This window comes from Ranitomeya variabilis, chromosome 5 (genome assembly GCF_051348905.1).
Source record: "Ranitomeya variabilis isolate aRanVar5 chromosome 5, aRanVar5.hap1, whole genome shotgun sequence".
Classification (NCBI taxonomy): Eukaryota; Metazoa; Chordata; class Amphibia; order Anura; family Dendrobatidae; genus Ranitomeya; species Ranitomeya variabilis.
The window spans coordinates 381,524,549-381,812,906 of NC_135236.1; the positions used below are offsets into that span (position 1 = coordinate 381,524,549).

At 45.0% G+C, this 288,358-nt stretch overlaps 2 protein-coding genes across 9 annotated transcripts; one reads left to right on the top strand and one right to left on the bottom strand.

The window, feature by feature from the left end:
- The first annotated feature begins 51,162 nt into the window (after positions 1-51,162).
- On the top strand, positions 51,163-206,146 carry ANKRD26 (ankyrin repeat domain containing 26). Of its 8 annotated transcripts, none has more exons than XM_077264990.1 (40): positions 51,254-51,674; positions 64,453-64,567; positions 64,648-64,821; positions 66,602-66,708; positions 69,269-69,406; positions 77,508-77,662; positions 85,124-85,160; positions 90,091-90,157; positions 91,407-91,455; positions 91,548-91,774; positions 92,948-93,050; positions 108,181-108,242; positions 109,257-109,353; positions 117,908-117,988; positions 118,498-118,544; positions 118,711-118,786; positions 118,866-118,910; positions 120,243-120,509; positions 121,197-121,246; positions 134,672-135,541; positions 135,962-136,086; positions 136,649-136,777; positions 144,949-144,979; positions 146,764-146,887; positions 154,482-154,695; positions 155,641-155,824; positions 156,891-157,031; positions 160,059-161,024; positions 161,513-161,665; positions 161,756-161,931; positions 162,196-162,289; positions 169,492-169,569; positions 170,530-170,664; positions 177,706-177,818; positions 181,663-181,792; positions 182,079-182,360; positions 188,926-189,161; positions 189,235-189,478; positions 203,643-203,688; positions 204,446-206,146. In XM_077264990.1, the coding sequence occupies exons 1-40, from the start codon at positions 51,466-51,468 to the stop codon at positions 204,592-204,594; spliced, it is 6,726 nt and encodes a 2,241-aa protein (XP_077121105.1). In that variant the 5' UTR covers positions 51,254-51,465; the 3' UTR covers positions 204,595-206,146. The 8 variants fall into 8 exon arrangements, with proteins under 8 accessions (XP_077121108.1, XP_077121110.1, XP_077121112.1 ...); XM_077264992.1 differs by having other exon boundaries at positions 134,672-135,478; XM_077264993.1 differs by lacking the exon at positions 117,908-117,988 and having other exon boundaries at positions 51,163-51,674.
- A 24,386-nt stretch (positions 206,147-230,532) lies between these two features.
- Positions 230,533-235,822, bottom strand: LSM8 (LSM8 homolog, U6 small nuclear RNA associated). The gene is made up of 4 exons (XM_077264999.1): positions 235,618-235,822; positions 234,635-234,675; positions 232,727-232,854; positions 230,533-230,751 (listed from the first exon to the last, which is right to left on the bottom strand). The coding sequence occupies exons 1-4, from the start codon at positions 235,646-235,648 to the stop codon at positions 230,661-230,663; spliced, it is 291 nt and encodes a 96-aa protein (XP_077121114.1). The 5' UTR covers positions 235,649-235,822; the 3' UTR covers positions 230,533-230,660.
- Between the last annotated feature and the right edge of the window lie 52,536 nt (positions 235,823-288,358).

A 288,358-nucleotide genomic window follows, 5' to 3' on the forward strand; every position in this document is an offset into this window, starting at 1 on the left:
GCTGTTTCACTTTCAACAGCCAATCAGAGCGATCGTAGCCACGGGGGGGTGAAGCCACCCCCCCTGGGCTGAAGTACCACTCCCCCTGTCCCTGCAGATCGGGTGAAATTGGAGTTAACCCTTTCACCCGATCGGCAGGGACGCGATCTTTCCATGACGCCACATAGGCGTCATGGGTCGGATTGGCACCGACTTTCATGATGCCTACATGGCGTCATGGGTCGGGAAGGGGTTAATGATTATACACAGCATTATTGGCGGGCATTACCTTGGCGGCGGGCAAATGCGAGAGTCTCTCCGCTCTCAGGATGACGCGCCGGCCTCGGTGACGTCATTAAGTCGCGCGAGCGTTCAAAGCTCGCGCATGTGTTATTCTGTGACTGCGCATCGCTGCGCATTGCCGGGGAACAAAACAAAGGGGGCACCATAGTTTGGGGAACTTTCCCCGCGGCACACCCGACCATGTGTCGCGGCACACTAGTGTGCCGCAGAACACTGGTTGAAAATCACTGATATAGACCCCTCAAGTCACTTTAAATGATGTGGCCCCTAGAAAAAATGGTTTTGTAAATTTTTGTTGGCAAAATGAGAAATCGCTGGTCAATTTTTAACCCTTATAACTTCCTAATAAATTAAAATGATGTTTCTAAGAAAATGCTGATATAAAGTAGACATGTGATAAATGTTATTGATTAACTATTTGTGTGGCGCCCCAGGGTCACAGTAGCATTGCTTTCCTCACATGGAGAGTGATGTTACGCTTGAAGGCAAGAAGGGATAACTGTAACCAGGTAACACAAGCATGCAACACATTCACACTCCAGGCCACCAGGGGGAGCTTTTGATCATATTTACTAGGTGACTCCCCATACATATGGTAGTCTGTAGGGAAAGTCAGTCAGTTCTTGCCAGGAAACAGACTGGACCAGTCTGAGGCAGAAGAGGGTTTACTGAGCTGTGTAGCCGCAGTGCAGCAGTTCCAGGAAAGAGACATTCAGAAAGCCGAATACATTGCAGTGAATATGCAGGAGAGCAAAGCACAGGAGAGGATACCAGGGGGAGACCAGCCCCAAGCAGGCTGCCTCCTTCTAAGGCACAGAGACCGGTAGCTGGAACACTGAGGATCGTAAGGCCCTCCACGACTTACATCAGAGACCGGCAGGACAGCTGAACTCCACGTTACCTGTCCGCCTTAGTACTCAGGAGGCACGGTGACACCCTTAGAGGCTGGGGTGTGCTAGAGTCCCTTTAAACTGCCTCAAGTCACCAGTCATATGGGTCGTGTCTTATCCTATATGGGGGACAGAGAGAGAGAACATCTGTGAGGACCTTATGTGAAGCCATGGGCAGTAAGAGACTACAACACCACGGTGCTAGAGGAAGACTTCGATTTCCACCTGGATAAGGGGACTCCTAACTTGCCTCCAAGCCGGCCGGACCCTGCCTGCCCTGTGATCTGGTGCCCTGGACTGTGGCTGCTGAAGTCTTCAGTAAACAAGGTAAAGAGACTTCAAACCTGTGTCCTCATTCTTTACTGTGCCATGCACCATCTTCAATCTACACACCGGGAGAACTGGGGATATACTTCACCTGTGGGAAGTTATACCATCTAGCTGCCATAACATCACCCCAGAGGACCCCTTAAAGCAGCGTCGGTCCCCACTGACCGAATACCACAGGTGGCGTCACGATCATAAACTTTATTCCCTTTAAAGACCTTTCTCTTTTACATGGGCGCCCAGGGCCACAGACCGGGTTGCCACCGTGACATTCCCCTGTGAACCGCAGGACCCGGTACCGAGTACCCCACAGCCCTGGCAGGGCGACTCATTTGCGTGATACACCTAGCTGATTTAAGGGCATATAAATTAAAAGTTTAAAAATTGTAACATTTTCAACATTTTTGTCACCATTCCGATATTTTCACAGATAGATGCAAAAAGTATCGACTTAAATTTATCACTACAATGAAATACAGTATGTCAGAAATAAACATTCTCAGAATAACTATGATATAGTGAAGCTTTACTTCATAAAGTGACACTTGTCAGAATTGAAAAAATTGGCCTGGTCAGGAACCTGAAAACAGGGTTGAGGTGAAGGGATTAAATAGGTTTTCTGGTCGTACATTGATGATCTATATTTATCACAGCCCGTCAACGTGTGATGTGAAGGAAAGAGAGCCATAATAAAACAAAAGATAGTATATGTACAAATACAACATTATAACAATTATATACCTGAGTACAGCAGCTCATTGTTTCAGTAAGATTCACAAGCTTTTGCTATTTAGTTTCAGAAATCAAATTAAATTGTGCTAAAGGGTGATCCCAATAATGGTGGTAAATGCAGTCCATTACTAGATATGGGTTACTAGTGTAAAAAAGTTACAAAGTGGGGCACAAACCATATTTACACATAATTTGCAACTTATTTTTTACTTTTGCTATGTGTCTCATGACACTTTATTTTTTTTAAGTGAGAGGAGCTTAAATTTTTATTTTAGAAAAAGACTGTTTACATGAAAATAAGAAAGATCTTATTACCGTAATCTGATTTTTTCTCTTCCTGGACTGATGTTTCATTTTCAAAATTCTCAATTCCCAGGTAAAATTTGGATTCAGTGAAGGCAGGTTGTTACATTACTGGGATAGGAGATGGCAGTTGGTGCTCATAAAGTTCTACTAGAGGGGAGGGATAGGAGGAGGGAGGAGCGAGAGGTAGATCTTCTCTTTCCCCTTCCTGTTTACACAAAATCTTACCAGCAGCAGCAGCAACTGTCATCTCTGATCTCAGTAATGTAACAATCAATTGGTATTCACTGAATACAGATTTTACCTGGGAATTAAAAACAGACTAGCCGATTCCTTCTAAGTACTATGTAGAAAGAGGAAGTCTATTTTCCTTGCATGAGTCACTGCAAAAGTCCCTGGCAGAGGGGAGGAGGAAGCAGCTGGGTCAGGAGTTGAAGAGAGGAATATTCATGCAGTGAAAAGAGACTTCCTGTTTCTACATAGAGCAGAGAAAAGAGATGAATTAGCTGGGTAGAAAGGCAAAATGGGCAATTGTAAGTACACAGTGCTGTATAATATGATGATGGCAATATACTGATAAAAACTTTGATAGGAGGGCTTATTTAAAATGCTTGAAAGACTCTTCCTATTTATTTCTCTTGGAAAAACCACTGTGTGTTTGTAATGTCAGTGCTGAAGTCCCTGCAGAAACCCCCTTCCTCCTTCCACCAGGGACGCTGATGTGCTCACCTACTCAGCCATTCTGCTCCGGTCCCTGCCGTATCTGCTTCCTGCCAAGACCTGCACATGGTGTGTAGGTCTTCTGGGAGTGTGCTTAAGGCACATATGTGCTCAACACTTCTTAAAGGGGCAGTGTGAGTCCTTCTGAAATTGTTCCCAGCTGAAGTACTTGCAAGAACCCCTCTTCCTCCTTCCGGCAGGGACACCGATGTGCTCACCTACTCAGCCATTTTGCTCCACTCCCCACCGTAGCTGCTTCCTCCCAGCGCGCCTTCTGGGAGTGTGCTTAAGGCACATGTGCACTCCCCTCTTCTTAAAGGGGCAGCGCATGTCTTTCTGAAATTGTCCCTTGTTAGAAAATGACAGGGTTTTATGGCATCTTTCCCCATTAGTGATGTGCCTGAACTACATCAGTCACTAGTGTACACATGCTACTTCATTGTAAGGTCTGTTGTGAATTTGGATTCTGGGCTCCCCCGGTGGCCGCTTGTGGAATTGGACTTGTCATCCTCTTTCCTGTTTCACCTGATTCCATCAGTAGTGGGTGTCGCTATTTAAGCTCATTTCTCTGGTGGTTTCTTGCCGGTCAACAATGTTATCTGATGCCTCTCAGTGCTTGTTCCTGCTTCTAGACAACTACTGATAAGTTGGACTTTTGTCCATGTTTTGTTTTGCCTATTTGTTCCAGTTCGCAGCTGAAGTTTTGTTACTGTGTCTGGAAAGCTCTCGTCGATCAGGGATTGCTACTCTGGCGTTATGAGTTAATGCCAGAGTTTAAGGTAATCTCTGGATGGTGTTTTGTTAGTATTTTTCTGCTGACCATGAAAGTATACTATCTGTCTTCTGCTATCTAGTAAGCGGACCTCAAATTTGCTAAGACTATTTTCCTGCTGCGTTTGTTGTTTCATCTGAACTCACCGTCATTATATGTGGGGGGCTACTGTCTTCTTGGGAATATTTCTCTAGAGGTGAGCCAGGTCTTATATTTCCCTCTGCTAGCTATTTAGGTCTTAGGCCAGAGCTGGGCATCTAGCGATTAATAGGAAATGCTACCTGGCTATTTCTAGTTGCGCGGCAGGCTTAGTTCATGGTCAGTATAGTTCCATCTTCCGAGAGCTTGTCCCTCTATAGGCTTGCTATGATCTCTGCCTGCAGAGATCATGACAGTTTGACCGGCCATAAAGTGTTAAAGACCCAGGTTGAGAAAGGAGAGTTATAAGAAGTCTGCTGGAATTTTTTTTTTTTTTTTTTTTTCCTCCAGTCTGCCTTGCTGCAGTCTTTTTTCTCTCTCTCCTCCTAATCTCTGTATGCTCTGTGTGCACCTGACAATAATGGATCTCCAGAGTGTAACTGCGGGTTTGAATAATCTCATCACGAAAGTACAAAATTTACAAGATTTTGTAGTACATGCTCCGGTATCTGAGCCGAGAATTCCTTTGCCGGAGTTCTTCACAGGGAATAGAGCTAGCTTCCAGAATTTCCGAAATAATTGTAAGCTTTATTTGTCCCTGAAGTCTCGTTCAGCTGGAGACCCTGCTCAGCAGGTTAGGATTGTGATTTCCTTGCTCAGGGGTGACCCTCAAGATTGGGCCTTCTCATTGCCAGCAGGGGATCCTGCGTTACGCGATGTGGATGCGTTTTTTCTGGCCTTGGGCTTGCTTTATGAGGAACCTCATTTGGAACTTCAGGCAGAAAAAACTTTGATGGCACTATCTCAGGGGCAAGACGAAGCTGAAGTTTTCTGCCAAAAATTCCGTAAATGGTCTGTGCTTACTCAGTGGAATGAGTGCGCCTTGGCGGCAATTTTCAGAGAAGGTCTCTCTGATGCCGTTAAGGATGTTATGGTGGGGTTCCCTTTGCCTGCAGGTCTGAATGAGTCCATGACAATGGCTATTCAGATTGATAGGCGTCTGCGGGAGCGCAAACCGATGCACCATCTGGCGGTGTCTATGGAAAAGACGCCAGAAAGTATGCAGTGTGATAGAATTCTGTCCAGGAGCGAGCGACAGAATTTTAGACGGAAGAATGGATTGTGTTTCTATTGTGGGGATTCTACTCATGTTATATCGGCATGCTCTAGGCGTACAAAGAAGCTTGATAAGTCTGTTTCCATTGGCACCATTCAGTCTAAGTTTATTTTGTCTGTAACCCTGATTTGCTCTTTGTCATCCATTGCCACGGACGCCTATGTTGACTCTGGCGCCGCTCTGAGTCTTATGGATTGGTCCTTTGCCAATCGTTGTGGTTTTGATTTAGAGCCTTTGGAGACTCTTATTCCTCTGAAGGGGATTGACTCCACCCCATTGGCTAATAATAAACCACAATACTGGACACAAGTAACCATGCGTATCAATCCGGATCACCAGGAGATTATTTGTTTCCTGGTGCTGTATAATTTACATGACGATTTGGTACTGGGATTGCCATGGTTGCAGTCTCACAACCCAGTCTTGGACTGGAGAGCTATGTCTGTGTTGAGCTGGGGATGTAAGGGTATTCATGGGGACGTACCTTTGGTTTCTATTTCGTCGTCCATTCCCTCTGAAGTCCCTGAGTTCCTCTCTGATTATCAAGACGTCTTTGACGAACCCAAGCTTGGGTCGTTACCTCCGCACCGTGAGTGCGATTGTGCCATAGATTTGATACCGGGTTGTAAATATCCAAAGGGTCGTTTGTTTAATTTGTCTGTGCCGGAACATGCTGCTATGCGGGAATATATAAAGGAGTCTTTGGAAAAGGGACATATTCGTCCATCTTCTTCTCCCTTGGGAGCTGGGTTTTTCTTTGTCTCAAAAAAAGACGGCTCTTTGAGACCATGTATTGATTATCGGCTTCTGAATAAGATCACTGTTAAGTATCAATACCCATTGCCATTGCTTACTGATTTGTTTGCTCGTATAGAGGGTGCTAAGTGGTTCTCTAAAATTGATCTTCGTGGGGCGTATAATTTGGTGCGGATCAGGCAGGGGGATGAGTGGAAGACCGCATTTAATATGCCCGAGGGCCACTTTGAGTATTTGGTCATGCCTTTTGGTCTTTCTAATGCCCCTTCAGTTTTCCAGTCTTTTATGCATGATATTTTCCGCGATTTTCTGGATAGATTTATGATAATATATCTGGATGATATTCTGATTTTTTCTGATGACTGGGACTCTCATGTCCAGCAGGTCAGGAGAGTTTTTCAGGTTCTGCGGTCTAATTCTTTATGTGTGAAGGGGTCTAAGTGCGTTTTTGGGGTCCAGAAAATTTCCTTTTTGGGGTATATTTTTTCTCCCTCTTCCATTGAGATGGATCCCGTCAAGGTGCAAGCTATTTGTGACTGGACTCAGCCCTCCTCTCTTAAGGGTCTTCAGAGATTTTTGGGCTTTGCCAACTTTTACCGCCGATTTATTGCTGGTTTTTCGGATGTCGTTAAACCACTGACTGATTTGACCAGACAAGGCGCTGATGTTGCTAATTGGTCCCCTCATGCTGTAGAGGCCTTTCAGGAGCTTAAGCGCCGTTTTGCCTCTGCCCCTGTGTTGCGTCAGCCTGATGTGAATCTGCCTTTTCAGGTTGAGGTTGACGCTTCGGAGATCGGAGCTGGGGCAGTGTTGTCGCAGAAAGGTTCCGACTGCTCCGTCATTAGGCCTTGTGCCTTCTTTTCTCGCAAATTTTCGCCCGCAGAGCGGAATTATGATGTTGGGAATCGGGAGCTTTTGGCCATGAAGTGGGCGTTTGAGGAGTGGCGCCATTGGCTCGAGGGGGCTAGGCATCAGGTGGTGGTATTGACTGACCACAAAAATTTGATTTATCTTGAGACTGCCAGACGCCTGAATCCTAGACAGGCGCGCTGGTCTTTATTTTTTTCTCGCTTTAATTTTGTGGTGTCATACCTACCGGGTTCTAAGAATGTTAAGGCAGATGCCCTTTCTAGGAGTTTTGACCCGGACTCTCCTGGTAATTCTGAACCCACAGGTATCCTTAGGGAGGGAGTAATTTTGTCGGCCGTTTCTCCTGATCTGCGGCGGTCCTTGCAAGAGTTTCAGGCGGATAGACCGGATCGTTGTCCGCCTGATAGACTGTTTGTTCCGGATGATTGGACCAGCAGAGTCATCTCTGAGGTACATTCTTCTGCATTGGCAGGTCATCCCGGAATTTTTGGTACCAGGGATTTGGTGGCAAGATCCTTCTGGTGGCCTTCTCTGTCACGAGATGTGCGAGTCTTTGTGCAGTCATGTGACGTTTGTGCTCGGGCCAAGTCTTGTAGTTCTCGGGCTAGCGGACTGCTGTTGCCCTTGCCTATTCCTAAGAGGCCTTGGACACACATCTCGATGGATTTTATTTCAGATCTGCCTGTTTCCCAGAAGATGTCTGTCATCTGGGTGGTCTGTGACCGTTTCTCTAAAATGGTCCATTTGGTTCCTCTGCCCAAGTTGCCTTCTTCTTCTGAGTTGGTTCCTCTGTTTTTTCAGAATGTTGTCCGATTGCACGGTATTCCTGAGAATATTGTTTCTGACAGAGGTACCCAATTTGTGTCTAGATTTTGGCGGGCATTCTGTGCTAGGATGGGCATAGATTTGTCTTTTTCATCTGCTTTTCACCCTCAGACTAATGGCCAGACCGAGCGGACTAATCAGACCCTTGAGACATATCTGAGGTGTTTTGTCTCTGCTGACCAGGATGATTGGGTTGCTTTTTTGCCATTGGCAGAGTTCGCCCTCAATAATCGGGCCAGTTCTTCCACCTTGGTGTCCCCGTTTTTCTGTAATTCGGGGTTTCACCCTCGATTTTCCTCCGGTCAGGTGGAATCCTCGGATTGTCCTGGAGTGGATGCGGTGGTGGAGAGATTGCATCACATCTGGGGGCAGGTTATGGACAATTTGAAGTTGTCACAGGAGAAGACTCAGCGTTTTGCCAACCGTCATCGTCGTGTTGGTTTTCGGCTTTGTGTTGGAGATTTAGTGTGGCTGTCTTCTCGTTTTGTCCCTATGAGGGTCTCTTCTCCTAAGTTTAAACCTCGGTTCATCGGCCCTTATAGAATATTGGAGATTCTTAATCCTGTTTCTTTCCGTTTGGACCTCCCTGCGTCCTTTTCCATTCATAACGTTTTTCATCGGTCGTTATTGCGCAGGTATGAGGTACCTGTTGTACCTTCTGTTGAGCCTCCTGCTCCGGTGTTGGTTGAGGGTGAGTTGGAGTACGTTGTGGAGAAAATTTTGGACTCTCGTGTTTCCAGACGGAAACTCCAGTATCTGGTCAACTGGAAGGGTTACGGCCAGGAGGATAATTCTTGGGTCAATGCATCTGATGTTCATGCTTCTGATCTTGTTCGTGCCTTCCATAGGGCTCATCCTGGTCGCCCTGGTGGATCTGGTGAGGGTTCGGTGCCCCCTCCTTGAGGGGGGGGTACTGTTGTGAATTTGGATTCTGGGCTCCCCCGGTGGCCGCTTGTGGAATTGGACTTGTCATCCTCTTTCCTGTTTCACCTGATTCCATCAGTAGTGGGTGTCGCTATTTAAGCTCATTTCTCTGGTGGTTTCTTGCCGGTCAACAATGTTATCTGATGCCTCTCAGTGCTTGTTCCTGCTTCTAGACAACTACTGATAAGTTGGACTTTTGTCCATGTTTTGTTTTGCCTATTTGTTCCAGTTCGCAGCTGAAGTTTTGTTACTGTGTCTGGAAAGCTCTCGTCGATCAGGGATTGCTACTCTGGCGTTATGAGTTAATGCCAGAGTTTAAGGTAATCTCTGGATGGTGTTTTGTTAGTATTTTTCTGCTGACCATGAAAGTATACTATCTGTCTTCTGCTATCTAGTAAGCGGACCTCAAATTTGCTAAGACTATTTTCCTGCTGCGTTTGTTGTTTCATCTGAACTCACCGTCATTATATGTGGGGGGCTACTGTCTTCTTGGGAATATTTCTCTAGAGGTGAGCCAGGTCTTATATTTCCCTCTGCTAGCTATTTAGGTCTTAGGCCAGAGCTGGGCATCTAGCGATTAATAGGAAATGCTACCTGGCTATTTCTAGTTGCGCGGCAGGCTTAGTTCATGGTCAGTATAGTTCCATCTTCCGAGAGCTTGTCCCTCTATAGGCTTGCTATGATCTCTGCCTGCAGAGATCATGACAAAGGTCCCTGTATCTGTGCTTCATGAATCTGATCCTGTCCGTCCTGTCTGAACCTGATCCTGACTGTCCCACTGAACCTGTTCCTGAACCCGCCCTGCCTATAGTCCTGATTCTGATCCACCTAGTCCGCTCCTGTACTGCTACCCTCTCCTGTTCAGTCTGAACCAGCACCTGTGATCCTGCACCAGAGTCTGTCCTGTGTTCCTGAACCTATTCTGTCTTTGCCTGTGTCTCTGTCTGTGCGTGGCTCTAGGCGGCTGTGCGTGGCTGTGGGCGGCTGTGGGTGGCTGTGCTGGGTGCGGCGGCTGTGGACGGCTGTGCTGGGTGCGGTGGCTGTGCTGGGTGCGGCGGCTGTGCGTGGCTGTGCTGGGTGCAGCGGCTGTGCTGGGTGCGGCGGCTGTGCGTGGCTGTAGGCGGCTGTGCGTGGCTGTGGGCGGCTGTGCTGGGTGCGGTGGCTGTGCTGAGTGCGGGCGGCTGTATGTGGCGCGGCTGTGCGTGGCTGTGCTGGGTGCGGCAGCTGTGGACGGCTGTGCTGGGTGTGGTGGCTGTGCTGGGTGCGGCGGCTGTGTGTGGCTGTGGGCGGCTGTGCGTAGCTGTGGGCGGCTGTGCATGGCTGTGCTGGGTGCGGCGGCTGTGCTCGGTGCGGCGGCTGTGCTAGGTGCGGCGGCTGTGCGTGGCTGTGCTGGGTGCGGTGGCTGTGGTGGGTGCGGCGGCTGTGGCGGCTGTACTGGGTGCGGCGGCTGTGGGTGGCTGTGTGTGGCTGTGGGCGGCTGTGCGTGGCTGTGGGCGGCTGTGCGTGGCTGTGCTGGGTGCGGCGGCTGTGGACGGCTGTGCTGAGTGCGGCGGCTGTGCTGGGTGTGGCGGCTGTGCGTGGCTGTGCTGGGTGCGGCGGCTGTGCTGGGTGCGGCGGCTGTGTGTGGCTGTGGGCGGCTGTGCTGGGTGTGGCGGCTGTGCTGGGTGCGGCGGCTGTGCTGGGTGCGGTGGCTGTGCGTGTCTGTAGGTGCCTGTGCGTGGCTGTGGGCGGCTGTGCTGGGTGCAGCGGCTGTGCGTGGCTGTAGGCGGCTGTGCTGGGTGCGGCGGCTGTGCGTGGCTGTGCTGGGTGCGGTGGCTGTGGTGGGTGCGGCGGCTGTGGGTGGCTGTGCTGGGTGCGGCGGCTGTACTGGGTGCGGCGGCTGTGCGTGGCTGTGGGCGGCTGTGCGTGGCTGTGGTGGGTGCGGTGGCTGTGGACGTAAGTGGCGTAAGTAACAAATAGCTGTGGCATGAAGTGCCACAGCCTCATGGCACAGCAATTTGTTACTTGCGGAGGGTGAGTATACTTACCTGTCCCGTTCCACCGACGCCATTCCGGGCCATGAATATCCCCCTGCTCCCGGAATCGGCGCCTACGCAGTCCGCGCTTTCCGGCGCCATTTTCTTGAAGACACATTGCAGTGTCTTCAAGAAAATGGCGCCGGAAAGCACGGACTGCGCAGGCGCCTTTTCCGGCACCAGGAGGACAGATTTTCTGTGTCCGCCTGGTGCCGGAAAAGGCGCCTGCGCAGTCCGCGCTTTCCGGCGCCATTTTCTTGAAGACACACTGCAATGTGTCTTCAAGAAAATGGCGCCGGAAAGCGCGGACTGCGCAGGCGCCGATTCCGGGAGCAGGGGGATATTCATGGCCCGGAATGGCGTCGGTGGAACGGGACAGGTAAGTATACTCACCCTCCGCCTCCTGGCTCGTCCCTGTTTCTCTGTTGGAGATCGCGGTGTGCGTTCAGCGCTTACGCATACCGCGATCTCCTGGGAGCGTCGCTCTGTGGGGTCCAGACTGCGCCGGCGCTTGCGCTTGCGCAGTCTATAAAGGCTTCGGACAGAGTGACGCTCCCAGCGTTATATTATAGATATGCCTGTATATGGTATATGCCCTGTGAGCACTTTAATCTTTAATCTTATAAAATGAATTCTACTACATGTAACTATAAACTGCGTCTGTATGACCATTTTATGTATAATTTATAAAAGTTAGTAACAGTCATATCTATGCATGTATTACTAAATTCAATGCACCGTTATTTAGGAATGGAAGAATACTTATAAAAAGCCGGCATACAAATATGTTTAGCAGTTGTAAAGGAATCTTGATCTTCTACCAATTTAAAGTACTTACAGCATTTGGGTGGCATTGTGAACCTGCCTACATGCACAATGTTTGTCTCAAAGACAAGAAAATGTAATGTCTGTACATTGTGCACAGGGGATTTAAGGTGACTTCAGATCATGCTAGGTTCCAGTAACACACAGACTGAAAAGTGCAAATAGATGGTGCAAGAGTGACACCAATAGGCTGGCACATGCATTACATGTTAATTTTAAATCGGGGAAAAAAAATATTTTTGAGTATTACACAGTAGTAGTTCTACAGAAGGATTAGTAAACATTTCCTTAGAGGTAATCTGCCAGTAGGATCAGCCCACCTAAGCCACCTATATGGGCATGTAGGTCATATGAAGTTGAATAAAATGATACCGTGATATCTGCAATCTGATGTCTTATTCCAAAGAAATCCACATTTTCCAAATTACCAAAATGAGCCAGACAGCCCATCATTAAGCAAAATCAAGATAGCAGCTATTACATGTCTCACACTGGTAATTCAACATTTCATTTAAAACAAGCTCTTTCGTCAGATTCACATGCAGATCAGTGTCCGGCCCATAGCCTGGAGCAGCTCAGTTTCATACAGTTGTGCTCAAACGTTTACATACCCCAGCAGAATTTTTGCTTTCTTGGCTTTTTTTCTGAGAATATGAATAACACCAAAACTTTTTCTCTACTCATGGATAGTGGTTGGGTGAAGCCATTTATTGTCAATCTACTGTGTTTTCTCTTTTTAAATTATAATGACAACCCAAAGCATCCAAATTACCCTGATCAAAAGTTCACATACCCCATTTCTTAATACCGTGTATTGCCCCCTCTACCGTCAATGACAGCTTGAAGTCTTTTGTGGTAGTTGTGGATGAGGTTCTTTCTTTTCTCAGATAGTAAAGCTGCCCACGCCTCTTGGCATAAAGCAGTTCCTGTAAATTCCTGGGCTGTCTAGCATGAACTGCACACTTGAGATCTCCCCGATCTCCCCATAGTGGCTCAAAGATATTGAGGTCAGGAGACAGAGATGGCCACTCCAGAACCTTCACTTTGTTCTGCTGTAGCCAATGACAGGTTAACTTGGCCTTGTTTTTGGATCGTTGTCATGTTGGAACGTCCAAGTATGTCCCAGGCGCAGTTCTGGGCTGATGAGTGCAGAGTTGCCTCCAGTATTTGCTGATAACGTGCTGCATTTATCTTTCCTCCAACTTTGACCACGTTTCCTGTGCCTTTGTAGCTCACACATCCCCAAAACCTCAGTGATCCACCTCCATGCTTTACAGTAGGAATCATGTTCCTTTCATCATAGGCTTTGTTGACCTCTCTCCAAATGTAACGTTTATGGTTGTGGCCAAAAAGTTCAATTTTGGTCTCATCACTCCAAATTACCTTGTTCCATAAGTTTTGAGGCTTGTCTATGTGCTGTTTTGCATATTGTAGTTGAGATACTTTGTGGCATTTGCGCAGTAATGGCTTTCTTCTGATGACTCGACCATGCAGCCCATTTTTCTTCAAGTGCCTCTTTATTGTGCATCTTGAAACAGCCACACCGCTAGTTTTCAGAAAGTCTAGTATATTATTATTTGTGGGTTTTTCTTTGCATCCTGAACAATTTTCCTTGCAGTTGTGGATAACATTTTTATTGGTCTACCTGACCGAGGTTTTATTTTTTGAGCCCCTGATTTTCCATTTGCTAATCACAGTTTGAACACTGCTGACTGGCATTATAAATTCCTTGGATGTCTTTTTGTATGAGATTCTGATTTGGCTTTTATCCTAAGTCATATTGCACGACTCGTTAAAGGGTTGATTGTGACTTGTAGGATCGCTACTTCCAACAGGTGGCGCTATAGAGTTAAGTCCTCTTTTTCTCAGAAGAGGCAATTTGCATATTATATTTCCCAAGGAGCATTGCATGGCGAATAAGCCTCCTTACCTTGACAAGCCAGAGATGGTATGTCACTCTCCATAAGGAGAAACGATACCCCTTAGACCCCAGTCCAGAGCCTCTCACCTAGCCAAATCAGTTCTCATGCTTCGCACTGACGAGGGCCAACAGCCCGAAACACCGTGTCTGCGAATTGAGATTCTGATTTGGCTTTTATCCTAAGTCATATTGCACGACTCGTTAAAGGGTTGATTGTGACTTGTAGGATCGCTACTTCCAACAGGTGGCGCTATAGAGTTAAGTCCTCTTTTTCTCAGAAGAGGCAATTTGCATATTATATTTCCCAAGGAGCATTGCATGGCGAATAAGCCTCCTTACCTTGACAAGCCAGAGATGGTATGTCACTCTCCATAAGGAGAAACGATACCCCTTAGACCCCAGTCCAGAGCCTCTTACCTAGCCAAATCAGTTCTCATGCTTCGCACTGACGAGGGCCAACAGCCCGAAACACCGTGTCTGCGAATTGAGATTCTGATTTGGCTTTTATCCTAAGTCATATTGCACGACTCGTTAAAGGGTTGATTGTGACTTGTAGGATCGCTACTTCCAACAGGTGGCGCTATAGAGTTAAGTCCTCTTTTTCTCAGAAGAGGCAATTTGCATATTGTATCCCTTTCCTCATTTATATAGTTCAACTATCTTTTACCGTAGATCCGTTGACAACGGTTTTGCTTTCCCCATGACTCACAATCCAGAAATGTCAGTGGCTGGATGAAAGATGCAAGAGTCTGTCTGGATCCCAGAAACTCATTCAGCTTTTATGCACACACACTGATTACAAGCAAACAGGTAACAGGTGAAGATGTTACCTTTAGTAGCCATTCAAACCCATTTCTGTCAACTTCCGTGCATGTTTTCAGGCTAAAATCACCAGGGTATGTGAACTTTTGATCAGGGTTATTTGGATGTTTTGGGTTGCCATTATGATTTAAAAAGAGAAAACACAATGACAATAAATGGCTTCACCCAACCACTAACAATCAGTGGAGAAAAAGTTTTGGCGTTATTCATATTCTCTGAAAAAAGGCCAAGGAAGCAAAAATTCTGTCGGGGGTAGGTAAACATTTGAGCACAATGGTATAGGACAAACATGGATTTCTCTGGAGAAAGAAGTCGGATCGCAAATATCAAGGTATTATTTTATTCAGCTTTCTATGACCTGTGTGTCCATATAGAGGGGTTAGGAGTTTTGATCCTACAGACAGATTCCCTTTAAGACAGTGTTTCTCAACTCCAGTCCTCAAGAGCTACCAACAGGTCATGTTTTCAGGATTTCCTTAGTTTTGCATAGGTGATGGCATTATTGCTTGAGCAGGTGATGAAATTAACACCTGTGCAATACTAAGGAAATTCTGAAAACATGACCTGTGGGGGGGGCCTTGAGGACTGGAGTTGAGAAACACTGCTTTAAGACTTATTCCTAATTGAATAATACCTGTGGAATGGAGGTGTACATTTACTTCTAAGACAGGATGAAAGGCCATCAATATGCTTTTATCCATTATTTTAAGTATTAAAACTACTTATGGCAATAAATATAGAGCTCTTATACAGTTAGGTCCATATATATTTGGACAGAGACAACATTTTTCTCATTTTGGTTATAGACATTACCACAATGAATTTTAAACAAAACAATTCAGATGCAGTTGAAGTTCAGACTTTCAGCTTTCATTTGAGGGTATCCACATTAAAATTGGATGAAGGGTTTAGGAGTTTCAGCTCCTTAACATGTGCCACCCTGTTTTTAAAGGGACCAAAAGTAATTGGACAGATTCAATAATTTTAAATAAAATGTTCATTTCTAGTACTTGGTTGAAAACCCTTTGTTGGCAATGACTGCCTGAAGTCTTGAACTCATGGACATCACCAGACGCTGTGTTTCCTCCTTTTTGATGCTCTGCCAGGCCTTCACTGCGGTGGTTTTCAGTTGCTGTTTGTTTGTGGGCCTTTCTGTCTGAAGTTTAGTCTTTAACAAGTGAAATGCATGCTCAATTGGGTTGAGATCAGGTGACTGACTTGGCCATTCAAGAATATTCCACTTCTTTGCTTTAATAGACTACTGGGTTGCTTTGGCTTCATGTTTTGGGTCATTGTCCATCTGTAGTATGAAACGACGACCAATCAGTTTTGCTGCATTTGGCTGGATCTGAGCACACAGTGTGGCTCTGAATACCTCAGAATTCATTTGGCTGCTTCTGTCCCGTGTCACATCATCAATAAACACTAGTGACCCAGTGCCACTGGCAGCCATGCATGCCCAAGCCATCACACTGCCTCCGCCGTGTTTTACAGATGATGTGGTATGCTTTGGATCATGAGCTGTACCAAGCCTTCGCCATACTTTTCTCTTTCCATCATTCTGGTAGAGGTTGATCTTGGTTTCATCTGTCCAAAGAATGTTCTTCCTGAACTGTGCTGGCTTTTTTAGATGTTTTTTAGCAAAGTCCAGTCTAGTCTTTTTATTCTTGACACTTATGAGTGGCATGCACCGTGCAGTGAACACTCTGTATTTACTTTCATGCAGTCTTCTCTTTATGGTAGATTTGGATATTGATACGTCTACCTCCTGGAGAGTGTTGTTCACTTGGTTGGCTGTTGTGAAGGGGTTTCTCTTCACCATGGAGATTATTCTGCGTTCACCCACCACTGTTGTCTTCCGTGGGCGCCCAGGTCTTTTTGCATTGATGAGTTCACCAGCGCTTTCTTTCCTTCTCAGGATGTACCAAACTGTACATTTTGCCACTCCTAATATTGTAGCAATTTCTCGGATGGGTTTTTTCTCTGTTTTCACAGCTTAAGAATGGCTTGTTTCACCTTCATGGAGAGCACTTTTGACCGCATGTTTACTTCATAGGAAAACCTTCCAAATGCAAGCACCACACCTCAAATCAACTCCAGGCCTTTTATCTGCTTAGTTGAGAATGACATAATGAAGGGATTGCCCACACCTGTCCATGAAATAGCCTTGGAGTCAATTGTCCAATTACTTTTGGTCCCTTTAAAAAACAGGGTGGCACAGGTTAAGGAGCTGAAACTCCTAAACTCTTCATCCAATTTTAATATGGATACCCTCAAATGAAAGCTAAAAGTCTGAACTTCAACTGCATCTGAATTGTTTTGTTTAAAATTAAATTGTGGTAATGTCTATAACCAAAATGAGAAAAATGTTGTCTCTGTCCAAATATATATGGACCTAACTGTATGCAGTCATAATATAGAAAAGTATAAAGCCTTAAAATGACTTTTGGAACTGTCACAGTGGGTATGTAAAGTATTCAGACCCTTTTTAAATTTTTCACTCTATTTCATTGCAGCCATTTGGTATATTCAAAAATTTCTTTTTTTTCTCATTAATATACACTCTGCACCCCATCTTGACTGAAAAAAAACAGAAATGTAGAAATTTTTGCAAATATAATAAAAAAGAAAAACTGAAATATCACATGGTCATAAGTATTCAGACCCTTTCCTCAGACACTTATATTTAAGTCACATGCTGTCCATTTCCATGTGATCCTCCTTCAGATGGTTCTACTCCATCATTGAAATCCAGCTATATAAGACCAAATAAGAATCATGATGTCAAAGGAACTGGCCAAGGAACTCAGAGACAGAATTGTGGCAAGGCACAGATTTGGCCAAGGTTACAACAGAATTTCTGTATGACTCAAGGTTCCTAAGAGCACAGTAGCCTCCATAATCCTTAAATGGAAGAAGTTTGGGACCATCAGAAGTCTTCCTAGACCTGGCCACCCAGACAAACTGAGCAATTGTGGGAGAGGAGCCTTGGTGAGAGAGGTAAAGAAGAACTCCAAGATCACTGTGGCTGAGCTCCAGAGATGCAGTAGAGAAATGGGAGAAAGTTCCACAAAGTCAACTATCACTGCAGCCGTCCACCAGTCAGGCCTTTATGGCAGAGTGGCCCGACAGAAGCCTATCCTCAGTGCAATACATATGAAAACCAGCATGGAGTTTGCAAAAAAAACACACGAAGGACTCCCAGACTATGAGAAATAAGATTCTTTGGTCTGATGAGATGAAGATAAACCTTTTTGGTGATAATTCTAAGCGGTATGTGTGGAGAAAACTAGGCACTGCTCATCACCTGCCCAATACAATCCCAACAGTGAAACATCGTGGTGGCAACATCATATTTTGAAGGGCTGTGGAGTCCGAGTCAGAGTCCATTTTGGTGGAGTCAGAGTCAGTATAAAATGGACCGACTCCGACTCCTAAAATGTATAATAAATTGGGCACAGTAGTTCAATGCAGTTTGTGGGGGAATATTTTTTTCATAAGTATTTGGGAAAGTTATGAAATGTCCTATAAATGTGTGTCCTATTCCTGATCTAAGGTCTAGACTTTTAGCTGAGATGAATCTGTGCTGCAGTTTATGTTCATGATAAGCAGTGAAGCTCCTCCTCTACAGATAAGGGAAAAAATAAACACACAGGGAAGGAATGCCTGTATTTATTTCAGAACTTGTGGAGTGAACAGGAAAGCAGGATTAAGGGAAGTACTTCTTAAAGCATATCTAAACTTTCAATAAACTGTGCATAAATAAATAGTCCAGTATATGTTGTCTCTGTCTGCTTGATGTTTTAGTTTGTTTTTCCTCTTAGGTCATGTTTTGAGAAATCAGCTGCTCTGATGACTTAGGCTACGGTCACATTTGCGTTGTTGGGCGCAGCGTCGGCGACGCAACCAACAACGCATGTACACAACGCAGCGTTTTGCGACCCATGCGTTTTCATAAGATCCTACAGATCGGGACATTCGAAGCAGGGAAAACGCTACAAGTAGTGTCCCCTGCGCCCTGTCTTGTGCGTCTATATGACGCATGCGTCGTAAAACGCAGTACAACGCATACCGGCGCATGTCCATGCGCCCCCCATGTTAAAGATAGGGGCGCATGACGCATGCGTCGGTATGCGTCAACAACGCTGCGTCCAACAACGCAAATGTGAACGTAGCCTTATATACACCATACATAGAAAACAGTTTTTCCCCTTATATTCTAACATCTCAAATTCAGAAATACAGTAACAGGATCGATGAGGACATATATTTTTGTGTGTTCTGGAATATGATTCTGCACAAACATGCTGCCTTCCTCCTCCTCTCTTGACAGACTGTGAAGAAATATGATGTGAAGCATTTAGTGAGCTGTACCCTGAGACAAGCCTGACATTGAAAGTTCAGAGTAAAGCTATCTGACAACATATTTTACAAACTTTATACTTATCTGTCCTATTGATTTATGCAATGATTGTTTTATTTCTATCCTAAATTATACAGTGCATGATTCCATATTCTTGCAAGAATTACAATATACCTTATTTCTTTTAAAGGACAAAATTATTTTGAGAGCAAATTTACATAATTACAAATGTCTAAGAAGCCTCTTATGAAGTCAGCTGTATTTGAGCATTTCACCGAGACTCAAGAAAAACATTTTGTGTGTCAGTGTATAAGTGATGAAAACAAATGCTGTGATGCCAAAATCAGTGCAATCTCAGGCAGTGATAAAAATGCTCCTTCAAGAGTTTCCAATCTGAAAAGACCTTTACAACGCTGCCACCCAGAAGTTTACAAAGCTAAGATTGAAAAAGATCATAGCAGCACCAAGAAACCAGAGACAGCACTTCCCTCCTGGCAATGGAGGAGGAAAGAGTGTCTCAAACATCAGTTACAAGATATTTTGCAAGTGACAGTTACTGTAACAATGACAGCAGATGTGTTTAAGACAGCTGATCGAGCTTGTTAAACATTATTCGCATGACCAGATTTTACAGCTTTTAATGGAGAAATGGCTGCAAACTTGGTGTTTCTCTGAAAAGAGAAAGTATTAGAAAATTAGTGATTGAAGAAGCCCTTAACCAAAAGGAAGAAGATCTTAAAAAGACTCTCAAGATCTGACAGAGGTGACACTGAAAGAAAGACATAGACTCCTTTAATATTCAGAATTAAACCTTACTTACGACCTCACCTAATTCCACCAAAGCCCTCGATCTCCTGGAATAAAAGTAAAATAAAAAAGCAACAATATGCCATACCTGTAGGACGTTCTGACCCACGCTGTAATCCATGTCTGGGCGATAATTAGTTTTCAACCTGGACGATGCCAAGATACAACTGTCCAGGCTGAAAACCACTGGAGAATGAGATGCTGTGATGTCACTAAGGCTGTACTCCCAGCCGTGCTGAACTGCGGTGACCTTTAGATCTTTAATGCCAGTAATGAGGTCACCCCAGTTCAAGCTCAGTGTCTTCACAGCAGAACACTGTGAGAATTTTTCTATATGCTGTGAAGACACTGAGCTTGAACTGCGGTGACCTCATTACTGACTTTTTCCTACAATCCAGAGGTCACCGCAGCTTAGCACGGCTGGGAGTGCAGCCTCAGTGATGTCACAGCATCTCATTCACCTGTGGTTTTCAGCTGGGACTGTCTCATGTTGGCACCGTCCAGGTTGAAAACTATCCCTCAGATATGGATTACGGCATGAGTCAGAACGACCGACAGGTATGGTACGTTGTTGCTTTTTTATTTTACTTTTACTACAGGAGACCGAGGGATTCGGTGGAATTAGGTGAGGTCATAAGTATGGTTTAATTATTAATTTAATTGAATATTAACCCCTCTCTGACCTTAGATGTACTATCCCGTCGAGGTGACCTGGGCCTATCTGACCCTCGATGGGATAGTACATCATATGCGATCAGCCGCACTCATGGGGGGAGCGCGGCCAATTGCCGCCGGGTGTCAGCTGATTATCACATCAGACATCCAGCACTATGTGCTGGAGTGGTCCCGGACATTAACCCCCGGAACACTGCGATCAAAATTGATCGCAGCATTCTGGCAGCATAGGGAAGCATTGCGCAGGGAGGGGGCTCCCTGCGTGCTTCCCTGAGACCCTCGGTACAACGAGATGTGATCGCATTGCTCAAAGGTCTCCTACCTCCTCCTCCCTGCAGGCCCCAGATCCAAAATGGCCGCGGGGCTCCTTCTGGGTCTTACAGGGAGGTGGCTTACAAGCGCCTGCTCAGAGCAGGCGTCAGCAAGTCTGGAGCACTACCTGTCAGATCGCTGATCTGACACAGTGCTTTGCAAAGTGTCAGATCAGCGTTCTGACAATATACAGTGATGTCCCCCCTTGGGACAAAGTAAAAAAGGAAAAAAAAAATGTACTTGTGTAAAAGAAAAAAAATCCTAAATAATGAAAAAAAATATATATTGTTCCAATAAATACATTTCTGTATCTAAATAAAAAAAATAACAATAAAAGTACACATATTTAATATTGTCGTGTCCGTAACGACCCAACCTATAAAACTATCCCACTAGTTAACCCCTTCAATGGACACCATAAAAAAATAAATTAAAAACGAGGCAAAAAACAATGCTTTATCATCATACAGCCGAACAAAAAGTGGAATAACACGCGATCAAAAAGACGGATATAAATAACCATGGTACCGCTGAAAACGTCATCTTGTCCCGCAAAAAACGAGCCACGAAACAGCATCATCAGCGAAAAAATAAAAAAGTTATAGTCCTCAGGATAAAGTGATGCAAAAATAATTATCTTTTATATAAAAGTTTTTATCGTATAAAAACACCAAAACATAAAAAAAGATATAAATGAGGTATCGCTGTAATCATACTGACCCGAAGAATAAAACTGCTTTATCAATTTTACCAGACGCGGAATGGTATAAACGCCCCCCCCCCCAAAAGAAATTCAAGAGTAGCTGGTTTTTGGTCATTCTGCCTCACAAAAATTGGAATAAAAAGCGATCAAAAAATGTCACATGCTCGAAAATGGTACCAATAAAAACGTCAACTCGTCCTGCAAAAAACAAGACCTCACATGACTCTGTGGACCCAAATATGGAAAAATTATAGCTCTCAAAATGTGGAAACACAAAAACAATTTTTTGCAATAAAAAGCGTCTTTTAGTGTGTGACAGCTGCCAATCATAAAAATCCGCTAAAAACCCACTATAAAAGTAAATCAAACCCTCCTTCATCACCCCCTTAGTTAGGGAAAAATATTAAAATTTTAAAAATGCATTTATTTCCATTTTCCCATTAGGGTTAGGGTTGGGGCTAAAGTTAGGGTAAGGGTTGGGGCTAAAGTTAGGGTTAGGACTACAGTTAGAGTTGGGGCTACAGTTAGGGTTGGGGCTACAGTTAGGGTTAGGGTTGGGGCTAAAGTTAGGGTTAGGGCTACAGTTAGGGTTGGGGCTAAAGTTAGGATTGGGGATAAAGTTAGGGTTAGGGATAAAGTTAGGTTTAGAGTTGGGGCTAAGGTTAGGGTTGGGGCTAAAGTTAGGGTTGAGGCTAAAGTTAAGGTTAGGGTTTGGATTACATTTACGGTTGGGATTAGGGTTAGGGGTGTGGTTAGGGTTAGGGTTGGGATTAGGGTTAGGGGTGTGTTGGGGTTATGGGTGTGGTTGGGATTAGGGTTAGGGGTGTGTTAGGGTTATGGGTGTGGTTGGGATTAGGGTTAGAGGCGTGTTCGGGTTAGGGGTGTGGTTAGGGTTATGGTTGGGTTAGGGTTTCAGTTAGAATTGGGGGGTTTCCACTGTTTAGGCACATCGGGGGCTCTTCAAACGTGACATGGCATCCGATCTCAATTCCAGCCAATTCTGCGTTGAAAAAGTAAAACAGTGCTCCTTCCCTTCCGAGCTCTCCCGTGCGCCAAAACAGGGGTTTACCCCAACATATGGGGTATCGGCGTACTCAGGACAAATTGGACAACAACTTTTGGGATCCAATTTCTCTGGTTACTCTTGCGAAAATAAAAATTTGGGGGCGCTAAAAAATCATTTTTATGTGGGAAAATGATTTTTATTTTCATGGCTCTGCGTTATAAACTGTAGTGAAACACTTGTGGGTTCAAAGTTCTCACAACACATCAAGATAAGTTCCTTGGGGGGTCTAGTTTCCAATATGGGGTCACTTGTGGGGGGATTCTACTGTTTAGGTATATCAGGGGCTCTGCAAACGCAATGTGACGCTTGCAGACCATTGCATCTAAGTCTGCATTCCAAACGGCGCTCCTTCCATTCCGAGCTCTGTCATGCCCACATATGGGGTATCAGCGTACTCAGGACAAATCAGACAACAACTTTTGGGGTCCAATTTCTCCTGTTACCCTTGGGAAAATACAAAACTGGGGGTTAAAATATAATTTTTGTGGAAATTGTTTTTTATTTTCAAGGCTCTGCGTTATAAACTGTAGTGAAACACTTGGGGGTTCAAAGTTTTCACAACACATCTAAATAAGTTCCTTGGGGGGTCTACTTTCTGAAATGGTGTCACTTGAGGAGGGTTTCAATGTTTAGGCACATCAGGGGCTCTCCAAACGCGACATGGTGTCCGATCTCAATTCCAGTCAATTTTGCATTGAAAAATCAAACGACGCTCCTTCCCTTCCGAGCTCTGCCATGCACCCAAATGGTGGTTCCCCCCACATATGGGGTATCAGCGTACTCAGGACAAATTGCAAAACTTTTGAGGTCCAATTTCTTCTGTTACCCTTGGGAAAATAAACAATTGGGGCGAAAAGATCATTTTTGTGAAAAAATATTTTTTATTTTTACGGCTCTACATTATAAACTTCTGTGAAGCACTTGGTGGGTCAAAGTGCTCACCACACATCTAGATAAGTTCCTTAGGGGGTCTACTTTCCAAAATGGTGTCATTTGTTGGGGGTTTCAATGTTTAGGCACATCAGGGGCTCTCCAAATGCGACATGGCATCCTATCTCAATTCCAGTCAATTCTGCAATGAAAAGTCAAATTGCGCTCCTTCCTTTCCGAGCTCTGCCATGCGCCCAAACAGTGGTTTACCCCCACATATGGGGTATCTGCATACTCAAAACAGATTGTACAACAACTTTTGGGGTTCAATTTCTGCTGTTACCCTTGGTAAAATAAAACAAATTTGAGCTGAAGTAAATTTTTTGTGAAAAAAAGTGAAATGTTCATTTTTTTTAATCATTCCAAAAATTCCCGTGAAATACCTGAAGGGTTAATAAACTTCTTGAGGCCAGTCTCACACGTCCAGATAATTCCGGTACCGGAAAAAAGGTGTTGGATTTATCCTACCTTGCCTCTTCTACCCATACTGCCACATACACCTCTTCCTCCGCTTGGACCTACTCCTCATGGTTCTAGATAACTAGTTTTAGTTTTGTAAATTCTAGATTGCTTTAAAGGGAAGGTGCCATCAAAAAATGTTTTTTTTTCAGCGATTGAAAAAATGTAAAGAATTAATGTTTAAATTTTCTTTAAAAATATTATAATTTGTTTAGAATTTAGTAAAATATGAAAAATAATTTTAAAAGGTTTGGCATTTCCATTTTTAAACACTACTGTGAGCAGCTAATGAAATTTGACAAAAACCTAGTGTACAACTAGCTCATATTACTGCACTACATTATGGGCGGAGTCTGCTGACATGGCTGTGAACTGTTGGTGACTGTTGGTGACTGCAAAGTTATACTGACAAATAGACAGTCACAAAGGATGGCAGGCAGCAAGGATTCTGGGAGATATATGGTGGAGGGAGCAGGGTGATAGCAGCACAGAGTATTTCAGGAGAGCAGTGTGCTGGTCTATGGGGGCACCCTGTTTGGTGCGCGGAGCAGCCAGGGATTGTACATAGAGCGCTGTCTTTTATACACATGGATGGACAGTCTGATTGTCTCCTCCTCAGAAATCCAGGAAACATTTCTGTGGATTGATGGCCTGTTCTGATCCAGACTTTGCATGCAAATACCCCATTCCCCTCCTCAGTCTTCCTGCAACTGAAGGAGGAGACGGTGGAGGAAGCAGAGAAGGAGGTTGTAACCTGGACTGATAAATGTCCAGAAATATTTGGTGGTGTATGGAAGCATGCTCTCAGTACAAGGAACCCAATTGTAGAAACACAGCAATTGGAAAAAATGGGAACAGCATCCAGTCCAGGTGGAGAAAATAAAGATGCTTTATTCCGCCATGGATACAATGTTTCAACCTACTATAGATCTTTATCAAGTATACAAGGCATTACAAATGGCAGACTTATATAGTGTGGAGGTACAAACACCATCAATCACCATGAAGGTACTGCCCACAGATCTAAATCACATATAATACAAAAAAATCACATACATATCACATATTAACAAGCAATATTTGATTATACATCTTAACCCCTTTACCCCCAAGGGTTGTTTGCATGTTAATGACCGGGCCAATTTTTACAATTCTGACCACTGTCCCTTTATGAGGTTATAACTCTGGAACGCTTCAACGGATCCCGGTGATTCTGACATTGTTTTCTCGAGACATATTGCACTTCATTACAGTGGTAACATTTCTTTGATATTACCTGCGTTTATTTGTGAAAAAAACGGAAATTTGGCAAAAATTTAGAAAATTTCGCAATTTTCCAACTTTGAATTTTTATACAATTAAATCACAGAGATATGTCACACAAAATACTTAATAAGTAACATTTTCCACATATCGACTTTACATCAGCACAATTTTGGAACCAAAATTTTTTTTGATTAGGGAGTTATAAGGGTTAAAAGTTGACCAGCAATTTCTCATTTTTACAACACCATTTTTTTTTTAGGGACCACATCTCATTTGAAGTCATTTTGAGGGGTCTATATGATGGAAAATACCCAAGTGTGACACCATTCTAAAAACTGCACCCCTCAAGGTGCTCAAAACCACATTCAAGAAGTTTATTAACCCTTCTTATGTTTCACAATAAATTTTTGGAATGTTTAAATAAAAATGAGCATTTAACTTTTTTACACAAAAAATTTACTTCAGCTCCAATTTGTTTTATTCTACCAAGGTTAACAGGAGAAAATGGACCCCAAAAGTTGTTGTACAATTTGTCCTGAGTACGCCGATACCCCATATGTGGGGGTAAACCACTGTTTGGGCGCATGGCAGAGCTCGGAAGTGAAGGAGCACCATTTGACTTTTCAATGCAGAATTGACTGGAATTCAGATGGGACGCCATGTTGCGTTTGGAGAGCCCCTGATGTGACTAAACATTGAAACCCCCCACAAGTGACACCATTTTGGAAAGTAGACCCCCTAAGGAACTTATCTAGATGTGTGGTGAGCACTTTGACCCATTAAGTGATTCACAGAAGTTTATAATGCAGAGCTGTAAAAATAAAAAATCATATTTTTTCACAAAAATGATCTTTTCGCCCCCAATTTTTTATTTTCCCAAGGGTAAGAGAAGAATTTGGACTCCAAAAGTTGTTGTACAATTTGTCCTGAGTACGCTGATACCCCATATGTGGGGGTAAACCACTGTTTGGGCGGCGCAAGGGAGAGCTCGGAAGGGAAGGAGCGCCGTTTGACTTTTCAATGCAAAATTGACTGGAATTGAGATGGGATGCCATGTTGTGTTTGGAGAGCCCCTGATATGCCTAAACATTGAAACCCCCCACAAGTGACACCATTTTGGAAAGTAGACCCCCTAAGACACTTATCTAGATGTGTGGTGAGCACTTTGACCCACCAAGTGCTCCACAGAAGTTTATAATGCAGAGCTGTAAAAATAAAAAATCTTTTTTTTTTTCACAAAAATGATTTTTTCGCCCCCAATGTTTTATATTCCCAAGGGTAAGGGAAGAAATTGGACCCCAAATGTTGTTGTCCAATTTGTCCTGAGTATGCTGATACCTTATATGTGGGGGGAACCACTGTTTGGGCGCATGGCAGAGCTCAGAAGGGAAGGAGCGCCATTTGACTTTTCAATGCAAAATTGACTGGAATTGAGATGGGACGCCATGTTGCGTTTGGAGAGCCACTGATGTGCCTTAACATTGAAACCCCCCACAAGTGACACCATTTTGGAAAGTATACCCCCTATGGAACTCATCTAGATGTGTTGTGAGAGCTTTGAACCCCCAAGTGCTTCACTACAGTTTATAACGCAGAGCCGTGAAAATAAAAAATCCTTTTTTATTTCCACAAAAATTATTTTTTAGCCCCCAGTTTTGTATTTTTCCAAGGGAAACAGTGTAAATTGAACCCCAAAGGTGTTGTCCAATTTGTCCCGAGTACGCTGATACCCAATATGTGGGGGGGGGAACCACCGTTTGGGCTCATGGCAGAGCTCGGAAGGGAAGGAGCGCCATTTGGAATGCAGACTTAGATGGATTGGTCTGCAGGCGTCACGTTGCATTTGCAGAGCCCCTGATGTAACTAAACAGTAGAAACCCCCCATAAGTGACCCCATATTGGAAACTAGACCCCCCAAGGAACTTATCTAGATGTGTTGTGAGAACTTTGAACCCCCAAGTGTTTCACTACAGTTTATAACGCAGAGCCGTGAAAATAAAAAATATTTTTTTTACACAAAAATTATTTTTTAGCCCCCAGTTTTGTATTTTCCCAAGAGTAACAGGAGAAATTGGACACCAAAAGTTGTCCAATGTGTCCTGAGTACGCTGATACCCCATATGTTGGGGTAAACCCCTGTTTGTGCACACGGGAGAGCTCGGAAGGGAAGGAGCACTGTTTTACTTTTTCAACGCAGAATTGGCTGGAATTGAGATCAGACGCTGTAGAATCTGCTAAGTTTTGGGGTGCCAGTTAATACTAATTAACAAGAATTACTGGATCTTTAAAAGGGGGTTTATTACAAACAAGGTATTTACAATGACATACATAAGGGAAGTCTAACTAAGGGACAAGGGTAAATTAAAGGGAAGGGGTAGTAGGAGAGGGCAGAGGAAACTGGGACGTGGGGAAGAGAAGATACATAACTGATCCTTACATATATATTAAACCAATACACATCCACACCCACATACAAGCCATGACTCCACCCTTGCTTCCGGTATCTTCTGTGGCAAATGTCCAATCGTCTTCTGGCAATGTGAACGCTGTCATTGGCTGCAGTAATCATCACCTTCCTGCAGATGGCATCTTCGTACTTGGGAAGAAAGTTCTTGTGTAGGACAGGTTCAAGTCAATTTGGGCTGGCTCCAACATGTCCATTCAAAGAACAATGGTTTATCACCCAAACACCACAGGCATTGTGTATCAATATACATATCCATAGGCCGAAGACAGGATATCTATCTCAGGACCACTGGCTTATAATGGAAACCCACATGAGTTTTGTACATATGTAGATAATGATAGGTCACAAACAGGATAGAGGCTATTCATTCAAGATTTCCACAGTGTACACCTATATCCTCCATTAGGTTGGAGGGCCAATATTCATTTAGCATGTAGATGCACCTCTGCCTTATCACTGAAACAAAGGACATCACACAAAAGAACACAGGCCTGACCGCCTAATAGTTTTACACAGTCTTGTATCTGGTTTATCTCATCAACAGAGTCCAGGAAATATTCAGCACTCATAAATTCAATATTTCTCAGTGATTTATATGATACGTGCATTGTCCATGTTGTCTCCAACAGACGCAATGTCGCATTTGGAGAGCCCCTGATGTGCCTAAACAGTGGAAACCCCCCAATTATAACTGAAACCCTAATCCAAACACACCCCTAACCCTAATCTCAACTGTAACCCTAACCACACTCCTAACCCTGACACACCCCTAACCCTAATCCCAACCCTATTCCCAACTGTAAATGTAATCCAAACCCTAACTCTAACTTTAGCCCCAACCCTAACTTTAGCCCCAAACCTAACTTTAGCCCCAACCCTAACCCTAACTGTAGCCCTAACCGTAGCCCCAACCCTAACCCTAGCCCTAACCCTAGCCCTCACCCTAACTCTAGCCCTAACCCTAACCCTAACCCTAGCACTAACCCTAATGGGAAAATGGAAATAAATACATTTTTTTAATTTTTCGTAACTAAGGGGGTGATGAAGGGGGGGGGGTTAATTTACTATTTATAGCGGGTTTTCTAGCGGATTTTTTATGATTGGCAGCCGTCACACACTAAAAGACGCTTTTTATTGCAAAAAATGTTTTTTGCGTTACCACATTTTGAGTGCTATAATTTTTCCATATTTTGGTCCACAGAGTCATGTGAGGTCTTGTTTTTTGCGGGACGAGTTGACGTTTTTATTGTTAACATTTTCGGGCACGTGACATTTTTTGACCGCTTTTTATTCTGATTTTTGTGAGGCAGAATGACCAAAAACCAGCTATTCATGAATTTCTTTTGGGGGGGGCGCTTATACCGTTCCGCGTTTGCTAAAATGGATAAAGCAGTTTCATTCTTTGGGTCAGTACGATTACAGCGATACCTCATTTATATCATTTTTTTATGTTTTGGCGCTTTTATACGATAAAAACTATTTTATAGAAAAAATAATTATTTTTGCATCGCTTTATTCTGAGGACTATAACTTTTTTATTTTTTCGCTGATGATGCCGTATTGCAGCTCGTTTTTTGCGGGACAAGATGACGTTTTCAGCAGTACCATGGTCATTTATTTCCGTCTTTTTGATCGCATGTTATTCCACTTTTTGTTCGGCGGTATGATAATAAAGCGTTGTTTTTTGCCTCTTTTTTTTTTTTACGGTGTTCACTGAAGGGGTTAACTAGTGGGACAGTTTTATAGGTCGGGTCGTTACGGACACGGCGATACTAAATATGTGTACTTTTATTGTTTTTTATTTTTATTTAGCTAAAGGAATGTATTTATTGGAACAATATTTTTTTATTATTATTATTTATTTAGGATTTTTTTTTTTTTTTTTTACACATATAACTTTTTTTTTTTTTTACATTTTTACTTTGCCCCAGGGGGGGCATCACAGTAAATAGACAGATCGCTGATCTGACACTTTGCTGTGCACTGTGTCAGATCGGCGATCACACAGCAGAGCAGGGAGGCTTCCCGATGCCTGCTCTGAGCAGGCGCTGTGAAGCCACCTCCCTGCAGGACCCGGATGCAGCCCCGCAGCCATTTTGGATCCAGGGACTGCAGGGAGGAGACGCTCGGTACAAGGTGAGCACATCGCCTTGTACCGATCGTCTCAGGGAAGCACGCAGGGAGCCCCCTCCCTGCACGATGCTTCCCTGTACCGCCGGAACACTGCGATCATGTTTGATCACAGTGTGCCGGGGGTTAATGTGCCGGGGGCGGTCCGTGACCGCTCCTGGCACATAGTGCCGGATGTCAGCTGCGATAGTCAGCCGACACCCGGCCAATCGCGCTGGACGTACTATTCCATCCTTGGGAAGTAGGGCCCACCCCACATGGATGGAATAGTACGTCCGATGACAGAAAGGGGTTAATATATACTTACCTTGTAATGTCTTCACATCCTGTTCCATCCAGATGTGTCCGGATCCCAGAATTCCAAGTGGCAGAAGTTCACCGACCTCCATATGTGATGGGTGTCTCAATATGGAAACTGCTGGTGGTACCAGCCTCTTGCGCGGTACCACCAGCGGAACACTGTCGCACCACACACACACTGTATACGCCATACGCACCACACACACACACACACTGTATACGCCGTATGCAACACACACACACACACTGTATACGCTGTACATAGCCTATTGTGCAGTACCATCTGCGGAACACCGTCGCAAACATGCCACCGCCGGGATCATGCGAAGTTTTAATGTGACCGCCGCTATCTGTCTGCACAAAGATGGCAGCGGTCTGATTTACTGAGCCTGCACAAATTCAGAGATCACAGGAGGATTCATTTTGTCAGGTAAAATATTCAACTGACTGTTTTTAACCCCTTTCTGACCTCGGACGGGATAGTACTTGAGCACTTGAGGGCACGTGCCTAGGGCGGGGACGACGCAGGGAGCGGCACCTGAGCAAAGTTTGTTGTTTTTGTTTTTTTTTCCTGGGTCACCTCCCGACCGACCAACCCCCCCGCTCCCCCGCGCGCCCTCCCCCCCGGCCGCCTCCCACCCACCCTCCTTGAAGACAATACTCACCCTGCTCCAGCGATGCCTGGTCTCGGCGTACACAGCTCGTCCTGAATGAGCGGTCACGTGGTACCGCTCATTAAGGTCATGAATATGCGCATATTCATGACCTTAATGAGCGGTATCACATGACCGCTCACGCAGGAAGAAGGTGCTGCACCGGGAGTTGGGACAGAGCGAGAGGGATGTTGGCGCGGCCGCGCGGTGAGGAACAGGTAAGTATGAGGGGCAGGGGATGGACGGGGGATGGGGGGATGAAGGAGGACATAAGTCGGCGCACGATGCAAGATGGGAGCAGGGGGGGAGAGGGATAAGCCATGCATTCAGGGGGGGGAATATGAGCCATGCATTCAGGGGGGGGAATATGAGCCATGCATTCGGGGGGGGAATATGAGCCATGCATACAGGGGGGGATATGAGCCATGCATTCAGTGGGGGAATATGAGCCATGCATTCAGGGGGGAATATGAGCCATGCATACAGGAGGGGGGGAATATGAGCCATGCATACAGGAGGGGAAATATGAGCCATGCATACAGGAGGGGGAATATGAGCCATGCATACAGGGGGGGAATATGAGCCATGCATTCAGGGGGGGAATATGAGCCATGCATACAGGGGGGGGGGATATGAGCCATGCATACAGGAGGGGGAATATGAGCCATGCATACAGGAGGGGGGGATATGAGCCATGTATATGGGATGGGAGGGAGATGAGCCATGCATACAGGAGGGGGGGTCATTATACAGTATTGAGCATCATGTGTGGCCGTTACACAGTATGGAGCATCATGTGTGGCCAATAGCCATTATACAGTATGGAGCATCATGTGTGGTCATTATACAGTATGGAGCATCATGTGTGGCCTTTATACAGTATTGAGCATCATGTGGGATCATTGTACAGTATGGAGAACTGTGTGGCCGTTATACAGTATGGAGCACTATGTGTGGCCATTATACAGTATGGAGCACTGTGTGGCCATTATACAGTATGGAGCACTGTGTGGCCATTATATATTATGGAGCACTGTGTGGCCATTATACATTATGGAGCATCATGTGTGGCCATTATACACTATGGAGCATCATGTGTGGCCATTATACAGTATGGAGCATCATGTGTGGCCATTATACAGTATGGAGTGTTATGATCTGGTGGCCTAAGAGCAGCATGAGACGTACTCTGGAGAAGGTGGTACCTGTACTGACCGCAGAACCTTAACTTAACACCGCAACTAGAAGTAGCCGTGGAATGTACCTATCACTCCCTAGACATCTCGACACAGCCGGAGGACTAATTACCCCTAGAGATAGAAAAGGGAAAACTATCTTGCCTCAGAGAAAATTCCCAAAGGATAGCCAGCCCCCCACAAATATTGACTGTGAGAGGAGAGGGAAAAAACATACACAGACTGAAATCAGAATTTAGCAAAGGAGGCCACTTCTAGCTAAATAGAAAGGATAGGACAGAGTACTATGCGGTCAGTATTAAAACACTAGAAAATATCCACCACAGAAAATACAAAAATCTCCACAGCTAAATAAAGATATGGAGGGTATATCTGCATCTCCAGAGATACCAGCTTGGCTAAACAAATCCTTATTCAGACCAAGCTGGACAAGACAAAAACATGGAAAAGAACTGAACAATAAGGCCACAGCATGTGGACAGCAAAAATCAAGGCCAGAACTTATATTTCCAAGAATCAAATACGAAAAGAAAGTGGCACTCACCCAGATGTTGCTGAAAAAATAAATCGTCCTTTATTGAACTTTACATGGAGAGGCGGCTGGTGAGGAACGAGGGTGCGGGGAGTGAAGAGAGGACTACGGCCGTTTCACGCTTATGCGCTTCTACGGGTCCATGTGCACAGCTAAAAACGTCATTTCCTTTATAAGGAGGCAGACGTGGAGACGTGAAGAACAGGTGAGATTGTCAAACAAAAATATACAAAAGTATGTATAAAATACATAAAAACTGTGCATTTCAAACATCACTCAGTACTATATGAAAAGATAATTACAACTTTAACAAATAACGTTGAAATATATCATCGAACCCAATTTCAGAAAAAAACCGCCATATCTAACTTGTCATTAAGACCTAGCGGCCCTTGCGCGTTCGTTTTAACAATCCACCTTGCTTCTCGTTGAAGTAGTAATTTATTGTGGTCACCACCCTGCTGGGGATATTTGACCACCTCCAAACCCGCAAAACGTAACGTATCTGGGTTTGAATTATGGATGTCCCGCATATGCTTAATTAAGCGGGGACAGCCTTTACCTGTGGATATAGAGTTATAATGTTCTCTGAATCTATGGACAAGGGGGCGGATAGTTTTTCCGATATAGAAGAAAAGGCACGGACAAAAAATAATGTAGACCACAAATTTTGTTTTACAAGTAATGAATTGGCGAACTTTATGATTAATCCCCCCAATGCGCATCGGGTTATTTAGGTATCTCAGATGACAGAAGCTGCAGCTCCCACACTTGTGATTACCTGCTGGTATATGTTTCTGCATCCAATTGCTTTTAGCAGGCATTTGGGATGGCTCGAAAGACACCTTTGATGCGTTTGTAACACATCTCAATAATGTGAATGACGAAAACATGCAGTTTACCGCTTGTTTCGGGGGTAATTCGTTAGATTTCCTGGACGTGAAAGTCGATGTCGTGGACGGTAAGCTTAATACACGGGTACACAAGAAATTGACTGCGACAAATAGTCTACTCCATTTTAATAGCGCACATCCGGCTCACACAAAAAGAAGTATACCTTATAGCCAGATGGTGCGATATAGGAAATTAAATAACGATGATGGAGTTTTTAAAGAGCAAATATCTATGTTAAAAACAAATTTTCTAGAAAGAAATTACCCGTCTAGTATTTTAGCGACAGCGGAAAAGAGAGTGGGGAAACTAAAACAAATTGATCTTTTGAGAAACCGTAATAAAGGGAATCAACCGGGTCGGCAAATAAATAACCACCATAAATTCGTGTTCACCTTTACTCATAGCTCAGTGGACAAGGTAATTCATTCAGCCATTAACAAAAATTGGCATGTACTTCAAAGTGACAAAGATTTGACAGAAATTACAGCAAATCACCCACGTTTCGCATATAAGCGTACCAAGAATCTGAGTGATCTATTGGTAAAAAATCGCTTATTGCCTGCTAAAAGCAATTGGATGCAGAAACATATACCAGCAGGTAATCACAAGTGTGGGAGCTGCAGCTTCTGTCATCTGAGATACCTAAATAACCCGATGCGCATTGGGGGGATTAATCATAAAGTTCGCCAATTCATTACTTGTAAAACAAAATTTGTGGTCTACATTATTTTTTGTCCGTGCCTTTTCTTCTATATCGGAAAAACTATCCGCCCCCTTGTCCATAGATTCAGAGAACATTATAACTCTATATCCACAGGTAAAGGCTGTCCCCGCTTAATTAAGCATATGCGGGACGTCCATAATTCAAACCCAGATACGTTACGTTTTGCGGGTTTGGAGGTGGTCAAATATCCCCAGCAGGGTGGTGACCACAATAAATTACTACTTCAACGAGAAGCAAGGTGGATTATTAAAACGAACGCGCAAGGGCCGCTAGGTCTTAATGACAAGTTAGATATGGCGGTTTTTCTCTGAAATTGGGTTCGATGATATATTTCAACGTTATTTGTTAAAGTTGCAATTATCTTTTCATATAGTACTGATTGATGTTAGAAATGCACAGTTTTTATGTATTTTATACATACTTTTGTATATTTTTGTTTGACAATCTCACCTGTTCTTCACGTCTCCACGTCTGCCTCCTTATAAAGGAAATGACGTTTTTAGCTGTGCACATGGACCCGTAGAAGCGCATAAGCGTGAAACGGCCGTAGTCCTCTCTTCACTCCCCGCACCCTCGTTCCTCACCAGCCGCCTCTCCATGTAAAGTTCAATAAAGGACGATTTATTTTTTCAGCAACATCTGGGTGAGTGCCACTTTCTTTTCGTATTTGATTCTTGGAAATACCTGGCAGCATTTTCTGGTTGAGCACCATCCACAGCTGATTTCCTATGCGCTCCAGCGAGCCCGCTTTCATTCCTCGCCAGCTGAAGTCAATATGGAGTAGTGGATATTTATCAAGTGCCGGTTTTCTATTTTCCTCTATTTGAAGGTTCGCACATTTGGGTTTGTCTTGCAACAAACCGAGCACAGATACATTCCACTTTCATTGTGTTATATCAATTCGCTGTTATGGACACCGTTCAGGAGGATGTGATGGATGCGGCGTCTGGCGCGTTAATGGAGTCTGGTTTACTGGCTGGTAGAGAGGGTGCGGAGGAGTTCTTTATGGACTGCAACCATAAAGATGAGTTAACTTTAATCAGTACAAAGACTTTAGAAATGAAAATCCAAACCCTAGCAGAGAAGGAAATAAGGCTTTATTGGACTATTAAATCCCTTAAATCTTATGTGGACTGTGAACGTGTACCGAGAGGGTTGCGGGTATATAAGGATATCTCCCAATTTATGGAAGACCCCTCTTTCAAAGAAGCATGGGAAGCTATACACCTGCAATGCTCACGTAATCTATTGGCGTTGGTAATAGCACAAAACGAAAAGGAATATATATCTTTATGTGAACAATTGAACAAAGCTAAAATAGAACTAGCCACACGAGTTACTGAAGAATATAATAAACAGTTCCACAAGAAATTAGAAAAGAAATTGATAGTAATTCAGATGGATACGAAACAAAAGAAAAAAGAAAAATTCTTGAGAGATAAAAATGATTTTGCAACCGGACAAATATTCTCTTGGAACAAAAACAAAAGAAAGAACTTCCAAAGGAATAGTTTCTCTAAGAGACCAAATAAATATAGATCCTCACGAGATGGTTGGGTTACGGACTCTGACTCAAGTGGAATTGACGATGTGGAGATTAATGCACCTTCTGCTTCTGCTTCCATCATAACTAGCGTCCCTTTAGAAAAAAGATCCGACGGGGAGGTCCAAACACAAACGCGCGAAGGAAACGCAAGCAGGTGTCGTGGAGGAGCTAGACATGAATGGCCGAATGCGAATTGTTAACTTGTCCAATAAAAATTTATCCAAAGAGCAGACTAAAGTACTTTCCATGGGTCTAAATTTTTGCATCCCTACCGAATTTAGCCTAACTGACTTTAAAATAGACTTATTTAAAGCCACTAGAAAATTGCACCTAAAAAAGTTCTTTTCCAGCATTAAAAAAGACGGCAAGGAAAAAATCCCAAGTGTGACATCTACTGAGTCCCCAGCGATGATAGGTCCTTTGGGCTTTATAGCCTCTGTAGTACCAGATTTAAACGCCATTGAGGACGCACGACTTCTAGCTAATCTGTGTGAGGAAGGATCCGACACGGAGGACATATTACCTGATGAAACAAAGACAGCGGTCCCTGAATCCTTCAGGGGTGGTATTAAGTCCACTTTCATGCCCCCCATTACTCCGGGCAACCATATCGACTTGTTTTATGATTTAGTGGTCAAAGATGTTGAAGCAATTCTATATCAAAGACCCCCTAAGAATCTCTCCAGCGGAGAAGAACAAGCGATATATGAAATGCAGCAGTGGGATGATGTGGTCATAAGAAAGGCGGACAAAGGGGGTAATATAGTTTTATTGGAAAAAAATTATTATATTCAAGAAGCACTCTCGCAGCTCAATGATCGTACCACATATGTACCCCTGGACCATAATCCTACAAATAAATTTAAAGAAAAATTGAGATCGCTGCTTAATAAATATGTGGCAAAGGGTACATTAACTAAAAACAAAGCCGAAAAACTATTTCCAATTTCCCCCAATATACCACATTGGTATAGCTTGCCTAAGATTCACAAAAACGCCACTTCACCGCCGGGACGCCCGATTATATCGGGTATTGGATCACTTACGGAACCCTTGTCCAAATTTCTTGATTGGCTACTTAAACCCCTGCTGCATAAAATTCCTTCCTTTGTTAAAGACTCGGGGGAGTTTGTGTCTGTTTTGCAATCAGTTGACTGGCAACCGTCTTTTTCGCTAACATCTATTGATATTGTCAGCTTGTATACGAGAATACCGCAGGCTAAGGGTATAGAAGCAATATATACCATCTTGACCAACACCGATAAGGATCGGGATTTTATTGCCTTTATTATGGAAGGGCTTGAGTTTGTGCTTGCGCATAATGCATTTAAGTTTATGGATAAGTGGTTTTTGCAATGCACAGGCACTGCAATGGGCACGCCCGTTGCATGTGTCTTTGCTAACTTGTTCTTAGCGGCCTTCGAGGAGAAATTTATAATGTCAGTTCATAATCCCTTTCTGAAACATGTACGTAATTATTTAAGATTTGCAGATGACATCTTCATTATTTGGGATGGCTCGAAAGACACCTTTGATGCGTTTGTAACACATCTCAATAATGTGAATGACGAAAACATGCAGTTTACCGCTTGTTTCGGGGGTAATTCGTTAGATTTCCTGGACGTGAAAGTCGATGTCGTGGACGGTAAGCTTAATACACGGGTACACAAGAAATTGACTGCGACAAATAGTCTACTCCATTTTAATAGCGCACATCCGGCTCACACAAAAAGAAGTATACCTTATAGCCAGATGGTGCGATATAGGAAATTAAATAACGATGATGGAGTTTTTAAAGAGCAAATATCTATGTTAAAAACAAGTTTTCTAGAAAGAAATTACCCGTCTAGTATTTTAGCGACAGCGGAAAAGAGAGTGGGGAAACTAAAACAAATTGATCTTTTGAGAAACCGTAATAAAGGGAATCAACCGGGTCGGCAAATAAATAACCACCATAAATTCGTGTTCACCTTTACTCATAGCTCAGTGGACAAGGTAATTCATTCAGCCATTAACAAAAATTGGCATGTACTTCAAAGTGACAAAGATTTGACAGAAATTACAGCAAATCACCCACGTTTCGCATATAAGCGTACCAAGAATCTGAGTGATCTATTGGTAAAAAATCGCTTATTGCCTGCTAAAAGCAATTGGATGCAGAAACATATACCAGCAGGTAATCACAAGTGTGGGAGCTGCAGCTTCTGTCATCTGAGATACCTAAATAACCCGATGCGCATTGGGGGGATTAATCATAAAGTTCGCCAATTCATTACTTGTAAAACAAAATTTGTGGTCTACATTATTTTTTGTCCGTGCCTTTTCTTCTATATCGGAAAAACTATCCGCCCCCTTGTCCATAGATTCAGAGAACATTATAACTCTATATCCACAGGTAAAGGCTGTCCCCGCTTAATTAAGCATATGCGGGACGTCCATAATTCAAACCCAGATACGTTACGTTTTGCGGGTTTGGAGGTGGTCAAATATCCCCAGCAGGGTGGTGACCACAATAAATTACTACTTCAACGAGAAGCAAGGTGGATTATTAAAACGAACGCGCAAGGGCCGCTAGGTCTTAATGACAAGTTAGATATGGCGGTTTTTCTCTGAAATTGGGTTCGATGATATATTTCAACGTTATTTGTTAAAGTTGCAATTATCTTTTCATATAGTACTGATTGATGTTAGAAATGCACAGTTTTTATGTATTTTATACATACTTTTGTATATTTTTGTTTGACAATCTCACCTGTTCTTCACGTCTCCACGTCTGCCTCCTTATAAAGGAAATGACGTTTTTAGCTGTGCACATGGACCCGTAGAAGCGCATAAGCGTGAAACGGCCGTAGTCCTCTCTTCACTCCCCGCACCCTCGTTCCTCACCAGCCGCCTCTCCATGTAAAGTTCAATAAAGGACGATTTATTTTTTCAGCAACATCTGGGTGAGTGCCACTTTCTTTTCGTATTTGATTCTTGGAAATACCTGGCAGCATTTTCTGGTTGAGCACCATCCACAGCTGATTTCCTATGCGCTCCAGCGAGCCCGCTTTCATTCCTCGCCAGCTGAAGTCAATATGGAGTAGTGGATATTTATCAAGTGCCGGTTTTCTATTTTCCTCTATTTGAAGGTCAGAACTTATATTTGTTGAAAGGAACAGCAAAGCAGGAGAGAGCAGGCAAGGATGTGAATCCTCCAGGAACAATGGACAACTGGCACTGACTAAAGGTCAAGCAAGGCTAAATAGCCCAGTCAGGATTGCAAAAACTTGACACACCTGATGAATGCTGCGATCCAGAGACAGCAGAACTACCACTTATAACCACCGGAGGGAGCCCAAGAGCAGAATTCACAACAATGGAGCATCATGTGTGGCCATTATACAGTATGGAGCATCATGTTTGGTGGCCATTATACAGTATTGAGCATCATGTGTGGCCATTACACAGTATGGAGCACTGTGTGGCCATATTTTTGTTTGCTTATAAATATTGTATATGAAACAGTGTGATCGGCAGTGCTAAATAGCTGTGGTTGGGACGTGGATATGGGTGTGACTAGTTGTGAAATGGGTGTGGTCAGAGGCGTGGCCTAAAATTTGCCGCGGCTCACGTTTATACCTCCTTCCCTTTTTCAAAAGTTGGGAGGTATGGTACCGCATTTGCCAGATCATGGCAAGTGCCGCAAATCCCATAGGGAATGAATGAGGCTGAACGCAGTGTTGCCGTAAGTGATCCGTTACGCGGCAGATGCAGAAAAACTGCCGGATCTGCTGCAAAAGGCGACTTTCACATCAGCGATTCTTGCCAAAGTCACTGCCGATAGTGTCATACTCACCAAAGGGGGAGGCAGCACTAAAAGTGCCTAGGGCAGCAGAAACTCTAAATACGGCCCTGCCCGCTTTGATGCGGGCTCCGGCGGTGAGCCCGCATCAAAGCTGGAACATGTCAGCTGTTTTGAACAGCTGACATGTGCCCGTAATAGGTGCGGGCAGAATCACGATCCGCCCGCGCCTATTAACTAGTTAAATGCCGCTGTCAAACGCAGACAGCGGCATTTAACTGGCGCTTCCGGCCGGGCGTCCGGAAATAAGTGCATCGCCGACCCCCGTCACATGATCGGAGGTCGGCGATGCTTCTACATTGTAACCATAGAGGTCCTTGAGACCTCTATGGTTACTGATCCACGGTAGCTATGAGCCAACCCTGTGGTCGGCGCTCACAGCACACCTGCATTTCTGCTACATAGCAGCGAACATCAGATCGCTGCTCTGTAGCAGTGCCGATCGCGTTGTGCCAGCTTCTAGCCTCCCATGGAGGCTATAGAAGCATGGCAAAAGTTAAAAAAAAAAAAAGAAAAGAAAAATGTGAAAAAAATAAAAAAAATATAAAAGTTTAAATCACCCCCCTTTCGTCCCAATCAAAATAAATCAATTAAAAAAAAAATCAAACCTACACATATTTGGAATCGCCGCGTTCAGAATCGCCCGATCTATCAATAAAAAAAAAGCATTAACCTGATCGCTAAACGGTGTAGAGAGAAAAAAATTTGAAACGCCAGAATTATGTTTTTTTGGTCGCCGCGACATTGCATTAAAATGCAATAACGGGCGATCAAAAGAACGTATCTGTCTGCACAAAGATGGCACCGAAATGGTATCATTAAAAACGCCAGCTCGGCACACAAAAAATAAGCCTTCAACCGACCCCAGATCATGAAAAATAGAGACTCTACGAGTATCGGAAAATGGCGCAATTTTTTTTTTTTTTTTTAGCAAAGTTTGGAATTTTTTTTCACCACTTAGATAAAAAATAACTTAGTCATGTTAGGTGTCTATGAACTCGTAGTGACCTGGAGAGTCATAATGGCAGGTCAGTTTTAGCATTTAGTGAACCTAGCAAAAAAGCCAAACAAAAAACAAGTGTGGGACTGCACTTTTTTTTGCAATTTCACCGCACTTGGAATTTTTTTCCCGATTTCTAGTACACGACATGGTAAAACCAATGATGTCGTTCAAAAGTGCAACTCGTCCCGCAAAAAATAAGCCCTCACATGGCCAAATTGACGGAAAAATAAAAAAGTTATGGCTCTGGGAAGGAGGGGAGTGAAAAACGAACACGGAAAAAAGGAAAATCCCAAGGTCATGAAGGGGTTAAACAATATTTTACCTCACAAAATGTATCCTCTGTGACCTCCTGACATGGGAGGAGAAGACAGCAGATGGGGGAGAGAGCACACGGGGGAGAGAGAAAGCACACAGGGGTGAGAGAGACAGAGCACAGAGGGAGACAGCTCAAACGGGTAGCAGACAAGGGGGATAGCACATGGGGTAGACAGGTCAAAGAAGAGAGCACAGACGGGAGAAGTCAGCACATTGGGAAAGACAGAGTGGATAGGTGGGTGAGCACATGGGGGAGAGATTCTCAATGCTGCAAAGCCTGCCCCCATCATGACATTACCGCCCTCCCAATGCCATAGCATTGGGCCTCCATCTAGTATATCATAAATATGAAAGAAAATTTGAAAGAATAATTACTTGATCAATCCATAAGAATGTTATTTAATGCAATCCCATATCAGATAGTCCTCCAATCAACAATATGCATCCATGTCACTATGTATGCCAGTTGCCAATCCTTAAGCAAGGCCCATAATGATGTGTTAAGTTACTATGCAGGTCCAATCAGGATCATCATTGCTAAATGCACCGAAATGAAGTCAGATATTTGCCAATCACAGGTGTTCAGACAGTCAGAGCATGTCTGAACTTAGCGCCAAACACCTGTTGACTCCCAGCTCACCAACACCGAACAGCGCATGTGTCACCGCCCTGCGTCACTAAAGCACAGTCACCTGACTGTCGTCATGTGACCAAAAACCTTGCGACATCTGAACACAGTGGGCATGCGCGCTTGGTGTGTCAGTCGGGGGCGTAAACCCAGCCAGATCCATTGCAACGGGACCATACCATGTCAACAAGAACAGACAGCGCCTCTGGTCACATGATCGTGACCTGGATCAAACCAATGGTTTGTATCCCCATCAATAGATAAGAGGTACATCTGACAGACATTAATAGATTAAGGTAAAAAAAATGTAAAAATAGGTAGATAACAAAAAGAAAAGAAAAAAGGGGGAAAAGGGGAAGAGAGGAAAAGAGCAGAGGATAGGGAGAGAGAAAGATTCAATACCGATGTGATTCAAAGGAGAAAGGAGGAATACTCCAAGTTAAATATGTATATAAACTATATTCAACATTGAGGCCCCTGGGTTGTAGTGTACCCAGTGTAGAGATCCATCGCCATTCTTTCTTCCTCAGTATTTTTAATCTATCCCCCCTCTCCTTTGTACCGCAACACTACCTATAACCTTAAACCTAAGTTGATTGACCGAATGTCTATGTTCAGAAAAATGTTTAGGAATTGATAATTCTAACAATCCAGTCCTAAAAGTACTTTTGTGCTTACTAATATCTTCATTGTGGTCTCTCCCACATAAACCAACCGACATGGGCACACAATCATATATACAAGAAAAATTGACATACATGTGTATCTGTCTTTTATTGAATTTTTTTTACCCGTACGGGGGTGATGCAATGAATCGCCTTTCAATATGTTGCCACACCATGCACAACCCAGGCAGGGAAAATTTTCCCTGTCTGTGAGCGCATATCGTTTTTTGTAGTGAGACCCTGCAAGTGCCAAAGTCCGATTTGACTAATTTATCTCTCAAATTGCGGCCACTTCTATATGATTGCCTATAGACCGATTCTAACTCTGGAACAGATGATAGGCCCTGATGTAGCAATTATTTACTTGCAACACTTCAAGAAAACACACAGCGGTCCTGAAAAATTATTTCTTAGACCTAGAAATGGCAACTAAATAGCTGATGCCAACTATTTATTTCCCAAACTAGTAATAAACAGACAACGGTCCAGAAAATATATTTCTTTGGCCAATAAATGGCATCGAGATGGATGATACCAATTATTTATTTGCAACACCCCTAGAAAGCACACAGCTCATATATAGAATAAAAACATGGATATCTCTACAATAAAACATTGGATCACATATTTCAAGATATCATTATACTGTATTCAGCTTCCTATGACGTGTATGCCCATATGGATGGCTTAGGAGGGCTGGTCCTACTGACAGATTCTCTTTAACATTGCATACATTATTCTGGTCAATAAAACAGACCAAAGTAGTTCATGCTATGATTTTTTCCATCCAGACCATTGGTTCATGTGGAAAATTATCCATGTACACTGGCAAACTAGCTATAATGGGTCTATGTGTTCTCTGCAGGGTCGGACTGCTCCACAGGATAAGTGGAGAATTCTCCGGTGGGCCCCGCCCAGGCACCACACTGCTTATTGGCCGAAGCGCAGCTCCTCCACATCCACTGCAAGTGCTTGTTTTTGCATCTCTATTTAGAGAGCAGTGAACACTTTAAGGGCTCTTTTCCATTTGCGAGAAACACGTCCGTGTCTCGCATGTGAAAACCAAGCTCTGCTGCCGGCACTCCAGAGCGGAGCGTGCGGCCGCATAGCAACACATGGAGCTGCACGCTCTGCTCCCAAGTGCCGGCGCCAGAGCTTGGTTTTCACATGCGAGACACGGACGTCTTTCTCGCAAATGGAAAAGAGCCCTAATTCTACTACTAGCTGCACTGGTCATTGGCACAAGTGATGCTCCATCACATGGCCTCAAAGCTTCTGTACTGACTGTCATCACATGCACCACTCCTCACATTACAGTCCGCACTTACTTCCATAGCTGACTGTGCTGTTGTTCCTTCCGATCAGCTGTTGTGGTTACTCACTATCTGGATTCACTGTTGCTCTTCCCTGGGTTTAACAAGGCTGGACAGCAGTGATGCTGCCTTTAACATACCATAACACTGGTGTGGTTGCAATGCAGCGCATCAGGGTTAGTTTTGTTTGCGTGACTGGAATTGGGATTGGTCAAGCGCCTGCACCAGCACAGTACTCTGGCATGCTGATGGAGGAGCAGAGGGACAGAAGGCTCCATGCCGTTGCTTTCACTGGAGTGTGGGTGAGTAAAATTTGTGTTTAAACCACTGGTTCTTCTGCCCCAGCACTGTCATTAAGTGCTCTCAGGCAGTTAGGGGAGGGGGCCCTCAGGCAAATAGGTGTAACACAGTGGGGGAGTGGTCTCTAAGATAATTAGACGTGACAGTGGGGGAGTGGGCCCATGGACAATTAGGGGTGACAGTGGGGGAGGCAGCCTTCAGGCAATTAGGGATGACATTGGGGAAGTGGGCCCTAAGACAATTAGGGGTGATGTGGCAGAGGGGTCCCTCAGGCAATTAGGGATGACAGTGAGGGGGGGGTCCCTCAGGCAAGGTGTAACACAGTGGGCGAGAGGGTCATCAGACAAGTTGGAGTGACAGTGAGGGAATGGGCCCTCATTTAGAGGTGACAGTGGGGGAGGTGGCCCTCAGGCAACTAGGAGTGACAGTTGGGGAGGGGGCCTCAATTAGGAGTGACAGTGGGGGGCCCTTAGACAATTAGGTGTGACTGTGTAAGGGGGTCCTCATTCAAATATAGGTGACTCAGAGGGGGGCAGCCCTCAGACAATTAGGTGTGATAATAGGGAAGGGGCATTCAGGGAATAAAGGCCGAGTCACACATAACGATATCGTTAATGATATTGTTGCAACGTCACGCTTTTGGTGACGTAAGCAACGATCCCGCTAACGATCTCGTTATGTGTGACAACGACCAACGATCAGGCCCCTGCTGGGAGATCGTTGGTCGATGGGAATGATCAGGACCTTTTTTTGGTCGCTGATCACCCGCTGTCATCGCTGGATCGGCGTGTGTGACACCGATCCAGCGATGTGTTCACTTGTAACCAGGGTAAATATCGGGTTACTAAGTGCAGGGCCTCGCTTAGTAACCCGATATTTACCCTGGTTACCATTGTAAAAGTTAAAAAAAAACCCCACTACATAGTCACATTCTGATGTCTGTCACGTCCCCCGGCGTCCACAGGGTTGACTGTGTCAGCGCCGGCTGTAAAGCAGAGCACAGCGGTGACATCGCCGCTGTGCTCTGCTTTACGGCCGGCGCTGAAACATTCAGTGCAGGGAAGCTCTCGGCAGCAGCGCGTGCATTACCAGCGCTCCTGCCGAAAGCAGCTTTAACCCTGTGGACACCGGGGGACGTGACAGACATCAGAATGTGAGTATGCAGTGTTTTTTTTTTAACTTTTACAATGGTAACCAGGGTAAATATCGGGTTCCTAAGCGCGGCCCTGCACTTAGTAACCCGATGTTTACCCTGGTTACCCGGGTGCTGCAGGGGGACTTCGGCATCGTTGAAGACAGTTTCAACGATGCCGAAGTCGTTCCCCTGATCGTTGGTCGCTAGAGAGAGCTGTGTGACAGCTCCCCAGCGACCACACAACGACTTACCAACGATCACGGCCAGGTCGTATCGCTGGTCGTGATCGTTGGTAAGTCGTTTAGTGTAACGGTACCTTTAGGGTTGACATGTAAAGGTTTACAAGAAGGGAATGAGCAGAATCTACTTTCTTCGGAAGCTCAGGTCGTTCAATGTGTGCAGTAAAATGCTCGAAATGTTCTACCAGTCCGATGTGGCAAGCACCATTTTTTTTTGCTATCATATGCTGGGGCAGTAGTGAACGAGAATCTGATGCTAATAAGCTCAACTTATCAAGAAGGCAAGCGCGGCTGTTGGCCTCCGTCTGGACTCCTTTGAGGAGGTATTGGAGGATAGAATGCAGAAGAAGTGTAGGGCTATAATGATCAATAATACACACCCACTATACGAGCTGTTCTTGAAGCAGAAGAGCACATTCAGCAGCCGTCTAATCCTACTAATGCGTAAGAAGGAGAAATTCAGGAAATCGTTTGTACCTACTGCTATGGGGATGTATAATAATTTCCTAAGGGTGGTAGGCAACAATGACTGATTGCTGGTGTACTAATGTCCATTAACAGTGATTTATATACCTGAACCACCCACATTTATTTGTTATGTAATGGTGGTATACTTGTGCAAGATTTGTGTCCTAATATTTTATATACTGATGTTGGTATTGCTGCTGTAATACCGTAATTTCCCCCGGGATCAATAAAGTGTATCGGATCGTATAGATCATGGATAACTGATGGAGTACACTCCAACCCTAGCACTGTCTGTAAGTGTCCCCCAATGCTTGCACTGTATGTAAGAGTCCTCCCAACCCTAGCACTGTCTGTAAGTGTCCCCCAATGCTTGCACTGTATGTAAGAGTCCTCCCAACCCTAGCACTGTCTGTAAGTGGCCCAATCAGTTAGGGAGGCGTTTGGTAGTGCCGTAATTGCACTGACATGTGCAATCATGCTTCCAGGTCATTTTTCTCACACGATAAATACCATAAAAACAGAGCCCAAGAATACTACAGCGGAATTGCATTTTTTATTCACTATTTTATCCCGTTTTCACATTAATTAGTACATTGAATAGTAAAATAAATGGTGTCATTTAAATCTACATCTTGTTGGGCAAAAAAAAGCCCTCATATGTCTGTGTTAGCAAATAAAAATTAAAAAGATGTTAATAAAAAAGGCTCGATAGGAGCGGAAAAACTTCCATGTTTGGAAGGGTTTCATTTCCCATGCACTATTATTTTACGAAGAAAATAAATAAGTGACGGTTACTTTTTAATACTCAGGTTGAACCCGTAGAATTGTGCTGTTATTTGATAGGGTGGGGTTTTGCTTTCATGCGACAGCCGCTTTATGAGAAACTAGTCTACGCCTTTAACCGAAACAGTGAGGGCTTATGCAGACATCGGTGCAAATTAGTCCGATCTGAGACCACAACGAATGGACTGGTTGCATCTCTCCCAACCTGAGCGTCACAGCCTCATGGAAATATATGAAGCTGCCATCCTCCGATCAGGAGAACCACAACCAGACCGTGCACTGCGGTCCCAGATTGGACTGATTTGCACGAACGTCTGCAATCTCTCAATCATTAACACCTCTTTGAAGGGCCTAATATAAGGTCTGTTTTTGTTTTTCTTATTACTGTATTAACCCCTTAACAACTATTAACGGACAGAGCACGTCATGAGCGGGTGTCAGGTCCCACATCATGACATGCTATGTCTGTCATGACTTTAACCCCTTAGTGACAGAGCCAGTTTTGTACTTAATGACCAGGCCAATTTTTACAATTCTGCAAGAAGGAAAAATACTGATGAATGCGGATTGAAAAGCTTTGTGAGGAGACAATGAGCAAGTAAAGAAGTTCCCTATCTAAAACCAGTGTCTGTCTTGGTCTGAGCGCCTTGATCAGCCGTATTTTTCCTTCCTTACATTTTACACCCCTTTGAGCGAGTGGCTTGGTGCAACACGGACTTAGCAGATTACCAACCATCCCACATGACCTGAAGGACGGAGGACCTGCGGTGACATCAGCATCACGTGACGATCCATGTGACCGGCCAATCTCCGAACCTGGTACAGCAAATGATGCACTGTAAGCACCGCAGGCTCTGCAAACATGGTATGCTGGCAGCGTAACCACGGCAGGTTAGTGCACTTTGTTCTCAACCTCCTCCAACTGACCACCGGGTATCATACCAGGAGCGCCCCCTCCTGTCTTCTATTTTGTTTAATTTTTACAATTCTGACCACTGTCACTTTATGAGGTTATAACTCTGGAACGCTTTCACAGATCCCACTGATTCTGAGATAATTTTTCGTGACGTATTGTACTTCATGTTAGTGGTAAAATTTCTTCGATATGACTTGTGTTTATGAAAAAAAAACGGAAATCTGGCCAAAAAAATTTAAATTTCGCAATTTTCAAACTTTTAATTCTTATGCCCTTAAATCAGAGAAATATGTCACGCAAAATAGTTAATAAATAATATTTCCTACATGTCTGCTTTGCATCAGCACAATTTTGGAAACAATTTTTTCTTGTTAGGGAGCTATAAGGGTTAAAAGTCGAACAGCAATTTCTCATTTTTACAACAAAATTTACAAAACCATTTTTTTTTATTTTAGGGACCACATCACATTTGAAGTCACTTTGAGAGATGTACATAACAGAAAATACCCAAGTATGACACCATTCTAAAAACTGCCCCCCTCAAGGTGCCCAAAACCACATTCAAGAAGTTAATTAACCCTTTACGTGCTTCACAGGAACAGAAGCAATGTGGCAGGAAAAAATGAACATTTAACTTTTTTCACAAACATTTTACTTCAGAACCAGTTTTTTTTTTCTTTTCACAAATGTAAAAAGAGAAAATGAACCACAAAAATCTGTTGTGCAATTTGTCCTGAGTACGCTGATACCCCATATGTGTGGGTAAACCACTGTTTGGGCGCATGGCAGAGCTCGGAAGGAATGAGCGCCATTTGACTTTTCCAATGCAGAATTGTCTGGAAAAGAGATCTGACGCGGGCAGGGAGTCTGCGCAGCCTCAGTGACTACCGCTGACTTCACTTAGGCTGTGCAGATTCCCCGCGGGGAGGCTGCCCAGGCAGCTTTTCATTTATTCCTCCGTGGTTTACAGCCCCGACGGTAGCATTAGCTCCACTCCGGGTTGTAAACTATTTAACCCCTCTCTTCAGATGGATTGCAGCGTGGGACTTGACTGTACAGCGGATAGGTATGGGATATTGTTGCTTTTTTATTTAGAATTTTTTTTACAGGAGAACGAGGGCTTCGCTTGAATTGAGAGTGTAATAAAGATATTAACCTGTGTTAAACATCAATGTTAATGATCCAAAACACCAATGAACCATTTTTTCTCATGCATGTAGAAAAGGAACCTGTCATATAAAATGAATCTATTAACCTGCAGACATGAGGTTAATAGCGTTCTGACACAATGCGGCGCCCACACTGAGCTGCCAGAAGGAAATTTGTTTATTTTATATACTTCCCAGCAGCCAGCTGCTTCAGTCACCCCTCGGTGCATAGATAGAGGGTGCATAGATAGAGGCGGCAGTAACTCCCCCCCCCGCACTGATTGACGGCTCTATTGCTGAAATTACTAACAAATAATGAAGAATAGAATTGACATTTCTAATGTATATGTGTATATATATATATATATATATATATATATATATATACATATACTCCAGACTCCAGTCGTCACAACTCACCTAACTACAATCTTTAATCTCTCCCTCTCCTCTGGCATTTTCCCCTCCTCCTTCAAACACTCTATCATTACTCCATTACTAAAAAAACCCACCCTTGACCCATCATGCGCAAACAACTACAGACCGGTCTCCAATCTCCCCTTCATCTCAAAACTCCTTGAGCGCCTAGTCTGCTCCCGCCTTACCCGTTACCTCTCCACTCATTCCTCCTAGACCCTTCACAGTCCGGGTTCCGCCCCCTACATTCGACAGAAACTGCACTCATCAAGGTGACCAATGACCTTCTGACAACAAAATGTAATGGTGACCACTCTCTGCTCATTCTCCTCAATCTTTCTGCAGCTTTCGACACTGTTGACCACCCTCTCCTACTCTCTAGGCTCCAGTCACTAGGCATTAAGGACACTGCTCTCTCCTGGTTCTCTTCCTATCTTTCTGAACGCTCCTTCAGTGTTCTGTTCTCCGGCTCCACTTCAGCTCCTCTTCCTCTCACTGTTGGGGTACCTCAGGGCTCAGTCCTTGGCCCCCTTCTCTTCTCCCTCTACACGGCCCCAATTGGACAGACCATCAGCAGATTTGGCTTTCAGTACCATCTTTATGCTGATGACACACAACTATACACGTGATCCCCTGACCTTACCCCCGCTGTACTACAGAACACCAGTGACTGTCTGTCTGCAGTCTCCAACATCATGTCCGCTATCTGAAACTCAACCTCTCTAAAACTGAACTTCTACTGCTCCCGCCTTCTACTAGCCTCCCTAAATCTGACATTTCCCTCTCCGTGGGTGGCACCATAATAACACCTAGGCAGCAGGCACACTGTCTGGGTGTTATGTTTGACTCCGATCTCTCCTTCACCTCCCACATACAATCTCTTGCCCGCTCGTGCCGCTTACACCTAAAGAACATCTCTAGAATACGCCCTTTTCTCACCATGGAGACCACAAAAACTCTTACTGTCGCCCTAATCCACTCCCGCCTGGACTACTGCAACTCTCTATTAATTGGCCTCCCCCTCACGTGACTTTCCCCTCTCCAGTCTATCCTTAATGCAGCAGCCAGGGTCGTCCATCTGGCTAATCGTTACTCGGACGTGTCCGCTCTTCGCCAGTCATTACACTGGCTGCCCATTCATTACAGGATACAATTCAAAGTACTTGTTCTCACTCACAAAGCTCTCCACAGTGCGGCACCCCCTTACATCTCCTCAGTCATTTCTGTCTATCGGCCTAGCTGATCGCTGCGCTCTGCAAACGACTTTCGACTAACCTCCCCCTTACATCTCCTCAGTCATTTCTGTCTATCGGCCTAGCCGACCGCTGCGCTCTGCAAACGACTTTCGACTAACCTCTGCACTAATCCGTACCTCCCACTCCCGACTCCAAGACTTCTCCCGTGCTGTGCCAATCCTCTGGAATGCTCTACCCCAAGATATTAGGACCATCCACAACTTGCATAGTTTTAGGCGCTCGCTCAAAACTCATTTGTTCAGAGCGGCCTATCACGTTCCCTAATCAGTCGTTTTATGTTTGTGTGTGTGTAGCCCCTTCACTATCTCCATCTACCCCCCTACCCCCTGAAGATGGCTGGACCATCATTGTAAATACACATCTGTACTTTGTATCTCCCTCACCTCATTGTAGATTGTAAGCTCTCACCAGCAGGGTCGTCTTATTTTGCTTTATTACTGTATTGTTAACATGGTTACCTATGACTGTTGTGTTTGAAACTGTTAAACTGTAAAGCGCTGCGGAATATGTTGGCGCTATATAAATAAAGATTATTATTATTATTAAATATATATATATACATATCTATCATGCTCTCGGGTAGGCATTAGGTGGCGTTCACCCTGGCAATGTGGTTTGATTCTGGACTGAAAAATGCATTGGGGTTTATTTAAACGCATTTTTTCTGCGGTTTTGTGCAAAAATTCTGCTGTGTTTACCTGCCCAAGCAATTAAACTCATGAAAAGAGCGCCCCCGTGTGTCTGAAGACCCTGCCGAACTGAGGGGTTTGGTGCTTATTTTACTCCATAGCCTGAAAAACATGCAGGTAAAAAAGCTTGTCTGTTCTATAAAAAAAAAGCATGAAAAACGCTGCTTCAAATCTGCACCAAAAATGCATCGAATACGGGGGAAATAGTGAACTAAAAGCAATAAGCAGAGAAAGTTACCACTGTGTAGATGAGTGCGGACACCCGCAGAACACAAAGATGCAGCGTTTACGCTACGTGTGAACACGACCTTACAGACACAGAAAAGCAAAACCTACAACCTTCTAGTGTGAAGATTATAGAAAAATTCGGAAACTTCTGGCCGTTACAGCTATGAATGGACAAACAAATAACCTCTTATGATTACGCTTCTATATTGCCACCATGCTCCGCAGCGCTATACGGACATTATCCCAGCTTCCGTATTGGCGTGTCTGTGGGTAATTTGTCGCAGTTTGTGTCCGGCTTTCTGGTCTGTAAAAGTTGGGCATTAGGGGAATACTATCAGGCCGCCCATTATGATGTGAATCTACTATTGCTCCTCTATATCTATGCTGCAGGACATCTCTTCACTGCGGAGACAGCTTCCCACCTGCTGTCACCATTGCTTGGATGAGTTCCTATAGAGTCCTCCTCAAGCCGCCGCGCATGCGCTCAGCACTCGGAAGAAGGCGGCTGCCTTCTAAGCTACCACGTGATCAATCTATTCTCGCATGAACCCTCGGTTGTGGGCGGAGCTCCGGCTGTGCGTGGCGTTGCTTTTTACCCGAGCCGCTTCTGATTGGTTCTTGCCTATAGTAACCGAGCGACGCTTGGGGGAGGGCGGAGCGTAGCAACCGGTGGCTGGGTTGTGTGCCCTAACTGCCCTGGGGTGGGCACGGTGCGGGCTGTCTCGGTGAGGTAATGCCCTCAGCATGGAGCGCTCCCGTGTACTCCGCTACGTGTGAGGGTGCGCTGTAGCCAGGCTGCTCTTGCCCTGCCGCCAGCACGTCTCCCCTCAGGCTGCAGCAACTCTTCTAGGGGGCCATGAAGAAGATATTCGGGTTCGGGAGGAAGAAGAAGAGCGGTCCCCCCTCCAGCACCTCGGAGACCGGCAGCGCGCAGTCCGCCGGCGGCTATGAGCTGAGGGAGAAGGAGCTGAGCAAGGTGCACCGGGCGGCCTCCTCCGGGGATGTGGCCAGGCTCCGGCAGCTGCTGCCCAAGCAGGACGTCAACCAGGTGGACAAGGAGAGCAGGTGAGCAGGAACCACAGGGCGCAGCATGGCCTCCCACAGTGGGGCTGCACCGCCTACAGTATCTTGCTGGACGCTCCTGCACTGCTGCATAGGCCAGTCTCACACGTCCACATAATTCCGGTACCGGAAAAATCGGTAGAGGAGTTGTCCGTGTGCTCATGCAGCACATCAGTGTGGCACACTTGCGGCTGCCCGTGTGCCGACTAAGGACCACACGGACCGTGCAGGAGACAGCGCTAGAGTTAAGCGCTGTCCCCCCTGCGTGTGGTGGTGAAGCCAGCATTCATTCCTTCTCCCCAGCAGTGTTCGCTGGAGAGAAGGAATGAAAAATCAATGTTTTTTTAATTATTTTTGTGTTTAAAATAAAGTTCCTCCCACCTCCCACCCCCGCGCGCCTGCCCGCTGGCATTAAAATACTCACCCAGCTCCCACGATGCCTCCTCTCAGTGTCGGCAGCTTGTCCTGTGTGAGCGGTCACGTGGTACCGCTCATTACAGGGATGAATATGCGGCTCCACCCCTATGGGATTTTGTGCTTTGCACGATGGAGCCGCTCACTTGTTTCAGTGTGTTTCGCCCATTGAAATGACTGGGTGGTGAAAAAACGCCGCTATCAGGTTTTGGTACAAAAAATGCATCAAAACCTTATTCTGTAGAATAGGATTTTTTTTTCAGCACTAAACTTTATCAGGATGCACCAGAGACAAATCTAGCATGCCAAAACCGCAGGAAAAACCGAGGGAAACAGGCTTTATTCTTCAGCTTCTTTCTTGCCAAGAGATCAGGTTTTGTGGCAGAAAAAAAAAACCGCTAATGAAACGCCCTGTGTGAGCTTAGTCCTAAGGAGTCTGGCCTTGTTGTGCGATGCATCCGGTACAGCGATGGGACATTCTTTTATACATAGTGATAATAAGGCTGTGTGCACACGATGCGGACTTACTGCGGATCCGCAGCATTTTTTTCCGCGCCGAAACGCTGCAGTTCTGCACAGTGATTTACAGTACAATGTAAATCTATTGGAAAAAAAAAAAGTTGTGCTAATGGTGTGGAAAAATCCGCATGAAAACCGCTGCGGAACAAAAGAAGTAGCATGCTGCTACTTTTGTGCGGAACTGCAGCGTTTCTGACCCCTTACATAATAGAAATCCGCAGGGGTAAAAACTGCAGAAAATCCACGTCAAATCCGCCCCTGCGTTTTCTGCCAGGAGATGCGGATTTTGTGTGGAAAATTCCGCACCCCAATCCACAACGTGTGCACATAGCCTATAAGACCCATCCTCCCATGTCCCTCCGGGGGTTATTTCTCTAGTGATCCGGCCTCCTGAACCCAACCTCCATCAGTTGCTATCTGTAATGTGTGGATTAACCACGTGTCTCCTGACCTGAACGTCTTCATAGGCATATGAGTCTGTCGACTTCCGATCAGGAAGCTCGCGGCCGGCCTGTGCATTACAGATGGCGACTCACAGATGTATAAACCTGGCGTTAGGGAGATGGCAACTAACACTGTATTTTCTCAATAATAATAATGCGCTCTTAGTGTTTAATTAGGTTTTCTCCTCTTCAAGATCCTATAATAATAATTATATTAGCAAATACCTCTAATGAGAAATGTAGTATAGTTCTTCTGACTCACTATGTCATTTTCCCCATGTGCAGGGCATTCCAGTAGCTTAGATATCCCTGGCTAAGGCTTCTTTTACACATACCATTGTTTTGTGGCCCATTTTTGCGGCCCCAATAGATATCTATGGGACCGCAATAATTCCATGATGGGCCGTATTTACGGCCATGAAAAAATATCGAGCCTGCTCGATATATTTCACAGCTTAAAAACACAGCCCCCATTGTAAATCGATGGGGCCGCAAAAACAACTGAAGCTTGTTTTTGCGGTGTACCGTCACTTCCGGTTTTGCGGAACGCCGGGTTTTATTTTCAATACTATTTCCATAGTATTGGAAACCCGAAAAACGACGATCCGCAAGTTTTCTGCGGTCCGTTATTGCAGCAGACTGTGAAAATTGGGGCAATACGGCCCACAATAACGGACCACAAATAACCCGGTATGTGTAAAAGAAGCCTAATCAATGATCTTTATGACAGATAGTTGCTGTAAACAGGGATATCTAAGCAACTGCAATGCACTACACATAGGGTAAGGGACACAGCGAATCAGAAGAACTGTACTACATTTCTAACTGGAGAGATTTGCTAATATTATTATTACACCTACTACATATTGGGATAGGAGATTGGAACACCCTTTTTTAAGCGTCTTTTTGAATGGATTGTCCCATGTTCTGTTTGCAGGAGTGCAGCCCTCCCCAGAGTCCCAGCTTTCTGCGTGCTGAGGGTACTGTGCGCTCCTGACTGTTCGCTAAGGCCAGAGGTATTGTCCTGTGTGCTGGCTGGAACTTTGGTCTCTTTAAGGCTGTGTGCACACGTTGCAGATTTTTCGTGTTTTTTTCGCTATAAAAACGTGAAAAAAACGCACACATTATGCATCCCATCATTTAGAATGCATTCCGCAATTTTTGTGCACATGATGCTTTTTTTTCTGCGAAAAAAACGCATCGTGGTAAAAAAACGCAGCATGTTCATTAATTTTGCGGATTTCCCACTATATTATTGCATTGGGAACATCCGGAAAAATCCGCAAGAAAAACCACACCAAAAACGCGATAAGAACACATGCGGATTTCTTGCAGAAAATGTCCTGTTTTGCTCAGGAAATTTCTGCTAGAAATCCTGAACGTGTGCACATAGCCTAATGCTGCAAGCCAAGGCACTGGATCCAGTGAGCTTGTAATCGTGTGCTCCTTCATAGACTGCAGTGATCGGTAACCCATGCAATAAGCAGCAAGCACGTAGGAACATTTTACTTGCATTATAAACCATTAATGGCTGTTTTGTGGGGTAAAAAGTCCTGCCACATTGATATATAATTGTGTAACCATAATGTGCCGCTGTATGCGACCTCCATACTTCAGTATTTTGGAGGCTAGATAGGAATAGATCTGTAATGCAGAATCAAACAGGAGATATTCAACCTGTGCCATCTCTGGCAGTCCTGTAGGCAATGAAATGGGGCACATTCTCTATCACCGCTTCATTCCTATGAATAATAAATAATAAAGAATATTATTATGATGCTCTGCAGAGCCCAGATCTTTTTCTCATATCCAATTGGTACAAGACTGGTGGATTTAAACAAGAATATTCCCATTTACTGACTGCAAGCACAGATCTGAATATTGGGAGGTATAAAAAAAGACCAATGTTCTATAAAGATGAGGGCCTAGAATAATTGCACTACACGTCCCATAACTCGGAAACCCTGTATTAGCCCAGTGTGTTGTATTGGTCAGCCTGTGAGTGCCCCGCTGCATGGCCCCGTAATGGGATACATGGCCTATATGGTCCTATAGGAAGCAGGTAAGACATGCAGCGTCCTTTTCTAGGATCCTATACCGTAGTGTGCTGCTCTGACAAAGCATGAAAAAACAATCTCTCGGCCTCCATTGGGTGACGGCAGTGTAAATCCACAGTGTGATGTGACGAGGGCCTGGCTGCAGTATGGTCGTCTCTGCGTGAAGTGGTAGAATTAGGTTAGGCTTTAAATCTCACTAAATCGTAATCAGATTACTTTGGTATCCGGTTACTATGTGGCTATAAGGAGTCACTAGTAACATCCTCATGGTAAAAGTCCCCCGTATCTTCCCTGTATATGTTGGCATGGTAACCACAATCCAAACTCTTCTCCATTGTCCAAGGTGCTGGTTTATCTGCACTTGTATGTCTGGTCCAACAATTGATCTTCTTGTTTGGCGTCCTCACATTCCAGTGATCTGCATTCTCCATTAGTGTCAATCTGACCCTATTTGTTTTATATCATGGTTATATAGGCTTTGCTGCCAAATTTTGTATATTTTAGTTTTATAATTTTATCCTCTTTGTAATGCAAATCTACATTAAAAATGTCACAATTTTGCTATGATTAACAATATTGGAAAAAAAAAACCCAAACAAATTACACTCTAACCACACCCTAGATCTAGAAAATCTTGTTTAGTGTCACCTTCAAGAAGAGACGCTGTTGAGGAAGTGGTTGATCTCTCTAAATAAAAATCAAATCAAATCCAATTTGCCGAAAGTGCATCTTTTCCTCCTGGGAGCCGAAATTTTCGACCTATTTGTGTGCGTGTTGTGAATTTGATACGGATTTTCCTCTTGAGTTTCCACGGCATTTGTGCTGCATTTCTGCATCAAAATCCACATGTATGACAATTTCATCATACGCATTGTAAGGCGATGTTCACACGTAGCTTTTTTTGCTGCTTATTTTTATGCAAATTTTAAGCTACATTGTTTTTTTTTTCCTGACTGAATTAGAAAACTGCATTTTTTTAAAAAACTGCACTGTCACTTTCAACGTTTTTGCAGCGTTTTTTCATCCATAGAAAGTAACAAGTAAGTGCAAAAATGCAGCAAAAAACACAAGTATCAGGTTCTGATGTAAAAATCTAAGGGAGCTGCATCATGGGTTTTTTTTTTGTTTGTTTGTTTTTTTTGGGGGGGCGCTGAACTTTATCGGCATGCACCATAGACAATAACAATGCAGTAAAATCTGATTTTTGTAGCAGCTTTTTTACTGCCAAGTGAGCAGGTTTGGCCTGCAGCGAAAAATGCAACGTGTGAACATAGGCTTTTTTCACACTTCAGTTGTTTGGCGTCAGTCTGCTCCGACATAGTGGCGGATCGACGAATCCGTCACAATTGTTGAGAAAACGGTTCTAACGGATCCGTTTTTTGACGGATCCGTTACTTGGGGGTTGTCTGGGAAAAGTATCTACTTTTTGGAGCATGTGCAATTGAAAAAGCAGATTGGCGGCCATTCTATGGAATGGCGGACGCGACGGATCCGTCGCGAACCACCATTTCGGCGCAGACAAAAAACGTTATAATGTCCGTCTATGTCTAGATGACGTCGGCCAAATTTCGACGGATCCGTCACATGGCGGATGGAACGGACGACCATCCGTCACAATCCGTTGCTAATGCAAGTCTATGGGAAAATAGCGGATCCGCCAAAAAAAAATGGCGGATCCGCTATTTGATGAAAACGGCGGATTCAAACTGACGCCAAACAACTGAAGTGTGAAAGAAGCCTAAGAGTAAAATCTGCACAAAGAATTGACTTGCTGGAGATTTTAAAGGGAACCTATCACCCCGTTTTTTAACCCCTTCATGACCTTGCCGTTTTTTGCAATTCTGACCAGTGTCCCTTTATGAGGTAATAACTCAGGAACGCTTCAACGGATCCTAGCGATTCTGAGATTGTTTTTTCGTGACATATTGGGCTTCATGTTAGTGGTAAATTTAGGTCGATAATTTCTGAGTTTATTTGTAAAAAAAACGGAAATTTGGCAAAAATTTTGAAAATTTCGCAATTTTCACATTTTGAATTTTTATTCTGTTAAACCAGAGAGTTATGTGACACAAAATAGTTAATAAATAACATTTCCCACATGTCTACTTTACATCAGCACAATTTTGGAAACAAATTTTTTTTTTGCTAGGAAGTTATAAGGGTTAAAATTTGACCAGTGATTTCTCATTTTTACAACAAAATTTACAAAACCATTTTTTTTACGGACCACCTCACATTTGAAGTCAGTTTGAGGGTTCTATATGGCTGAAAATACCCAAAAGTGACACCATTCTAAAAACTGCACCCCTCAAGGTGCTCAAAACCACATTCAAGAAGTTTATTAACCCTTCAGGTGTTTCACAGCAGCAGAAGCAACATGGAAGTAAAAAATGAACATTTAACTTTTTAGTCACAAAAATGATCTTTTAGCAACAATTTTTTATTTTCCCAAGGGTAAAAGGAGAAACTGGACCACAGACGTTGTTGTCCAATTTGTCCTGAGTACGCTGATACCTCATATGTGGGGGTAAACCACTGTTTGGGCGCACGGCAGGGCTCGGAAGGGAAGGAGCGCCATTTGACTTTTTGAATGGAAAATTAGCTCCAATCGTTAGCGGACACCATGTCGCGTTTGGAGAGCCCCTGTGTGCCTAAACATTGGAGCTCCCCTACAAGTGACCCCATTTTGGAAACTAGACCCCCCAAGGAACTTATCTAGATGCATAGTGAGCACTTATAACCCCCAGGTGCTTCACAGAAGTTTATAACGCAGAGCCGTGAAAATAAAAAAATAATTTTTCTTTCCTCAAAAATGATTTTTAGCCCAGAATTTTTTATTTTCCCAAGGGTAATAGGAGAAATTGGACCCCAAATGTTGTTGTCCAGTTTGTCCTGAGTACGATGATACCCCATATGTGGGGGTAAACCACTGTTTGGGCGCACGGCAGGGCTCGGAAGGGAAGGCACGCCATTTGGCTTTTTGAATGGAAAATTAGCTCCAATCATTAGCGGACACCATGTCGCGTTTGGAGAGCCCCTGTGTGCCTAAACATTGGAGCTCCCGCACAAGTGACCTCATTTTGGAAACTAGACCTCCCAAGGAACTACCGTAATCTAGATGTGTGGTGAGCACTTTTAACCCCCAAGTGCTTCACAGAAGTTTATAACGCAGAGCCATGAAAATAAAAAATAATTTTTCTTTTCTCAAAAATGATTTTTAGCCCACAATTTTTTATTTTCCCAAGGGTAACAGGAGAAATTGGACCCCAAAAGTTGTTGTCCAGTTTCTCCTGAGTACGCTGATACCCCATATGTGGGGGTAAACCACTGTTTGGGCACACGTCGGGGTTCGGAAGGGAAGTAGTGACGTTTTGAAATGCAGACTTTGATGGAATGCTCTGCGGGCGTCAGGTTGCGTTTGCAGAGCCCCTGATGTGCCTAAACAGTAGGAACTCCACACAATTGACTCCATTTTGGAAACTAGACCCCCAAGGGAACTTATCTTGATGTGTAGTGAGCACTTTGAACCCCCAAGTGCTTCACAGAAGTTTATAACGCAGAGCCGTGAAAATAAAAAATGTGTTTCCTTTCCTCAAAAATATTTTTTTAGCCCAGAATTTTTTTATTTTTGCAAGAGTAACAGGAGAAATTGGACCCCAAAAGTTGTTGTCCAGTTTCTCCTCAGTATGCTGATACCCCATATGTGGGGGTAAACCACTGTTTGGGCACACGTCAGGGCTCGGAAGGGAAGTAGTGACATTTGAAATGCAGACTTTGATGGAATGGTCTGCGGGCGTCACATTGCATTTGCAGAGCCCCTGATGTGCCTAAACAGTAGAAACACCCCACAAGTGACCCCATTTTGGAAACTAGACCCCCGAAGGAACTTATCTAGATGTGTGGTGAGCACTTTCAACCCCCAAGTGCTTCACAGAAGTTTATAACGCAGAGCCGTGAAAATAAAAAATAATTGTTCTTTCCTCAAAAATTATGTTTTAGCAAGTAATTTTTTATTTTTGCAAGGGTAACAGGAGAAATTGGACCCCAACAGTTGTTGCCCAGTTTGTCCTGAGTACGCTGGTTCCCCAAATGTGGGGGTAAACCACTGTTTTGGCGCACGTCGGGGCTTGGAAGGGCGGGAGCACCATTTGACTTTTTGAACGCAAGATTGGCTGGAATCAATGGTGGCGCCATGTTGCGTTTGGAGACCCCTGATGTGCCTAAACAGTGGAAACCCCTCAATTCTAACTTCAACACTAACCCCAACACACCCCTAATCCTAATCCCAACTGTAGCCATAACCCTAATCACAACCCTAACCCCAACACACCCCTAACCACAACCCTAACCGCAACACACCCGTAACCCTAATTCCAACCCTAATCCTAACCCTAATCCCAACCGTAACCCTAATCCCAACCCTAACCACAACTGTAACCCCAACACACCCCTAACCCTATCCGTAACCCTAACCACAAGCCTAATCTTAACCCTATTTCAAACCCTAGCCCTAATTCCAACCCTAACTCTAATTCCAACCCTAACCCTAAGGCTATGTGCCCACGTTGCGGATTCGTGTGAGATTTTTCCGCACGATTTTTGAAAAATCTGCAGGTAAAAGGCACTGCGTTTTACCTGCGGATTTACAGCAGAGTTCCAGTGTTTTTTTGTGCGGATTTCACCTGCGGATTCCTATTGAGGAACAGGTGTAAAACGCTGCGGAATCCGCACAAAGAATTGACATGCTGCGGAAAATACAATGCAGCATTTCTGCACGGAATTTTCCGCACCATGGGCACAGCGGATTTGGTTTTCCTTAGGTGTACATGGTACTGTAAACCTGATGGAAAACTGCTTCGAATTCGCAGCGGCCAATCCGCTGCGGATCCGCGGCCAATCCGCTGCCAATCCGCTGCGGATCCGCGGCCGATCCGCTGCCGATCCGCGGCCCATCCGCTGCCGATCCGCTGCGGATCCGCGGCCCATCCGCTGCCGATCCGCGGCGGATCCGCGGCCGATGCGCTGCGGATCCGCGGCCGATCCGCTGCGGATCCACGGCCGATCCGCTGCGGATCCGCGGCCGATCCGCTGCCGATCCGCTGCGGATCCGCGGCCGATCCGCTGCGGATCCGCGGCCGATCCGCTCTGTGTGCACATGCCATAACCCTACCCCTAACCCTACCCGTAACCCTAACCCTACCCCTAGTTCTAACCCTAGTTCTAACCCTAAACCTAGTGGAAAAAGAAAAAAAAATATTTTCTTTATTTTATTATTGTCCCTACCTATGGGGGTGATAAAGGGGGGGGGGGTTTATTTATTATTTTTTTATTTTGATCGCTGTGATAGAACCTACCACAGCGATCAAAATGTACTTGTAATGAATCTGCCGGCCGGCAGATTCGGCGGGCGCACTGAGCATGCGCCCGCCATTTTGGAAGATGGCGGCGCCCAGCGAGGAGACGGACCGACACCGGGAGCCTCGGTAAGTATAAGGGGGGGGAGATCGGGGCACGGGGCGGGCGTCGGAGCACCGTGGGGGTGACATAGAGGAGGGGGGGAGCGGGCAGGAGGACGGGGGAGCGGAGCACAGGACGGAGGGGACCGGACCCCATAACGGAGCACTGGGGGGGCGATCGGTGGGGTGGGGGGGGGTCACTTCAGGTTTTCCAGCCATGGCCGATGGTATTGCAGCATCGGCCATGGCTGGATTGTAATATTTCACCAGTTTTTTAGGTGAAATATTACAAATCGCTCTGATTGGCAGTTTCACTTTCAACAGCCAATCAGAGCGATCGTAGCCACGGGGGGGTGAAGCCACCCCCCCTGGGCTGAAGTACCACTCCCCCTCTCCCTGCAGATCGGGTAAAATAGGAGTTAACCCCTTCACCCGATCTGCAGGGACGCGATCATTCCATGACGCCGCATAGGCGTCATGGGTCGGGAAGGGGTTAAAGATTAGATAAAAATAGTGTGGAATCCCGCGGCCATTTTCCTGAAGCCCGGGCAGCAGAGCGCTCCATCTGCGCATGCGCGGCCACAGGAAAGATGGCCGCGCCCACCGGTAAACGGCGAATAGCGAAGCCCGCGCTGTTTTGAATCTCCTGGGCAGTGGATCTTCGCTTTGGACATGCGCACACCACTACGCCACCAACGTAATGATGAGCAGGTTTCTGGGGGAGAAACAGCGCTGTAACCACGCCCATCCGACCTGACCAACTTGAGTGACAGGACAAAACGGCCACTTCACACAGGTATTTCGGCAGCCTAACGGGGGAATAAAGGCAACAAAAAGGCACTAATGTAAAGCCCAGCTCTGCCCCTATTTCACACTATTTTTATCTAATCTTTAAAAAACGGGGTGATAGGTTCCCTTTAAAATCCGCACAGCTGGTCAAATTATGAGCGGAAAATTTCCAAAACGCGTTGGTGAGATTTTTTTAGTCTCCTTAGCTGGCACTGTATTGTGCTGCAGTTCTTCTGCACACAAATCTACCCGGAAAATACACACCGTGGGCATTTACCTGAAATTTGACCGTGTGAACTTAGACTATATTTATTTACACAAGGTCACAAAACTGTGGCCTTCTTTTTAAGTATATGAAATTCCATTAATGCTGCCAAAGACTAATCTAAGAGAATGGGAATAAGACAGGAATTTAAATGGGCATTCGCCAGCATATCATGTCTTTGTGGATTTTCCCATTAAATATGTTGCCGTTTTCCCTTTTTGTAAAGATTTCAGCCATCCATAGTTTCCCCTGAAATGTTGTATTGCTAGCCCATGTAATTCAGGCGTGAGAGGCCTCTACATTAGTCACATTGAGGAGCCACTATAAAGAGCTGCTCTTCCCTAAAGGACCCCCTGATACATCGACTTGTGTAATAGTGGCTATGTCTGGTGCAGATCAGCCCTATTCAGGTGAATGGAACCGCGCTGAAAAGCCCGACACCACCAACTCCCTGCGTACAGACCTATGGAGGGGCTATTAAAGGTGGTCTCAAGAGTCAGACCCCAGCCAATCTGTTATTCATGGCCAATGCTGTGGAGCCAATCAATATTGTAGTCAGAAAACATTGCATGACAGGTCTACTTTTCGTTCTTGTGCCTTAATTTTTCCTCCCATTTTTCTAAGAGCCTTAACTTTTTTAAATTTTTGATGGACAAGTTGTAGTTTTGAATGACACCATTACTTTTTATCATATAATTTACTGAATAACAAGAAAAATGCAATTAGTGTGAAAAAAGATGTCAAGTAAACCATAGTTTTTTGGGTTTTCATTTTACCATGTTCGTTTTGTAGGATAATTGGCCTAGCAATGTCATTCTCCAGGTCAGTTCAGTTACAGCAAAACCAAACTTTATGGCAGATTTTTAATTAAGCAAAATAAATGGAATACTCAGGAAACCAGCAGGAATAAATTACCGTATTTTTCGGACTATAGGACGCACCGGACTATAAGGCGCACCCAGGTTTTAGAGGTGGAAAATAGGGAAAAAAATATTTGAAGCAAAAAAAATGTGGTAAAATATTTAATGACATAAATAACATACTATTATATGTGGTGTTATTATATATAATAGTACGTTATTATGTTGGAAGCTGCGGGACCAGTGTGGTGTCTGTATACTATATGAAGATGCTGGAGGGTGAGTATAAGAATGGGGGCACAGGGCTTATATTGAAAGCACCACTCCAGCACTGCAAAATAACACTGGAGTGCTGCTTTAAAATCCCATGGGAGAACTATAACTCCCAGCATGTCCTGCAGATCCTATGACATGCTGGGAGTTATAGTTCACCAAACGAGTGGCAGAGTGCTTTATTGTGTTTTGTAAAGACTGACCTCTTAATTGTGGCAGCCAGCCAGCCTGTGGTGAGGTAAAAGCTGGAGCATCCCATGGCTGCACACACAGAGCCCTCCCTGTTGTTGTTGCCTTTCCACAGCGCAGGACATAAGAGGAAGCTGCAGATTCTAGGTGGGAGTCTGAAGGACCTATGATGATGTCAGAAGAGGGAGGGCTCTGAGCTGCCATGTGATGCTCCAGCCCGCCCACTTCTGACATCACACAGGTCCTCCTTGTGCACCACAGACAGCTCAGTGTCCAGCACAGGCAGGTATGCAGCGATCTCCTGGCCCCTGCTGCTGCTGCCTCCTCCCCCGGACACACAGATTCTCCCCAGAATCCGTGCTGGGGAAACTGTGTGTCGCTGCTTAAGTGCAGTATTCATTTGCTGCTCACCGCTTAGCTGATCGGTGGGCGGGGAGCCGCTAATAAATATTCACTGCACTTAATCAGCGGGGCCATGTGGTTTCCCCAGCAGCTGATTCCGGCAGCGGGGACATCCTGAAGTGGGATATCATTGCGATCCCACTCGCTGCTGCCCCCCTCCCCACATGCTATATCCGTACTATAAGACGCACCCACACTTTCCTCCCAAATTTGGAGGAAAAAAAGTGCGTCTTATAGTCGGAAAAATACGGTAATAACAGAAAGCGGCAACTTGTGACCTAGTGACGTGTCTTGTTCTTTAAAGTGTTTGTCCACTAATTAGCAGCTCCTTACTAATGTGCCCAGGGAGATGAAAATGGGAAAAAAAGAGGCTCAACTTCTAAACGGTACCACCCCACAACACTAATACGGCAGGGGTGTCATATGAGAGTGATCGCCAGCAGCATTCACGTAGTGTCCGCGTGGAAGAAACACCATATCTCCCGATTTAGATTGACTCTTGAAAGGGTTGTCCACTACTCGAACATCATCACATACATCCGCAGGAAGTCAGAGCGGCTGCTCTCTCACTTTCTCTGGATGTATGCGATATGTCTGAAGGTGAAGAGAGTGAAGGCAGCGCTGATTGGCTGCAGGGGTCACGCATGACATAAAAATGTTACGCGATCCTTGAGAGAGCCAGTGTCGACACCGCTGGAATGTCACCTGAGGGGAGTATAAGTGTTATTATTATAGTGGGGGCAAACGTAGGGATCAAGTAGTGGACTACCCCTTTAGGGTCTACATTAATTAAGTTGGAATACTTAGAGGGGTTTTCCAACAATCAGTGTATTTGCAGGACAACTGCTTTTAGCAGTATGTGTTCATTCCTTTCTGATCTATGTACGTTAGTTTAGGACATATGTTCCCTTCCCATGGCTGAGACCCTGAAGCCCCCATAAACAATAGACAACTGACGACCAGTCGCCATCTCGCAAATACAGTACTTCTGCATATCAATGGCAGTTATAATATGGACATGATATATGCTATACATTACATTGACATCTGACATTTACCTTATTTTCTAGCTTTTGTACAACCCTCATTCCATTCTAAACGTTCTTTCTTTTAGGACACCTTTGCATCTTGCTTGTGCAAATGGGCATCTGGATGTGGTGAAACTGTTAGTAGAAAACAAGGCGAAATTAAATGCTTGTGACAATGATGGTCGGTCTCCAGTGATGAAGGTATGTGTAAATCTGATGAGGGATGGAGCACTCGTGTACTGGGAGAGCTGGGAGTGTGTAATGCTCTTTTCTGTTACTAGGCTATTCAGTGTCAGCATGAACCCTGCGCAACCGTATTGCTCGAACATCGAGCCGATCCTAATGTTGTAGACATCAATGAGAACGCTGCTCTTCATCTCGCTGCTCTTATTCCATCCATGTCCATAGCCGTTCAGCTCCTCGAACACGGTGCCAACATCAATGCAATGAATAAGGTCAGCTTTGTTCCTTTTTTATTAGAGTACATGAAAGATAAAAAAAAACCTCTAGTATGTCCACTTTAGTTTACATGATCTTTAGCCAAAGTGAGAAAAAAAGCAGATTCTTGAATAGTTAGGCAAGTAATCCTGCCATTGATGCGCTACTCTGGAAAATAGGGCGGCGACCTGCTTGAATTTTACTCAAAAAATGCCCATAATAACTAAATGTAGGTAAAAGACGACTTCCTAACCTGTTACGTTATAGACCCAGAAAACTTCCAGCTTGCACCTACATCGTAGCGGACCTTCTACACAATCGCTGTAATGTTGTATGGTCTTGCTGCCCTCATTCCCCACAAGTTAAATCTGCTTGTGCTGCAGCTACAAGTCTAATGACAAGCAACTGGCCATTTCATATATTTGATTTTTTTTTTTTTTTTGAGTGTTATAATTTTATTATCTCTGCTCAGTGTGCCCCCCTGCAATCTCTGCTCAGTGTGCCCCCCCTGCAATCTCTGCTCAGTGTGCCCCCCTGCAATCTCTGCTCAGTGTGCCCCCCTGCAATCTCTGCTCAGTGTGCCCCCCCTGCAATCTCTGCTCAGTGTGCCCCCCCTGCAATCTCTGCTCAGTGTGCCCCCCCCTGCAATCTCTGCTCAGTGTGCCCCCCTGCAATCTCTGCTCAGTGTGCCCCCCCTGCAATCTCTGCTCAGTGTGCCCCCCCCTGCAATCTCTGCTCAGTGTGCCCCCCCTGCAATCTCTGCTCAGTGTGCCCCCCCTGCAATCTCTGCTCAGTGTGCCCCCCCTGCAATCTCTGCTCAGTGTGCCCCCCCTGCAATCTCTGCTCAGTGTGCCCCCCCTGCAATCTCTGCTCAGTGTGCCCCCCCTGCAATCTCTGCTCAGTGTGCCCCCCCTGCAATCTCTGCTCAGTGTGCCCCCCCTGCAATCTCTGCTCAGTGTGCCCCCCCTGCAATCTCTGCTCAGTGTGCCCCCCCTGCAATCTCTGCTCAGTGTGCCCCCCCTGCAATCTCTGCTCAGTGTGCCCCCCCTGCAATCTCTGCTCAGTGTGCCCCCCCTGCAATCTCTGCTCAGTGTGCCCCCCCCTGCAATCTCTGCTCAGTGTTCCCCCCCCCTACAATCTCTGCTCAGTGTGCCCTCCCTGCAATCTCTGCTCAGTGTGCCTCCCCCTGCAATCTCTGCTGAGTGTGCCCCCCCTGCAATCTCTGCTGAGTGTGCCCCCCTGCACAATCTCTGCTGAGTGTGCCCCCCCTGCACAATCTCTGCTGAGTGTGCCCCCCCTGCACAATCTCTGCTGAGTGTGCCCCCCCCTGCACAATCTCTGCTGAGTGTGCCCCCCTGCACAATCTCTGCTGAGTGTGCCCCCCCTGCACAATCTCTGCTGAGTGTGCCCCCCCTGCACAATCTCTGCTGAGTGTGCCCCCCCTGCACAATCTCTGCTGAGTGTGCCCCCCCTGCACAATCTCTGCTGAGTGTGCCCCCTGCACAATCTCTGCTGAGTGTGCCCCCCTGCACAATCTCTGCTGAGTGTGCCCCCCTGCACAATCTCTGCTGAGTGTGCCCCCCTGCACAATCTCTGCTGAGTGTGCCCCCCTGCACAATCTCTGCTGAGTGTGCCCCCCTGCACAATCTCTGCTGAGTGTGCCCCCCTGCACAATCTCTGCTGAGTGTGCCCTCCTGCACAATCTCTGCTGAGTGTGCCCTCAACCCCCCCCCCGCAGTCTCAGTATACCCTCATAGTTCGACTAACATCTTTTTTCTTTTTTTTTTTCCCTGTAAGGATGGCTGTACACCACTTATTCTTGCTGTTACTGAAAATCATCAAGAAATGATGGAGCTTTTAGTCAAAGAAGGAGCAGATTTAAATTTAAGGGACAGCAATGGAAGGTAAAAATCTCTGGCAAGATGGAGACAAGAATGTTCCTAGAATACTTAGGTTTTCTTTAGCAAATATGTGAACTCTCTTCTGAAGTAACTGAGCAGAGATTTTGATGAAGCGTTTACATTGTTATCAATAGAGACCAGTCAGACTGCAGGTTTATAATGGTTGTCCAGCACTTAGATATTGATGGTCGTTATCTGATGAGTGGGAGTGCTGGGTCCCTCAGGTCTTGCGTCCAGAAGTGTCTACAATATCTGCAGCTGAGTCATCTCTGTACACTGTGTAGTGGCCTTTATCGGGTACAGAACCTCATCTCCCATATTCTTTTAATTGGATAATTGTTTCCGCTGTTTGACGTTTTCTAAAGATTTCCAACCAGCTTTAGTGTTTTCTTTGTTTTTCCGGCATATCTTTTTAGACTATAGTCTTGACAAATTCTGACCTATATATACATTAATACATTAATACTTTTAAAGATTTCACTTCTATTGTTAGTTTTGCCAAGTGCTCTGCTTTCTCACATCTACTTGTATGTACAGTGGGGAAAAAAGTATTGTCAGCCACCAATTGTGGACATTATAGGTAGACCACAGCTATGAGTCAAAATGAGAAAACAAATCCAAAAAATCACCTTGTCTGATGTGGCAAGATTTATTTTGCAAATTATGGTGGAAAATAAGTATTTGGTCACCTAAAAACATGCAAGATTTCTGGCTCTCAATATTGCCTTCAAGATTTCTGGCTCTCAATATTGCCTTGCGCTGGCGTGTACTACGGAGGACACAGCATGAACTTCAATCCAATATTGCAGCCAGCATGCAGCCAGCGGGTAAGGAAAGGGTGAATCAAACACCCAAAAACCCCGCCCATATGACCCAAAACCGGTTCCGCCAAATTCAGGTGACAGGTTCCCTTTAAGAGGCTCCTCTGTCCTCCACTCATTACCTGTAGTAATGGCACCTGTTTGAACTTATCAGTATAAAAGACACCTATCTACAACCACAAACAATCCCACTCCACACTCCATACTCCACTATGGTGAAGACCAAAGAGCTATCGAAGGACTCCAGAAACAAAATTGTAGCCCTGCACCAGGCTGGGAAGACTGGCTGGAATCTGCAATAGGCAAGTGGCTTGGTATAATGAAATCAACTGTGGGAGCAATAATAAGAAAATAGAAGACATACAAGTCCACTGATAATCTCCCTTGATCTGGGGCTCCACACATGATCTCACCCTGTGGTGTCAAAATGATCACAACAACAGTAAGCAAAAATCCCAGAACCACATGGGGGGGCCCTAGTGAATGACCTGCATAGAGCTGGGACCACCGTAACAAAGGCTACCATCAGTAACACACTACGCCGCCAGGGACTCAGATCCTGCAGTGTCAGATGTGTCCTCCTGCTTAAGCCAGTACATGTCCGGGCCCGTCTGAAGTTTGCTAGAGAGCATTTGGATTATCCAGAAGAATATTGGGAGAATGTCATATGGTCTGATAAAACCAAAGTGGAACTGTTTGATAGAAACAAAACATCGATGTGTTTGGAGGAGACAGAATGCTGAGTTGTTATCCATAGAACACCATACCTACTGTGAGGCATGGGGGTGGCAACATCATGCTTTGGGGCTGTTTCTCTGCAAAGGGACCAGGATGACTGATCCGTGTACATGAAAGAAAAGGAATGGGGCCATGTATCGTGAGATTTTGAGTGCAAACCTCCTTCCATCAGCAAGGGCATTGACGATGAAACGTGGATGGGTCTTTCAGCATGATAATGATCCCAAACACACCACCAGGGCAACGAAGGAGTGGCTTTGTAAGAAGCATAAGAAGGTCCTGGAGTGGCCTAGTCAGTCTCCAGATTTTAACCCCCATAGAAAACCTTTGGAGGGAGTTGAAAGTCTGTGTTGCCCAGCGACAGGCCCAAAACATCACTGCTCTAGAGGAGATCTGCATGGAGGAATGGGCCAACATACCACCAACAGTGTGCGATACCATAACATATGTGGCCACAAGTGACCTCAGCGAACACTTTGTCGGAAAGCACCACTGCAGAGACAAGTGCATAATATTTTCTAGAATTCCCAGATGAGAAAATACTAGTTATCATACTTGTCCTATGCAAAATTACTTTTTCACCCAAAATGACTCTTTCATCCCTGTGCTGCAGCTGTTCCCACCACTAGAGTTGATGCAAATCAATTTCAGCACCCAGACCAGCGGTCAGGTGAGGAATGTTTGGATGGGAACCCTAAGAACCACCTCTTGTCTGATGGCATCACCATTTCTGGACAGCATTGGAACGCTATTAACATTTAAACTGGCATGTTAATAGTGTTTTGGGACATGACCGGTTCCCTTTAAGTCCTCAAGGGCAAGAGTTACTTAGCAGAAGCTCTTTATTTTGCCCAATATAGGGGTAGTAGTCATGGGGCCCCTTTATGTTCTCTCATTAGGTCATCTAGAAAGGGTTTTCCAAATTGTTCAAATGCTGTAATCCTGTTGTGTTCTCACTGTATCAACTTCCAATTATGCTCTACAAAATTTCATTTTTATTACAGGACCCCTTTAATGATTGCAGCAAGTAACGGCCACATCAGTTTAGTGAAATATCTGCTCCAAAATAATGCTGATAGTTCCATAAAAGATTTGACTGGTTGGACTGCTGATGATTATGCTGTCAATGATGGTCATCATGCGTAAGTGTTTTGTTTGTTTTTTCTATATTACTTCTGTATTTGGAGGCATAGTATAACCCAGGTGGGTTATATAATGGAATTTTGACAATGGGTATATTAGTGACTAAACAACACTGACTATGTTGGACTTTACTACTTAATAGCACAGTCTTCATTTTTCTTCATTAAACTCTTCAATGTTTATTATAAATATTTTATTAAAGAGTATCTAAACTTAATTTTTTTTCCATATATTCTAAGGGTAATTTGAATACATATCGTAATAGGGTTAATTACCCCATTTTGCCTTCATTTTGAAAGTAGGTGCATAGATCCTTCATGTGACATATATATTATACCTATTGTTTCATCCTCTGCACTTTAACTGTACAGTAATATTTGTTGTTATTGACTATTTTTGTCTGTATATACAATCACATTTTTTCATATTTGATTGTGGTATTTTGATCATGTTGATATATATATATATTTTTTTTTTGCATGCTATACCCTCTGTATATTAAAAATCCCTTTTACTCTTATTGGATATATCTCGTGGGACTACTACTATATTAAACACCACTTATATACCTGATTGGTGGGGCATCTCCTTTGTATATGCCTGTATACACAATAATATACTTTTGGGACTATTATGTCTTCCCACTGCTTACTGTCATCTTGTCTTTTTGTTTTCTAATTGTTTTTAAGTCCATCAGCACTTTTGTTTCAATGAGGCATTTCTATTGCCCTTCATGTTTGGGTGTGCACCATTATTCTGCTTGTCTGCTTCTCTTACTATATGGCTATTTACCCTTGTGCAGTCAGTTGTAGCACTTTATTGTTTCATATACATCTTTTGTGTTGCCCATTATTTTCATTGTAGGTAATGACACATAGCACAGCTGTCTTCCTCTTGCATTTGTGCTGTCAGTAATTGCCAATGTGTAATCTGGTTAGACACATCAGTCTTACCATAGCACACAGAGAAAACTGGTGTTGACCTTCTCTGTGCATGTTTTTTTTTTCTATTTTTCTTTTCTTCCCCTGCATAACACCTCCTGCTTATGATTGGGCAACTTCAAACACTGGAAAAAGTAAGCGCCAAGGAGAGAGAATCTCTGCTAACACCACCACAATGAAGATTCGGAAAAAATTGTTTCATTCAGATCTTCAACTTTATCATGCTGTTTTGCATATACAAAGTGATGAAAGGTCCTCAGTCACAGCTTAGCATCAAGTTTCTCCATAAATTCAGCAAAATTGGGAAATTACCGTAACCCCTTTAAGAAATTTATCCAAATTGAATTTCTAACGTAAAAATAAATAGTCAAGTTTATATGTGATATACTGTACAACTGTGGAATGTAAAAGTTTGGACACTTTTGGTCAAAATTACCTTTTTCTCTAGTCACCTTCCACGACGGCATATGGAGGTTGTCTCTTTGCCCTAATGGGGAACAGGAAACACAGAGGTTAAAAGGACCTCCCACCTCCCACTTGCCAGTGTCTTTCCTGTTCCCCATGGGACAGGGAGAGGTTTTCCATGTGCTGTAGTGGCCGGCGGCTACGGTACCTTCTCAGGCTCTGCCTGTATAGCCGGGCAGCAGACGGTCGCTCTCAGCCTCCCTCTTTTTGCGGCTCCCGTCGTCCTGCTTGCAGGTGCCTCGGGACCCCCTCCCGGCCTTCCCGCGCCCCCACGAGGGCAAAGCAGGCTTGGGTTCCCTGACCGGGCTCCTCCTGGAGCTGCCCGGCGTCCTCCTCCTCCATGCTGTCGGCTCGGCGTTCCGGAAGTGACGTCGGCGGCTCTCGCGCGTCACTTCCGGTTTCTCCATACACTAAGAAGCCGGTACTTCCGGGTTTCGCCGGCCGGCGTGTCGGACCTCACAGCTCCCTCACCTGGATCCTGGAGGGGGATTAATCGCTGGAGCAGGTGCTAGGACGGCGTCCATAAAAGCCTGCTGAACCACCACTGAGGTAAGGCTATCTCCCCCAGTATGGATGGTTCTTCATGCCCCGTATCTACGGAGCCCAGCGCCACCCCTGCCTCTGTGAGTGTTTGCAGGGATGGGATCCGGGAGGAGTGTAGCAGGGGTTAGAAGTCCTCACCTCTCTCTCCCTTTATATATTTCAGGGAGAAAAACCTGCCCCTAAAGGTGCCTATAGGAAGAAGTGCCCTATCTGTTCCACTAAATGTCCTCCTAACTGGGACAAGAAACTCTGTCAGTCATGTACTGACAGAATAATAAGAGCTGAGCAGCCATCACTGTTGGATGAGATTCGCTCACTAGTAAAACAGGAGGTACAATCTTCCCTGGCAGCTTTTACACCTCCACCTCCGCAGCCACAACCTCATTTACCGGCTAAAAAGAGGAAGATTCAGGTTGTGGAATCCGACTCTGATTCGGACCTCTCTCATGCCTCATCTGTTGGCTGGGAGGATCCAGTATCGCCTAAAGCTGAGGTCAGGAAGTACCTTTTCTCCTCAGACTATATTGAGGATCTAGTCTCTGCTGTCCGTAATACCATGGGACTAGAAGAGGAACCTGTACCGCAGTCCATACAGGATCAGATGTTCGGTGGTCTTTCATCGGAGAGGAGAGTGGGCTTCCCAGTTCATGCTAATATTATCAGTATGATTAATCAAGAATGGGAACTACCTGAGAAGCGTCTCAGTACCCCTTCAGAAATGAAGCACAGATTTCTGCTTGAGGATGATCTTAAATTAGATATTCCCAAGGTCGATGTGCAGGTGGCTAGAGTCGCCAAAAGAACTGCACTCCCCTTTGAGGATTCTTCTCAATTGAAGGATCCCATGGATAGAAAGATCAAAAGTCTCCTCAGAAAATCATGGGAAACTTCTACATCTGTCCTTAAGGCTAATGTCACCTCCACCTGTGTGGCTAGAGCCCTCTCCTGCTGGCTTGAGAAATTAGAAAATCACATATCTCAAGGTACCTCAAGAGGCGAGATATTGGATTCCCTTCCCATTCTGCATAAAGCTACAGGGTTTTTGGCGGACGCTTCTCTGGAATCTGTAAGAGTCGCCGCCAGATCCCTGGTACTTTCCAACTCTTCCAGAAGAGCTCTCTGGCTTAAGCTATGGAGTGGGGATATCACCTCTAAGTCTAAGCTCTGCGCCATACCCTTTAAAGGAGACTACGTCTTTGGTCCAGCCCTAGACGATATTCTCGATAAAGCCACCGACAAAAAGAAAGCGCTCCCTGAGCAAAAACAGCCTAGGAAAAGTTTTTTTCGTGGCCCACAACCTCAGCCCTCTCAAGCAAGAGGCAAAGGAAAAACCAGCAGGTGGAGCTATGCAAAGGGTAGGGGAAAAAATATTTTTGTCCTGCAGCAGCAGCAGCAGTCCCAACAGGACAAACAATGACTCCGACCCGGTGGGGGGAAGACTCTCGAAATACGTGGGTCAGTGGGAAGATATCACCAGCTCCCACTGGGTTCTCAATGTCATCAAGGAGGGCCTGTTAATAGAGTTAATTTCTCCCCCCCCTCAGGGTCTAAAAGTCACTTCCCTTCCATCATCAAGGGACCGCAGCCTATTGTCCTTAGGTCTCAAAGATCTTATCAGATCAAATGTAATTTCCCCAGTCCCACAATCAGAGTGGGGAAAGGGACACTACTCCCGACTCTTCCTGGTCCCCAAACCTTCGGGAGACGTCCGGATTATTATAAACTTAAAGGGCCTGAATCAGCACGTGAAATATCGCAAGTTCAAGATGGAGTCTGTAAGGTCTGCGATTCCTCTGATAGAACATCACTCCTTTATGGCTACCATCGACCTCAAGGATGCGTATTTCCACATCCCTATTCACCCGAGACACAAAAAATATCTCAGGTTTGCGATACAGGGGAGTCATCGGGTGGAGCACTATCAGTTTGGAGTCCTTCCCTTCGGCATTTCATCAGCACCGAGGGTGTTCTCCAAGGTGATGGCAGAAGTAGTGTCATTCATCCGGAAACAGGGTGTTTGTATAGTGCCCTACCTGGACGATCTTCTGTAGCTTCCACCGAGGTAACCCTGATATCCCATGTCTCTACCACCCTAGAGATTCTGAGATCCCTAGGTTGGATTCCGAACCTACAAAAATCTCAACTTCAACCTGCAAAAACCAGGAGATTTCTGGGAGTAATGCTGGACTCAGCAAGACAAATGTCCTTCCTCCCAGACGATCACAGACTTTCCTTAATAACAAAAATCAGGAAGTTCAAGGAGATGAGATCCCCTACTCTGCGAGAGGGAATGTCGCTGTTGGGCTCCATGACAGCCTGCATACAGTCGGTGGCTTGGGCTCAAGCTCACTCAAGGACTCTCCAAGCCCACATTCTGGACAATTGGGATGGTCGACCTGGCACTCTTACCAAGAGGATCCACACTCCGGGCAGGGTGAAAGCCTCTTTAACATGGTGGATGAATCCCAGGAACCTTCTGAAAGGAGTATGCTGGATTCAGTCCCCTCTAACCACCATCAAAACAGATGCCAGCAAGAGGGGCTGGGGAGCCATAGTAGACCATGTCCCTTATCAAGGCCAGTGGAGCCAGTCGATCACCGAGAAATCGTCAAACTTCAGGGAGCTCAAAGCCGTGGAAGAGACCCTATTAGCGGCAAGTCATCAGATTTCGGGTCAACATGTACAGATATACTCGGACAACATGACCACGGTGGCCCATATCAGGCACCAGGGCAGTACAAGAACCCTCAGTCTAAAAAAGATCTCCGCTCGAATCTTTTCTTGGGCCGAAAAACACCTACTATCCCTGACGGCAATCCACCTGAAGGGTACTACAAATATTCAGGCGGACTACCTAAGCCGCCAGGAAATCCATCCTGGCGAGTGGAGCCTGGATCCTCAAACATTCAACATGTTGGTACACAGATGGGGTCATCCAGAAGTCGACCGCTTTGCCTCTCACCAGAACGCAAAAGTCGAAACCTTTTTTTCCTTGAACCCAAGAGGCAATCCCAGGGGGTTGGATGCTTTAACCCAAGATTGGCAATTTCATCTAGCTTATGCTTTTCCGCCAATCCCAATCCTTGCCAAGGTTCTACGGAAGATACGCCTAGAAAGGACTCCAACTATCCTGATAGCTCCATTGTGGCCCAAAAGGAGTTGGTTCAACTTAATTATCCAACTACAAGTGGATGGACCAGTAATGTTGCCGATAAAGCACGATCTTCTTTCTCAGGGTCCCATTCTCCACCCAGACCCTCAGAAGTGGAGCTTGGCGGCCTGGTTGCTGAAACCCAGGTTTTAAGAGCTAAAGGACTATCAATCCCTGTCATAGCTACTCTACAAAAATCGAGAAAACCGGTAACCAACGCCATCTACAATAAGATCTGGAAAAAGTTTTCTTCATTCTGTCTGCCTAACCTTCCAGACCCTCTCAAGCCTAATATACCCATCATATTGTGACTTTTTACAAAAAGGCTTGGAAATAGGTCTCAGGCCCAGTACCCTGAAGGTCCAGGTCTCTGCACTTAGCTCGGTCTTTGATCAAGATTTAGCGAGTCATCGCTGGATTAAAAGGTTTATGACATCAGCTACTAGAATGAATCCTAGAAAACAGATCATAGTTCCCCCATGGGATCTCAATGTAGTTCTCCAAGGTCTGACAGGTCCACCCTTTGAACCACTATCTTCTTGTTCTCCACAAAACCTAGCCTATAAAGCTGTGTTTTTGGTAGCCATTACTTCAGCCAGAAGGATTGGTGAATTACAGGCCTTGTCTACACGAGAACCTTATCTTCTGGTAAGAGATGATTCAATTGTGCTTCGTCTTGATCCGTCCTTTCTTCCGAAGGTTATCTCTGACTTTCATCGTTCTCAAGAGATTTTCCTACCAACCTTTTGCCACAATCCAGCAAACTTGGAAGAAAGAAGATTCAACACCTTGGATGTCCGGCGTATTCTTTTACAGTACTTGGACCACACCAGTACGTTCAGAATTGATCATAACCTATTTGTCCATCTCTCAGGACAAAACAAAGGGAAAAAAGTAGCCAAAAGTACCATCGCTACATGGATCAAGAAAGCTATAACGGAAGCCTACCTCGCTCAAAACAAATTGCCTCCAGTAGGGATCAAAGCCCATTCAACAAGATCTACATCGGTTTCCTGGGCAGAAAGAGCAGGCGCATCTCCGGAGCAGATTTGCAGGGCAGCAACGTGGTCTTCACTCCATACCTTCTCTAAGCATTACAGATTGGATGTATTGTCCAATAAGGACTTAGCCTTCGGCCGTAAAGTACTCCAGGCCGTTGTCCCTCCCTAGTGCCAAATTAGTTGGTATTCCTCCATATGCCGTCGTGGAAGGTGACTAGAGAAAATAGAATTATTCTTACCGTTAATTCGGTTTCTAGGAACCTTCCACAACGGCACTAATTTCCCACCCAATATATATTCCTGGATTAATTCTGGGATTCTAAAGGTAAACCAGTGCTATGGTCTCAGTTGTAAGTCACTGGCAAGTGGGAGGTGGGAGGTCCTTTTAACCTGTGTTTCCTGTTCCCCATTAGGGCAAAGAGACAACCTCCATATGCCGTTGTGGAAGGTTCCTAGAAACCGAATTAACGGTAAGAATAATTCTATTTTTGTGAACCGTAAAGCAAGTTGAAGATTAAATGATCTCTAAAAGGCCTAAAGGTAAAGATTACACATTTCCTTTGTATTTTAAGCAAAAAAATGTATTTTAATCTTTTACATTTTAAAAATTACTAAAAGAAAAATGGTTCAATTCAAAAGTTAGTACCTAGTAGCGCCCCCTTTTGAAAGTATCAAGGCTTGTAAATGCTTTATGTAGCCAGCCAAGAGTCTTTCAATTCTTGTTTGAGAGATTTTCATCCATTCTTCCTTGGAAAATTCTTCCAGTTCTGTTTGATTCCTGGGTCGTCTTTCATGCACTGTTTGAAGTCTAGCCACAGATTTTCAATGATGTTCAGATCAGGGGACTGGGAGGGCCATTATAAAACCGTCAGTTTGCGCCTTTTGAGGTAGTCTGTTGTGGATTTTGACGTGTGCTTAGGATCATTATCCATTTGTAGAAGCCATCTTTTTAACTTGTTTCCATCAAGAATTTGTTGAAATTTCATTGAATCCATTCTTCCCACTGCCCATGAAATGTTCCCCTTGCCATTGTCTGCAACACAACCTCAAAGCATGATTGATCCTCCCCCATGCTTAATGGTTGGCGAGATGTTCTTTTGCTGAAATTCTGTGCCCTTTTTTCTCCACACATACCTTTGATCAAATAGATTGATTTTAACCTAATCAGTCCACAGGACTTGTTTGCAAAATGCCTGAAGCTTGTTTAGATGTTCTTTTGAATACTTCTGATCCTGAACTTTATGGTAAGGATGCCAGAGAGAGGTTTTCTTCTGATGACTGTTCCATATTTGTGCAGGTGTCTCTGGACAGTACAATGATGTCCACAAATCCAGAGTCTGCTAATTTTTTCTGAAGGTCTTTTGCAGTCAAGCTTGAGTTTTGATTTGCCTCTCTAGCAATCCTGCAAGCAGATCTCACTGAAATTTTGCTTGGTCTTCCAGACCTTGACCTCCATTGTTCCTTTAACTGCCATTTTTAATTACATTTCAAACTGAGGAATGGGCAACTTGAAAATGCTTTGCTTTCTTATTATAGCCTTCTGCTTTGTAAGCCTCCACAATTTTTCTTTTCAGAGTGCTAGGCAGCTATTTAGAAGAACCCATGGCTGCTGTTTTTTGGCACAATGTTAGTGTAGGCTGGGTTTTTATAAAGCCAGGAAATTTGCATCTCCTGGCCTTTAATGCTGATGGTGAACAAGCCATAACCCTAACAAATTATGGTTGAAGTTATCTGAGCACACAAATCTCCAAGGGTGCCCAAACATTTGCATCCACTTATTTATTTTTGCTTAAAATGCAAAGGAAATATTTCATCTTTAACTTTAGGTCTTTTAGAGATCATGTCACCTTCAATTTGCTTAACTGTTCACAATAACAGTAATTTTAACCAGAGGTGCCCAAACTTTTACATGCCACTGTGTATAGAGTATATAGTATCTACCGTATACTGTACTGAGGTTTCACTTTTTCTTTCTTTGTCCTCTTTTTCTCTCTTGCAGATGTTCACAGATAATTTTTGAATATGGCTCAAGGACTAAACATAACTCTTCTTACTATGGAGCCAGTAAAAAGAAGGGTACAGCAATGTTTGGCAGTCCTGAGAGAGCAGCAGGTGGTGCATTTACACTGGGCAGTCCGGTTACTGACAAAGAAGGTAATGGCACTTCGTTTAATGGACTCTTTCACTAAAACATATGCACAGCCAGGTGTTTCCAGTCTGTTTAGCAATCCTTGGTGGATGTGGACTGCAGTGTTTTGGTTTATTTATTTAGTTGGTTTGTAAATGCTTTCAAATGATTGCTAATTGGCTGAAGGAGCTGAGAAGACTTCCTATTTCCACCAATAGAGTTGGTGCAAGTCAATTCGCAGGACCTAGTCCAACGACCAGCTCAGTGTTCTCTGGACGGGAGCCCTGGGAAATGCTTATATACCGTATATACTCGAGTATAAGCTGAGATTTTCAGCCCATTTTTTTTAGGCTGAAAGTGCCCCTCTCGGCATATACTCGAGTCATTGTCCCAGGGGGGTCAGCGTGGGAGGGGGAGCGTCGGCTATCACATATTCACCTACTCCTGGCGTGGTCCCTGCATCTCCGATGGTCTCTGGGTTCTGACAGCTTCTTCCAGCATTGAGAGGTCACATGGTACCGCTCATTACAGTAATGATTATGGACGCGACTCCAATCCCATAGGGGTGGAGCTGCATATTCATTACTGTAATAAGCGGTATCGGTGACCGCTCAACGCTGGAAGAAGCGGTCAGCGCCTGGAGAAGACCACCAGGGAAGCTGCCAGTGACCGCGCCGGGAGCAGGTGAGTATAATGGGGAGGGTGAGCAGCATTGCGCGATATTCACCTGTCCTCTTTCCACCGCCGGGCGCCGCTCCGTCTTCCACGTCCTCTGCTGTGACGCTCAGGTCAGAGGGCGCGATGACGTGGTTAGCGCATGCCCTCTGCCTGAACGTCAGTGCAGAAGATGCGGAAGACACAGCGGCGCCCGGCGGTGGAACGAGGACAGGTGAATATTTCAAGTGCTGGGGGCCTGAGCAACGAGAGGTGAGTATGTCATTTTTTTTTTTTTCTAATCGCAGCAACAGCATATGGGGCACATATCTCTATGGAGCATCTTATGGGGCCATAATCAGCATTTGTGCAGCATTATATGGGGCAAATGTCTCTATGGAGCATCTTATGGGGCCCTTATTAACCTTTATGCAGCACTGTATGGGGCAAATGTGTCTATGGAGCATCTTATGGGGCCATTATTAACCTTTGTGCAGCATTATAAGGGGCATAATTTTGTATGAAGCGTCTTATGGGGCCCATCATAAACTGTATGGAGCATTATATGGGGCTCCTGATTCAATATGGATATTCAAAAACACTTAGCCCACTGATGTCTCAATTAATTTTACTTCTATTGGTATCTATTTTTATTTTTTAAATTTACCGGTAGCTGCTGCATTTTCCACCCTAGGCTTATACGCAAGTCATTAAGTTTTCCCAGTTTTTTGTGGCAAAGTTAGGGGTCTCGGCTTATACTCGGGTCGGCTTATGCTCGAGTATATACGGTAATTGGTATTTAAAGTGCATGCATAAAAGTGATATCTTCAAATTTCACATATTGCCTCTAACAAGCTGGCAGGGGAGCTGACCCTAAGGGACCATATAGCCTGAATCGAGCATTCCCTCTCGTGTATTACAATTGTCAATGTGTTCAGATATATGAGCTCTATTAACCCCTTAATGACAGCCAAAACGTCTTTTAACTGACCTGAGATGTAAGAGAATAGTATCCCCATACAGGTGACAATCCAGGAGCTGCCGGCTGTACACTATAGCTGACAACTTGCTGTGTCAGCCACGATCAGTGTTTGCACCATCCAAATCTGTTTAACCCCTTAGATGCTGCTGTCAGTAGTGACTACATCATTATAAATGGTTAACAGAGTGTGGGGGCTTCCTCTTTATCCCAGTTGGTACTCTCAGATCATGATTGTGTGGTCCTGATGTTTGCCATGGCAATACATGACCAAATAGCGGCCTTAGAGTCTGACGGCTGTTGTAACCTGTTCAGAAGTTAGAGGCATTTACCGTATATACTCGAGTATAAGCCGAGATTTTCAGCCCAAATTTTTGGGCTGAAAGTGCCCCTCTCGGCTTATACTCGAGTCACGGTCGGCGGGTGAGGGGGAGAGAGCGCTGAGGCATACTTACCTGCTTCCGGGGCTCCTGGCGCTCCCCCTGCCCGTCCCACGGTCTCCGGGTGCCGCAGCTCTGAGCTCTTCCTCTGTCAGCGGTCACGTGGGACCGCTCATTAGAGAAATGAATAGGCGGCTCCGCCCCTATGGGAGTGGATCCCATAGGGGCGGAGCAGCCTATTCATTTCTCTAATCAGCGGTGCCGGTGACCGCTGACAGAGGAAGAGGCTGCGGCACCGAAGACCAGCTGTCCGGGGGAAGGAGCGGGACGCCGGGAGCAGGTAAGTATTACATATTCACCTGTCCGCGTTCCACATGCCGGGCGCCACTCCATCTTCCCGGCGTCTCTCTGCACTGACTGTACAGGTCAGAGGGCGCGATGACGCATATAGTGTGCGCGCCGCTCTCTGCCTGATCAGTCAGTGCGGAGAGAGAGACGCCGGGACGGGACGCTGAGGAGCTGCAAGCAAGAGAGGTGAGTATGTGTTTTATTATTTTTATTGCAGCAGCAGCAGCAGCAGCAATGGCACAGCTTTATATGGTACATCTATGGGGCAATAATGAACGGTGCAGAGCACTATATGGCACTGCTTTCTATGGTACAGCTATGGGGCAATAATGAACGGTGCAGAGCACTATAAGGCACAGCTATGGGGCAATAATGAACGGTGCAGAGCACTATATGGCACAGCTATGGGGCAATAATGAACGGTGCAGAGCACTATATGGCACAGCTATGGGGCAATAATGAACGGTGAAGAGCACTATATGGCACAGCTTTCTATGGTACATCTATGGGGCAATAATGAACGGTGCAGAGCACTATATGGCACAGCTATGGGGCAATAATGAACGGTGCAGAGCACTATATGGCACAGCTTTCTATGGTACAGCTATGGGGTAATAATGAACGGTGCAGAGCACTATATGGCACAGCTATGGGGCAATAATGAACGGTGCAGAGCACTATATGGCACAGCTATGGGGCAATAATGAACGGTGCAGAGCACTATATGGCACAGCTATGGGGCAATAAGGAACGGTGCAGAGCGCTATATGGCACAGCTATGGGGCAATAATGAACGGTGCACAGCGCTATATGGCACAGCTATGGGGCAATTATGAACGGTGCACAGCGCTATATGGCACAGCTATGGGGCAATAATGAACGGTGCAGAGCACTATATGGCACATCTATGGGACAGTAAGGAACGGTGCAGAGCACTATATGGCACAGCTATGGGGCAATAAGGAACGGTGCAGAGCACTATATGGCACAGCTATGGGGCAATAAGGAACGGTGCAGAGCACTATATGGCACAGCTATGGGGCAGTAAGGAACGGTGCAGAGCACTATATGGCACAGCTATGGGGCAATAAGGAACGGTGCAGAGCACTATATGGCACAGCTATGGGGCAATTATGAACGGTGCAGAGCACTATATGGCACAGCTATGGGGCAGTAAGGAACGGTGCAGAGCACTATATGGCACAGCTATGGGGCAATAAGGAACGGTGCAGAGCACTATATGGCACAGCTATGGGGCAATTATGAACGGTGCAGAGCACTATATGGCACAGCTATGGGGCAATAAGGAACGGTGCAGAGCACTATATGGCACAGCTGTGGGGCAATTATGAACAGTGCAGAGCACTATATGGCACAGCTATGGGGCAATTATGAACGGTGCAGAGCGCTATATAGCACAGCTATGCGGCAATTATGAACGGTGCAGAGCACTATATGGCACAGCTATGGGGCAATTATGAACGGTGCAGAGCACTATATGGCACATCTATGGGACAGTAAGGAACGGTGCAGAGCACTATATGGCACAGCTATGGGGCAATAAGGAACGGTGCAGAGCACTATATGGCACAGCTATGGGGCAATTATGAACAGTGCAGAGCACTATATGGTACAGCTATGGGGCAATAATGAACGGTGCAGAGCACTATAAGGCACAGCTATGGGGCAATAATGAACGGTGCAGAGCACTATATGGCACAGCTTTCTATGGTACAGCTATGGGGCAATAATGAACGGTGCAGAGCACTATATGGCACAGCTATGGGGCAATAATGAATGGTGCAGAGCACTATATGGCACAGCTTTCTATGGCACAGCTATGGGGCAATAATGAACGGTGCAGAGCACTATGGCACAGCTTTGGGGCAATAATGAACGGTGCAGAGCACTATATGGCACAGCTATGGGGCAATAATGAACGGTGCAGAGCACTATATGGCACAGCTATGGGGCAATTATGAACGGTGCAGAGCACTATATGGCACAGCTATGGGGCAATTATGAACGGTGCAGAGCACTATATGGCACAGCTATGGGGCAATAATGAACGGTGCAGAGCACTATATGGTACAGCTATGGGGCAATAATGAACGGTGCAGAGCACTATAAGGCACAGCTATGGGGCAATAATGAACGGTGCAGAGCACTATATGGCACAGCTTTCTATGGTACAGCTATGGGGCAATAATGAACGGTGCAGAGCACTATATGGCACAGCTTTCTATGGTACAGCTATGGAGCAATAATGAACGGTGCAGAGCACTATAAGGCACAGCTATGGGGCAATAATGAACGGTGCAGAGCACTATATGGCACAGCTTTCTATGGTACAGCTATGGGGCAATAATGAACGGTGCAGAGCACTATAAGGCACAGCTATGGGGCAATAATGAACGGTGCAGAGCACTATATGGCACAGCTTTCTATGGTACAGCTGTTGAGCAATAATGAACGGTGCAGAGCACTATATGGCACAGCTATGGGGCCATAATGAACGGTATGGAGCATCTATTTTTATTTTTGAAATTCACCGGTAGCTGCTGCATTTTCCACCCTAGGGTTATACTCGAGTCAATAAGTTTTCCCAGTTTTTTGTGGCAAAATTAGGGGGGGTCGGCTTATACTCGGGTCGGCTTATACTCGAGTATATACGGTAGATGTTAAAAATACACACTTTCATTTCTGTCATGCCACTTTGCATTAATTCCTGTAAAGCACCTGAAGGCTTAATAAACTACCTGACAGCAATTTTCAATATGTCAGGGGGTGCTGTTTTTAAAATGGTGTATCTTTTGGGGGTTTCCCAATATATGAGACCCCCTAAAGTCACTTCAAAGATGGATAAGTCCCTAAAAAATAAATTTGGTACATTTCCTTGCAAAAATGAAAAATTGCTGCTACATTTTTAAACGTCCTAAAATGCTATCAAAATAAAATAGCATTTTACAAATGGTGCCGATGTAAAGCAGACATGAGGGAAATGTTATTTATTAATGTTTTGCTGTGGTATAACCATCTGGATTAAAGGGATAATCATTCAAATTTTTAAACATTTTTCTCAAATTTTTGATATTTTTGATAAATAAACACAAAACATATTAACCTAAATTTACCATTATCATAACGTATAATGTGTCACGAAAAAACAATCACAAAATCACTGGGATTTGTTGAAGCGTTGCAGAGTTACCACATAAAATGACACTGGTCAAATTTCAAAAATTTGGCTCTGTCACTAAGGGGTTAATAAAGCGAGTGCTGTTGTTTATGTATTCAATTTCATTCTGCTCTCAAACTCAATCACTAGCACCTTTGCCCATATCACTTACTCCCTAGATCATAGCACATGCTTATAATGCCCCAATATCTTGAGCAGTTCTGACTTTCATGTAACCTATGATCCTTGGAGTCTATTCTAATCCTTCTAACATAGACATAACATTATGTGCATTGATAAGGGAACCTGTCACCCCCAAAATCGAAGATGAGCGAAGCCCACCAGCATCAGGGGCTTATCTACAGCATTCTGTAATGCTGTACATAAGCCCCCGATGTATCCTGAAAGATGAGAAATAGAGGTTAGATTATACTCACCCAGGGGCAGTCCCGCTGCGGTCCGGTCCGGGGTCTCCCATCTTCTTACGATGACGTCCTCTTCTTGTAGTCACGCTGTGGCTCCGGCGCAGGCATACTTTGCCTGCCCTGTTGAGGGTAGAGCAAAGTACTGCAGTGTGCAGGCGCCGGAAAAGGTCAGAGGCCCGGCGCCTGCGCACTGCAGTACTTTGCTCTGCCCTCAACAAAGTACGCCGGAGCCGCAGCGTGACTACAAGAAGAGGACGTCATCGTAAGAAGATGGGAGACCCCATACCGGACCGTGACACCCATCGGATCGGACCGCCCCCCCCCCCCCCCAGGTGAGTATAATCTAACCTCTCTTTCTCATCTTTCAGGATACATCGGGGGCTTATCTACAGCATTCCAGAATGCTGTAGATAAGCCCCTGATGCTGGTGGGCTTAGCTCACCTTCGATTTTGGGGGTGACAGGATCCCTTGAAGTATACATTGATGGAAGCAGGACGCTGAAGGTGCTGCAAAGTGACTTTGTCTTGCAAATGTGCTGAGATTTGGATTTGGGAGATTATAGTGAGCGCATTAGCTATTACTCGACTCCTGATTGAAAGTAAGCTGTTGCCGGCAGTTATTTTCCCCCTCTGGTTGCCTACTCCTTATGGACATAAAATGCAGTAAATGTGTCTATAATCTTAGTTTGCTTTTTATTATGTTTTGATCATGTGGAATAGTGTAATCTATTTCTTAGCATTATAATGGCTAATAGAAAGGCTAATATTTCCTAATATACTAATACTACTGTATACAAAGCTATTACTGGCACAAAATACAGTAATCGTAAGTGACTGGTGGTCAAGTAGTAGAGAGGGTGTGCATGTTATATCACATAGTGCCATTAGAAAAAAAAGCAGGTTCCTGCAGTGTGAACAGCCGATTACTGATCGTTGGAGATGTAGGAGTCGCGTGGCATCTAACTTACCACTAGGAAGATTTAAAAGGAACGAACCTGTCGCCAGAAAAAATGCTACTAACCTGCATATATGGTGTTAATAGCGTTATTAACCTACCCTTATTGGAATGCTGAGGGGAGAAATTTAACTTTAGTCACACCAGCAGCGGCAGCTGTAATTGCACCCCCATCACTGACAGACGCTGGCTCTGCATTGTAGTTGGCTGTCAGTCAGGGCCGGAGACGCGAATACAGAGTGGCGGCTGTAAACTCAGAATGGTGACTGAACCGGCTCCGTTCCCAGGACTTAATCCAGAAAGGGGCGAATTAAGTTAAATTTCTCCCAGCAGCGCTCTGCTAAATGCTGGCGCCGGGCAGGTTAATAACACTATTAACCTGCGTATTAACCCCATATCTGCAGGTTAATAATGTTTTTTCTGGTGATGGGTTCCCTTTAACTTGAAAAAGATGTTCAAGCATATAGTGGTTTCTTTTTATTCAGTACTTAAGTAATTTGAGAATACTTTTTTCATTTTATCCAAAGCAGTATTTATCTTGATTACCTGAATTTCCCTTTTTTATCAGGAGCTGATGATGCTTCTCAAGGTGAATCTGAATCCAGGTAAGCATCTTTTTTACCCTTTTTTTGTTTGTTTGTTTGTTTTCTTTTAAAGTTACCAGTAGGGAGCCATTCTAACAAAAGTAGTAAGTGAAAAAAAAAAAAAAAAAAAGAATCTACAGTTCTGACAAAAATTTAAGAGACCACTTGAAAGTGTTCAGTTTGTCTAATTTTTCTTTTTATAGGTATATTTTTGAGTAAAATGTTCTTTTATTCTATAAACTACTGACAACATGTCTCCTGAATTTCCAAGCAATAAATTTTGGGGTTTTTTTTCTGAAAAGGAGAAATGGTCAAAATTAAAAAAAAAAATAGAAATAAATAAATAGTGCTTTCAGACCTCAAATAATGCAAAGAAAACAAGTTAATAATCATTTAGAAGTAACAATACTAATGTTTTAACTCAGGAAGAGTTCAGAAATCAATATTTTGTGGAATAACCATGATTTTTAATCACAACTTTCATGCGTCTTGGCATGCTTTCCACCAGTCTTTCACACTGCTCCTGGCACAAAAATGTAAGCGGTTCTTCTTTGTTTGATGGCTTGTGACTATCCATCATCCTCTTGATTACATTCCAGAGGGTTTCAATGGGGCTCAGGTCTGGAGATTGGGCTGCCCATGACAGGGTTTTGATGTGGTGGTCTCTTAATTTTTGCCAGAGCTGTATATTCACCAGTTTAATTCGTCCATGGCTTCACCTTTGCTGGCTCAATAAATTTTTCACCGGACCAGAAATTATCGTCATGATCACCAATGACCTGATTAGTGAGGCCACTGATTACCTGGAGGGTCAGGTGACTGGCGTTCAGGATGTTATTGCTTCAAGCTTAACTGTTGGTTTAATTTTTATTCGATAATAATGTAGAGCAAGACATTTTAGTATTCTTTCAAATATACCTTATAATTGAAATCCGAAAGAAAATATTTCAAAAACCTTCTAGATGTCCCCGTATGATGTTTCTGAAGCAAATCCATATTCAGCTCCACAGCTACTGAATACGGCTGTCTAAGGATGGGGAGGTGCTTACACAGCATGTGCGCTCCTGGCTGGATACCATGCATTGTATGCCAGTGCATGCAGGTTACCTCAGTCACACAGTGCACGAGCTCTGTTAGCTGTTGTTGTCAGCACACAGCTCCTCTGCCTGTCAGCTGATTGACCTGTGTACTCAGTGACATCGGCACTTCTCAGTGTATAGCACAGACACATCTGGCAATCAGCCGACAGAGCAGAAGGAGCTCAGTAACATCAGTACTTACCCTTCAGTGTTTAACACACTGCGCCTTCTGCCTTATTAGCTGGTTCCTGTGTCCTCAGTGACATCAGCACTTCTCAGTGTATAGTACAGACATATGGCAATCACCCGACGGCAGAATAATAATAATAATCTCTCTATTTATATAGCACCAACATATTCCACAGCACTTTACAGACATTATCATCACTGTCCCCGATGGGGCTCACAATCTAAATTCCCTATAAGTATGTGGGAGGAAACCGGAGAACCCGGAGGAAACCCTCGCAAACATGGGGCACTTCCCACAGTAACATCAGCACTTCCCCTCAGTGTTTACCACACTGCTCCTTCTGCCCTGTTAGCTGGTTCCTCTGTGCTCAGTGACATCGGCACTTCTTAGTGTTATTGATTGTTCACAGGCAACACCGGAGCGAACAAGCTGACAGAATAACACTGAAAAGTGGTGATATCATTGAGCACACAAGAATCAGCTGACAGGCAGAAGAGTAGTGTGCCAACAACCAAAATTTGACAGAGCGCGTTTACTTTGCCAATGCATTATCATGGGTAGCATTGGATCCATCTAGGAACGCACACGCTGTGTGCCCTCATCCTTAGAAAGCCATATTCAGTATCTATGGAGCTGAATATGGATTTGCTTCATAAACATAGGGGTACATCTAGAAGGTTTTCTTTCAGGTTTCATTTATAATGTATAGGTGGCAACTATGGTTTGTTTTATTCTTTCATCAAACCATGTTTAACCAAGTATGCATTTATCTGTAACTGTTGGCAGAGCACTTGTTTGGTCAACATGTGTATCTCTTGAAACTCCATTGTAAACATGAATGCTTTGCTAAGCATCGCGTTCATGTATTTCTAATAAAAGTAGGGAGGTAAAGCTGCTTTCAGACACCTTTAGCAGAAGATCATGCACTTGGGTGCAAACCAGCATAGCTCTGAATTCACCTGCCCCTCGGGATGACAGTCAAGGAGGAATGGGCATGCAGTCAGGACACCATTACTGTTCATCACACCAGCGCTGCCCAAATGACTCCTTACAGATAGTGGTTCCAATTGTAACTGCTTTGTATCCATTTGAAGCCCAGGTTGTACTTATACTTCCTACGTTTGTCCTCACAAATTGACATTACTTACTTCCACTGTACTTATACTTTACAGACAGGTGTTGTTACTGAAGATTACTGACTTCTATTGTGCTGTACAGTAACATATCCGCTATGTAGCCAAGTGTAGTTACAGAAGTTTACTGACTTCTATTGTAATTTACAGTAACATAACCATTATATAGACAAGTGTATTTACACAAGATTAGTGACTTTTACAGTAGCATATCTGCTATACAGACAGGTGTAGTTACAGAAGATTACTGACTTCTCCTGTACTTTACAGTAACATACCAGCTATACAGGCAGGTGTAGTTACAGAAGATTACTGACTTCTGCTGTACTTTACAGTAACATACCAGCTATACAGGCAGGTGTAGTTACAGAAGATTACTGACTTCTGCTGTACTTTACAGTAACATACCAGCTATACAGGCAGGTGTAATTACAGAAGATTACTGAATTCTGCTGTACTTTACAATAACATTCCAGCTATACAGACAGGTGTAGTTACAGAAGATTACTGACTTCTGCTGTACTTTACAATAACATTCCAGCTATACAGGCAGGTGTAGTTACAGAAGATTACTGACTTCTGCTGTACTTTACAGTAACATACCAGCTATACAGGCAGGTGTAATTACAGAAGATTACTGAATTCTGATGTACTTTACAATAACATTCCAGCTATACAGACAGGTGTAGTTACAGAAGATTACTGACTTCTGCTGTACTTTACAATAACATTCCAGCTATACAGACAGGTGTAATTACAGAAGATTACTGACTTCTGCTGTACTTTATAGTAACATTCCAGCTATACAGACAGGTGTAGTTACAGAAGATTACTGACTTCTCCTGTACTTTACAGTAACATTCCAGCTATACAGGCAGGTGTAGTTACAGAAGTTCACTGACTTCTGCTGTACTTTATAATAACATTCCAGCTATACAGACAGGTGTAGTTACAGAAGATTACTGACTTCTGCTGTACTTTACAGTAACATACCAGCTATACAGGCAGGTGTCGTTACAGAAGATTACTGACTTCTCCTGTACTTTACAGTAACATTCCAGCTATACAGACAGGTGTAGTTACAGAAGATTAGTGACTTCTGCTGTACTTTACAGTAACATACCAGCTACAGTATATAGGCAGGTGTAATTACAGAAGATCACTGACTTCTGCTGTACTTGACAATAACATTCCAGATATACAGACATGTGTAATTACAGAAGATTACTGACTTCTCCTGTACTTTACAGTAACATTTCAGTTATACAGGCAGGTGTAGTTACATAAGATTACTGACTTCTGCTGTACTTTATAATAACATTCCAGCTATACAGACAGGTGTAGTTACAGAAGATTACTGACTTCTGCTGTACTTTATAATAACATTCCAGTTATACAGACAGGTGTAGTTACAGAAGATTACTGACTTCTGCTGTACTTTATAATAACATTCCAGTTATACAGACAGGTGTAGTTACAGAAGATCACTGACTTCTGCTGTACTTTATAATAACATTCCAGTTATACAGACAGGTGTAGCTACAGAAGATTACTGACTTCTCCTGTACTTTACCGTAACATTCCAGTTATACAGGCAGGTGTAGTTACAGAAGATTACTGACTTCTGCTGTACTTTATAATAACATTCCAGCTATACAGACAGGTGTAGTTACAGAAGATTACTGACTTCTGCTGTACTTTATAATAACATTCCAGCTATACAGGCAGGTGTAGTTACAGAAGATTACTGACTTCTGCTGTACTTTATAATAACATTCCAGCTATACAGACATGTGTAATTACAAAAGATTACTGACTTCTGCTGTACTTTATAATAACATTCCAGCTATACAGGCAGGTGTAGTTACAGAAGATTACTGAATTGTGCTGTACCTTACAGTAACATTCCAGCTATACAGACAGGTGTAGTTACAGAAGATTACTGACTTCTGCTGTACTTTATAATAACATTCCAGCTATACAGACAGGTGTAGTTACAGAAGATTACTGACTTCTGCTGTACTTTACAATAACATTCCAGCTATACAGACAGGTGTAGTTACAGAAGATTACTGACTTCTGCTGTACTTTATAATAACATTCCAGCTATACAGACAGGTGTAGTTACAGAAGATTACTGACTTCTGCTGTACTTTATAATAACATTCCAGCTATACAGACAGGTGTAGTTACAGAAGATTACTGACTTCTGCTGTACTTTCTAATAACATTCCAGCTATACAGACAGGTGTAGTTACAGAAGATTACTGAATTGTGCTGTACCTTACAGTAACATTCCAGCTATACAGACAGGTGTAGTTATAGAGGTTTGCTGACATAGACAGGTGTAATCGCAGAATTGTGCATATCTACAATATGAAAAATTATTTTCTTTCATATAGAGAAAGGTCAGAGTACCGGGAATTCTGCATTAAAATATAATGGATGTAGTTTATTCTTTTAAGTAAAAAAAAAAAAAGTCTGAACTGTCAATTTCCATTGTAAATATACTTCATATGTTTATAGCCTGATGTTTTTCTTTTTGTTAGCCGTGCCTCTGAAGATGCTGATTCCTGGCCATCATCTGATGAAGATGACTTAGATTTTAGCCCAAAGGTATTACTTGCTTTATTGAGGCTTTAACAACAGAACTACCATATTTTTCGGACTATAAGATGCACAAAAGTTTTAGACAAGGAAAATAGGAAAACAATTTTGAGGTAAAAACTTGATAAAATGTTTGATAACATGTCTGCTGACATGGTTATGGGGGAGATCTGCTAATGCACTGTTATTGGGGTGGTCTGCTGACACTGTTATGGCAGACATCTGCTGCTGGAGGGTACAGATTGTGCAACACTCTTGTATGGGGACAGCAGTTTTTCACAATCTGTGTGGCTCTGCAGCTGTTGACACTGCGACTCCCAGCCTGTTCAAGCATGGTGGGAGTTGTAGTTTTGCAACGACTGCTGGGCCATGTTGACAGGTGGCCCTGTAGTGTAATTTACGTAGGTTAAAGAGAACCTGTCCTCCCGATTTAACCTGTTAAATGTATGGCCGTAATGACCCTGTTACACTGTATTTAGTGGTTACATAGAGTGAAAAAATCCATATCCCAGTTCTTGTTTAATTCACTTTAGCAACTTTGGTGCAATAGCCTCTTCGTGCATCGGGGCACGACTGTGGGTATGGTCTTCGGCAATGCCGTGGCCCCTTCAAAGTTGTATGAGCCTTCTTTTTTAAATATCATGCTAAAGCCACTCTAGCGCACATTCATGTCCTGGCGTTCTCCAACAAAATGGAGCTGGGTGTGGCTCACCCTCTGGTCGTCTCCAGTAAAATGGCACGGTGGCTGTGCATGCTCCACCATCGGGGCCATTTTCCTTGAGAACATCTGAGGAGGAGCCCTGCTTCTACCTCCTGTGATACCGCCTCACCAGCCTACCCACAGCGAGCTAGGTAAGCTACATTCGGTTTAAAAGACGCACCCGCATTTTCTTCTCAACTTTTCATAGTCCGAAAAATACGATCAGTACTACTCACATGTCATGGCTCCTAGTTTCTTTTTTATCTGCTTCCTGTAGTCTGTTTACATTGTGCTAATAATTTTGCTATTTATTGAATAGATTGAATAGACATGTAGTCCATTTTCGAAAATGATGATCTCTAGATTTGGTGGAGTTTGGGTTGCAGGTGGCTAATTTAATGGGTGAGCTGTAGACAAAGAGTATGATAAGGCAATACCTAGACATATTGATCATGGGTTAGGCTAGAATCTGTTTTATTTCAAGAAGTCTTGCTCACACATTTTCACACATTTAATATATTTAATCAATTTCTTCTTCTGGTTTATTGTCGTATGCAGAAGACTTCCAAGCCAAGTTTGACGCAACTCCTGCATACTAAAAAGAACAGTAAGTTTATTAGCAGAACATTCGGCTCATGAAGTGATTGGACTTCTGATGTGTAGTTCACAACTGACTTGTGTTTGTTTCTTTTGATGTAGTTATTGAAAAGGGTAGTTTTACTTCAGTACAGCCTACAGGCTTTACTCTGGAGAGTAAATCATATAGTGAAGAAGACTCTGTTCATAATAGTGAAGATGAAGGTGCAAACATTCAGTCCCCTCCTAAGCCTTTCCCCCAGACCCGCTTCCTTCCTGTATGCATTAATCCTGGCTCTCATGCAAAACCTTCCCAGCTGACTTCTGACTCTCTCCTCGGAGTACATAAGGTAAAATGTTTATTAACTACTTACTGCTTTTTATTAATTTAATTTTGTTTTTTTTCTCTCTGCCTGCTTGTGGACTTTTGAAAATCATAAGGGAAAGGCAAATTAGAGAATCAAGGCAGGAAAAAGTCCAACTCCAAGGGCAGTAATGACTGTGCAGAAGAACAAAATGAAAATGAACAGAACCAGAAAGTGGATGAAGAGTGTGAGGATGAAGAGATTCAGAACGATGAAGATGATGATGATGATGATGAAGATGAATCTAAAGACTGTGAGGAGGTAGAAGACTGTGAAGATGATGAGGAGGAGGAAGCGCATGAAGATAGGGAAGATGGTGACGTGTCTGATAGTCATGAAGACAGTTTAGAAAAAGAAGATGATAAAAGTACTGGTGAAAATAGTGAAATCTGTATAAAAGACTGTGGTAGTAAAGTCAATCATGTTCCAGAAGGTGTGGGAGGTACATCTGAATGTGGCAATAATATTGAGTCTGATCATGCAGAAGTGATAGAAAATAAGCTACAAAGCGATTCCAAAAATGCTCTTCCCAATGACTACGCAAAAAATTCTGATCAGGATACTAAAGATCCTCATGTTTGTTCAGAGGTTCCAGTGTCACTCATATTTGGGTTACCTGAACATGATGAAATTGGAACTCCCCCAATGGAAAGTGAAGTGACCCAGTTAAAAAACAGCTTTAAATCACATGTACAAACCGATAAACAGGTTACTTCTACCAGTAGGAGAGAAGAATGTAACAAGAAAACAAGCAAATGTACCCAGCCATTCATTGCTGTAGATCATATGATGGACAGGGAAGATGGCCACACACAAAATAGCGTGTCTCAATATCCCTGTGAAGACACTGAACAGTTAGATTCCAGTATGAAAGATATCAATACAGCAGGTGTCGATGGCAAACTTACTAGGGTATTGCGAAAGCATGTGAGTACACCTCTGTGGCCTACTAGAGAATTAGTGTGTGCTTTCCTTTCAGTAGGTTGTAGATGTTATTTTTCCCTAGTACACGTGCTATTTGTGCTACTCTTCTTTCCAAAATTGTTTGTCGTTTATTAAAAATATGAGATTTAGTTATTAAATTTTTCATCTGAATATTCTGGCATGCACGTGTTCAGCTTGTAAGACTTTCATTATAAACCGCTCGCTCTTTTTTAGGATGATTCTTTTTCTGGTGATGAAAGTGCTAAACAATCGATTAGGACAGATGGTACACAGCCAGAAAAGGTCCAAGGTAGTGGAGAAGGTGTTGGCAGAAAAGGTTTGTATATGTGTACTGTGATCAGAATATATAAAACTCATTCTGCAGACAAGCTACCATAGAGGCAACTTTGTGTGACTTTGTGTAGCCTATACTGACTATTAGCTTAATCATGCTTAGGTTCGTGTCCCACTTGCAACTGCAGTACGAGAAACTCGCGCCTCAATACCCGGCACTGCCGCCGGCGGTTCAGACCGGAGCGTTCAGCTGCATAGAAATACATGCAGCCACACACTCCGATCCCAAGTGCCGGCGGCAGTGCCAGGTATTGTGGCGAGAGACTCACTCAAGTTTCTTGCATTGCAGTTGCAAATGAGACACCGGCCTTAGGAGGAGAGTGGAGTTCTGACACTATCTTTTATATTAAAGTGTCTAATGATCCTGTGCAAAGGTCATTGCGAAGGGATGGGGCAGCAAAATCAGGTGTGACCTTGTCATTTGTGAGTAGTGGATCCTGTATTATCAGATGTCAATAGAGGTGTTACCAGTCCTTGTAATACTGCCTCTGATGTTAAGGAGCCTGTTGTAAACTCTTTGTTTCGGAAGTTTGGGTCTAAAATAGTCTCAATGGCTAATATGAAAATTGCAAGATTATGAATTTGTGAAAAAAGAGTAGCGCTAACAGGTTTTGTTTTTTTTTAGAAATACATGTAACACAAAAACTGCATTTAAACAATTAGGTAATTAATTTATCGCTTCATTGGGGGACACAGGTAACCATGGGTGTATGCTGCTGTTGCTAGGAGACTGACACTAGACAAAAATGGAAAATAGCTCACCCTCAGCAGTATAAACACACCGACAGGCACAAAGCACCCCAGTTTTAGCTTAGTGTCAGTAGGAGGCGGACCTGGATCTGATCCCAGATCCACATTTTCTCTTTCGGGTTACCTGTTGTGTTTTATTAATGTTTACTCTGTCGCCTCATTGGGGGACACAGGACCATGTGTGTTATGCTGCTGTCCACTAGGAGGCGACACTATGCATAATCTGAAAAAGATTAACTGTGGCTCCTCCTGTACAGTATACACCCCTGGACGGCATCAGCCTTCTCCAGTTTTTGCTTAGTGTCGCAAAGGAGGCACACCTAAAGATTTTTACTCCGTTTTCCGACGGGATTACAGATGAAGGAAAGAGGGTCTCCTGTGAGACTCCCGGCATGGCTCCTTCCTCGGCCCCCTATTATGGGGTGCCCAGTTGAAGTTGAGATGGCTATCCCCCATGCTGCTCCTTCCCCAGCCCCTCGGGTGCTGGTTCGAAGTCGAGACCCCCCCTCCTTCCCCAATTCCTTTTGGTTTCTGGGTTGAGGTCGAGGCGAGGATAAAGGCCCCTGAAGGTGACAAGCACCCTCCCTATCCCCCTCTGGGGGTATTAGGTTGAGACACCTCAGGTAGGGCCTGTACAGGCAGCATCCTACAGCTCCCAGCAATGGGCCAGCACACTGCGCCTGCATCCAGGGACCCCAGCCCAGCTGCGGGCTCCTGTTGGGGCCGGGGGGAGTGCAGGCAGGCATGGCACATACAGACACAGGGCTCCCTGCGTCCCTGTCTCTGCGGCAGCACCAGCTCTATACTGCCTCAGGGGGACCCCTCACAGGGCTCCCCTCTTGCTTACAGCCCCACCGCTATCCTGCCTTTAAATCCGGAGGGGTCCGGTTCAGATCCGACCCCCTCCCGGACTTTCGCGCCGGCCTGGAGCCCTTCTGGGCCTCAGGCATCTACTTTAGGCCCCGGCTTCGGCCTAGCTGAAGCCACAGCCTCCTCTCCACCCCCCGGCCCGCCCCCCGGATGACAAATATGACACTCTACCGTGTCATACAGGGGGCGGATCGAGACAGAAAGGGCGCGTTTTTACACAGCCTTGCCGCCTTTTTTACAGCTCTCCGCCCCCTTCTCCTCCTCTCCTCTCTGTCTCTGCAGCCATTTTCGGCTGCAGATTAACCCTGCATCTCCCGGTCTGCAGGACCAGGCAGCCAGTCTCCGAGGGGCACAGGACTGTGGATCTTCGGCGCTGGACCTAGGGGCACACTGGTGGGGTAAGATCACAACGGGGTTCTTTTTACTCAGCTGTGAATCCATATTACCTATAAGGCTCCCCTGTAGGTTCTCTACCCCTGTAAGGTCCATCTGCTGGCAGCACCTCTGCACTTTGTGCACTATGCAGGGCTCAAGGTCCAAGAGAACCAGGCAGAACTGCTATTATGCATTCTGCACAGCCTGCGGGACCGCTCTCCCCAGTAGTAGCACGTACCCGCATTGTCAGAACTGTATACAAGCCTCAAGAAGCCCCTGCCAATGCCTCGGTGTCTAATGCCACGCCGGAATGGGCCACTCAGATATCGCAATCTATGACGCAGTCTATAGATAACCTAACTTCCACATTGCTTCAGGCTCTGCAGGGTCATGCCCCGGCTATGACCGTTACCCAGCAAAGGGAGAGCTTGACTCAGGAACAAGATGACCCTGGCACATCCACGTCTAGGTCAGGACACAAGCGGATCCATAGATCTAGTCCCTCTGCGTCATCCCATAGCACACGGTCATCCCCCTCTAGGGAGAGACACCGTAGCTCCAGGTCATCTAGACCGTCCCATTCCAGGGACAGACAATGCAGATCTCCGCAATCCCCAACCAGAGAAGGCCTCCTCCCCAGCTCACCCAGCAGGGGACGCCTCAGTGATACACAGGATTCAGAAGGCATCTGCGACTCTGACAGAGAAACGGAGGGGTCCCTGATCCCAATCCCTCCTAGCAATACAGCGCTAGCTGAGGACATAATATCGTCCATCCATCGGGTGCTGGACATTTCTGATCCGCCACCAGAGGCCCCAGAACATAAGATTTCCTTTGAAGGACCTCTGAAGCCGCCTAAGGTTTTCTCTAACCACCCAGAGTTTAAGGCGATCCTTAAAAAACAGCTCTCACAGCCTGAGAAAAAATTCGCTAATCGCAAATATCTGGAGGCGAGGTACCCCTTCCCACAGAAGGACACCAAGGAATGGACAGATCCACCTGAAGTGGATCCCCCAGTCTCCAGGCTAGCAGCACAGACCCTCCTTTCACTGCCAGATAGCTCAACCCTCAGGGACGCAGCAGACCGGCAGGTAGAATGCATTGCTCGTTCAATTTTCGAGGCAGCAGGGGCATCCCTGGCTCCCGCGTTCGCCTCAGTTTGGGCTGCCAAGGCCATCCTGGCCTGGGCAAAGAATTTACAAGCCTTCCAAGCATCCGCTCCTGAACTGTCGGACCAAGCGGTTCAAATTGCAGTTGTAGCAGATTACATGCTCCATGCAGCTCTGGATTCAGCAAAGGGAGTCGCGGGGATAGCATCAAACGCCATCACGATTCGGCGTATCCTCTGGCTGCGGGAATGGAAAGCGGACGCAGCCTCAAAAAAAGTCCCTCACGCACCTCCCCTACCTCAGTGGGAGACTTTTCGGTGAACAGTTGGATACTATGATATCCAACGCCACAGGGGGTAAGAGTACTTCTCTTCCCCAACTGAAACCTAAACGCACTTACAAGAAGCGTAACCAAACTCGATTCCGATCCTTTCGGAATTCCTCCGGCTGGTCCGTCTCACGTCCAGTACAAAATCGTAACCGTTCCCCACGCAGGGACAACTCACGATCGACGCAAAGGTCGGACAAGACCTGGCAGTCAAAAGCAGGCCAGTCTAAGCCCAGAGGAGGAAAATCTCAGACTTTCTCTTCCTCATGACTCACGGACTCCGGAAGACACCACACCAGTAGGCGGCCGACTTTTGCTCTTTCATCAAGTCTGGCTGCCTATTACAGAAGACAGGTGGGTCATGGAACTAGTGTCTTCCGGATACAAAATAGACTTCACCTCCAACCCACCGGACCGGTTCTTCCTCTCTGTCCCCCCAAAACCGCCAGCCAAGGCTCGAGCCTACCACCAAGCGGTCTCCTCGCTTTATCAATCAGGAGTCATAGTACCGGTACCCACGACCGACCGCTTCCGAGGGTTCTACTCCAATCTGTTCGTAGTTCCCAAGAAGGGAGGCAGCGTACGGCCCATACTAGACCTAAAACAGCTCAACAAATATGTACGGGTCCGTCACTTTCGCATGGAGTCCCTTCGGTCCATCATTGCGTCCATGGAGAAGGGAGAATATCTCGCCTCCATAGACATACAAGACGCATACCTGCATATACCCATTGCACCTGCCCATCAGAGGTTTCTCAGGTTCGCAATAGGCCAGGACCACTAACAATTCATGGCTCTCCCCTTTGGACTCGCCACGGCTCCCAGAGTGTTCACCAAGGTCATGGCAGCAACCATGGACGTCCTGCATTCCAGAGGCATAGTAGTCGTTCCATACCTGGACGATCTACTCATCAAGGCTCCCACCTTCAAGGACTGCGAGCTCAGCGTCTCAATCACAACCGATACTCTCAGTCGCATGGGCTGGTTAATCAACCTACAAAAGTCATCACCAACCCCGAGTCAGTCCCTGACCTTCCTGGGAATGTTATTCAACACCTCCAGGGGTCTAGTGCTCCTTCCCAAGGACAAGGCACTGGCCCTCCGACTAGCAGTTCGCACCCTCCTCCGCAAACCCCCTCGATCTCTCCGTTTTGCCATGAGAGTCCTCGGCAAGATGGCAGCAGCAATAGAAGCCATCCCATTTGCCCAGTTTCACCTCAGACCTCTCCAACTAGCCATTCTCAAGTCCTGGGACAGGAATCCCTTCTCTCTCGACAGGGAGTTCCAGCTAACGTCGTCAACCAGGAGGTCCCTGCACTGGTGGCTCAAGCCAACCTCGCTAGTAAAGGGGAAATCCTTTCTCTCAGGTCAATGGAAGGTTCTGACCACCGACGCGAGTCTGATGGGTTGGGGTGCGGTGCACCTACACCACAGGGCACAGGGCAAGTGGTCCCCAGCGGAAGTGACCATGCCCATCAACATCCTGGAAATTCGTGCCATCCTTCTGGCATTGAGGGCCTTCCATCACTTACTGGCAGCCTCTCACATCAGGATACAGTCGGACAATGCCACGGCCGTGGCATATGTGAATCATCAAGGGGGACCCGCAGTACCCAGGCGATGCGGGAAGTGTCACATATCCTCAGCTGGGCGGAGGACACAGGGTCGGTTCTTTCGGCGGTCCACATTCCGGGTGTGGACAACTGGGAAGCAGACTTCCTCAGCCGACAAGGAATAGACTCGGGAGAGTGGTCTCTCCATCCCGAAATTTTTCAACAGATCTGTCTCTGCTGGGGGACCCCAGATGTGGACCTAATGGCATCCCATTTCAATGCCAAGGTCTCCAACTTCATTGACAGAACACACGATCCGCGGTCGCTCGGAGCAGACGCTCTGGTTCAGGACTGGACCCAGTTCCAGCTTCTGTATATTTTTCCACCTCTCCCCCTGATATCCAGAGTGGTGAGGAAGATCAAACAAGAGGGAGTTCCAACCATCCTCATTGCACCGGACTGGCCCAGACGCACATGGTACGCCGACATCGTACAACTCACAGCAGACGCCCCCTGGCGTCTCCCCGACCGCCACGATCTTCTATCACAGGGGCCGTTCTACCACCAGAACTCAGGGGCTCTCAATTTGACGGCGTGGCCCTTGAGACCTGGGTTCTAACCCAGGCAGGGCTCTCGACAAATGTCATTGCAACCATGATCAGAGCACGGAAACCAGCCTCTGCCAAGATTTATTACCGTACCTGGAAAGCTTTCTTTACCTGGTGCGAATCTCGTGGCCAGATCCCACTCCCTTATTCCCTACCCAAAGTACTTGGTTTTCTCCAATCGGGTCTGGAGGCCAGGCTGTCATTGGGCTCGCTTAAGGGCCAGGTGTCAGCCCTCTCAGTGCTTTTCCAAAAGCGCATTGCTACCAAGCCGCAAGTAAGGACTTTCCTTCAGGGGGTTTCCCGATTGGTTCCCCCCTACAGACGACCACTAGAAACGTGGGACCTCAACCTGGTCCTGACAGCATTGCAGGAACCACCCTTCGAACCCCTTAAGGAGGTCCCGCTCCGCCTTCTTTCCCAGAAGGTGGTTTTCCTGGTGGCAATCACCTCGCTACGCAGGGTGTCTGAACTGACAGCACTCTCCTGCAGACGGCCTTTCCTGGCATTTCACCAGGACAAGGTAGTTCTTCGTACGGTCCCATCCTTCCTTCCGAAGGTTGTGTCCGACTTCCACCTCAATGAGGAAATTTCACTACCATCCCTTTGTCCGGTTCCGGTTCATAGAGTGGAGAAGGCTCTGCATACGCTGGACCTTGTCAGGGCTTTGCGTATATATGTGTCTAGGACTGCGTCCTTCCGGAGGTCTGATTCCCTTTTCCTCCTTCCGGAAGGCGGCCACAAGGGTATGCCAGCTTCCAAAGCTACTCTTGCCAGGTGGATCAAATCCACCATACAAGAGGCATACCGCCTTAAGAATTCTCCTCTTCCAGCCGGTATTACGGCACACTCTACACGGGCGGTAGGGGCCTCCTGGGCCATTCGGCAACAGGCTTCGGCACAACAAGTGTGTAAGGCGGCCACTTGGACTAGCTTACACACGTTTACTAAACACTACAGGGTTCATACCCAGTCCTCAGCGGACGCGAGCCTGGGTAGACGTGTCCTGCAGGCGGCGGTGCCCTAAGTGTACGGGCCTGTCTGCACAATATTCGTCCATTGCTTCCCACCCAGGGACTGCTTTAGGACATCCCATGGTCCTGTGTCCCCCAATGAGGCGACAGAGTAAAGGAGATTTTTGTGTACTCACCGTAAAATCTCTTTCTCTTAGCCTCTAATTGGGGGACACAGCTCCCACCCTGTTGCCCTTTCCGGGCTGTTGTAACTGTTGAGTTCTCATATTGTTTCTTGAGCTCGTACATAGTTGCCTTCTTATAGGCATAATTATGTTATTCGTTTCGTTCCTCCTACTGCTTTTGCACAAAACTGGAGAAGGCTGATGCCGTCCAGGGGTGTATACTGTACAGGAGGAGCCACAGTTAATCTTTTTCAGATTATGCATAGTGTCGCCTCCTAGTGGACAGCAGCATAACACCCATGGTCCTGTGTCCCCCAATTAGAGGCTAAGAGAAAGAGATTTTACAGTGAGTACACAAAAATCTCCTTTTTTCCTTTGTTTTCAGGTTCTTCTTCATTAGGGTAACAGGGTGTAGTTTCCCACCCTGTTTTCCCGTACTTATGTGAAAGGGAGAGCAGTATGGTGTCACCCACATCGCCCACTCTTGGACCCACAAGGCAGAACCTAATCCCCTGTCATCTTTCACAGGTGCTTCAGGGTGATTACCGGTGGCCAGTCCTAGCCTCTTCCCCACCCAACCCCTCTCCTTGGAGAGGGCTGGGAAGAAGACGGTGGTCACCGGTGGTGGCCACTCCCCTTCTTGTAAGGGGTCGACGCGGTCTTCTGCACAATCTGGAAATGGTGCAGGAAGGAGTATATCTCATTCCAGTGACCATCATCAACCTGAGGGCTTCTGAAGGCATCTTCATTGGTGAAGAGGGATCAGGACTCACCTTCCAGGTGTGTTCCCCTTTTTTCCCCCGCAGCAGCACACAACAGGTCTGTGACAGATTACTATCCCTCCAAGTGCCAGCAAAGGTGTCACAGACATTGTGGCGTTAGTACAAAGGGCGATCCTGCACAGAAGCGGCCATTTCTTCCTGGCCAGTCTCAGGCTTTGTAGCCACACACCCCTTTTCTCTCTGGCCGCTCCCCTTCCCGACTTTATTTGGCCATTCTCCACCGGTCTTTTCAAATCGCGCACCCTTTTGTCCCAATAGAAGACCTCACCTCCTTCCCTCTGTCCTGCTTAGACCAGGTGCTTTTCATCCTATCACGGAGTTTCCTCTTCCTGGCTGTACATGCCCCGGCAGGTTAGCCAATCGGACGGGTAATTTCAGTTTCTCACTGACCGGCAGATCAGCCATGCCAACCGCAGTGCATCATACTTGCTGTAACACAGCACAGTCTATGTTCAATCAGGATATGTGCCTCAGCAGTTTGAAGTGCCTGTCTGACACACTCTGATACCTTGCGCTCTCTGCATCAGACCTGCGGACTCCTGCAAAGGGAACACAGCCTGCCACACAGTTCTGCTGGGTCATCGCTGACATCGGGTAGACTCTGCCCTCTCCTTTTCTACTCTCTCCCCCTTTCATAAAGCCCTCCGCAGCAGTATCACCAAGGCTCAAATTATGCCCAACTCTAGAGAGGCTTCCTTTTGCCCTTCTAAGCCTACTATTATTCATTACGCCTGTGCCTTCTGCAAAAAGAAGTGGTCTTCAGGTCAGCCTTCTCCTTTCTGTCCTGCTACCATGTCTGCACCACAGGAGCCCCCCACCACCCGGGACAAGAGCATACCCATTTCTCCGGAGAGGCCTGTTGCCATGTCCCAATATGTCTCTGACCTGACAAAGGTGTCACAGTCCCTGGTCCAGGTCCTAGAGCGACTACCTCACCTGTATGACACCACCAGTGTTCCAAATGCCTCTCACAGTGATTCGAATGCAACAGACCATGACCTTCACAGGGACAGACTGGGTACAAAGTCAAGGAAGCTGGCCTTTTCCAATTCCTCTTCCAGTTCACGGGACTTCTCTGCATCCTCCAGGATACCTTCCTTATCCCTTGCCCACTCTTCGGAGGCAACTTTTGGGACGGATGTGGATTCCCAGTCAGATTCTGAGTCTGATACGGACCAGATCTCTAAATTTCAGGATATGGTCGATAGCCTTATCTTGGCGATTAGCCAAACTCATAATCTGAAAAGAGGACGAAGCCCCTGGCCAGGAGCACTCTGTTTCCTTCAAACGAGTGAAACGTCCATCCCGGACCTTTTCCAACAACCGGGATTTTTATGCAATCATGTCTAAGCACTGGGACCACCCTGAGAAGGGCATCCCGTGAAGGAAGGAAGCAGCTAGACATTCTTTATCCCTTTAGTCCAGACCTTGTTAGTAGATGGACAGAGTCCCCTACTGTTGATCCGCCGGTCTCTCGTCTATCTTCCAAGACAGTTTTGTCTCTGCTGGACGGAGCATCTCTCAAGGACTCTACTGATAAACAGGTTCAATCCATAGCTAAGTCAGCCTTTGAAGCATCCGACACTTCCCTCTGTCCCATTTTTGCCTCCACCTGGGTTGCAACTTCCATGTCTGCTTGGGCAAGAATGCTTCTTCAGGGTATCCTGGCGGCAGCCTCTCCAGATGAGCTGGCCGACTTGGTGACCAGATTGCCCATGCTGGCAAATATCTCCTGACGGCTTCCTTGGATGCGTCCAGTTGTTCCGACGGGCTACCAGCAACATTGTTGCCATACTCCGCATTCTCTGGTTGAAAGCCTGAAATGCGGATACTCCTTCTAAAAAGTTGTTCCTTTCAGCCCTTCTCTCCTTCGAGAACTTCCTCCAAAAAGGACCGCTTTTCTGCCAAAAGGGAAAGAAGGAGGCCATCCTTCAAACCAGTTTCTCAGTAGTGTCCAAAGGGTCGCTCTTCCAAGCCTTCAGGGTCTCGTTCCAACAGGTTCTCCTTGTCACGACGGGTCACCCCCACCCGGGAATCTCTCCAGGGTGGGAGGCCGGCTTTTTCTGTTCCAGGAAGTCTGGTTGTCAGTGGTCAAAGAGAGTGTGACTTAAGTCTACAAATTTGATTTCCCCCCCATCCTTCCAGGAAGACGTTTCTTCCAGTCCCGTCCACCAAGACTCCCGGCTCATGTCGCAGGTATTCTTCAGGCATTCTCCTCACTGCTACGCACAAGAGTAATCGTACCCGTTCCCTTGCACAAGCGCTTTTCAGGGTTCTGCTCCAATCTGTTCTTAGTCCCAAAGAAAGACTGGTCTCTCCGTCCGATTGTGGACCTCAAACGATTGAACCGTCACTTTCGGAACCGTCAGTTCAGGATGGAGTCCCTGCATTTGGTAATTACCTCCATGGAGTCAGGGGAATTTCTCTGCTCAGTGGACATTCAGTATGCTTACCTGAACATTCCTGTTTGTGTTCAGCATCATAGAGATCTTCGATTTGAGATTCAGGAAGACCACTTCCTGAAGATGGGGCACCACGGACGTAGACCTGATGACGTTACAATACCCTAGTAATCCCGTGGTACCAATTCCAGCTGCCTTATCTTTTTCCGCCTCTCCCCTTGATTCCGAGAGCCGAGAAAAAGATAAAGGCGGAAGGGATTCCCGTAATCTTGGTAGCTCCAGACTGGCCCAGAAGGGCCTGGTACTCGGAGCTAGTGAACACGCTCATGGACCCCCCCCCGGAGGCTTCCAGACTAGATCTTCTCTCACAATGCTCCCTCTTCCACCAGAGTTCACAGTCTGAGTGTAACGGCATGGCTGTTGAGGCCGCAGTCCTGAAGGAGGCCGTTTTTTCCCCATCAGATCGTTCAGACCATGATTAGGGCGAGAAAACCAGCATCCTCGCATATCTATCACAGATAACGGAAGGCCTTCTTTCAATGGAGTGAGAACAACAATTTGGTCCCTATGTCTTTTTTTTTTCTTCCTTCCATCCTGGGTTTTCTCCAAGCAGGTCTTGACTCTGGTCTCTCACTCAGGACTCTTAGGGGTCAAGTCTCCGCACTGTCGATTTTTATTTTCAACGAAATCTGGCTTCTCGTCCCCAGGTGAAGACTTTCCTTCAAGGAGTCGCCCACCTGTCACCTCAATATCGTCCTCCGATAGATCCATGGGATCTTAACCTCATTCTTGGCCACACCAGCGTCCTCCCTTTGAACCCATTCAGGACATTCAGTCTTCTCTACTGTCATGGAAGGTTGCCTTTTTAGTTGGCATTACATCCATCAGGAGAGTCTCTGAGTTAGCGGCACCGTCATGCCGTTCCACCTTGTCCTGATGTAAAACAAGGAACGGGGATCTCAGACCTGTTCCTTCCTTCCTGCCTAAGTTTGTTTCTTCATTTCACATTAATGAGGAAACTGTCCGTCCTCTCCACCACTCTTCGGTCCATCCCATGGAGTAGTTCCTTAACAAGCTGGATCTGGTCAGAGCTATCCGAGTCTTATCTTTCAAGGACTGCTTCCTTTCATCACTCTGATGCCCTATTCGTCATCTCTGAAGGTCGTCATAGGGGACTTCCAGCTTCCAAGTCCACTTTTGCCCGTTGGATTCGTTCAGCATTATTGGAGGCATAGGGCGTTCAGGACAAACATCCTCCTAGAGTAGGGCACCTGGAAGGTGGGAGCTTCCTGGGCAGTTTGTCATCAAGCCTCTGCTTTGCAGATTTGTAAGTCTGTGACCTGGTCATCGTTGCACACCTTTGCGAGGTTTTACAGGGTTCATACCCATGCCTCGTCTGATGCAGACCTGGGAAGGAAGGTGCTGTAGGCGGCGGTTGTGCACTGGCTGACCTGAGTCCATTTTCTCTTTGCAATTTTCTTTTTCCCTCCCTTGGGACTGCTTTGGGATGTCCCATGGTTACCTGTGTCCCCCATTGAAGCGGTAAAAGAGGGATTTTTGGTTTTCTGATGATAGCTTCCTGTAATGCTAGCCTTGTGCTCCGGAGATCTCTACTACAAGAATATGATCAAGTCGTGTAAATTCAACATAATTTTCTTTAACCCCTTAATCCCATATGACGTACTATCCCGTCGAGGTGGGGTGGGCCTTAATTCCCACCGACGGGATAGTACGTCATATGCGATCGGCCGCACTCACGGGGGGAGCGCGGCCGATCGCTGACTATCGCAGCTGACATCTGGCACTATGTGCCAGGAGCGGTCACGGACCGCTCCTGGCACATTAACCCCCGGCACACTGCGATCAAACATGATCGCAGTGTTCCGGCGGTATAGGGAAGCATCGCCCAGGGAGGGGGCTCCCTGCGGGCTTCCCTGAGACCCTCGGAGCAACGCGATGTGATCGCGTTGCTCCGAGCGTCTCTTACCTCTTCCTCCTTGCAGGCCCCGGAACAAGATGGCCGCGGGGCTGCATCTGGGTCCTGCAGGGAGGTGGCTTACCAAGCGCCTGCTCGGAGCAGGCGCTGGTAAGCCTGCAGCGCTGTAAGTCAGATCGCTGATCTGACAGTGCTGTGCAAACCGTCAGATCAGCGATCTGTGATGTCCCCCCCGGGACAAAGTAAAAAAAGTAAAAAAAAATACATTTCCACATGTGTAAAAAAAAAAAAAATTCCAAAATAAAGAAAAAAAATATATATATTATTCCCATAAATACATTTCTTTATCTTAATAAAAAAAAAAAATAAGGAAAGTACACATATTTAGTATCGCCGCGTCCGTAACGACCCAACCTATAAAACTGTCCCACTAGTTAACCCCTTCAGTGAACACCGTAAAAAAAAAAAAAACGAGGCAGAAAACAACGCTTTACTATCATAGCGCCGAACAAAAAGTGGAATAACACGTGATCAAAAAGACAGATATAAATAACCATGGTACCGTTGAAAACGTCATCTTGCCCCGCAAAAAACGTGCCGCCATACAGCATCATCAGCAAAAAAATAAAAAAGTTATAGTTTTCAGAATAAAGTGATGCCAAAATAATTATTTTTTCTATAAAATAGTTTTTATCGTATAAAAGCGCCAAAACATTAAAAAAATGATATAAATGAGGTATCGCTGTAATCGTACTGACCCGAAGAATAAAACTGCTTTATCAATTTTACCAAACGTGGAACGGTATAAACGCCCTTTCCCCCCGCCCCCCCAAAAGAAATTCATGAATAGCTGGTTTTTGGTCATTCTGCCTCACAAAAATCGGAATAAAAAGCGATCAAAAAATGTCACATGCCCGAAAATGTTACCAATAAAAACGTCAACTCGTCCCGCAAAAAACAAGACCTCACATGACTCTGTGGACCAAAATATGGAAAAATTATAGGTCTCAAAATGTGGAGACGCAAAAACTTTTTTGCTATAAAAAGCGTCTTTTAGTGTGTGACAGCTGCCAATCATAAAAATCCTCTATAAAAAACGCTATAAAACTAAATCAAACCCCCCTTCATCACCTCCTTAGTTATGGAAAAATAATAAAATTAAAAAAATGTATTTATTTCCATTTTCCCATTAGGATTAGGGTTAGAGCTAAGGTTAGGGCTAGGTTTAGGGTTGGGGCTAAAGTTAGGGTTAGGGCTAAAGTTAGGGTTAGGGTTGGGGCTAAAGTTAGGGTTTGGATTACATTTACAGTTGGGATTAGGGTTGGGATTAGAGTTAGGGGTATGTCAGGGTTAGGGGTGTCGTTAGGGTTACCGTTGGGATTAGGGTTAGGAGTGTGTTTGGATTAGGGTTTCAGTTAGAATTGGGGAGTTTCCACTGTTTAGGCACATCAGGGGCTCTCCAAACGCGACATGGCGGCCGATCTCAATTTCCGCCAATTCTGCGTTGAAAAAGTAAAACAGTGCTCCTTCCCTTCCGAGCTCTCCCTTGCGCCCAAACGGGGGTTTACCCCAACATATGGGGTATCAGCGTACTTGGGACAAATTGGACAACATCTTTTGGGGTCCAAGTTCTCTTGTTACCCTTGGGAAATAAAAATTTGGGGGGCTAAAAATCATTTTTGTGGGAAAAAAAAGATTTTTTATTTGCACGGCTCTGCGTTGTAAACTGTAGTGAAACACTTGGGGGTTCAAAGTTCTCACAACACATCTAGATAAGCTCCTTGGGAGGTCTAGTTTCCAATATGGGGTCACTTGTGGGGGGTTTCTACTGTTTGGGTACATCAGGGGCTCTGCAAATGCAATGTGACGCCTGCAGACCAATCCATCTAAGTCTGCATTCCAAATGGCGCTCCTTCCCTTCCGAGCTCTGTCATGCGCCCAAACGGTGGGTCCCCCCCCACATATGGGGTATCGGCTTACTCAGGACAAATTGGACAACAACTTTTGGGGTCCAATTTATCCTGTTACCCTTGGGAAAATACAAAACTGGGGGCTAAAAAATCTATATTATGAAAAGAAAAATAATTTTTTTTTATTTTCACAGCTTTGCGTTATAAACTGTAGTGAAACACTTGGGGGTTCAAAGCTCTCAAAACAGATCTAGATAAGTTCCTTAGGGGGTCTACTTTCCAAAATGGTGTCACTTGTGGGAGGTTTTAATGTTTAGGCACATTAGGGGCTCTCCAAACACGACATGGTGTCCCATCTCAATTCCAGTCAATTTTGCATTGAAAAGTCAAACGGCGCTCCTTCCCGTCCGAGCTCTGCCATGCGCCCAAACAGTCGTTTACCCCCACATATGGGATATCAGTGTACTCAGGACAAATTGCACAACAACTTTTGGGGTCCAATTTCTTCTCTTACCCTTAGGAAAATAAAAAATTGGGGGCGAAAAGATAATTTTTGTTAAAAAATATGATTTTTTATTTTTATGGCTCTGCATTATAAGACAACAACTTTTGGGGTCCAATTTATCCTGTTACCCTTGGGAAAATACAAAACTGGGGGCTAAAAAATCTATATTATGAAAAGAAAAATAATTTTTTTTTATTTTCACAGCTTTGCGTTATAAACTGTAGTGACCCACTTGTTGGGTCAAAGTGTTCACCACACATCTAGATAAGTTCCTTAAGGGGTCTACTTTCCAAAATGGTGTCACTTGTGGGGGGTTTTAATGTTTAGGCACATTAGGGGCTCTCCAAACGCGACATGGTGTCCTATCTCCATTCCAGTCAATTTTGCATTGAAAAGTCAAATGGCGCTCCTTCCCTTCCGAGCTCTGCCATGTGCCCAAACAGTTTCGCCAAATTTCCGTTTTTTTCACAAATAAACGCAAGTTATATTGAAGAAATTTTACCACTATCATGAAGTACAATATGTCACGAGAAAACAATGTCAGAATCGCCAAGATCCGTTGAAGCGTTCCAGAGTTATAACCTCATAAAGGGACAGTGGTCAGAATTGTAAAAATCGGCCCGGTCATTAACGTGCAAACCACCCTCGGGGCTTAAGGGGTTAATGCCATTCTGTTTTGCCTTTGTATATTTTATACTGATAGAGGCCATCTCTTTATTTGCTGGTGGATTAGTTGGGCAGCAGTTGGAAAGTGGAATTAATTAATTAGCAGTAATATTAGGATTCAGATTCATAAACTTTTACATTGTGGATTATCAAACCTAGTACTGATATATTTTTATGTCTACAGTTGCATTAATGACAGAACTAGGCTTTGAAGATGATGATGTTGAATCACCCTGGGACTCCGAGGTACGGTTGGTATTATAATAAGGATTATATATAAACCAGAGTGATACCTGTTTTTGACATTTGGGCTTGGTTGCTTATTCTGCCATTTACAAGGTACAAATAATACTTAAAGGGAACCTGTTTTCAGGATTTTCCTCAGCAACGAACACACATGGCGATATTCACGCTGTAATATTGATTAAAAGAATTCCAGAAAACTTCAAACCCTGATTTTGTGTAGTCAGTGTTTGAAGTTTTCTTATAATCATAATTTCGTGCATTGGAATGGGACTGTGGCTAGGGTCTTCGTCTCTGCCACGGTCCCTCCGCTGCTCCTGATGTATTTATCATCCTAATGCTTTAAATTTTGAGCTGTTGCCGTCCTAACCGTCCTTTGCGCACATTGATCTCCTGGCAGCCTTCAGTAAAATAGCACCAGTAGCAGCGCATGCACTGATTTAGATATCAGCTTAATGACAGCCGAGATCTCAATCTGCGCATGCGCTACTACCGGATCCATTTTACAGAAGACTGCTAGGAAGTCAGTTTGCACATGTGCTACCTGATTCCTCATAATGGATTTCTTCCCCAGAGGTATTGTTTTAATCAGTATACAGCGCCAATATGGCAATGTGGGTACTTTACTTTGCAAAATCCTGCTGACAGGTTCTCTTTAAGAGCCCCTCTGAGCAGAACGTACAGTGCACCATTTACACTCTATTCATCCATAAACTTTTTCAACATACTAGGTTTAAAAATCCACTGAGAAAGCTTGTGGATGTGCGTGTAAAATAAAGTTAAGTTTATTCCTACTTGCCTCCTAGTAACACATTGCAGACTTATATTACAGTAAATACAGATTGGTACTTAACAACGGACCACAAGCTAAAAATGTGCAAATGCAGCCTAACGTTCACAAACAGCACCCCTCTATAAATGTGATGTATAGTTTTTGTAGTGTCATAATCAAGTTAATTTCATGATGACCCCATAGAAACTGTATACATTTATTTATGTGATATTTTCATCAAATAGTCTGCCTCTGAGAGCCCAAGAAAGCAATCCGCCAGTGATTCCATTCCACCCTCCGTTCAGGCCCATATGCAGTGTATCTCAGAAGCGTCCAATGAAGGTATGGATTTTATTGTAGATACATTTCAGCTGTATCCACTACACAATGTCCATTTTACATGTTTTTAGGGGAAGCTTTGACCTACGGCCATTTTATCAGCAATGGCATTGCACATTGACACTTCTCTCTTTCCCTCTGCTGCCAGTTTTTTTTCCCTTTAATTCTCAATTTCCTTTATTCAGGAGCCATCCTTTTTTATGTCTGACATAGCTGTCAAGCGCTTGTTTTTTAATTTTATCACTCTCCGATGTACATGGGGAAAGTGAGTTCAGTGTGATATGTTTTGGGTTTTTTTGTGTTGTTGATTTTTTTGCTTTGTTTGGTTTTTAACAAATTGCATTTGGGGCCGAACATCATCTGAGAGGGAGCGACAACTTTTACGTTCTTTTTGTTGTTGACTGGAAAACTAAAAACCATTCTTGCATTTATTTTTTTTAGGGTTTATTTGCAAGGCTTTTATTATGAGATGAAGAGGACATATTAAGTATTATAATTTTACAGTACACATGCAAGACCTCTGCTCCATTTACCTCTATCAGATTGACAGAACAGCTATCTTTTAGTTTCTAGGAATTGAGTGGATCAGTTGTAATGCATGCACACGAACAATCCATTCAAACAGGGAACTTGGCAACCCCATTTTCAGGGTTTTGACAGTAAGTAGTCTCCCATCTGTCATAGATTTATCTACCTTTTGATTGGTGGTAAAACATACTTTAAGGCTATGCGCACACGTTGCGGATTAGGCTTAGGAATTTTTGGTGCGGATTCTGCATCTCTTGGCAGAAAATGCAGGTGCAGATTTGCTGCAGATTTACTGCGGATGTTTTGTGGATTTACTGCGTTTTTTACCCCTTTGGATTTCTATAATGGAATGGATGCAAAAACGCTGCAGATCCACAAAAAAGAAGTGACATGCTCCTTCTTTTAATCCGCTGCGTTTCCGCACAGAATTTTCTGCACCATTAGCACAGCGGGTTTTTTTTCTCATTGATTTACATTGTACTGTAAATCACTTGCGGATCTGCAGCGTTTCTGCGCGGAAAAAAATGCTGCGGATCCGCAGGAAATCCGCAACGTGTGCACATAGCCTAAAAGCCTTTGAGAAAAGAGCCGCACTAGACACTAGTAGTAAAGGTGGGTCCTCTGCAACTTCTCTCTGCCCACTGCCATAATTTCCTATACACGCATGCAGGGAGAGCCCTATCATTCAAGGGGTTTGGGTGGGAGAAGCCACCAATCATGAGGCTTTTTTTGACTATTCTCTTGTGCGGCTTTTAAAGTATATTTTCTGTGAAATACCACAGCCTTTCATAGTCAAACATATATAGCTATAATCATGTAGCCAGTGTCTCCTACATGTTCCCATGGATCGGTCAGCATTTATCCCCTGTCTGGTTCTCTTTAGTCCAACAAATATTGAACAAAATCTACTCTGTGTCCAAGAAGGTCAGCCATGTTTTCTTTCCCCTTCTTGTATCCTTGCTTTATAGTGAGTGAGTCAGCAGGATTTCATCCCCTTAATTACTTTTATGAGCATGTAGCTCTAAGACAAGTCAAGCAATATTTTACATGGTTGTACTGTTCCTCCATTACTGACAAATCAGCATTTGAATCGATATGAACAAGAGGCTGTAGATCAGAAGCCTCTGTCTCTCCAGCTCTATTTCCTAGCTCCTCCTGCTTAACAGCCTCTAAGCTTGTGACTTCAGGCAAAGGAGCAGTCAGTCAAACATATGAAGGCTGCTGGGTGGCGAATAGAGCTGGATTGAAAACATTTTAAGATCTTACAATAAACTATTTAGCCTCATTTGCACTTGAAAAAGCTGATTTCATATTTCAATATTTTTGGGTGGGGAATCCTGCTGATAAATTCCCTTTTAGGACACCTGGCTGGAGCAGGAGCCTCCCCCACCTGCAATAGGACAAAAAGATCAAAAAGCCTCTCCTGTTTAGCTAATCACCCTTTCTCCAGCCAAAAATGGAACAGTTCAGGAGAAGATTTATCCCTATTTGTTTGCATAATTTTGACAAAACTGTTGCAGTAACATGCAGAAAATCTGTAGATTGACACAAAGAACAAGTTTCGTTCTTCTTTACCTTTCCTATTTACCAGGTTGATTATTCTTTTAACCCCTTAACGACCGCCGATACGCTTATTAACAGAGGCAGTTAAGGGTATATATTCCTCAGCGCCGCTTTCCTTCCACATTGCTTCAGTTCTCGTGAAGCACCTGAAGGGTTAATAAACTTCTTGAATGTGGTTTTGAGCACCTTGAGGGGTGCAGTTTTTAGAATGGTGTCACTTTGGGGTATTTCCTGTCACACAGGGCCCCTCAGTCACTTCAAATGTGATGTGGTCCATGATAAAAAATTGTTTTGTAAATTTTGTTGGAAAAATGAGAAATCACTGGTCAATTTTTAACCCTTATAACTTCCTAACAAAAAAAAAGTTTCCAAAATTGTGCTGATGTAAAGTAGACATGTGGGGAATGTTATTTATTAACTATTTTGTGTGACATATCTCTCTGATTTCAGGGCATGAAAATTAAAAGTTTTGGTCAAAAATTGCTCAATTTTCAAAATTTGTGCCAAATGTACGTTTTTGTTTTTTTTACACAAATCCAATCATATCAAAGAAATTCTACCACTATCATGAAGTACAATAAGTCATGAAAAGAGTGAATATAAAAGCTATCACCTGCGCTAGGAAGGTGCGTTGGTAGATGAAATATGTAAATATATGGACACAGGAAAAATAGATACTCCCAGCTCCAATAATCAGGGAGCAATGCAGCCGAACAAATACTTAGTACAAAAGCACTTACTGCGTGAATCTGTAATGGTGCCGGAGCGTAGTTGGAGCTTATCCCGGGAGGTGTCCAATGTTCGGTCCCGTAGTTAGGTGGAGCAGGGGAGAGAGAATAAAGTGGGGGCTTTCGCCCGCTAAGTATCTCCTTGCTGATCACAGGGGGGGTTAGACCAAAGTCATGAAAAGACAATCTCAGAATCTCTGGGATACTTTGACACGTTCCAGAGTTATTACCACAAAGTGTCACTTGTCAGAGTTGTAAAATTTGGCTTGGTCATTAAGTTCAAAATTGGCTCAGTCACTAAGGGGTTAATTTGCAGATAACAGGTTGCTGTAACCAATACCCATATACTGCAAGTAGCATCTTGACAAAAAGTCGAAAGAAAAAAGTTCTAGAATTCCCTACAATTATCTTTTCTCCTTCGTTTCATTGGGGGACACAGACCGTGGGTGTATGCTGCTGCCACTAGGAGGCTGACACTAAGGCTGTATGCACACGTTGCAGATTTTTCGCGTTAAAAACGCAAAAAAAAGCGTACATTATGCATCCCATCATTTAGAATGCATTCCGCAATTTTTGTGCACATGTGTTTTTTTGCGGAAAAAAACGCATCGCAGTAAAAAACGCAGCATGTTCATTAATTTTACGGTTTTTCTGCGGATTTCCCACTATATTATTGCATTGGGAACCTCCGGAAAAATCCGCAAAAAAAGCGCACCAAAAACGTGGTAAAAATGCAGTAAAAACGCGAAAAAAACGCATGCGGATTTCTTGCACAAAATGTCCAGTTTTGCGCAGGAAATTTCTGCAAGAAATCCTGAACGTGTGCACATAGCCTAAAATGACGCATTGCAACAGATCTGAAAAGACGGAAGTGTGAAAGAGGCCTAAGTGATACAAAGAAAGTTCGCTCCTCCCCTGCAGTATACACCCTCCTGCTGACTCTCAGCTAACCAGTTCTTGCTTAGTGTCTGTAGGAGGCACACGGAAGGGTCTGCTATTCAGACCCAAAACTCTTTCTTATTTTATTTTTACCTTTTACATTTTTTATCTTATTTTTTCCACGGACGAATGGGGCGACGGATCCTTTCAAGGTTCCGATCTCCCAAAACCATCAACAGGCGAGCTGGAGAGTGTCGCCTCTCCGTATCCTTTCCTGCGACGTGCCACGCCTGGACTGATTCTTAGGGGCGACGGGCCTCTTCAAGGGCACTGATCTCCCCGCACCATTAACAGACGAGCACATGGAGTGTCGCCTCCACGTACCCTCTTCTGCAGCCAGGCCTAATGCCGGACAACTGGCCCTGTCCACCCGGGGGCTTGAACTCCGTGGATGTACAGAGGCCCCTCTCTTTGGCATCCGAGCAGCCCCCACTGTCTCACCACTGTTAAAGCGGATGGTACAAGGAGGCGGACGGTTCCTCTCCACCTCCCTAACAAAGGGATGGTGAATTAAGGTTTATCCCTCTATCCCTGCACCATCCACGCTGCAATACCTGACCTGCAGCAGAACAATACTCGGCTCATCCGCGGCAGCTCCATCCCGGGACGCGCACCGATGGTGAGTGGATCCTATCAGCGGTTGGCCCCTTGCTCACAGGCAGTCTCAGCTTCCCTGTGGCCCACCTCCCTGAGGTAACGCTCAGGCCGGCTGCAAAAATTTATTCCCCGGCTTTGGCCGATGTGTAGGCTGCACCCTGGAAGCGCACTATGGCGCCCTAAGGCGGCTCTGCCCGCTTTTCTGGCGCTTCTCGCCTGGCAGGGGAGCGCTCAGTTTTCTCGGCCACTACAGCGCCCCTCATTTCTACCGCTGGTATCGCTCCTGCTGGCTGCAGAAATTTAGGCCCTGGCTTGGGCCTATTCATGGAAGCCTCGAGGCTCTGCCCACATCCTGCCTGTGGCTCCGCCCCCCGAATTGGCTCCTCTTGCTCTCTGCGAGACTTTATCACCTCTGCAACTCCCGATGGTCATCTTGGTCCACCCGGCCGGCTCATCACAGGGGCGACGACTTTGCATTAAAGCGGCACAACAACTCTGCAACATAACTGGTCTTAAAGGCACATGATCAGTATTCAACAAAGAAAAATAAAGCCAACTCACCACCTTACAGGTGCACAGAACCTCCGTCCTGATGAGACGATGTGCAACATAAGAAAAAAAAAAGGTCTTTGTTCCAGCTCCTTGAGTAAAATCTTCAAATCTTCAACCAATCTCTGTACATTGATGAGGACTCCGGTGCTGCTCTAGACTACACAGTGTCCCTCATAAGGAGACTAAACTCCCTCGTAGAGCATTTGCCATGCAGCCTGGATAAGTGATTCATTGGAGCGAAGCCTCTACGTGAGATGCCATGCCTGGTCTGATTTTTAAGGGTGACTTGTCTTTTAAAGAGCACTGATCTCCCCACACCATCAACAGACGAGCACACGAAGTGTCGCCTCCATGTATCCTCTTCTGCATCCAGGCCTAACGCCAGACAACCTGTCCTGTCCACCCGTAGACCTGAACTCTGTGGATGTACAGATGCACCCTTTTTGGCTTCCGAGCATCCCCCTCTGCATCAAAACTATTTAGCAGATGATGCAAGAAGGCGGACGATCCCTCTCCACTTCCCTGTTAAGAGGATGGTGGATCGAGGGTTCCTCATTTTTAACTCTGCATCGTCAAAAGAGAGCGGCGATGGCAAGAGACGATGACCTGCTGGATGCAGCCGCGCATTCTGCCACTTGGCAGATTAACTGGGTAGAATCTCCTGTGGTATACCTACCAGTATCCCTGCCCGAAGCATCATCATTAAAAATACCACGGACTGTCAGATAGCAAATCTGGTTCGTTCGTCTTGCAGCTTTGGGTTCAGCGCTCTACCCTCCCTAGCCACCGCATGGATTGCTAGAGCAATGGTCTCCTGGCTGGAGACCTTAACTACTTCGATTCACACCAGTAACCTTTTCCTGAAGACAGTACAACTGGCCAATCAAATCTTTTCAGCGGGAGACTAACAAAGGATCGTATGTTTCCTACAGACCCATCCAGCAGTGGAAGGGTTGTCCAGGACAGTCTAGATCTAAGGGATCTTGGTTCCAAAAAGGGGAACGAAAAGTAAGACCGATTCTGGACCTCAATCTTCTAACAAACTTTGACAAGGTCCTCCCTTCTTCGGATGGAGTTCCTCCGCTCTGCCATTATTTCAACAGAAAAATGTGGAGTTTCTGGCATCCATCGACATTCGGGATGCTTACCCTCACATTCCTATTTTTCCCCTCTTCAAAAATTCCTTCGCTTTTCAAATCGTGAACAGCATTTTCAAGTCACCACCTTGTCCTTCGGCCTTGCTACCGCACCCAGAGTGTTCTCAAGGGTCATGGCCGCTGTCATGTTCCTCTTGCACCCTAGAGGCGTGGTCGTCGTGCTCTATTTGGTCGACTGTCTAGCCACTCTTCCAGGACTACGCTAAGTCGTCTATATCACTTGCGATACCCTCTCACCTGGGCTGGCAGCTAAACTTAGATAAGTTCTCCTCATTTCCAGCCCAGCATATATCCTTTTTGAGGATGATCCTGCACACTTCCAGAAGGATGGTAGTTCTCCCTCGAGACAAGGTCATGGCCCTTCAACAGGGAGCTCGTGCACTTGATCACATCCCCTCATTTCATTCGATTTGCTAGGAGGGTTCTGAGGAAAAATGGTGACGACAATGGAAGCAGTTTCCTTCGCCCTGCTCATTTTCAGCAAGTCAAACAGACTTTCCAACGGTTGTCTCTGAGCTCCTTCTTCTTCTTCCTTCTTCTTCATCCAGGGCCTTTCTCCCGGTTCATGGGTTATTAGTAACTACCAATGCCAGTCTTCTTCTCCCGATCATTGCTCTGGAGATCCAAACGGTAGTCCTACAGCAGGTCCACTGCCTTCTGGCGGGTCACCCCATCCAAATTCAATTGGATAATGCCACGGCTCTGCCATACGTCAATCATCTAGCAGGTACCCACGGTCAGGTTCCATGGCCGAGGTACCTCACATTCTCTGATGGGCCGAGATCTATCATTCGGTGATCTCGGCAGTACATATCCCAGGAGACTCTGGGCGGCAAACATATTCAGCCGTCAGGGTCCCGCCTCAAGTCTTCCATCAGATCTGCCTTCACTGGAGCTCTCCAGTGGTAATTCAGATGGCATCCAGACTGAACACCAATGTACTCGAGTTCGTGGTTTCGGCCCCGATATCCAAGAGCCATCGCACTGCATGCTCTGGCTCTTCCGTGGTACCAGTTTCCATAACTCCCCTTCCACTACTTCCGAAAGCCTTTCGGAAGCAGAAAGGGCCCTAGTGATCCTCGGAGATCCGCACTGACCACGTCAGTTTTTTTTGTTTGCGGAGCTAGTATCTTTCCGCCTTATTGCAACAAAACTGCAAGTAGGGACTTTCTCGCAGGGAGTTTTCACACATAGTTCTTCCCTATCACATACCGTTAGATCATTGGGACCTTAATGGTCCTGGGAGTCTTACAGTAGACTCCTTTTGATCCGGACAGACTTTACTATCAGGGAGGGTCGCCCTTTTTTCTCTGCGATATCCTCATCCTGACGAGTTTTTGGAGCTAGCTGCTCTGTTCTTTCAGACTTTTCCCTTTCTACCTTCAAGGCAAGGTTGTCCTCAGGCCATCCCCGTCCCTTGTTACCAAGGTGGTATTGTGTTACCACTGTTATGAGGACATCGTTCTTCCCTCATCTCTTTCGGCACCAGTCCACAAAATGGAATGAGTTCCCCATATTCTGGATGACAGGAGTGCTCTGAGTAGGTACGTCTTGAGAACAGCGTCCTTCCGAAGGTTGGACGCTTTATTTGGGCTTCCTGGTGGTAAGAGGAAAGCTTCCTGACTTTTACAGGAAGGGTTTAGCCGTTTCATCGGCCATGTTAGCCTGGTGGATTCGTTACACCATCCAGGAGTCCTTCCGTGTTAGATGTCAGCCTATATCTCTGTCTATCGAGGGTTCTAGGCACCAGGCGTCGGCAAAGCACGCCTGCAAGCTTGCGGATTCGTCCAGTCCGCATGCATTCTTGAAGCATTATAATTCCCACACTTCCACAGTGAGTCTGGGCAGGCGGATTCTGCAGGCCGCGGTGGTGCACTTGTAAGTAGCGGTTACACAGGGCCTGTTCTGATGTTGTTCCCACCCAAGGACTGCTTTGGGACGTCCCACGGTCTGTGTCCCCCAATGAGGCGAAGGAGAAATAGGGATTTTTGTGTACTCACCTTAAAATCCTTTTCTCCGAGCCATTAATTGGGGGACACAGCTCCCACTCTGCTATTAGCTTGTGCTTGTTTTTATAATCTGACATGCTATACTCTCATATATAATATGACATGCTATACGCTCATATGTTGTTATTGATCAACTGCTTTTGCACTGAACTGGTTAGCTGAGAGCCAGCAGGAGGGTGTATACTGCAGGGGAGGAGCTAACTTTCTTTGTATCACTTAGTGTCAGCCTCCTAGTGGCAGCAGCATACATCCATGGTCTGTGTCCCCCAATGAATGGCTCGGAGAAAAGGATTTTACGGTGAGTACACAAAAATCCCTATATCGGTTTTGTGGTTCGGTGCTTAAAGCAAGTCTGTAAATATAATGTGTTAGTTGTGAAACCAGAAGCATTAGTGTAATAATGTGTTATTTTGACGTTATCTATGGGAAGTTTGATTGGTACAGAGGGCGTTTTTTGAGCTGTAAATTCTCATTCCCTTACTAGATATGTATTATTGCCCTTCTTTTTCGAAACCACCAAGAAGCTGTAAGCTACAAGATGAGGGCTGGCACTTTAGGCACAGGGGTATGAAGACAAATCCATTATTTATTTTTTTGGCAATAACAGATTCTGGATCTCTGCGATACTAACTCTTAGGGCTTATTCACATGTTGTGTTTTGCAGCTTTTTTTCTTTGTGCTTTTGCGTTGGCAAAAACGCAGCATTTAAGGTACCAGAAACCATAAGAGTATGTGCGTCCGTTTTTTGAATTTGTATTTGCAGAAGATTTTTGACAATAAAAAGGCTGCATAAAATATATGCATTTTTGGGTGAAAAAAATGGCAAAAAAAAAAAGAATTGACATGCGGCAGATTTGACAACACACTTTAAAGGTTCAAATCTGCAGCAAAAATAAGCAGCATGTGCATGAGATTTCGGAAATGTCATTCACTTTGCTGGAACTTTGCGGCAGAAACACAACGTGTCAGCGAGTCCTAATTCTGCTTTTCTAGGGTTTCTCTCCTTGCCATTTTTGCACATTTTTTTTAATGTGATTAAATTAAGTAATGTCTCCTTTTTGCTGTCTTCTGCAGAGGCTTCTGATAACATTGCGGCTGTGAAACCACTGGAAACACAAAAGGTATGAAGTATCGATGACCGATAGGGATTGGTCTTATGATGTATTCCATCATAGGAATCTGTATGGCTTCCTGTATGTACAGTACATACTTAATCTTACTAATAGCTAATACTTAGCTATCTTTTTTTTTCACATCACTGTATATGACTTTTGTTTTTTCTTTCAGCAGGATCCGATTTTTCAAAGTAATGAAGGCTCCACTCCTAAATTTTTTCAGACACCTTCTGATCAAAATAAGCCAGGTAGTCAGAATCCATTTCACTGAGCTGCACTGCTGTATTCTAAATCTCCTGTATATTCAGTTCTGTTTGTCTTTTCTAGATCTCATGGCAGACTTGGGACTGGATGATGCAGACGATATTGAAGGTAATATATAGTCAATTTTTTTATGTTTATGAATAACTTTTAGCTACTTCCAACGGTGCTATAGAGTTCAAATCCTCTTTATCTAGAAATTGATCACAACTGTCATACACATATCTTTCTGTTTAGACTATTAGTAGTGATGAGCGAACGTGCTCGGATAAGGTGTTATCCAAGCATGCTCGTTCCTTAGTTCATTGTCTTCAGCGTGCTTGAAAAATATGTTTGAGTAACCACAGCCGCATGTCTTGCGGCTGTTCGACAGCCGTAACACATGCATGGGTTGCCTGTGTGTTAGACAGTCCATGCAAGTGTTACGGCTGTCGAACAGCTGCAATGCGGCCGTGGAGACTCAAACATATTTTTTGAGCACACCGAAGACAGTCGGTTAGCATACGAGCATGCTCGGATAACACCTTAACCAAGCACATTCACTCATTCATTACTAATTATTAGCTCACTAGATGGTGGCCTGATTCTAACGCATCGGGTATTCTAGAATATGTATAGTAGTATATAACACAGCCCACGCAGTATATAACACAGCCCACGCAGTATATAACACAGCCCACGCAGTATATAACACAGCCCACGCAGTATATAACACAGCCCACGCAGTATATAACACAGCCCACGCAGTATATAACACAGCCCACGCAGTATATAACACAGCCCACGTAGTATATAACACAGCCATGTAGTATATTGCCCAGCCATGTAGTATATAGCACAGCTCACGTAGTATAAAGCACAGAGACGTAGTATATAACACAGGCCACACAGTATATAACACAGCTCATGAAGTATATAACACAGCCCACGTAGTATCTAACACAGCCTACGTAGTATATAGCAATGTGGGCACCATATCCCTGTTAAAAAAAGAATAAAAAAAAAAAATAGTTATATATTCACCTTCCGGCGGCCCCCGGATCCAGCCCAGGCGTTTACCGATGCTCCTCGCGACTCTCCGGTCCCAAGAATGCATTGCGGCAATAACACGTGATGTAGCGGTCTCGCGAGACCGCTACGTCATCTCCGGTCGTTGCCGCAATGCATTCTTGGGACCGGAGCTTCGCGAGGAGCGGGAAAGGCGCCGGAAGGTGAGAATATAATAATTTTTTTTATTTTTAACATTTGATCTTTTTACTATTGATGCTATAGTACATATATAATATGTATATAAAACACTATTATTGGTTACTATATTATTAGGAGTCTTTTACCACCATCTACTTCTTCTTATATGGCATCCTGTATGAAAGATAAAAAAAATACAACGTATAAATCCCTTTCTCTTAACTTTTCTTATTTAGTATTTTTTACTTTCTTTAGATGCTTCAGACTGGGACTCGACCAGTCATTCATTTAAGTGTGCAACACATACCCAGACCGTGAATTCTACCCACCGTAAATCGCACAAAACCATATCTCCAGTGACCGATATTGATAAAGTGACATCAAAAGATCACGCTACTCCACCTCCAGCACTTCTGAGCTCAGTACCTGAAGACGGAAGTGAAGATCATATGCAAGCGAGACAGAGCACTTCAGAAAGCATTTCCAAAGACCTTTTAGAGCAGCCTCAGAAAAGCAAAACTGGTGAGAGTCATTTTTCCATGTTACAAAGGTCTGCTGGTTTCCTGGTTGTGCGGTATTTTTTGCTTTCTAAAAAAGTGATTCATTGCATTCTTTATGCAAACGGTGTCTATTTCCAGTCCTTTTTTTTTTTTTTAAGAATGTCAGAAAAAACTCTGCATGCAAGACTTTAAAAAAGATCCAAAACAAACCCTATTATAATCAATGGGGTCCTTCTGCTTCGGTTTACATACCTGATGCAATGTATCACTTATTCTGTTTGTGAGATGTAACCTACACGTGGGATGTCTAAACGGACATGTAAACAGGGGCTAAATGTATTGAAGCAAGAAGAACTGAACCAGCGTATGATTTGGTAATATGTATTAATTAGGAAATAATGATTGAGGCCAAGATTTTACTGTTGGGACATGTCTAGATTTGTAGACCTCCCAAGGACACATGGCTGTGGTTTCAGTCCGAGTGCGATCCCACGAAACAGCAGATCACACTCGGACCAATGTTATTCTATGGGGCAGTGCACATGATTTTTTTCATGTCGTAAAATTACAGAGCAGAGGTCTATAGGATCAAAATTGTACCCCGTGGGGTAGTTATATTTCTGAACATGTCCATCTAATTCTTGTGATAATTTCAGTAGGTCAATGATCAATAGACTTTAGGTTAAAAAATGTTTTGTTTCTTTGACAGGGTTATCAAATGCAAACCAATTGGCCAATGTCATGAATAAAAATACACCGGTAAGTTGTGCTTCTTTAATATCACAATTTATAAATATTTTTAGCTAAATAAACTGCAGTCATTCTTTATGGAAAGCACGGATGGAGAAAATTGTGCTTAAATTGTAACAAGATTGTAATAAATCTGGTGCATTTGGAATCGTTCAGCTGTTTTTATGTATTTTTTATACACTCGTTATCGAGCTGTGAACCTTGCCTTATGTACCTCTATCATATGACACAGCTGCTGTAAGAGGAGCACCTTCACACCTTACTATAAGCAAAGATTCCCTTTAAAACTGGCATGCAGACGAGACCAATTCAGTAAATAATTTATAAAAAACGATTATTGTGCATTCTACTGAACTATAATGATAATTTGGAAAGATCATTATCGAGCGGTTCAATGTACTATTGACTAGTACTTGGAGATTTGCCGATTTGTCCTATCCAGTATTGATAATATTCTATTCCTTATTAGTAAAAAAATGTAATTGGCATAAATTATTTTGTTAAATAAAACCTAATATGAGAAAAGTAAGTAGTAAAGTCATAAAGCCTTTTGTGTCACCACTCCTAGAGTTCCTGGGAAGCAAAAAAAAATTAATTGGAATAATAATAAAGACGAGCAAAGGATCTTCATAGATAAGTACTAGAATTGGTGCTAATCGGCTCAAGGGGCCCGGTCAACTGACCACGTCGTTAATCTTTGGCTGCTGGATGGGATCTCTAAGAACCGCCTCTTACCTGATCATCCACAGGTCTTGTTTCGATTAGCTGGTCTGTCACAATATCATGTGCGTCACGCTGCAATGATGACATCGCGCCAAACCAGCTAATCAAAAAACGGGTGCTGTCAGGTAAGGCCTCTTTCACACTTCAGTCTTTTGGCGTCAGTTTGAATCCGCCGTTTTCTTTAAATAGCGGATCCGCCATTTTTTTTGGCGGATCCGCTATTTTCCCATAGACTTGCATTAGCGACGGATTGTGGCAGATGGTCGTCCGTTCCATCCGCCATGTGACGGATCCGTCGACATTTGGCGGACGTCATCTAGACATTGACAGACATTGTAACTTTTTTGTCTCCGCCGAAATGGCGGTTCGCGGCGGATCCGTCGCGTCCGCCATTTCCTAGAATGGCCGCCCAATCTGCTTTTTCAATTGAGCATGCTCCAAAACGTAGATACTTTGCCCAGGCAACCCCAAAACTATATAAACAGGACAGGTGGGCTTCATTCCTGAATGTGCCATCAAGCAGAGAGAGAACACAGTGCCAGCCAGCAAGACAGACCCTGCCAGCAGCCAGCAAGACAGACCCTGCCAGCAAGACAGACCCTGCCAGCAGCCTGCCGTGGTCCCCAGGTGGAGTCCGCCACCGGGGACCACGTCGAAAGACCCGACCCCTCTGTATCTGTACCTTCCCTTTTTGTTTGATCCCTCGGCCCCATCCACCAGCGCTGGAGCAGCAGGGCAGACTTTGTCACATGAAGCTGCAGGTGATTTAGAGTTCCCTTTACCCCACCCCTCTGACACTGCCGCAACATCTAGACCACCTTCGGGGTCAGGACGGCAGCGCCAGAGAGGTCAGGAAAGGAGCTATGCGCCTGAGTTTTTGCATCTGAATGCAGCCTTCCAGAATGCTATCAAGCTTTTGGGTGACCAAACATCTGCTGGGTACAATATGGTAAACAAAAGCATACTTGAACTCAGCAGTCGTCTGGATAGGATGCATTCAGATGCAAACCTGTCACCAAGACACTGTTTTTTTCAGTCGGTCCTCAGGCACATGGAAAATCTAACTCCTGACCTGCAGATGCATGGGATGCAAGGCTGCCACACTGCTCTAGCGCAGGTGATGTCCCAAGCCCCTCCACCTACCCTTCATGTTTCAACACCTTTCCCCCCTCAAGCCGCCGTCTATCCTCCCGTCCATCCTCCTCCCGTCCATCCTCCTTCAACTCCTTCGCCATTCCTTCCTTCCCCCTCAGTATTTCCCAGTACCTACCCTCCCCTTTCCATTCTTCCCCTTTAACTTCACCGTTCCAAACCCACCAACACCTTCACCATACCTCCCACAGTCCACATCTGTACCTCAACTCCCTGCCCAACCTCATGTTTTCACCACCCATTCCACTTCTGATCCTCCCCGTGATGTCCTGTCCCCCACTATCGACTTGGTCAGCCCCTCCGCTACTCTCTCCACCCAAACTTATGAGAACCTGTAATAAACGTGTAAATAAATAAAACTTTTTTCTCTATCGCCTCTCATTGGTGGACACAGGAACCATGGGTGTATGCTGCTGCCACTAGGAGGTTGACACTATGCACAAAAAAAGTTAGCTCCTCCTCTGCAGTGTACACTCCACCGACTGGCATTATACTCTTCAGTTTTTAGCTTAGTGTCAGTAGGAGGTGGACACCGGTCTTTTATTAAACCCTTATCTACCTCAATGTGCGTCGTTTTCTTTTCAGGTTTCCTAAGGGATACAGTGTGAATAGTCACAACTGTAATCCCACAATGCGGACTATGAGTACAGCGTGTACTGCCACCCCGTCCTCATATAGATCCGACTGCAGGACCAAAGAACTCGTCACTGGGAAAGCCTAGCACACCAGCGTGCTCAGATGACCGGTCCTGCCTCCGTCCCCCACCCAGTCGCCCTCCAGAGCCTGTCGGTTGGAGGAGACGAGGACGTCCAGTCTAATACCCTCCACGGCTTGAGGTTAGTAATGAACGGCGTGGGATGTTTAGGTGAGTATCCCTTTCCCTTCCCACCTGCCCTTCTGTCTCATGGGGGGTCTCTGCGGATTCCCTGTTACAGGGTGCGCAATCCTCTTTCTTGTCAGGGAAATATGGGCTCCTGCGGCCGCATCTTTGCTCTGTGCGGGGCGGCGTCCTATGGCAGCCGCGCTGCTGTTCCTGCGCACTGCACTTTTCCTCTGGCGGACGCATTTTTTACCTGGCACCTGGGCGACAGTTCGTCCGGCGACCGCATTTTTACAGGCAGGCGCACTGCCTTGTCTGCGGCCGCATCTTTGCTCTGTGCCGGGCGGCGCCCTATGGCAGCCGCGCTGCTGTTCCTGCGCCCTGCACTTTTCCTCTGGCGGACGCATTTTTTACCTGGCACCTGGGTGACAGTTCGTCTGGCGACCGCATTTTTACAGGCAGGCGCACTGCCTTGTCTGCGGCCGTATCTTTGGTCCGTGCGGCGCGGCCCCCTACAGGCAGCTGTGCCGTTCTCCTCCGGCGGCCGTACCGTTTCCGGTCCCGCGGCCCTCTCCGGCGGCCAGCAGCTTCTAATTTAGGTCCCGGCTTCTCCCGGGGCCTACTTCTGGCCGCGGCTCCGCCCACTTCCTGCATTCTCGGGCGGGCTTTTCTCCAGCCCGACTGTCTCGGCGAGCTCCGCCCCCGACGCTATCTTGGTGCTCCTGGCCAGGCAATTAGCCCTGCCCACCACCCAAGAGCGTGAATCCTGGCATCTTCCACACTTGCGGTCGTCTCAGCCCCACAGCCGGTCCCGGACAGGAGAGTTCCAGAGGTGTGCTCCGTCTGCCTGCACCCCTGCTTTGAGGATCATTCTGAAGCGCATCTTCAAAACCGTGCAGCCTTCCATCCGAAAATCGCATCGCCTGCCGTGAGTAGCTCTGCTCTGCAGACACTCTCCTCTGCCCTTCTGTCCCCTAACCTTCTGGCTTTTCTCAGGGGTTCGTTCGCCATGTCTACTTCCAAGAGAGGTCGCTCTCGTCCTCCTACTTCTGCCTCTACTTCCTCTGTCTTAGTCAAACACTTTGCGTGTTCGACTTGTAACTGCAAACTTCCGTCAGGTCAGTCCTCTCCCCTCTGCCAGACCTGCATCAACCCCATTATACCCACTGCCCAGGACCCACCTGCTGTTCCGCCCGAGAGCGAAGCCTCTACCCCAGCCTGGGCTTCCTCTCTGTCACAATCCATAGCGGATCTAACACGGGTGTCTCAAACTCTTGTGTCCGTGCTTGATAGGTTGCCCCTGCAGACCCCCGCAGTAGCCAGCGGGTCGCAGGAGGCCCCGTCCGAGCCTTCCGTTATAGGCCGCAAAAGGTCCAGACAGGAATTCCGGTCTGAGTCCTCTTCTCGTTGCATCTCGCCCCACGGTCCTTCTCTGCGATTGGCTTCCCCAGGGTCCTCCTCCCCTGAGTCAGGCGAGGCGTTCTCTGATGCGCCTTCAGAGGATATTTCGGAGCTGGATTCGAACCAAATCTCCAACATGAGGGATATGGTTCAGAACCTCATTGGAGCGATAAATCAGACCTGTGGCATCAAAGATTCCTCTACGGAACTCGCAGACCAGGTGGTTTCGTTTAGACGGTCTAAACCACCTTCCAAGTTTTTCACCCCTCACCCTGAATTTGAGGAGATCATGACAAGAGAAAAAGAGAATCCGACCAGACGCTTTGGCGTTTTATATCCTTTTTCTCCGCAGCTCACCGCTAATTGGACAGCTTCTCCCTCGGGGGATCTTCCAGTTTCCAGGCTGTCAACCAACACGGTCCTCCCGCTATCCGGCGGGGCATCTCTGAAAGACTCTAGTTATAGAGTCCTTTGCGAAGTCTGCCTTCGAGGCGGCTGCCTCCTCTCTATGCCCGGCCTTTGCTTCCACTTGGGTTTCTAAATCCATATCCAAATGGGCCAAACAACTCCGTCAGGGCATCTTGGACGGGGCTCCACCCGGACAGCTGGTGGAGCTTGCCAACCAGATTTCTCATGCGGGCGAATTCCTGGTCTCCGCTTCCCTAGATGCCGCGTCTTGTGCGGCCCAGGCGTCCAGCAACACTGTTGCCATCCATTGGACCGTTTGGCTCAAGGCCTGGCAGGCGGACTTCTCTTCTCAAAAGTCCCTTACCAGCCTGCCTTTTCAGGGTTCACGTCTCTTTGGTTCCAAGCTGGACCAAATCATTAAGGACGCCACCGGGGGGCACAAGTTCTCTTCTTCCCCAGGCAATTTCGGTCTTTTCGGCCTTTTTGTCGCTTCGCGGTGTCAAACTCTTTTTCCCAGCAGCAACAGAGGCCACAAGCACGTCAAGAGAAGAAGGCAGTATCCTTTAGACCCACTCCTTCCTGGCATTTTCGCTACTCCCAGGGTAGATCCTCCAGGTCCAGGGCTGTAAGATCCACCTCGGCATGACTCTCAGCAAGACCCCAGCCCACCTCCCAAACTGGGCGACCGTCTCCTCTTCTTCAGGGACGTCTGGATCTCCTCAGTAGAGGACGCATGGGTCAGGGAAGTTGTATCCTCGGGATACAAGATACGAGTTTGTTTCATGACCCCGGGATTTTTTTCTTCGAAACCCAACCTCCAATAGACCCCGCTCTAGTTCCGGGTTTCTTCGCAGCCATCGCTTCTCACCTCCAAAGCCGGGGTAATCGTTCCCGTCCCAGAAAAAGAACGGTTCACAGGGTTCTATTCGAATCTTTTTGTGGTACCGAAAAAAGACGGCAAGGTTCGTCCCATTCTCGACCTCAAATTGCTGAACAAGAGAGTTCGTCTGAAGCACTTCAGGATGGAATCCCTTCGTTCAGTAATTGCTTCTATGGAGGCTCAGGAATTTCTGTGTTCCATAGATATTCAGGACGCCTACCACCATGTCCCGATATTCCCGGGACATAACCGTTTCTTGCGGTGCTCCAGGAACATTTTCAGTTCATCGCCCTGCCGTTCGGTCTTGCAACCACCCCAAGAGTTTTCACGAAGATCATGGCGGCGCTGATGGCCATCTTGAGGATCAGAGGCCTAGTTCTGTTTCCATACCTCGACGACATCCTCATCAAGGCTCCGTCCTTTTCTCAGGCTCACGAAAGTCTGTCCATCGTTCTCGACACCATAGCCCATTTCGGGTGGCTGGTCAACCGGAAGAAGTCCTGCCTTATTCCTTCTCAGCGCATGATCTTTCTGGGCATGCTCTTCGACACTCGTCAGACCAAAGTCTTCCTTCCCGAAGACAAGAGATCCATCCTTCGTCGGGACATACGCCTGCTCCAGGGTCCTAGGCCTCCCTCCCTGCAATCGGCCATGAAGGTTCTGGGGAGGATGGTAGCATCATTAGAAGCGATTCCCTTCGCCCAATTCCATTCGCGACCCCTTCAGCAAGCCATTCTGTCTCAGTGGGACAGGTCTGTCTTCTCCCTGGATCGTCCGATCCGACTCTCTCCCCGGGTCAAACGGTCCCCCAACTGGTGGCTGACGTCACCTCTCATCTCCCAGGGCAGGTCCTTCCTTCCAGTTCACTGGCAGGTGGTGACGACGGACGCCTCCTGGGCGGTACACCACAGGGCTTCTGCCCTACAGCTATGCAAAGCGGCAACCTGGTCTTCCATCCACACGTTCGCCAAATTTTACAAGGTCCATACCTACGCTTCGGCGGACGCCAGCCTAGGCAGAAGGATCTTACAGGCGGCAGTGGTGAGTCCTCTGACCTGATGGAAGTTTGTTTTTCCCACCCCAGGGACTGCTTTGGGACGTCCCATGGTTCCTGTGTCCCCCAATGGGAGGCAATAGAGAAAACAGGATTTTTGGTTGCTTACCGTAAAATCTGTTTCTCGGAGCCTCCATTGGGGGGGACAGCTCCCTCCTGTGTTAGTTTTCGCTGTTTTGTGTTCTATGACTGTTCTCATGTTTACAGTTCTCATGTTTGTGGTTGTTTTTCAACCTTACTGTTTTTCTCCTACTGCTTTCTCACTAACTGAAGAGTATAATGCCAGTCGGTGGGGTGTACACTGCAGAGGAGGAGCTAGCTTTTTTGTGTGCATAGTGTCAGCCTCCTAGTGGCAGCAGCATACACCCATGGTTCCTGTGTCCCCCAATGGAGGCTCCGAGAAACAGATTTTACGGTAAGCAACCAAAACTCCTGTTTTTGGTTTAAAAACAATTTTATTGTCTTTCCTTTTTTTTTTTTTTTTTTTTTTTTTTTTTTTTAACCCCTTCACCCCCAAGGGTGGTTTGCACGTTAATGACCGGGCCAATTTTTACAATTCTGACCACTGTCCCTTTATGAGGTTATAACTCTGGAACGCTTCAACGGATCTTGGCGATTCTGACATTGTTTTCTCGTGACATATTGTACTTCATGATAGTGGTAAAATTTCTTCGATATAACTTGCGTTTATTTGTGAAAAAAACGAATATTTGGCGAAAATTTTGAAAATTTCGCAATTTTCCAACTTTGAATTTTTATGCCCTTAAATCACAGACATATGTCATGCAAAATACTTAATAAGTAACATTTCCCACATGTCTACTTTACATCAGCACAATTTTGGAACCAAAATTTTTTTGGGTGACGGAGTTATAAGGGTTAAAAGTTGACCAGCAATTTCTCATTTTTACAACACCATTTTTTTTTAGGGACCACATCTCATTTGAAGTCATTTTGAGGGGTCTATATGATAGAAAATACCCAAGTGTGACACCATTCTAAAAACTGCACCCCTCAAGGTACTCAAAACCACTTTCAAGAAGTTTATTAACCCTTCAGGTGTTTCACAGGAATTTTTGGAATGTTTAAATAAAATTAAACATTTAACTTTTTTTCACTCAAAATTTGTTTCAGCTCCAATTTGTTTTATTTTACCAAGGGTAACAGGAGAAAATAGACCCCAAAATTTGTTGTACAATTCGTCCTGAGTACGCTGATACCCCATATGTGGGTGTAAACCATTGTTTGGGCGCAGGGCAGAGCTCGGAAGGAAAGGAGCGCCATTTGACTTTTCAATGCAAAATTGACTGGAATTGAGATGGGACGCCATGTTGCATTTGGAGAGCCCCTGATGTGCGTAAACATTGAAACCCCCCACAAGTGACACCATTTTGGAAAGTAGACCCCCTAAGGATCTTATCTAGATGTGTGTTGAGCACTTTGACCCAACAAGTGCTTCACAGAAGTTTATAATGCAGAGCCGTAAAAATAAAAATCATATTTTTTCACAAAAATGATCTTTTCGCCCCCATTTTTTTATTTCCCCAAGGGTAAGAGAAGAAATTAGACCACAAAAGTTGTTGTGCAATTTGTCCTGAGTACGACGATACCCCATATGTGGGGATAAACCACTGTTTGGGCACATAGCAGAGCTCGGAAGGGAAGGAGCGCTATTTTACTTTTCAATGCAAAATTGACTGGAATTAAGATGGGATGCCATGTTGCGTTTGGAGAGCCCCTGATGTGCCTAAACATTAAAAAACCCCACAAGTGACACCATTTTGGAAAGTAGACCCCTTAAGGAACTTATCTAGATGTGTGTTGAGCACTTTGACCCAACAAGTGCTTCACAGAAGTTTATAATGCAGAGCCGTAAAAATAAAAATCATATTTTTTCACAAAAATGATCTTTTCGCCCCCATTTTTTTATTTCCCCAAGGGTAAGAGAAGAAATTAGACCACAAAAGTTGTTGAGCAATTTGTCCTGAGTACGACGATACCCCATATGTGGGGGTAAACCACTGTTTGGGCGCATAGCAGAGCTCGGAAGGGAAGGAGCGCTATTTTACTTTTCAATGCAAAATTGACTGGAATTAAGATGGGATGCCATGTTGCGTTTGGAGAGCCCCTGATGTGCCTAAACATTAAAAACCCCCACAAGTGACACCATTTTGGAAAGTAGACCCCCTAAGGAACTTATCTAGATGTGTTTTGATAGCTTTGAACCCCCAAGTGTTTCACTACAGTTTATAACGCAGAGCCGTGAAAATAAAAATTCCTTTTTTTTTTTCACAAAAATGATTTTTAGCCCCCAGTTTTGTATTTTCACAAGGGTATCAGGATAAATTGGACCCCAAACTTTGTTGTTCAATTTGTCCTGAGTACGCTGATACCCCATATGTGGGGGGAACCACTGTTTGGGCGCATGACAGAGCTCGGAAGGGAAGGAGCGTCATTTGGAATGCAGACTTAAATGGATTGGTCTGCAGGCGTCATGTTGCATTTGCAGAGCCCCTGATGTACCCAAACAGTACAAACCCCCCACAAGTGACCCCATATCGGAAACTAGACCCCCCAAGGAACTTATCTAGATGTGTTGTGAGAACTTTGAACCCCCAAGTGTTTCACTACAGTTTACAACGCAGAGCCGTGAAAATACAAAATCTTTTTTTTCCCACAAAACTTATTTTTTGGCCCCCAGTTTTGTATTTTCCCAAGGGTAGCAGGAGAAATTGGACCCCAAAAGATGATGTCCAATTTGTCCTGAGTACGCTGATACCCCATATGTTGGGGTAAACCCCTGTTTGGGCACACGGGAGAGCTCTGAAGGGAAGGAGCACTGTTTTCCTTTTTCAACGCAGAATTGGCTGGAATTCAGATCGGATGCCATGTCCCGTTTGGAGAGCCCCTGATGTGCCTAAACAGTGGAAACCCCCCAATTATAACTGAAACCCTAATCCAAACACATCCCTAACCCTAATCCCAACGGTAACCCTAACCACTCCTCTAACCCAGACACACCCAACCCTATTCCCAACCGTAAATGTAATCCTAACCCTATCTTTAGCCCCAACCCTAACTGTAGCTCCAACCCTAGCCCCAACCCTAACCCTAACCCTAGCCCTAACCCTAGCAATAACCCTAGCCCTATCACTAGCCCTAACACTAGCCGTAACACTAGCCCTAACCCTAGCCCTAACCCTAGCCCTAACCCTATCCCCAACCCTAGCCCTAACCCTAGCCCCAACCCTAGCCCTAACCCTAGTCCTAACCCTTGCCCTAACCCTAACCCTAGCCCTAACTCTAGTCCTAACTCTAGCCCTAACCCTAGCCCCAACCCTAGCCCTAACCCTAGCCCTAACCCTTGCCCTAACCCTAACCCTAGCCCTAACTCTAGTCCTAACTCTAGCCCTAACCCTAACCCTAATGGGAAAATGGAAATAAATACATTTTTTAATTTTTTTATTTTTCCCTAACTAAGGGGGTGATGAAGGGGGGTTTGATTTACTTTTATAGTGGGTTATTTAGCAGATTTTTATGATTGGCAGCTGTCACACACTGAAAGACGCTTTTCATTGCAAAAAATATTTTTTGCGTTACCACATTTTGAGAGCTGTAATTTTTCCATATTTGAGTCCACAGAGTTATGTGAGATCTTGTTTTTTTGCGGGACGCGTTGACGTTTTTATTGGTAACATTTTCGGACACGTGACATTTTTTGATCGCTTTTTATTCCGATTTTTGTGAGGCAGAGTGATCAAAAACCAGCTATTCATGAATTTATTTTGGGGGAGGCGTTTATACCGTTCCGCGTTTGGTAAAATTGATAAAGCAGTTTTATTCGTCGGGTCAGTACGATTACAGCGATATCTCATTTATATCATTTTTTTATGTTTTGGCGCTTTTATACGATAAAAACTATTTTATAGAAAAAAATAATTATTTTGGTATCGCTTTATTCTCAGGACTATAACTTTTTTATTTTTTTGCTGATGATGCTGTATTGCGGCTCTTTTTTTGCGGGACAAGATGACGTTTTCAGTGGTACCATGGTTATTTATATCAGTCTTTTTGATCGCGTGTTATTCCACTTTTTGTTCGGCAGTATGGTAATAAAGCGTTGTTTTTTGCCTCGTTTTTTTTTTCTTACGGTGTTTACTGAAGGGGTTAACTAGTGGGGCAGTTTTATAGGTTGGGTCGTTACGGACGCGGCGATACTAAATATGTGTACTTTTATTGTTTTTTTTATTTTATTTAGCTAAAGAAATGTATTTATGGGAATAATTTTTTTTTTTTTTTCTTTATTTAGGATATTTTTTTTATTTTTTTTTTACACACATGTGGGGAATTTTTTTTTAACTTTTTTACTTTGTCCCAGGGGGGGACATCACAGATCATTGATCTGGCAGTGTGCACAGCACTCTGCCAGATCTGTGATCTGCTGTGCAGGGCTGCAGGCTTACCAAGTGTCTGCTCTGAGCAGACACTCGGTAAGCCACCTCCCTCCCTGCAGGACCCGGATGCCGCGGCCATCTTGGATCCGAGACCTGCGGCGAGGAGGGAGGTAGGAGACCCTCAGAGCAACGCGATCACATCGCGTTGCTCCGGGGGTCTCAGGGAAGCCCGCAGGGAGCCCCCTCCCTGCGCGATGCTTCCCTATACCGCCGGTACACCGCGATCATGTTTGATCGCGGTGTGCCGGGGGCGGTCCGTGACCGCTCCTGGCACATAGTGCCGGATGTCAGCTGCGATATGCAGCTGACACCCGGCCGCGATCGGCCGCGCTCCCCCCGTGAGCGCGGCCGATCGGCTATGACGTACTATCCCGTCGAGGGTCAGATAGGCCCAGGTCACCTCGACGGGATAGTACGTCAAAGGTCACAGAGGGGTTAAACTGTATAACAACCACCAAGCTTATGGTAAAAGTAATAGTAGAAAATGTGTAAAGGGGTACCGGTACAAAACATACAATACTGCAAGGTAAAAGTCCAAAGGTTTTGTTACAAAACAAAAAACATGGTAGATTTACAAGTGTGAAAAAAATCACACATTTTACACCATTTCGTACTGCCAGTCAACTGATCCTTGAGGAGACATGAAGTAGTCTGCAAAATTGTCCCGCATTCTGGAGACTGCCACTGGACTGCGAAAACTTGTGTTGTGGTAATCCCGCAAGGTGGTTTCTGACATATTTTCCTCCATGGCAACATGTTCTTTGGATAATACAAAATTGTGAAGTACCACACAAGCCTTCACCCACATCATCAACAGTCTCAGGCTGCAGTTTAATTGCAGTTAGCAGGACTCTCCATTTAGCAAAGGCACATTCCACAACTCTTCGTTCTCTGGTTAACCGATAATTAAAAATTTTCTTCCTCTGGGTCAGTCCACTACTTCCATAGGGTTTTATCAAGTGTGGTGAAAGCTGGAAGGCTTCATCTCCCATGCACACAAATGGCAATGGTGGACCGGTGGTTCCAGGGAGTGGTCTAGGCGGTGGAAAGTGAAATGTCTCTCCATACAAACGACATCCCATTGGTGAAGTTTTAAAAATCTGGAAGTCATTTGCGCGTCCATACGCACCGATATCCACAGCGATAAATTTGCACTGTGCGTCGGCTATGGCCATCAATACAATTGAAAATTACTTTTTGTAATTGTAAAATTCAGATCCAGAGCCATAAGGTTTGACAATCCTTATATGCTTGCCATCGACTGCTCCCACACAATTTGGGAACTGGCATATTTCTTCAAAATTGTGGGCAATCTCCAGCCACCTCTCCTGTGATGGCTCTGGAATGTATTCCGCCTGTAAGCAATCCCACAATGCCCGGCAGGTCTCTCTGATGATCCCTGAGTTTGTGAATATCCCAAGCCTGTACTGGAAATGTAGGAATGAAAACGATTCTGCAAGGAATCTGTTAACAAAAGGAAAAGACAATAATTAATAAAAACTTCAAAAAACAACATTACAGTTATAAGTCTGATGAATTAGAATCATTAAAAAAAGAATAACTTACCGAATAGTCACCATCAGACGCTCTGCTGGTGATATGGAGAAGCGCGACTGGGTGTCTTGTCTCCGTATTGATTCTCCAACATGGCCCAACAAAATTTCAAAATTTTCCGCTTTCATGCGCTCATAGCTGAAGAATTTTTGAGGATTTTCCCTCAATTCAATATACAGTGTGGAATAAATGCCACGGGTCATGCGTTGGGCTGTGATAGGATGGATCCACAGCCTTCTCTTCCGCCGCTGCCGCAGGATGCGCAGTCTTTCTTCCTCCTTGTCCCGAACGATGACTGCCAACCGATTAGCCTCAAAAGTGAAATCTGCACATATCTTCACAATATTCGCCAGCACCCCTTCCATCTTTGCTACTTTCTCTACAACCTTTCAAAGATGTGGTGTAAATACACTGTATATAGTTTCCCAGTAGTTTCCAGTAGCCAGTCACATTTACAAGAACTTTGAATTAGCCAACCACATTGAGATCCTCTGTTTTTAAAAACGGATCCGTCAAAAAACGGTTCCAACGGTTGTAAAAAATGGTCGCAACGGTTCTAACGGATTCTTTTTTTTTTACGCATCTGTGTAACGGATCCCTCAAAAAAACGGATCCGTTAGAACCGTTTTCTCAACAATTTCCGTCAATCCGTTACGATGTCGGAGCAGACTGACTCCAAACAACTAAAGTGTGAAAGAAGCCTAAGAGCTGGTTCTCAGGGCTCCATTCCAGTGGCCAAAGTTTACTGATGTGTCCAATGGACAAGGTCCTACAAATCTCTGGAGTATGCATTCCTATAAAAAGCCTATCCCGTTGATTTGCATATGTAATTATATTAGTACTATTATACTTTTTTAATTTTTTTTCATCGTTATTTTGATGTTAAGTCACTTTTTGTTGACTGTGTTAGTGTTTTGCCTAAATCTAGTGTTTTGTAGCTTTTGCATTACCTGCTTAAATCTGTTTTGTATTTCTATGTAAAATGGAGACTGAGCAAATGGTAATGAAGTTGAACCTGAGAAAAGCTGATATTGTAAATGATACTAATGAAGTGATCTCACAACAGCCGCCAAGTCGACCATTAGCAAACATTCTCGACAATAAGGACTCTTCCTCTGAATCTGATCTGCCCTGGGAGGAAAAATATGAAAAACTGTGGGTTGACAAAGAGAAAAAGGATGTTAAATCTCATTTTAAGGACATTACTGCCGAGCTGAAGGAAAAATTTGGGGAAATGTGTAATAAGAAAAAGAGTTCTGCAAAGATGACTAAAAGCCAAGAGCGCGGCTTGTATAGACTGGATAATGGCGGCAATGATAAGGCGGAGGAAAAGCTTGCATCATCCTCTGAAAAACTTCCATTAGCTGCTGATCTTAAAAACCCAAACTGCATAGTAACTTCTTCATTGGCTGTGAACCGGGAGTGTAAAGTATCAGAAACCAATTATTCCGTCAAGCATCAGGGCAAAGCTCAGGACCATGACTCTGTTCAGAAGGTGCCTGGTCCTTTAGTAGTAAAAGACTATCACTCATCCAGTGATCCCATTCCTCTGACACAGAGGCATTTGGGAAATAACTTGTCATTGGTGTCAAAAAAAATAATGAACAATATTTCAAATCCAAGAGCTGAAATATCAGGTAATAAGCATGCTGAAAGAAATGTGCGGAAGTATGATGGCGCACCACACCACTTTACAAGCGAAAGCCAGCATCAGAATAGTAATGTGGAAGGTGAAGATCCTAGCAGGAATCTAGACACACAACTGGATCAAGAGATGAGAAGATTTAAGAACGAGGTAGGAATGCTACAAATGGTATTCCTGAATTTGACCAGAGAGCGAGAACAACTCCAGAAAGAGGTAGAGGTTTGCAGTCTTCAGACCCTATGTCTCTGCTTCTCTCTGAACAATAAATGGACTTTAATGTTTCCTTCTCTTGTCCTGTAGAAGAAGGTTTCATTGGAGGCTACAATGTGAACTTTGGGTGCCATCTTCCCTTCAATGTATCTGTCATTCTAGATAATCGGATTTTCATTGCACTGTCCTTTTGCTGTGGTGTGTGCTTCGATTACTCTTCCATCTCCAGTGTGTGCTCCTCATGATCCATATTTGTTTTCGCCTTTCATTAATCGGCTTCTGTTGTGTGATCATTTTCATTAATCTCATGAATATTAAATCCATTGTTGTGCGGTTTGCTGTGCGTTCCTCACTTCTATTCACCCTTTTCTGCATGCATGTGGAAGTCCGTAGAGTTAACTGTTCGCTCTTACTTTTGTGTAGGTTGTGCAAGAACAGGCGGCTAATCTAAGTTCAGACGTGGAGTCGGAGAAGATTAAAAGTGGCAACAAATCTGGTTTACTAGTTGAAACGATTATTCAAAACTCTAAAGCCGGCTCACAAAAGGGGTAAGTAAAGTGATATTACACCATGTTACTATTAGTGGAGCGAATGGAAGCAAACAGTTGCCACTGATTACAAGATGTCTTGGCTTTTTAACTAAATTGATACTACAGCCCACGTTTAATAATCGGTTTATGCTAGTTTTAGGTATGAAAAATCCCTGTTTTCATGTAAATGTTGTTTTTTTTTTTTTTGTGTGCAAAAACTACATTTAAAAAGGTAGAAAAAGATAACTCTCCCACCATATTTTAGACAGGCGTGTGCCTTTTTTTTATAAATTTGGTGCAAGTCACTAACTTTCCACAAATTCTCCAGGACATGAAATAGGTTATATTGGTTTCATCTGTTTATGGGTTGTTGGATTTTTTTTTTAGGTTATTACTGTTTTTGTAAGACTGTCTGATGAAACCCCAAATATGTGAGCCTATTTATTTTTTATTTATTTTTCTTAAATCACAGTGTTATTGAAATAACTTGTTAATTGCTTGTTTTTTTTCTGTTTTCTTTAGCAACTTGTCTGATTTGTTCTGTAATCAGTTTACTGAGCATCTCATTTATTTCTTTAAGGAATAAGGAAGTGGAAAAGTCTGCGTCCAGCCAAACCTCTCCTAAAAAAGAAAAGCGTGTAGTGAATGGCAGCATGGTTGATGGTTTTGATGACAGTAGTCTAAGTGAAATTTCTCAGGAGGATGGGAGGTATGAAATAAGATGACATCTATATCTGCTGTCTTCATCATTAATGTTGATACTTAAGATCATTTATTCCTTTAGAAAAGCAACCTGGCCTGACTGTATATTTCTCATAGGTTTCCAAGAATCGTCACTTCCAACTTTTAGGAAGTTTGTGCCGATATTGGATGTAACATAGGATTCTTAGTTTTTGTTGTGTAATATATTGTATCAAAAAGAGCCCATATCATCTTATTTATTTTCCTTAAAGGGTTTATTAGGACTATATTAGTTTTTAGGTCCAAAGTAAAAAAAAAAATAGGTGCTAACTACCTTATTCTTCTACCCGGCACAGAGCCGTCATCCTGTTCTGGACTGCTTTGTTGACAGAGCTTGACTACCAACGTCATGGTAATTTACAGCCGTCTCCCCGAAGTTAGGCAGCAGGGATATGTCTTTCAATCAGCATGATGTCGGCAGTTACGCCCCATCAACAGAGCAGAGCGGAAGAGACCTGTTCCATTGATGTGACATCAGCGGTAGCAGCTGGATCGCTGGAAGGAGCGGCCTGTGGCCAGGCAGTTCGGCAGTAACTTACCAGCCTGTTCATTTTTCTGCCCGTAGTAAAAAAAAAAAAAAAAAAGTACTAGATAACCCTGTTAAGGATTCCTCTATTTGATGTTTAAAATGGTTTGTCTATTTTTGAGGCCAATTTTTATTTTTTAGTTGAATGCATGCATTTTTGGATTAAATTAATTTTTGTAAATGGATTTCGTTAAAAATTTTGTACCATTAGCCTCTATTTTCAACTGCACATTGCAAGCTGCAGAATGAGTTAACTGAGAATCTAACAGTGAGCTTATTCTTACAGTCCAATTGTAGAGTTCCTAACAATTTTATTGTCCTTTTTTTCTGAGCTCCTCTCAGCTGATTGATGATCACAACAGACCATATTAAAGTTGAATGTGCAGGGAATCAAAGCGTCTGTGAAATGAAAATCATGCTACATTTTTTTTTTTAAATCAGATATTTTTTATTAAAGTTTTCAGAACATAACAGAATTTTTTCCAAAATACCCCACAGTCTTTTCCCATTCCCAACAACTCCCCCCCCCCCCCCCAACCCTGGTCCAATGATAAAATATATCACAAGAAAAATACAGACATAGATAAGGCACATATCCCAAGGCACCAGTCATGGAGTACAACTAAATCACTTTCAGGGTGATATAAACATGGTATCACGAGAATAAACTTACAGACGGTAAGCCTGGAACATTCAACCATCCTGCCCAAATTTTCTCAAACACTGCCGGTCTACCCCGTTTAAGATAAATGGCCTTCTCTCTGCATAGTATGAGGTTTAGCTTATTTACATACTCCTTCCTCGTGGGAACTTTATCTGAGATCCAGTGATATGCTATTAATTTTCTAGCAGTAAAAAGCATTCTGGCAACAGCTATTTGTGAATGATCATCTCCTCCCGCCTCCTCAACATATCCAAGCACACAGACAATAGGATCTCTGGGAATATCCTGCTCTGTGGCCATATATATTAAGTTGAGAACCATAATCCAGAATATTTGTATACAGGGACACGTCCAGAACATATGTAGGATATCTGCATTATCGAGCGTACACTTGGGACATTTTGAATTTGGCCTTAGACCTAAATCAAACAGCCACTTAGGAGTCCTATAAACCCTATAAAGGATATATAGTTGAGACAGACGGTTAGGCTCACTGAGAGACAACTTAGGGATCATTTGCATTATTGACTCCCATTGATCTACCGAAATCCCCCCCACTTGATGTTCCCATTTCGCCAATGCAGTCATCGGGTGACCTAATAGCGCCCTCGAGAGGAGCTCCCCGTACACGAATGAAATTAGTCCCCTTGTAGATGCCTGTAAACCGAGCCTATTAATAACAGTATCATGATGTATAATAATAGGGTGTATATGAGTCTGCATTATATAAGCGTGTCTTACTTGTAAATACTGATAAAACATAGAATGCTGAAGTGAGAACTCCCTTCGTAAGTCCTCAAATGATTTAAAGACACCCCCATCTATCAGCTGTGAGAGCCACCAGATACCCACTCGTCGCCATTGCGCAAACCCCTTCAGTGTCCTCAATTGCGGCAGATATGGATTATCCCATATAGGGGTATACCTTGTGAACCCAGTAATTCCCCTTAAACTTTTAATTTTACCCCACACTTTGACCATAAGCATTACCGTCGGAAATTTAGACACCCACGGTTTAAATTTATTTGCCTCTAACTTAGACAATAGGGGACCCCGACCCCCGAGAAACTGAAGAATCCCTCGACCTCCCCCTATTTCCACAGATGTGTCCTCCACTCTACTTGCCAGATGTTGACACTGGGAAGATAAAAAATATAGCCAAGGGTTAGGCAATGCCAACCCTCCTTCCTCCTTACTCCTTTGTAAGTGCTCTAACTTAATTCTCGCACCCTTTTTCAACCATATAAGTTCCCTAAACAGTGCATTAATTTTAAAGAACCTATTTTGGGGAAGCCAAATTGGGGAGTTATGAAGAACATATAAAAGCTGAGGCATAATCACCATTTTCAACAGGTTCACTCTCCCAACTATTGACAAATGTAACTTAGCCCAGGCCTTAATCTTCTGTTTAATCCTAGCCACAAGTGGGGAAAGATTTAAGTGTTCATAAGCTAATATGTTGTTTGATATATTAATACCCAGGTATTTAAAACATGACACTACTGGCACCTGTGGAGCTCTAACCACAGTTGGGTCTAATGGTAAAATAGCAGACTTTTCCCAATTTATGGCCAAACCCGATATAGCCCCAAACGCAGCAAAAAGTGACATTACGCCATTGAGCGATTCGTCAGAGTCAGCCAAAAACAGGAGAATGTCATCGGCGTAGAGAGCCACTTTCTCCTCTAATGTCCCGTATCTAAACCCTTCAATTTCTGGGCTAAGCCTTATCCTTGAAGCCAAAGGCTCCACCGCCAGGGCGAAAAGCAGCGGAGACAGAGGACAACCTTGCCTCGTACCCCTATACAGATTGAAGGACTCAGACAGCAGTCCATTTGCTCGTATTCTTGCTGACGGTTCTGAGTACAAAAGCTTAATCCAACCAATAAAGCCTGGACCAAAACCCATGCACTGAAGCGTAGCAAACAGGTATTTCCATTCCACGCTGTCAAACGCCTTAGCGGCATCAAGGGACAGAACTGCCCTCCTCCCCACATTGTCTGCCCCCACTTGCATATTGAGATATAGTCTTCTAACATTTAGGGCCGTTGACTTATGAGGCATGAATCCCGTCTGATCCGAGTGTATTAGAGATTCCACGACTTTTGAAAGACGAATGGCCAACACCTTTGCTAATAGCTTAATATCTACTGTCAGAAGGGAAATTGGTCTATACGAGGCCGGGAGGGTAGGATCCCTATCTTTTTTTGGTAAGACAGTAATAATAGCTTCCCGCATAGAAGGCGGAAGGACCCCAAGCCCGAGGCTATCATTAAGTGTAGTCAATAATATTGGGAGTAGAACCGACTTATATTTTTTATAGACCTCCACTGGTATGCCATCCACCCCCGGTGATTTGTTATTAGAAATAGTGTTCAGAGCCTCTTCAAGCTCATCTAAACCCAAAGGTTCATCTAACAAAGCTCTATCCGCATCAGAAAGTTGCGGGAGCCTGGCGGCTTCTAAAAAGTCCGCAAGCTCTTCCGTGGAAGCCCCAAAATGAGAGGAATACAAGTTAGTGTAAAAGGCCCTCAAAATCCTTAGAATTCCCGGTGAATCCGTAATAAGTGTCCCATCCCCACCACTGAGCCCAGGTATGAACGAGGACCCTTTTTGTGCTGACGTTATAACCGAGAGTAGGTGCCCCACACTCTCTGCACTTTCAAAGAATTGGGTTGATTGGAACATACGTTTCTGCGCGGCCGCCTCTAGAGTCATTTTGGTCACTCGTGACTGAGCATCCCTAAGTCTCCTCTGTGTGTTAGGGGTGACCTGCATTGAGAAAGCCCCCTCTGCAGCCTCCAACTCCTGAAGTACAAGTTTAGATTTTTGTCTTGAACTAGACTTAATCTTTGAAATCTCGCGAATAAACATACCACGCAAGTATGCCTTCAGAGTCTCCCACACCACCAGACTAGAGGCTGAGTTCTCATTAAACTGAAGGAATTCCTGTAATTCCGAGGTGAACATATCTGTCTTATCCACTAGCTGCAACCAAAATGGATTTAAGCGCCACAAAGGCCTACCCCGTGACACCACGTCATCCCCCTTGATCACAATGGACAGGGGTGAATGGTCCGACACTGTCCTTGGCAAATATTCAACATTTTTAATTTTCCCCAGCATGAGACCATCCCCCAAGGCCAGATCGATACGAGATAGAGAAGTAAAAGTAGGAGAAAAACATGAATACTGATACACCTCGGGATTCCTGCATCTCCACAGATCAGTTAAAGCTAGTTCTCGCAGGAGCGCCCCAAATGGTGTGCAATTACCTTCCGGTTTTATAGGTGCGTGATTACCTCTATCCCAATGGGCATCTAAAATGTTATTGAAATCACCCACCACTAAATATGGGACCCCTGGAAAACCTCTCAAAATAGTAAGAATTTGATATATGATCTTACTACTATATGGCGGAGGAATATATAAAGATATGAGTGTCATTGTAACTGCAGACAAGGTACAACATAAAATAACAAACCGCCCCTCTTCGTCCACCACCACCTGATTACATGAAAACTGAGCACCCCGTCCAATTAGTATACTAACCCCTCTGGAATACTGGGAATAAGTGGAGTGATATCCCGCCAATATCCATCTCTTATCTAGAATATTGAGTGTCTCTCGGGTAAGATGCGTCTCCTGCAGACAGATTACCGTTGGCTTATGATCCGCAATAAAAGAAAAAATTGCCTGTCTTTTTACTGGGGATTTCATCCCTCTAACATTCCAACTAAGAATCCTAACTTCCCCCATAACTAGTAGTTTCAGTCATACAAAACAATATCCAGTTAATCTTAGCCAAACCTATTTTAACATATGTGCACATATCAAAGGACCTAACACCCCCCCCATTCCCTCCCACCCTCCTAACAACCCATCCCAACATAACTTTAAATTGTGTTGGATTCATCCCACTCTGGTATAGATAAAACCCCCAACACCAGGCGTTTCAGTTCCCATCTCGCCCATCACATTTTACAGGATAACACCCCACAGCACAATGTGACCATCTGAGCACAGAGACAACTTAAAATGTCTAAAAGTTCACTTTTCCCCACTGCGGTCTTCCATCTCTCTTCTTAAATGTTGTTCATTCAGATCCAACCAATCAGCTGCCTCCATAGCGTCCAGAAAAAAATGAGATTTATTCCCAGCCTCGACCCGCAATTTAGCCGGGAACATCATTGAGTATTTCAGGCCAAGAGCCCTCAGCCGTTTTTTAATGTCAACAAATTTTGCTCTCATTTTCTGCACTGTCGGCGAAAAATCCGGATAAAATGAAACTCTAGAACCATCAATAGTTAGTTCAGGGTGATCTCTTGAAAACCGAAGAATGTTGTCTCTGTCTCTGTAGTGAAGTATTTTGGCCAAAATAGGTCTTGGTGGATGGCCGGGGGGAGGGGGACGGGTCGGAATTCTATGAGCGCGCTCCACCGCGTACAAGTGAGTCAGAGTGGCCGGTCCAACTTTCTCCTTTATCCAGGTCTCAATAAAAGTAGTAGGATTTTTGCCCTCGCATCGTTCTGGCACACCGACAATGCGAACATTATTGCGCCTGGACCTGTTCTCCAAATCATCCGTTTTGTTCCAAATCGCAGCAATATCTTTCGTGATCTCCTTATTGTGCTGCGCAGACGCAGAAACTGTATTTTCAACCACACCAACTCTTTTTTCCAATTGCCCAGTTCTGTCCTTAACTGTGTGAAGATCATGTTTTACATTTTGCATTGATTCCTGTAAAAAGCCCAACTGAGTGAGCACATTAGTAATAGCTGATCCACACTGCATAACAGCCACCAGCACGTCCTTTATAGTGGGCTCAGCAGGAACCTGCAGCTTCAGCGCTGTGAGCTGCTTCTTATTTTGTTCCACCAGCTCTCCCCAGCTAGCCAGGGCCTCCTGGTTCCTCTGCCCTCCAGCACTTTCAGTCTCCTCCTCCCCCTCTTCACTCATCCCCCGCTCTGTACCTTCTCCTCCTGTGTCCGGATCTTTTCCAACTGCATGGGGAGATTCCTTCTCCAATTCCTCCACTCGGGCAAATCGCTGCAGACGAGCCGCTACTTCTCTGTTTCTGGCTGCACTATCAGTCTCTGCATCTGCCAGAGCATGTGCTGAAGCAGCAGCGCCATCTTGGGAACCAGAGGCCATCTCTCCTGTAATCCTCCTTTGACCTTTTTTCGGCATGTTGCACGCCTGGAATGCTCCCTCGATGGCCCGAGGACCTCCACCAGTCCCCAGGGCCTCTCCACAGATAATTACTGGCTGTGCTGTGGGGATTTAGCAGCAGTAATTCACTAGGTCATGCAGGAGCTCTGCAAGCACACGTCCTCCTCACATGCTGCTAGGCCACGCCCCTATAATGCTACATTTTTAATCAAACACAATTGCAAAAATCGTTTTTAGCCCCAAATACATGTATTTTAAGTTATAAAAAAAAAAAAATCAATTATCCCCGGAGATAGCCAATCTGATTCATGCTTCCCAAACTGGGGTCAGCAAAAATTGGAGCCTGGATGCACGATTGCAACCAGGCATATTTTTGTTTTGAAGCGCTTCAGAGTTTCAGAGATCATATAGTTTGAGGATTAGGATGGGGACCCAGAGACCAGACTAGGCTAATGCCGCCCTCATATGGCTTTTCCCTGAGCTGCTGCAAGAGGTGATTGACAGGTTTTGTGCAATGCAAGAGACATATCACTCACCCAGAGCGGCCCCGGGTGGAGACTGTCTAGTCTCATCTACAGCTATGGCTCCCAGCCATCCGCCAAACCTATGTTTTTCTTGAAACTCTGGGGCTTTTCAAAGAAGGATATACCTTGCTGAAATTGTTCAGCGAGGCTCTGATTCTTGCTGCCTGAATGTGGGCAGCATGATTAAGGCGATAGATTCCCTTTAAGTCATCTTTGCTTACATTAATGAGAATTAATGAATGAACATTTTATGTACAGTGGGGCAAAAAAGTATTTAGTCAGTCAGCAATAGTGCAAGTTCCACCACTTAAAAAGATGAGAGGCGTCTGTAATTTACATCATAGGTAGACCTCAACTATGGGAGACAAACTGAGAAAAAAAAATCAAGAAAATCACATTGTCTGTTTTTTTATCATTTTATTTGCATATTCTGGTGGAAAATAAGTATTTGGTCAGAAACAAACAATGAAGATTTCTGGCTCTCACAGACCTGTAACTTCTTCTTTAAGAGTCTCCTCTTTCCTCCACTCATTACCTGTAGTAATGGCACCTGTTTAAACTTGTTATCAGTATAAAAAGACACCTGTGCACACCCTCAAACAGTCTGACTCCAAACTCCACTATGGTGAAGACCAAAGAGCTGTCAAAGGAAAGGAGTTCCGGCCGCGCATGCGCGGTCAGAAATGGTGGATCCGACAGACAAAAAAACGTTCCCTTGAACGTATTTTCGTCACGACGGTCTGCAAAAACACGACGCATCCGTTGCACGACGGATGCCACGTGTGGCCATCCGTCGCAATCTGTCGTCAATAAAAGTCTATGGCAAAAAAACGCATCCTGCAGGCACATTTGCAGGATCCGTTTTTTTTACCAAAACAATGGATTGCGACGGATGGCAAAAAACGGAAGTGTGAAAGAGGCCTTAGAGAGCCATGATCTATTCTAGACCATATTACTTGTCTTAGTCACATGCTTGTTGGTGGACATCTGAAATCTCCCAGTAAGGCAGGCCATACACATTTACATAGAAGATCGTATCCGCAAGTGTTTTTGGGGGCAGCTGTACAGTCCCCTCAGTGTTAGGTGCAGAGTAGAGCATGAGAGATTTAGCATCTGGCAGTTACTCATTCCCTTCTCTGTAGAAACAAACATATAACATGTAAGTGTGCCAATGGTGATCTGATGTGTGACCGACTGCCATTTTTCCCCATAGAAGACTTGTATTAATTGGCTGTTTGTTATATTTCTTTCAGGTCATCTAATAAACGCACAGGAAAACAAAAGGTGAATGACATTTTGTGACTGAGTTTATGCAGAACCAGACGTAGATGGTGAGACGCATTACTATCATCTACTTGTATGCATAGCATTAGCTGACATTTTCGTCTATTCGTGATCTTCTCCATTTACAATTCTGAGACAGGGTGACGTGTTATATAGTGGGTACGGAAAGTATTCAGACCCCTTTAAATTTTTCATTGCAGCCATTTGGTAAATTCTTTCTTTTTTTCACAGTAATGTACACTCTGCACCCCATCTTGACTGAAAAAAACTGAAATGTAGGAATTTTTGCAAATTTAATAAAAAAGAAAAACTGAAATATCACATGGTCATAAGTATTCAGACCCTTTGCTCAGCATTGAGTAGAAGCATCCTTTTGAGCCATGAGTCTTCTTGGGAATGATGCAACAAGTTTTTCACACCTGGATTTGGGGATCCTCTGCCATTCTTCCTTGCAGATCCTTTCCAGTTCCCTCAGGTTGGATGGTGAACGTTGGAGGACAGCCATTTTCAGGTCTCTCCAGAGATGCTCAATTGGGTTTAGGTCAGGGCTCTGGCTGGGCCAGTCAAGAATGGTCACAGGTTATTTATCTGTGTGCTTAGGGTCATTGTTTTGTTGGAAGGTGAACCTTCGGCGAAGTCTGAGGTCCAGAGCACTCTGGAAGAGGTTTTCATCCAGGGTATCTCTGATCTTGGCCGCATTCATGTTTCCTTCAATGACAGCCAGTCATCCTGTTCCTGTAGCTGAAAACACCCCCATAGCATGATACTGCCTCCACCATGTTTCACTGTTGGGATTGTATTGGGCAGGTGATGAGCAGTGCCTGGTTTTCTCCACACATACCGCTTAGAATTATCACCAAAAAGGTCTATCTTCGTCTCATCAGACCAGAGAATCTTATTTCTCATAGTCTGGGAGTCCTTCATGTGTTTTTTATCAAACTATATGCGGGCTTTCATATGTCTTGCCATAAAGGCCCGACTGGTGGTATCTCCCTACTGCATCTCTGGAGCTCAGCCACAGTGATCTTGGGGTTCTTCTTTACCTCTCTCACCAAGGCTCTTCTCCCACGATTGCTCAGTTTGGCTGGACAGCCAGATCTAGGAAGACTTCTGGTGGTCCCAAACTTCTTCCATTTAAGGAATATGGAGGCCACTGTGCTCTTAGGAACCTTGAGTACTGCAGAAATTCTGTTGTAACCTTGGCCAGATCTGTGCCTTGCCACAATTCTGTCTCTGAGCACTTTGGCCAGTTCCTTTGACCTCATGATTCTCATTTTGTCTAACATGCACTGTGAGCTGTGAGGTCTTATATAGACAGGTGTGTGCCTTTCCAAATCAAGTCCTATCAGTTTAATTAAACACAGCTGGACTCCAATGAAGGAGTAGAACCATCTCAAGGAGGATCACAAGGAAATGGACAGCATGTGACTTAAATACGAATGTCTGAGCAAAAGGGTCTGATTACTTATGACCATGTGATATTTCAGTTTTTCTTTTTTATTTGTAAAAATTTCTACATTACTGTTTTTTTCAGTCAAGATGGGGTGCAGAGTGTACATTAATGTGAAAAAAATGAACTTTTTTGAATTTGCCAAATGGCTGCAATGAAACAGAGTGAAAAATTTTAAGTGGTCTGAATACTTTCCATACCCACTATAAAATAGTCACAAGTTGGTTGTTGGAGAAAATCCTGTATACAGGAACGAACTCTTCTGTAATCTGCCATAATCTAACCACTGAGCCACCTTGCTGCTCTGTATTACAATGAATGTTGTCTTACACAGATGAATGAAGATTTGGCTGATTACTCGCAGTCCTCTGATACTGGAACTGATGATTCAGAATTGCCTACTTCAGCTTTCACAAATGCTATGTTGCTGATCAAACAACTCAACCTTGATGGTCAAGGTAATGGACAAATAAATAATGAAGAAGTCATTAAATTCATCAACAATCTACTTTGTTATACTGTCACATGATGGGAAAGATCCTAACAGTCCATTTCAGCCACCTGTCCCATACACAGGAGTGCTCATTTGGCTGACGTGTTGGCCAGTGGCTCATCTCCAGTAGAACAATGTCATCAACAATCCAAAATCGAACATGCCAAATCGACCTCTTCAGCAACGGTCATTAGGCTGGTACCTTCATAGATTGTCAGCCGTTCCCGGCGGGTACAGCTAACAGTCAAGTGTGTATGTGGCTTTTAGTACGGCCTTTAGGGTTCATACTCCTCTGTGTTTAAATCGGACTAGTGCAATCTGATAAAAAATCTGATTGCACCTGTACCAATGTTATTCAATGAGTTAGTGCTGGAAGCATGTTGCGAGTGGACCCTTATATCGGATGAGACTCGTCAATGAAAGTCAATGAGTGCGAGAGAAAAAATGGACAGCACACAGACCATTTACAGAACACTGTAAATGGTCCTGTAAATGATTGTAGAATAACAGTTGCAGAGAAAAAACGCATGTCATACGGATGCTATGTGAGAAAAATTGCATTGTACTCGCATGACACTCGCCCTTCTTTCCTGGATCAACATCGGATCCATTTTACTGACGCAGATGAGTATGAGCCCTTACATTGATAGTCATTCATTTGATTGCCCAGAATATAATACTGCTTGTATTTCAATGACCACAGTTTGTCCTGGCTATTACTGGTAATCTCTAAGAAATCCTGGAGTCATGTGGTGGCAATTACAGTGGGGAAAAAAAAGTATTTAGTCAGCCACCAATTGTTCAAGTTCTCCCACTTAAAAAGATGAGAGAGGCCTGTAATTGACATCATAGGTAGACCACAACTATGAGAGTCAAACTGAGAAAACAAATCCAGAAAATCACCTTGTCTGATTTGCCAAGATTTATTTATCAAATTATGGTGGAAAATAAGTATTTGGTCATTAACAAAAGTTAATCTTAATATTTTGTTATATATCCTTTGTTGGCAATGACAGAGGTCAAACTTTTCTGTAAGTCTTCACAAGGTTGGCACACTCTGTTGTTTGTATGTTGGCCCATTTTTCCATGCAGATCTCCTCTAGAGCAGTGATGTTTTGGGCCTGTCGCTGGGCAACACGGACTTTCAACTCCCTCCAAAGGATTTCTATGGGGTTGAGATCTGGAGACTGATTAGGCCACTCCAGAACCTTCATATGCTTTTTATGAAGCCACTCCTTCGTTGTCCTGGTGTGTTTGGGATCATTATCATGCTGAAAGACCCATCCACGTTTCATCTTCAATGCCCTTGCTGATGGAAGGAGGTTTGCACTCAAAATCTCACGATACATGGCCACATTCATTCTTTCATGTACACTGATCAGTCGTCCTGGTCCCTTTGCAGAGAAACAGCCCCAAAGCTTGATGTTGCCACCCACATGCTTCACAGTATGTATGGTGTTCTTTGGATGCAACTCCGCATTCTGTCAACTCCAAACACGAGTTTTGTTTCTACCAAACAGTTCTACTTACTTTGGTTTCATTTCATTAGACTATATGACATTCTCCCAGTACTCTTCTGGATAATCCAAATGCTCTCTAGCAAACTTCAGACGGGCTTGGACATGTAATGGCTTAAGCAGGGGGACACGTCTGGCACTGCAGGATCTGAATCCCTGACGGCGTAGTTTGTTACTGATGGCAGCCTTTGTTACAGTGGTCCCAGCTCTATGCAGGTCATTCACTAGGCCCCCCCGTGTGGTTCTGGGATTTTTGCTCACCATTCTTGTGATCATTTTGACCCCACCGGGTGAGATCTTGCGTGGAGCCCCAGATCGAGGGAGATTATTAGTGGTCTTCTATGTCTTCCATTTTCTTATTATTTTTCCATCATACATGACGGCACCACGAGAGAGGGGATCCGCCCATCAAGGACAGGAAACCTTCAAGATAAAAGGGGCGGCTCCTCTATCCACATCAGTTGGTTTCCTGTCCTTGACGGGGAACCCTCAAGATAGAAGACTTCTGATGAAGACAGGAGAGGATGCCTAGGCCTGGGTCGGATGGATTTGGGCAGGCGCTGGTCTGCTGCACCCGTCACCAGGTACCGGTAGTCGCCTCGGGGGTCATGTATTCCATGCCCCCCCTGAGCGAAGCATGGCCACAGCCCTTGAGGCAAACACCCGGGTGAAGACTGGGCCTCGGAGGCCACAGCAGTGTAACCCCCCTGTACCCGCAAAAAAATTCTACCTGCTGTTAAGTCCTCGGAGGCCACAGTAATGTGCCCCTCCCTGTTGACTAAATGGTGGCCATGCAGCCTGTGAAGCACATCGTGCGGGGCATTTTAGGGCTCCTCGGTGTATGGGATACTCCCTGTTGAGCATACAGCAACCCTCCCCATTCCCCAAAGACAGATGGTACCTGCAAGAACAGCATGGTGTTTTTTCTCCACGTGAAGCAAAGGTATGGGAGCAGCATTTTGGGACGCTGACGGCTGTGAACTCTATCATGGAGCTGCAGGGGTGAGGGTAAGGCTGTGCACACGCTCTCCTCGGTGCTCTACCACGCGACCGGAAGTGAGGGGGCGTATCTATGCGGCGCTCAGCTGATGCTGAAAGCAGGGAAGCACATCGCCGGCTCTGGACCCGGGATCGAGCAGGGACCAGAGGAGGAGACCGGCGCTCTGACACAGTCTGCATAGATGTCGCGCTGTGCGGCCTGGAGAGAGCGCGCACCGGAAGTGGTTGCCGGGTGCGCGCTCAGGTATCATTTTACTGTGCAAGCGTCGCGCTGGGCGGCCGGTAATGGCAGGATCAACCAGGTAAATGGTGGCTCTAATAGCGCGCACCGGAAGTGGTTGCCAGGTGCGCGCTCTGACATGATTATACAGAGCAGGTGTTGCGCTAGCGGCCGGCAGAGGCAGGTGCATCTATGAGCACTGGAAGTGGTGCAAGCACGATCAGCCAGGTAATCAAATCATGACAGGTGCGCACACGCACCTGACTACTGAAGCGACCAGTAATGGCAGGATCAACCAGGTGATCCATTAAAAAAAAAAAAAAAAGGAAGTGAATCTATTTAAACGAGCCAGAAGTGCTGCCCTGTGTCACTAAACCAGGCCAGGTTGAGGGTGACTACTCTTGTTACGTGCTAGTGTGTATGATGGAGAGCTTTTCACCAGAACATTTGATGCCACAGCAAGAGGTGCAGGAGAGGCGGTCTCGTTCAAGTGAGAAGAGCCAGACCCGCCGTGGCAGCAGCAGAAGCCGCTCGGACAGCGTACGGACGGATCGCCATACCAAGGAGGGGTCCCTAGTCTCATTGGGAGACACGGAGAAAACCAGCCAACCTCCGGATCCGGTACCCGTACTTTGAAAGCGTCCGAGTGGTGAGTGAACTGCGAGAAAGTTCAGCACGCTAATGTCTGTTCTTTTCTCTTATCTCCCTCTCTCCCCTCTTTTTCTTACATACATTGGGGGGTGGAGTATAGGAGGTCCCCAAAAAGTATAAATCAAAAGCCAAAAACAAGGAATGTCCCTTATGCAAAAAAGCGTTAAAACCATCCTGGAATAAAAATCTGTGTCAGGATTGCATTAACAAGACGGTAGCGGAGGAGACACCCTCCTTTACAGAGAGTTTAAGATCACTGATCCAATCAGAGGTCGGTAGGTCTGTGAAAGCATTGCAGACAGCCAACACAGATGCCAGATCTAGGGACAGATCCAGCCCCTCAGTAGCATCCCAAAGAGATTCCTCGGAGTCGGATAGCAACAGCCCCACGGGTATTTACAAAGCTGATTGCAGAGGTCACAGCACATCTCAGAGAAAAAGACACTCTGATAATACCCTACTTAGACGACTTCCTGATAGTGGGGAAAAACTTTTCTCACCGTCAGGAGCAGGTCAGAATAGTGATGGACACTCTACAGACAATATGATGGCAACTAAACCTCAAGAAATCCAAACTAGAGCCAGCAATGGTCCAGAATTTCCTAGGGATAACGGTAGACTCCGTGGCGCAGGAATGTCGCCTCCCAGAGGAAAAAGAGGAAAAGATCAAACAAATGAGGAGTTCCCTGGACATACACAGCCTCCAAAGTAATCACAACGGACGCCAGTCCATGGGGGTGGGGAGCTCACTCAGACACACTATGGGTCCAAGATCCCTGGGCTCAAGAGGAGAAAAATCTATCCTCAAACGAGTGGGAACTCCTAGCAATAGAAAAGACGCTAGAGAGATTACTTCCACACTTGACAGGGCATCATGTGAGAGTCCTATCGGACAACCGAACTGCAGTCGCATACGTGAACCACCAGGGGGGCACCCGTTCTCTGTCACTGATGCACATAACCAGAAGACTCATGTCTCTAGCCGAAAGGCATTTCCTTTCATTATCGGCCCTGCATATTTGAGGTGTGGACAATATAAAGGCAGACTTTTTAAGCAGGAACCACTTGAGGCAAGGGGAATAGTCCCTAAAAAAGTCAATTTTTCAACGGATAGTGCAAATGTGGGGAAGACCCAGTGTAGACCTCTTTGCCTCAAAAGCCAACAAAAAAGTTCAAAAGTTCTGCTCCCTGAACCCAGCAGACAGGCCGTTGGCAGTAGAAGCCTTCAGCATAGAATGGACGTCAGGACCTCCTGTATGCCTTCCCACCGATATGTCTAATCCCAGCAGTTCTGAGGAAGATCAGGGAGGACAAGGCCAGAGTGATTGTAATAGCTCCCTTCTGGCCGAAAAGACCATGGTTTAACTGGCTGAGAGTGATGTCAGTGACGGACCCGTGGGTTCTCCTGGAAGACCAGGACCTTCTAACACAGGGTCCCTTCAACCACCCGCAGAATTCCGGGCTACATTTGACAGCCTGGCATTTGAACGGTCGTTGTTAGAGAAAGAAGGGTTCTCAGCTGGTTTAATATCCACCTTGCTCAGTAGCAGAAAACCAGTAACGACCAAGATCTGTGGGAGAATATGGAAGAAATTCCTGTCCAGCTCAGGGCCAATACGGGAAGGGGAGGTCCCGATAGTGGCAATACTGGAGTTCCTGCAAAAGGGCTTAGATCTGGGGTTAGCTGTTAGTACCCTCAAAGTACACATTTCAGCCTTAGCAGCCTTATTCAACTGTGACCTGGCAAGCAATAGGTGGGTGGTGAGGTTTATCCGAGCCTGTAGTAGAGCTGACTCTGTTCCATCCCCTACTCCTTCACCATGGGATCTAAATTTAGTGTTGACAGCTTTGACAGAAAGCCCCTTTGAGCCGTTAAATTCAGCATCAGATAAAGTACTGACATTAAAGACAGCTTTGTTAGTGGCACTTACATCGGCCCGTAGGGTGGGGGCTTTACACGCGTTGTCAGCTGACCCCCCTTACACACAAATTATGGGCGATAGGGTTGTATTAAAATTAGATCCGGCATATCTCCCCAAAGTGGTATCGAGATTCCATAGGGCTCAGGATATAACCCTACCCTCTTTCTGTCCCAATCCTAGTAACAAGAAAGAGGAGAGACTCCATTGCCTAGATGTCAGGAGATGTATCCTACAGTATTTAGAGAGTACAAAATCCTGGAGGAAACAGAGGGTTTTATTTGTTTCGTTCCAGGGGTCAAGGAAGGGCCTTAAAGCCTCAAAACAGACTATCGCTAGATGGGTGAGAGAGGCCATTATTCTAGCGTATAGTAGTGCAGGAAGGGTTATTCCACAGGGTCTGAAAGCCCACTCCACGAGGGCCATGGCGACGTCGTGGGCGGAGAGAGCAGATGCTACCATCGACCAAATCTGTAAGGCGGCCACTTGGTCCTCTCCGTCTACATTTTTTAAACATTATAGGCTAGACCTATCTGCTACCTCTGATCTCACATTTGGGAGAAGAGTGTTACAAGCAGTGATCCCTCCCTAAAGAGAATACAATCTCTAACTCTCTCGTGGTGCCGTCATGTATGATGGAAAAACAACGGTATTACATACCTGGTAATGTGTTTTTTCATGAGACATGACGGCACCCTTATATTCCCACCCTTTTGATCACGTCATTAGTTGGGTGCATTATTAGCATTATTTGTATTATACACTCCCTGGGGTATCGGTGAATAGAACCGTATAGGATGTATTATTTATGTGTACACTAACCAGCGGAGTTCCTCTCGTACTCTGTAAAACAACTGATGTGGAGAGAGGAGCCGCCCCTTTTATCTTGAAGGTTTCCTGTCCTTGATGGGCGGATCCCCTCTCTCGTGGTGCCGTCATGTCTCATGAAAAAACACATTACCAGGTATGTAATACCCGTGTTTCTCCCACAGTTGATTTCATCACACCAAGCTGCTTGCCTGTTGCAGATTCAGTCTTCCCAGCCTGGTGCAGGGCTACATCTTTGTTTCTGGTGTCCTTCGACAGCTCTTTGGTCTTCACCATAGTGGATTTTGGAGTGTGACTGTTTGAGGTTGTGGACAGGCGTCTTTTAAACTGATAACAAGTTCAAACAGGTGCCATTACTACAGGTAATGAGTGGAGGACAGAGGAGCCTCTTAAAGAAGAAGTTACAGGTCTGTGAGAGCCAGAAATCTTGCATGTTTTTAGGTGACCAAATACTTATTTTCCACCATAATATGCTAAATAATTCTTGCCAAATCGAACAAGGTGATTTTCTGGATTTGTTTTCTCATTTTAACTCTCATAGTTGTGGTCTACCGATGTCAATTACAGGCCTCTCTCATCTTTTTAAGTGGGAGAACTTGCACAATTGGTGGCTGACTAAATACTTTTTTCCCCACTGTAGCTATTTTCAGGAAAATGCTCGTTTAAGCTCTAAATTAGGGGCGGGGAACCTATTTTTCTGCCAAGAGCTATTTGGATATTTGTACCGTTCTTTGGGGGCAGTACAAATCGCGCTTTATCTCCACCCACAAAGTATGTCCTGACACTGGCACTGGTGTCAGGACTAGAGATGAGTGAATTAGATCGGATCCAAGCTATAGCGCTTACCGAATAAGCTGCAGAGGGAACCTGGATACATGGAGCATGCCGGCTGATCAGCGCAACACTTGCATGTGTCTCGGCTGTATGACAGTCACAACATCTGCATGGAGAGCCTGTTTGTTGGGCTCTCCATGCATGTGTTGTGACGGAGACGCAGCTGCGGCGCCGGACAGCTGTTCAGCAGGAGCGATCCAGGAAGCCGGGTTCCCTCTGCAGCTTATTTAGTAAGCGCTATAGGTTGCCGAATAAGCAGGGACCCAATCAAATTCGATCATATCTAGTCGGGACATAATCTTTCATTGCACACATCTCAGTGTTCAATAGTGAACTCTGGGTGCACGTGCTCACAGAACAGGAAGAAATTAATGAGCTGGTGGCCATCAAAACACAGCTGCCAGCCCAAGCACTGGGGTCCCTGGGAATCTGCCATGGGGACAAATAAAATGTCATCGCAGGCCGTAAATGACCCGTGGGCCTGAGGTTCCCCCACCCTAGCTCTAAATAGTTTATATAATCAATATGGTGCTACAATGGTTACAATCTTGTTGGCATTGGGTGACGATAAGACTTTTTTTTTTTTATCAGATTCATTGAAGTCTTTGAAAATCCAAAATATTATACATGAGTATGAACGAGTGATAGAAAACGAAAAGGGACGACGTGCGCTTCTGTCACGAGAAGTAAAGAAATTGCGTAGAGAACGTAAAGAAGTGCAACAAATGATGGACGAAAACCGAGAGCTCAAGTTTTTGTTAGAACATCACAAAGTAGAATGGGAAAGTGACCTAAACAATTTAAGGTCAGATGATTGTCGTCATTCATCTTCTAAAGCAGAGAACATCATTCTTTATTACTGGTATCTTTTAGCAGCGGGCACCCTAGTTTTAGTCATCACAGGCAACATAACTCTACAGTGTATAAAAATTGCAAAAGTATCTGTGTAACCAGACACAACCGACACTGTGACTTTATTTTTCTCCTAATAGGGTAGGTTAGGCATAATAAAAAAACACTCCTTTGCCTAAAAGTAACTTTTCCAATTACAAGATTTATAGAGCGCTTCCAATAAAATTGTTGACTATGTCTACCAGTAGAATTGTAGACCAGGCAATTAGGTAGTCCAGTCGTCTTGACCGCAGTATGGCTCCACTAGTCTCTATTGTAAAGAAGCTTTGTTGCTGAAGCTTTTGGCAATGCCTGGTTACCAGACTTGTAGAGAAAGCGATAGGTAGATGTCCATTCCTCTAGCAGATACAGACGGCACCTCTAACGTCTCACCAGTGGTCACTGCAATCCCCCGCCATGTTCACCATTGGGTCAAGCACCCTTCTCCTTAGCAAGCAGTCATTTTACACACCCTGGGTAGTCACATACAAATAGCCTTTTACTGGCCGACGTACGTAGGTTCCTATATTAGTCTCTTCCAACAGACACCAAAGCAAGTGGAGCCCACGTTTTGTTTTCTTGACCATCGCTATGTGCTTTTTTTGCCTGGAATATGTAATCTTTAGCTTCCCCTATTAGGAATAATGATGCTTCGTGCTGTCTGTAACATCGTATAGCTCATATTTATCCGAAATTAATAGTAAGTAGCCACCGAGGGAGCAAAATGCATTTACCTGGACCAATGTTTGACTTTTCATCCTAGCGTCAGAGTTTTGTTCAGCCCTGCTTTATGGAGGGTTTTATTTGTTACATGTTAGGATGCATAACCTAAAGTTCCCATACCTTGTGTGTGTATTAGACTTAGTCTTAAACAAGAGGAAGAAAAGCGGAAGAGTTCGGAAATGCTGTATGATAAGAGCAAAGAACAGCTAAGAAAGAAGGAGGACCTGTGCTGCAAAGAAATGGAGGAAAAGCAACATCTTGAATTAACCCTAAGAAATGTAGAACTTGAAATGAGGAGCCTGAAGAACAACTTGAAGCAGGTATAATACATATTGACTGCTGTATGTTGGTTTTTTTAATCTCCTCTTGAACTCCCATGCCAAATAATGTTTCCTTTTTTTTTAAAAAAAAAAAAAAACCTTCTGAATTTGAAGGTACAAAATTCAGAACTTTATATCACTGTCAGAAACAGGGCAGCAAAAACTGGAGCGAGGTGGAAGATCTAGTTTGTGAGGAGTATATGCCAGACACTTTTGAAGTTTAGAAGAAAAGTTTATTATAGGAAATGGGTGAACTGCAGTACTAAGACAAGTTATAAAACTCTGGGCATTTGTTTGGATTGAGGGTTTAGAGGTGATCTTATCTACACCAGTGCATCAGTGTTGAGTCGGCTGTCAGTCGGTGCTAGTCTTTGTGTACTGAGCAATAAATGAAGCCCCGACTCTTTGACTGAAAGCCGGAGGCTGCCAGGAGGAATTAAGTTAATTTGTTCCCAGTACCAGGGCTTTTAGTGCGGTGCCAGCATGTCTTTAGAACACTGTTAACCTGCACATTAACCCAATATCTGCAGGTTAAAGGGAACCTGTCACGAGGTGTGGCCGATCAGAGATACTGCCACCACCTTTCAGGGCTGATATACAGCATTGTATAATGCTGTATATCTGCCTCCAACCCGACCTGCAAGAGAAGAAAATAACTTTTATTATACTCACCTGCAGGGCGGTCCGATGGGCGTCGCTGGTCTTGGTCCACATTGATGCAGTAATTGATGCAAAAGGAGCCCCGACCAAGTATTGAGTGCATTTACTGAACATACATTTCAGTATGCCAACATTTTGGATTTTAAAATCATTTTTCAAGCTGGTGTTATAAAGTATTCTAATTTACTGAGATAATGACTTTTGGGTTTTCTTTGGCTGTAAGCCATAATCATCAACATTAATGGAAATAAACACTTGAAATAGATCACTCTGTCTGTAATGACTCTATATAATATGAGTTTCACTTTTTGTATTGAAGAGCTGAAATAAATTAACTTTTTGATGATATTCTAATTTTGTGAGAAGCACCTGTATAGTGTGATTACCATTCTTTATATTTTTTAAGGTTGAAGAAGAACGGAATGAAGCTCAGCGGTTACATGCACAGGAACTGAATGCCAGAGTACTTAACGAAGGTGCTTTAAATAATTTAAAGAAAAAGCATGAAGAGGAAGAAGCCAAAAAACTTAAGATTAAGCAAGATGAGGTACTTTAAAAACCTAATCGTCCCGCATTTTATAAAACAAAACAAACATTTTTTATTTCTGTAAATTCACTGTACGCCGATTGCAGTACATTTAAAATGAAAAAGCGTAATCTGTAATCATATTTCTCTGTATTTCAAGGAATTATCTGGGATGTTTAAAAATAGGGGAAAAAATGTTATAATATTCTTAACGCTCAAAGTCTTACTGCAGTAATGATGTAACAATGTGTGACCTCATTCACCAATAGCTCCTGTAGAACATTGTATAATGATGTCATTATGGATGGAATGTCACTGTGCCCTAGATCTGATGCATATCTGTGCCAAATTATGTCCAGAGAATTCCAGTTAAAGGTTTGTGGCCGCATCTTAGAACAACAAAAGAATACAGCAGCACGCTGTAAGTGCGATGATGTATGCAAAGATTGAATATATCAAATTTGAATTTCATTATTGCTAAATAGAATATACTTATAAATATGAAGGTAGTTTGCATACAAATTGACAAATTCATTAGAGCCCACCAGCCACGACCAAGCGTACCTTTCTTTCATGGAACTCTAAACTTTGAAATACATGTAAATACACACTGGGCTAAAAGCCTACAAATTACAGGGCAGGTAGGATCCAGCACTTATTAAAAACAGCCATAGGTTTATGGAAGGATTGGTCAGCCAAATATAGAGGAAGTTCCCACCTCCAATAGTATGCTGCAAAAAAACTGACCAACACTTCACACTCACTTTAGTCTGTTTAGAACAGCTGAAAGCTTTTATGACTGCATAATATGCAAACAAAAGAATACAGCAGCACACTGTATGCACTAATATGCATGCAAACATTGGATATATGAAATTTGGGCTGCATTACTGCTACATGGAATATATTTATAAAATGAAGGTTCTTGGCGCACAAATTGAAAAACATTAAGGCTATGTGCCCACGTTGCTTTTTTTAAGTTTTTTCCCGCTGCGGAAACGCTTACAAAATGCATCACATTATTTTTAATGGAATTCCGCATTCTTGTGCCCATGCTGCGTTTTTTTTTCCGCAGCGGAAACGCATCGCGGAAAAAACACAGCATGTTCATTAATTTTGCGGAATTTCTGCGATTTTGCTGCTATATAATTGTATTGGGACGCATGGAAAAAAACGCAAAAAAAAAAAAAAAGCTAGAAAAACGCGAACAGATTTCCTGCCAAGGGAGTCCGATTTTGATGAGGAAAATTCTGCTTCCATTCTGAAATGTGGGCATACAGCCTAATGAGAGCCCATTAGCCATGAGAAGGTGACCTTTTATTGAAGGGACTTTAAACCCAATATTTATCAAAAATGCCTCTCCTGGGCTAAAAGGGCATGTAAGATCCATCGATAATTAATAACATCCTAAGGCCTCATACAGATGTCCCATTTTTTTGCGTACGTGAAAATCAGTTACCAATTATGCTGATCAGCGTGTGGTCAGAGTTTCATCTAATTTTTCATACATGGAGAAATAAAATAAAAAAAATGTCTCCACCTTCCTATTGTGACAGACAGTACATGAAAATGTTACCTGCGTGCGGTGCTTTTTTTTTTTTTTCATGGACTCATTGACTTGCATTGCCAATTTTGATCCAACCTTCATAATCAGGGACATGTGAATGGTCTCATAGACTATCACAGGTATGACTGTTATCCATGAAAATCTCAGATGGCACTCATACTCAAAATTCGGATGCCTGATGGGAGGAGTGCTCTGCCAAATATGGAGGCAGTCATCGTTTCCAACAGTATACTACAAAAACTGACCAGCACCTCTGAACTGAATTAAGCAGGTTTGAACTTGTGAAACCTTGTGAAATGATAATCTAGACACAAAGAATAAGGAAAATGAAAATCCGTGTAGTCATACAGTTTACTGATCAGTTTCTCTTAATAATATGTTTCACTTCCAGAGGACTACCATATTTTTCGGATTATAAAACGCTCTGGATTATAAGACGCACCCCAAATTTTGAGTAGAAAAATTTGAATTTTTTTTTTTTTTTTTTAATAAAATGGTGGTGCTTCTTATAATCCATGCGTCTTATTGCTTACCGGGGGTGGTGGCTGCGGTGAAGCGGGGTCCGAGGTTCACTGCTGGAGGAGGCAGGAGTGGGGTGATGCTGAAGGCTGGGATGAGGGGGTGTTCCGATGTGCGGCACGCCGTTGCGGGTGTCCGGTGCTGCTGCAGGTGTCTCCGGTGCTGCGGGGGGCTCTGCCGACATTTTGTGAAAGGCCAGAGCCTCCTGCAGTTCCATGGTTTCCTGTGAGGTGGACTTCGGGAAAATGGCCGCCGGGGGCGGCGCATTCGCAGATGGAGATCTTGGCACCAAGATCTCGGGAGATGAGCTCTCAGCACTGAAATCTCATCTCCCGAGATCTGCATCTGCATGCACCGCCACCCGGCAGCCATTTTCCCTGAGTCCACCGCACAGGAAATCATGGAACTGCGGGGGGCTCTGGCCTTTCACAAAATGTTGGCAGAGCCCCCCCGCAGCAATGCCGGACACCCCCGTTGCTTGTAGCAACGGTACCGCTAAAGTATATCCGCATTATAAGAAGCACCCCTATTTCCCCAAAAAAATTTTGGGGAAAAAAGTGCGCCTTATAATCCATAAAATATGGTAACCTAACTTTACTGTTGCCCTTTTTCCTTGCTGAATTTGCGGAAATATTTTTTTTAGGTATATTCCTTTAGTAGATGCCGTTTATAGTCTGCATGAATGCACACTCCCTGTGTCCGTCGTTAATGTGGCTTTGTACTTCCCAATATCCTGGCTTTTAAGCCTTGTTTTCAAATGTAGTTCTGCATTCTTCCCCGTATTATGCAAAAGCTTAATATAAAGGGATCCACAATTACATGTTATGTTAGATGTAAGTTACAAAAAGAATACAAAAGAGAAAAAGGCAATCATGGTTTTGCATACATCGGCAGAAGTGTCATTTTTCTACGCAGCCCGATTACAGTAGACTGATAGAATTGTATCCTTTTACTTTTGTCAGCAGATGCTCAGCCAGTCTGCTGAAACAAATGAAAAGGATTTAACCATGAGAAACATAACATTACAAGAAGAAGTGAGCACTCTTAAGGTAGAAATGGAAAATATTCGTTCCCATTATCAGGAAGAGGAGAGCAAACGTTTGGACGAGAATGAAATGTTGAAAGAAAAAATTGAAGATCTACGAAAAGACCTAAAAATGAATGAGGAAACATTAACCCAAACTGTGATTCAGTACAATGGACAGCTCAATGCCGTGAAGACCGAGACTGCCATGATGTGCTCTAAAATAGAACATGAGAAACAAAGCAAAGAAAGGCTGGAGACGGAACTGGAGGCAGTTCGTTCTCGTCTAAATTCCACTATCCAGGATCTTGAAAGAACTCAAGCTTTAAAAACAGAAACTGATCGCACGCTACAACGAGAACGTGATGAGTGGTTGCGCTCTAAAGACAAACTAACTCACGACTTGTCCAACTTGCGTGAAAGTCACGGAGACTTGTCCCAGCAGCTTAGCAGAGCAGAGTCCAAGTTAAATGGTCTGGAAAATGAGCTTCACAGAACAGGACTATCTCTCCAAGATAAAACCCTTCATTTAGATAATGCACAAAGGGATTTGACACAAGCCCATTCCAAAATAAAAGACCTTGAACACATCCTCCAGGCGGAAAAAGACCACAACAACAAAAACTGTGTCAAGCAAGAGTCCATGCAGGAGAGATTGGCCCAGATTATTAGTGAGAACATGCAGCTTCGTCAGCAGCTAGAGGATGTGCAGAATAAGGGCATCATCAAGGAAAAGACGGTGGGTGATGTTCAAATCCGTTTTACTGAATTACTCGCTGAGATGCGGGCTGACAAGGAAAGGCAAGTTCAGATCGTTGAGGAGAGAAACAAGGATTTGATCATGAAATCGAATGAGTTGCGGGAACAACTTTATAAGCTTGAAACTGAAAAAGTGGATCGTGAGGTAAGTCCTTCCACTTGTGATGGAAAATGATATTGGGTATGAGATCAGAAAAGGTCTGCTCTTTCCTAAACTGGCGGCACTCTTGTCTATCCGGTGAGTTTGGTACTGCAGTGTGCCATACCAGGTACAGTCTATGAACGAGAGTGGTGCTGGTTTTGTAAAAAGGGAACTTTTATGGCATAGCCTGATGATAAATGTATAGTTAGACGTGGGACCTACCAATGGGATCAGCATGTATGTTGAGAACGGGGCCTAATCAAGCAATGCCTTAAGTTGAGAAGAAGGCCAGAATTTCCATCCAAATGAATTTGATTACCCATCCCTTCTCCTTAGGGCATGCAAGGGCCTCGTTCTTGGGATAGTTTCAGGTCCCATTTTGTATTTGTAGTGTCTTCTGTGAATATGCCATCCAAGTACGGGCTGGAAATACCCCTGTTAACCAGGTGGCCTGCGTGTAATGTATTGGCTCACAACTGCTTCCCTCCTAGAGCGCCATAAGGCAACTTCAGCAGGAACTTGCTGATGCTCTAAAGAAGCTGTCCATGTCAGAAGCCTCTCTTGAAGTCCTAACACGTTATCGAAATGACCTTGAGGAGGAGAAGCAACAATTTCAAAAAGAACTAGAAAAGTTCAAATCCAAGGTATGGAAAGCGGGTTTTCATTTTGAAGAATTATTTCACTTTTATTTCTGTACTTTTATTTGCTTTACTTTTTATGTTTTGCTTTTATAGCTGCAAGATCTTGAGGACCAGTTTGTTCAGTCAGAAAGACGTAACCATCAGCTGAAGAATGCATTAGATGATAAAGAGCGAGAAATGATTGCTGCCTTTCAGAAAGTTCAAGAATTTTCTACTGCAGCTGCTGGGGCTGAAAAAGTGGTTAAACAGCTAGAAGATCATGTTCAAAAGTAAGATTACGTCAGATGTAGTAAGTTACATTTGGCAAATTTTTTTTTGTAAACTTCCGTTTTACATGGTGGCTTGTGTCCTCAGAAAGGGTGTTGACACTCTATTTTATATCTTAGAGTGAGGTAAGGCACCCCCACCTATGAGTATACATATGCTGGAATAGGCCTTTGGACAGGGGTTGTCTTCATCAGAAAACTCTCCAGACATAGTCCATTGGTTTTTACTGATATTGTGTTAGTAAACTTCTTTTTTTTTTCATTTAGACTTGAAATTGAAAATGCCAGAATAGAGGCAACCTCTAAACAGCAAGCAGGGCAAATTGAAAGCCTTCATAAAGAGCTACATGAATCCGTTTCAGTAAGTTCTCCATATCTGTTCTCTTAACAACAACAAAATCATCACTTGAAGAGTGTAGCTTATAGGTTCATTAAATGGAGACTGTCACCAGGTTTATGTGGCCCCATCTGAAAACAGAATGTAAGGGCAGAGACCCGGATTCCAGCAATGTATCACTTACTGGGCAGCATGCTGTCATTTTGATACAATCATCCTCTTGTCTGCCACAGATCTACCAGTTCTCTGAATGTTGAGCTGTGTATAACACCACCCACACCACTGATCTGCAGCTTTATGTACCCAAAGCTGCCAATCACTTGGGGGGGCGGGTGAGGTTATACAGAGATCATGAATACGGAGGTCTACATGGCAGCAGGTTTACCAGTCCTCCATCTCCTGCTGATAATCAGTGATTTTATTAAAACTACACTAAGCAGCCCAGTAAGTGACACATTACTGGAATCGGGGTCTCTGCTTCTATATTATGCTGCTCTCAGATTAGAAGACAAAAACCTGGTGACAGATTCCCTTTAATTAACCCCTTCATGACCCAGCCTATTTTGGCCTTAATGACCTTGCCATTTTTTGCAATTCTGACCAGTGTCCCTTTATGAGGTAATAACTCAGGAACGCTTCAACGGATCCTAGCGATTCTGAGATTGTTTTTTCGTGACATATTGGGCTTCATGTTAGTGGTAAATTTAGGTCGATAATTTCTGAGTTTATTTGTGAAAAAAACGGAAATTTGGCGAAAATTTTGAAAATTTTGCAATTTTCACATTTTGAATTTGTATTCTGTTAAACCAGAGAGTTATGTGACACAAAATAGTTAATAAATAACATTTCCCACATGTCTACTTTACATCAGCACAATTTTGGAAATAATTTTTTTTTTTGCTAGGAAGTTATAAGGGTTAAAATTTGACCAGTGATTTCTCATTTTTACAACAAAATTTACAAAACCATTTTTTTTAGGGACCACCTCACATTTGAAGTCAGTTTGAGGGTTCTATATGGCTGAAAATACCCAAAAGTGACACCATTCTAAAAACTGCACCCCTCAAGGTGCTCAAAACCACATTCAAGAAGTTTATTAACCCTTCAGGTGTTTCACAGCAGCAGAAGCAACATGGAAGGAAAAAATGAACATTTAACTTTTTAGTCACAAAAATGATCTTTTAGCAACAATTTTTTTATTTTCCCAGCGGTAAAAGGAGAAACTGGACCACGGACGTTGTTGTCCAATTTGTCCTGAGTACGCTGATACCTCATATGTGGGGGTAAACCACTGTTTGGGCGCACGGCAGGGCTCGGAAGGGAAGGAGCGCCATTTGACTTTTTGAATGAAAAATTGGCTCCAATCTTTAGCGGACACCATGTCACGTTTGGAGAGCCCCCGTGTGCCTAAACATTGGAGCTCCCCCACAAGTGACCCCATTTTGGAAACTAGACCCCCCAAGGAACTTATCTAGAAGCATAGTGAGCACTTTAAACCCCCAGGTGCTTCACAAATTGATCCGTAAAAATGAAAAAGTACTTTTTTTTCACAAAAAAATTATTTTTGCCTCAATTTTTTCATTTTCACATGGGCAACAGGATAAAATGGATCCTAAATTTTGTTGGGCAATTTCTCCTGAGTACACCAATACCTCACATGTGGGGGTAAACCACTGTTTGGGCACATGGTAAGGCTCGGAAGGGAAGGAGCGCCATTTGACTTTTTGAATGAAAAATTATCTCCATCGTTAGCGGACACCATGTCGCGTTTGGAAAGCCCCTGTGTGCCTAAACATTGGAGCTCCTCCACAAGTGACCCCATTTTGGAAACTAGACCCCCCAAGGAACTCATCTAGAGGCATAGTGAGCACTTTAAACCCCCAGGTGCTTCACAAATTGATCCGCAAAAATGAAAAAGTACTTTTTTTTTTCACACAAAATTTCTTTTAGCCTCAATTCTTTCATTTTCACATGGGCAACAGGATAAAATGGATCCTAAAATTTGTTGGGCAATTTCTCCTGAGTATGCCGATACCTCATATGTGGGAGTAAACCACTGTTTGAGTGCACGGCAAGGCTCGGAAGGGGAGGCGTGCCATTTGACTTTTTGAATGGAAAATTAGCTCCAATCGTTAGCGGACACCATGTCGCGTTTGGAGAGCCCCTGTGTGCCTAAACATTGGAGCTCCCCTACAAGTGACCCCATTTTGGAAACTAGACCCCCCAAGGAACTTATCTAGATGCATAGTGAGCACTTATAACCCCCAGGTGCTTCACAGAAGTTTATAACGCAGAGCCGTGAAAATAAAAAAATAATTTTTCTTTCCTCAAAAATATTTTTTTAGCCCAGAATTTTTTTATTTTTGCAAGAGTAACAGGAGAAATTGGACCCCAAAAGTTGTTGTCCAGTTTCTCCTGAGTACGCTGATACCCCATATGTGGGGGTAAACCACTGTTTTGGCACACGTCGGGGTTCGGAAGGGAAGTAGTGACGTTTTGAAATGCAGACTTTGATGGAATGCTCTGCGGGCATCAGGTTGCGTTTGCAGAGCCCCTGATGTGCCTAAACAGTAGGAACTCCCTACAAGTGACTCCATTTTGGAAACTAGACCCCCAAGGGAACTTATCTAGATGTGTGGTGAGCACTTTGAACCCCCAAGTGCTTCACAGAAGTTTATAACGCAGAGCCGTGAAAATAAAAAATGTTTCCTTTCCTCAAAAATATTTTTTTAGCCCAGAATTTTTTTATTTTTGCAAGAGTAACAGGAGAAATTGGACCCCAAAAGTTGTTGTCCAGTTTCTCCTGAGTACGCTGATACCCCATATGTGGGGGTAAACCACTGTTTTGGCACACGTCGGGGTTCGGAAGGGAAGTAGTGACGTTTTGAAATGCAGACTTTGATGGAATGCTCTGCGGGCATCAGGTTGCGTTTGCAGAGCCCCTGATGTGCCTAAACAGTAGGAACTCCCTACAAGTGACTCCATTTTGGAAACTAGACCCCCCAAGGAACTTATCTAGATGTGTGGTGAGCACGTTCAACCCCCAAGTGCTTCACAGAAGTTTACAACGCAGAGCCGTGAAAATAAAAAATCATTTTTCTTTCCTCAAAAAAGATGTTTTAGCAAGCAATTTTTTATTTTCACAAGGGTAACAGGAGAATTTGGACCCCAATATTTGTTGCCCAGTTTGTTGTGAGTACGCTGATACCCCATATGTGGGGGTAAACCACTGTTTGGGCGCACGTCAGGGCTCGGAAGGGAAGTAGTGACATTTGAAATGCAGACTTTGATGGAATGGTCTGCGGGCGTCACATTGCATTTGCAGAGCCCCTGATGTGCCTAAACAGTAGAAACACCCCACAAGTGACCCCATTTTGGAAACTAGACCCCCGAAGGAACTTAACTAGATGTGTGGTGAGCACTTTCAACCCCCAAGTACTTCACAGAAGTTTATAACGCAGAGCCGTGAAAATAAAAAATAATTGTTCTTTCCTCAAAAATTATGTTTTAGCAAGTAATTTTTTATTTTTGCAAGGGTAACAGGAGAAATTGGACCCCAACAGTTGTTGCCCAGTTTGTCCTGAGTACGCTGGTACCCCAAATGTGGGGGTAAACCACTGTTTGGGCGCACGTCGGGGCTTGGAAGGGCGGGAGCACCATTTGACTTTTTGAACGCAAGATTGGCTGGAATCAATGGTGGCGCCATGTTGCGTTTGGAGACCCCTGATGTGCCTAAACAGTGGAAACCCCTCAATTCTAACTTCAACACTAACCCCAACACACCCCTAATCCTAATCCCAACTGTAGCCATAACCCTAATCACAACCCTAACCCCAACACACCCCTAACCACAACCCTAACCGCAACACACCCGTAACCCTAATTCCAACCCTAATCCTAACCCTAATCCCAACCGTAACCCTAATCCCAACCCTAACCACAACTGTAACCCCAACACACCCCTAACCCTATCCGTAACCCTAACCACAAGCCTAATCTTAACCCTATTTCAAACCCTAGCCCTAATTCCAACCCTAACTCTAATTCCAACCCTAACCCTAAGGCTATGTGCCCACGTTGCGGATTCGTGTGAGATTTTTCCGCACGATTTTTGAAAAATCTGCAGGTAAAAGGCACTGCGTTTTACCTGCGGATTTACAGCAGATTTCCAGTGTTGTTTTGTGCGGATTTCACCTGCGGATTCCTATTGAGGAACAGGTGTAAAACGCTGCGGAATCCGCACAAAGAATTGACATGCTGCGGAAAATACAACGCAGCGTTTCTGCACGGAATTTTTCGCACCATGGGCACAGCGGATTTGGTTTTCCTTAGGTGTACATGGTACTGTAAACTTGATGGAAAACTGCTTCGAATTCGCAGCGGCCAATCCGCTACGGATCCGCGGCCAATCCGCTGCGGATCCGCTGCCAATCCGCTGCGGATCCGCGGCCAATCCGCTACGGATCCGCGGCCAATCCGCTGCGGATCCGCTGCCGATCCGCTGCGGATCCGCGGCCGATCCGCTGCGGATCCGCGGCCGATCCGCTGCGGATCCGCTGCGGATCCGCTGCGGATCCGCGGCCGATCCGCTGCGGATCCGCGGCCGATCCGCTGCGGATCCGCGGCCGATCCGCTCTGTGTGCACATGCCATAACCCTACCCCTAACCCTACCCCTAGTTCTAACCCTAGTTCTAACCCTAACCCTAGTGGAAAAAAAAAAAAAAAAAATTCTTTATTTTATTATTGTCCCTATGGGGGTGATAAAGGGGGGGGGTTATTTATTATTTTTTTTATTTTGATCGCTGTGATAGAACCTACCACAGCGATCAAAATGTACCTGTAAGGAATCTGCCGACTGGCAGATTCGGCGGGCGCACTGAGCATGCGCCCGCCATTTTCCAAGATGGCGGCGCCCAGCGAGGAGACGGCCGGACACCGGGAGGAACGGTAAGTATGAAGGGGTGGTGGGGGGGTGGATCGGAGCACAGGGGGGGGTGATCGGAGCACAGGGGGGGGGGATCCTGAGCAAGGAGGGAGCGGACAGGAGGACGGGGGAGCCGGCAGGCGGACGGAGGGGACCGGAGGACTAACGGAGGGCTGGGGGGGGCGATCGGTGGGTGTGGGGGGGTGACTTCAGGTTTTCCAGCCATGGCCGATGATATTGCAGCATCGGCCATGGCTGGATTGTAATATTTCACCAGTTTTTTAGGTGAAATATTACAAATCGCTCTGATTGGCAGTTTCACTTTCAACAGCCAATCAGAGCGATCGTAGCCACGGGGGGGTGAAGCCACCCCCCCTGGGCTGAAGCACCACTCCCCCTGTCTCTGCAGATCGGGTAAAATGGGAGTTAACCCCTTCACCCGATCTGCAGGGACGCGATCCCTCCATGACGCATACGCTGCGTCATAGGTCGCTTTGGCACCGACTTTCATGACGCAGCGTATGCGTCAAAGGTCGCTAAGGGGTTAAAGTGACCTCATGCTCACAACATAATATAATTCTTCAATCAGTCAACAGGTATATCATTCTAAAATAATGTTACCTATTTTCAGGACCTAAGGTTTTTGTTTGTTTCACTTTTCCCTTTTTGATGTGTGCGTGTGCGTGTGCGTGTGTGTGCGTGTGTGTGTGTGTGTGTGTGTGTGTGTGTATATATATATATATATATATATATGTGTGTATGTCTGTATTAGATCAGCGATGGCCGCAGTCTGTCCACGAATTCGCCTTTCCCTACTCACCTCCAGTCAGTGCCCCCATTACAGTTTAGCGGTCCGTTAACGCTGCTGTTAACCCTGTGTGACCAACTTTTTACTATTGATGCTGCCTATGCCGCATCAATAGTAAAAAGATCTAATGTTAAAAATAATAAAAAAAATAATAAAAAATCATTATATTCTCACCTTCCGGAGCCTTTCCCGCTCCTCGCGATGCTCCAGTCCCAAGACTGCTTTGCGTCAATGACCGGAGATGACGTAGCGGTCTCTCAAGACCGCTACATCATCACGTGTTATTGCTGTAATGCAATCTTGGGACCGGAGCGTCGCGAGGAGCATCGCTCAAGGCCTGAGCTGGATCCGGGGGCCGCCGGAAGGTGAGTATATAACTATTTTTTTTATTTTAATTCTTTTCTTAACAGGGATATGGTGCCCACATTGCTATATACTACGTGGGCTGTGTTAGATACTACGTGGGCTGTGTTAGATACTACGTGGGCTGTGTTGTATACTGCATGGGCTGTGCTATATACTACGTGGGCTGTGCTATATACTACGTGGGCTGTGCTATATACTACGTGGGCTGTGCAATATACTACGTGGCTGTGCAATATACTACGTGGGCTGTGTTATATACTACGTGGGCTGTGTTATATACTACGTGGGCTGTGTTATATACTGCGTGGGCTGTGCTATATACTGCGTGGGCTGTGCTATATACTGCGTGGGCTGTGCTATATACTGCATGGGCTGTGCTATATACTGCGTGGCCTGTGCTATATACTGCGTGGCCTGTGCTATATATTGCGTGGCCTGTGCTATATATTGCGTGGCCTGTGCTATATACTACGTGGCTGTGCAATATACTACCTGGCTGTGCTATATTCTACGTGGGCTGTTATATACTACGTGGGCTGTGCTATATACTGCGTGGGCTGTGCTATATACTACGTGGGCTGTGCTATATACTACTATACATATTCTAGAATACCCGATGCTAGAATCGGGCCACCATCTAGTATATATATATATATATATATATATATATATATATATATACTAGTGTGTGTCTGTATTGTATAGATTGTGTGTGTGTGGATATAGAATCAATGTTTATAGGCTGTGTGCACACGTTGCAGATTTTTCGCGTTTTTTCGCTATAAAAACGCAACAAAAACGCATACATTATGCATCCCATCATTTAGAATGCATTCCGCAATTTTTGTGCACATGATGCGTTTTTTTCCGTGAAAAAAACGCATTGCGGTAAAAAAACGCAGCATGTTCATTAATTTTGCGGATTTTTTGCAGATTTCCCACTATATTATTGCATTGGGAACCTCCGAAAAAATCTGCAAAAAAACGCAAGAAAAACGCATGCGGATTTCTTGCAGAAAATGTCCTGTTTTGCTCAGGAAATTTCTGCAAGAAATCCTGAACGTGTGCACATAGTCTAGAAGTTGCCAGTTGTAGATGCCTTTAAGTCTATTTACTTATTCCCATAGATGCGCAATCGATTGGAGGATTTGCTCACAAATTTGCAGTCAACCAAAATTGGTTTAGAAGAGAAATTAAACCAGCAGGTAATTTGGAATTTATTCTATTTACTTTTTATTCATAGTTTGTGAAAAATGTTTACACTGTTAAATTATTCATGTTTCACTGAAGTCAGGACTCTCCCCGGGTCTCTCGTGCGGTGATAGGACACATGAAGAGGTAGCCCGGGATTAGCTGCAGCCCGGACTTCATCTTCATGATTGATTTGTCTGAAGGCGGAGACAGTGACGCCAGTGCTGATAGGACACATGACACCCGAGCCCAATCACCGCACGAGAGACCTGGGGAGAGCGAATGCCGACACAGCAGGAATGGTGCTGGCACGGAAGGTGAGTATAAGCTTTATTATTTTATGGAGGCCAAACATTTAGATCTAGAATGGGTTGTCCTAATAGTGGACAACCTCTTTAACTGGAGAAACTCTTAAAGGGTTTGTCCACTACTAGGACAACCCCTCTACTCTAAATGTTTAGCCCCCTTAAAATAATAAAGCTTATGCTCCCCAACTGTGCCGGGCCATTCCCGCAGTGTCGGCACTTGTGTTCCTGAGGATCTCGTGCGGCTGTTGTGACACGTGAGCCCGGCGCCCAATCAGCACTGGCGTCACTGTCCCCACCTTTGTATGAATTTGAACATGAAGAGGAAGTCCGGGCTGCAGGTGACCTGACTGCTTCTTGTTCAATTCATATGAAGGCGGGGCCAGTGATTCCAGCGCTGATTGGGCGCCAGGCTCACATGTCATAACAAGCGCACCAGAGCATGTCACACTGCTGTAATGTCGCCGGCACGAGAGGGGGGTATTAGCTTTTTTTTATTTTATCGGAAACTGCAATAATTATTTCTGTGAACCATGTCTTAAAATAAAATTATCAATGGCTTTTTTCAAAACACCCAACCAGGAGAATTTTTTCAAGCCTTGCAGACAAGTATGATGTTTCCTATTGCCAGAATATGCTTTCACTATACATGTGTGTTTTATGCTCCAGGTCCATAAACAGTCCGCTTTGTCTCAGAGTGCACAAGACTCCCACAATCTTTGGGAGACGGAGCTGAAATCAAGATCACAAATAGGTGTCCGTTTGGCAGAGCTTGAAGGGTTAAATGCGAATTTAACTGACCAGGTAAAAATCTTTATTTCCCATAATGTCTTCTTCAAATTTGCCAGTATGGGACAAAAACGATCAAGCAATTTTCACCTTTTTAAAGTTACTATCCTATAAGTGCATGCCGACCCCTTCACAAGCCTTGCAGCATGACCAGAGATATTAGCTGAGCCTGACACTCCTTTGCAGACAGTGATACTTTCCCTTCATTGGAACAGCAAGTGGAAAAGACACAGCGTGGAACATTCATGTATTGGATGCGAGTAAAATATTCTATAGTATAGTACTGGTCACGAAATGGTAGCATACCTGGGCGTTTTGGTTTGAAGCTTTAGTCATGGTCTATACTTTCAGTATCTTTGTTTAAATCCCATTTGGGAGTAAAAAGCCGGATTACTCACCGGTAATGCTCTTTTAGTGAGTCCACGACAGCACCCTACTGGAGAGAGGGATCCGCCCTGCAGGAACAGGAAGCCTATTGAGAAACAAAAGGGGGCGGTCCGCCTTTCCTCCTCAGTTTTGATTTCAGAGTACCCGGAGGACCGCCAGTATTAGGCAAATATCATTTATTTCATTGTTTAAACTTATTTGCTTATGATTAAAAGGATTTTACTCAAATAATATGTATTATATTAATCTAGGGAGGGATGTAAGAGGGTGCTGTCGTGGACTCACTAAAAGAGCATTACCGGTGAGTAATCCGGCTTTTTACTCTTCGCCACGACAGCACCCTACTGGAGATCTTTCAGAGACCATCACCTAGGGAGGGGACCACCGTGCTGAGGACAGTCCTGCCAAAGTCTAGGTCAGAAGTTGATGATAGGTCTAGCCTATAGTGGTTATAGAATGTAGAAGGATTTGACCAAGTTGCCGCCTTACATATAGTTTCAATCGGGACGTCTCCCCTCTCTGCCCAGGAGGATGCCATCGCTCTGGTAGAGTGTGCCGTTATGCCTTCCGGAGGGTTTTCTTTCCTCGCGGAGTAAGCCAGTCTGATAGACTCTCTGATCCACCGGGATAAGGTGCTTTTTGTTACTCCATGACCCTTCTTGACACCCTGGAAGGAAATAAACAGAGCCCTACTCTGTCGCCAGCTGCTGGTCTTTTCAATGTATTTTAACACTACTCTTTTAACGTCTAGAGTGTGATATTTTTGTTCTTCAGGAGTGGATGGATTACTGAAGAAAGTAGGCAAGATTATTTCTTGTGACCTGTGGAATTTTTTCGCTACTTTGGGCAGGTAGGAAGGGTCTGGTTTAAGAATTAACTTATCCTGAAAGGTTAACAAAAAAGGTGGATCTATAGAGAGTGCTTGGATGTCACTGATTCTCCTAGCTGAAGTCAGTGCTACCAAGAGGGCCGTTTTTAGTGATAGACATTTAATTGGTATTGAGTCTATTGGCTCGAATGGAGAGTCTGTTAGGGCTTGTAAGACTAAATTTAAATTCCAGGGTGGAATCCTAGGTATGTTAACTGGATTCATTCTTTCGCAGGCCATAATAAATCTGGATACCCATCTATCCCCCGCGATGTTATGGCCATAGAGGGCTCCTAGTGCTGAAACATGAACCTTTAAGGTGTTTACAGTTAGACCTAGTTCTCTCCCTTTTTGAAGAAACTCCAGGATAGAATGTATCGGAATCTCTGATGTGTTGGTAGATGTATGGAATTGAAAAAATTTTTTCCATACTCTTGTATAGATTTTTGTGGTGGAGGGTTTTCTACTATGGAGAAGCGTATCAATTAAACCCCCCGAGAATCCTCTCGATCTTAGCATCTGCCTCTCAAGTTCCAGGCCGTCAGGTGGAGATTGTCCACCTGAGGGTGGAAAAACGGACCCTGGAAGAGAAGGTTGGGCATTGAGGGGAGGACCCAAGGATCTGAGACCGACATGGTCTGTAGCCATGAGAACCATGGTCTCTTGTGCCAGAATGGAGCTATCAGTACAATTCTCGCCCCTTCTTCTCTGATTTTGCGTATAACTTGAGGTAGCAATATGATCGGAGGAAACGCGTACGCCAGACTGAACTGCCAAGGGGCTTGGAGAGCGTCCAGAATGTCCGGATGATCCGCTGGAGTTAGAGAAGCAAATCTCCGGACTTTTCTGTTTTTCCTTGTGGCGAAGAGATCTATCTGAGGACGGCCCCAAAGAGATATTATGTCCAGAAATATTTGCTGGTTCAGACACCACTCTCCTTGTCTCAGGGTGTGTCGGCTTAAAAAGTCCGCCTGCTGATTGTTTGCTCCTCTTATGTGCAGCGCAGTAAGGGATGTTAGGTGACTTTCTGCTAGATTTAAGATTTCTGTAGCTGAAGACATCAGAGTCTCTGATCGCGTACCTCCTTGCCGATTTAGATACGCCACTGTAGTGGTGTTGTCGGATAGGACTCTGACGTCTTTCCCCCGAAGCTGTGGGAGGAAATGATATAAGGCGTATTTTACAGCATTCAGTTCTTTAAAGTTAGAGGAGCTGCCGCTTTCCTCCATGCTCCATGACCCCTGGCAATAATCATTTCCCATATGAGCGCCCCATCCATGAGGACTGGCGTCAGTGGTTATGGTATGAGATGGCGTTATTACCCATGGAACCCCACTCATCAAATGGTTTGAGTCTAGCCACCATTCTAAGGAAGTTAAAACCTCCTGAGATAAGGTTATTTTTGCATTTAGGCGCCCAAATAACCGTCTATCCTCTTGTAAAACTTGATGTTGTAGTGTTCGAGTATGGTGTTGAGCCCATCTCACTGCTGGTATACAAGAGATAAGAGACCCTAACAACGCATAGCTTGTCTTAGGGATATACGCAGATTATTTATTGCAGCTAGGACTTTGTGTCTGATCAGTAGAACCTTTACCTGCGGCAGAAGACACTTTTGAGATATGGAGTCTAACTGGAACCCCAAGAACGTCTGACGGGAAAGCGGAGTGAGTCTGGATTTGTCGGTATTGATTATCCAGCCCAGGTCCTGTAGAGAGGAAATTGCGTGAGCTAAACGATCAGTACATTGAGTAACTGAATTTCCTATTACCAGAAAGTCATCCAGATAGGGTACAATCAAAGTCTCCTTCTGGCGTAGGTATGCCATCACCTCTAGCATTATCTTGGTGAAGATCCTCGGCGCTGTTGAGAGGCCGAAGGGTAAGGCCGCATACTGGAAGTGACGAACCTCGTTGTTGATTTTTACCGCCACTCTGAGGAATTTTTGGTATCTGTCATGAATGGGGAGATGATAGTAAGCATCCTTTAGATCAATGCCCCCCATCATGCAGTTTGGGAATAGGAGCTTTATGGTGGACCTAATGGATTCCATTTTAAATGTATAGTTTTCAATGAATGAATTGAGTTTTTTAAGGTTTATGATTGTCCTGAAAGAACCGTCGGGCTTAGAAATTAGGAATAGGGGAGAGTAGAATCCCTTACCCTCCTGTCCCACCGGCACTTGGACTAGGACCCGTTTTGATATTAGGGTTTGAATTTCAAGCTCTAGAGCCTGTTGCTGTATAGGCGAGCTGAGAGATGTTATAATATAAGACTCGTGGGGAACACGAGAGAATTTTAGTTTAATTCCATCTCGGATGATATTTAAAACCCACGAGCTAGATGTTATTTTCTCCCATTGAGTGGTAAAAAATTTAAGTCTGCCCCCAACTGGTATATCCTCAGTATTTGTTGTCTTTTGGGGGGTTGGGTCTTCTAAACATGGTACCTCTCTGCTTGTCGTCCTTAGGGGTCCATGTTGTAGACCTATCCGTTTGTCTCCTCTTGCCAAACGGCCCCCTCTTAAAGGCTCTCCTGTAAAAGGGAATAGAGGATTCAGGAAAAGCTTTCTTCCTGTCCTTTGCTTTCTTGAGTATCTCGTCTAAGGTTTTACCAAAGAGGTACTCACCCTCACATGGGATTGCGCATATTTTGGATTTAGATTGCGCGTCCCCTTTCCAACTCTTCATCCATAGAGCTCTTCTTGCGTTATTCACAAGGCCCGCAGATCTTGCTGCTAAACGGAGTGAGTCGGCGGAGGCGTCTGCCATAAAGGCCGCTGCTCCTCGTATTAAAGGGATGGCTGCTCGTAGTTTTTCTCTCGAGCTTTTGTTTTCAATTTGCTGGTCTAATTGATCAATCCAGATGATCATTGACCGGGCCGCACAAGTGCTGGCTACTGCAGGTTTGAATATTCCTGTAGCCGCTTCCCAAGAACGTTTAAGGGATGATTCAGCCTTACGATCCAAAGGATCGACTAGTAGTCCTGCATCCTCCACAGGTAGAGTGGATTGCTTAGAGGTAGAAGCTACAGCAGCGTCGACCTTAGGGACTTTGGTCCATGTAAGAAGCTCCTCGTCACTGAACGGATATTTACGTTTTGACGCTGAGGGTAGAAAGCTTCTCTGATCCTGCTTCTCCCACTCTCTTTTAATTAATGTTTTCACTGCTGGTATAACTGGAAAACATCTCCTCTTTCTGTCTGCCAAACCCGCGAACATTATGTCCTGCGCTTTTTGCGCACCCTTAGACTCTTCACACCCCATGGTATTTCGAATAGATTTTACCAAGTTGTCTACACTGTCTAAGGGAAAACATGAGCGTCCCTCAATCTCCGATGAGGATGATGATGCTGGACATGATGACAGGGAGGCGTCTGACAGTACAGGTTGGTCACTGTCGGAGTCTGACACAAGTGTCGGTGTTTTGGACTTAGCACTACGCGGTTTGTCCTGGGTCATATTTTTTAGCTCCTCTCTAATAATGGCCCGTAGGTCCGTAATGGACACTGCTGCTCCCTGTGTTGTTTCCTTAAAGCAGTCTTTGCAAAGCTTTTTGGGGTATGAGTCAGGAAGGGGCTGGTTACACAAGGCACATTCCCTGTGCTTCGTTTTTTGTCGTTTTTTGCCCTAAGCGTATAAGTAGAGAGAGAAAGGGAAAAGAGAGAGAAATAGGGAGACAGCGTCAGCTTAATAGGCAGAGTTCACAACTCACCCAGTGAAGCAAATAATACCGGATCAGAAGGCCGAGATCCTGTTCTGGAACCGTCACTTTTACGAGTGGTGTCCGAGGATCCTCTGGCGTGATCTTTGGCGGGGGGTACTGGATCTCCAGCTGTGGGGTCCATGGCACCAGGGGATGACATCTCTGCATCGCCGTTTTAATGTTTGTGAGCGATTTAAATAGTGCGCCTTGGATCCGGCCTGGGCGCCCCGGAAGTCCATGATTCACTTCCGGGGTAGCCTGTATTGCGGCGGTCGGCGCATGTGCGGCCCGGGATTCAGCGCCGGGCCGCAATGGAGGATCACCTTACCCGGCTCCTGGTCATACTGCCACACCGCATGCTGGGAAGGACGCCGGTCGGCCCTCCCCGGACCCGGCCGTCTGCCCGCTCCATCAGACGAGGAGGGAGCCGTCTAACGGAACTCCCCCCGACGCTGCTTCTGAGCCGCAGCCCCTGCCGTTTTCTCGGACACCGCGCAGGCGGCATGGTAGCCCAGGTATGTTTCCCATGACGAAGTCCTGTCGTTCCCGCAGGAACAGGAAACCTAAACTGAGGAGGAAAGGCGGACCGCCCCCTTTTGTTTCTCAATAGGTTTCCTGTTCCTGCAGGGCGGATCCCTCTCTCCAGTAGGGTGCTGTCGTGGCGAAGAGTAAAACAGAGATAGCCACACTCAGAATATAGACCATGACTAAGCCCCCACGCTGAAACGCATAAGTACGCTACCATATTGTGTCCATTGCTATACTATAGAGTATTTTACTCGCATCCAATAAATGTGAAGTTGTATTTACCCAGGATTAAATGTTCAACGCTGGATCTTTTCCACCTGATCCTCCATTGTCTGAGGTCTTGCTCTGACTCAGTCTGTGCGAGGCTTCCTGAATTCCCTTATTCAGAGTACCCAGATTGGTAGTTTGATGCATCTTACTTTTTGTCTGCTTTCCCTCATCAGTTCTCCACATCTTTATCCCTGACCTATCTCTTGTGTTCCTGGATTTTCATTATGCTGTTTGATCCCTAATGATATCAAACCTCGGAGGCCTTCACAGAACAGCTGTAGTTATACTGAGGTGCACTCAATTTACGAATTATGTGATTTCTGGAGGATGCCTCAGTATTTTGTTTAGGGGTATCATACTACAGAGGGCTGAATACAAATGCACGTACAATTTTCAGATTTATATTTTTAAAATAATGTATACACAGATCAGATGTATACAGACATATGTATACATAGAACATATGCATATAGACTTGTATGTATAAACAGAGCATGAACATACAGATACATGTATGAACAGAGCATGGACATTCAGACATGTATACACAGCATATGCATACATACATAGCCATTTATGCACAGAGCACATACATACATACATACATACATACATACATATAGACATGTGTGCACAGAGCACATACATACATACATACATACATATAGACATTTATGCACAGAGCACATAAATACAGACATGTAAATACATAACCCATACATAAATATAAATGTATATTTATACACAGAGCTCATGCATACAGACATAAATGTATGTCTCCTATTCTTCAGATGTCACCAAAGGTCCTGTAAACGCTGGGGGACCCCTAAAGGTGTGGAGGCCCTGGGCATTTGGCCATTTTTCACTCCCTCCCACTTCCAGTAGGGGGTGTATCTCTACACATTCTGACACGGTCTAGTCAGCTCTTGCTAGTGTCATAGTGTAGGGATACGCCCTAATGTGATGATATCTGGAATTGGTGCCTGGGGTGGACATACCTTTGGCAGTCTCACAGGTGCTCAAGAGGTAAGAGGGCCACATCTACCTCAAAGCTGGTGGAATTGTGCATTACAGTATGATGAGCCATTGGATTGCAAGTGGCCCATATTCTATTACTGTTCAGGGGCCTGTATCCCCATTCATTAGTGCATTATGGGAAATTCATATATTTACTAAAACCAAATATGTCATAAGAGTATGTAATAATTCATTGGCCTTTGTCCATTATATCCAGATGCAATAATGTGATGTTTCATGTTCATTTAGTCATTAATAGTTCTTTATGGTTTTTCACTAAGGTTGCAGTTGAGAAAAAGAAATTAAAGAAATTGGCAGATCAAAAGAAATCAATAGAAGAAAGATTTGACCAAGAAATGAAGAGGAGTAATAAATTACAGCATGAAGTGGCTGAGTATGGGACAGCAATTTTTTCTTAATAATCTATTAATTGTTTTCTCTTAGCCAATTCTACATGGTTCTGTACCAGCAGGGAAATCAGACAGGGGTTAGGTAAAGATGGATGGCGGTGCAGAGATGTAAGAAGTAGTGATGAGCGAGTGTACTCGTTGCTCAGGTTTTCCCGAGCACACTTGGGTGGTCTCCAAGTATTTATGACTGCTCGGAGATTTAGTTTTCATCGCCTCAGCTGAATGATTTACAGCTGCTCGCCAGGCTGAGTACATGTGGGGGTTGCCTGGTGGCTACGGAATCCCCACATGTAATCAAGCAGGCTAGTAGCTGTAAATCATTCAGCTGCCGTGATGAAAACTAAATCTCCGAGCAGTCATAAATACTCGGAGGTCACCTGAGCGTGCTCTGGGAAACCCCAGCAAGGAGTACACTCGATCATCACTAGTAAGAAGGGTTGTGTGAAAAGCAAGAGATGAACAGTTACAATATGAAGATGAACAGATGGTCAACCATTTTATATTGGTGGAAAAATAGAGCTTGAAGAGTTGGCTGGAAATCGTAGTCAGGGACGTGATCAGTCCAGTGCAGACCCTGGCCGGATTTTCCCCACACCTCTCTAGTTGATTGACTGGACTCTTTATTATGTGTACATAGGAGATATGTCAATCACCTGGAGCTGGGCAGGGTTCCAGGCCAGCTCTTCAAACTATGTGTTCCCTGAAACGCTGGAGCACATCCGGGCTGTGATTCCTACTGCCCGTGGTTTGAGATGTATGAATACTGATGGGTTCCCTTTAAGATCTAATATTGACTACTTCCCATGGAATTGCATCAAAATAGACCTTCAGCCTAGGAGAATTACAATGCGTATTGTGTCCTATTGGCCATTATCAGGAATTCTGCTTTCAAAAGTTGATTCAGGATCTGACTGCTTTATATCACCTTAGTTGAGCAAATTAGCTTGGTATTAATGGTGTAACATTTTTGTGTATTGTAAAAAAAAAACCTATAATCTAGGTATAAATAAACTATGGCTTAGTGCATATAGCATATTAAGCCTTACATTTGATATATAATCTGGAAAAATCCCCCAGTGTATACTTGAAATGTATCCGTAGGGTTCTAGTTACCATGAAGGCTGGTAAATATTTGTCTCCACATGCACTGGATATACGAAAGACTCGTGAGCCAAGGAAAAGTCCCAATCCAAGACACAAGCTTTAGATACACTGTACAATGCTTGGAAAAATTGAGGATACCCTTGACAAACTTTGGAGGTACAATTGGACATCATAACCGCAAATAACGCCACGTAGGGCGGGTTGTGCCTTCTCCCCCCTGTATGGCGTTATACTGCTGGTGAAATATAAAGTTACAAAACTCTGGTGAGTGTCCTGCTTCTTTTTGGCAGAAAGAGAATATACTGGATATACTTTGTATTTTCGTGTGCATTTTTTGTTTGTGTTTACAATGGCACGCTGTGATGACATATGCCTCTATACGTCTACAATGTCATGTGTCGCAGCCTTCTGTGCGACGTTTATATCTGGAAATCTTCCCAATGCATAGCACCATTTAAAGGGTCAGATACCATATATACAGTTATGAAAGTGCTGAGTTTGTTAGGAAACCTGTAAATTAAGATAAGCATTAGCCCTCCAACACTAGTTATTATACTGCATTGTCTACTTTTCACCAGGTTCTGAACATAGTTAAATATAGTTATATAGGTTGAAGAAAAGACTTGGGTCCATTAAGTTCTATCCATTCTCTATCACTAGATTATGTATAACCTACAATGCATTTGGTGTGAGAAAAGCATCCAACCCTTTTTTAAATGCTAATATATTGTCTGCCATTACTACCTCTTGTGGTAGGGCACTCCGCAGTCTGACTGCTCTAACTGTAAGGGTATGTGTACACATTGCGTATTTGGATGCAGACATTTCTGCACCTTTTCTGAATCTCTTGGCAGAAAAAACTCAGCAGCAAAAAAGCATGTATTTGCTGCATTTTTAATGCGTTGTTCATGCATTTCTTCACCAGCGTTTTTCTAGCATTTTTGGATAGCAATGAATGCTATAGAGATAGATAATGGATATAGATCGACAGACATATAGACATACAATTGCTCAACCCCTGACATACTGTAAAATCGCACCCTGCGGAGCTTATTGGACAAAGTTAAGCTCACCTCCTCTCAGTCCCACTGTGTGGATCATGCAGTGCTGCAAGTAGTATGAAGGTGAAGCAGAAGTCTAGCGTGGGTGATATCCGTAAAAAATAACGTTTATTCCATTTTCATTAAAAACATACGTGTTTCAATGGTCGTGCTGCCTTAATCACAGTGATTAAGGTGGCACGACCGTTGAAACGTGTATGATATAATAAATGCACTTTAGGCCTGTGACTGTCATTGGTAAGAATTACGAATTACCTGTTTTTGTGTCTCTGGATATAAAGATGGATTTTGGACTTATGTGCTTTTAATGAAAATGGAATAAAAGTTATTTTTTATGGATATCACCCACGCTGGACTTCTGCTTCACCATCACTTTAGATCCTCCAATTGTGACGCTTCGCCTTCGCTCTTCCTGATTGCCCTGGTGCGTTGCCAATTGGGGTAATGGGGCTTGGAGTTGATCTCCGCTGTGAATTGTCCAAAACACAGTTGACATCAAGCCCTGGTGTTAGTAATTGAGCTATGATTTCAGAAATGTAATGCACATACATGTGTTGTGGTGTCTTTTCCTGCCTGAATTGGAAAACTGTTGCGTTTTTGAAAACTGCAGCATGTCAATTCTTGCAGCTTTGCTGTTTTTCAGCCATAAAATGAGTAAGTGCAAAAACGCAGCAAAAACTTTGCCAGTAGTGATAAGCAAGTGTGCTCGTTACTCGGCTTTCTCCGAGCACGCTTGGGTGGTCTCCGAGTATTTTGGCGTGCTCGGAGATTTAGTTTATGTTGACGCAGCTGCATGATTTGTGGCTAGTACACAGCTTGAATACATGTGGGGGTTGCTTAACTAACAAACAGGCAATCCCCACATGTACTCAAGCTGTCTAGCAGCCTCAAATCATGCAGCTGTGTCGACATAAACGAAATCTCCGAGCACGCCAAAATACTCGGAGACCACCCAAGTGTGCTCGGAGAAACCCGAGTAACGAGCATACTCGCTCATCACTAGTTGCCAGCAGTTTTTGGTGAAAAAAGCGCAGTTACAGCAGGATGTCAAACCCATTAATTTTTGTAATTTTCCCAAATTTAAACCATAATGTCTTGGTCTCCTCACATATTAGTAAGGTTTAATTAAATTAGTGATATATTGTTAAATTAAACAATGCCTGGCCAATTCAAACCCCCACACCCGCTCTTTTTACATTTGCAATTGTGTATTTTTTCGTAACCTTTTCTTGTTCTGAATAGTCACTATTTTTTCAGACGTAAAAACCTTTTTTCACTAAGTAATTTGATCAAATTGCCGGTTTTTTTTTTTCAAAAAATGTTTTATGGTTTCACATATGTATTGCATTGGTGGCTGAATACTTTGTATTGTTCTTGCTTGTATGGTGGTAGCAAAGCTGAGCTTTGGGATCCTGAAAAACGCAGCAAGACCTGCTTTTTGTCTGCATCTTTTTTTTTTTTTTTACTACCAAGAGCAGGTTTTGGCTGCAGCAAAAAAGCAACATGTGAACATGGCCTTAGACTGCAGCTACACCTAATATATTTTTGAATTATTATATGGAACATTACACATTTCTAAAATATTTCTCAATTTCATTTTCTTTTATACTTATTGTTTAAATGTGGTTATTTATATATACTTTTATTATATTGTGCTGAGCAGGCTAAAGAAACTTCTAAAAACTGCAAAGAAGAGACTGAAAGACTACGAAGGACCTGAACAACGAAGTAGTGTGAAAGGAGGATCCAGAAACTATGAAACAGACAGTGAAGTTTTAAAGATGAAAGAAAAGGTTTGTAATTTAAAAACAGTGATATGTAACATTGTCTATTCTTGCTATATGTTAGTAAGAAAAGCCCATTTATTATATCCCTGCACTTGCCACTTTGTAAGCATTCATTCATTCTAGCTGCACTTAAAATTTTGCAAGTTACTACTGGAAGCGCTCTTGTTGGCCACATTCCTAGCAGCACATACATGCATACATACATACAGTAAAATGTTGCTCAAAAATAAAGTTTAGTATGAAGTTTTTAGCTTGTCTGACCTTGGTCTTCCAAATTCCTTGAACAACCCAGATAGACGAACTGTCTTCACAAATGGAAAGAGAATCCCGCAGATATACAGAATTAGAATCTACAAACCGTGACTTGCAAGAAGAAGTGTCTACGAACAAGAAGTTATACAGGAATATTGAACGGTTAGAAAGACAACAAAAGGAAGAGCTGGCTGAAATTAAAAGATGGTTTGACTCAAACAAGACGAGTCAAAGTAACCTCGACATGTATAAAAAACAAGTAGATGAGAGGGGCAGGCAAGAGTTACGACAACAGCTTGAGGAGGTCAATCTCTTTCTACAGGTACGATTTCTATATATTTCGCTGTTTATACAATGAGTTGGATATCTGTAACAAATTATGCCCCATTTACATCATGTAAGAATGTATGGTGGATGACTTTGTGTATTTATATTAAAGGAGTAATCCTTACATCAAATTGATGACCGAACCTTAGGTTTGGCCATCTTTTTTTAGATAGTTGGGGTCCAACTCTCGGCACTCATGGTGATCAGCCGTTTGATGGAACTATGCCATTCCTGCAGGTCCTGCACCCTCTTCATTGTCTATGATACACAGCTCCATACTTTTAGTTAGTCTGGTAACACAGCTAAGTCCCATTAAGTTTAAAAGGACAATATCATAGAGAAATGTAATGCCAGACACTGATGTTAGTAAAAGTATGCTGATACGTCTGGTAAACAAAGAGAACACAGCCACCTTCAAACATCTGATTGGCGAGTGTGCCAAGAGCCTGACCACTAATTAAGATTAATGGTCTATCCATCAATCTTAAAACCCCAGATAACTCAATTTAAGGGTTTATCTGGGACTATTTTATTTTTTATACCTAAGAATAGGCAGGCAGTTGCCAACTACCAGCCTGTTCTACTGGTTGAAGCCGGCTTCCCGCAGTTAGGCAATTGGTCGTATGACATCAACAGTGACATCTTGTTAATCGAGCAGTGGAGAAGAGAAGTAGTTGCTCTGTCAATGTGATGGCAGCAAAAGCCGCAGGGGCGGTCTGTGACAGTTCTGAGCTGGCAGAGATCAGAGGCGGGCAGAACAGGCAGGTAGGTACCAGCTACCTACCTATTAGTTCTTATTCTCATAGTAAACAAATGAATTAGTGCCAGATCGAAGTCTGTTTTTAAAATATTAAAACTCACAGCCTGGTGGCATGCACTACAGGTCTCTGTGTGTCATTGTCAAGTGGTTTTGTGCCATGTATTAGTAGAAGGGGATATTTATGTCCGCTTCCCCCCAAACTTCCCTGTTAAACCTCTGAATGACAAAGGAAGAAATGTGCAATAAATTACCCGTATGTGTCTGCAAAAAGTGCCTGGACACATAAAAGGGATTTGAGGCATTGGGGTCAGAAGGTCCTGATTTAATTTTGCATTATTAATGGTGTGATAGCTTTGTTTGAGTTGTTTTATTGTATATACATTGTTTTGTGTTATATTTATATAGTCACTTGTGTGTATTTTTCATTTGTTTTTTATCCATACACACATACAGGCTAATCAGTCAGGCAGACTGGGATTGCATATAGTTGTGTGATCTCGGGTAAACATTTAGGCAGTGATTAAGGACCACAAAGGACACTTTGCCGTATCTTTTTATGCTTTCCTTCTATGCCTTATGGAGTACTGCAGTGTGTACTGTTCCTGATTTTGTCTTTATTGGAATAAAAACCTTTTTTATGGATGAAGCAAGAGCTCGTCTTTTCCTGGACTTGCTAATTTGCAGAAATCTTACAAATCCTTCAAAGGCTTCTGCATCTACTTCTGGCTGCTTTCTGCTCCCTCCTCCCTTTTTTTAGTATTAGGCCACACTCACACATTAAGTATTTGATCAGTATTTTACATCAGTATCTGTAATCCAAAACCAGGTGAGGAACAATCAGAGGAATAGTATAATAGAAACACGTCACCACTTCTGTATTTATTACCCACTCCTGGTATGGCTTACATACACTGATGTGAAGTACTAACCATGTGAACATGGCCTTACTGATTGCTGAAAATTGGTGGAGGCGGTTATATATTGTGATGCAGTGACCCATGCTGAGCTAGGGGGCGCTGTGCGTGCTCCTCAGGATACCCATGGAGATGTAACTGTAATGGTGATAATGAGATAGTGACTGGCATTATTGTAAATGGCTGGTAAATATAGAGAGAAAGAAAAGCGGGCACCACTCCAATACAAAAACTAGGGATCAACCATTGCATATAAATAATTACTGAACAGAGAGAGAAGATATGCAAACCAATGGGATTAACCTTAAATAATCAATTTTATTGTACAAAAGTCATAATCCATAAACAGAGCCAGGCAAGACATACATTTAAAAACATTTAAAGCAATGGTATGGCAAAATAGACTATAAAGAATTTAACCCGAGGGGAAAAAGGAAGCTAATACTTCACAACAAATGTAAAACAGGAAAGATTACCAAAAAGTGCTGAGTATGCGAATACACAATCTTAGTCAAATATAAATCCTATTGTTTGCTGCCAACTGACCCCCTGAGTACTATGATAAATTACATGTACTCCAGCTTAATATCAGGAGAAGATATATCATGGATCCTATCTTGTTATGCAGTTATGGAGGTAAGTTACCCAGTCCTGTCCCTTGGTTCAGGGCTCTTTTTTTCCCGAGGGACAGGACTGGGTAACTTCCATAACTGCTGTGGAATTACAGTCAAGCAAATAAGGCAGCACACTGCAGCGCTGAAACATGCAAACCTGAAACACGAAAATTGAACTGCATTACTGCACTAGAAATATGAAAAATGAGAGCGTTTAGCGCATAAAAATGGCCAATTTTATGTGTACCTGGTAGCCACTTTACGGCATCTCTCGTATACCAGGTCCTACGCTTTCCTTTCCTCGCTGAGAATAAACGTCTCCATCTGATTGGGTACCTGTGAAAACCTCTTCTTAGACTAACATTCTCTCTCTCTGTGGAGGGGTAATGGACCTGTTGCGATTAAAACACCTGTGGCTAGGAGGCGGAGTGCTCGGTCAGAAGGCTAAATAATACATTTGAAAAAAATGACCGTCACATCCAAACATAGACTAAGTGTGAACAGGTGCTGAACCTAGAGTCACCAACTCTTATACAGTCAAGCAAATAAGGCAGCACACTGCAGTGCTGAAACATGCAAACATGAAACACGAAAATTGAACTGCATTACTGCACTAGAAATATGAAAAATTAGAGCGTTTAGCGCATTTTACCTGGTAGCCACTTTACGGCATGTCTCGTATACCAGGTCCTACGCTTTCCTTTCCTCTCCTCGCTGAGAATAAACGTCTCCATCTGAATGGGTACCTATGAAAACCTCTTCTTAGACTAACATTCTCTCTCTCTGTGGAGGGGTAATGGACCTGTTGCGATTAAAACACCTGTGGCTAGGAGGCGGAGTGCTCGGTCAGAAGGCTAAATAATACATTTGAAAAAACTGACCGTCACATCCAAACATAGACTGTGTGAGGTTTTCATAGGTACCCATTCAGATGGAGACCTTTATTCTCAGCGAGGAAAGGAAAGCGTAGGACCCGGTATACGAGAGATGCCGTAAAGTGGCTACCAGGTACACATAAAATTGGCCATTTTTATGCGCTAAACGCTCTAATTTTTCATATTTCTAGTGCAGTAATGCAGTTCAATTTTCATGTTTGCATGTTTCATCGCTGCAGTGTGCTGCCTTATTTGCTTGACTGTATAAGAGTTGGTGACTCTAGGTTCAGCACCTGTTCACACTTTGTCTATGTTTGGATGTGACGGTCAGTTTTTTCAAATGCTGTGGAATTACACCTATTTATTTCTTTCATAGACTGACACTTATTCATGCCTTAGGACATTGGATCTTGATTTCTTGTATTTCCATATGGCGTGTGTATGCATATGTTTATTTAAATAACTAGCACATTGTAGTATTGCAGTATATTTATTTCCCTGATTATTTTTCTACAGGGGTCTGCTCTTACTTGTTTACCATCTGTTTGCACACATGCCGTTTTGGACAAGATAGGATCCATGATATATCTTCTCCTGATATTAGGCTGGAGTACATGTTATGCCTGGCTCTGTTTATGGATTATGATTTTGGTACAATAAAATTGATTATTTAAGGTTGATCCCATTGGTTTGCATATCTTCTCTCTCTGTTCAAATGGCCGGTATGTGTCGCAGAGGGAGTCTGCGCTGTAAGCCAATAATGTTGTTGTTCTGGGACCTGTAGTCCAACAAGTATTTGTATAGTTGTAAAGGGAGGCTTGCAGGGTTAGTTGGAGAGCTGGACGGGTCTGACTAACCACACACACCTCCCATCTATGGGAGTGGTTACAAGTACATAATGTGACCATGGTGTGGTCACATGGGAGAGAGTGTGTAGATCCTGGAAGGCTTGGGTGTTGGGAGGTCCTGTGTGTGGACCAGATCCCTGAATAGCGCACTGAGAGGCCGTGGACCTGAAGACTTGTGTGTTGGGAGATCCTGAGAGTAGGATCGGATCCCTGAATAGCGCACTGAGAGGCCTTTGTTGGAAGATCCTGGAAGTAGGACTTCCTGAATAGCACAACCTGTGTTGGAAGATCCTGGGAGTAGGAATTCCTGAAGAGCACATGGAAAGGCATGTATGCAGAGTCTGTGATGGCAGTGCATTGGGGGAGCTACAGCCCGTCTGAGGATCTGGACTGTCAGGTGGCCTGGTGAGCAAAGCATTGTCTGGGACGGTGATCCCAGTTAGGCAGCTTCCCTGTGAGAGAGAGTACTGACAGGAGTCAGCGTGTGGAGCAGGAGCTCTTGGAAGGTAACCCAGAGTATGGGGAACTGTGTGCACTGACGGAGTCAGTTAATGTACTGTGTGGTGTCCCTCTGTAACTGGACGAAGTGAGGTCCGGTGTGTTTAGAGAGAGCGAACCAATGTAGTTTGCGCTATATGAGTAGAGACATTGATACGGCGTACGGACATCCCCTGGGAACTAGTCAAAGAGGACTGGAGGGTGTAGTGTTTGAACTCTAAGTTAAAGCCGTATATGAAGTATCTAAGATAAAGCTGCAACTTAATGTCTTTTGTTGGTGCCTATTGTGTTCCATGAAGTATATAATGAACTGTGCTTGACCCGGTTTATGACTGCATAATAAACTGCACGGACTGTTTAAGGCTTCTTTCACACATCCGTCGGTACGGGGCCGTCGCAAACCGTCGGCCCGACGGACGTTGTGCTAAATTTAGCACAACGTGGTCGGCGGATGCAGTCTTACGACGCATCCGCTGCACAGTGTGATGAGGCGGGAGGAGGGGGCGGAGTTCCGGCCGCGCATTCGCGGTCGAAAAAAGCGGAACCGAGGGACAAAAAAAACGTTACATTGAACGTTTTTTTGTGCGTCGCGGCCGCCAAAACACGATGCATCCGTCGCACGACGGATGCGACGTGTGGTCATGCGTCGCTAATGCAAGTGTATGGAGAAAAAACGCATCCTGCAGGCAACTTTGCAGGATGCGTTTTTTTCTCCAAAACGACACATTGCGACGTACACCAGAAGACGCAAGTGTGAAAGTAGCCTAGTAGAGAAAATCGTGCCTGTGTGACTGAATCCTGTTGCTAAGGGAGTGTCCCCCAACACATGCAGTAAGCGCTATCTCACAATACCGATCTGCAGAGGATAGAGTGTCTCAAAGAACATAGCACAGGAAACAGGACAAGAACAAGAGGGGGAAGGCATATCGAGAGTGAATGGAATCTGTCAGTAGGATCAACTCTCTTAAGCCGTCATCGTGCCCAACCCCCCGCTCAATGCAGGATTTACTAAACCTTCTCAGACAGATGTCTGTCCAGCCTCTGTTTGAAGACTTCCATCGAACGAGAACTCACCACCTCTCGTGGCAGCCTGTTCCACTCATCGATCATCCTCTGTCAAAAAGTTTTTTCTCATATTCAATCTGTATCTTCTCCTTTTCAGTTTCATTCCATTGCTTCTTGTGTTTCCATGTGCAAATGAGAATAATAATGATCCCTCTACACTGTAACATCCCTTCAGATATTTGTAGACTGCTATTGTGTCTTCTCTTAGCCTTCTTTTTTGCAAGCTAAAAATTCCCAGATCATTTAACCGTTCCTTGTAGAATATACTTCCTGGTAGTTCTTCTCTGAATTTGCTCCAGTTTTTCAATGTCTTTTTTTTTTAAATGTTATGCCCAGAACTAGACACAGTATTCCAGATAAGGCCTGACCAAGGAGGAGTAGAGGGGGATAATAACTTATAAAGTGATAAAAGATGATTTCTCAACAACAAGGCATCTGATATGAGGAATACATGTAGGATTTCTTTCCTATATTAATAGTTTAGATTGGTCAAATATGGTGACAAGTTCCCTTTAAAGTACAGTGTTAGAGCTGTGCTGACACATGAAAGCAAGTATAGCCAACAGCACTTTGATTAACACAAAGCTCATTTCCAGCCTGTATTACAGAGAGTGACTCTCCCACAAGAAAAAAATATAAGACTTGGATCAGGCTGTAAATTGTGTATCAGATTGACGACATGAACATTGCAGACTGAAACTTAGTTAAATTTTATTAACTAAAGGAAACCACTAACAAAAATATTTTTTTTAATTGTTGACGATGTCCATAGCCTTTAAGAACATTTGTGATTGATTTTAACCCCATCAGTGGTTCCGAACATTATAGTGGCTCTGTTCTCGCTGTCCTAACTGGACATAAACATCTGTATTTGAAGTGTCTCTTATGTGTCATGTCAAAGGCAAATTAGAGTCTCCGAGATGTTCACCACCGGTAACTTTCAGCTCTTTTAAAGTAGTTTCTAATTATCGTTTCTTCGTTTACAGGCACATGCAGCCTCACAAGACAAGCTAGAACAAATGAGAGCTGAAAATGATGCTTCTGTCAGGGGTCAGATGGAACATAGGATTCAAGACTTAGAATCCGAGCTCCACAGGCTCAAGCATGCTCAACTAGAAAACACGAGCGAGCAAGACTCCACTAAGCAGGAGTTAAACAGATTTAAGGACTTGTATGCAGAAGAACAAAAGTCGAGAAAATCATTAGCATCAAAACTAGAAAGGTAAATGATATCAAAGTGTTAGAAATTTGAACTTTTCACATCAAACATTAACGGCCTCCTTTTATTTTTGTAGAGCTAATGAAAGACTCGCAGAAGCCAACAGCAAACTTCTTAATGAGAGGCAAAGAAGCAAGTCGTTAATTGCAAGTACTTTTCTGAGTGGAAGCATGGGTGCCAGTCCTGTAGTAGACACGGGTCACCTTGCCCGCCTCACCAGCAGTCTGCCATTTAATAGGAGTTTGGGACTTACTGGAGGTTTACTTAATACAGTCGGGAATGGTTTGGCTGCAAATCAAGTGGAGTCCTATTTTACTAAGGTTAGTTGTAGTAAGTTACTGTTACATGTAGATAGATGAAAACTATACATATTTCTATAGACCTTTATGTACATAATACCTGCTATAATGTACAATATTGTGCCTTAGTGTTGCACATAAAAAGCAAATATGTAAAGAGACGTTAATTTAGAAATAATAACTGGGAAACTGGTGCGTGAACGTCATGAAAATAAATAAACAATGGTGATGACCGGAACTAAATAAAAGAAAATGTATAAACAGTTTCAGTGGTAATCCTACATATAAATGGTTAGCATATGTGGCATTGTAATTGGAGGAGTGACTGCAGGGAGAAAAGTAAGCGATATTCTCCCTGCAGCTGCTTATTTCTAGTAATCGGAGCGGAGCTGGGGCTGCAAACAGCGCGCACTTCACAAGGAGCGTGCTGTAATCATGCCCCCATCTCGGCAGTGCGTGTATACAGAGCAGGCTGTCAATCACTTATCAGGAGGAATGATTACAGCACTGACTAGTCGCAGCCCGGGATAGACCTTAATTTTTCCCTTCCCCCATGACGGCACACCTGAGAGAGGGGATCCGCCCAGCCAGGACAGGAAACCCTACTGAAAATAAAAGGGCGGTACCTCTCTGTCGCTTCAGTTGGGTTTCCTGTCCTGACAGGGACCCTCGTGCTGAACACGGCGGTGATTCCACTCACCCAGGTCCCGTCCCGGCGTGGAAGAGCAGGCGGCGCCTGTGCGTCGGTGTTCGGGAGCCTGGAAGCGCCGTCCGCAGGTCCCCCGGGGTCTCTGCGTCCGAGCGGGCGTTGGTGCAGCACGGTCGGACCCAGCTCCTTCCGTGGCTGCCACGCTGCCCTCCTCCCTCTGCCGACATCCAGGTGCGGCGGCCGCTTCCGGGTCGCCCGTCTGACGTCACGCGCAAGGCACGCTGGGAATGGGCGTGCCCGCGTGACGTCGGGGGCGGGCGCCGGATCCAAGATGGCGGCACCCATGAAGAAACGCCGGCCGGTGGAAAAAAGACTCCGGCGGCGCGGCAAAGGAGGGGAGGGGCCACCATTGGGCACCGGAGGAGGCGGGGAGTGCAATGGTCCCCCATAAATGGGTGTCTGACCACAAAAGACGCGCTCATGTCCAAAAACTTCAGCATGGAAGTGGGACAATCAGAGCAGCAGCAGCAGCCGCCGCCATCACAGCAGCAGCGTCAGGAGCTCTCGCCAGATGCCTTCCCGAGCCACCAGCACCGGAGCAGTCGCTCAAGTGGTAGGAGCAGCAGCCGTCCTGTCCGGCAAGACTCTTCAGCGTCCAGAAGGGACACTGCACGTGCATCTGTCCAGCCTCCAAAACCGGTACCCTTGACTGACGGCGGTGGTGAGTGATCTTCGTGAATGTCACCCTTATGGTAACAGGGTCCATTTTTTCTGTTTGATCACTAGGGCCCGAGGAAATCTAGCGGCAAAACAAAGAACCGCGAATGTGCCCTTTGTAAAGCCCCGCTTGCAGTTCAGTGGCAGAAGGACCTCTGCTCTGACTGCATTCAAAAAACCATACAGGATGAGACTCCTAATTTCGCCACTAGCCTCAAGGCCATAATTCAGGCAGAAATTAAAAACTCCCTAAAACTGGCCCGTAAAAAATCAGGGAGGAAGAGCCGTAAAGTGTCTACGGATTCGGAGGCCTCTCAGAAACAGGAGAGTCAAAAATCATCCCGTTCTCCCTCTACCTCCTCCGCCTCTATCCAGTCCTCAGATTCCTCCTCAGATAGTGATACAGGGGGTCGCCCGTGATTCCCAACTGAGGATGTACAAAAGTTAGTCAAAGCAGTCAGAACTGCAATGGGACTTAAAGAGGAAAAGACACCTAGGTCACTTGAGGATGTCATGTTTGGCGGTTTAGAGGAAAAAAGAAAACGGACATTTCCGGTCAATGCAAAAATTAAAGCATTGATCGAAAAAGAATGGAAAAAACCCGAAAAAATGGGTACCTTACCTTCTTCATCTAAAAGGAGATATCCTTTTGAAGAAAAAGACTCCGAATCCTGGGAGAAAATCCCTAAGATTGATGGTGCGGTAGCCAAATCTCTGAAAAAATCATCCCTTCCCTTAGAAGATTCAGGGGTCCTAAAAGATCCACTGGACAAAAAAGCAGATGGGTTTTTGAGGCACATCTGGGAAGCAGCGGCAGGGGGCTTGAAACCGGCTATAGCTGGGACATGTACAGCTCGCGCTCTTATGGTCTGGTTACAACAGATAGAAAATCAGCTAAGGGATAAAGTCCCTAGGAATGACATTCTTGCAAATATATCCCTAGTTCAAGGGGCAGCAGCATTTCTGGCGGATTCCTCTGTGGACTTCGCGAGATTAACAGCTAGAGCAGCGGGCCTGTCCAATGCGGCCAGAAGAGCCCTATGGCATGGCTTAAAGGTTGTCCGGGAGATTTGCCATCCAAACATAGGCTATGTTCCATCCCATGTGATGGTCAACTCCTCTTTGGGGAAAAGTTAGAGGAGATTTTGGAACAGGCAGGAGACAAAAAAAAAGCCTTTCCAACCTTCCCGAAAGATCCGAAAACCTTTTTTCGGAGGAGATTTGACAGAGGCCGACCTCCAGGAGATAGGAGAAATTGGGACTTCAAAGATAAAAGGAAATCAGGCTATATGTTCAAAGGGCCCTCTACATCTGCCAAAAAGTCCCCCCAATGACATTACATCAGATGTTGGAGGAAGGCTCTCCCTCTTCTATCCAGCCTGGATAAACATCTCCCCGAGTATCTGGGTTTTAAATATCATAAAAGAAGGCCTAAAAATAAAATTTATCTGTCCACCCAGGCACAATTTTGTAATAACCCCCCGGAGGAAAGCCTGGCAGGAACAATTAGCCCTAGAAACGGAAGTCCTCGGACTGATTCAAAAGAATGTCTTGCAAGAAGTCCCGATTCAGGAGTTGGGAAGGGGGTTTTACTCCCCCCCTCTTTCTAATACAAAAACCCGATGGCTCTTGGAGGACCATAATCAACCTAAGAAAGCTCAACCTTTCAATAGACAATCACTCCTTCAAGATGGAGTCCATCAACACAACCACAAAACTTCTGTTTCCTCACTGCTTCATGGCAGTAATAGACTTAAAGGACGCATATTACCATATTCCAATACATCGCAAATACTGGAGATACTTGAGAGTGGCACTCTACATACAGAACCAAGTGAAACATTACCAATACACAGCCCTTCCATTCGGCCTATCTACTGCTCCCAGGGTTTTCACCAAGGTGATGGCAGAGGTAATGTCATATCTCCGTTCCCGGAATATTGTAATTGTCCCCTACTTGGACGATTTTCTTGTGATAGGGAAGACAGAGGCCGATTGCTCCCATCAGATAATGGTAGTGATATCAACTCTAATAGAGCTCGGTTGGTTAATAAATGTCCCCAAATCGAAGTTAGTTCCTGTAAAGGTACAGTCCTTCCTGGGCCTGATACTAGATTCAGAACGTCAACTCTGCCTCCTCCCGGAGAACAAAGTAACCAAAATAATCAATTTAACCACTGCAGCGATACATCAACCAGCGATGACCCTAAGGAAAGCGATGTCCCTACTAGGCTCGTTAACGTCCTGCATTCCGGCGGTAGGATGGGCACAATTCCAGCTGAGACAACTGCAGTGGGAAGTTCTGTCAGCCCAAAGACTGTTAAGAGGGCATTTGGAAGGAAGTTTGTCTTCCTCAGGATGTAAGAAATTCCTTAAAATGGTGGACCATAGAGGAACATCTCACTATGGGAGTCCAATGGCAGAAACCGGTCGAGGACATCATCACGACCGACGCAAGCAACATAGGTTGGGGAGCTCACTTAAGATCCCATTCAATTCAAGGAACTTGGTCCCCCCAAGAAAAGAGCTATGGCTCAAACGTAAAAGAACTATTGGCAGTAGTAAAGTCCTTGAAACATTTTCTTCCCCGACCCCAGGGCCGCCATGCTCGAGTCATGACGGACAATCGAGCAGTAGTGGCCTATATCAATCACCAGGGGGGGACGAGGTCTTGGAACCTCATGGAGGTGTCAAACTCACTATTTCATTGGGCAGAAGAACACCTATCTTCCCTATCAGCTCTACACATAAGAGGGGTAGAAAACTTACAGGCAGATTTTCTGAGCCGCAGAGTTCTGAGTCAAGGGGAATGGTCCCTGAATCCCGAGATATTCCAACAAATAATACAGGCCTGGGGTACACCAGAGATAGACTTGTTTGCCACCTCACACAACAAAAAAGTGAAAAAATTTTGCTCACTGAACCCAAACGAACATCCTTTCGCAGTAGATGCCCTACTAATACCGTGGAAATTCTCTCTGGCTTACGCATTTCCCCCGATAGTGATGATTCCAACAGTAGTCCGGAAAATCAGAGAAGACCGAGCGAAAATAATACTCATGGCTCCATTCTGGCCAAGAAGACCATGGTTCTCCCTTCTAAGGCAAATGTCGATAACAGACCCATGGATTCTGCCAGATGTGCCGGACTTGTTAACCCAGGGACCAGTGACCCACTCTCAGGTGAAGGGCTTCCATCTGGCAGCCTGGCTTTTGAGAGGGCGCTACTAAGTCGCCAAGGATTCTCACCAGGGTTAGTCTCCACCCTATTAAAAAGCAGAAAGCCTATAACGTCTAGAATCTACGGTAGGACCTGGAAGAAGTGTTTAGATTTCTTAGGTGAGCCGTTAGGGGATGTAGCTCCAGTGGGTCCCATCCTAGAATTTCTACAAGCAGGCTTGCAGCTAGGGTTAGCAAGTAGCACCCTTAAGGTTCAAGTTTCAGCCTTAGGGGCCCTATATAATTGCAACCTAGCATCTAATAGATGGGTTTCATGATTTATAAAATCCTGTGGCAGGTCTAGACCAGTTATTATTCCCAAAATCCCTCCTTGGGATCTAAATCTAGTCTTGGAGGCTTTAACCAAAGATCCTTTTGAGCCTTTGCAGGAATTATCACCTAAATTACTCACCCTGAAAACGGTCCTACTAGTAGCTCTAACATCGGCCCGTAGAGTAGGTGATTTACAAGCTCTATCAATATGCCCTCCTTACACTCAGGTTTTTGATGACAGGATAATCTTGAGACCAGATCCAGCGTATCTCCCCAAGGTAGTCCAAAAATTTCATAGGAGTCAGGAGATTACGTTACCATCATTTTGTAATAATCCTAAAAATCCGGGGGAACAAAAGTTCCATATGCTAGATGTAAGGAGATCCATGTTACAATATATAACCATGACTAGTCAGTGGAGGAAAGATCAAACCCTATTCGTAGCCTTTCAAGGTAGTAAAAAGGGATGTGGGGTAGCTAAAAGTACCATTGCTAGATGGATCAGGGAGGCCATTAGTCTGTCCTATTCTGCAAGTGGCACTCCGGTTCCTGACGGCATCAAGGCTCACTCCACCAGGGCTGTGGCTACCTCCTGGGCAGAGAAAGCTGAGGTATCGATTGACCAAATTTGCAAGGCCGCTACCTGGTCCTCACCCTCAACTTTTTTCAAACACTACCGGCTAGACCTTTCCTCCTCTGCTGACCTAACCTTTGGTAGAAGGGTACTCCAAGCGGTGGTCCCTCCCTAAGGGTTTTTCTTTCTACAAAAGTCTCTCTGGTGTGCCGTCATGGGGGAAGGGAAAACACCAAGGTTACTTACTGGTAGCCGGTTTTTCCGGAACCCATGACGGCACCCGTATATTCCCCCCCTTTATCACCCCTTCGGTGTGCACTATTGTTTTGGGTGTTTTTATTTAATATAATGTGGTGTTGGATTGCCATGTGTACTAACCAGGGGGGCCTCTCATGCTCTGAAAACCAACTGAAGCGACAGAGAGGTACCGCCCTTTTATTTTCAGTAGGGTTTCCTGTCCTGACTGGGCGGATCCCCTCTCTCAGGTGTGCCGTCATGGGTTCCGGAAAAACCGGCTACCAGTAAGTAACCTTGGTGTTTCTCCCTGTAGCTGCATTTCCAATTAAACTGCTGAACATGTTTAAAACTGTATTCACCTGCAGATTACTACTGTGGCTGCAGGTAAATACAGGGGGTTTTTTTTGTTTTTTTGCTGACAGACTCCCTATAAAGAGAACATGTCATGTCCCCAAATGCTATTAACCTAAAGATATAGGCCCCGATTCATCAAAAGCTTCTACGCCTTTTTGAGTATGGTGTAAAAGCTTTGGGACTTTGTGTGTTTTTACACCATTTTTCATAGGACAGAGGCTTGACTGGGCGTGACAACCCTCATTTGTCAAATTCATGACAAGCGATGGCGTACATTACACCACAAATCACTGACAGGTGTAAGACTTGTGGCATGCGCAACACCACTTTCTGCCTCCCCTGATTCATTAAGTGGCATGTGCCTCTCAAGGAATCGGGCACCTCACACTCAACGCCTCCCCCTCATGACTTGTATGAGAAACGCCTGTCTTGTTTATCAGGGCAATACGGTTAATCTGCAGGTTGTGTAACAGTGTTGTCTGGCCACCCAGCGCGGCTACTGGGAGAAAATGACGTTAATTCTTTACGGGATCTGCCGGCTTCTCGTCATAGAGGTGTGCCCGGAGTGGCTACAGCCATACTCACAACATTGTAAGCACACCTCAAACGTTGACTGACAACTTGCTCTGAAGTGTATTTGTGCAGAGTGAGCTGCCGACCAAAGTAGCATACAGCCAGCACTCGCCAAATAATGAGTGGTGCTGTTAGCGGTGACTGTCTGCCCCCCGGGCACACCTCTGACTGACAGATGGCAGCTCCAGGGAGAAGTAAAGTTAGTTTTCTCCAGGTAGCCGCACTTTCTGTAAATCAGGCGGACAGCATTGAAGCACTATTAATATCTGCAGATTAACCCCATATCTGGAGGTTAATAGCGATATGACAGTTCCCTATAATGTTAATAAAATTGATGTTTTTTAATTAATAATGTGATAGATTGATCCCTGACCCTTTGTATATATATTGGGATATGTCAAGGATTTGAACATGGAAAGATAGCAGTGTCACGTATGCTTTATTTGGATAGGAAATTAATAGCTGAGAATTGGGTATCAGATCAGACGCCCACGATCCCAGTATTTATTATTAAAATGAATTGGCTGCTAAACCTGCATAGATGCATCTGCCTAAAAAGGGGAGCCATCTCTAAGCTTGATAAATTGTGGGCCTCATGGATTGGTGTCTAGAGAACTGCAGAGATTTCGCTTAGGTTTATTTTAATTACTGTCATTACCGAATATAAGATATACGTTATTAATCTGATGTAGAATCTAATTATTTATTCATGTAAAATTATTTCTGTTTGATGCAGAACTGCGGATAATTACATATATTTATCAAAGTAAAAGTGCTGTATGTTAGGGGGGAGGGGATGGGGATTGTGTTCAGTTTTATGTTTGTAAAGTTGTCATTTAAAAAAAAAAAAATTCTAATATGAATAAAAAAATATTTTATTTAAAAAGATAATCTAATAGATTGGTTCCAGTGTCTTGGAGAACTTGGCCTATTTCTGTATCTTTTTTATTGTATTTGGTTTTCTTCCATCACTACAGGTAGTATCAGACAGTCTTCATGATGTTGAGATGTGGGCTGTGTAGACACCATACCAATTGGAGAGCTTTTAGCTTGGTACTTGGTGATGAATATGGAATAATTGTCTTCGTGAAAAATAAGTTTGATGTTTATTATCTGATGTTTAATATCTCCTCTCTGGTGATAAGATGGAGATAATCTGCTCTTGGCGTTTCTTTACATTTTGACAAGCTCCCCAAATTCAGTTGCAGAAATGCAAACAGTTTTAGGGTAATCTCAGCACAACTTCCTTATTTGATGTAGCCAGTCATCGATGTAGTGCTCGCCTGCTCGCCTCCGTTACCCGCTGTGGTGCGCATGCCGAGCAGTGATACGTTACCTGCTGTGGTGCGCATGCCAAGCAGTGATACGTTACCCGCTGTGGTGCGCATGCCAAGCAGTGATACGTTACCTGCTGTGGTGCGCATGCCGAGCAGTGATACGTTACCTGCTGTGGTGCGCATGCCGAGCAGTGATACGTTACCTGCTGTGGTGCGCATGCCGAGCAGTGATACGTTACCTGCTGTGGTGCGCATGCCAAGCAGTGATACGTTACCCGCTGTGGTGCGCATGCCGAGCAGTGATACGTTACCTGCTGTGGTGCGCATGCCGAGCAGTGATACGTTACCTGCTGTGGTGCGCATGCCGAGCAGTGATACGTTACCTGCCGTGGTGCGCATGGTGAGCAGTGATACGTTACCTGCTGTGGTGCGCATGCCGAGCAGTGATACGTTACCGCTGTGGTGCGCATGCCGAGCAGTGATACGTTACCCGCTGTGGTGCGAATGCCGAGCAGTGATACGTTACCCGCTGTGGTGCGCATGCTGAGCAGTGATACGTTACCTGCTGTGGTGCGCATGCTGAGCAGTGATACGTTACCCGCTGTGGTGCGCATGCTGAGCAGTGATACGTTACCTGCTGTGGTGCGCATGCCGAGCAGTGATACGTTACCTGCTGTGGTGCGCATGCCGAGCAGTGATACGTTACCTGCTGTGGTGCGCATGCCGAGCAGTGATACGTTACCTGCTGTGGTGCGCATGCTGAGCAGTGATACGTTACCCGCTGTGGTGCGCATGCTGAGCAGTGATACGTTACCTGCTGTGGTGCGCATGCCGAGCAGTGATACGTTACCTGCTGTGGTGCGCATGCCGAGCAGTGATACGTTACCTGCTGTGGTGCGCATGCTGAGCAGTGATACGTTACCTGCTGTGGTGCGCATGCTGAGCAGTGATACGTTACCCGCTGTGGTGCGCATGCTGAGCAGTGATACGTTACCTGCTGTGGTGCGCATGCCGAGCAGTGATACGTTACCTGCTGTGGTGCGCATGCCGAGCAGTGATACGTTACCTGCTGTGGTGCGCATGGTGAGCAGTGATACGTTACCTGCTGTGGTGCGCATGCCGAGCAGTGATACGTTACCTGCTGTGGTGCGCATGCCGAGCAGTGATACGTTACCTGCTGTGGTGCGCATGCCGAGCAGTGATACGTTACCTGCTGTGGTGCGCATGCCGAGCAGTGATATGTTACCCGCTGTGGTGCTCATGCCAAACAGTGATACGTTACCTGCTGTGGTGCGCATGCCGAGCAGTGATACGTTACCTGCTGTGGTGCGCATGCCGAGCAGTGATACGTTACCTGCTGTGGTGCGCATGCCAAGCAGTGATACGTTACCCGCTGTGGTGCGCATGCCAAGCAGTGATACGTTACCTGCTGTGGTGCGCATGCCGAGCAGTGATACGTTACCTGCTGTGGTGCGCATGCCGAGCAGTGATACGTTACCTGCTGTGGTGCGCATGCCGAGCAGTGATACGTTACCTGCTGTGGTGCGCATGCCAAGCAGTGATACGTTACCCGCTGTGGTGCGCATGCCGAGCAGTGATACGTTACCTGCTGTGGTGCGCATGCCGAGCAGTGATACGTTACCTGCTGTGGTGCGCATGCCGAGCAGTGATACGTTACCTGCTGTGGTGCGCATGCTGAGCAGTGATGCGTTACCCGCTTTGTTGCGCATGCCAAGCAGTGATACGTTACCTGCTGTGGTGCTCATGCCAAACAGTGATACGTTACCTGCTGTGGTGCGCATGCCGAGCAGTGATACGTTACCTGCCGTGGGGCGCATGCCGAGCAGTGATACGTTACCTGCCGTGGTGCGCATGCCGAGCAGTGATACGTTACCTGTGGTGGTGCGCATGCCGAGCAGTGATACGTTACCTGCTGTGGTGCGCATGCCGAGCAGTGATACGTTACCTGCTGTGGTGCGCATGCTGAGCAGTGATACGTTACCCGCTTTGGTGCGCATGCCGAGCAGTGATATGTTACCCGCTGTGGTGCTCATGCCAAACAGTGATACGTTACCTGCTGTGGTGCGCATGCCGAGCAGTGATACGTTACCTGCTGTGGTGCGCATGCCGAGCAGTGATACGTTACCTGCTGTGGTGCGCATGCCAAGCAGTGATACGTTACCCGCTGTGGTGCGCATGCCAAGCAGTGATACGTTACCTGCTGTGGTGCGCATGCCGAGCAGTGATACATTATTTGAAGCGTTCAGAATCTATATCTGGCCACCAGATTCTAGCAGCGGCTACTTTGACCGTGACACGTTACATTGTCACTGTGTAACCCCACCCTAATGTAGACAGTTGGGTCACCCCATAGACTAAATTGATGCTGCCTCCACCGTGTTTAATAGGTATTATATAATATACTAGATGGCAGCCCGATTCTAAAGAATCGGGAGTCTAGAATCCATATATACTTTATTTATTCAAATGTAAGAATAATTTGGTGGGCGGGGACCCTCGGCCTCCGATTTGGTTGGCGGGGCCCCACGGCCTCCGATTTGGTGGGCGGGGTCCCTCTGCCTCCGCTTTGGTGGGCGGGGCCGCTCGGCCTTCGATTTGGTGGGCGGGGACCCTCGGCCTCCGATTTGGTGGGCAGGGACCCTCGGCCTCCGATTTGGTGGTCGGGGACCCTCGGCCTCCGCTTTGGTGGGCGGGGCCCCTCGGCCTCCGATTTGGTGGGTGGGGTCCCTCTGCCTCCGATTTGGTGTGCGGGGACCCTCGGCCTCCGCTTTGGTGGGCGGGGCCCCTCGGCCTTCGATTTTGTGGGCGGGGCCCCTCGGCCTCCGATTTGGTTGGTGTGGACCCTCGGCCTCCGATTTGGTGGGCGGGGACCCTCGGCCTCCGATTTGGTGGGCGGGGAACCTCGGCCTCCGATTTGGTGGGCGGGGACCCTCGGCCTCCGATTTGGTGGGCGGGGCCCATCGGCCTCCGATGTGGTGGGCGGGGCCCCTCGGCCTCCGATTTGGTGGGCGGGGACCCCCGGCCTCCGATTTGGTGGGCGGGGCCCCTCGGCCTCCGATTTGGTGGGCGGGGACCCTCGGCCTCCGATTTGGTGGGCGGGGCCCCTCGGCCTCCGATTTGGTGGGCGGGGACCCTCGGCCTCCGATTTGGTGGGCGGGGACCCTCGGCCTCCAATTTGGTGGGCGGGGACCCTCGGCCTCCAATTTGGTGGGCGGGCACCCTCGGCCTCCGATTTGGTGGGCAAGGCCCCTCGGCCTCCGATTTGGTGGGCGGGGCCCCTCGGCCTCCGATGTGGTGGTTGGGGCCCCTCGGCCTCCGCTTTGGTGGGCGGGGCCCCTTATCCTCCGATTTGGTGGGCGGGGCCCCTCGGCCTCCGATTTGGTGGGCGGGGCCCCTCGGCCTCCGATTTGGTGGGCGGGGACCCTCGGCCTCCGATTTGTTGGGCGGGGCTCCTCGGCCTCCGATTTGGTTGGCGGGGCCCCTCGGCCTCCGATTTGGTGGGCGGGGACCCTCGGCCTCCGATTTGGTGGGCGGGGACCCTCGTCCTCCGATTTGGTTGGCGGGGCCCCTTATCCTCCGATTTGGTGGGCGGGGACCCTCGGCCTCCGATTTGGTGGGCGTGGCCCCTCGGCCTCCGATTTGGTTGGCGGGGCCCCTCGGCCTCCGATTTGGTGGGCGGGGACCCTCGGCCTCCGATTTGGTGGGCGGGGACCCTCGGCCTCCGATTTGGTGGGCGGGGCCCCTCGGCCTCCGATTTGGTGGGCGGGGCCCCTCGGCCTCCGATTTGGTGGGCGGGGCCCCTCGGCCTCCGATTTGGTGGGCGGGGACCCTCGGCCTCCGATTTGGTGGGCGGGGACCCTCGGCCTCCAATTTGGTGGGCGGGGACCCTCGGCCTCCAATTTGGTTGGCGGGGACCCTCGGCCTCCAATTTGGTGGGCGGGGACCCTCGGCCTCCGATTTGGTGGGCGGGGACCCTCGGCCTCCGATTTGGTGGGCGGGGACCCTCGGCCTCCGATTTGGTGGGTGGGGCCAGGCCCCTCGGCCTCCGCTTTGGTGGGCGGGACCGCTCGGCCTTCGATTTGGTGGGCGGGGCTCCTCGGCCTCCGATTTGGTTGGCGAAGCCCCTCGGCCTCCAATTTGGTGGGCGGGGACCCTCGGCCTCCGATTTGGTGGGCGGGGACCCTCGGCCTCCGATTTGGTGGGCGGGGCCCCTCGGCCTCCGATGTGGTGGGCGGGGCCCCTCGGCCTCCGATGTGGTGGTCGGGGCCCCTCGGCCTCCGCTTTAGTGGGCGGGGCCGGGCCCCTTGGCCTCCGCTTTGGTGGGCGGGGCCGCTCGGCCTTCGATTTGGTTGGCGGGGCCCCTCGGCCTCCGATTTGGTTGGCGGGGCCCCTCGGCCTCCGATTTGGTTGGCGGGGCCCCTCGGCCTCCGATTTGGTGTGTGCTCTGCCTGGGGCCACTGTGCTCTGCCTGGGGCCCCATATGCTGCCTGGGGCCCCTGTGTTCTGCCTGGGGCCCCATATGCTGCCTGGGGCCCCTGTGCTCTGCCTGGGGCCCCATATGCTGCCTGGGGCCCCTGTGCTCTGCCTGTGGCCCCATATGCTGCCTGGGGCCCCTGTGCTCTGCCTGGGGCCCCATGTTCTGCCTGGGGCCCCTGTGCTCTGCCTGGGGCCACTGTGCTCTGCCTGGGGCCCCATGTTCTGCCTGGGGCCACTGTGCTCTGCCTGGGGCCCCATAAGCTGCCTGGGGCCCCTGTGCTCTGCCTGGGACCACTGTGCTCTGCCTGTGGCCCCATATGCTGCCTGGGGCCCCTGTGCTCTGCCTGGGGCCCCATGTTCTGCCTGGGGCCCCTGTGCTCTGCCTGGGGCCACTGTGCTCTGCCTGGGGCCCCATGTTCTGCCTGGGGCCACTGTGCTCTGCCTGGGGCCCCATAAGCTGCCTGGGGCCCCTGTGCTCTGCCTGGGACCACTGTGCTCTGCCTGGGGCCCCATATGCTGCCTGGGGCCCCTGTGCTCTGCCTGGGGCCACTGTGCTCTGCCTGGGGCCCCATATGCTGCCTGGGGCCACTGTGCTCTGCCTGGGGCCCCATATGCTGCCTGGGGCCCCTGTGCTCTGCCTGGGGCCCCTGTGCTCTGCCTGGGGCCCCTGTGCTCTGCCTGGAGCCCCATGTTCTGCCTGGGGCCACTGTGCTCTGCCTGGGGCCCCATATGCTGCCTGGGGCCCCATATGCTGCCTGGGGCCCCTGTGCTCTGCCTGGGGCCCCATATGCTGCCTGGGGCCCCTGTGCTCTGCCTGGGGCCCCATGTTCTGCCTGGGGCCCCTGTGCTCTGCCTGGGGCCACTGTGCTCTGCCTGGGGCCCCTGTGCTCTGCCTGGGGCCCCTGTGCTCTGCCTGAGGCCCCTGTGCTCTGCCTGGGGCCACTGTGCTCTGCCTGGGGCCCCATAGGCTACCTGGGGCCCCTGTGCTCTGCCTGGGACCACTGTGCTCTGCCTGGGGCCCCATGTTCTGCCTGGGGCCACTGTGCTCTGCCTGGGGCCCCATATGCTGCCTGGGGCCCCTGTGCTCTGCCTGGGGCCCCATATGCTGCCTGGGGCCCCTGTGCTCTGCCTGGGGCCCCTGTGCTCTGCCTGGGGCCCCATATGCTGCCTGGGGCCCCTGTGCTCTGCCTGGGGCCCCATGTTCTGCCTGGGGCCCCTGTGCTCTGCCTGGGGCCACTGTGCTCTGCCTGGGGCCCCTGTGCTCTGCCTGGGGCCCCTGTGCTCTGCCTGAGGCCCCTGTGCTCTGCCTGGGGCCACTGTGCTCTGCCTGGGGCCCCATAGGCTACCTGGGGCCCCTGTGCTCTGCCTGGGACCACTGTGCTCTGCCTGGGGCCCCATATGCTGCCTGGGGCCCCTGTGCTCTGCCTGGGGCCACTGTGCTCTGCCTGGGGCCCCATATGCTGCCTGGGGCCCCTGTGCTCTGCCTGGGTGTAGGACACTGGTGACGTCACTTATCTCCGGACATTAGCTCCGGACATTAGCTCCGGACAAAGCCACGGAAGTTGGCACAAATTGCAGGAAGTAGTATTCTAGGCAATTATATATTAGATATAGTATTATTTAGTATTAGATATAATATTTACTGCAGCTTGAATTATGATAAAATAATACATTCTAAAAAAAAAAAAGGCAGGAATTAAGATAACTTAAAGATGGGCAGGTTAGAGAACATCCTTGCTGTATAACATCTCATTTCCAGTGTCTCCGGAGACTTTTAATTACAATTAAAGTACCGTATGTCAAAATTCTGTTTCAGGTGCAGCAGGAGCTTGAAAAGAATATTGCTAAAGAACTAGAACAAGGTATGTGGTACCCAGGGACTTCAGACTTGGGCCTCATTCAGACATCCGTGTTTCACGTCTGCTATCTGTGCTGTTCACAGAAAAAAAATTCTACCCATTATAGTCTCGGAACATGTTTACATTAAGTTTTCTTGAGGGTTTTTTTTTTTTCTAGACAGATTGTCCGCCAAAAAAAGAAAGAGGTATATCTCTTTTTAATCCAATTTGCAGATAAAAATCCCCCAGGCAATTTAATAGGTCCGTGAAAAAAATTAGATGGCGTGTGTGTCATACAAGTACTGTCTGTTTTTAACTGTTTAATCAGTAGTAGAAGCTTGTTTTTTTTTTTTTTTCGATTGTTTTTTTTTTGCATATGGACAAAATCTACTAAAATTGTACCAACAAACTGATGAAAAAGAGACTTTATTTTTTTTCTTTATACGCAATAAAGGACATCGGAATGAAGTTTTCACGTGTGCATGTTGGGCAGCCAGTGGTTCCAAAATCTATTTATTTTATAACGGATCCTAAAGGTGAAGGGTGGTCTGACTAATTAGGAGTGGGCCATAAACAAAACAAATAGCTGCAGTACGTTCTGCGCCTCCATAACTATAGCTGTCCATCCCTGTAATATCACTAACATATTATTGCTTTTGCCATACACAGTAATTTACAGTTACATTGTCACATGCCTGGAACATATATGCACTATAAGTATTGACGTACTCCAGTGATATTACACATAGTATAATCTACTTATCCCATGGTTAATTTTCAGGTAATGCCGAGCTGGAAGGTGGGTGTACCCGAATTTCCCCTGTTGGCTCCATAGCCGGATCTCTTAGAAACCTGACTGCAGAGCAAGACCCAGTTTCAAGAGCAACGCAGCAATATTTAGAGGTCCTGAAGAAAAACTATATGATTTAAAGTGATTTTGTTTACGCGAAATGGGTACATTTCAGTCATTGAGAAAATGATTTGTGGTGTCTATAAGTTTCTTGCAATTTGCACTTGTTACAAAACCGCATTGAAGACTTTATTTTCCTATTTATTTCCTTTATCCGTGACCACTGTATCTGAATGTTTTTGTAACATAGTGCTGTGTACTGTCCACATTTGTCATGTATTTTATTAATTGAAGGTACGTAATGCCATTCCACACAATGTTTCATCCACTTTGTGACAGTATTTACTTAAAGTGTTAGTGCCAAGAAAGTACAAGAATGTATTTTTTGTATAGATTTCTACACTGCTGCTGAAAATGAAAAGGTACAAAAGATTTCCTTCTGTCTTTATTAAGTCGGGAGGCATTTATGTACTTCTGTTGTCTTTAACACTCATTTTTTAGACTGCCTCCATTTATTTGATTTACTACGATTATATGGTCTTAATGTAAATTCTTTACCTCTAACAGTTACTGGTACGATATATTAGCTGCCTAAACTGCTATAGCTGCTCATTAAATGAATAATAATTAACTTTCCAAAAAATCAGAAGTCCTTCATTTTAAAGGGATTACCTAGGATTAGAAAAATTAGTTTCCTTAAAGAGAACCTGTTAGCAGTAGCAGCTATCGGTGTTCCGCTGGCACCATCATGCTAGAGAAAAAAAAAATCCTCCTCCAAGATGGCGCTGCCTGCACAGTAGCAGCTATCGGATCACTGATGACGGATTTTTTTTTTTTTAGGAACTTCAGGATTACATCAAACAAATGTGTATATAATTCTTTACATACACACGTGGTCAAAATTGTTGGTACCCCTCGTTTAATGACAGAAAAACCCACAATGATCACAGAAATAACTTGAATCTGACAAAAGTAATAAGAAATAAAAGAAGAACTATGAAAATGAACAAATGAAAGTCAGACATTGCATTTCAACCATGTTTCCACAGAATTTAAAAAAAATAAATAAAACTCATGAAACAGGCCTGGGCAGAAATGATGGTACCCCTGAAAATAATGTGACAAAAGGGACCTGTTAAATCAAGGTGTGTCCACTAACTAGCATCACAGGTGTCTACAATGTTGGAATCAATGTGGGCCTGTACATAGGGCTACAGATACTCACTGTGCTGTTTGGTGACATGGTGTGTATCACACTCAACATGGACCAGAGGAAACGAAGGAAAGAGTTATCTCAGGAGATTAGAAAGAAAATTATAGACAAACAAGGTAAAAGTTATAAGACCATCTCCAAACAGCTTGATGTTCCTGTGACTAAGTTGCACATATTATTCAGAAATTTAAGATCCATGAGACTGTAACCAACCTCCCTGGGCATCGCCGCGGAAGGAAAATTGATGACAAATGAAAGAGACGGATAATACGAATGGTAACAAAGAGCCCAGAAAATCTTCGAAACAGATTAAAAGTGAACTTCAAGCTCAAGGATCATCAGTGTCAGATCGCACCATCCGTCATTGTATGAGCCAAAGTGGACTTCATGGGAGACAACCAAGGAGGACACCATTGTTGAAAAAAATCATAAAAAAGCCAGACTGAAATTTGCCAAACTACATGTTGACAAGCCACGAAGCTTCTGGGAGAAAGTACTATGGACTGATGAGACAAAATGGAACTTTTTGGCAAGACACATCAACTCTATGTTCACAGACGGAAAAATGAAGCATATCAAGAAAAGAACACTGTCCCTACTGTGAAACATGGAGGAGGCTCTGTTATATTCTGGGGCTGCTTTGCTGCATCTGGCACAGGGTGTCTAGAGTCTGTGCAGGGTACAATGAAATCTCAAGACTATCAAGGGATTCTAGAGAGCAATGTGCTGCCAAGTCTCAGAAAGCTTAGTCTGTCGCATGGGTCTTGCAACAGGATAATGACCCAAAACACACAGCTAAAACACCCAAGAATGGGCCCAAGGAAAACATAGGACTATTCTGAAGAGGCCTTCTATGAGCCCTGACCTAAATCCTATTGAGCATCTTTGGAAAGAGCTGAAACATGCCATCTGGAAAAGGCAACCTTCAAACATGAGACAACTGGAGCAGTTTGCTCCTGAGGATTGGGCCAAAATACCTGTCAGAGGTGCAGAAGTCTCATTGACAGTTACAGGAATTGTTTGATTGCAGTGATTGCCTCAAAAGGTTGTGCAACAAAATATTACGTTAAGGGTACCATCATTTCTGGCCAGGCCTATTTCATGAGTTTTATTTTTTCAAAAATTCTGTGGAAGCATGGTTGAAAAGCAATGTCTGACTTTCATTTGTTCATTATCATAGATTTTTTAGTTATTATTACTTTTGTCAGATTCATGTTATTTGACCATTGTGTTTTTTCTGTCATTAAACGAGGGGTATCAACAATTTTGACCACATGTGCATGTGATCATGCTGCAGCACATGTGACACCGCCAGTGCCTGCCTGCAGAAGGGTTTTTTCTTTTTCCAAGATATATATAATAATCATTATGTAAACTAGGGGGCAGGTCACTGAGGGATCAGTGACTTGTCAGCCGTCTTCACTATGGATAGCTAAGCACCGGCCGCCCCGAAGCACGAACATATCATTAACTCAAAACGGAAAATAAAGATTAAACAACAACCACAAGATGGATTTCATCAACCAATGTATCATTTTAATCAGTATAATGGCACCAACCTGAAACTGTCTGTAGATTACCGTGCACAATACTGCTGACAGGTTCCCTTTAATTGGCCTGAACTGCAGCACCAGACAGCACCCTTGAGTAAGAGTGAGGTATTTTCTAATTCTAGACAGACAACCCCTTTAAAGGGAAACTGTTACCTCCAGAAATGCTTTTTAACTTTAGATATAATGGTTATCTGTGGTGTATAAATCCAGTCTGGTAGGCTTACTGTTGCAGCAACTACAGGGAAAAATGAAGTTCTATTTTTCCTGCATTTCCTCGCTCATTTTCAGTCATTGGGGTGGTACAAGAAGCAGCTACAGTCACCAATAACAGTAAATGAGCGGATATCCCTCCTGACCTTTAATTGACAGTTTACTCTGCTCACACATTCTGCAGAGCAGGCTGTCCGTACAATGTGTTGGAGATTGATTACAGCTGCAGCGACTGTTACAGCTTCCTCCACCACCCGGATAACAAGAATAGAGTAGCTGCAGGGAGAAGAAAACGGAATTTTCTCCCTGTAGCCACTGCTCCAGTAAGTCTGATGCACCTTATTTAAACGCTATTTACCTGCAGATTACCTCTATATCTGAAGGTTAATGGTGTTTCTGGAGGGGACACAGGTTCTCCTTAAGTTCTCAAAGCGTTCTCCTGTCTCGGCCTTTTATTGCTGAGCTAGGACTAACTTTATCCAATGGAGGGGGACTTGTAACTTGGGGGATTACCGAAAGAGTGTAGCACAGCCGTTCTCTGCTATTTTTGGAGCCACACCTTCAGTGATTTGAGGTATTGTCTCCTCCATGAAAGGCTAAAATGTGAATAATCCTTTAATGATACATTTCCATGGGAGCTTTCCGCTGCAGATTAAGAATAAGGTGCTGATTCACCACACAATTTGCTCTTGCATTGCAGAACGTGCAATCTGCAGGATAAATTGACATTTTAAGTCCATGGCGTCGATCAATTTTCTAAAATCTCAATTCTAATGCTGGTACTGTAATATGCATCAGATGTTTCCTCACACAAATCCACTGCATAGTCACCCCTTAAAGCTCCATTCCAGCTCTGGAGTGGTACAACTAATGTAGGTCCCTGCACTTAGTCTCATACTTGGTAGCTGCCGTCTTCATTTTTATCAGCGCCACTTTCTTCGGTCTCCAGCAGGTCACTTTTCAATGCAAGTCTATGAGAGCCAAAATGAAGCTTGTGACCAATGCCTCGGATTTCTTATCAGTCACAAGATGGCGGCACGGGAGCGGAGTGGCGTCGGGAAGAGCTGAAAACAGTGGGTGGAAAGTATAAGATTAGGGGCAGGAACCTTACGTTTTTGCACCACTATATCGCTGAAATAAAACAAAAAAACACTGTAGCGGTGCTACCGTAAAGAAGGTTTATGGGAAAAAGTCCTTTTAGCATGTTCTAAAATGTGAAAAAAGGTAAATAACTCAGGAATAATCTAGTCATTAGATATTAATGTTATAGGAGTCCGTGTAAGAGTCTGTGTTTCCATAACAACACTGTGTGGCCCCGGGCAGTGGAGAGAGCTGGGCCACATTAGACCCAATCAGATCACTTTCTTATTGTATTTGTACTAGAAAAAAAATGGATTCTGCTACTGTACCTTACCACAGATACGCCTCGTACTGGAAAAAACTGACAAGTTTTTATCAGTGTTTACTCAGTGTGTCCCTTTTTTACCATAAGTGATTTTCTCGAATGCCAAAAAAAACACCTAAAGCCTCCGTCAGACATTTGTTTTTCATGTATGTGTCATATATTAGGTTTTCACCGAACATGTACCCATTATAGTGTATGGAGCTATTCACTTGTCCGTGTTATATTGTGTATACGTGAAAAATTCACGTTTGATGACGTCTGAGAAAATCACGGACTGCACATGGGTGATATCCCTGTGCAATTCCAAGATCTGCCTGTTTTTACATTTGTCTTTTTTTTTTTTGCTTCAAGAAAATGACTGAGGGTAAAAAGTGACATACCGACCAAATACTGATGAAAGTCTGATCCAGATCACTGATGAAAATCGGTCCCGTCTCTTTACGTACTAGAAGAATATGGTTGTCTGCATGAAGCTGAACACTGAGCTGCCAGACACAATGACCAGAAGTGTTGTCAAACACTTTTCACATTTAATTTTTAAATAAGAGTTTAGTATAGACCGCCACTTAACCACAATGGTTACAATCTGTACATAGGCATACAGCAAATCTTTCTATATTTACTACATATAAGCATGTGTTATTCTACTTAATGACGTCAGATTCTTCTATTTTCAGTTACTACAAAACTCCTGTAAACATTGCAACAAATAAATACTTTATATAACTTTATGCTTGCTCTTGTTGTCTTTTATAGCAATGTTCCAATATGACCAGTTGATACTTACAAAATGGAACCTGTTTAAGTGGATTCGATGATAAATAAAAGGAATATTGATAACTGTATTAACCATAATATGGTAGAAATGACCGCGCAGGAACATGTAGTGCTGTGGCAGTCCATGGTGACACATTGTTGAACTATTCTTTCCATAGTGAACTAATGATATTATGTGCTGAAAACCTTGCTGTTACGAAAGACATGAGACCCGATTCATCAATATAAGCGCTGTGCATTCCAGTCCATTTGAGTAAGATGTGCCAAATTTATTGAGCCTCTTAATGAATTTCGCTAATCTTTGAACGGCCGTGCCATTAATGCAGCTGCGGAGGCAATCAGCTGATCAGCCAGCGAGATCCAGGTATCCGGGTTCCCTCTGCAGCTTATTCGGTAAGCGTATAGCTTGCTGAATAAGCAGGGACCCAAGCAAATTCACTCAACTCTTAATGGAGAGACGTCTATAAGTCACCTATCCATTACTATATTTAGAATGTAAATAAACACACAGCCAGAAAAGTCTTTTAATTGAAAGAATGACACAGACTCCTTTAATTATTCTAAATTAAACCATACTCGGGTCAATTTCCATTCCATCGAATACCTCATCTCCTGTGATAAAATAAAAGGCAACAATATGTCTCATCTGTCCATCGTTCTGTCCCACGCTGTAATCCATGTCTTGGGATTAACAGTTTTCAACCTGTACAGTGCCAAGATGTGACTGTCCAGGCTGAGAACCACTGATGAATGAGCTGCTGCAAGGTTACTGCCGTCACTGAGTCTGTGTTCCCAGCCAGGTCAATGAACTGCGGTGACCTCCCTCCAGTGAGATCACCCCTCGCATAGTGAGAAAGTCTCAACCGAATTTCACTGCGGTGAATTTGAACCGCAGTGAACTCACCTCTGCACCGTGAGACTTTCTCACTATGCGACCAGTGATCGCATCGGAGGGAGGTCACCCAGTTCATTGACCTGGCTGGGAACACAGCCTCCGTGACTAACCGTAACCTTGATGATGTCACCGCTGGTCACTGATGCTACGCTCATGGGCCCTTCCTAGGCTGTTAATATCAGCCCGCATCTGTCTGCATAGCCATTGCTGGTTATTAATTATAGGGGGACCCTATGTCATTTCTTTTTTTAGGGTCCCCCCTTTTAATAGCCAGTAAAGGCTAAGTATACAGTTTTGAGCTGATATTAATAGCTGGGAAAGCTCTATGGGTATTACCCCCTTCCCAGGCTATAAACATCGGCCCCCAGCTTTCCCTCTGCTGGTTGTGAAAATTACGCGGAAGCTCACGCCATTTTTTACAGAAAAATTATATTTTATTAAATACTTGTACAGTAAGCTGCACACACACACACACTGTACTGTTGCATTTGTCACTGACATCTGTACATCTACCGTATCTATTCTATGTGTATTTATTGTAGGTAATCCATCTCTTCTATCCTGTCAGCTCCTCCTGTGATTTTACACTATGCGACTGCTGAATTGCAGCTTTTCTTCTATCTTAATATAAATAAATAAATATATATATATATATATATATATATATATATATATATATATATATATATATATCCGTTAAATTAGAAAAAAAAAAAAGAAAAAAGTCGGACCGCACCAACAGCCTGTGTGGACGTGATGGGAACCGCTCACCTGCACGCAGTAAGCCAAAGTCTCATGTCCTGGGTGCGTTGCTCCATGGAAGAGTATCGTGAATGAATGCCAATATCAGGTAACTTTATTCAGCTAAAAGACACATCTTCACGGCCGGGAGTGTTACGGCAATGAGTGCGGCAATGCTAGACTACAGCTGTTTCCCGCCGGCCTGGCGCTTCAACCTGTTGAAGCGCCAGGCCGGCGCGAAACAGCTGTAGTCTAGCATTGCCGCACTCCTTGCCGTAACACTCCCGGCCGTGAAGATGTGTCTTTTAGCTGAATAAAGTTACCTGCATCGGACTTCCTGCTGAGTGCGTGCTTTTCTTCTTCCAATATTGGCATATATATATATATATATTATTCAAACCAGTCACTCTGTGATTTTACTGTATGCGCACATGAATTACCGGCTTTTCAAAGGACACCAGTGCGTAAAAATCAGACCGCAGTCGCAAGGTCCAAGTGCTGTGCAATTTTTTTTTTTTTCTCGCACCTATAGGCTTGCATTGGTAAGTCTCAGCAGAGAGTCCCTGACAATCGCAGCATGTGGTGATTTTACACGCAAGCCGAATTCGGCTGAGAAAATAAACGCTGATGTGAGCTGCCCCATAGATTAACACTGGTCTGAGTGCTATGCAATGTTTTCTCGCATAGCACTTGCCTGTATTCTATGCTAGTGTGACTCCGGCCTTACTGGTGAAGTCCGTGTTCGGTGTCTGTGCCTGAACAGTAGGTGTTCGGTACGAACACCAAACTTTACTGTTCGGGTTCTCCCATCTCTACATATGGGGCATTATCCGGCAGCCCCATAGAGATTGGAGTGGCGATCGAGCATGCGCACTGCCCTGCCATTCTAATGGGGATAAAAGAGCCCTGTTCTGCCAAACTGTGTTTGTCCCAGAAGTCAAACCCACACCAATCTAGAACTTATTACTTATTACTGTCCCAAGAATAGGTGATAACATAACGTAACTGGACAACTGCTTTAATGGTTTTACACATTTATGCTACATAACACATTAGTAATGGGGGCATCTTATGGATACCTCTCCATCCGACACAGTTGACCACTGCCTCCTACTACAGATCCTCTCCTCCTTTGGCATCAAAGACCTCGCCCTATCCTGGATCTCCTCGTACCTTTCCAACCGCACATTCAGCGTCTCCCACTCCCACACTACCTCCTCATCCCACCCTCTCTCTGTTGGAGTCCCCCAAGACTCTGTTTTAGGACCCCTACTCTTCTCAATCTATACACTTGGCTTGGGACAATCATAAAGTCCCATGGATTCCAGTACCACCTCTATGCTGATGACACTCAGATCTACCTCTCTGGCCCAGACATCACCGCTCTGCTGTCCAGAATCCCAGAGTGCCTATCAGCCATATCCTCCTTCTCCTCTCGCTTCCTCAAACTCAATGTGGACAAATCTGAACTCATCATCTTTCCTCCATCCCACAGATCTTCTTTACCTGACCTATCTATCGCAATCAATGACATCATGCTTTCCCCGTACCGGAAGTCCGCTGCCTCGGAGTAACCTTCGACTCTGCCCTGTCCTTCGAACCGCACATCCAAGCTCTTTCCACCTCCTGTCGCCTCCAGCTCAAAAATATCTCCAGAATCCGTCCTTTCCTCAACCGTCAATCTTGCTTGTGCATGCCCTCATCATCTCCCGCCTTGACTACTGCAACATCCTTTTCTGCGGCCTCCCTGCTAACACCCTTGCACCTCTCCAGTCCATCCTTAACTCTGCTGCCCAACTAATTCATCTCTCTCCTCGCTACTCCTCTGCTTCCCCCCTCTGCAAATCTCTTCACTGACACCCAATACCTCAGCGTATCCACTTCAAATTACTAATACAAACCTACAAAGCCATCCATAACCGGTCTCCTCCATATATCTCTGACATAATCTTCCAATATCTTCCCTCACGTAATCTCCGGTCCTTCCAAGACCTCCTTCTCTCCTCCACACTTATTCGCTCCTCATCCAATCGCCTCCAAGACTTCTCCCGAATATCCCCCATCCTCTGGAATTCTTTGCCCCAACACGTCCGACTATCAACCACATTCGCATCCTTCAGACGGAACCTGAAAACTCATCTCTTCAGGAAAGCCTACAGCCTGCACTGACCCCGCTGCCTCATCACTACCGAAGCTACCGCCTCACCAACACCGGAGCTGCAGCAACCCTCAACCTACTGTCTCCTTCCCCATAATCCTGTAGAATGTAAGCCCGCAAGGGCAGGGTCCTCGCCCCTCTGTATCAGTCTGTCATTGTTAGTTTGTTTACTGTACGTGATATCTGTAACTTGTATGTAACCCCTTCTCATGTACAGCACCTTGGAATCAATGGTGCTATATAAATTATTATTATTTATATAGCACCATTGATTCCATGGTGCTGTACATGGGAAGGGGTTACATACAAGTTACAGATATCACTTACAGTAAACAAACTAAATATAAATAAATAATAATAATCTGAAGCCCTGCTATGTGTAGCACAAGCGATGAAAAGATTGCAGCTTCAAGTCTCCTAAAAAGACTATTGAAGCCAGTGAAAAGTTAAAAAAAAGTTTTTTAAAATGTCACCACCCTTTTGCCCCATCCATTCAAAATAAAACAAAATGCACATATTTGGTATTGCCACTCAGAAGTAACCTATATCAAATTTTTAAAAATAAATCGGGATAACGAGGAAAAAAAAAAATCAAAACTTTTTTTTGGGGTCGCTGCAACATTGCAATAACAGGCTATCAAAATATTGCATCTACCCCAAATGGTATCAATATAAACATCACCTCAGCGCGGGTTTTTTTTTTAATACAAAATTTGGATTTTTTTTATCACCACAAAAAGATCCTATACAGTGGTGAAAATAAATATTTGATACACTGACTATTTTGCTCAGTTTCCAACTACAAAGAATGGAGAGGGCTGTAATTTTTTATTGTAAGTACACTTCAACTGTGCAAGACAGAATCTAAAAATAAAACCAGAAAATTACATTTTATGATATATTGCATGAAATACGTATTTGATCACCTACTAGCCAGCAAGAATTCTGGCTCTCACAGACCTGTTAGTCTATGTGCACATGCTGCAAATTACTCTGCAGATTCTTCCGGACTGGTTTTGGTAAATCCGCAGGTAATCCGCACTGCGGATTTCCTGCGGAATTACTGCAATTTTTTTGCGGATTCTGTGCGGATTCCACCTGCGGTTTTACACCTGCGGATTCCTTTCATGGAGCAGGTGTAAACCGCTGCGGAATCCGCACAAAGAATTGACATGCTGCGGAATAAACAATGCTACGTTTCCGACCGATTTTTTTCCACAGCATGTGCACTGCGGATTTTGTTTTCCATAGGTTTACATCGTACTGTACAACGCATGGAAAACTGTTGCGAATCTGCAGCGGCCAATCGGCTGCGGATCCGCAGCAAAATCCGCAGCGTGTGCACATAGCCTTCGTTTCTCTTTAACACTGCACTCATTACTTGCATTAATTGCACATTTGAGATCATTACATGTATAAAAAACACTTGTCCAAATACTCGATCACACTCCAACCTCTCCACCATGGCCAAGAACAAAGAGCTGTCTAAGGACACCAGGGAGAAAATTGACCTGCACAAGGCTGGGATGGGCTACAGGACAATAGGCAAGCAGCTTGGTGAGAAGGCAACAACTGTTGGCACAATTATTAGAAAATGGAAGAAATACAAGAGGACTGTCAATCTTCCTTGGTCTGATGCTCCATGCAAGTTCTCGCCTCATGGAGTAAGGTAGATTCTGAGAAATGTCAGGAATCAGCCCAGACTAATCTGGTAAGTTTCTATGAATAGTTAAGTTCCGGACTGGACCAAGGACACGCAGTGGACAAGGTGTATATGGACTTTTCAAAAGCCTTTGATACGGTGCCACACAAAAGGTTGATACATAAAATGAGAACAATAGGGATTGGGGAAAATATGTGTAAGTGGGTTAAGAGCTGGCTCAGGGATAGGAAACAAAGGGTGGTAATTAATGGAGCACACTCAGACTGGGTCGCAGTTTGCAGTGGGGTACCACAGGGGTCAGTATTGGGCCAGCTTCTTTTTAACATTTATTAATGACCTTGTAGGGGGCATTCAGAGTAGAATTTCAATTTTTGCACATGACACTAAACTCTGCAGAGTAATTAATACAGAGGAGGACAATTTTATATTAAAGGAGGATTTATGTAAACTAGAAGCTTGGGCTGATAAATTGGCAAATGAGATTAAATGGGGATAAATTTAAGGTCATGCACTTGGGCAAAAGAAATAAGATGTACAACTATGTGCTTAATTGTTAAACACTGGGCAAAACCTGGGTGTATGAGTGGATGACAAACTCACATTTAGTGGCCAGTGTCAGGCAGCTGCTGCAAAGGTAAATAAAATAATGGGATGCATTAAAAGAGGCATAGATGCTCATGAGGAGAACATAATTTTACCTCTATACAAGTCACTACTGCGACCACACTTAGAATAATGTGCACAGTTCTGGTCTCCGGTGTATAAGAAAGACATAGCAGAAGTAGAGCGGGTGCAGAGAAGAGCAACCAAGGTTATTAGAGGACTGGGGGGTCTGCAATACCAAGATAGGTTATTACACTTGGGGCTATTTAGTTTGGAAAAACAAAGGCTAAGGGGTGATCTTATTACAATATGTAAATAGATGAGGTGACAGTACAAAGACCTTTTTAATGATCTTTTTACTCGTAGACCTGAGACAGGGACAAGGGGGCATCCTCTACGTCTGGAGGAAAGATGGATTAATCATAATAAGAGTCGTGGATTCTTTACTGTAAGAGCAGTGAGGCTATGGAACTCTCCGTGCATATGATGTTGTGATGAGTGATTCATTACTTAAAAGAGGGGACTGGATGCCTTTCTTGAAAAGTATAACGTTACAGGTTATATATACATATCTCCCAACTTTTGAAGATGAGAAACAGGGACAAAGTATGCGCGCCGCGGCAAATTTTAGGCCACGCTTCTGACCACACCCATTCATAATTAGTCACACCCATATCCACGTCCCAACCACACGCATTTAGCACTGCTGATCACACTGTTTCATATACAATAATTAAACAAAAAAATATGGCCACACAGTGCTACTTACCGTATAATGGCCACACATGATGCTCAATACTGTATAATGGCCACACAGTGCTCCATACTGTATCATGACTGCACATGATGCTCCATACTGTATAATGGCCGCACATGATGCTCCATACTGTATAATGACCGCACATGATGCTCCATACTGTATAATGACCGCACATGATGCTCCATACTGTATAATGACTGCACATGATGCTCCATATTGTATAATGACGGCACATGATGCTCCATATTGTATAATGACCACACATGATGCTCCATACTGTATAATGGCCACACATGATGCTCCATACTGTATAATGACTGCACATGATGCTCCATATTGTATAATGACCGCACATGATGCTCCATACTGTATAATGGCCTCACATGATGCTCAATACTGTATAATGGCCACACATGATGCTCAATACTGTATAATGGCCACACAGTGCTCCATACTGTATAATGACTGCACATGATGCTCCATACTGTATAATGGCCGCACATGATGCTCCATATTGTATAATGACTGCACATGATGCTCCATACTGTATAATGGCCGCACATGATGCTCCATACTGTATGACCGCACATGATGCCCCATACTGTATAATGACCGCACATGATGCTCCATACTGTATAATGACCGCACATGATGCTCCATACTGTATAATGACCGCACATGATGCTCCATATTGTATAATGACGGCACATGATGCTCCATATTGTATAATGACCGCACATGATGCTCCATACTGTATAATGGCCACACATGATGCTCCATACTGTATAATGACCACACATGATGCTCAATACTGTATAATGGCCACACAGTTCTCCATACTGTATAATGATCCCACATGATGCTCAATACTGTATAATGATCCCCCCTCCTGTATGCATGGCTCATCTCCCTCCCATCCCATATACATGGCTCATATCCCCCCCTCCTGTATGCATGGCTCATATTCCCCCCCCTGTATGCATGGCTCATATCCCCCCCCCCTGTATGAATGGCTCATATTCCCCCCCATGTATGCATGGCTCATATTCCCGCTCCTGTTTGCATGGCTCATATAACCCCCCCCCCTGTATGCATGGCTCATATTCCCCCTCCTGTATGCATGGCTCATATTCCCCCCTGTATGCATGGCTCATATCCCCCCCGAATGCATGGCTCATATTCCCCCCCTTGAATGCATGGCTCATATTCCCCCCTGGATGCATGGCTCATATTCCCCCCTGAATGCATGGCTTATCTCTCCACCCCCGCCCCCATCTTATGCCGGCTTATGTCCTCCTTCATCCCCCAGTCCCATACTCACCTGTGCCACACTGCACAGCCGCGCCGACATCCCTCTCGCTCTGTCCCAACTCCCGGCGCAGCACCTTCTTCCTGCGTGAGCGGTCACGTGATACCGCTCATTAAGGTCATGAATATGCGCATATTCATGACCTTAATGAGCGGTACCACGTGACCGCTCATTCAGGAGAAGCTGTGTACGCCGAGACCAGGCATCGCTGGAGCAAGGTGAGTATCGTCTTCAAGGAGGGCGGGCGGCCGGGGGGGGCGCGGGGGGGGGTGTTGGTCAGTCGGGAGGTGACCCAGGACTTGGCTTAACACAGGGGCGTTGCTTAACACAAGGGGGCATGTCGGTTCGCTTTTCCTGCTGTCTGCGGGATCAGAGCGTCCCGTGCGGGACTGCGGGGCAAAGCATCAAATCCGGGACAGTCCCGCACAATGAGGGACGGTTGGGAGCTATGATATATACTAGATTCCTTGATAGGGCGTTGATCCAGGGAACTAGTCTGATTGGCGTATGTGGAGTCTGGAAGGAATTTTTTTTCCCCAATGTGGAGCTTACTTTTTGCCACATGGAATTTTTTTTGCCTTCCTCTAGATCAACATGTTAGGGCATGTTAGGTTAGGCTATGGGTTGAACTAGATGGACTTAAAGTTTTCCTTCAACCTTAAAAACTATGTTACCATGTCGAATTACATAGGAGGACCTGGTCAATGACCTGAAGAGTGCTGGGACCATAGCCTCAAACATTACCATTAGTAACACACAACGCTGTCATGAATTAACCCCTTAACCCCCACGGGTGGTTTGCACGTTAATGACTGGGCCAATTTTTACAACTCTGACCACTGTCCCTATATGAGGTTATAACTCTGGAACGCTTCAACGGATCCTGATGGTTCTGACATTGTTTTCTCGTGACATATTGTACTTCATGACAGTGGTAAAATTTCTTTGATATTACCTATTTTATATACCTATATTATATTATCACGACACGTTAGAGGGTTGATTGTGACTTGTAGAATCGCTACTTCCAACAGGTGGCGCTATAGAGTTAAGTCCTCTTTTTCTCAGAAGAGGCAATTTGCATATTTGATATTACCTGCGTTTATTTGTGAAACAAACAGAAATTTGGGGAAAATTTTGAAAATGTCACAATTTTCCAAATTTGAATTTTTATGCCCTTACATCACAGAGATATGTCACACAAAATACTTAATAAGTAACATTTCCCACATGTCTCCTTTACATCAGCACAATTTTGGAACCAAAATGTTTTTTTGTTAGGGAGTTATAAGGGTTAAAAGTTGACCAGCTATTTCTCATTTTTACAACACTATTTTCTTTTAGGGACCACATCACATTTGAAGTCACTTTGAGGGGGTCTATATGATAGAAAATACCCAAGTGTGACACCATTCTAAAAACTGCACCCCTTAAGATGCTCAAAACCACATTCAGGTGTTTCACAGGAATTTTTGAAATGTTTAAAAAAAAATGAACATTTAACTTTTTTTCACAAAAAATTTACTTCAGCTCCAATTTGTTTTATTTTACCAAGGGTAACAAGAGAAATTGGACCCCAAAAGTTGTACAATTTGTCCTGAGTACGCTGATACCCCATATGTGGGGGTAAACCATTGTTTGGGCGCATGGCAGAGCTCGGAAGCGAAGGAGCGCCATTTGACTTTTCAATGCAAAATTGACTGGAATTGAGATGGGACGCCATGTCGCGTTTGGAGAGCCCCTGATGTGCCTAAACATTGAAACCCCACACAAGTGACACCATTTTGGAAAGTAGACTCCCTAAGGAACTTATCTAGATGTGTGGTGAGCACTTTGACCCACCAAGTGCTTCACAGAAGTTTATACTGTAGAGCCATAAAAATTAAAAAATCATTTTTTCACAAAAATTATCTTTTCGCCGCCAATTTTTTATTTTCCCAAGGGTAGCAGAAGAAATTGGACCCCAAAAGTTGTTGTAAAATTTGTCCTGAGTACGCTGATACCCCATAAGTGGGGGTAAACCACTGTTTGGGCGCATGGCAGAGCTCGGAAAGGAAGGAGCGCCGTTTGACTTTTCAATGCAAAATTGACTGGAATTGAGATAGGACACCATATCGCGTTTGGAGAGCCCCTGATGTGCCTAAACATTGAAACCCCCCATTTGTCCTCCTTCATCCCCCCGTCCCCCAGTCCCATACTCACCCCCCCATTCATTTTGGAAAGAAGACCCCCTAAGAAACTTACCTAGATGTGTTGTGAAAACTTTGAACCTCCAAGTGTTTCACTACAGTTTATAACGCAGAGCCGTGAAAATAAAAATTCTTTTGTTTCCACAAAAATTAATTTTCAGCCCCCAGTTTTGTATTTTCCCAGGGGTAACAGGAGAAACTGGACCCCAAAAGTTGTTGTCCAATTTGTCCTGAGTACGCCGATACCCCAACCACTGTTTGGGCGCATGGCAGAGCTCGGAAGGGAAGGAGCTCCGTTTGGAATGCAGACTTAGATGGAATGGTCTGCAGGAATCACATTGCGTTTGCAGAGCCCCTGATGTACCTAAACAGTAGAAACCCCCCACTAGTGACCCCATATTGGAAACTAGACCCCCCAAGGAACTTATCTAGATGTGTTGTGAGAACTTTGAACCCCCAAGTGTTTCACTACAGTTTATAATGCAGAGCCATGAACATAAAAAAAAAATCATTTTTTTCCCACAAAAATTAGTTTTTAGCCCCCGGTTTTGTATTTTCCCAAGGGTAACAGGAGAAATTGGACCCCAAAAGTTGTTGTCCAATTTGTCCTGAGTACGCTGATACCCCATATGTTGGGGTAAACCCCTCTTTGGGCACACGGGAGAGCTCGGAAGGAAAGGAGCACTGTTTTACTTTTTCAACGCTGAATTGGCTGGAATTGAATCGGATGCCATGTCATGTTTGGAGAGCCCCTGATGTGCCTAAACAGTGGAAACCCCCCAATTCTAACTGAAACCCTAACCCAAACACACCCCTAACCCTAATCCCAACCATAACCCTAACCACACCCCTAAGCCCAACCGTAAATGTAATCCAAACCCTAACTTTAGCCCCAACCCTAACCCGAACGGGAAAATGGAAATAAAAAAATGAATTTAAATTTTATTTTCCCTAACAAAGGGGGTGATGAACGGGGGGTTTGATTTACTTTTATAGCGGGTTTTTTAGCGGATTTTTATGATTGGCAGCCGTCACACACTAAAAGACGCTTTTTATTGCAAAAAATAGTTTTTGCGTCTCCACATTTTGGTCCACTGAGTCATGTGAGGTCTTGTTTTTTGCAGGACAAGTTGTCGTTTTTATTGGTACCATTTTCGGGCACGTGACGTTTTTGATCGCTTTTTATTTCTATTTTTGTGAGGTAGAATGAACAAAAACCAGCTATTCATGAATTTCTTTTGGGGGGCGCTTATATCGTTCCACGCTTGGTAAAATTGATAAAGCAGTTTTATTCTTCGGGTCTGAACGATTACAGCAATACCTCATTTATATCTTTTTTTATGTTTTGGCGCTTTTATACAATAAAAACTATTTTATATAAAAAAAATTTTGCATCGCTTTATTCTGAGGACTATAACTTTTTTTATTTTTTCGTTGATGACGCTGTATGGCAGCTCGTTTTTTGCGGGACAAGATGACGTTTTCAGCGGTACCATGGTTATTTATATCTGTCTTTTTGATCGTGTGTTATTCCACTTTTTGTTTGGCGGTATGATGATAAAGCGTCTTGTTGCGGTTTTTTTTACGGTGTTCACTGAAAGGGTTAACTAGTGGGAGTTTTATAGGTCAGGTCGTTACGGCGATACTAAATATGTGTACTTTTATTTAGATAAATACATTTCTTTATTGGAACAATATTTTTTTTTCTTTATTTAGGAATATTTTTTTTTTTTTTTTTTACACATGTAAATATATATTTTTTACTTTTTTACATTGCCCCGGGGGGGACATCGCATTATAGTGATAGATCGCTGATCTGACTCTTTGCAGTGCACTGTGTCACATCAGCGATCACACAGGCAATGTAGGGAGGCTTCCCGGCGCCTGCTCTGAGCAGGCGCTTGAAAGCCACTTCCCTGCAGGACCCCCGCGGCCATTTTGGATCCGGGGCCTGCAGGGAGGAGGTAGGAGACCTTCGGAGCAACGCGATCACATCGCGTTGCTCCGAGGGTCTCAGGGAAGCATGCAGGGAGCCCTCTCCCTGCGTGATGCTTCCCTATGCCGCCGGAACGCTGCAATCATCTTTGATCGCAGTATTCCGGGGGTTAATGTGCCAGGAGTGGTCCATGACCGCTCCTGGCACATAGTTCCGGATGTCAGCTGCGATAGTCAGCTGACACCCGGCCGTGAGCACGGCTGATCGCACTGGACGTACTATCCCGTCACTGGGAATTAAGTCCCAGGTCACCTCGACGGGATAGTACGTCCAATGGGATTAAGGGGTTAAAATCCTGCAGGGTACACAAGGTCCCGCTGCTCACGTCAGCACATGTCCCACAAGGTCCCGCTGCTCACGTCAGCACATGTCCAGGACAGTTTAAAGTTTGTCAGTGACCATCCGGATGATTAAGAGGAGGCATGGGAGAACGTAAGTGGTTAGATAAGGCTAAAATAGAACTTTCTGGTTTCAACTCCACTCACTGTGTTTGAAGGAAGGTTGAATACAGCCCCAAGAACACCGTCCCAACCATTAAACATGGTGGAGGAAACAGCATACTTTGAGGGTGCTTTTCTGCAAAGGGGACAGGACAACTGCACCGTATTGAAGGGAGGATGGACAGTGTCATGTAGCGGAAGATTTGCCAACAACTTCCTTCCCTCAGTAAGAGCATTGAAGATGGGTCGTGGCTGGGTCTTCAAGCATGACATGACCCGAAATACACAGCCAGAGAAGCTAAGGATTGGCTCCACAAGAAGCATTTCAAGGTCCTAGAGTGGCCTAGCCAATCTCCAGACCTGAACCCAATATAAAATCTTTGGAAGGAGCTGAAACTCAATGTTGACAAGCGACAGCCCAGAAACATCTGGAGTAGTGATGAGCGAACATGGTCAGATAATGTTATCCGAGTGTTCCTATATTATGTTCAAGTCCCTGTAACTGCATGATTTGCAGCGGTTAGGCTCAACACATGTGGGATTGCCTGTTTGTTAGGCAATCCCCCACATGTGTTGACGGTAACAGCTGCAAATCATGCAGCCGCAGGGACTCCACTCAAACATAATATACGAGCAATCCCAGATGCTCGGATAACACCCAAGCATGCTCGGATAAGCCGATATCTCTAATCTGGAAAAGTGGGCCAAAATCTTTGTTGAAGTGTGTGCAAACTTGGTCAAGAACTACAGGAAAGTCTGACCTCTATAATTGCAAACAAAGCTTTCTGTACCAAATATTAAGTTCTGTTTTTATCGGTCGTCCATGACAGCACTACGGAGAGAGGGGATCCGCCCTTCAGGAACAGGAAACCTACAGATACATAAGGGCGGCACCTCTCCCACGCATCAGTTGGTTTCCTGTTCCTGAGAGGACAGGATTCCCTTCAGATACGACTTCATTTCTCCTATCAATACCCAGGCCGGCTGTCCGACCCAGGTAGCGAGGGGGTCTCCTACCTCGGGCAGTGCGGGTCCCTGGAAGCGCCACGGTGGGTCCGGGTAGGACTCCACGACAGTGAGCAGTGCAGGGTGGAGCGACGTCCGGAGGAGGTCCATCCCCAGTGGTCAGCGAGGTGAGTATGCCCCCCCGGGGTCCGCTCACCCTCCTGGGCCTCGGTCTTCCCCGCCTCTAGTCCCCGTCGGTGCGGTGCGGCGCCCTGTGCGCTCCTTTTTGGTCGGCAGGCCGGGGGTCGCCAGCTTCTGCCGCTTTCACCGCTATGCTGCGGCCACGGGCGGCGGTGGTGTAGCGGCGGGCGGCTAGGGGGTCCGGCGACGCTGTCCCCGGCTTCCGGGTGCGTTCCTGAGCCCTCAGGCCGATACCGGAAGTGACGCGCAGGGGGCGGGGCTAAAACCGGACGTTGGACGCCGGACGGTTTTTTTGCAAAAATCACCACTGTCCTGCATGCGGCGGGGGCGGTTGGAGGCGGAGGGGGGTGGGGCACGGATTTGCAGGTGGGGAAAAGATTCTGGCCACACACCTGCACATGTTCCGGATTCGGGGGTGGGCTATATATAGCTGAGCATAACGCTGCAGGGCTGCTTGTGAGCCCATCTGCAGCTATGGATGAGCCGGAAGCTGCCGTCGGTCTGCTGGAGCAGGAGCAGGACAGATCCTCGGAGAAGTCCCATGCGAACCCCCAGCCGAAGGCCCGCGGACGCAGTAACCAGCCTGGTCGCAGATATAAACAGAAGGATCTGGACGGACCCCCCAGTAATCCGGTACCTACCGCTACTGCCTGGGTAAGAGATCTTCATGAATGTACCCTGATGCAGTCTTTTCCTATGTTTATTTCCGTAGGGGAAAAAAAGCGCTGGTAAAACAAAAAACAAGGAGTGCGCGCTATGCGCTTGCCCTTTGCCAGACGCCTACCCTAAGAGACTTTGTCAGTCGTGTGTACGACAGACGGTAGGAAATAAATTGATGGGGACTCTGATAGCGGTAGCGCCAGATAAATTACATAGCCTTTTTCTCCGCTCCCATAGGTGGCGGAAGAGTCTCCCGATTTCACATCAAACCTTAGGGAGATTATCAGGAAGGAGGTGAAAGATTCCCTGAAATCCCTGTCCCGGGAGCCTTCCAAAAGAAGAAGGGAGCCTAGCGCCTCAGATTCGGATTCGTCCGCTGGCCCTAGTAGGGAGAATGAGTCAGACGCCTCTGTCTCCTCAGCGTCCTCTTCGGAAGAGGAGTCTAACCGGTTCTGTTTCCCATTGGACCAAATGGACAAACTAATTAAATCAGTTAGATCCACCATGGGTGTGGCTGATGAAAGGCCAGAACTCTCTACACAGGACCTAATGTTTGGCGGTCTAGACCCTAAAAAACGTAGGTCTTTTCCGCTCAATGACAAGGTCCAGAACCTCATCAAAAGGGAATGGAAAAAACCAGAGAAGAAAGGCTCTTTTCCACCTGCCTTTAAACGCAGATATTCCTTTGAGGACCCCATGGTGAATACATGGGATAAGGCGCAGCGGTGTCTAAGGCGTCTAAAAAATCATCTATCCCCTTCGACGACATGGCTTCCCTAAAGGATCCTCTCGATAAGAAGGCTGACTCATTCCTTAAAGGGACATGGGAGATGTCAGCGGGTGCCCTGAGACCTGCTGTAGCCGCGACATGTGCAGCCAGATCGATGATGGTCTGGCTGGATCAGCTAGGGTCTAAGTTGGAAGGCGGTGTTTCCAGAGATTCTATGTTGAAATTCCTGCCAACAATTCAGAATGCCGCTGCCTTTCTCGCGGACGCATCTGCGGATTCGGCAAGAATGGCGGCTAGGGCGGCCGGACTATCAAACGCAGCACGCAGGGTCCTATGGCTGAAATGTTGGCCGGGTGACCTTCAATCCAGATCCCGTCTGTGCTCTATCCCATGCGAAGAGGAATACCTGTTTGGTCCAGTCCTAGACGAACTGCTGGAGAAAGCTGGAGACGAGAAGAAAAAGTTTCCCAATCTACCAACTACCTCTTACAGGCGTCCCTTCGCAGGGAAGAGATTCTTTCGGAGGAGACCAGCCAGAGACCAGAGCAGATGGGATGAGAAAAAGAAGAAAGGTACTGGATTTATGTTTGGAGGTGGAGGACGTCAGGAGCCATCCCGTGAGGTCAAAAAACCACCCCAATGACTAGTCGCCCCGGTGGGAGGTAGACTATCTGCCTTCTACCCGGCCTGGTCCAAAATCTCCAGTATTGATTGGATTTTGGGGTTAATAGCTACGGGTCTGCGGCTAGAGTTCTCTTCCATCCCTCAGAACTTCTTCAGAGTTACCCCACTCAGGTCCTCTCCAGCAGAACAGGCGGCCCTGGAAGCAGAAGTTCACGACCTGCTCAATAAGAATGTCCTGTCAGAGGTTCCGGAAGGAGAACAGGGTAGAGGATTCTACTCTCCTCTATTCCTAATAAGTAAACCTGATGGCTCCTTCAGAACAATTATTAACCTTAGGGCTCTTAATAATTTCCTGACCGTCCAATCATTTAAGATGGAAACTATTAACACCGCAATAAAGCTGCTGTTTAAAAACTGCTTTATGGTAGTATTGGATTTGAAGGACGCCTATTACCATATCCCTATTTATGCAGGTCACCAACGATACCTGAGGGTGGCGGTAAGGTTGGATGGGGTAATCAGACACTTCCAGTATAGGGCCCTCCCCTTTGGTATATCGGTCGCCCCTCGAGTGTTTACCAAAGTTATGGCGGAAGTTATGGCACACCTGCATGAGTCCAACATTCTAATAATCCCCTACCTGGACGATCTCCTTATCGTAGGTAAAACGGCGGATCACTGTCTGGAACAGTTACATAAAGTGATGTCTGCTCTGGAGCGTCTGGGGTGGATGCTAAATGTTAAAAATTCACGCTTACAGCCCATGACGGTGCAGCGATTTTTAGGCCTGACCCTGGATTCCCAGGTTTAGGAATGCCGTTTGCCTCAAGAGAAAATTGATCGCCTGCACCTTCAGGTGCTGAATGCCTCTAAAAACCCCACCATGTCCCTTAGAAGAGCCATGTCTCTGTTGGGCTCTCTCTCGTCCTGTATTCCAGCGGTCCGATGGGCCCAGTATCATACGAGGATACTTCAGGGCGAGGTGCTGTTACAACAAAAAAGGTTGGGGGGATGTCTGGAGAGCCTGATGACCCTATCCCAAGACACTTATGTCCCTCGGATGGTGGCTAGACCAAGAGAACCTGTCCACAGGGGTCCCCTGGGAATATAATGTAACTCGTATAGTCACCTCGGACGCTAGCCCTTCTGGGTGGGGGGCTCACATGGGGGATACGTTGGTCCAGGGGCTTTGGGATCGGGATCAGATAGAAATGTCTTCCAACCTAAAAGGAGTTAACGGCTGTGGAACAGGCAGTTAAATCACTCCTTGTCTATCTACAGGGCCACCACGTGCGGGTATTCTCGGACAATCGGGTCGCCGTGGCATACATAAATCACCAAGGCGGGACTCGTTCCAAATCCCTAATGTGCGTAGCAGATCGTCTATTCCATCTAGCAGAGCAACATCTTCTCTCATTGACGGCTCTTCACATAAGAGGGGCAGAAAACACTACGGCGGATTTCTTAAGCCGCAACACATTGAGGCAGGGAGAGTGGTCCCTGAATGACTCCATCTTCAACCTCATCGTGGAAAGATGGGGTCAACCAGAGGTAGACCTGTTTGCCACAAAAGAAAACAGGAAAGTGGCACAATTCTGCTCTCTCAACCCCAGAGAAAATCCTCTGTCAGTAGACGCCCTCCTCATAGACTGGAACTTCAGGCTAGCCTACGCCTTTCCTCCCCTGTCTCTACTTCCTCTGGTGGTGAGGAAAATCAGGAAGGACAAAGCCACAGTGATAATAATTGCCCCCTTCTGGCCCAGAAGAACGTGGTTTCCATGCCTGAGGGCTATGTCGATATCCGACCCATGGGTCTTGCCAGACATCCCGGATCTCCTATCCCAGGGCCCAGTCTACCATCCTCGGGCGGTTGGCCTTCATCTGACGGCGTGGATTTTGAGCGGGCGCTGTTAAAGGATAGGGGGTTCTCTCCGGGCCTCATTAACACTCTGCTGAAGAGCAGAAAAATAATCACCACAAAGATTTATGTTAGGATCTGGAAGAAGTTCCTTCAGAACTCGGGGGTAATAGATGGTCAGTCAATACCAATAGACCAGATTTTAGAATTCTTACAGAAGGGGTTGGATATGGGGTTATCCCCAAATATACTTTAAGTGCAGGTATCAGCCTTAGGGGCTCTCTTTGGCTGTAACATTGCTGAGAATCACTGGGTCAGCAGATTCATCAGAGCGACAAAACGGTCTAGGCCAATGGTGAAGAATAGGGTCATGCCATGGGACCTGAACCTAGTCCTCTCAGCCATGACAGAGGCTCCATTTGAGCCAATTGCATCAGCCTCTATTAAAAATGTATCCCTTTAAAGTAGCCTTCCTGGTGGCCCTAACATCGGCGCGTAGGATAGGCGACATCGAAGCATTATCCAGGGTTCCCCCTTACATGCAGCTTAGGGATGATAGAGTGATACTATCCCCTGATCCAGCATATCTTCCTAAAGTAGTGTCCAGGTTCCACAGAACACAGGAAATAGTTCTTCCATCTTTCCTCCCCAATCCTACTAACGATAAGGAAGCTACACACTTTAGATGTAAAAAGATGTATCCTGGAATATCTGGCAGTAACTGATCCCTGGAAGATAGATAACGCCCTATTCGTGTCCTATCAGGGTAGTAGGAAGGGTCACAGGGCATCAAAATCTACTTTAGCTAGATGGATCAGGGAGGCTATCTCGCTGGCATACATCTCAAAGGGCAAGCCGGCGCCTGAAGGTCTGAAAGCGCATTCCACTAGAGCTATGGCGGCTTCGTGGGCGGAAAGATTTGAGGTGTCGATCGACCAAATTTGTAAGGCTGCTACTTGGTCTTCCCCAAACACATTCTATAACCACTATAGATTGAACTTGGGTGCCTCTTCTGACCTCTCTTTTGGTGTAAGGGTGCTGCAAGCTGTAGTCCCTCCCTAGTTAGTTACTCTCTGTAATTCTCTCCGTAGTGCTGTCATGGACGACCGATAAAGTCTTAGTTACTCACCGGTTAACGGTGTTTTTCGGAGTCCATGACAGCACCTGTACATACCCTCCCGTCTTCTTAAGTTCTGGGTGTACACCTCTTCCTTTATTTATATATTTCACGGGTAGTGAATAGTTAGTTATTTGTGTCATTGTTTATTATGTATGCTATTAACCTTGGTGGTCCTCTTGTGCTCTGTAAACCAACTGATGCGTGGGAGAGGTGCCGCCCTTATGTATCTGTAGGTTTCCTGTTCCTGAAGGGCGGATCCCCTCTCTCCATAGTGCTGTCATGGACTCCGAAAAACACCGTTAACCGGTGAGTAACTAAGACTTTCTATTGTATCAAATACTTACTTTAGGCAAAAAAGTGCAATTTAATTACGTAAAAATTCTACAATGTGATTTTCGATTTTTTTTTTTTTTTTTTTTTTTAATGATTCTGTCTCTCACAGTTGAAGTGTACCTAAGATAGAAATTACAGACCTCTCCATTCTTTGTAGATGGGAAAATTTCCAAAATCGGCAGTGTATCAAATACTTATTTTCCTCACTGTACATGTCTGGTATCTGCAAACTCATAATGTCTTTAATTACCGTATTTTCCGGCGTATAAGACGACTTTTTAACCCCTGAAAATCATCTTAAAAGTCGGGGGTCGTCTTATACGCCGGGTATCGCATTGCCGGGTGTATATGGTGGGTCGGGGGGGAGTGGGCCTGATGACGACGAGGGGGCGTCTCACAGGAAAGTGAGTATCCCCCATTACCTCATTGTATCATTGCAGCGTGGGGTCTCTGCTGGGAGCGGCGGCGGCTGCTGTGCTGTGCGTGGGGCGGCGGCTCCTCTTCTTCAGTGTGGGGCCTCAATGCTGCTGGGCGGCGGCGGCGGCTTATCTTCAGGCAGTCGGGGCTCCTCCGGTATCTCCTTAAAGCCCGGAGGCCCTGCCGGCAACTCCATCGGTGCAATGCAGTGGCCTCCGGGAACATGGCCGCTGCTCAGATTCAGAGATCTGAATCTGAGCATGCGCAGCCCCCAGCGGCCGGGCCACCGCATAGCAGCAATGGAGCTGTCTCCGGGAAAATGGCCGCTGCTCAGATTCAGATCTCGTCTCCCGAGATCTCGGGACGAGATCTGAATCTGAGCAGCGGCCATGTTCCTGAAGGCCACTGCATTGCACCGATGGAGTTGCCGGCAGGGCCTCCGGGCTTTAAGGAGATACCGGAGGAGCCCCGACTGCCTGAAGATAAGCCGCCGCCGCCCAGCTGCACAGAGGCCCCACACTGAAGAAGAGGAGCCGCCACAGCACAGCACCCACGCTGCACAATGAGGAGCAGCAGCCGCCGCTCCCAGCAGAGACCCCACGCTGCAGCGATACAATGAGGTAATGGGGGATACTCACTTTCCTGTGAGACGCCCCCTCGTCATCATCAGGCCCACTCCCCCCCCCCCCAAAAGGCACATTAGTTACCGGTCCTATAAGACGACACGGTTTATAAGAAGACCCCCGACTTTTAAGGAGATTTTACATTTTAACTGGAAAAGTTGGGGGGTCGTCTTATACGCCCAGTCGTCTTATACGCCGGAAAATACGGTACATAATTTCCTCTTATTTGTAACACCATCCCTTATGTTGCATCTTCTCTAGTCATGTATGGCTCCATCCCTTATTTCATGGCGTCCTCTTACATCCCTTTCATGTGGTATTCTCTTCTGTTACTGCATTCTTAGCCTGTATTATAGAACCCTTTTCTCCAGACTAATTAAACAAAAAAAAGTATGAATTTATTTTTTTTTGCTGCGTTGCTTTCTTTTACAACGTTACAATGTAGTGTTGAACTTTGCCTTGAGAAGAAAATCCACCACTAAAATCCTGTAGATTGGTAATTTACATAGAGTCAGATATTTTCAACATAAGTAATTTCCAAATATTACATGCAAGGCTAGATCAACTAAAGTAAGAGTAAAAACATTACAAAACATAAAAACGTATACACAGTTTAATTTACATAAGAAGGTAGAACACACTCATATCAAGATACAGACTATGGCATTCATCTAAATGCATTAATAAAAAAAATATCGTACAGTTTTAGACGTTCACATCTCTTCAATTTACAACAGAGTTCAGAGGTTCAGCTCTAATATTCCCCAAGTCCAGCGCTGAGTCCGTCTCCTCATCGATCTCTCCAATAACAGCCCTGTAGAGACATGAAGGTTCGCATGATCTTTAATTGTAAAACTGTTAGTTGTGGCCATAGTCCCTAAAATACATTTATACGGGCTGATTAAAGAAAGTTTGTCTTCAATGAAAGGAGATTACACAAAAGTCACAGCAGTACCATAGCCTGGTTGCACGACTGCAGGCAGGTACATTCTCTCGCCAAAGCATTTCTCACTGTGTTTGGAGGAAGAGAAATGCTGCCTATGACCACCGTCCCCACTGTCAAGCATGGAGATGGGGACATTACATTTTGGGGTGTTTCTCTGCTAAGGGAACAAGACTACTTCACCGCATCAATGGATGGAGCCAAGTATCGTAAAATCCTGATTAACAATCACCTTCCCTCCGCCAGGACATTAAAAATGGGTCATGGCTGGGTCTTCCAGCAAGACAATGACCCAAAACATACAGCCAAGGCAACAAAGGAGTGGCTCAAAAAGAAGCACATTAAGGTCATGGAGTGACCTAGCCAGTCTTTAATCCCATAGAAAACTTATGGAGGGACTTGAAGCTCCAAGTTGCAAAGCAACAGCCTCAAAATCTTAATGATTTAGAGATGATCTGCAAGGAGGAGTGGACCAAAATTCCTCCTGACATGAGCAAACATCATCATAAACTACAAAAAACGGCCGACTGCTGTGCTTGCCAACAAGGGTTTTGCCACCAAGTATTAAGTCTTGTTTGCCACTGGTATCAAATCAGAGAAAAAAGCAGGAGATGTTTACCTGCTGAAGCCTCCAACCAAATGCACTGGCAGGGTGCGGCGGACCCGATTAATGATGGCAAGAACACAGGTGAAAAAAAAAAATCAAATACTTTATTTCTTACTGCAAAATGCAAATAAATTTATACAATGTGATATTCTATCACTCAGTGTTAAAATTAACCTACCCTTAAAATTATAGACTGTTCATGTCTGTCAGTGGGCAAACTTACAAAATCAGCAAGGGATCAAATAGTTATGCCCCCCCTCATCGCTATCCTGGTATGCATGCCCCCCTCTCATCCCTATCCTGGTATGAAAAACTTGGCTTATACTCGAGTATATACGGCAAGTGATAAAAAAACGAACCCCTGTATCTTCAACAATTCTGCAAAATTTAGGGAGTGCTGCTTTTATCGTTTATTGCATATGGATTCACTCTGAGGAGCCGCCACTAGTCATGTATTTAGCTACAGGCAGGCGGGCATAAGGCTGCTTTAGTGAAGGGAGAAAACTTTGGGACAATATGTACATTATAAGAGGTTTTCAATAAACACCACACTGTAATAAAGAGTGAAAGTGGTCACACAGCGAGCAGAAAGTTACGAGTAGTGGGGTGCTAAAAATCTAAACCTTAGTGACTCTACCATGCTTTACTACTGCTCGCAATGCGACCACATGGCCTTATATTAGGGTGTAGGGTTAGTGCATATCTGCACTACTGAGGTGATCAGTCACATGTAAATGACACTATACAGAACACTGTCCTCACCTGTGCCCCAGGACTGGATTTGGAGTAACACACTCACTACCCTGGGTAGTATTTTTCTTGGCTCAGACACATTATATAGAGATACAAATTAGTACAACAATAAAGGTGGCTGTCCATATTTTTTATTGTTTTGGTGGGGTGCGAGGAACACAAACCGTGCTTTACTCATCTTCCTCAGGTTTTGCACTGTTTCTTCACCGCTACGCTGCTCTGCATTGTTTGGCTGCAATGGTAGCATCACATTGGCAGAAAAATGGTCCAGCCAAAGTAGATGGCCCAAGCTACCGATCTCAACTTTTGGCTGCAGCACTGTTGTTCACACGACATCACTGCTACAGCCACACAACAAAGACATCACTGGACCCCAGGAGGATGACGTACGTAAAGAAACACATCTGGTTTTAAAATTAAAGTAGACCGAAGGGTAACGTTTTGTAAAAGTGACAACCACTTTGAGACACAAGGAAGGATACTTACACATTGTCACCTCTTACAATGTACAGTCCCAGCACTACTTGTTCGACCCCTTGTGAAGAACTGAATACTCGCTCATGACTCTCATCTAATATTAGATTTATTGTTTGGTCAAAGCCCTTAAGTGTTCCCTAGGGAAAACAAAATAAAGACAAATCAAGAGAAGGGAGACGGAAATTAAGTGGCCATCAGACTACTTATAAACTGAACAATATGAAGCCTTGTTGTTACGGAGAAAAACAAGGACCGAAACACATACGGTGATATGTGCAGTGACTTCCTAGGAGTGTCCTTGAAAAACCAAGCACGGTCACAGGAGCGCGGAAATGAAGCTAGAACAAAAATATATTGGTGTAAACCACAACACGTTTCAACGGTACCCCGTCTTCATAAGGTGATGAAGGTGATGAAGACGGGGATGAAGGTGATGAAGACGGGGTACCATTGAAACGCATTGTGGTTTACACCAATATTTTTGTCCTGGTTTCATTTCAGCGCTCCTGTGACCGTGCTTGGTTTTTCAAGTTTCATTTGTACCTTCTCGAAGGTGCACGGCTGGAGCTGCATTGAATCCTGCTTTCCCTTTTCAATTCCCTTGCTGTCCTCACAGCGCTCCTAAGAGACCGCTATTTTCCTGACTTATAAAAACTGTGTCTTTGACAGTACAAAATGACTGATAAAAGCAAGCAGAGGAGCACAGTGCACCCTCAGTGTGGCTAAACAGATCAGTGGATCTGCCTACTTCCCGTTTCCATACATCTGTCTTGATTGACAGCTCTCACTTTACAGGAGCCAGAGGAAAACAGAGTTAAATCGGAAACAAAGATGGGAAGAGGAAAAAAGGGAAGGGGAAAAAAAATTCAGCTCACCAGTTTGAAGCAAGTCCTTGTATGCAAGTTTGCACAAGAACAAAAGTCTTGATTGACTCAGAATGAAATTCAAGCCGGACGTGCCTGGATCAGAGACGTTGTCCACAACAGAAAATATAAAAGGGGAAGTAAATCTACATCGAGAAACTTGGATAAAAGTTCAATTTATTCAGACAAATCCACTAAAATCCTTGTTTCATACAGTAGTGGTACAGCAAAAGATGTAGTACGATACGACCAACGCGTTTCGACCTGTTAAGGTCTTAATCATGGTATGATTAAGACCTTAACAGGTCGAAATGCGTTGGTCGTATCATGTACCCCATCATTTGCTGTACCACTATGAAACAAGCATTTTAATGGATTTGTCTAAATAAATTGAACTTTTAGCCAAGGGAGATTTACTTCCCCTTTTATATTTTCTGTCAAAGATGGGAAGAAGCGCAGAACTGTTCAGCCACACAAAAAAAAAAAATAATAATAATAATTTGACAGGATTTGCATAGGCATTTTGGGATGAAAACACAGGCAGACTACTTCAGATGTGTGCGGAGCGATCTAATAAAACATTGACTGAGCACATTCTGCCATTTGTCTCGGCACAGCCTGTCCGGTGTACACAAAACGATGTGCTGCCGAGAAAGATGAGCTTTGGTGCAGAACAAAAGATCACTGCACCCAACGAATGACTGTTTTGCCCCTTCATTGGCAGCCAGGTTAGGCCGCACGATTATCATGAAACAAAGGTTCTTAGGAACGTGTAACTGGACCCTGAGACATAGAGGGTGGGATAATCACTGATCTGCACCCACGCAGTGTACAAACCGGACATTCACTCCAGACGGGGCTCTTCTTACACGCAGACTTGGATTGTTGGTATCTGCATCCAAACCACCAGCTTCCACCAAGCCCATTCTACATACACACAGAGGGCAATCAGTGCACAGTCATGCTTCATGAGCTTTATAATCAACAAAAAGCTAAAAAAAAAAAAAATATATATATATATATATCCAACTTCATATAAAGTAATATTTCTTACCACAATCATCCTCCCGTCGGCGGTAATAACAGCAACCGTTCCTGCAAGATCTGTTAAGGCAGTGTACAGCATAGACATGGCTGGCTTATCCAGTAATTCTGACTTACATGGGGCGCCCCAAAAAAGACAACATTAGAGAATGACTGTAATAAAGTGGGTGTCCAGCTTGGGGGGGGGGGGGGGGGGGTCACACCACTAACAAGCAGCGCTATGGCTCCAGCTTAGGGGGTCACACCACTAACGACCAGCGCTATGGCTCCAGCTTAGGGGGCCGCACCACTAACAAGCAGCGCTATGGCTCCAGCTTAGGGGGTCACACCACTAACAAGCAGCGCTACGGCTCCAGCTTAGGGGGCCACACCACTAACATGCAGCGCTATGGCTCCAGCTTAGGGGGCCACACCACTAACATGCAGCGCTATGGCTCCAGCTTAGGGGGTCACACCACTAACAAGCAGCGCTATGGCTCCAGCTTAGGGGGTCACACCACTAACATGCAGCGCTATGGCTCCAGCTTAGGGGGCCACACCACTAACATGCAGCGCTATGGCTCCAGCTTAGGGGGTCACACCACTAACAAGCAGCGCTATGGCTCCAGCTTAGGGGGCCACACCACTAACAAGCAGCGCTATGGCTCCAGCTTAGGGGGTCGCACCACTAACAAGCAGCGCTATGGCTCCAGCTTAGGGGGTCGCACCACGTAGCACAGCAGAGTATGCTCAGCCCATCAGGCCCCTGGATACGGGTTCCTATTCACCTACAGCAAGCAGAAAGCTTGGCTACACTTTCCTAACATCCAGAATGATGGCGTCTGCAGAGCGCATGCCCAGAGCCGGCTTCTCCCCAGGATACAGGGGCAGGATCAGAGCCAGTGCTGTGCAGAGAGCAGGAGAAGCCCACAGACAGAACACAGCCCAGCGGCAACCATTATCGTCCCCAGCCCCGATAACCGGTGTGTGACCCCCCCCCCCGCCGCAGGATACGGTTGATATAATTCTCCAGTGCTGACGTCATCTCGCAGACCCTTCACGCAGACCGGAAAGTGGCGGCAGCTGCACGTTTTACCGGTGACTCCAAGGAATCCGCCAGCTGAAGAGGCGTCACTCACACGTCATCACCCCGCGACCAAAACAAACCCCGCCTACCTCTGAGCACCCAGATCCCGCCCAATCCTCCGGAAAGCGCCGTGCTGTGCTGACCCGGGAGGTGGCGCTATGTCCCGAGTCCAGCTGTAGCGGAGATAGAGTTGTATGTGGCTGAGGAGCAGCGAGCGGTCAGGGGCTGAGAGCATGTGACAGGACGTGGTGGACCCGCCATAGAGGAGACACCTGGGAGCTGTCAGCGTGGAGGTGGCGCAGAGCCGTCATACTGCACGTGGGGGGCGATGAGGAGAGGTGTTATACTAGGGGCGAGATAGAGCGGGGCATCATACTGCACTAAGGGGATAACAGAGAAGGGGCACCATGCTACCCATAAGGAGAGGCATCATACTGCAATTAGGGAACAGCGCTGTGAGGGGGCATTAGGGTATGTGCACACGTTGCGGATTTTCATGCTGTTTTTTTCTGCGGATTCCTCTGAGGGTTTTCAACTGCACTTTCCTATTGGTTCTTGTTGAAATCCGCTGCGGAATCCGCACAAAGAAGTGACATGCTACTTCTTTTTTTCCGCAGCATGTGCACTGCGGTTTTTGTTTTCCATGGGTTAACATTGTACTGTACACCGCATGGAAAACTGATGCAGATCCGCAGCAAAAACCGCAACGTGTGAACATAGCCTTATAGTGCGCAGAGAGGACTGGATAGAGGAATACACTGCACGTAGAGGACGACAGTGGATGGGGCATTAAAGGAACCTGTCACCTGAATTTGGCGGGACCGGTTTTGGGTCATATGGGCGGGGTTTTCAGGTGTTTGATTCACCCTTTCCTTACCCGCTGACTGCATGCTGGCCGCAATATTGCCTTGCGCTGGCGTATACTACGGAGGACAGAGAATGAACTTCAATCCAATATTGCGGCCAGCATGCAGCCAGCGGGTAAGGAAAGGGTGAATCAAAAACCCCGCCCATATGACCCAAAACCGGTCCCGCCAAATTCAGGTGACAGGTTCCCTTTAACCTACATAGAGGATGGCAGTGGATGGGGCAATATACTGTTCGAAGAGGACGGTAGTGGATGGGGCAGTGTATTGCGCATAGAGGACAACAGTGAATGGGGAAATATACTGCAAGTAGATGACGACTGGATAGAGCATTATGCTGCGCATAGAGGATGACTGAATGGGGCAATATAGGGCGCTTAGACGAAGACAGTGGATGGCAGCATTATACTGCGTAGAGGACAACAGTGGATGGGGCATTATACTGCGCATACGAGACAAAGTTGTGAAGGGACATTATACTGCATGTAGAGCAGGAGAGTGGATGGGACATTATACTGCACACAGAACGACTGCATGGGGCATTATGCTGCACACAGAAGAACAGTGGATGGGGTATTAAGCTGAATAGAGGACGACTGAATGGGGCGATATACTGTTTGTAGAAGATGACAGTGGATGAGGGGCTTAGATGACAGTAGATGGGGCATTATACTGCACGTAGAGGACGACATTGGATGAGGCATTATACTGCGCACAGAGGACAACAGTAGATGGGGCAATATGCTATGCTGCTCACAGAAGATGACAGTGGATGGGGCAATATACTGTTCGTAGTGGATGGGGCAATATACTGCGCATAAAGGACGACAGTGGATGGGGCAATATACTGTTCGTAGAGGATGGGGCAATATACTGCGCATAAAGGACGACAGTGGATGGGGCAATATACTGTTCGTAGAGGATGGCAGTGGATGGGGCAATATACTGTGCATAAAGGACGACAGTGGATGGGGCATTGTACTGCACGTAGAGGACGACAGTGACTGGAGCATTAAGCTGCATAGAGGACGACAGTGGATGGGGCAATATTCTTGTAGAGGATGGCAGTGGATGGGGCATTATACTGCGCGTAGAGCACGGAAGTGGGTGGGGCAACATACAGCATTTAGACAACAGCAGTGGATGGTGCATTATACTGCACTTAGGTGACGAAGCTGTGAAGGGACATTTACAGTTCGTAGAGGAAAACAGTGAATGGGGCATCAAGCTGCACGTACAGGAGGATTCTGTGAAGTGTCATACTGCACGTAGGGGACAATCTTTTGAAGGGACGTTATACTACACATAGGATACGACACTACAGAGGGGAATAACACAGTGAGGACCATCATACTGCAGAGGAGGACAGTGGATAGGGCATCATATTGCACATAGGGAACAGCACTGCAGAGAGGTGTCATATTACACATAGAGGATCTATGGATAGGTGAGAACACTCTTAACAGGGCAACCCATTTAAAGTTCTATGTTGTATCCTATTCAACTTCCATTGTTTCAGTTGCTGCAAACATCTAAAAAAACGTGTAGCATGGATGTTTTCATATTCTTCACTGTGAGGACTCGTGCACATAATCAAACTAATCAGGAGGTGGTCTCCTGCAGCTGAGGAGGCCCTGCAAGACTGCTTTGACCTCACAGACTGGGAGCTGATATGCGACAGGGGAGAGCATGATGATGTAAATGATACTGTAGGGAGAGTAAGGCCATGTGCACACGTTAAGTATTTTTCGCGTTTTTTCGCTATAAAAACGCGAAAAAAACGCTTACATATGCCTCCTATTATTTTAAGTGTATTCCGCATTTTTTATGCAAATGTAGCCTTTTTTTCCGCGAAAAAATCGCATCGCGAAAAAAAAAGCAACATGTTCATTAAAATGCGGAATTGCAGGGGATTCCGCACACCTAGGGGTCCATTGATCTGCTTACTTCCCGCATGGGGCTGTGCCCACCATGCGGGAAGTAAGCAGATTATGTGCGGTTGGTACCCAGGGTGGAGGAGAGGAGACTCTCCTCCACGCACTGGGCACCATATAATTGGTCAAAAAATAAGAATTAAAATAAAAAATAGTCCTATACTCACCCTCGATGTCTTCCCGCCTCCACTGCATGCTGTCGCTTCGGTTCCTGTAGCTGGTGTGCGGTGAAAGACCTGCCGATGACGTCACTGGCCTGTGATTGGTCATGAGCGGTCATGTGACCGCTCACGTGACCGTGACGTCACGGAAGGTCCTGTGCGCACAGACCAGCTATAGGAAGAGGAACGGACGCCGGTGAGGAGATGTCTGGGTGAGTATAAGCATTTTTTTATTTTTTTTAAACATTCTATCTTTTACTATAGATGCTGCATAAGCTGCATCTATAGTAAAAAGTTGGTCACTTGTCAAACGCTATGTTTGACAAGTGTGACCAACCTGTCAGTCAGTTTTCCAAGCGATGCTACAGATCGCTTGGAAAACTTTAGCATTCTGCAAGCTAATTACGCTTGCAGAATGCTAAAAAAACGTTAAAAAAAAAATGCGGATTTCTTGCAGAAAATTTCCGGTTTTCTTCAGGAAATTTCTGCAAGAAATCCGCAACATGTGCACATACCCTAACTGATTATATAAATTTTTGTACTGATACTGTAGTACCAGTTAAAAAGATTCGATGTTATGCAAATAACAAACATTGGATTACAAAAGAATTGAAATACTAAACAAGAAAAAACTGCCATTTAAAATGAAGGATACAAAGAAACTGAAACTGATACAAAAGGAATTAAAGGAGAAAATTAAGAATTCCCGTGAGGCGTTCCGAATTAAATTAGAAAATAAATTGTCACACAACAATTCCATGGAGGTGTGGTCAGGCATGAAGCAGTTAACTGGGTTTAAGGCAAGGCCGGAGTGTCGGGAAGTGGATCTTCCCATGGCTAATGAAATGAACGAGTTTTTCAACAGATTCACCAACACATGCGCAGCTTCATCAGGAATGGGGCCTGCAGCAGGGGAACGATTGGCAGCATTGACAGATAAACTGCATTCACTGTCTCCCCAAGCGATGTGAGGAAACAGTTTAGTAAACTACTCATTGGCAAAGCATAGGGCCTGATGGCCTCAGTCCACATGTCCTCAGAGCATGCGCAAACCAACTGTGTACGGTCTTCCAACTCATGTTTAACTGGAGCCTACAATTACAGAGAGTACCATTGGTGTGGAAGACCACCTGCCTGGTGCCGGTTCCCAAGATCACTTTTCCTACTTCCCTACACGCCTATCGTCCAGTGGCCTTAACATCTCATGCTATGAAGTTGTTGGAGAGAATAGTACTTGCCTACTTGTGTCTGAGGGTGAGGGCCTACACTGACCCCCTACAGTTTGCGTACCAGCAGAGATTGGGGGTGGATGATGCTGTAGTGTCTCTGCTACATACAGTACATTCATTCATGGACAATGATGGAACTGCAGTGCGCGCTATGTTCTTTGACTTCTCAAGTGCTTTCAATGCCTTACAGCCGCCCTTACTACGAAATAAGTTGACATATGGCGGTAGATGAGGGGATGGTGAACTGGATAAATGACTACCTGACGGACAGGCCACAGCTTGTAAGGATGGGGGAGGTGGTATCTGGCAGTGTATGGAGCAGTGTTGGAGCCCCTCAGGGTACAATGTTGTCGCCTTTCCTCTTCACATTGTATACAGCTGACTTTCAGTATAAATCAGATCTTTGTCACCTCCAAAAATTCTCAGATGACTCAGTGATTGTAGGGCGCATTGGGGGAGGAGGAATATAGAAGGGTGGTTTCTTTGTGGATTGGTGCCGGACTAACTGTCTAGAACTAAATGTGAAGAAACCCAAGGAGATGGTGGTGAGTTATAGAAGGAAAAAGGATGATTACTTACCGATCACTATTGCTGGCCAGGAGGTGGAGATGGTTGAGAGGTAGAAATATCTGGGGGGTCACCTTGACGGCAAACTTGATTGGAGGTATCATACGGAGAAGGTTTACAAGAAGTGAATGAGCAGACTGTAGTTTCTATGGAAGCTCAGGTCGTTCAATGTGTGCAGTTTTCAAAATGCTTGCAATGTTTTACCAGTCCGTTGTGGCAAGCGCCATCTTTTTTGCTATCATTTGCTGGGGCAGTAGTGTGCGAGTAGCTGATGCTAATAAGCTCAACAAACTTATCAAGAAGGCAAGTGCGGCTGTTGGCATCCATCTTGACTCAGCGGTCTTGCAAATAAGGGAGACACAATGCCCCCATTCTGGCAATCAGTTACACCCAAACTGAACATTTATCACCTACTAAGTAGAATGCTCCTTATCTTACAGATTTATTTTACATTAATATTTTATACTGGGATTAAATTCACAGTTCTGATGGCTTCAGATACTAAATCTCCCAGAATGTAAATTATTTGATAATTTGCATTCTAGGACAGGTAGCCTTTACCTCAGGGACTGTAAAATAATATGATGTACAAAAAATGAAATTTCCAATTACATTACAGGAGGTCAGTTAAGCTACAAAAGATGTACAGTATCTGCCAACAAGCCTGATCAACAGTTTCCAAAAACAACCCGCAGAACATAAGGAAGTGCAAGATAATCGTGAGGTTACAAGTACCCAGCCACAAACCATACATTTGGAGGCATAATTTGAAGCTTCTGGGCCCAAAATGCAAAATCTGCAACAGGGACTCTGTTGACTAGTCCAAGATGCAGTTCCCTGGCAGCTTCTCTCTACCCCTAGTCTGACAAGTCTTCCATCGTGTATGTGTCTATAGGCAGAGACCTATCAGTCATGGGCAGAGGAGAAGCTGCTGTGGACCTTTTTGGAATAGTAATGTGAGCCACATGGTCTTTTAAAGGTGTGTTTTGCCGCAATGTTTAGTGAACCATGCACCAGTGCAATATTGTAGCCAGTCTGCTTTTAGTTGCCTATAGTTTGAAGCTTTCAACTTTTATAATGGAGTAATACATACCACCTCAGTTGCTGGGTAACATGTCCAGTTCTCATCCTGTTCCTCATCCATATATTTATCAGGAAGACTAGTTGGTTAATCCATTAGTCATGTAACAGTGATGGCTGACCTCAGCTGAAGGGCCCCAATAGGATCGGCTATACCTGATAGTTATGCTCTTGCTCCCCATGTTTAGTTTTGAAGCATTGGTGTCATGTGAGCAATTGTAGGGCAATCAGGTAAATCCAAGCCTCTAAATGGACTCCGTTAATTGCATGAATAAAGACAGATTTGTGTGTTCTGACAGTTGTAATTTACTGTGGCAATCCTAGAAATAACAAGGAAACTGGTTAATAGAAGATATTCTATGGTGTGGGGCCTCCCTTGAAGCAGTCACTGTATGACAAACATTGACGAGAGGATAATGATGTTCTGAGCCACTTAACCAAAGCAATACTAAATTCATCTCTGTCAATTAAAGCCTGCCAAAGAAACATGTCAGGAAATCTCTTCCAGTAACTAGTCCATAAGACATTATTAATTCATGTAAAAATATAGAAATGTACATTTCAAATGGTGAAGTGATGATCCAGCCCTTCAGCTACTTTGATGATGCATACAAATATAGACTATAGTTACTTAGCCCGTATATTTTCCACTTGTCTAGCTGTTTCAAGAGGATGAGAAGTATTTTATAGAAACATTTATTTTCTCAAAAGCATAGCAATTGTTCTAACTGATGATGTAATGGTTGTATATACTGGCCAATAATATTCCAACTTTTTTTTCTTTCCATTTGAATTTTTATGTGTAAATGTCCTTTTAAGCCAATAGCTGCCAACTACACTATAGACTGAGCCATCTTTTACCCAACAGCCATCTGATGTGACTGGGGGAATTTAGGCTGTATTCCAGCATCCATTGTCCATTGTGCTGTCCGTTTTTTTAAAAGCGTTTCATGGATCCATTCACACATCAGTTTTAAAAACAGATCTATGTGTGCAAACCATGAGACATTTTTCTGTCTAACATTAAAACGAGCATTTAAAAATGAGCTCTAACCTGACTCATGATCATTTTGATATCAGGATTAGACATATATAGTTGTGCTCAAAAGATGACATACCCCGGCAGAATTTTTGCTTTCTTGGACTTTTTTTCAGAGAATACGAATGGTAACACCAAAACTTTTTCTCCACTCATGGTTGGTGGTTGGGTGAAGCCGTTTATTGTCAAACTACTGTGTTTTCTCTTTTTAAATCATAATGACAACCAAAACATCCAAATGACCCTGATCAAAAGATCACATACCCTGGTGATTTTTGCCTGATAACATGCACAGAAGTTGACACAAATGGGTTTGAATGGCTACTAAAGGTAACATCCTCACCTGTGACCTGTTTGCTTGTAATCAGTGTGTGTGCATAAAAGTTGAGTGAGTTTCTGGGATCCAAACAGACTCTTGCATCTTTTATCCAGCCACTGATGTTTCTGGATTGTGAGTCATGGGGAAAGCAAAAGAATTGTCAACATATCTATAGAAAACGTAGTTGAACTGTATAAAACAGGAAAGGGATACAAAAAGATATGCAAAGAATTGATCATGCGAGTCAGCAACGTTCAAACTGTAATTAACAAATAGAAAATCAGGGGCTCTGTAAAAACAAAACCATGGTCAGGTAGACTAACAAAAATGTCGTCCACAACTGGCAGGAAAATTGTTCAGGATGCAAATAAAAACCCACAAATAACATCAGCTGAAATACAGGACTCTGAAAACTAGCAGTGTGGCTGTTTCAAGATGCAGAATAAGGAGGCACTTGAAGAAAAATAAGCTGTATGGTCGAGTCGCCAGAAGAAAGCCATTACTGCGCAAATGCCACAAAGCATCTCACCTACAATACACAAAGCAGCATAGAGACAAGCCTCAAAACTTCTGGAACAAGGTAATTACTTTTTGGTTACCACCATAAACATTACATTTGGAGAGAGGTCAACAAGGCCTATGATGAAAGAAACACCATTCCTACTGTAAAGCACGGAGGTGGATCGCTGATGTTTTAGGGATGTGTGAGTTACAAAGGTACAAGAAACTTGGTCAAAGTTGAAGGAAAGATGATTGCAGCACGTTATCAGCAAATACTGTAGGCAAATTTGCACTCATCAACCCAGAAGTTGAGCATGGGACGTACTTGGACGATCCATCATGACAACGATCCAAAACACAAGGCCAAGTCGACCTGTCATTGGTGGCTACAGCAGAACAAAGTGAAGGTTCTGGAGTGGTAATCTCAGTCTCCTGACCTCAATATCACTGAGCCACTCTGGGGAGATCTCAAGCGTGCAGTTCATGCTAGACAGCCCAGGAATTTACAAGAACTGGAGGCTTTTTGCCAAGAAGAGTGGGCAGCTTTACCATCTGAGAAAATAAAGAGCCTCATCCAAAACTACCACAAAAGACTTCAAGATGTCATTGATGTTAGAGGGGGCAATACACTGTATTAACAAATGGGGTATGTAAACTTTTGATCAGGGTCATTTGGATGTTTTGGGTTGTCATTATGATGTAAAAAGAGAAAGCACAGTAGTTTAACAATACATTGCTTCACCCAACCACTAACTATGAGTGGATAAAAAGTTTTGGTGTTATTCATATTCTCTGAAAAAAGGCCAAGAAAGCAAAAATTCTGCTGGGGTCAGTAAACTTTTGAGCACAACTGTACATCTATGCTGATAAGGTTCAAGCTAAGGCTAGGTTCACATTAGCGTTTGAGTCCGCAACGTATCATCCGAATGCGCAAATGCATGGAAAAACGCATGCTTACGCAACATTTTTTATCCGCATCATCTTACGCATGATGGCAAAAAAACGCTGCGTTTGCATGCGTTTGCGTTGTTTATGCGCATGCGTTCGATATTTCCAGTAGCTTTTCCTTTACGTCAGACATCAAATAGGCGTGTCTCTTGGGATGAGAAATTCCTCATCTTTTGCTGCTGTATCCTGCTGAAAGATGGATCTTGACATGGAGAGCTTCTATGCTAATCTGGATTTACAATTGAAATTGACTGTTGCCTTTGCTTTTGCTTGTCAAGAAGAAAGAAGAAGACAAAGACTGAGAAGATGTCGTCGCTACTGGCAACACCCCATCCTTGAACTCCGAGAGAGCCGTGGAGCCTACCACTTGTTATACACCGAAGCTGCGTGCAAACCCTCAGAAGTTTTTTGACTACACGACGATGTCTGAATGGAGTTTCGATGACTTGCTGCAATGTGTTTGAGGATCCATTACCAGGCATGACACACAACTCCGTAGAGCAATTCCTGCTGAGGAACATCTGCTGGTGACCCTGAGGTACTTAATTGTGAAAAAGAAACACATGTTCATAGTATTATTGTTACAAAACCCATGTATTAATTTTTTTATATCCATTTTCTGTTCAACAGATTCTTGTTTACAGGAAAGAACTTATCATCTCTCCATTTCCAGTTCCGGATTGGGGTGTCCACCCTTTCTGGGATTGTTGGAGACACCTGCAGGGCTTTATGTGACGTTCTGCATCAAGAATTCCTCCCCCAACCCACAACTGAACTCTGGCTTGAAAATGCGGAAAAATTCCAGGACATTTGTAATTTTCCTAACTGTGTGGGGGCTGTGGATGGCAAACACATTCGGATTATGAAACCTGCTGGAAGTTGAACTGAGTATTTTAATTACAAAAAAGACTTTTCTATTCTCATGACGATAGCAGATGCTGATTGTCGATTTGTCGCCGTGGACGTTGGCTCATTTGGCTGAGGAAATGACTCTGACTTTCAAAAACTCTGACATGGGCCAACGTTTGTATCATAGTAATTTAAATTTTCCACAGCCACAACCTCTTCCCAACACTGAACGACTGCCAATGCTGTTTGTTGTGGTTGGGGATGAGGCCTTTCAAATGTGTGCCAACCTCCTAAAACCTTAATTAGGGACTTGAATCACACCAAATGGATTTTCAACTACCGACTGACTAGGGCACAAAGAACTGGAGTGTGCCTTTGGCTTGCTGGTATCTAAATGGCGTATTTTGGGAACACCAATCTAAAAATTGAGACAATTGATGAGGTTGTGAAAGCATGTGTTATGCACAATTATATTCTTGCAAAAGAGCGACCCAACTTAGAACCTGAGGAACCTGTTACATTGTTTTATTACCAAGATCACCCTCTGAGGAAAACAGTGGAAGTTGCCCAGATGAGGGATAAGTTTGCTGTATACTTATTTCTGATAATGGATGTGTGGCATGGCAAGACGGAATGGTTTAAGCCGCTAAGTATGTACCTGTAATGTAAAAATATACTTGTAATGTGAAAATGTACCTGTAATGTTAAAATGTACCTGTAATGTTAAAATGTACCTGTAATGTTTGCTGAATTAAATAACAAAATACCTGTAGTAAAACACCCATTACAAGTTCCCTCAACAATACAATACACACGTGTGTGCTTGCGGCGGCGCTTAAAGAGAAAACAGATATTGTGCAAACAAAATAAACATTTAACAAAAAATAACAGGGTTTAGGAACGGGGTCTATCTGAGGGTGAGATGTGGTGGACCTTAGGGGTGTGGAGCTTTGAGGATTGATTGGTTGGTAGTTGATGAAGGGGTTACAGGAGAAGGGGCAACAAGTTTAAGGATTAGATCATGGATGGGACTGGACACATTGGGAGTAGACAACACAGTGGAATCATGGGAATGGATAGACAAACTGGAAGGGACAGACACAAGGGAAGGTAGTGACACATTTGACAACAGAGACACATTGGTAGGTGGAGGTGGTGGGTCCAATTTTAGCAGGGTTTTTTTTACTCCAGGTCTTTGTCCTTGTGGGAATGTTTTTAGTTTTGGACCTTTGCTTTCTTGGCCGAGTAGGAGTGGTGGCTTCTGTAGCAGTCTTCTAGCATGGTGCTGGACTGGGCAGGGTGGTGGATGCTGCTGGCTGCGGGGTGCTGAACTTGGGAAAGTAGTGGTGGATGCTGCTGGCTGCAGGGGTGCTGAACTTGGGAGCGTGATGGATGCTACAGGGGTGCTGAACTTGGGAGCGTCGTGAATGATGCTGGCTGGCTGGATGATTAAGTCGGCAGCGTGGTGGATCTGTGAACTGTAGGCGGTGGTTGTGGTGGATAGTTCAGTGCTGTGGGAGTTTGAAAGTAGATGTTCGGCTGCTGGTAATATCCTCTGGCCTGTGGATTGTAGCTTTGGGACTGCTGCTGCAATGTGTGGCTGTAAGCCCCCTGAGGAAGCGAGGTGTGAAACGATCATTGGGGCTCGAGTGCGGCTCATGGGCACATTTACTATGGGTAAGGAGCTTCTTTGGAACTTTTACATCAGCTGTTTTGTATTTTGTCTGGGGTTACCATAAACTATGATGCATGTATGGGATTTTTTGTTCTGATTTAGTAACTTGTGCCTACTGTGGTTAATTGAGCTAGTTCTCTTCTATTACATTGGTGGGCATTAGATGTACCTCTTTACCCCTTCATTCTGTGTTTTCCCTTTTAGTCCCGCCATAATGGGCTATTTATACATCAGTTGTTTCATATGAAGTTCTCCTACCCTTGTTTACATAGATACTAATTACCCATTGTGCTGCTACACGGATGTGTCACTGCCTGCTTGATTTTATATGTTTTTGTAACTTATTGTAAGGTGTGGTATTTAATTACTTTATTATGTCCTGGTCATTTACTAATTAATAAACACCTTTTTGTATATCTATTGGTTGAGACTGGACTTTCATATATTTTATTCGCACACTTTTTTGTTTACTAATAGGAATGTAAGCTCTCTTAATTTCTTTTTCCCATGTTATTGACGTTGATCTGGAATTGAGGTGCAAGGGTTTCCAACACTTCTGGCTCTATTGAAGAAAAAAACGTAGCGCTGGTCTCTCAAGTTCGGCTTCCAGGCAGTCAAGGCGTTTGTTGACAACCTGTAGAAGTGTTTTCACATGGGTGAACCCACTCTTCAGTCTATCACCAAGCACCTTAATCCCATCCTGGAAGTCCGAGCTTAAGTGCATAAATTCGAGCATGAGTGACCTCTTCAGGCCTTCTGCCGATGACGAGAAGATCCAACCAAAGCAGTGGAAGAGGGCTGGGAGAGGGGAAAACCTGATGGACTGGCAGCTGCCTGTTCCTCAGCCTGTGAGGCCTGCCAGGTTGCTCCTTCGCTGGTGGATGATTGGGACTGCGTCTGTTCGTTGGCTGGTCGATGAAGGTCCGCTCCTACAGAGGACGATCCAGGTTGTGTGGTGCTGCACCAGGTTCTGTGGTGAAAGTAAAAGACAAACATAAGGTTAAATAAAGACAACACAAAATATACTCATGTTTGCGTAGCAAGCGCAGGCGTCAGAAAAGCAAGGTTCCGGTGGTATTTGTATTTTCTGAGTATCCTTTGAGCAGCACCACTTTTAACCTGGTTCTCATGTCCTTGTTCAAGCACTCTTATACTCTTCACTGTGAAGGGGGAAAAAAAGGAAAAAATTGTAAAGCAACGCACCTACAGTTACAGTTTCCTTGGTGCGTCACACCACATTGCAATATTTATCAAATCATTTCTGGTACGTGGCGTGGCACGGTCCCAATCATGCAGCAGGAATCTGGCCACTTCTTCCAAGAGTCGTCGAATGACACCAATGTCAGAGTGTTGACGATCACGGGTGTCCTACAACGGTACTCGCTCTTGCACAAGGTGAATTAGTTGCTTTTTTTCAATGTCCTGTTGGGCTTCTTCCCGTTGTAGAACCTATAGATCCAATAAAACAAAATAATTTTAAGTAAAAATGAAAAAACAAATAATTTACAACTTTGATGAAAAGAATACTTACACCTAGTGTTGAGCATTCCGATACTGCAAATATCGGGTATCGGCCGATATTCGCTGTATCGGATTTCCAATACCGAGTTCCGATATTTTTAAGATATCGGATACCGGAATTGGAAGTTCCTATAGTGCAATGATGCACTATAATGGAGTGTGGGCGGAGACTGCATCTGTGTGTGCAGGCGGGGTCTGTGCCTGACCGTGGGGGGGTCTGCGGGCCTGCCGGGGGTCTGTGCGGGCCTGCCGGAGTCTGTACGGGCCTGCCGGGGTTCTGTGCGGTCCTGCCGGGGTCTGTGCAACCTGCCGGGGGTCTGTACGAGCCTCTTGGGGGTCTGTGCGGCCTGCCGGAGGTCTGTGCGGCCTGCCGGGGGTGTTTGTGTGCAGGCATCGTCCGATGGGACTACAAGTCCCATCGGGCTATGCCTGCTACAATGGCAGTGATTGACACATTAGCCAATGATGGAACAGTAGTAGTCCCATCATCCAGCTAATGTGTTGAATGTAAAAAAAATACATACAACATACATACAACAAACATACCACATGCATACATACTACATACATACTACATACAACATACTACATATATACAACATGCTACATACATACTACATACAATACATTCATGCAATACATACATATAGACATACAGTACATATAACAGAGTACATACTCACCATCACTTGTCATTTTGATCCCCGAAGCCAGTGTCATCTGTAAAAAAGATTAAAATAACAAACAACCAATATACTCCCTGATCCGCAGAAATCCACGAGTGTCCCACGACGATCTCCCGTGGAGAAATTTTCCCACGCAGCAATTGCCATAAAGTGAGACTTTGAACTCTAGTAACCTCTCAGTGATGCACTGCAGGAGCCATTGTCTCCTGTCAATGTGTCACTGAAGGTCCTATAGAGCAGTGACATCACCCGATGTCACTGTTCTACAGGGGAGATCGTCGTGGGACACTCGTTATTAATTGGACTACGGCGGACAGGTAGTATACGGTTTATTATTTTATGTGTTTTGCAGGCGCTGAAGTATGGTAAGTATGGTTAAATGAAGAATATTAAAATACTTTTTTCCTAATGTGTGTGTTTTATTAACCCTTTACTAGTATTGGATTAATAATGGATAGGCGTCTTATTGATGCCTCTCCATTATTAACCCAGCTTAATGTCACCTTAAAAAAACGGATGCGGCGGAAAAAAACGGATCCTGCAAATGTGCTCGCAGGATGCGTTTTTTACCCATAGACTTGTATTAGGCTGCTTTCACACTAGCTTATCACAGAAGTAGCTGGCCAACAGCACACGGACAGACGGATGCACGTCCTAGTTCCACTGGGCCCCCATGGAAAATGTACATACCAGATAAAAAATGAAGGACAGCATCCAATCCAGGTGAAAGTGTTCACAAACGAAATCCTTTATTTGCCAAAGTGCAACGTTTCGACCCACATGGGTCTTTATCAAGCATGCTTGATAAAGACCCATGTGGGTCGAAACGTTGCACTTTGGCAAATAAAGGATTTCGTTTGTGAACACTTTCACCTGGATTGGATGCTGTCCTTCATTTTTTATCTGCTTTCACACTAGCATCTGGCGGCCGTCACAATGCGTCGGCGCGACGTATTGACGGATGCGTCAAAAATAGTGAAAAACGGATGCAACGCATACAGTATTTCGACGGATCCATCGTAGATCTGCTAGACGGTTCCGTCGAAAAACTGGATCCGTTGCATCTGTTGTGTCCGTTTTTACCATCCGTTTCATCCGTTTTATGACGGATCCGTTTTCCCTGCCTTAAAAATGGGAGTCTCCTAAATATGATTGGCTACTGGAAAATAGGGAAAACTATATATTGACTGTTTTTACAGCCCATCTTTGAAAGGGTTTAGAGAAAGTGGCAGAGATGGAAGAAGTACTTGTGAGGATTGCGAACGTAGTTACTGATGTGATTTTTGAGACCAATCGGCTGGATATAATGGTTCGGGAGAAGGAGGCGGCAGCAGCAAGACGGAGGATGCTTCAACCTCGACGTCGCAGACTATGGATTCATCCCATTAACGCACTGCGGATAACCCGGGGCGTCTATTCTACTCTGTACATGGAGTTGCGGCAGAACCCGGAGAAATTTTTTAATTATGTTCGGATGAGGGAGGAGCACTTTGATTTGTTGCTGGAACAAGTTGGGGATGTCATCCAAAGGCAGGACACACGCATGAGGTTTTCCATTTCACCGGTGGAGCGGCTGATGGTGACCCTGCAGAAAGCTTTTTTTTTTTTATCATTGTTCATATTTAATGCCATGTAAACTTGTTTAAACCTATGGAGAACCACATCAGCAGTGAACAGGCAGCAGAAAATACTGCGCTGAAACACAGCGTTGCATTTTCTGCACCATGTTATTTTTTTTATTGTTTGGGGCCATTCCACATTTTTTAACACCTGCTGCATAATAGGAATGCACAGATGTAAAAATGCTGTTTTTAATGAGCACTACAAGAGAACTAAAACTTCCACAGTGCCATTTATTGAAACTTTAAAAAAAAATAAATGTAATATTTGTGTACATTGCTTAGAAATGTTATGTGGGTCTTTGCAATTTTTACTAACATTTTTATTTGTTTTTCACAGATTCCTGGCTACAGGAGAATCCCTAACTTCACTACATTACCAGTTCCGCCTTGGAATATCAACAATTTCCGGAATTGTAAGTTACCTGCCTGGCTGTATGGGATACCTTGCACACGGAGTATATTCCACAACCGACAAAGGACATCTGGCTTTCAAGTGCAGAACTGTTTGAGAAACTGTGCCATTTCCCAAATTGCTTGGGTGCCGTAGATGGCAAACACATCCGTATTGCAAAACCGGCAGGATCAGGCTCAGAGTACTTCAATTACAAGAAGTACTTTTCAATAGTACTCATGGCCATTGCAGATGCCAACTGTAAATTTCTGGCTGTGAACATTGGAGCCTATGGCCGGTCCAACGACTCCCAAGTCTTCAAAACTTCACCGATGGGCCGTTGTTTGTATGATGTTCCACCAGCAAGAGCACTCCCGGGAACAACTGGACCAGCTATGCCATATGTCTGTGTGGGTGATGAGGCGTTCCAGTTGTCCCCACATCTACTAAAACCGTATGCAAGCAGAGACTTGACCCGAACAAAAAGAGTTTTCAATTACCGCTTAACAAGAGCAAGAAGAGTGGTGGAGTGTGCATTTGGCATTCTCACTGCAAAGTGGCGCGTGCTGCTCACCGCCATAAGACTGCACACACAAACAGTGGATGAAGTTGTCAAGGCCTGTGTGGTCCTGCATAACTATGTACTTTCCAAGGAGCCTGTCTCCATGGATAATGAGGACTTGGAGACCACCCTGTGGGATTACCACAGCAGCTCTGTATGTTCCGCCGGCTCTGTTTCCAAAATGAGGGACCACTTTGCAGAGTATTTTGTGTCACCTGTGGGCAGGGTTCCATGGCAAGAGAACATTGTGTGACAACTTTCTTTCATGTCTCGGTGATTTATGTTTCTGTACAAAGTTTTTTTATTGACACCAACTTTTAATAATTAGTTTCCAAAAGATTGGTATACAGTTATATGAAAAAGTTTGGGCACCCCTATAAATCTTAAGCTTAATGTTTTTTTTGGCAACAGCTATTTCAGTTTCATAGATCTAATAACTGTTGGACACAGTAATGTTTCTGCCTTGAAATGAGGTTTATTGTACTAACAGAAAATGTGCAATCTGCATTCAAACAAAATTTGACAGGTGCATAAGTATGGGCACCCTTATCATTTTCTTGTTTTAAATACTCCTACCTACTTTTTACTGACTTATGTGGAGATCAGACTGAAAGAATCCATTGTGTCTTTCTCCTGAAACAGCTGGCTTATTTCAAGATAACTTAAGCAAAGTTGACATTTCCTTTTATGGACGCATTCCTTCTGTGTTGTAACCTTTTACCTACATACCAGAAATTGAATCTTATCTCTAGTATAGACTGTTATTGTATAAGGATGTGAAATATGAGCGCTTGTACGCATGTCTGTAAAATGTTTAACTTTTTTCTATATAAAAGGAGGGGGTACAGCCCAGTGAGTCAGACGTGCTCCTGGGCTTCCCCTGTATATGATCACACAACCTTTGTGCTGCGTGTCATTTCTATGGGATCCCTACCTCTAGTAAGCCAGGGACTGAGAAGGACTTAACATTACTCTGGCGCACCGAACAGGGACCTGAGGTGAGAGTATTTGCTCGAGATTTACCTGCGGATACGGACAACGGAGATCTGGGATAATGGACGGCAAATGAACTGCAAAACCTGGCCAGGTAAGAGACATTATTAGTTCTCTTTTATCTGCCCTGTATTATCCGAAAGATCTCTATGAGCCGTGTCACGCTGGGTTAGTCTAGTAGTGAGTAGATACCTATAAAACTCGGGTTACCATATTGTATAGATTTATGAGTCCTGTCCCTGGCAGTGTGTGAACAGTGTGAAGGTTGTGGTATGTTGTGAAAGAAGAGCAAAAGTGCGTAGAAAAATAAGCCGAAATAGTTGGGGTATAAGCCTTATACACGGAAGTCAGCCTAACTGGGTCATGTGGTTGTCCTTCTGGGAGACCTCCGCCCATGCTTGACTCCAATTAAGTGCTTAACTTCCTTCATTTCTGGATAAGGTTTGATAGAATGAGCCCAGGACGCGGTTTCATGAGCCTGGGACAAGTATGCTAACTGACACAGAAAGTTTTGTGATCTGTATGGTGTTGCTGAGTCTGTTTGCGTGCATAATAGCACTTAAGTACGTCCTGCATATTAGAAGAAATGGAGCAGACGAGCCTTTCAATATTTTAGCTCCCTAGGAGAGAAGGCAACGAGATGCCACCAACAGAGGAAGTGGTTGTCCAAACGTCACCTAGGGTAGTCATAGCTAATATTGAAAAAGAAAAATGGGAAATAAACAGACAAAAACCGTCTTAGGACAAGTGGAAGCAGCAGATATCATACAGGAAAGATGTGGAAAGATAGTCAGAAGGCAGATTAGGAGGGTAAGAGAAAAATTGGGAATTTCAGAAGCACTTATGTTCAGTACAGAATGGGAAAAACTGAGTAAAGAACGAGGTGGAATTATCAAAGACAATGGGTGGGAAGAAATCATACATTGTATGATAGAGGTCTCAAAAACAGCTAAAGAGGAGAATTGGAAGTATGATCCAGACACTTCCAAATGGATCATGGGGAAGGGAAAAAGTTGTGACATAATCCCGCCACCTTACCTAGATCCAAAAGCCCAATCATTTGTACCATCTGGAAGAGCAGAAGGAGGAAAACAATTTCCAGCCTTGTATCCCAATCTTGGTGGGGTAGGAGGATGGGAATGTTCACACTGTGGACAACAAAATCCAGATTGGAGAAATGATTGCCTAGCCTGTGGTACACCTAGATATGGCGCTGTACTTGCCCCTGTTAGGGTAGTACCAAGACCCTTTAGGGAACCTGGTGCTGACGGGGTAATGAACACCAGATATCATCAGACCAGACAATACTTTCCTTGGTCCCCTGCTGAGGGTATGTCCCTCCTGCATAATGCGCCTGATCCCACTCAATATCCTATCCGATTTGCGCAGTATATACAACAAATCATGCAGACTCATGCTGGGGTCTGGGCGGACGGGGAAGAATTATGTAGAATGAAAATGTCCCCCGGACTTTTTCAGGAATTATTGACACACCTACAGCCCAATAGACCAGTGGCAGAAGGGGGTGCCTTACAGACAGAAGCATCAGGTACCCAGTTCACAGAGGCATTAATAATTTTCATGAGAGGAAAACAGAGGGAAAGGGGGTCTACAGGTGTGATTATGCAGAAATTTGGGCAAAGTATTGAAGAATATAGTCAAGAACTAGAAAATAGCTTTAGGGATGAAGGATTGGATTTGACTGATGCTTCAGTAAGGAGACTTTTTACAAAACAATTGATAGAGGGGCTAGATCCGAAAATCAGAGAAAAATTTAAATCCTCTACTCCAGATTGGAGAACAATTGAACAACCAAATATTGTGAAACAACGATGTTTAGGAATAGTCATGGATATGAGAGAGAATCGTAAGCCTGTTAGAATAGCACAAGCTAATACAGGAGGAAGAGTGAGACACAATTTTTCTTGCCACTACTGTAAAAAGCCAGGTCATTTTCAAAGAGAGTGCAGGAAGAAGTTGGCAGATATAAAGTCAGGCAAATTTGTTCCCAGAAATAACCCTCCCCAAATGGACAACCAGCAGAAATCTACCATCATAGATGGTTCCATACCAGATTCAGATTGACTCGATGTGTTACAAACTTCCCTACCAGCTAGAAGACCTATGATACAGGTTAATGTGGGGGGGAGAGAGATTCCATTTTTGATAGATACAGGTGCAACTTCCTCAATTTTGAATCAAGATTTTCTTCCGAATCCGGAAGATATTTCAGAACAAACAACTTTTGCTGAGGGTTATGATGGGGTAATTCGAACACTGCCATATACTGTGCCCCTAGAGGTCTCATTAGGACCTAAATGTTTTGCATCCAGATTTTTGTATGCCAGAGGTGCCCCAACATGTCTGTTAGGAACTGATGTACTAAAGAAATTAGAAGCTAACATCAAATTTAGGGAAGATGGCACAGTTATGCTGACTATCCCTGATGATGCAGAATCATTAGAACAATATGTCAGAATTCAGGCTTTTGAGGATTATACTGAAGAAAAAGAGTACACTACAGATCTAGATCTCTCAATGATCCCAGAAACACTGTGGGCACAGGGTGACACTGATGTGGGATTATTGCATATCTCTCCTGTAAAATTATCTGTGCAACCAGGAACTGTTCTCCCACAGCTCAGACAATACCCTGTGAGTGCCCAGCAGGAACTAGCAATTACAAAACAGATAGAGGAATATAGAGAGAAAGGAGTTTTGGTAGAGATACAATCACCTGCTAACACTCCTCTGTATCCAGTCAAGAAGAGAACTCTTGATAAGAGTTCTATGCCCAAATATCGTATGGTACATGATCTAAGAGAAATAAACAAAGTTCTAGATCCAATCACCCCAGTTGTACCCAATCCTCATACGTTACTATCACAGATACCAGCCAGTTCTCAAGTGTTTACTGTAATAGATCTTTCAAATGCATTTTTCTCGGTTCCTTTACACCAAGATAGTTGGCATTTGTTTGCATTTACATTTAAGGGCAAACAGTTGGCGTGGACACGCCTTCCACAGGGAATGATACACTCCCCTACTCTTTATTCAAATGCCCTACAAACAGTTCTTCAAAGGTTTGAACCTGAATCACAGGTAGTAATTTTGCAGTATGTGGATGACCTACTACTTTGCTGCCCAGATCTAGAAACTGCAGAAAGGTCCACTGTGAGTTTACTATGTTTTCTAGAAAAAGAAGGGTGTAAAGTGAATAGACAAAAGCTACAAGTTTGTCAGATCAAAGTGGTCTTTCTAGGTCATTGCATTTCTCAAGGTAAAAAGCATCTTACACCTCAAAGAACTGAAGCAATAAGACAGATGAATGAGCCTAGAAATCATAAACAGCTACGAGCATTTTTAGGAATAGTGTCTCATTGCAGACAATGGATTATACATGCCAGTCAACTAATGCAACCACTGTATGACTGTGTAAAAAGTGAACCTTATTTGTTGACAAAAGAAGGTCAGATTTCGTTCCAACAATTAAAAGATGCCCTTGTTTCAGCTCCAGCGTTAGGGCTACCAGACTACACCAAACCATTTCAGCTTATGGCTGCAGAAGTTGATTCTCATGCTACAGGAGTTCTTACCCAGAAGCATGCAGGGAAACAAAGACCAATTGCATATCTTTCAGCAAGGTTAGATCCCGTAGCTAGAGCAGCGCCAACCTGTGTACGTGTAGTTGTTGCTGTCTCACTATTGTTGGACAAAGCATCAGAAATTGTCCTAGAGTATCCACTCACAGTTCAAACTACGCATGATGTTTATGGGATATTAAACCAGGTCCAACCAAAACACATTTCCATGGCCAGACATTTGCGGCTACAGTGTTCTTTGCTGCTCCCCTCTACTATCACATTTGCAAGGCTTCAGACTCTTAATTTAGCAACACTGCTACCTCTCGAGTCTGAAGGGGGGAATAAGGACACTGATCCACACGCAAATTTTTTCCCTACAGACACACATGATTGTACAGAGCTCATTTTACAAGAAACAGCAGGCTTACCCAATGTATCCGAAACACCACTTCAAAATCCAGATTTAGAGCTGTTTATAGATGGTAGTAGGTTTGCAGATGACACAGGTAACTTCCATACAGGGTATGCAATTGTGTCAGAATCTGAAACTCTCAAAGCAGAACCACTTCCACCAAAACAGTCTGCACAAGAAGCAGAACTAACAGCATTGATTGAAGCGCTAAAAATAGCTGAGAATCAGACAGCTAATATATACACTGATTCTAGGTATGCACATGGTATTGTGTTTGATTTTGGAGTAATCTGGAGAGCTAGAGGTTACATGACAGCATCAGGACAACCTGTAAAACATGCTTCTTTGATCAAACAGATCTTAGAGGCTGCACAAGAAACAAAAGAAGTAGCAGTAATTAAGGTAGCTGCACATGTGAGACTCGACACTAGGGAATCTAGGGGAAATGATAGGGCTGACAAAGCAGCCAAAGCAGCGGCAGTCAAACCCTTACGACAGGTTCATACTGTAAACCTCACAGAAAATACTGAAGATAGACTGAGACAAGCACAGGAAGATGCAGGAGAAGAGGAGAGGGACAGGTGGAAAAAGGAAGGGGCAGAAGAACAAGCAGGAATTTGGAAGAAAGATGGACTAATATGTCTACCTAGAGCCTGGTACCCGATTGTAGTTGGTGGACTACACCACCCTACTCATGTGTCTGCAAATGCAATGACACTACTGGCAAAGCAAGTCTGGTTGGCTCCAGGTTTTGGCAACTACGCAAGAGACTATTGTGCTGCATGCGTTATATGCCTGGCACATAATCCCGGACAGACGACAAAGACCCCTATGAAGCACCATGTCCGACCTCTCTATCCGTTTCAGCGATTACAAATAGACTTTATCCAGCTGCCAAAAAGTAATGGGTATGAGTATGTGTTGGTGTGTGTGGACATGTTCTCAGGGTGGCCAGAGGCCTATCCAGTTCGGAAGGCTTCAGCTAAAAACACTGCTTTAAAGCTAGTTGCCGAACTGATACCCCGTTACGGTCTCCCTGAAGTGATCGAGTCAGATAGGGGTACTCATTTCACTGGAGAAATATTTCAAAATGTACTGAAAATGTTGGGTGTTGAAAGTCAGTTACACACTCCGTATCATCCTCAAAGTTCTGGTAAGGTGGAACGCATGAATGGAACTTTAAAATTAAAAATACAGAAAGCCATGGCTGAAACAGGAAAGCCTTGGACAGAATGCCTTCCACTGGCCCTTTACTCAATACGCAATACCCCAAGGGGTAAGACTAAACTGTCTCCATATGAAATTTTGTTTGGTAGGACTGCCAATTTAGGATGTTATTTTCCACAGCAACTTGTGTTAAATATTGAGTCATTGACTTCTTATGTGCAAAATCTTCAGAAACAATTAACTAAGGTGCATGCACAAGTTTTTGCTTCCCTTCCAGATCCTGACAACATTGAAGGAAGTCACAAGTTGGAACCAGGTGATCAAGTCTATGTAAAAAGACACACCAGAAAGGCTCTAGAACCAAGGTTTGACGGACCCTTCCAAGTCCTGTTGACAACACCTACATCAGTCAAGCTTGAAGGAAAGGCATCATGGATACATGCAAGCCATTGCAAAAAAGCAGGACAAAACTCATGATATTGATGTTAATAGTATTAACCACGACAAAGGCATGGGAAAGACTAAATTCTCTAACCCCTTTGAACAATAGATTCGTACAACATCATAGAAAATTAGTGCATGACTTGTTAAACAATACACAAACCCTGACAGATTGTTGGATCTGTACCCATTCACCGGTATCAGCCACAAGTATACCTTTTCTAGCAGTTCCCGTATCAGCAGAAGAAATATTCGCTTGGCCTAATTGTTCAGACAAACTGGCCAATAACCAAACTGGTAATGCTAGGCTGTGGAATACTACAATCGCCATACCAATTGTGGGATGGGTAGAATTTCCTTGGTGGCAGGGTAATCTCTCAGGGAGTAATACACATCTACAATATTTAGCATTCAAGGGAGGAAAATGGGTACCTAGGAATAAGACTGGATTAACTGATCTAGGACAGGTCCCCACTGAAAATCTACAGCTCAGTTTCAGTACAACCGTCCCTTCCTCTGATGCCTTCAAACCTGTAGTATTGGAAAGATACATACACAATAGAAATTGGGAACATTCTGAGTTGTTCCCTCAAGGTAATGAAAGAGATTGTACAAGCAAACCGGGGAACCTGGTTTGTAATGAATCCGATGAGTATGTCAATGGAATGCCTGTATGTGGAAATCCCGCAGCCGGGTACTGTAGCCCTTTGGGACAAAAACCCTCTTGGTGTATGCTTCAGAATGTATCTAGATTTGTGGATTTGGCTCACAGATTGGTATTGCAGCACTCAGCTCTATGGGATCTGCCTGAAGGTACATTTTGGATATGCGGAGAAGGAGCATATAAATGGCTTCCCGTAGGTATAAAGGGTACTTGTACATTAGGACGCCTAACCCCGGCTACTTTCATAATTTCAAATAAACAAGTGAATATGCAAGCCGTGCCCAAGCACACACTGTATAAAAGAGCTGCAGATAACTCACCACGTCCCTCGGGGAGACCACACATAGTGCAAATGGGTATAGCCAATAAAATTGTCAGTTCTATTTTTATTTACCCTATGATTACACAAATGTGGGATAAATTAGTTAGGGCCACAGACTATCTAGATGATCAGATCTGGGATATATTGGATATACTAAACACTAGTATAGCTGTACAGAATCAGCTTATAATAGTCATCAACCAACATACCCTGGTATTGGATTACCTAACTGCCTCACAAGGGGGTATGTGTCAAATCATCGGACCCACCTGCTGTCATTATATAGACCCGAATAGTACTATGAGTATGACATTTAAATTAAAGGACGTACAACGACTCAGAGATCAGTATGACAAAGATAATGACCAGAATAAGGATAGCTGGTGGTCAGATACCTTTTCTTTTCTTAACCCAGCCAACTGGTTCAGAGGGATCGGTGGGTGGGTTGCTGGGATTATGCAGAGCATAATACATATAGTTATGATTATTGTAGTCATATACGTACTATTCCAGATTGTGCTCAAGGGTATCTCAGTATGCACAGATAAACTTTGTGTAATAGATGCAAGAGTATAAATTAATATTACCGTACTAATTTTTGTTTTTATATTTTAGTATACTGCTAAAGAAGAAAATAATTTGCGATAGAAGAATTAATACTAGATTTGATTCTCTTATTAATAATATAAGTGTGTACATGTGTAATACCAAAAATAAAGGCTTTGTCTTTAGCCCTGTGGTAATAAATAAAAGAATATGTCAAAGGGGGGAATTGTGGAGATCAGACTGAAAGAATCCATTGTGTCTTTCTCCTGAAACAGCTGGCTTATTTCAAGATAACTTAAACAAAGTTGACATTTCCTTTTATGGACGCATTCCTTCTGTGTTGTAACCTTTTACCTACATACCAGAAATTGAATCTTATCTCTAGTATAGACTGTTATTGTATAAGGATGTGAAATATGAGCGCTTGTACGCATGTCTGTAAAATGTTTAACTTTTTTCTATATAAAAGGAGGGGGTACAGCCCAGTGAGTCAGACGTGCTCCTGGGCTTCCCCTGTATATGATCACACAACCTTTGTGCTGCGTGTCATTTCTATGGGATCCCTACCTCTAGTAAGCCAGGGACTGAGAAGGACTTAACACTTACTAAAGCACTTTTTTTGGTTTTGTAACCTCATTGAGCTTTGAACTTCATAGCCAGGTGTATGCAATCATGAGAAAAGCTACTTAAAGTGGCCACTTGCAAGTTGTTCTCCTGTTTGAATCTCCTCTGAAGAGTGGCATCATGGGCTCCTCAAAACAACTGTCAAATGATCTGAAAACAAAGATTATTCAACATAGTTGTTCAGGGGAAGGATACAAAAAGCTGTCTAAGAGATTTAACTTGTCAATTTCCACTGTGAGGAACATAGTAAGGAAATGGAAGAACACAGGTACAGTTCTTGTTAAGGCCAGAAGTGGCAGGCCAAGAAAAACATCACAAAGGCAGAGAAGAAGAATGGTGAGATCAGTCAAGGACAATCCTCAGACCACCTCCAGAGAGCTGCAGCATCCACTTGCTGCAGATGGTGTCACTGTGCATCGGTCAACTATACAACGCACTTTGCACAAGGAGAAGCTGTATGGGAGAGTGATGCGAAAGAAGCCATTTCTGCAAGCACGCCACAAACAGAGTCGGCTGAGGTATGCAAAAGCACATTTGGAGAAGCCAATTTGTTTTTGGAAGAAGGTCCTGTGGACTGATGAAACCAAGATTGAGTTGTTTGGTCATACAAAAAGGCGTTATGCATGGCGGCAAAAAAAACACAGCATTCCAAGAAAAACACTTGCTACCCACAGTAAAATTTGGTGGAGGTTCCATCATGCTTTGGGGCTGTGTGTCCAATGCCGGCACCAGGAATCTTGTTAAAGTTGAGGGACGCATGGATTCCTCTCAGTATCAGCAGATTCTTGACAATAATGTTCATGAATCAGTGACAAAGTTGAAGTTACGCAGGGGATGGATCTTTCAGCAAGATAATGATCCAAAACACCGCTCCAAATCTACTCAGGCATTCATGCAGAGGAGCAATTACACTGTTCTGGAATGGCCATCCCAGTCCCCAGACCTGAATATCATTGAACATCTGTGGGATCCTTTGAAGAGGGCTGTCCATGCTCGGCGACCATCAAACTTAACTGAACTGGAATTGTTTTGTAAAGAGGAATGGTCAAAAATATCTTCATCCAGGATCCAGGAACTCATTAAAAGCCACAAGAAGCGACTAGAGGCTGTTATTCTTGCAAAAGGAGGATCTACTAAATATTAATGTCACTTTTCTGGTGAGGTGCCCATACTTATGCACCTGTCAAATTTTGTTTGAATGCAGATTGCACATTTTCTGTACAATAAACCTCATTTCAAGGCAGAAACATTACTGTGTCCAACAGTTATTAGATATATGAAACTGAAATAGCTGTTGCAAAAAAAACAATTTTTATAAAACAAGCTTAAGATTAATAGGGGTGCCCAAACTTTTTCATATAACTGTATTTTGGGTAATAAACCAAATGTTATACCTTCTAACGTGTGGTGTGTAATGTTTTTTTACATTTAGTTAGCATACTTAAATGAAGGCACTTCACAAAAAAATTGTTTTAAAACCAAACCAAATTTTATTTTACATATTACAATATAATACAATTTTGTCATACCTTTTTTTTAAAAAAAAAAAAATTTATGGTAAACCTTTTTTTTGTTGGTAAACCTTTTTATCTTTGGTAACCCTTTTTTTTGTAAACCTTTTTTTTTTAGTAAACCTTTTTTTTATTGGTAAACCTTTTTTTTGGTAAACTTTTTTTGTTAAACTTTATTTTGTTTGGTTACACCTTTTTTTAATAAAAATATAAAAGCACAGATCTTTTAAAAAACATTACAAATCTGTAAAGTGTGGGGTGGAGATACTAACGGAGGGGCTGGTAGGTTGGACCACATCGATAGGTGGGGAAAGCCTACTGGGTTGGGGTGTAGTGGAAGGGGGGAAAAAACAGGAGGCTGAGCGGGGGGGTGGTGTTGGGGTAGGTGGAATACTAAATGGGGAAGAAAAGGTGGACAAGGAAGAAAACATTGGGGAAGACACTGGGATTTGGGGCCGGGATGGGAATTGGGACTGGGTTGGGTATTGGGACTGTGTTTGGTATGGGCCTGGGGTGGGAATTGGGCCTGGGTTTGGTATTGGGACTGGGCTGGGAATTGGGACTGGGCTGGGAATTGGGACTGGGCTGGGAAAGTTGTGGCTGTGTGGGAAGGTGTGGGAGTTGTTTGGGTTTCGGACATGACCTGCACTAGACCAGCTTGGCAGGCTTGCATTACTCGCATCTGCTGGTCAAGAGTTAGCTTTTCCGTGCTCCTGAGCATGGATTGAAAAAAAAAGGTTGTTTGGAGATTGACTTGCATCTGAATGCAGCCTATCCAAGCGATTGCTGTGTTCACTGATGCGTGTTTGCACCATGTTAAACCCAGCAGTCACTTGCTCTCCCAAAATTTTGAAAGAGCTTTGGAAGGCTGCATTCAGATGCAAGAACTCAGGAGCATAGCTCCTTTCTGTCGCTGCTGCCACGAACCTAATGGTGGTCTAGAGGTGGTAGGATCAGAGGGGTGTGGTAAAAGGAACGCTAAGTCTTGACCAGCAACTTCAAGTAAAGAAGGATGCGCTGATGCTCCAGTGCTGGTGGCGGCGGAAGTAGATGGGGCAGAGGTACCGGAAGGGCCAGACGAGGGATCAGAGGGGTGGGGTCTACCGACGTGGCTCTCGGTGGCGGACTCCTGAGAGATCGCTCCAGAGGGGTCCAAGGTAGATGCAGGCACCCGATGGCTACAGACGGTGCTGTGAAATAGAGAAAAAAACAAGATATTGATAGGAAAAAGCCCTGACTGAAACCAAACAAGTTATACAGGTAAACATGGTGAGTTATTCAATGGGCTGTTGAATACTTACATTCTACTCAGCATTGTTTCCCGGAGGAAGGACAGGGCCCGGCCATATTTATACCGATTCCTTCTCCGTCGTGCTGAGCCACTCGGGGCCTGCATCTCCTCGTTAAACTCCCTCTTGATGCGATCCCTGAGTGACCGCTACCGATTCCTAACCCTTTCACCTGTAAAGACAAGAATAAAATTAAAGGGAACCTGTCACCCCCATCCCCCCCCCAGGCGTTTGAAACTAAAAGAGCCACCTTGTGCAGCAGTAATGCTGCGTTCTGACAAGGTGGCTCTTTTAGTTATTGTTGCTGTAACTGCCGAAATAATCAGTTTTGTAAATTGTCCGAAAATACCTTTCTTCAGTCGTGGAGGCAGGCCTTTCCCCCCTGCTGAAAAACGCCACACAGCCGTCACTCAAGTCTTGGCGCCGGGCGTCGCCTCCTCAGCGCTGGTTTGAAATCAGCCAGCGCCTGCGCTGTTTTCTCATGTCTGGGGCAGGCGCAGTGAGCTGTGTAAAGATCATCCCCATCATTGCCTTAGCCATAAACATAAAAAACAGACAAAACACACACACCTGCTGTCAGGATTTTCCAAGGTTCCAGGCGATTGCACGGAAGAGCGATCAGCTGACGATACACACGCTGTAGAAGGCGAAGGGACCTGGGTGAGTGGCTTAGACACGCAGTGCGCATGCCCAGGAATTCCAGCCCCGCAGTGTGAATAAATCATAAGACACTGCAAAGCTGGGATTCACAAGCAGGGCGTCCGCACAGGCGCAGTCACCGAGACTGCATATGAGGACAGATGGGCAGCGCTCACTGCGCCTGCCCCAGACATGACAAAAGAACGCAGGCGCCGGCTGATTTCAAACCAGTTCTGAGGAGGCGGCGCCCGGCGCTGAGAAGACTTAAGTGACGGCTGTGTGGCGTGTTCAGCAGGGAGGAAAGGCCTGCCTCCACGACTGAAGAAAGGTATTTTCGGACAATTTACAAAACTGACTATTTCGGTAGTTACAGCAACAATAACTAAAAGAGCCACCTTGTCAGAATGCAGCATTAGTGCTGCACAAGGTGGCTCTTTTAGTTTCAAACGCCTGGGGGGGTGACAGGTTCCCTTTAAAGCAAGTGTTAATTAAAACACATTCCGCTCAGTTCAAAACATAACTGAAAAGTGAATACTTACATTCTTGAGTCTGCTGCCTTGGCTGAAGGTCCTCCCACCTCGGCAAAATGTTTTGGCAGACTTCATCCCAGAGCCGACGGGTCACATGTGTATCAGAATGCCTGCGGTCAGCCATATTCCACAGCAGCTCCCGCTCGCGGACCTCCTCGATGAGGCGGTCCACATCGATGCCGATGTCCTCGGGAGCACGCTGTGAATACTTTGAAAAAAAAAAAAAATTAATACACCGAAACACAAAACTAACAAGAGAAAAAAAAAAAACTCACTGCTCGATGACCGCGGCCGCGATTACGCCGGCTCTGGCAGCGGCTGGGAGGATCTTGATGGCGTTGGCCAGATTGTGCAGCAGACTAAAAAAAAAAAAAAAAAAAGAATTATGTTTGAGGTAGGCATATGTTGTATGTGTACCGTGATGTATGAAGAAGTGTTTTGTATGTGTTGGGTGCTCTGTGATGTGTGAAGCGACTGTTTCAGCACAACTTACACTCTGTGCGCCTGCTCCTTGGTTTTCTCCACCCATCTCGTCTCCTTCTGAGAGGCCCTCGGCTGCTTCAGCTTCCTGTGAAAACCTAATTAATGCATATAGTGATTAACCAAAATTGTAAGGCTGCCGTCACACTAGCAGTATTTAGTCAGTATTTTACATCAGTATTTGTAAGCCAAAACCAGGAGTGGGTGATAAATGCAGAAGTGGTGCATATGTTTCTATTATACTTTTCCTCTAATTGTTCCACTCCTGGTTTTGGCTTACAAATACTGATGTAAAATACTGACCAAATACTGCTAGTGTTACAGCAGCCTAACTATAGCACCAAAAACTAAAAAAAATTAAAATTACCGCAACACGCTGTTGCTGTGGTGGAGGGCACTCAGAAGAAGACATTCTGTTGTCCCTGGTGGCTTTGAACACTGGCTGTGGTCCCTGGTGGCTTTGGACACTGGCTGTGGTCCCTTGTGGCTCTGCAAGTATAAAGACCCTTGTAATCTACTATACACATTGAAATTGAAGCTTTAGGGTCTTTCATACTTACATGTGCAAAGTGGCTTGCTCCCTCCCTGCTGGATTGTTTTCCAGGTGGCTGTGGTCCCTGGTGGCTTTGGACACTGGCTGTGGTCCCTTGTGGCTCTGCAAGTATAAAGACCCTTGTAATCTACTATACACATTGAACTTGAAGCTTTAGGGTCTTTCATACTTACATGTGCAAAGTGGCTTGCTCCCTCCCTGCTGGATTGTTTTCCAGGTGGCTGTGGTCCCTGGTGGCTTTGGACACTGGCTGTGGTCCCTTGTGGCTCTGCAAGTATAAAGACCCTTGTAATCTACTATACACATTGAAATTGAAGCTTTAGGGTCTTTCATACTTACATGTGCAAAGTGGCTTGCTCCCTCCCTGCTGGATTGTTTTCCAGGTGGCTGTGGTCCCTGGTGGCTTTGGACACTGGCTGTGGTCCCTTGTGGCTCTGCAAGTATAAAGACCCTTGATATCTACTATACACATTGAACTTGAAGCTTTAGGGTCTTTCATACTTACATGTGCAAAGTGGCTTGCTCCCTCCCTGCTGGATTGTTTTCCAGGTGGCTGTGGTCCCTGGTGGCTTTGGACACTGGCTGTGGTCCCTGGTGGCTTTGGACACTGGCTGTGATCGCTTGTGGCTCTGCAAGTATAAAGAATTTATCGTTAGAACCACCCCCCAAACTAGCTAATGTAAAAGATTTAATAACCACCCTGCTGAAATTATCTGAGCAATGTTTATGCAGGCCAACAGCGAAAGTTTTGAGACTTAAACCACCAAAAAAATATACCCAAGGCACACCAGTCTGAGGTGGATTCCCTACTACAATAGTATGTGCAAGCTGTAAAACCATTTCCCCCTACCCCCACAAAAAAAAACCCTCTTGTAAAATTGAAAGGCCTACACACCAGTTCAAAATGTATTGATCACATATGTGATTTGAAAAGATCCCTTTAAAAATAACTTTAAAAAATTAAATTTCCCTTTTAAAAATGTTAGATTACCTTTTATCTTAAAAAATAAACCCTGAACCAATACAGTATTGCATGTGTGGCCATTTGTACATACGCCAGTTTAAAATTTACCTTTGTGAAATGATACTACGGACATTTTTAACTAATTTTTTATTAATTATTTTTTAATTTTCTTTTTTTTTTTTACCATCACAATTAGGAGCTAAAATGCTCTTTATTTTAAATACTAGTACATCAACTGTAAATGTTTTCAACATTAAAAAAAAAAAATGTAAAGAAAAAACCAAATACACACGCAAGACACGCTCACACACTGAAACCACATGCTGCACAGACCACACTACTTGGTAAATACATCACAGTAATAAAAAAAATGCACCCGCAATCACCCAGACGCATGCACGAAAGCACACAGGCGCAGGCATAACGCACGTACACACAGAAAAGCACACAGCCATACGCAAACACACACAGATGCACACACACAAAAGCACACAGGCTTATGCAAACACACACAGATGCACAAAAGCACACAGCCGGACAAAAACACAAAGATGCACACAGACTCGCACACACACGCATGCACCCACAGACGCACGCAAAAACGGCAGGACTTTCGGCTGGAGCTGGATGCTGGCTGGCTTCACACAGTGGAAGGCCTCAGGCTGGAGCTGGACTCTGGCAGGACGCTGGCTGGTGCAGGACGATGGCAGGCCTCTGGCTGTATTCAAGTTTAGCTCTAGCTGTATTCAGTATGTCTTACAGACACAAACACATGCACACGCACACACAGACATGCACACAGATGCACGCAAAAAATGGCAGTACTCACACTGGCTGGAAGGCTGTAGGTTGAGGGAATTTTCTGGCAGCACAGTCTGTCCTCTGGCTGCCTAGGTTTTATAGCAGGAAGGCAGGCTTCTGGATGCTGGCTGGCTGTACAGATGCTGGCTGGAGTCTTGCTGGCTGGAGTCTCGCTGGCTGGAGTCTTCCTGGCACATTTGGGGTTGAAGGCCCAGGCCAGGTTTATATAGATTTGGGGGTGTCTGGTGAATTGGCAACAAAATCCTGATTGTGAGCATGCTCAGTGTAAAAAAACGTATTGCAGCGCTGCATTCCGTCATACGACGTGTCACGACGGATCCTGCATCCATAGGCAGACACGTTTTTCCGGCGCAGACAAAAAACTTTACAATCAATGGTTTTTCCAGACGACGGGCCGCCAAATTCCGAAGCATCCGTCGCACGACGTACACGACGCGTGACAATCCGTCGCGATGCGTAGCCAATACAAGTCTATGGGAAAAAACGCATCCTGCGGGAGATTTTGCAGGATGCGTTTTTTTCACAAAACGACGCATTGAGACGTCCGCCTAACAACGCTAGTGTGAAAGTAGCCTTAGCGACGGATCGCGACGGATTGCCACACGTCGCGTCCGTCGTGCAACGGATCCGTCATGTTTTGGTGGACCGTCGGTACGAAAAAACGTTCAAGTGAACATTTTTTGTCCATCGCGTCCGCCATTTTCTACCGCGCATGCGCAGCTGAAACTCCGCCCCCTCCTACCCGGACTTCAGAATGGGCAGCAGATGCGTTGAAAAACTGCATCCGCTGCCCACGTCGTGCACAAATTTCACAACGTGCGTCGGTACGTTGGCCCGACGCATAGCGACGGACCCGTACCAACGCAAGTGTGAAAGAGGCATTAATGAGCGTTTAATAAAAAAAAAAAACGGAAAAAAACGGCGTGGGCTCCTGTGCAATTTTCTGCTCCAGAGGGGGAAAGCCGACGGTCGGGGGCCAATATTTGTAGTCTGCTATGAATATCAGCCCACAGCTGTCTGCGTAGCCTTTACTGGCTATTAAAATAGGGGGACCCAAAAAAAATTGACGTGGGGTCCCCCTATATTTTATAGCCAGAAAGGCTACGCAGACAGCTGCGGGCTGATATTCATAGCCTAGAGAGGGGCCATGGATATTGCCCCCCCCCCGGCTACAAATACCAGTCCGCAGCCACCCCAGAAATGGCACATCTGTAAGATGCGCCAATTCTGGCACTTAGCCCCTCTCTTCCCACTCCCGTGTAGCGGTGGGATATGGGGTAATGAGGGGTTAATGTCACCTTGCTATTGTAAGGTGACATTAAGCCTGGTTAATAATGGAGAGGTGTCAATAAGACGCCTATCCATTATTAATCCAATACTAGTAAAGGGTTAATAAAACACACACATTAGGAAAAAAGTATTTTAATATTCTTTATTTAATCATACTTACCATACTTCAGCGCCTGCAAAAAACGTAAAATAATAAACCGTATACTACCTGTCCGCTGTAGTCCAATTAATAACGAGTGTCCCACGACGATCTCCCCTATAGAACAGTGACATCGGGTGATGTCACTGCTCTATAGGACCTTCAGTGACACACTGACAGGAGACAATGGCTCCTGCAGTGCATCACTGAGAGGTTACTAGAGTTCAAAGTCTCACTTTATGGCAATTGCTGCGTGGAAAAACTTCTCACACAGCAATGCCAAAAGTGAGACTAGGGACTATTTTTTTACAGCGGCGGAGGAATACAGAGCGGAAGGATACTTTCCTCCCCCCATCATTGTATTCCTGGAGCCCCTAGAGCTGTCGCATCAGCTGATGCTGCCGTTCTCCACGGGAGATCGTCGTGGGACACTCGTGGATTTCTGCGGATCAGGGAGTATATTGGTTGTTTGTTATTTTACTCTTTTTTACAGATGACACTGGCTTTGGGGATCAAAATGACAAGTGATGGTGAGTATGTACTCTATGTTATATGTACTGTATGTCTGTATGTATGTATTGTATGTAATGTATGAATGTATTGTATGTAGTATGTATGTAGTATGTATGTAGCATGTATGTAGTATGTATGTAGTATGTTGTATGTATGTAGTATGTATATAGTATGTATGTTGTATGTATGGTATATGTATGGTATATGTTGTATGTATGTTGTATGTTTGTAGTATGTATGTATGTATGTGGTATGTATGTTGTATGTATGTGGTATGTATGTATATAGTATGTTGTATGTATGTATTGTAGCGTGGCTAAAGGGTGTCTAATCGACGGGAGATATGTGTCGCATAGATGGCTTGCTGCTGTGATGTAGCCATAGCTACCTATATGCCTGTCAGGACCTGTGGTGATGTCACAACCACATGCCTGATCATGTGATGGGTTCTGGGTGTGGTTAGACCTATAAAAGAAAGCCTAATACTTAACACAGTGGATATGTGTGGAGCTGCTAGGCTCCTGAGTGTGTTAAAGTTCCAGGTCTGAGCCTGGTGGACTGGACACTTTGTTTTTCCTTTTCCTGAACTAAAGGCTATTTGTTTGCTGTTATTTTGCCACATGGTTTATGATGTAATAAACCTATGAACTTTTTAAAGGAACGTGCCTCCTGAAGTGTCAGCCATCGCACCTGAGTGAGTGAAACCCTTACAATTTAAGAGGGTATATGTACCAAAAAGCGCTAACACACCTTTGAGACCTGCAGCTGATAGTTGCACAGTACTACCAACTGTGTCAATAAAAGTAATTCAATAAAAAAGAAAATACTATCTGCGCTGGAGTCAAAAGGTAAGGGGACCATGTGTGAACAATGACTCATAAACCAAATTAAATTAAACTGCTGCAAATGAATATATTAAAAACATATGTATAATAACCTGGTGATGAAAGAAGGAACCAGAAGATGCGACCGCTAGTATGGTTGTCTTTCTCCGCTGTGTCTTGGTGGTATTCTGTTCGTTCATATAATCCAGGATCAATATAGTTTGTTTTGCAGGCTTGGCAACAAAATCTTTTAGATGTACGAAGCGCAGATACTGTCCCGGCCGGTGACAGAAAATCACGCGCTCGTTATCTCTGTGCAATCTCTGCACGCTGCTCGGCTGGGCTGATAGGTGCACTGCTGGCCGCAGGACCTTCCGTGACGTCACGTACACGTGATAACTCACGTGACAGCCTATGGAGAGTGTGGGGAGCCAATTCCTACGCGTTTCGGAGCAAAAGAACGTGCTCCTTCCTCCTTCCGTGACGTCACGGAAGGTCCTGCGGCCAGCAGTGCACCTATCAGCCCAGCCGAGCAGCGTGCAGAGATTGCACAGAGATAACGAGCGCGTGATTTTCTGTCACCGGCCGGGACAGTATCTGCGCTTCGTACATCTAAAAGATTTTGTTGCCAAGCCTGCAAAACAAACTATATTGATCCTGGATTATATGAACGAACAGAATACCACCAAGACACAGCGGAGAAAGACAACCATACTAGCAGTCGCATCTTCTGGTTCCTTCTTTCATCACCAGGTTATTATACATATGTTTTTAATATATTCATTTGCAGCAGTTTAATTTAATTTGGTTTATGAGTCATTGTTCACACATGGTCCCCTTACCTTTTGACTCCAGCGCAGATAGTATTTTCTTTTTTATTAAACCCTTACAATTGGTGGTAGACGTGCGGGCAGCGTTCCCAGCGGAGACGAAAAGTCTGTTATTGAATGTCCTGGGTCAAGTCTGTTGTAAGCCAGCCGGGGAAAATGGAGGAACTGCTGAAACACTTGGTCCAGTTGCAGTCACAGCAGGAGCAACGGCAGCAGGAACAGCAAGAGACCAACAGGCTGTTGCAGTCACAGCAGCAGGAGACCAAAAGACTGTTGATGCAGCAGATACAACAGAGCCAGCAGGAGCAACGGCAAAGCCAGCAGGAGCAACGGCAGCAGATGCAGCTTCTGGCAACCGCCATCCAGGGCAAGACGAGCGCCCCAACCCGAGGTTTGGCTGATGACACCCACGTCCGGAAGACGGTAAGACGCGCATTACAGAAAATGGCTCCCGGGGATGATGTTGAGGCCTTCCTGACGGTGTTTGAGAGGGTCGCTGAGAGGGAAAAACATCCGCCAGAGCAGTGGGCAGAGGTGTTGGCACCTTACCTAACGGGGGAACCTCAGAAGGCATACTATGATTTGACCTTGCAGGATGCCAAGGAGTATGACAAATTGAAAGCCGAGGTTCTTGCACGTTTGGGGGTGACACTGACTGTTAGGGCACAGCGAGTTCACTCCTGGGCTTATCACCGGGACAAACCGCCTCGCTCCCTAATGTTTGACCTGTTGCACCTGGTCCAGAAATGGCTGCAGCCAGAGTCCTCTACACCTGCACAGATGGTAGAACGAGTGATGATGGATCGGTTTGTGCATTCCCTCCCGAGGTCCATACAGACTTGGGTGGCCCAGGGTGATCCCCAGAATGCCGACGAATTGATCGGACTGGTCGAGAGATACCGAGGGTTGGAAGGCTCCTCCGGGAGACAACCCATGCCGTACTGGGGGTCCCAGAAGAGAGCGGAGTCCCAAAAAGTGGTGGTGCGTCCAAGGTCACAAAGGGCGGGGGAGGTGGTACCCAAGGTCCCTACGGGTGATATTATTTGTTGGAGGTGCCACGGGCCAGGACATATAGCTGCCCGTTGTTCCCAGACCACTGAGCAGATGGACTGCAGCATGGGACACCATTGTTCATACTATGCGTATCCAGCCTGCAGTGTGAACTCTCCGCCCAACGAGGGACCTCAAGCGTGTCCCGTAAAGGTGAACGGTCGAGCAGTAATGGCACTGTTAGACTCGGGGAGCCTAGTGACCCTGGTGAGGGCCACTTTTCCTCTCCACCTGCTCCCGGGAAAGAAGGTCGGAGTGCGGTGCATCCATGGTGATGCAAAGGACTACCCTGTGGCTAGGGTGGACATTGAAACGGCATGTGGCACTGAGTCCCACATAGTCGGCGTCGTGCAGGACTTGTTGCACCCTATAATTATTGGCCGGGATTTCTGTTTGTTTTGGGATTTGTGGGGAAAAGGTTTTGAGCTCCCTAGCAAGAGTAGGGAACCAGTGAACCCTGGAAGGGTGTCACCACACCCAGAGACAGACAGGTTTCCTTTTTGTGTGCTGGTTGGGGATGAGGAAGAAGTGTCCCCTGCATCTGACACTATGGAGTTTGAGGTAACCGGTGAAAATTTTGGGACTGCCCAACATAGGGACCCCACTCTGAGGGAAGCCTTTAATAATGTCACAGTTATTGATGGGGTGGTACAGGAGCCGAGCAGACACAAGGTTTCCCCATTTTCTGATGAGTGGGGAGTTGTTGTACCGGGTCACGAAAATAAGGGAGGAGTTGGTAGAGCAGTTGGTAGTACCGGGTCCATACAGACGGAAGGTGTTGGACATGGCCCATTCACACATCTTGGGTGGACACCTAGGGGTGGAAAAAACGCAGGAACGGGTTGTGCAGAGATTCTATTGGCCTGGGTGTCACCGAGAAATAGTGAACTATTGCAGGTCCTGCCCTACATGTCAGCTAACTGCTCCCACTCCTCATTTCCGGATCCCTCTTGTGCCACTGCCCATTATTGAGGTACCATTCGAGAGAATTGCCATGGACTTGGTGGGTCCCTTAGTTAAATCAGCCCGAGGCCATCAGTATATATTAGTCATCCTGGACTATGCCACACGCTATCCTGAGGCAATTCCCTTGAGAAATTTTTCCTCGAAGAGTATAGCCCGCGAGTTGGTCCATGTCTTTTCCCGGACAGGTCTGCCGAAAGAGATCCTGACTGACCAGGGGACACCTTTCATGAGCAAGGTGATGAGGGAGTTATGCAAAGCCCTGAAAATCTCCCAGTTGAGGACCTCGGTGTACCATCCCCAGTCAGATGGTCTTGTTGAGAGATTTAACAAGACACTGAAGAGCATGCTGAGAAAAGCTATAAAGAAAGACGGTAGAGACTGGGATTGTCTCTTACCCTATCTGATGTTTTCCATTTGTGAAGTTCCACAGGCCTCCACAGGGTTCTCACCGTTTGAGCTTCTATATGGCCGACATCCGCGAGGACTCCTGGATGTAGCCAAGGAAACCTGGGCAGCCGAAGCCACGCCCCACAGAAGCGTCATTGAGCATGTGGCCCTGATGCAGCAGAGGATTGCAAAGGTGATGCCTATCGTGAAAGAACACCTCCTCCAGGCACAAGAAGCTCAGGCCAGAATCTACAACCGGTCTGTAAGAGTGAGGCAGTTCAATCCGCGAGACCGAGTTCTTGTGTTAGTTCCGACGGTGGAAAGCAAGTTCTTGGCCAAATGGCAAGGGCCATATGAGGTTGTCGAGAAACTTGGTGAAGTAAATTATAAAATTCACCAACCAGGAAGACGGAAACCATTCCAAGTATACCATGTCAACCTCATCAAGCCGTGGCAAGATAGAGAGCCGACAGTAACTCCATCGTTGTTAAGCAACCCAGAAGGTGAGGTTGGAGCGGTTACTATAGTGGAGACGCTATCGAAGACCCAGAAACAACAGTGCCGGGAGTTACTCCAGAAAAACAGGGACCTGTTTTCAGAGTTGCCAGGACACACGAAGGTCATAGCGCACGAGGTCCTAAAAGAGCCACATGTGCGGGTGAACGTGAAGCCCTATCGTATTCCTGAGGCTCGTCGAGAAGTTATCTCCAAGGAAGTGGAGCGTATGTTGAAGCTTGGAGTCATTGAGGTATCCATGAGTGGTTGGTCGCGCCCAATTGTCCTGGTCCCAAAACCTGATGGAGAGTGGAGGTTTTGCAACGACTATCGGAAGTTGAATGAGGTCTCCAAGTTTGACGCTTATCCCATGTCCCGCGTTGATGAGCTCATCGAAAGGCTTGGACCTGCCAGGTACATAACCACCTTGGATTTGACGAAGGGGTATTGGCAGATCCCCATGGCACAGGAAGCCAAGGAGAAGACGGCGTTTTCTACACCAGATGGATGTTTTCAGTATGTCCGGATGCCGTTTGGCCTACAGGGAGCTCCGGCGACCTTCCAGAGGGCTATGGATAGAATCCTTGCACCCCATAAGGCATACGTTGCTGCGTACCTGGATGATATCGTCATCTTTAGCCCGGACTGGGAGAGTCATCTGGAAAAGGTCCAAGCGGTGTTTGATGCTATAAGAGAGGCCGGTTTTACAATAAACCTGAAGAAGTGTGCCTTGGGTAAAGAAGAAGCTAAGTACCTTGGATACATAGTGGGTCGTGGAGAAATAAAACCCCAAATCAGTAAAGTGGAGGCAATTCAAACATGGCCAAAACCAGTTTCCAAGAAGCAAGTTAAAGCCTTCCTGGGAACCGTGGGATATTACAGGAGGTTCATCCCAAACTTCGCCACGATGGCTGCGCCTCTGACTGACCTGCTGAAAGGGACAAAATCAGTAATGGTTAAGTGGTCCGAAGAAACAGAGTCAGCCTTCCAAGGAATGAAAGAGGCTTTGTGTAAGCAACCCGTTCTGATGGCCCCAAACTTCAAAAAAGAGTTTATTCTTCAGACAGATGCCTCAGATGTCGGGGTGGGAGCATTCCTTTCCCAGGAGCTACATGGGGAGGAGCATCCTGTCCTCTATCTGAGTAGGAAGTTGTCCTCGTCTGAAAAGAACTACTCAGTCGTTGAGAAGGAGTGCTTGGCCATAAAATGGGCGGTGGACACATTACGGTACTATCTGCTGGGACGTAAATTTAGATTGATATCCGACCATGCCCCACTTAGGTGGATGAGGGAAACGAAGGGTAGAAATGCTAGGGTCACCCGTTGGTTCTTAGCCCTGCAGGACTTCTGTTTCCATGTGGAACATAGGGTCGGAAAGCTGCATGGTAATGCTGATGCCCTGTCAAGAATCCCTTGTCTAGTGGGGGAAAGTGCCAAGCCCCACGGCTTTAGGCAGAGGGGGGAGGTTTCTAGCGTGGCTAAAGGGTGTCTAATCGATGGGAGATATGTGTCGCATAGATGGCTTGCCGCTGTGATGTAGCCATAGCTACCTGTCATGTTCCCAATGGCAGGGAATTAAACACATAACACGGGCCAAAAACAGGACGAGCTCTAGGGTGATGGAACCTGAGCTGACCGCGATCCTGAACTTCAACACTCAACTAACAGCAGCCGGGGAACGTTCCTGGGGGGACTCTAGACGTCTCGCGCCAGCCGGAGATCTAGCTACCCCTATCAGAAGAATCACAGACCTATCTTGCCTCCAGAGAAATGTTCCCACAGAAATAGCAGCCCCCCACATATAATGACGGTGAAATGAGAGGAAGGCACAAACGTAGTTATGAAAACAGATTCAGCAAAATGAGGCCCGCTTAAGCTAGATAGCAGAGGATACAAAAGGTGAACTGCGCGGTCAGCTTAAAACCCTTCAAAATACCATCCTGAAATTACTTGAACTCATGTGCCAACTCATGGTACATGAGTGGTAATTTCAGCCCACTAGAGCAACCAGCAGCAGAGAATTACATATCTGCAAGCTGGACTAAAAACATGAAAGCAAACATGAAACAGGGAAATCCAGACTTAGCTTGTCTTGAAGGCCTAGAAGCAGGTAGCAAAGGTAACAGAGACACACTGATACATTGATAGCCGGCAAGGGAATGACAGGAAAGCCAGGTTAAATAGGAAACACCCAGCCTCAGATGGACAGGTGGAAACCAGAGACCGCAACCCACCAAAGTCACCCAGTACCAGCTGTAACCACCAGAGGGAGCCCAAAAACAGAATCCACAACAGCTACCTATATGTCTGTCAGGACCTGTGGTGATGTCACAACCACATGCCTGATCATGTGATGGGTTCTGGGTGTGGTTAGACCTATAAAAGAAAGCCTAATACTTAACACAGTGGATATGTGTGGAGCTGCTAGGCTCCTGAGTGTGTTAAAGTTCCAGGTCTGAGCCTGGTGGACTGGACACTGTTTTTCCTTTTCCTGAACTAAAGGCTATTTGTTTGCTGTTATTTTGCCACATGGTTTATGATGTAATAAACCTATGAACTTTTTAAAGGAACGTGCCTCCTGAAGTGTCAGCCATCGCACCTGAGTGAGTGAAACCCTTACAGTATGTTGTATGTATGTATGCTTTATGTATGTTGTGTGTATGTAGTATGTATGTTGTATGTATGTATGTTGTATGTATGTTGTATGTAGTTGTTTTTTTTACATTCAACACATTAGCTGGATGATGGGACTACTACTGTCCCATCATTGGCTAATGTGTCAATCACTGCCATTGTAGCAGGCATAGCCTGATGGGACTTGTAGTCCCATCGGACGATGCCTGCACACAAACACAAAGGTCCCAGCAGGCCGCACAGACCCCCAAGAGGCCTGTACAGACCCCCGGCAGGCCGCACAGACCCCCGAGAGGCCCGTACAGACCCCCGGCAGGTCGTTCAGACCCCCGGCAGGCCGCACAGACCCCCGGCAGGCCGCACAGACCCCCCATAGGCCCATACAGACCCCCGGCAGGCCAGACAGACCCCCGGCAGGCCGCACATACCCCCGAGAGGCCCATACAGACCCCCGGCAGGCCGCACAGACCCCCAGCAGGCCGCACAGACCCCCGAGAGGCCCGTACAGACCCCTGGCAGACTGCATAGATCCACGGCAGGCCGCACAGACCCCCGAGAGGCCCGTACAGACACCCGGCAGGCCGCACAGACCCCCCACGGTCCCACACAGACACGCAGTCTCCGCCCACGCACCGCCCACACTCTTCCCCCCTCCGGATCAGGATGTACAAGGAAAGAAAGGGCTTATTTTCATTCCGATATTTGTGTCCCATTGACTTGCATTGGTTTCCGGTATTGGTATCGGCAATATCCGATATTTTTTGGATATCGGCCGATACAATCCGATCCCGATATTTCCGAATATCGGAAGGTATCGCTCAACACTACTTACACCACATCTTTCCTCCTGAGACACATGAGCCCGACGACCCTGGGAAGATTCATTTCCTCTCGACTGCTCCTGCTCTTCATCAGTGGAAGGTACCTGTAAAAAAATTACATGATTTAACACAGGTATAGTATTGCCGGTCAATACATGCCAATCAGTATAACAAATGTGATTACATAATCGGTGTCATGTCCACCCTGGGAAGTAGTCACTTCTTCACGTGAGGACATGGTTGAAGAGCAGGCAGCAGTCAAGTGAAACACTACACAAAAAAAAACACCTAAATTTAAACTTGTTAAGAGCCAAACACAATGTAGCCCCCCCCCCAAAAAAAAAAAAAAAAAAATGGACACCAATACTTACATCACAGGCAGTAGTCCAACAGCACAGCAGTCAGGACAGGGACAGATGGCAGCACAACGACAGATGCCAGCACCAGAGACAGCAGCACCAGGAGAGATGCCAGCAGCAGGAGTGATGGCAGCACCAGGAGAGACGCCAGTACCAGGAGAGATGGCAGCACCAGGAGATAACCAGTCTGAAGGAACAGAGAAAAAAATTAGAGACAGACATTTTCAAAGGTTCTATACTTACATAGCCAGTGTTGTCCTCACTCAGGACAGCAGCACCAGGACAGATGCCAGCACCCGAGAAAGCAGCACCAGGACAGATGGCAGGACCAGGAGAGATGGCAGCACCAGGAGACAACCAGTGTTGTGCTTCCGTGCAGAGTCTTGTGCTTCCGTGAAGAGTCTTGTGCTTTCGCGCAGAGTCTTGTGCTTCCATCCAGAGTCTTCTGCTTCCATCCAGAGTCTTGAGAGTAATTGACTACCTGTCTCCACACCCCCCTTTATACATCAGTGATTTTGCAGGTGGTAATATAGTTTCCTGGACATGATTAGTGTGAAATACGCATTACGCTCCAAACGCATGCGTACGCATATCCTTGCGTACCAATGCGTTCCCATAGACAGTAATGCATTTTTTTGACGCAATCATCCGCATACGGACGATTGCGCAATATTTTACACCTGCAAAAATGCAACATGTTGCATTCGCCGCGCCCCGCCTCACACCACAAAACGACACATGCGTATGCAAAAGCATGCAAACGCATGTCCTTCGTACACCATGCTAAATATATGTACGCATGATGCATGCATCTGTGCGGATGAAACGCTGCACGCACAGATGCCAATTTGAAACCAGCCTAAGGCTTGGTTCACACTGCATCTGTGGCGTCCGTTAGACAGACTACATTACACCGCGGCATAACGCAGTGTAACGCAGTCCGTTATCGCCGCCATTATGCCCTATGTCGGATGCATCGCTAGCGCACGCCCACAATGGGCGTGCGCTAGGGATGTGCCGTCATTGAGTGGCGGACGCTGGGACGCGGGCTGCAGCGTTTCCGGGTCTGACACTGCTAGCGCAGATAGAGCATCTGCTAGCTCTATCTGCGCTAGCACGATGGAATGTCGGCACTTGCGTTAACAGCAGCCCGTTAATGCATGTGTTGAACGGGCTGCTGTTAACGCAATGTGAACCTAGCCTAAGTCAATCCTTTGACTTTACAATACAGAGTTCACTTTAATCAAATATTTGTACTTGTACCAAGATTATGATGGTAACCTATAGCAGTAAACAGAAGAGGGTTTTATATTGGATGCATGAGGCATTATGTATATAACCAAAATGCACTTTTACAAAAGACAATATTGCTGATGAACCAAGTATGTGATATATTTGCTTCTAACCTTTGGGAAACATATCAGGAGCTATATTCATATTTACAATGTTTCTATAATTGCAGCGCTAACAGTGCTAATAGGCTTGCCAAATCCATTAAGTCATAATACTCTAATGTTAATGCACTTGATTGTGATCCACAGGTGCATAACAGTGAGTTTCAACACCTCCACATACAGTGGGGCAAAAAAGTATTTAGTCAGTCAGCAATAGTGCAAGTTCCACCACTTAAAAAGATGAGAGGCGTCTGTAATTTACATCATAGGTAGACCTCAACTATGGGAGACAAACTGAGAAAAAAAAATCCAGAAAATCACTTTGTCTGTTTTTTTATCATTTTATTTGCATATTATGGTGGAAAATAAGTATTTGGTCAGAAACAAAATTTCATCTCAATACTTTGTAATACATCCTTTGTTGGCAATGACAGAGGTCAAACGTTTTCTGTAAGTCTTCACAAGGTTGCCACACACTGTTGTTGGTATGTTGGCCCATTCCTCCATGCAGATCTCCTCTAGAGCAGTGATGTTTTTGGCTTTTCGCTTGGCAACACGGACTTTCAACTCCCTCCAAAGGTTTTCTATAGGGTTGAGATCTGGAGACTGGCTAGGCCACTCCAGGACCTTGAAATGCTTCTTACGAAGCCACTCCTTCATTGCCCTGGCGGTGTGCTTTGGATCATTGTCATGTTGAAAGACCCAGCCACGTTTCATCTTCAATGCCCTTGCTGATGGAAGGAGGTTTGCACGCAAAATCTCACGATACATGGCCCCATTCATTCTTTCATGTACCCGGATCAGTCGTCCTGGCCCCTTTGCAGAGAAACAGCCCCAAAGCATGATGTTTCCACCACCATGCTTTACAGTAGGTATGGTGTTTGATGGATGCAACTCAGTATTCTTTTTCCTCCAAACACGACAAGTTGTGTTTCTACCAAACAGTTCCAGTTTGGTTTCATCAGACCATAGGACATTCTCCCAAAACTCCTCTGGATCATCCAAATGCTCTCTAGCAAACTTCAGACGGGCCAGGACATGTACTGGCTTAAGCAGTGGGACACGTCTGGCACTGCAGGATCTGAGTCCATGGTGGCGTAGTGTGTTACTTATGGTAGGCCTTGTTACATTGGTCCCAGCTCTCTGCAGTTCATTCACTAGGTCCCCCCGCGTGGTTCAGGGATTTTTGCTCACCGTTCTTGTGATCATTCTGACCCCACGGGGTGGGATTTTGCGTGGAGCCCCAGATCGAGGGAGATTATCAGTGGTCTTGAATGTCTTCCATTTTCTAATTATTGCTCCCACTGTTGATTTCTTCACTCCAAGCTGGTTGGCTATTGCAGATTCAGTCTTCCCAGCCTGGTGCAGGGCTACAATTTTGTTTCTGGTGTCCTTTGACAGCTCTTTGGTCTTCACCATAGTGGAGTTTGGAGTCAGACTGTTTGAGGGTGTGCACAGGTGTCTTTTTATACTGATAACAAGTTTAAACAGGTGCCATTACTACAGGTAATGAGTGGAGGAAAGAGGAGACTCTTAAAGAAGAAGTTACAGGTCTGTGAGAGCCAGAAATCTTGATTGTTTGTTTCTGACCAAATACTTATTTTCCACCATAATATGCAAATAGAATGATAAAAAAACAGACAAAGTGATTTTCTGGATTTTTTTTTCTCAGTTTGTCTCCCATAGTTGAGGTCTACCTATTATGTAAATTACAGACGCCTCTCATCTTTTTAAGTGGTGGAACTTGCACTATTGCTGACTGACTAAATACTTTTTTGCCCCACTGTATATTCATTGATGCTAGCAGAGAAAAAAAAGAATTGCATCGGTTCTGCATCATACATGGACAGCATTATATACAGCATCATGAAAAATAGTTTTGCTAGATATATCCCTAGTTGACAAATGACAGCAGATAAAAATAGCGTGAAGTACTAATTTGGAGGTAATTTTCATGTAAAACACCAGCTTTAGAGAACAGCTTTATAATTAGGTATAATTGGAGTATTCTTCTTCGCTAATATATCAGAACTATTTATGAATGTAGGCCTTGTTTCCCCGAGGAGATTCTCCAACTGTTCTATTTCCATACCTTTGATTTACAAAAAAAAAAAAATGCAAAGCAACCAGCCACAGAACCAAGACCGCTTCACTTTCATCTTTAGCCGAGAGAATTCCATTACCCAGAAGGGCATCACTGAAATCTCTTTAACCTTCCAACATTTCGACTGGAATATTGTGAGCTAGGGAATCATTCACTAAAATACTGAATCTCTGGAACAGAACTGATATATTTATGACTCGGTGACTTGACAAAGTCACGTCTACTCTGAGTCACTTCCGATCTTTATTTTTCTGTAGTGACTTATAGAGATGTTTTCTACATATAGGTGAATCTAATGAAAATGTAGAGTCTCTGTGGGTGGAGATAAGGGGAGGGGGAAAAATAATAAATTACTGATAGGGGTTTGTTATAGGTCTCCAAAAATAATGGAAGCAACGGAGAATATTCTCATAAGGCAAATAGATGAAGCAGCGACTCAAGGAGAAGTCATTATTATGGGGGACTTCAACTACCCTGAAATAGATTGGGGAACAGAAACCTGCAGTTCCAGTAAAGGTAATCAGTTTTTGACAACTATGAGAGACAATTACCTTTCACAACTGGTTCAGGACCCAACAAGAAGGGGGGCACTGCTAGACCTAATATTAACCAACAGGCCAGACCACATAGCAAATATAAGGGTTGGGGATCACGTGGGGAATATTATCACAAAATAATAAGTTTTCATGTATCCTTTAATAAGATGTGTAGTAGAGGGGTGACAAGGACACTAAACTTCAGGAGGGCAAATTTCCAACAGATGAGAGATGATCTTAGTGCAATTAACTGGGACGATATCCTGAGACATAAAAGTACGCAAAGAAAATGGGAGACGTTTATTAGCATCCTGGATAGGACCTGTGCACAGTATATACCGTATGGGAATAAACATACTAGAAATAGGAGGAAACCAATATGGCTAAATAGAGCTGTAAGGGGCGCAATAAGTGACACAAAGAAAGTATTTAGAGAATTAAAGGAAGTAGGTAGTGAGGAGGCATTAAATAAATACAGAAAATTAAATAAATTCTGTAAAAAGCAAATCAAGGCAGCAAAGATTGAGACAGAGAGACTCATTGCCAGAGAGAGTAAAAATAATCCCGAAATATTCTCTTTAACTACGTGAATAGTAAGAAACTAAAAAATGATAGTGTTGGCCTTCTTAAAAATAGTCTGGGTGAAATGGTGGATGAGGATGAGAGAAAGCCAATATGCTAAATGACTTGTTTTCATCAGTAATTACACAAGAAAATCCCATGGCAGACAATATGATCAGTGATAACAAAAATTCCCCATTAAGTGTCACTTGCTTAACCCAGCAGGAAGTACGGCGGCGTCTAAAAATCACTAAAATTGACAAATCTTCGGGCCCGGATGGGATACACCCCGGAGTACTGCAGGAACTAAGTACAGTCATTGATAGACCATTATTTTTAATCTTTAAAGACTCCATAATAACAGGGTCTGTACCACAGGACTGGCGTATAGCAAATGTGGTGCCAATATTCAAAAAGGGGACAAAAGCTGAATTCGGTAATTATAGGCCAGTAAGTTTAACCTCTACTGTGGGTAAAATCCTGGAGGGCATTCTAAGGGATGCTATACTGGAGTATCTGAAGAGGATTAACCTCATGACCCAGTATCAGCACGGGTTTACTAGGGACCGTTCATGTCAGACTAATCTGATCAATTTCTATGAAGAGGTAAGTTCCGGACTGGACCAAGGACACCCAGTGGATGTAGTGTCTATGGACTTTTCAAAAGCTTTTGATACGTTGCCACACAAAAGGTTGATACATAAAATGAGAATAATGGGGATAGGGGAAAATATGTGTAAGTGGGTTAAGAGCTGGTTCAGAGCTAGGAAACAAAGGGTGGTTATTAATAGAGCACACTCGGACTGGGTTGCAGTTAGCAGTGGGGTACCACAGGGGTCAGTATTGGGCCCTCTTCTTTTTAACATATTTATTAATGACCTTGTAGGGGGCATACAGAGCAGAATTTCAATATTTGCAGATGACACTAAACTCTGCAGGGTAATCAATACAGGGGAGGACAATTTTATATTACAGGATGATTTATGTAAACTAGAAGCTTGGGCTGATAAATGGCAATTAAGCTTTAATGGGGATAAATGTAAGGTCATGCACTTGGGCAGAAGTAATAAGATGTATAACTATGTGCTTAATTCTAAATCTCTGGTCAAAACCAACAATGAAAAAGACCTGGGAGTATGGGTGGATGACAAACTCATATTCAGTGGCCAGTGTCAGGTAGCTGCTACAAAGGCAAATAAAATAATGGGATGCATTAAAAGAGGTATAGATGCTCATGAGGAGAACATAATTTTACCTCTATTCAAGTCTCTAGATCGACCACACTTAGAATCCTGTGCACAGTTCTGGTCTCCCGTGTATAAGAAAGACATAGCTGAACTGGAGCGGGTGAAGAGAAGAGCGACCAAGGTTATTAGAGGACTGGGGGGTCTGCAATACCAAGATAGGCTATTACACTTGGGGTTATTTAGTTTGGAAAAACGAAGGCTAAGGGGTGATCTTATTTTAATGTATAAGTATATGAGGGGACAGTACAAAGACCTTTCTGATGATCTTTTTAATCATAGAGCGGAGACAGGGACAAGGGGGCATCCTCTAAGTCTGGAGGAAAGAAGGTTTAAGCATAATAACAGACGCGGATTCTTTACTGTAAGAGCAGTGAGACTATGGAACTCTGCCGTATGATGTTGTAATGAGTGATTCATTACTTAAATTTAAGAGGGGACTGGATGCCTTTCTTGAAAAGTATAATGTTACAGGTTATATATACTAGATTCCTTGATAGGGCGTTGATCCAGGGAACTAGTCTGATTGACGTATGTGGAGTCGGGAAGGAATTTTTTTCCCCAATGTGGAGCTTACTCTTTGCCACATGGTTTTTTTTTGCCTTCCTCTGGATCAACATGTTAGGGCATGTTAGGTTAGGCTATGGGTTGAACTAGATGGACTTAAAGTCTTCCTTCAGCCTTAATAACTATGTTACTATGTTACTATATCTGTAGTTGTGGTTTTGTTTGGTTTCATGTTTTACTCTTGCGATTTTTGTGATCTATAGCTATTTTTTAAACCCAGATTTTACTAACGAATTGTAGCTGCATTACAAAGTTTGAGTTTCCATATCAATCAATTTTAAAACTATTTTAGTAAAAAAAATCTGAATATTTTTGGATTAGTTTAGGGAATCTGTCACCCCTTGGACGATTTTGATCTATTACTGTGGGCATACAGGTAATAGAATCAAAGCTGCAGTGTAGATCTTGAGAAATTAATTTATAATGTTATATGCTAATGATTTTTTCCAGGCTCCGGGACATGCGGTGCTTAGGAGAAATCACTGCCTCCTAACTTCATTATAATGGTACTCCCCTTCCATTCCCGCCTATGGGAAGTGTCTGCATTGACTTCTGTGCAGGCGAGTCTCTGCTACTGCGCAGTGACCATTGACCTTCATTGAACCTTCAAAAACATCAGGAAAATCCAGGTTGGGACAATCAGATCACCTGGCTATGTACCTCAATAGACTGTCATCTTCCTAAGCTTGTTACCTCTTCTCTGTGGGTGCCCGCAAAAAGCGGGGTGTCACTGGTGGCGGTAGTCGACCCTGGAAGCCCCAAAGTCGCAACTGCTCTAATCCCGACAAGCCAGCAGAAAGGTGAAATTCTGTAATTTGTACCATCTTGTGTATTTGCTGGGACAGTTCTACATCTTATTGTCTGTTTAGTAGTGTTGAGCATTCCGATACTGCAAGTATCGGGTATCGGCCGATATTTGCTGTATCGGAATTCCGATACCGAGTTCTGATATTTTTGTGATATCGGAAATCGGAATCGGAAGTTCCCAGTGTATGGTTCCCAGGGTTTGGAGGAGAGGAGACTCTCCTTCAGGCCCTGGAATCCATATTCATGTAAAAAATAAAGAATTAAAATAAAAAATATGGATATACTCACCCGTCCGGCGGCCCCTGGACCTTACCGATGTAACCGGCAGCCTCCGTTCCTAAGAATGCAGTGAGTTTAGGACCTGCGATGACGTCGTGGCTTGTGATTGGTCGCGTGAGCGGTCACATGAGCGGTCACGTGACCAATCACAAGCCGCGACGTCATCGAAGGTCCTTCACTCCTCATTCTTAGGAACGGAGGCTGCCGGTTACATCGGTAAGGTCCAGGGGCCGCCGGAGGGGTGAGTATATCCATATTTTTTATTTTAATTCTTTATTTTTTACATGAATATGGATCCCAGGGCCTGAAGGAGAGTTTCCTCTCCTTCAGACCCTGGGAACCATCCAGGATACCTTCCGATACTTGTGTCCCATAGAATTGCATTGGTATCGGGTATCGGTATCGGCGATATCTGATATTTTTCAGATATCGGCCGATACCATCCGATACCGATACCTTTGAGTATCGGAAGGTATCGCTCAACACTACTGTTTAGTGGTTCAGTAAAGTATTGCCTCTCTGTCTCCACAATTCCATTCACCCAGTCACTAATGTACACTGACAAGCAAAGGAGTATCAATGTTTTAAACTTTTAACTTCCAGGCTCCATATCTCACCATCCACAACTGCTTTGAACGTGAGACTGCTATCATTTTATAGACAATCATCTTGGCTATCTCATACATAAATTTGAGTTGCAGCTGTTTAGGATATGATTAGTTATGCAGATTCTTGTCATGTCGCTGCATTGTTACTGTTTTGCTCCTAAAAATCTACATTTTTATTTTTATAATTTTTTAGTATTTTATAAATCCACCTTTGGCTTTAAACACTGCCTGTATCCTTCTGTGCATCCTCTAAATCAGATTCAAGCATGTCTCGACCGAAATGTGATCCCAGGTCACTTCTATACGTTCCCAAAGTTGTTGCATACTGGTTGACTCAGGAATCTATACAGTTTTTTCTTCAACTCTACCCACAAGTGTTCGATTGGATTAAGGTCTGGGGACTGTGGGGGGCATTCCAGCACCTCTACTTCATTGTCATTGAACCATTTCTTCTCCAATCTCAGCATATACTTCTATGCAATGTCCTACTAGAGTATGATACTCATATATAGCTAAGCATTGAGACCACCATTGATCCTGGTCAAGTATTCAACTCATTTGGCTGTGAAGCAACCCCACATCATCAGGCTTCCTCCACCGAACTTGAAAGTCCCTTAAATTTCTCAATCCATTAGCCCCCTTTTCTCTTGCAGACCCATTTGCACCCAACACAGCCTAGTCTACTGACTTTTGTCTCATCGCTCCAAAAACCTGTTTCCAATCTTCTACTGTCCACCTTTCGTACTTTTTTGCAAACTTGAGCTGACGCTTATTATGACGATATTGAAGTCAAGGCTTGTTCTCCTTTTTTCGACCCACCATTCCAGATTTGTGTAACATCCGTCGCACGGTGCTTGCAAGGACGTCTGTGATCTCACTATTACGAAGCATACGAGCCACCTCCACTCCCGTGTATGTCACGCCAGAACTGATAGACGTTGTGATGTGCAGACTTCTTGACTCTAATATTTTCCCTGGACATCCACCTCTAGCCTTTTGAATGGATGGGCGGACTTCATTTCGTACTCTTCTACCTGTCATGGCACTCACATGATGAAGTTTGACAATTTTTTTGGCTGAGAGACCACTATCGAGCTGGATTATGCTGTTTCTCCTTTCTTTTTAAATCTTCCATATGGCTGCTCCTCAATTCAAGCCAGCGACCGTTCACCTGGGAATCAACCTATTAACACACTGAGCTATTTGGGAATATGAGAACAGGTCATTTGTGGTATACAGACAGAAAAAGATTTTTTTCCACCACCAGGAGCAAAACAGTAACAATGCAGTGATGTGACAAGAATCTGCATAACTAACCATATGCTAAATAGTTGCAAGTTAGATTTTCCTGACAATGAGATACACTTTTTTAGGTCAGTGTCACACTAGCGTAGAATACAGGCGAGTGCTATGCGAGAAAACATCACATAGCACTCAGACCAGTGTTAATCTATGGGGCAGCTCACATCACCATATTTTTTCTCAGGCGTATTAGACGTGCATGTAAAATCGCAGCATGCCACAAATTTACGCGTATATCGTCTGAGACTCGCTAATGCAAGCCTATGGGTGCGAGAAAAAAATCGTACAGCACTAGGACCATGCGAGTGCTGTCCAATTTTAACACACCGGTGTCCTTTGAAAAGCCGGCAATTCATGTGCCGTATACAGTAAAATCACACTGACAGGTTAGCATGGAATAGATATATAGACATAGAATACATAGATATATATAGATGTCAGTGACACACATATATATGTATATAAAGTACAGACCAAAAGTTTGGACACACCTTCTCATTTAAAGATTTTTCTGTATATTCATGACTATGTAAATTGTACATTCACACTGAAGGCATCAAAACTATGAATTAACACATGTGGAATTATATACTTAACAAAAAAGTGTGAAACAACTGAAATTATGTCTTATATTCTAGGTTCTTCAAAGTAGCCACCTTTTGCTTTGATGACTGCTTTGCTCTTGGCATTCTCTTCATGAGCTTCAAGAGGTAGTCACCACCGGGAATGGTCTTCCAACAATCTTGAAGGATTGACTTGACGCATGCGCCGGCGCACTATGTCCCGGAACACAGCGAAATACTTCCGGGACATAGTGCGCCGGAGCATGCGCACTAATGCTTTTCGGCTTTGCCCGCAGATGGGCAAAGCATACTGCGCGTGCGCAAGGCAAGATTGCTTTGCGCAGGCGTGTACTATGGAGGACAGAACATGAACTTTAATCAAATATTGCGACCAGCATGCAGCCAGCAGGTAAGGAAAGGGTGAATCAAACACCCGAAAACCCAGCCCATATGACCGCAAACCTGTCCTGCCAAATTCAGGTGACAGGTTCCCTTTAAAACCTCCCTGTCAGCGCTCATGATAGAGCGCAGGATATATGTGAGCCAGTGCTGAGATCTTTGTGAGGCAGAATGAACAGATCAATAGCAGGTCAAGAATTGTTTTGATTTATTTCCTTGTGTGGTATAAGTGATTAGACGACTTTATTCTTCGGGTCGGTGTGATTACAGTGATACCAAATTTATATCTGTTTTTTATGTTTGGTTTTTATTACACACTAAAACTGTTTTTTTTTGCAAAACAAAGTTTCGCATCCCCATATTTTGAGAGCTATAATTTTTCTATACTTCTGCCAACAGAGTCATGTGAGGTCTTGTTTTTCAGAATGAGTTGACGCTTTTGTTGGTACCGTTTTTCATCACATAACATTTTTTGATCGCTTTCTATTCTGATTTTTGGGAGGCA

Bases quoted from the DNA above. Each gene is read 5' to 3' on its own strand.
- ANKRD26 (XM_077264990.1), top strand. From the start codon at position 51,466: ATGAAGAAGATATTCGGGTTCGGGAGGAAGAAGAAGAGCGGTCCCCCC. The intron at 136,778-144,948 runs GTATGAAATAAG...TATTTCTTTCAG, and splicing joins ATTTCTCAGGAGGATGGGAG to GTCATCTAATAAACGCACAG. The intron at 146,888-154,481 runs GTAATGGACAAA...TTTTTTTATCAG, and splicing joins ACTCAACCTTGATGGTCAAG to ATTCATTGAAGTCTTTGAAA.
- LSM8 (XM_077264999.1), bottom strand. From the start codon at position 235,648: ATGACGTCAGCACTGGAGAATTATATCAACC. The intron at 232,855-234,634 runs GTAAGAAATATT...TGTTTTCCCTAG, and splicing joins CCGACGGGAGGATGATTGTG to GGAACACTTAAGGGCTTTGA. The intron at 230,752-232,726 runs GTAAGTATCCTT...ATGTCTCTACAG, and splicing joins ATTGTAAGAGGTGACAATGT to GGCTGTTATTGGAGAGATCG.